Genomic DNA, 250,000 nt, shown 5'->3' on the forward strand with positions numbered 1-250,000 from the left:
GATGGCAGCATCTTCCAGTTCTGCAGTAAACAAACTGGATTTTAGGGTCATTTTGACCTGAAACAAGAACCGCACATAAAACGCGAAGTTATTATCTCCAGCTATTGCTTCAATTAATTGTTACTCAAATGAATATTACTGACTGGACTCAAGTATTAGTGCACCTCTTTTTATTGTATCTATTAACATTTTATTGTTATGATTTTAATTCATAAAAAAAACATAATATTATAACTAGGTGATTTAAAAAAATAATCCAATAAAGTTTTTGGTTGATTAGACTTCAGTGTGTCTGGTGTTCAGCAATTATAAGAATGTAATTATAAGTTTCCAGCAGCAAGGTAAAAGAAACTGTAGAATGTGACTAAAAACACTTGCTGTTCAAAAGGGAACGTTTTCTGTTTTTAGTCTAACTGGTCAGACAGCAGAAAAATGCCCAGAACTTTCCAGAACTTGTGCAACATAAGAATCTGTACCTTTCCAAGTGGCATCATCACTACATATTTTTTTTCATTTTCCAAATTATTTTTGGAAAAATTTATTTTTCATTCAACTCAGTGGTTGAAGCAGCGTTGGAAGGTTTTCAAGCATAAATGCAGACGTTGATGTTAGAAATGTCCCCTCAAAAGCTGTGGTGGTTTTAATATTTCCAGGATCTGAGTTTAATTAGAAGCAGCCCAAACCTGCTCTGATAAATAAATAGAAGGACAGTAGTTCTGCACACTGTGAACCATGTTAGTAATTACAGTTTTTTGCCAGCATAATTGCAGAGCTCTAATCTAAATAGGCTTACAGAGCTACGGTCTAATTTAGCAGTCTTATAATTACTGCTGAACTGCATGTGTATCACTTCAGCCCCCACTTAATTACTAACAATTTGCCACTGGAAAATCTATTGTTGAGTTGCAGTAAAGCAGGAGTGAATTAGAACAATAGACTTGGTTTTTCATTCATTGCTGTTGGAATGTGCAGCCGAACAGCAGCAGCTGAAAGCAGCATGAGGCAGACAGAAGTTATACAGCCCCTCCACAGTTACTGGCATCCAGACCTGTGCCTTCAGATAAATTTATCTTTTATTGCATTATTTCACACCCTTCCTCTCTAGATGGTTCAGAGTCCTGTATCTTCTCTGATGCTCTCCTCTCTTCAGCTCAACACCTCAGTGTGTTTTAACAGGATTTAGGCCGAGTGAAGGCCATGGTTGATTTGGTGTCTGATTAACCATTCTTATGCTCATTTGGCCAAATGTTCTGGATCATTAAACTAGTGAAAGACCCAATGATGAACCATCTTTTGTTTTGTTGAGATCCTGGCTCTGTCTTAGTCTCATCTGAGTTAAGCATGTGGTTCCAGGTAAAATCCCAGTGGAGTTGAGCTTATTCACTGTGTATGTTTGTGATGGTAGGACAGAAAAGGCTATTTTCTGGCATTTGCTGCTGTTGAGACTTGATGACTCCAAAATGCCGCCTTTGGCTGAATGTTTCTCTCTTTTCTTTAGATGTTTTTGCCTACTTCAGTATCCTTGTAGCCAGTGGCTAAGTGAGGTGTCTGTTTCATTTTATATATTTCCCAGGGAAACAAGAAGTCTTGGATTACAAATCAAAAGTTCCTACAATTTCTGATCACCTTAGAAAAGTTAAGTGTAAATAATACAAATGTTTGCCTCTGGTGATTTTGGCAAATATTTTTGCTAAAGTGGATTTTTTCCGCCACTGAGTGAACTATTCTCAACTTAAAGGTTGGATTTGTCTGGTTGAAGGAATTATGATGAGGCTTTCAGTCAATTCAATTCAATTCAGTTTATTTATAGAGCGCCAATTCACAACACACGTCGTCTCAAGGTTCTTCACAACAGTCAGGTTCATACATTCCAATTAATCGTAACCACTGAACAGTTCAGTCAGATTCAGTTATTTATTCAAATTGGATAAAAAGTTTTTCTATCTAAGGAAACCCAGCAGATTGCATCCAGTCAGTGACTTGCAGCATTCCCTCCTCCTGGATGAGCATGTAGAGACAGTGGACAGTCACTGGTGTTGACTTTGCAGCAATCCCTCATACTGAGCATGCATGTAGCGACAGTGGAGAGGAAAAACTCCCTTTTAACAGGAAGAAACCTCCAGCAGAACCAGAACCAGGCTCAGTGTGAGCGGCCATCTGCCACGACCGACTGGGGGTTTGAGAGAACAGAGCAGAGACACAAAAAGAACAAAGAAGCACTGATCCAGGAGTACTTTCTATGGGAAGGAAAAGTAAATGTTAATGGATGTAGCTCCTTTAGTCGTTTCACCTAGAAAGAAAGAACAGACAAACTCTGAGCCAGTTTTCAAGGTTAGAGACTGAAAGAGAGAACATAGAGTTAGTCACAGTAGAAGCTCAGTCAGTAGCCATGTCTAGGAGAGAGAAAGGGTTAAACACTGAAAGACAGGGCTATGTGGATCATCTGTAGAAGGTGAGCATTAAGTTGTTGCCAGCAGAAGCTTGGACGATGCCCCCCTCCAGAAAGGTGTCACAGGTAGATACAGAGCCAGGCCAGGTGTAGCTTCTAGGAAGAGAAAAGAGAGAGAACATAATGTTAAAAGCTGACATAACAGCAAATAATGCAAAATTGGAGAGTAGTATGAGAATCTAGCGAAGACGGTGAAAGTGGTCATTATGTCCTCCAGCAGCCTAAGCCTATAGCAGCATAACTACAGAGATAGCTCAGGATAACCTAAGCCACTCTAACTATAAGCTTTATCAAAAAGGAAAGTTTTAAGCCTAGCCTTAAAAGTAGACAGGGTGTCTGCCTCACGGACTAAAACTGGGAGCTGGTTCCACAGGAGAGGAGCCTGATAACTAAAGGATCTGCCTCCCATTCTACTTCTAGAGACTTTAGGAACCACCAGTAAACCTGCAGTCTGAGAATGAAGTGCTCTTTTAGGAACATATGGACCAATCAGATCTCTGATGTATGATGGAGCTAGATCATTAAGGGCTTTATATGTGAGGAGGAGAATTTTAAATTCTATTCTGGATTTAACAGGGAGCCAATGAAGGGAAGCTAAAATAGGAGAAATATGATCTCTCTTTTTAATTTTCATCAGAACTCTTGCTGCAGCATTTTGAATCAGCTGAAGGCTTTTAACTGCATTTTGTGGACATCCTGATAGTAAAGAATTACAATAGTCCAGCCTTGAAGTAACAAATGCATGGACTAGTTTTTCAGCGTCACTCCTGGACAGGATATTTCTAATTTTGGCAATGTTCCGGAGATGAAAGAAGGAAATCCTAGAAACCTGTTTAATATGGGATTTAAATGACATGTCCTAGTCAAAGTTAACACCAAGGTTTTTTACTTTATTATCAGAGGTCAATTTAATGCCATCCAGGTTAAGTGATTGACTAAGCAGTTTATTTTTTAAAGACTCCGGTCCAAAGACGACAACATCTGTCTTGTCTGAATTTAGAAGCAGAAAATTTAAAGTCATCCAAGTTTTTATATCTTCAAGACATGCTTGTAGTCTATCTAACTGGTTGGGTTCATCAGGATTCATGGATAAATAAAGCTGAGTATCATCAGCGTAACAGTGAACATTTATCCTATGCTGCCTGATAATTTGACCTATTGGAAGCATATATATAGTAAAGAGAATTGGCCCAAGTACTGAACCCTGTGGTACTCCACAATTAACCCTGGAGTTTAAAGATGATTTATCATTTACATGAACAAACTGGAATCTGTCAGACAGATAAGATTTAAACCAGCCTAGCGCTGTTCCCCTGATCCCTACAACATATTCCAGCCTTTTTAAGAGAATATTATGGTCGACTGGATCAAATGCAGCACTGAGATCTAACAGAACCAGAACAGACACAAGTCCATTATCTGAGGCCATAAGAATATCATTAGTGACTTTCAGCAGAGCTGTTTCAGTGCTATGATGAGCTCTGAAACCTGACTGAAACTCTTCAAACAGGTCATTGCTGTATAAATGTTCACACATTTGATTAGCAACTATTTTCTCAAGAATTTTAGATAAGAATGGAAGATTGGATATAGGTCTGTAATTTATTAAATCATCTCGATCAAGCGAAGGTTTCTTAAGTAAAGGTTTAATTACAGCTAACTTTAAAGCCTATGGTTCTGATCCATTTACTAAAGATAGATTAATCATACCTAAAATGGGGCTGGTAATCAGAGGGAACACTTCCTTAAATAATTTGGTTGGGATTGGGTCTAACATACAAGTTGAAGGTTTAGATGAAGCTAATATTTCTGATAACTCAGGAAGCTCCACAGGATCAGAACAGTCCAAACACAAATCAGGTTCTACAGTTATTTCCAATGTTGTCTCACTTGCTGAGGATGAAGTAATCATCTTCAGGAGTATGTCAAAGATTTTATTTTTAATAGAATCAATTTTATTTAAGAAGAATCCCATAAAGTCATGACTGCTAAGAGCTAAGGGAATGGATGGCTCAACAGAGCTATGACTCTGTGTACGTTTAGCAACTGTACTAAAGAGAAACCTAGGATTATTCTTGTTCTCTTCTATTAATGATGAGAAATAAGCTGTTCTGGCTTGGCGAAATGTCTTTTTATACAACAATAGGCTATTTTTCCAGATTAAGTAGGAATCCTCTAGATGTGTAGAGCGCCATTTTCTCTCCAATTTTCTAACATCGTGCTTTAAAGTATGTAGATCTAAATTAAACCAAGGAGCTAGCCTCCTATGAATGATTACCTTCTTTTTCAAGGGGGCTGCATTGTCTAATGCATCACGCAATGATGAAATACTATGAACAAGAGAATCAATTTGTGAAGGGTCAGAAACAGAATTATTGCCCTCCATTGTGTTTTTCAGTGATAAATTTAAAGTGGAACAGATTCTTTAAAAATTGTTACAGCATTGTCCTAAGAACACTTTACACACTGTGAAGCATGGTGGCGGTTGCATCATAATGAGGGTTCATTTCAGTGCCATTATTACTGTTGCATTGCACAAAGTGGATATAATAAAGTTGATGGAGGAGTACCTCCAAATTCAATTCAGATCAGCAGTAAGATGGTTGAAACTTGTTGAATTGTGTGTGTATGTACACAAAATCTCACATAAGTGAGTACACCCCTCACATTTTTGTAAATATTTTATTATATCTTTCTATGGAGAGTAGAACACTGAAGACATAAAACTAAGTAGTTAGTGTACAGCTTGTGTAACAGAATAAATTTGCTGTCCCCTCAACATACCTCAACACACAGCCATTAATGTCTAAACCCCTGGCAACAAAAGTGAGTACACCTCTGAGTGAAGATGTCCAACTTGTGCCCAAAGTGTCATTATTTTGTGTGGCCACCATTATTTTCCAGCACCACCTTAACTTTGAGACATTTAGTTGACTGGAGCTTCACTGGTTGCCCTGGAATCCGTGTCCACTCCTCCATCAGGACCATCATAGAGCTGGTGGATGTTACAGACCTTGAGCTCTTCCACCCTCCATTTCAGGATGCCCCACAGATGCTCAATAAGGTTTAGGTCTGGAGACATGCTTGGCCGCGGAGCACCTTCACCCTCAGTGTCTTGAGTAAGGCGGTGGTCGTCTTGTCCGGGCTGGAAAATAATATTTAAATATTGAATATGAGCCTAAAAAAGTATAAATTAGAGAAAATCCACAAAAAAAGAAAAACATATATTGTTTTGTATAATTTTTCTACCCTGAAAAATCATCATGCCGATGATGAGTAGATGTAAAATTTTATTTCAAACTTTAGGTAAAAAAAATGTAGAAATGATTTATGTTCTGTTTATTTAGGAGCCTTGACACTTTAAAGAATGGTTGGTTGACTCCAAATTTTAAATTAAAACAAAGCAAATGGTCAAAGTGGAATGTTTTAGCAAGGCTGTTTAAACAAAAATGAGCTGATTTGCATTAAAAAGAACAAATAATCTGTCAAAACTGTATGTAACAACCTTGACAGAGCTGGCACCTGAATTTAAAGTTTTATCCTTTAAACTAAATCTGTTGTTCACCTAAAATAATGAAAAATCTAATTTAGACAAAGAAGAATAGCCAATAAGGTTTAAATTAATTAAAACAAGCCTGCTTGTGAAAACAAATGAGTTGGACTCCATTTTCTCGCTGAGTTTCAGCTAATATAGTGAGCCTCATCATTTTTCTGCTGATGGAAAAAATATTCAAATCGACCAAGGAGCCTGCATACATGCCTGATTAATGTGTGGAGGGTAGACAGTATGAGCAGCACTGATGTTTCTGGCTAAAATGACATTTCTCTAAAATGAGCGCAGTTTCCTCATAAAGTCAGAGACGAATCCTCGGTCCTCGTCTCCGCTCAGTGATTCACTGTTTATCGGTCGGCTGTCAGAGGAAATGTTCTCCTGTTTGGCCTCCTTCACTCGAACTCTGTGACTGAACTGTTTGTGTGCACAAGAGAAAAAATGTGTGTCCGCATTATCCTGCCTTGTTGGCAGAGGCAGTCACTGTAGAGCTGACTAATGCAGAAATAGACTGCAGGCTAAGCTTCTTTTTCTTGATATGTTTTAAAAAAGTGAAAGCTGCATTCTGTGGCCCTTTTCCTACAATATTTATATTGCTCATGTCATCTGGCGGTGGAGAAATGTGCGTCATCAGTGAGAAGCTCACACAAACACTCACCCACTCACAGAAAATGTTTCAGTGGCACTGCGAGGTCTGATGAAAAGCTCATTACAAAAACATTTCATGTGATGATTTAATGTTCACACGTATGCATGTTGTTTTAGAGACGCTCTATTAGTTCTGGTACTAATGGCTCCTTTAGATACATCTCATTACACTGAAGAGGTGAAAGAAAACGGGAAGACTGCATCCGACCTGCATTCAGTACGACTCATAGCCCTGATTATGATTATGCAGATATGAAGGCAGATAAATTTGTTGCTACCCTTCCACAACAAACAGCCTAAAAACACTGGGCTGAACGTATAAAAACAGACAAATGCTAAAGTGGTTTAATTGTTTTGGTACTTGTTGAAATGAAGCTACATTAAATCATGTTGATGTTCATAAACCAATCATTCTCATAATCTGTCTGAAGGATTGCATGTTGAATTAAGAATCAGGAGATTTATATATTTTTCTCATGATTAGAGTTTCTTTTAGAAATCAGTCAACACTAAAATTAACAAATACATCACCTAAAGATTAGAAGAGAATCAAACTTACTGGACTTGCAGCACATGTCGAAGTGGAATAGTCACACAATATCAGTGTGTGCAGTATTAAAATCACAAAGGACTGCTTGGATGCAATATTTGATAGAATATTTTAAGTGTTATGCATTCATGCTCTGCAGATCTACAACATATTTGGCCAGTACGAATGTCTCTAAGGTTCCTTAATGCCCAGATCAGGTGTCCATAGTGGCTGAGGTGTTAAAGCTCATGGAGAGTGGACCATTTTAGGCCATTATGTACAGCTAAGAACAGAAAGGTTTCTGGGAAATCAGGTTTAATATGAATAAATATCCATTCATTCATTTGCTATACTGCTTATCCAAAGTGGGTCACGGGGAAGCTGGTGCCTCCAGCTGTCTACAGGTGAGAGGCGGGGTCCACCCTGGACAGGTCACCAGTCCATCATAGGGCAACACAGATACAGACAGGACAAACAACCATGCACACACTCATTCACACCTTAGGGCAATTTAGAGAGACTAATTAACCTGACATTCATGTTTTTGGACTGTGGGAGGAAGCTGGAGTACCCGGTGAGAACCCATGCATGCATGGAGAGAACATGCAAACTCCATGCAGAAAGACCCTCAGCCGGGAGTCGAACCGTGCAGCCCTGTACTTATATCAATATATATCTGTATCACAATTTACAGCAACAGGAATGCAATTGAATACGTTTCCCAAATCATGCATCTGAGTATTAGTTACTTAATATCAAGTCTTTCATGATTAGACGCACATAATAAGTATAATGATTAGCGAACATGAACATGGCTAATTACTAAACACTAATTGTACAGGCTTCACTATACCAGGAAAAAAGCTTATTTAAAGGCAAAATTACTGAGGAAGTTTTATCTTATCTTCTAAAAAAATCATCCTGTTTTCTCCTCCGGGGCCTGGCTGATCATAGCAGATTATTTCACATTGAGGTGGTTAGGATGGTGAGCTCTCTGCAGCTGTCTGACAGTGATACAGCCACCAGGAGATCAGATGGTGCAGATCCGAGCACGCAGAGCAGCACAAGTCAACGAGAAGATGCATGATTGATCTGTGGACGGAGGCCTGAGCTTCCTCCGCTGTTGTTGATGGAGGAAAGGGTTGGGGGTGGTTCTTCCATTATTTAACACCAAGTAAACTGAGGGAAAGCTGTCCCTTGGTGACTCCCTCCTCCCTTTGTTAGAGACATGGGTTTGTTGGTTGGTGTGCTGGGGGAGGTAAGAGGGAGGTGGGGGGAGGATGAGGGGAGGCCATCTGCTGCTGAGCATGCTGGGTCAGGAAGCTTTTGTTGTGAAGGAGTGATGAGGCTGATAGATGGTGTTTGTCACCTACTGCTGGTTTAATCAACTGAAAGTATCCCAGCGTGTGACATGTTTGATTCTCCCACTGCAACACACACACACACACACACACACACACACACACACACCTCCCACGGTGACCAAAAATGATTCCCCACATTTACTGAGTAATTAAAAGTTTGGATGAATAGCTAACAGCAGAAATTTGAAATCAATGTAGGGAAATCATCAGAAGAAATGTTCTGAAAAGCTGGAGGTGAAGAAGAGCAAAGAAACTTTTTTCCTGAATTTTGGATCTCTTCAGCCTTCGGAACCTTGTAGTTTCCACCATATTTGGATTATTTATAGACTTCCGAAGCCTTTCATCTCCCGCTGCCATCCCGACCTGAATTCAATCAGAAATAATACAAAAAAAAAAAAAAAATGCCACAAACTGCGCATGCGTGTTAGCTAATTAAAACTGCTGCGTCAAGCTGCACTGAGGCGGAAATCAATATACTTGAATTTCACAATAAGACCCAACTTATTAAGCTGTCTTTAAAAACAAAACAGTTTGAGGTACAAGACAAAGAGTCCGCAGACTTTTTCCTCAACGCCTTTTTCCCTGAAATGAACAGAATTAGAACATGACCTGCAAAGTTTGTATGGAAAACTCTAGAGATAATAAATAAGACTATTTCCATTTAGGTTGCTAACTCTGAGTTACGTTTTGTCGTGGCAATGTTCTACATTGCAATTAAATAATACATAACAATTTTTCTGTCATTTTCAGTTATTTTTTTCTTAAAGAAAATTTAATTGCGTTTGGCTCCAAACAAGGTAGTGATTTTTTTTAAGTTTCTTGCAACAGCAGTTTGATGGATCATTATTTTTATTATGCAGGTAGATAATATTTGTTGTTTTTTGTAAACTGCCTTGAGTGTTGTTGTTCAAATAATAAACTAGATATTGGATAGTTTGTTTAGATATTGTTTTAGCTCTTACATGTTCTAATCACCTGAATACTGAGGTTGGCTCCGAGGTAAAACAACAATTAGAATATCACCATGAGCTCTAGTAATAAAAAAATGGTAGTAACATAACTGTCATCATTATTATTGCTAAATATTGATAAACATTGGGGCTGCACGGTGGCGCTGTTGGTTGCACTGTTGCCTTGCAGCAAGATGTTCGACTCCCGGCCTGTGACCTTTCTGCATCGAGTCGTGTGGGTACTCTCCGGGTACTCCTGCTTCCTCCAACAGTTCAAAAACGTGAGCTTTAGGTTAATTGTTCTCTCTAAATTGTCCTTAGGTGTGAATGGGTGTGTGCATGGTTGTTCGTCCTGTGTGTTGCCCTGCGATGGACTGGCGACCTGTCCAGGGTGGACCCCCGTAGACCGCTGGAGATAAGTACCAGCTCCCCCGCCAAGCTGTACAGAAGAAGATGGATGGATGATCTTATATAAAAATAATTTATTATTTCCTAGATATGTGCAAATTGAGAATAGATCAATTTGTAATAGAAAGTTCTTCCTCGTTCAAGAAAAAAAATTGAAATATTATCAGCATTATGCAGCTTTCACAAGTGGATTTTATCACCATTAAAAAAACAGGAGCTGTTCGAGGTGGTTTTATTTTGAAAAGATTCCCGGAAGTGCCTGTAATTAGTGAGTTGGAGCTGTTGGAGGGAGCTGGACCGGCGGCAGCAGTAGATGCTGTCCCATCATCAGATCACACCCAACGGAGCTGCAGCGCACCGCTCCTCCGGCCGAACACCATGACACCCGGATTCAGGAACGCAGCCTGAGCCGCACTGAGGACCAAACCCCCGGAGGACCGCGAGCACACGCACACGGTCACGTCTACACGCACGCGGGCACGCTCACGCGCGGGTCAGCGACGCCGAAGATCGCAGCGACCCACCGGCAGATACCCGCACGAACAGGGAGGCGAACTCCAGCCGCGCCGCGGAGCTGTCGCTGCAGAGACGCGTCCCGCGAGAGAATCGAGTCCGTGAAAGTCATTTCACGCCCACGCAGATTTTAAAACATGTCATCTTCGGGCAAGGACGCCAACAGCGGGCATTACGCCAACTATGTGGGACCCTACCGGCTGGAGAAGACGCTGGGAAAAGGACAGACAGGTTAGTGAAAACCGCCCCATCACCGCACCTGCTCCGCTGACATCACGTTTTCTTCTAATTGGACACAGTTTGATGCTGCGTGTCCTGGATGGGCTGATGGATGCGGGAGATGGGAGGTGGACAAATGCTTCCTAAATGCGGATGCAGACTGCAGAGAGACAGGAGTTGTTCTCATCATAATGCTACTGATGGTGGTGATGATGGTGGTGATGATGGTGGTGATGATGGTGGTGTTGGTGTGCCTTTAATCCTTGTTGTCAGGCAGACAGAGCTGGGTGATAATGGGTCCTTGTGAGGTTTGCCTGTCTTTTAATTTCATCTCTCTCTCACTTGGGGCCTCTGCAGAAGAGGCAGAGCAGTGCTGCACCGTCCAGAACTGCAGCTTAGAGTAATGCTGCAGTTCTGGCTCCAATGCAGCACAGTTGAGCTTTAGACCTGTGCTTGGTGGCGTTGACTTTAAGAGCAAGTTACATGTTCAGATTCTCATTCAGGCCCATTCTGTGTATGGGGGAAAGTCTGGGACTGCTAACAAAACTCAAAGTGTCCTTTTTGCTCCAGATTTAGTGCACCAGCTTAGACGTCCTTTTTGCAGTGGTTCAAATGGTTTAATCTGGATTCTCTACATATCTTTTAGTGAAAGATGGTTAAATCCGGTCCTGCAAAGCAGAAAGACATTAACTTTAGAAGATGCTGAGAAGAGCCGGAACGTGATACTAACTTTTCAGAGTTGTAGAATATTATGACTCATCAATTAGTTAAAATTAAGGACAAACTGACTCGGTGACACAGAAATATAAATCACATCTATGGTAGGAGATGTTGTAATAGGCGATGTAGACATTGAATAAAAGTGGCCCAAGAATGGAGCCTTGAGGAACCCCACGTGATCTTTGTTTGGTGACATCTTTAAATGCTAAATGACACAAAGTAGACCTAGTCTGAATCAGTCCAACACCGTCCCCCTATCCAGTCTGCCAGTCAGTATGTTATAATCAACTGTGTTAAACACATCACTCAGGTCCATTAATACCAGCATAGAAGTTTCAGATGCATCAGTGTTGAGACAAATCTCCCCTGAAGTCTTTATCAGTGCAGTCTCAGTAGGCCTACAAACCATGCCTACTCCATGCACCGATCTCCTCACGCGTACCCAGAACTGCAAACCTGATGCAGGCTGGTCATCGTTACATTCTTTAATGCTGTTTACTTTATACAGACGATGTTAGAACGTTAGTCCAGGTTCAATTGACACTGTAAAACCTGAAAACTGATCAGTAAGCTCCAGCTCCCTTCTATATCGTCTATGTTTGTGGTGCTCATCACTTAGAGATACCATCCAGTGGTGTTTTTGTTGAACCTCTAACAGATTTAAACTGACTGTAAAACCACAGCTGGGGAATACACTATAGATTTCTACTGCAGGACTTCACAAGGTACCTCTTTGTTTTTAAAAGTTCACCGAAGAAAAACAGAGCAAGAGAGAACCTCGTATTCTCTGGAGGTAAAATATCAGCTCAGCCGTTCTGTCTACGGCTCGGTAGGTTCAGTCCAGGTTTCCTGTTTAGGATGCTCCACCATCTGTGATCGCACACGGCCAAGAATAATCAGGTCCAGCAGGTAAGAGTGATTCGCAGCTCTCCTCCTCTGTAGGGTGAATAATTCATAGCCAGCCAATTAGCTCATCTGTAGACTCAGAGTTGGGTTTTTGCAGACTGTGTTGCCGCCAAATTAATCGCACTGTTGTTCTCTTATTTCTTTGTTCTTCAGCAGAGAGACTGAACGCGACTAAAGGTTCATTTCATTTTAAACCAGCTCTGTGTAGACTGACTAAGGTTTCTGATCTGTTCCTTTCAAACACGGATCCAGTTGGAGCTGTTTGGGCCTGTAGTCATCCACGTGCGCTGGGTGCAGTTGCGGGAGGGATGCGCTTGTTTCATTTTAGAAAAATAGAATATCTTTGCAAGAATGCAGAACATCTGGACTTTACTGGAGTTATGTTACAGATGTTCCTCACCGGTGTTGGTTGTTGCAGCTTACAACATACATCCAGAACCTGTTCTTGTTCACCAAAAATGGATTTTATTCATCTCTGGAGTTGGTTGTTCTAAGATCAAAGAAATGCAGAAGTGCAGATGAGAAAATGTACATTTCTGTTCCTCAAACCTTAAAGTTAAAAGATGAACTGTTGTCTGAATATTGCCATCTTAAAGTGAAACTTTTCTTCTAAGAAGATTATTTGTGTCTGTTTAGGTTGTTGTGAATTAATTCACATAATTAAAAACTCTTTGATCCACTCACGTCTTCAAATGACTCTACCGACTGCTTCTAGAAGCTCATGTCTCAGCAGAAAGTGACGTCCGCTGATTGTTGCATCAGTTCGATGTTGGAGGGAATAATGAAGAGAAAACAATTTTCCTGCAGCTGTAGCTCTGTTCTTCACAACTAAATTAATCTCACAGTTTGTTTGCCTTTGTGTTTTCTGCTCTGAATGAGATGCAGCACCACTGTAGAATAAATGTCGCTCAGCATCTTGTTCTCTCACTTTAATGCTGTAGTTTTCCTCTTCATGCTGGATGATGGTGTGATTATGGATCTATAAAGTGCACTGATGCAGAAGGAGCTTAGAAAGGATGCAGAAATGTGAGTTTGTGTTGGTGATGATGCTGCAGACCGAAGGGTGCTGAGCTTCTGATTGTTTTCGTGTGAAGCTGAAGCTCTGGTGCTGAGCTGTCAGACTGGGAACTCCGGATATCATTAAACCTCCTACATGAGTGCAGGCCGAGCTCACGCTGGCTCTTACTGTGTGTTACTGTTTGTGGGAAACACTGGTCGTGTCTGATAGCTGGCTTCTTCATTCAGATGTTTGACATTCTCTGCATTTTTGGCATATGGGAGGAAAGAAATGTTGCAAACGAACAAATCCTTACCACTGATATAAGCTTCCATTTTTTTATACTCCGGGGGTCTTGCAGATGCAAATCTTTAAAGAAATGCATGATTTCTTTAAAAATGGCTTTTGTTTAAAGTCCTTAAAATGAATGACACTGCTTTTACAATAGATCATGAAATGATTTGATTGGGGCCTTGTTGGAGTTGAAAAATGTTTCCTTTAATAAATAATTTTTAGCTCTAACAAGAAAAAAGACGATTGAATCAAGTCATAAGGACAGATTTAAAGTCAATTACATGCATTTCAATTTGATCCTAGTTATGACTGTGATTTAATGTGTTTATGAAATAAATACATTTTTAGTATATTTGTGCAGGAAAAGATTAAAAGTTGCTTTGACCACGCTTGAAAAGTACTTAGATTTGATTTTAGGACAGTTATCGGATATTTTCTTACAGTTTGAATCAGAGATGCACCGGGCATCATGCTTTCATGTTTAATATTGTGTCATAATTTATCTGTTTCTTATTTATTGATTAGTTGTTTTAACTTTTATTAAACACATTGTGAGCTGAGGCACATTTTAATTTTATTGTTCAGGCTTGTGCAATGACAAACAAATTATTCTATTCTATTTTCCTGCCCAGTGCCGATTAAAAGATGTCTCTATTTATGCTGTAATGTATATGTTCCTAAGAAGTGAATCAAAGTAGGGCACCTGCATTTGATGCCTTCAGGGTGGTTTAAGCTGCACAACTGGCGTTGTAATTAAAGCTTATAATTTACTATTCGGCTGAAATGAGCTTCCTCTGTAGGGTGGCCGGCCACTCCCTTAGAGATAGGGTGAGGAGCTCGGCCATCCAGGAGGGGCTCGGAGTAGAGCCGCTGCTCCTCCACATCGAGAGGAGCCAGTTGAGGTGGCTCGGGCATCTATACCGGATGCCTCCTGGACGCCATCCTCGGGAGGTGTTCCAGGCACGTCCCACCGGGAGGAGGCCCAGGGGACGGCCCAGGACACGCTGGAGGGACTATGTCTCTCGGCTGGCCTGGGAACGCCTTGGGCTCCCCCTGGAGGAGCTGGAGGAGGTGTCTGGAGAGAGGGACGTCTGGGCGTCTCCGCTGAGCCTGCTGCCCCCGCGACCCGGTGCCGGATAAGCGGAAGACGACGACGAGAATTTACTATTTGGACAAAATAAAGATGGTAAATTTTGTGTTTGTACTCAATATCTTTAGAAATAGTCTGCCTCAGACATTCAGACATGTGTGCTACCTAAAGAGGAAATATTTGTCAGTAAGGATTTGTAATAAGCCTGAAAAATCACGATAATTAGCTGTGGATGTTAACATTAACATGTCTGGGTATCTCAGGCCCATCTGATTTAGTGTGCAGCCTCTATTCGTTACTGTTGCTAAATCACAATTTTCTTGTGAATTTCCATCATATGGGGGATAAAAAATTACAACAATGCATCTTCAATAAGTCTAAATCATTGTAATTATCTGCGGACACTACCATTAGCATGCTTGGTTAGCTCAGGCTAGTATATACTTTATACTGATTCACTATGCAACCTCTGCACGCTAGTATTTTAATATTAGTTTAGCGTACAACCTCTGTAAACTTAGTTCACATGTTTCTTGTGAAGGTCATATGCACTGTAGGAGATAGAATAAGCGTGCTAACAGTAGCGTTAGCTTGCCTAATCAGTTTAGCACACAATAGCTGCGTTTCCATTACAAATGTGCAGAAAACTGTGTCGATATTCTGCCAGTATAGAAAAAACAAATTTTTGCAATTGCGGTGTTTCCATTAAATAAGAAATTCAATTAAAATCACACGTGAATAAGTTGGTTCACGCGATAACTCATTAAAAAACATGGCGCCGACGGATGAACGCTCCAAGATCTTGGTAAATGCTCTCATTTCTTTGCTTTTTGGAATCAAAAATGCTGGTAATGGCCCTGTAGCAAACCAAATAAAAAAATACTCCATCTCACGGTGAAGCCGAACATGCCGCGCAATCATCCTACTACTACTTCCTGTCGTCTTCTTCTTCGTCTTTTTCGCCAGTAGTACCGTCCGATTGTTGATCACGTGACTCGTGTGACGCAAACAAAGTTGCGGTTTTGCAAAATACACCAATTTCGATACGGCCAGAAAACCACCTCATCCTATCGCAAAAACATTTTTTTGAAAAACTGGAGTTTTTTTGAAATTGCCATTTTTTCATTAAGTAATTTTTTTTTTTCGGAATTACAATTTGCGCAATTTGATGGTCAATGGAAACACAGCTAGTGTCTTATGCCCTGATTTATTGGACAAACTCGCTGAACTTCTTCTGCACTGCAGTGGGGGTTCTTAGTTCTGATGAATTTAATGAAAGAGGAAAAAAGGTGATTTAAAAATGAATAATTTCCTTTTTTGTCATATCTGGCATCCTGGTTTCAGATGCTGTATAACTTTTTTACGATTCATTCTTTGTGTTAATATTTTGTCAAAGACTCCCACTCTGTAGTTTGGCTGCACAGAGAGTTGTCTGTTGGTCTCACTATGAATTTTATGCTTTTTTACTGTGCAGGAAAAACTGCTTTGTCTCTTATTTTTGTAATCTATCTACCAAAGGAGGCTAAAATGATGCAGTAAAGTAATTTCAGCTGTAAATTGCTCAGCTCAGTTGAATCTTATTTAACCGGCACAGTTTTTTAAAATTCCCACTCTGATGATTCTGTTTCCATCCCAGAGCGATAAGCCTGGAACAATAGCTTCATGGTGTTTGTCCTGCTGAGTGTGCGAGGCTGTGCTGACTCTAAACAATTAGTTTGTGTTCATGTTCGTGTCTGTAGAGAGGAGCGGGGCCTGGGGGGTTATGGTAAAGAAGTCCTTTTTAAAAACGGGGTATTCCAGACGTCACGCAGCATTCATGCTCTAAATGTTGGCTAACATTTTTGATGGTTGTCATGGTTTCAGCTCTCCTCCAATGAGAGCCTTTGTTCTTTCTTTGGTCTTTGGTGTAAGACTGCAGACTGCCAATATTTTCCTCTTTTTGTTGTCACTTCCCGGCCTCCATGGTCTGCTTTTTAAACCGTCTCTGAACTGCTCGTTGAGATATCTTTAACTTTTGTTTTCCTGTGTTGCGGCTGAACAATACAAGCAGCACATGCATATGGAAATATAACTGTAGTATGTATCTGCTTCACCCTTTGGCCTAAACATAACGAGCACCAAGGTGGGTCGCTTCCGCTTCACCCAGAGGATTGTTACTTTCTGGTTACTGACATCTGCTAAATAAATATTTCAGGATAGCTTTTTGGGAATTTCCCATAGATGCAGATTTGGTTTTATAGACTCAGTGCTGGTTCATCCAATCAGTTTAGGAGCTTCTTTTATTTTATAGGTCAGAGTTTGTGTCTTCACTAAGACAAATATGAACAGGGATTTTTTTAAAACATACATCCTAACATACATGCAGATCAACAAAAGAATGACCTCACCAGAAAAAAATGAAGCAGAGTCCAGAAGTAAATCTGACAGACATTCAGAGAGCCTGGAGAACTATTGATAGACACCACTTTAAAAGATCACAAGAAGAGCTGGATGAGGACAATATTTATCAGGTTGCTCTCTGAAGAAAAAAGAAATATTACATCTACACCAACCCTGTTCTCAGATCACCAGAATGTGCTCATTTAGCCGTAAACATCTGGATCACTCTGCATCCAGACAGTTCCAGAGCCTGCTGCCACTCAGAGGATAACAACACCAGAGAGAGGAGAGCGTTTAGTTTTATTTGTGAGGAACTGTCGTCAGAAGACGTCTGTGTGTCCCAGAGTGCGTTCTAATGAAAGTGTCATGTTATTGACGGGACCGTCCTAAAGACTGCGGTCCCCTGGTCCTTGTAGCAGGAGCGAAGGAGTGTGTGTGACAATGGAGGAGGGTGCAGGCTGCAGGGAGGGCCCCAGCACAGATGGCTGCCTGCCTGCCTGCCTGCCTTCAGGTGGCTGAAATACAGCTTCATTATCAGCAGGTTGCAGGTTGAGAGGCTCCCACCAGGCTCCCTGCTGATGTATTCGTGTGTGTGTGTGTGTGTGTGTAAGAGAGAGAGAGATGCTGAAGTGTTTTCTTCTGGGTCATCACCGTGTTTTATTAGATTTACAGGCTTTGCTTCATTATGCTGCATTAAATGTAAAACAGCTCACATTAAAATTACGCAGCTTCTTTGGCATTCGGATGACGATAAAACCAAGCAAACACATTAGCAGTGTGGTTCAGTCCACCTTAAATGCCTCTTTAAATGACAAAGAACCCGAATAATTGTTTCATATGTTTATAGTAAGAATCGAAAGCAGTTCTGTTCTATATTGCTTTTGCTATCACAGTTTAATATGAGGCTAAAATAATTAGATTGAAACCTTTCATTTAGGCTGCTCTGATTTGATATTTTAAGTTTTACATCTTATTACAAAGCTCATTTATTTCTACACGTAAGATTAACAGAGAAGTTTGGAAATTATTTAATATTTCTGGAAAACATAATTAGAACATCTCAGTTACACTAATTAAATATAAGAGTATATAAAGTCCAAAAGCTGCGTAGAATCCTTCACACATGGATTTTAGCTGAAGGCCTTCATTGCAGTTTTATAACTAATGAAAACCCAAAGCTTAGTCAAAGACTGACAAAACCAAAAGAACATGATCTGTACAGTGGTTGGGGCTCCTTTTGCTGAAATTACTGCATCAGCGTGTCGTGGCATGGAGGAGATCAGTCTGTGGTTCTGCTGAGATGATCAGAAGGCCCAGGTTGCTTTCATACCGTTCTTCAGCTAGCCGGCATTGTTAGTTCTGGTGTGTCTCATCATCTTTATTCTGTTTGTGGTTTAGGTCAGATCAGTTTGCTGGACTTTATCCCCAAAACCCCTTCCAGTGGCTTTCTCTCATGCTGTGGTTTTTCCAGTTGCTTGTGCACCTTTTTCTTCCACTCAACTTTTCATTAATATGCCTGGGTACAATATGTTGTGAACAGCCAGCTTCTTTTAGCAGGGGTGTTTTTTGGCTTAACCTAAGGCCATATCAGAACATTTCTGTACTAAACATCCTGTTTCTGTTGGACTTACATAATATTAACATTATATGAGAAACTGAAGTTTGGGTTTCTGTTCCTGGCCAGAGTCATTACATTAAATATATTTGATCTATACAGAAATATATCACTCTGTGTTTAATCAATCAATATCAGTTTCACTGTTTGAATTGAAATACTAAAATAAAGGAACTTTTGCCTGAGACATTAATCTGAGATTAATCTGAGCATGGAAGAGGAGGAAGGGAAGTTACTGCAAGTGGAAGAGTTTAAGAACTTGAGGTCCGGTTATCTAAAGCAACGGGCAGAGCACATGAGAGACGAAGAACAGAGAGTCTGCAGGGATCTATGGTGTAAATTTAGAGATGGTGACTTTAATGCAGACGGTGGAAGACCTGAAGATGTTTGAATTTTCATTGAGGAGGATCACAAGGAAGAGGGTTAGAAATGAGAACGTTGGAGGAACAGCTCATGTTTGGTGGATGTAGTGAATAAGGAAGTGTGGAAGATTAGCGTCACGGATTACGGAAGGATGTTGGGATTTTAGGGATAAGTTGAGCTAAAGGATTAACTTTGGTGCTTTTGCTGCCCTTGGTGCCAACAGTTTATGGAACTAGTCGTTTCATCTTGATGATGGAGCAGAAAGCGAAGAGTCAGGAAAAGCAGGTGAATAGTAAACCACAATATTCATAATTAATATCACAATTTTGTGTTTTCCTGCCTGTGATGGATTGGCGACCTGTCCTGGGTGGACCCCGCCTCTCGCCCGTAGACTGCTGGAGATAGGCACCAGCTTCCCCACGACCCACTATGGAATAAGTGTTCTAGAAGATGAATGCATGAATGAATATGTTTTCCTAACGATGTGCAGTCTAATTGAGTGTTGTTTTGGACTGTTAAAAATATTGTTTTATGTTTCAGACTGAAGGTCATTTTAGATTTTCAAGCTTTTATTGTGAAACTGCAGCAATTCCCACATGTGGGACCATAGGCACCTGATTATTTGAAAAATTAGGAAAATAATTTTTTTAACAGTATTTAAAAACATTATCTGATGTATTTGTGCACCTTCTATACAGGTCCTTCTCAAACAATTAGCATATTGTGATAAAGTTAATTATTTTCCATAATGTAATGATGAAAATTTAACATTCATATATTTTAGATTCATGGCACACTAACTGAAATATTTCAGGTCTTTTATTGTCTTAATACGGATGATTTTGGTATATAGCTCATGAAAACCCCAAATTCCTATCTCACAAAATTAGCATATCATTAAAAGGGTCTCTAAACGAGCTATGAACCTAATCATCTGAATCAACGAGTTAACTCTAAACACCTGCAAAAGATTCCTGAGGCCTTTAAAACTCCCAGCCTGGTTCATCACTCAAAACCCCAATCATGGGTAAGACTGCCGACCTGACTGCTGTCCAGAAGGCCACTATTGACACCCTCAAGCAAGAGGGTAAGACACAGAAAGAAATTTCTGAACAAATAGGCTGTTCCCAGAGTGCTGTATCAAGGCACCTCAGTGGGAAGTCTGTGGGAAGGAAAAAGTGTGGCAGAAAATGCTGCACAACGAGAAGAGGTGACCGGACCCTGAGAAAGATTGTGGAGAAGGGCCGATTCCAGACCTTGGGGGACCTGCGGAAGCAGTGGACTGAGTCTGGAGTAGAAACATCCAGAGCCACCGTGCACAGGCATGTGCAGGAAATGGGCTACAGGTGCCGCATTCCCCAGGTCAAGCCACTTTTGAACCAGAAACAGCGGCAGAAGCGCCTGACCTGGGCTACAGAGAAGCAGCACTGGACTGTTGCTCAGTGGTCCAAACTACTTTTTTTGGATGAAAGCAAATTCTGCATGTCATTTGGAAATCAAGGTGCCAGAGTCTGGAGGAAGACTGGGGAGAAGGAAATGCCAAAATGCCAGAAGTCCAGTGTCAAGTACCCACAGTCAGTGATGGTCTGGGGTGCCGTGTCAGCTGCTGGTGTTGGTCCACTGTGTTTTATCAAGGGCAGGGTCAATGCAGCTAGCTATCAGGAGATTTTGGAGCACTTCATGCTTCCATCTGCTGAAAAGCTTTATGGAGATGAAGATTTCATTTTTCAGCACAACCTGGCACCTGCTCACAGTGCCAAAACCACTGGTAAATGGTTTACTGACCATGGTATCACTGTGCTCAATTGGCCTGCCAACTCTCCTGACCTGAACCCCATAGAGAATCTGTGGGATATTGTGAAGAGAACGTTGAGAGACTCAAGACCCAACACTCTGGATGAGCTAAAGGCCGCTATCGAAGCATCCTGGGCCTCCATAAGACCTCAGCAGTGCCACAGGCTGATTGCCTCCATGCCACGCCGCATTGAAGCAGTCATTTCTGCAAAAGGATTCCCGACCAAGTATTGAGTGCATAACTGTACATGATTATTTGAAGGTTGACGTTTTTTGTATTAAAAACACTTTTCTTTTATTGGTCTGATGAAATATGCTAATTTTGTGAGATATGAATTTTGGGTTTTCATGAGCTGTATGCCAAAATCATCCGTATTAAGACAATAAAAGACCTGAAATATTTCAGTTAGTGTGCAATGAATCTAAAATATATGAATGTTAAATTTTCATCATGACATTATGGAAAATAATGAACTTTATCACAATATGCTAATATTTTGAGAAGGACCTGTATAAACCACTCATCTTACAGCTTAGGAAATCCAATAAATATGTTGATTTCTCAGACTTCCTCCTTTTGTGGATTGATGGATAGATAATCTATTTTCCCGTTGGGCAATTTTGTCGTGGACTACATGTGCTTAAATAAAAACTGCCACCCTAATTTAAAAATACAATAAATACACATTAAATACACAAATTGCACATTTTCACCACAGTGAATGCAGAAAATACATGCATTTCACAGTTGCTCATAAACCACATATTGCACACATTGCAAACAGCAAGAAACCAACAAATCAGACCCGAGCATAACATGGCAGTCATGCATCCTCCTACTATATGCCTACCTTATTTACTAATCTGATGGAGGTAGGGACAAATGAATATTTGAATCTATTAGGTTTGCAAGTGGGGTCTTGTTTGCCAGATGGTAGCAATTCATATAGAGATTTAAGGATGTGAGCGGGATCAGAACGTACTTTCTGAGCAATCTGAGGACAGACTCCTCATAACTAGACTGCAGGGATGAGTTATCAGTCCTCCCTGTGACCCTCACTGCCTAATCGTCTGGACCAGACTATTAGGTTTAGATTTTAGTTGCACAGAGAGAGATTACCATACCACACTGTCATCCCATACCTGAGAAAACTTTCCAGTACATCCTCTGTTGGTTATCTGCTGATCTATAAGCCAGTTTGAACAGTCGCTGGGATTCTGGTTCTATAAGGTTTGTATATTTCTCAGACCGCAGGGAGGGATCAGGTTTGTTTGTGTCAAAAACTGGATGAGAAGAAATACATGTTTGCTCCTCCACCTTGTAGAAATGTAGCTGCAACCGCTCCGCTTGCTGTATCGTTTCTGGCGCCCGTGTTGAGTGATGATAGATGCTTTAAAACAGACTTCTGTTAAACATTCATATTGTGAGACATCTAAAATCAAACAAGTGGCTGATTTTAGGGAATATTGTGGGACATTTTTCTCCACTTCCTGTCCCATCTCCTGCAGATGAGAAGATTGATGTATTCATGAAGGGTTCCTTCAGTTACTCTGAAGGGATCCTTCAGTGTTGAGCTCAGCAGACTCAGAGAAAACCACAGCTTCACTTAGATTTGATCTCTCAGCTAATATAACCAGACATGGTTGGTAATGAAGCCGGTCCAGGTTAGAACAACACCAGAGTTCATACAGCAGTTCACCGAGGTTCTATTCCTCTAAATGTTCTCCACCTGTTTGGAGGTTCTGTTTGAACCTTTGCTTACATGGGTTCATTTTAAATGACCTGAGGTAAGCCATCAGGTTAGTTACCGAAATTTAACATTTAAAAGGTAGTTTCAAAGCCGCTAACATTTTAATCATATTGTTGCTGTGGCTGAAAATCTTTATGAAATGATGTATTTTTATTCTGTTCCATCATTCCACATAACACCACATGCTTACATGCAATTATAGGATAATATTCCAATTATGGTGCATTTAGTGACGGTCAGAAAATTGGAAGTTTTCCTCCTGTAGCTAAGAACAGAAGTTTGATTATTTTAGCTTGGATATGAAACGCTCATCTAAGTTGTGGTGGAGTGTTTATTCCTTCTGTAAAGTTCTATTGAGTCTCTGTGAGCTCTTCTTTAGCATGTTGGACACTATAATCTGTTTCAGGTGTAGACATCTGCTCCAATGAGACAACCAACACATATCGCATCCCAAACTGTCCTTTGCGTTATTAATAACGTTTACACTGATATTGCAGTGATGATACGTCTAATATATTCTGCAGCCCTGCCTGTAACCAACCACAGTTTTTTAGATGTATGAAGCGTTTTGTTGGAGAAGTTTCTTAGTTTTGTGGGTAAAGTTTTCCAAGTATGAGCTTTCTCTGTATGGGGCTTTAGTCTCCTGTGGTTAGAGCTGCCATTGACAAGTTTTAATTTTCTTAGTGAAATAAATCAGTGTAGGAGGGGCCAAAACATCAGAATATTTAAACATAATTTCAGGGTAAATCATTTTCAGTTTAAACCTTTCAGTTATAGTAAGAGTTTTGTACAGTATTTCCAAAATTTGATTGTAGTAGTCTTTCCTGCTGGGATATAAACAGGCAGGACTGTCTGCAAAGCCTCAGTAGTTAAATTGTTCCCTATTTGTCTATAATTAATCAATTTCTATTTAATCTTATTATAAATTGTGTTTTAAAAGTATTTTTTGAATCTGTTATAAAATTCTGAAATACTTAAAATCCTGCATTACTGATAGAACTTTTGGATCTTAACCACTACAGCTGACGGTACTTCTGCAGGCTGTTGTTTGTCGTTTGCATGTATGTGTACAGCTGCATCATCTGCATACATTAGTATACATCTATTTTTTTGAACGACTCCTATCAGTTGTTTAAATGTTCTTGATGTGCAGCAACTTGTTTGTTCTAAAGTGCAACATAAATAAAGTTGACATTGAAAACTAAAAAGCAGAAGACCAAATGTATAACCCTGAGGTACACCAACGTTAAGATCAGCCATTTCAGAAAATGTATTTAATCTATATGAACACATTGGTTTCTGTCACTTTGATATAATTTCATCCAAATAAAATTTTTATTATTCCGCAGTAAGAACCTCCTGTTTAACAATATGAAAGGTTTTCTTCAAGTCAGTAAAGATGAGAAAAGATTAGACCTGTTCTTACTAGTGTTATAATCCATCTGTTAATGTGTTGTTCCAGAACCGACATCCCCCTGTTGGTGTGTCGGGCTCTTTGTTTGCTTTCCTATCCTCATCTCTGTAGCTTTGCCTCTCATCTTCATCTTTTTGGGCACAATAATAAAACAAAGCAGAGTTCGTAATGAGGGCAGGATGCTCCTGCTGGTCGACAGAAAGCCAGTTGGGGAAGCATCACTCTGGGGGGTTCTGGTGTCAAACGGCCACATTCTCCTCCTCTGCTGTCTCTTTCCTGTCTTTCTTTATCCATTTCATCCCTTTAGTTTGTCTCCCGTTCCCCTCCTGCATGCCGAGGGTCTCGGTTACCACAGTAACCGGCTGGTTGGAGGTATCCTCGCTCTTCATCATCCACCAGTCCCAGAAGGGGGGAGGTGGGTCTTTTGCTCGAGCCATTAAACATCAACTGAGAAATACTCCCCCATCGCTCCCATCCCGTCTCTCTGCTGCTTCTTCTCCACATCGCTCACGTACTCCAGCCTGCCCTTCCCTATCATCCTCATCTTCCTCGTGATCTTCCTCGGTTTCTAGCTGAGGCTGAGGCTCGGCTCAGTCTCTGAATGCCTGCCGCTTCAGTGGGAGGCAGTGCGATTCTCAGGTTGCAATGCTGCTCCATCCACCACATTATCCACAGCTTCATCTCACCAGACACATGCAGCAACCTCATAACCCCCGAACCACATGAGAATAACTGATATTGAGAAGGAGAAGCAGAAACAAAGTCGTGGCTGGAGTGGGAAGTTGTTAAAGTTTGTGAAAGGACTCATGCAGTGAATCAGGCAAACGTCTGGCTCTACTCTGCTTCTGTCTCTGCTGGAAGTTAATGTTTGTTTTCACATCTCTTTTCAGGGAGATAGGAGGATAAAAATCACGGATCGTTGCTTTCAGAAGTTCTCACTAAGTTAATGATGCAAGTAAAGAAAAAGTGAGAAGCAGCTTTCAGATCAGATGAAACGGAAACTTTGATAGGGTGGGAAACGGGAGGAACAAACGCTGTTTATGCTGTCCGTGTGATTCGATTAGCTGGAGTCATGCTTGTCTGTGGCTCTCAGACTAACACACATCAGGACGCCGTCCTCATTTGTTCCTGAGCATGCAGACACCTTGTGTCAAACTAGTTTAGCTGGTTGTCATCCTGCTGTTGGCTGCTGGTCTGGATCGGCTCTCTGCTGAGGTAGTGCTCAGGCTGAAGCTGAGTTTGTATGGGGGGGGGGGGTTAATTAAATTCTGTTTCATGCAAATGTTGCCACATTTATTGCCGGCACCGTGAATTTATCTTTTACTGCAGCAACATAATGTCACTCTGAAAATGTTCAGTGTGGAAAATAAATATCTATGCTAATATAAAATAAATGAACTGAAGCAGTTATAATTTATGCTTTTAAAGTCGATCCGAGCTTCCAGGAACTTCTCCTCTTCTTCTTTGTAGTGTGCTCCAGCTGGTCACCTAAAACAATATGAAGCTGAATGTAAACATCACTGGTTCTGGAGAAGAATCAGCTTGTTTTTATTCAGCTGATAGCATACAGTAGATCTGGATTTTTACTGATCTGCAACAGCAGTGGGGTCTATGGAAAGCTAAAAGGGTCATAATTGTTGCCTTTTGTTGGAGATCAATAAGAGCTGTTAAAATCCAGGTGCTTGTTAAGCAAATATTGTCATGCAGGTGAGTCTCCAGGTTATTGACCTTTTAAAATTTTAAAATTAAAACAGTCACTCCCTGTCAGCAGAAATCTGCTTATGTTTTTGCTTTATTTTCCGCCTGTACTATTGATCATTATTGAAAATAATGATGTGGGCTTTAATATCTGCATTTTAACAAATGTTTCCTTTGGATGTTCAGATTGTGTTGTGTATGAATGATGCTGTATAAATAAACCTGCCTGGCTCATTGGTTCCTGTGGGTTGGAAGACCTTTTAATGTGATGCTAGGAGTGAGTGCAGCTTAGAGAAGCACAGTGTTTGTGTGAGGTTTATTTTTTGCTTTAAATAAGGGAAAGGAGTCCTGAACTTGGCATTAATTGCTTTTCCTGCTGATATATATGGAGACTGTTAGAGCTCAGGGAATGCCTCAGGATCCCCAGGAACAAGCTGGGAAGTGTCACCGGAGAGAGGAATGTCTGGATTCCTGTTACCTCCGTGACCCGATTTGGATTAGGAGTGATTGATGGAACGAACGACAGAACATGCAGCAGTGTTTGTGTTGGACCTTCCTTTCCAGGCTTGTTTAGATGTATTAGCTGAGCCAGTTTAGACCTCAATCTCTCCACAGTTCCCATCAGTCCTCCTGTCCTCTTGTCTGCAGGGAGGTTCTCCCTCTTTACAGTCTGAGGAGTGATTGCTCCTGTCCCGTGGGACTCCTCTAAGTCTCTCTCAAGGCTCCATTACCTCTGCTGTATGTACCGACTCGTGTCCTGAATTTGTCCCAAGTCAATTATGTTTATAAGTGGAGTTTTAATGAACCCCATCCGCCTGTGTGCAGCTTCGCAATATTAGCTGCAGCTGATTGTTGTAATGTTGGCTGCAAATCTTCTGTATGCTAGAGAAGGGGTGTGTGTGTGTGGGTGTGTGTGTGTCCACGTTAGACCATGTTGCCTCCTGCTGGGACTTCTCTGCTGCAGAGGGTGGTTTACGCAGTGTTGATGCGTCTGTTTGGATCAGCTGGAGGGAAATGGGGTTTGAAGGTCCTGCTGGGCAGCAGTTCAGCCACAAAGCTCCATCAGTCCAAATCATAAACACCTCATGATGATTGCAACACCTGGAAAGGCTGTGCAGAAAGGGAAGTGGAGCAGCAGTGGTGCCGTAAGACATCCACAGACATCGTCAGGGAAAGGTGCACTTAAGATAAAATCTGTATTTAACCCAACAGCTTTGGAAGCACTCACCAGAGCTGTGTAAAATCTGGAGCATCATTATCATTTCTTCTAACCTTCCTAATTGGTATAAATGAGTTTGTCTTTGGACTCTTTCAGCTTTTCTACTCAGTTATTTTCAATCCTTGTCTTTCTGTTAACTTTTCAATCTGATACAACGACATTCCAAATAAAACATCTTTGGAGAGAATTTCAAAGATAATAAAGACTTGTAATAAACATATCGCATATTTTCCTCATTTTTCTGTTTACCTTCAGGGATCAAAATATTCAAGACACTGAATGGGATTTAGGATCAGTTAAATCATCTAAAGAACACAAAAAATATCAAATCAGGAAGTATCACGAAAGGTAAAATAATGTAAAAACCAGATGGAGCCTAATTTGATGCAATAAAAGGACTTTAATCTGCCAAATACAGACGACGAGAACAACCAAGGGGTTCTCCTGGAGAGACTGAGTTTCAGACATCTTTTATCTGCTAAACATCATTTCTGTGTTGTATCAGGACCAAGCAGAGATGTTCCCAACACGTGCAGATCTAATGTCTGCAGTTTTTACTAAGGTAACTCTGCTTTCTGCTTCCAACTGCCAGCAGTTCACTGACAGTTTAAACCTGCTGACTGTGTTCTCCCAACCGTTATCAAGTGACGTGGTGGTGCCTAGCTATGATGCGTTCACTGATGGGGAAAAAAAATTATTTTTGTTTTGTGTTCAGTCAGGATCAAGTTTAAAATTCGTTTCTTTTTTTTTTTTGTGCATCGCAGTCTGTAGATTCTGGTCAGGTGATTCAAACTCATTTATCTCTGACTATAAGATGTTCTGGGTGTGTTTTCCATGGACTTATAGCTGAGTTATCTTAACCACTTTTCAGATCCTTGAGAATTAATTTCAGGCAGTTGTCGATTTGACTGATCAGCACCTTAAAATCTATCTAAGCTCCACAGACATTTCTGCTCTGCTGGAGTCAGCCCCACCCTTTTATTGTCATCTTTAATTGCTGGACTTCACATTCTGCTGTCTTCATCAGGCGCCAGTCTGAAGGCTCAATCGGTAGCTGGTAATAAGACAGGGACGGGTTGTGGTGCCAGATAAGCCCCTCATGAACTTGCAGGCTTCTCTCTGCAGCCAAAAACTTAATGAAATTGAGCATAAACCCGCCTCCCTTCACTCTCTCTAAGTCACTTTTATCCTTTTCCAAAAGCAATCAGGACTTTTCCCCTGAGTCAGCACTCGAAGTGTCCAGGAGTGAAGCCGGGGGAAATTATCCATTCAAGAACTGCTTCACTTCCCACTTTCTGATCCGGCCTCCTGCCCACACTCCAGCCTCGGTTCTTTTCGGACCAAAATGAAGCTTAGAATAGTTTATGTTGGATTTTCTCCTTCCTTTGCCCCCTAAAACCCCTGACTGCTGCATGTTGGGAGTGTTCACGGAGAACTGGAAACGGACACGGATGGGAAGTCCAGTCAGGGCCAGTAACCCTGAATGAAGTAAACTTGTTCCTGCTCATTAGCACATGGAGAGTTTACTGTGTATGGACCAAAAGATGCAGGCAAGAAGCTGCGTGGCTGTAGCAACAACATCACCTCATCTTAAAACATAGAGGAAAACTAAATGAGCAGCAGCTGAAACACATGGGTCAGAAATTGTAGAGTCTTGACCTTCTAACAGCACCAACGTTCTGTCCACCTTTGATCCAGCTGCTCCAGCCTCTGGATGATCTCCATCTGGCCTCAGAAGAATCCTCCCAGATATCCCATCAGCACCGGCTTATGCAGATAAAGTGTGGTGCCTCGGGCTGCAGCTGCAGTGAAACGTCCAATCATGTGGTATAATCAGATTAAGGGGCGAGGGAGTCAGTGGGGGGGGGGGCGTGAGAAACACCATTAAACTCATTTTACTGGTATCACTGGCAGGTATCTGTGCTCCCAGGCCTGTGAATGTGTCAGGCTTATAAATGACCCGAGACATCGTGAGAGCGGCCGTTCCTGAATGCATGAGTGGAACAAACCCGTTTCACTACAGGATGCAGAGGGAGGTGTGTGTCGTTCTGCAGACTATCCAAGGTGTGCTCACGCTGTGTTACATTTAGTAAGGCTATAGTGCTGCAATACAGCAAAAACTGGCTGCAGCCTCACTGCAGTAAACACACACACACACACACACACACACAGATGTGTAGTTACAGGTAGATGAAGGACATTTTATCTGAAGCTCCTTCTGCATTTAGGCTGCCGAACTCTGGATCTCCATGCAAAGCGTGGGAAGACATTTTTACACTTGTTGATTTTTTTATTTTTCTATAAGCTGAATATTAGTTATACCTGGAAAAAATAAGGAATGAACAACTAAAGGTAAGGATCCATCCCATCTTTAGAAAGAACCAGGAGAGTTTCTGGGCCAGACAAAAACAAGTATGCCCAAATTCAAATACACACCCAATTTTCCCACTAACCAAGATTTGAACACATTCAACTGTAGGAGCAACTGTGGAGAAGAGGTGTCTTCCATAATGTGGGACCCGCCACAGAAAAACAGGCTTTTTTTCCCAAGAGCTGGTTGGAAGAGAGAATCGGCTGCTCAGCTGACTTCAGGGCTCTTGGTGGACTGTAAGGCTAAATAAGGTCAGTGATATGCTGGTCTTAGAGACAATAAAATCTTCAGTTTGACTTGTATAACATTGGTAAAACTGGACAAATGTGAGAGGACTGAACAGGCTGCAGAGGAGGCTCACCCCAAAATAAAGTGTGCTGCAGCTGACAACGTGTCAGGATATGAAGGCATGAATTAAAGTCTCTTAAATAAAATATACATTTGACCGTACTTAGGATTCTGTTTTAAAATCTGGTTCAAATAAAAAGCCAACATGGGTTAGTCTGTGATTTGCAGTTTGCCAGGGGCCCAAAACTGTCAGCTACTTGAAGTGCAGCATCAGTGGATCCAAATATTAATATTTCTGTTTTGTTCGCCTTTGAATTCAAAAAGTTTGTTGTCATAAACTTTCACTCATACATACAAGGGAGCTCTTCAGTGGACCTGGAATGCCGGATATTAACAGGAGGTAGAGCTGTGTGTCATCTGCATAGCAGTGGTAGGTGACCATGTGAGCTGTGATCCAGTTTGTTCCCATAATATACCTTTCTGAGGTCTGGACAAACACACGTCAGACTTGTCTTAACTGTTGGATACCAGCGGTTCATCCAAAGTGCCTCAGAGCTACTTTCCAGCTCAGTTATTCCCCATGTGATCCTGTTTCATTAAAGGGCAGTTTTAAGAATCAGCAAAGTCCAGGAAAATCTGACTAAATCAGTTTGCAACTCTGCCTGAAAGTTTGCAATCATTAAATCCGACATGACTTGAAAACTTCAAGCGAGAAATTCTGAAATTTGTCCAAATATGTTTGACACAACATGACATCAGTGGAGGTTGTAGACCAAATTTAAAAGTGGGCCAGGGTGGGACCAGTGTTTTTTTTCATGGGGGCACAGAACAAAAGAATGAAACTATTGTTTAATATATTCAGTGAGCCACAGAGACACTTTCAGCTCTGGAGCTGCAGGTCGCAGACCCCTGATCCAGCAGATGAAAACTGTAATCCTATCTCAATATGGCTGAAGCTAAAAGTGCAACACATTAATTTTTAATTCATTGTTAATGTAAAACTGTAAAGGTAAAAAATTAATCGGTCCCAGGGACCAATCAGTTAATGTTTCTCTGACCGAACATATAATCATAAGAAATTGATTTAGTATTATGTCTTCAGTACAGGGGCCATAACAGGAGGCCAGGACCAGTTCTACAGGGGCACTGGCACCTGTTGGCCCCTGTCTAGAACCACGCATGCGTGACATGAATAATATAGACACACATTTACAAGCACTGGCTGATTTTTAGTGCTGTCTTTTAGTTTTATGCTTCTAAAAGGGTTAGGGTTACATCATGGGTTGTTTCCCATGATCTACAGGCCTGTAGTCTGGTCCAGTTTGGTGTACCCCAGGGATACGTCCTGGGGCCACTGCTGTTTTTTATATATTTGCTACATCCTATTTCCTGTCGCTAGTATGCCAATCACATTCAATTTTACTTTTATCCCAAAGCGCTAAGACTCAGTCAAAAGTTGGATGGCCGACAGTTGTCTTCAATTAAATGGAGAAAACCTGAAATAGTTATTTTGTCAACAGGAAGAAACATTTTCTTGATTAAGAAGATCCTTGGGCCTCTTGTGCTTTAGCAGACAGCTCTGTTAGAAACCAAGTGATAACCTTTGACTCAGGTTTTACTTTGGATAATCAAGTCATGGTTTGATCTGGTTTGAGCCTAATTTGATCAAACATTGACAAACTTGGCTCCATTGTCTCTCATCTGGAACTATTCAATTCAATTCAGTTTATTTATATAGCACATGTCACACACATGTCACACAAGGCACTTCACAAAAGTCAGGTTCATACATTCCAATTTATCCTAACCATTGAACAGTGCAGTCAGATTAATTTATTCAAATTGGATAAAAAGTTTGTCTGTCTAAGGAAACCCAGCAGATTGCATCCAGTCAGTGACTTGCAACTATAACTCAAGCTTTTGGTTCATCATATCTGGGTTATTCAGAATCAGCTTTATTGCCAAGTTCGTACATACAAACAAGGAATTTGACTCCGGTACACTTTGTTCTTGGTTTTGTTTTTGTATTACAGAATATACATATTTACAACATACACATTTATAATAAAAAGGTGCATTTGCAACATCTGTATGCTGTAGTTTTGTACTCTATTAAATGTTCATCAGAGAAACATCCTGGGGGAAGAAACTGTCTCTGTGGCGGCTGGTTTTAGTGAACAGTGCTCTGTAGCACCACCTGAAGGTAAAGCTCTGAACAGTTTATGTGCAGGGTGTGTGGGGTCTGCAGAGATTTTAGCAGCTCTGTTCCTGACCCTAGACCTGTATAAGTCCTGGATGGAGGGAAGGTCAGCCCTGATTATTCTCTCTGCATTCCTGATTATTCGTTGCAGTCTGGACCTGTCCTGTTTTGTGGATGATCCAAACCACACTGAGATGGATGAAGACAGGACAGACTGATTGATGGCAGTGTAGAAGATGACCAACAGCTCCTGTGGAAGGTTGAACTTCTTGAGTTGCCTCAGGAAGTACAGTCTCTGCTGGACCTTCTTTCGAACAGTGTCTATGTGTGAAGACCATCTCAGGTCCTCAGAGATGGTGGTTCCTAAGAACCTGAAGTGGTCCACGGCTGCTACGGTGTTGTTGAGGATGGTGAAGGGGTGTATGGGGGTGGTGTTCTACAAAAGTCCACCACCATCTCCACAATCTTGAGTGGGTTGAGTTCAAGGTAGTTCTGACCGCACCAGTGTACCAGCTGATCCACCTGCTGTCTGTATGCACTCATCACCGTCCTGGATCAGTCCAATGACAGTGGTGTCATCTGCAAACCTGCATTATTGTAATGTATTGTTCACCTGTCCAACCACAAGCTACCCGGCTAGTTGCAGGTTGTTTAAAATGCTGTTACCAGGCTGCGGACAAAATCATCCAAATTCTTACATGTGCCTCTGCTGCGAATGTACTTCAATTAGCTCAAGGTGTGTTTTAGAGTGCATTTGAAGAATCTTGTTCTGACTTGGAGAGCTCTTCATGAACACCGAGTTGCATCTGAGGACTATTGCATCCATGTGTCCAGAGCAGGTCCCTGAGGTCCTGTGTTCAGATAGAGGTTTTCTTCAGTGCCTCTATGTCTGGAACCCTCTTCCTTGGGGAATGAGATCAGCAGCTCTGTGGCTTCTTTTAGAAGTTGAAAACCTTTCTTTTAACATCTGCGGTTGTTGAACCCATCTGGTTTAATATTGATTGTGAAGCTACTATAGAAATAACACCTAAATGATCTAAACACGTTACTTTAGGTTCTTTTTTTAAAAACTATCAGGTCCAAGTTTTTGGCAATAAGACATGAAGAAATAAGAGCAAGTGGTAGCAAATGTACTCGTACTCATCGTCTTCCGCTTTATCTGGGAGCCCAAGGCGTTCCCAGGCCAGCCGAGAGACATAGTCCCTCCAGCGTGTCCTGGGCCTCCTCCCAGTGGGACGTGCCTGGAACACCTCCCAAGGAAGGCGTCCAGGAGGCATCCGGTATAGATGTCCGAGCCACCTCAACTGGCTCCTCTCGATGTGTAGGAGTAGCGGCTCTACTCCGAGCCCCTCCCGGTTGGCCGAGCTCCTCACCCTATCTCTAAGGAAGTGCCACCCTATGGAGGAAGCTCATTTCAGCCGCTTGTATCCGGGATCTCGTTCTTTCGGTCATGACCCAAAGTTCATGGCCATAGGTGAGGGTAGGAACGTAGACTGACCGGTAAATCGTGAGCTTCGCTTTTCGGCTCAGCTCTCTCTTCACCACAACGGACCGGCACAGCGCCCCCATTACTGTGGCAGCCGCATCGATCCGTCTGTCGATCTCCCGCTCCATTCTTCCCTCACTCGTAAACAAGACCCCGAGATACTTAAACTCCTCCCCTTGAGGCAGGAACTCCCCTCCAACCTGAAGAGGACAAGCCACCCTTTTCCTGGCGAGAACCATGTCCTCGGACTTGGAAGAGCTGATTTTCATCCCAGCCGCTTCACACTCGGCTGCGAACCGCCCCAGTGCGTGTTGTAGGTCTTGGCTAGACGGGACCAGCAAGAACACGTCATCTGCAAAAAGAAGAGACAAAATCCTCTGGTCCCAAACCAGACCCCCTCTGGCCCTTGGCTGCACCTAGAAATCCTGTCCATAAAATTTATGAACAGGACTGGTGACAAAGGGCAGCCCTGCCGGAGTCCAACATGCACCGGGAACAGGTCCGACTTAGTGCCGGCAATGCGAACCAAACTCCTGCTCCGCTCATACAGAGACCAGATGGCCCCTAGTAAAGGGCCCCCGATTCCATACTCCTGGAGCACCCCCCACAGGTCCACAAAACACATGTGGACCGGTTGGGCAAACTCCCACGAACCCTCGAGTACCCTGTAGAGGTACTCTACAGAGCTGGCTCTATAGAGCTGGTCCAGTGTTCCTCGGCCAGGATGAAAACCACACTGCTCCTCCTGAAGCCGGGGTTCAACTATCGGCCAGAGTCTCCTCTCCAATACCCTGGCGTAGGCCTTACCAGGGTGGCTGAGGAGTGTGATCCCCCTGTAGTTGGAACACACCCTCCGGTCACCCTTCTTATCGCCCCAGTCTGCCAATCCAGAGGCACTGTCCCCGTCCGCCACGCAATGTTGAAGAGGCGTGTCAACCATGACAGCCCCACAACATCCAAAGACTTGAGGTACTCAGGGCGGATCTCATCCAACCCCGAAGCCTTGCCACCTCGCAGCTTTTTAACCACCTCGGTGACTTCAGCCTGGGTGATGAAAGAGTCCAACCCCGAGTCCCCAGCCTCTGTTTCCACCAGGGAATGTGTGATGGCAGGATTGAGGAGATCCTCGAAGTACTCCTTCCACCGCCCAATAATGTCCCCAGTTGAGGTCAGCAGCTCCCCACCCCCAACGTAAACAGTGTTGGTGAAGCACTGCTTCCCCCTCCTGAGGCGCCGGACGGTTTGCCAGAATCGCTTCGGGGCCAACCGGTAGTCCTTCTCCATGGCCTCACCGAACTCCTCCCAGGTCTGAGTTTTTGCCTCTGCCACCGCCTGGGCCGCGGCACGCTTGGCCTCACGGTACCCGTCAGCCGCCTCAGGAGTCCCACAAGCCAACCACAGCCGATAGGACTCCTTCAGTCCCTTACTGCCGGTGTCCACCACCGGGTTCAGGGATTGCCGCCGCGACAGGCACCGCAGACCTTACGGCCGCAGCTACGGGCGGCAGCATCGACAATAGATGCGGAGAACATGGTCCTCTCGGACACTATGTCTCCAACATCCCTCGGAATCTGGTCAAAGCTCTCGCAGAGGTGAGAGTTGAATACATCCCTGGCCAAGGGGTCCGCCAGATGTTCCCAGCAGACCCTCACTATGCGCTTGGGCCTGCCAAGTCCGTCCGGCTTTCTCCTCCCCCAGTGGATCCAACTCACCACCAGGTGGTGATCAGTAGACAGCTCAGCCCCTCTCTTCACCCGAGTGTCCAAAACATGCGGCCGAAGGTCTGATGATGCGACAACAAAGTCGATCATCGACCTCCTGCCTAGGGTGTCCTGGTGCCAAGTGCACTGATGGACACCGTTCTGTTTAAACATGGCGTTCATTATGGACAATCCGTGACTAGCACAGAAGTCCAATAACAAAACACCGCTCGGATTCAGATCACGCCTCTCCAGGTGTCACTGTCGTTTCCTACGTGGGCGTTGAAGTCCCCCAGCAGAATAATGGAGTCCCCGGGAGGGGCACTATCCAGCACCCCCGACAGGGACGCCAAGAAGGCTGGGTACTCCGCACTACCGCTAGGTCCGTAGGCCAAAACGACAGTCAGAGACCTATCTCCAACCCGAAGGCGCAGGGATACGACCCTCTCATCCACTGGGGTAAACCCCAACACCAGACGGCTGAGCTCCAGATCTGGCTCCAGTGTGGGACCCCGGCTTCGCTGTACCGGGCGACGTCATGTGCCTCGATATTTTAATCCTCATGAAGGATTCTTCAACCGCTCTTTGTCTGACCCGTCACCTAGAGCCTGTTTGCCATGGGAGACCCTACCAGGGGCATTTAAGCCCTAGACAACATAGCCTCTGGGATCATTCGAGCACTCAAACCCCTCCACCACGTTAAGGTGGCAGTTCAAGGAGGGGTGGTAGCAAGTGGTTGCAAATGTATTCTTTAAATTCCAGATTTTCAGTGCTGGTTGTGCAAGGTTAAACTGTCGTAGTTTTTAATTGGAAATGAAAGACTGCAGTCCTTGTCTGTGTTGAAGACGAGTTCTCCTGGTTGGTTGCTGGTTGAGCCCCTTCAGCAACATCTCTGTGGGATTCGCCTTAAATGTGCCATTAATCTGACCGTCCGGATCTGTATGAAGATCTGGCTGTTAATGAGGTTTAATTGTAAAAAGGAAAGACTTGAAAATTGATAATTTTAAATGATGCTGATAAAACCTGTATATAATAAAACGTTCAGTTATCTTCACCATCTTGTTTCTTGACCAAATCCTGTTGATACGTTCACACAGAGATCCTCTTGTTTTTGTTCTCTGACAGAAAAAAGCTCCAATCGCTGCACTTGTTAAAATGTCAGCGTCATAATGAGAAGGAGGGGGGTGACAGGAGGTCATGACCCTCATTATACCCCCTGACAGATGGCGTAACACCATGCTGAGTGTGTGTGTGTTTGTTAGCATGGATGAGCTCTCACATAAACACAGGCAAGGTGATACCACAGTAGAGAGGAAAAGCACACAAAGACTTTATCTTCAGCACCAGTTAGTGACTGGTTTTACTGGTTTGACTTGATGACATTAAAGAATCTTGGGGGGCGAAAGTTTCATATTTTACTACACCAAAATTCAGTTTTACTGGATTTAGTGTATTTGGTGATGAAAGAAAACAAAACGTGTCAGAATGTTTAAGCTTCAGGAGCCATTTATTGGGTTTCTATGCCAACTGTTTGATTTAAAATTAAAATTAATCTGTTAATCAACCAATCTCAGCTTGCAGTTTTATACTTATTAAATAAAACAGAAACTCTTCGTTGTCTTTCCGCTGCCCAGCCCACTCCCTGTCCTCTGGTCCTTAGGGACTGAAACATGAGCATTGGGGCGGGTAATGGGGGTGGGACAGAGGTGGACACATGAAACCCAGTCAAGTTGCCACAATGGACCCTGATCACAGGGGTTTAGAACATAAGTTTTGGGCTACATCATGAAAGGAAAGATGTCTGACCACGCTGATGTCCTCTTATGACTTGCAGTGAATATCTGTTTAGTCCTGCTGCACAAAGCAAAAAGCAGTTGCAGTTAACATGGATGTTTGTTCATTTCTCTGGTTTTTATCAGTCCAGCAGCAGGAGAGGTGAAGCAAACCTGCAGCAGCTGTTTCTACGTTTACTGTTTCCACATGAAACTGGGAGAGCAGGAGAGTTTCATAACTAAACACAAAACCTCTTCAGAAAACATCATGCTTGTTAGTGACAACTTGGTGCATTACTGCCACCCTGTGGTGGTCTTGTTTATAGAAGTTCCAGGAAAAAAAACGGCAATCTTTAAATCTAATTTTTAAATTCTTCAAGAATCAACACCCTTCCCAACAGCTACACCTAAAATTATTCATACAGGTGACAGATCCAGGCTTATAATTATTTTCTTTCTGATAGGAAATGAGACAGCTATTTCTCAAATAATCTGAATAATCAATGGAAAAAATCTTTATTACCATTACCGCCTTCTTAAAACTCCTGACCAGCCTTTTGAATGTTTGCTCTGGTATTTTGATTATTTATATTTGGGGATGAGCTCCAGGTCTTTGAAGTTGGAAGGCCTCAATACCATCACCCTCATTTTTAGCTCTCTCTTTACAATCTGTTTTATCAGGTGAGTCAGGTCTTTGGCTAAACTGCTTTAGAATGTTAATATTACTTCCAGAGCAAATAAACATGTTGGTATAATTAATCACTTCAAACCTAGATCTGCCAAGGGTATGTATAATTTCAGGCTTAACCCTGATTGTAAGCTGATGCCTTGTAGCATAGCTTGGTGTAGCATAGCATGATGTAGCATAGCGTGATGTAGCATAGCGTGATGTAGCATAGCACAGTGTAGCATAGCACGGTGTAGCATAGTGCGGTGTAGCATAGCGTGATGTAGCATAGTTTACCACAGATTTTTGGGACAACTCATAAAACCCTGCACAATAGTGACACCAGTGACACCATATACGCTGAAAGTATTAACTGCTAAGCACTGCAGCAATGACCTGATGATGCTCTCAGGTCACTGCTGTATCTCATTATAAGATCTGTAAACCCTCCATCTGTACTGAAGATTTACTCACCTCTGCATGCCGAATGCTTGGAGTGGCGCACATGATGGAGCAGTTGGCCTCATTTTCTGATTCAGTCAGTTCAAAATGATTTGATTCCTTGGGGAACTCAAGCAGCACAGAGCATTGAACTTTCAGCCCAAGATGGTCGGATGATGATAAATTATGGAACAAAAAAACAAAACTAAATTTGACAATACAGAGCAGCATAACTTAGGTATATACACAGCAGCACACTGTACAGTTTACATCTTTCAACCCAATAAACCTGCAATATAGCTGAATATCCTAGAATTACACTGACCTCATATACATGACAAAACCTGCCCCGTTTTCTTGCTTTATGATAGACGCTGGAGATGGCCTTCTGTTCTACCTTCTAGAAGGTTACTGCATCCTCCGAACCCATTGCAGATGGTGGCATCAGATCTGAACAAACTCAGGCTCTGAACCTTCACACCTTCAGATGTAAATTGTCAAACAACCACGGCTTCTAGTTTTCACGTATGAAGTCAGCCAAAGGCTCTTAATGTAAAAACTTAGAACTTGTGGAGGAATTTAGAGAACAAGCTGCAATAAGAGACTGTTCCTTGTAAGGAAAAATGGATGGAGTAATAAGTCTATCAGGGGTCTTTTTTTTTTTATTTGTAGAACAATTAGTTTTAAAACATCATGGAGACCAAAACCTAATTGAAATTTTTAACAAGGACAGTTTTCCTTTCGGTTTGGATCAGTGTGATTGAATCATTATATCTGCACAGCAGCTGAGCTCATTGATTCCCAGGTACTGAACCCGTGTCTGTGGATAAATTGGACAGTATGAACATTTCCCAGAGCTGCTTGTTTTCTCACCAGTGGCTGTGCTGGTAGTGTTGGGGATGAGGGCTGTGCTGTGGGGGAGGTTTGCAGTTCTGTCAGGTCCTCTGGAACCTCTGAGGAGGAAGCAGAGAGCCTGGCTAAAAATACGAGGCAGACGTGAAGGTTTCTTCAGCTCTGGCCTCCTGCCAGCCGAGCTCATCACACACAACCACAGCCACACGGGACGCAGACAAAGACAGCGCTGCGAGCGAATCTGGAAGTAGGGAGGCAGGTGGGCGGAGCACAGAAGTGGATGGAGTGAAAGAGAGCGAGAGGGGGAGAAGCAAATGGGGCGAACGATGGATAAAAGCCTGCAGGGGGAGGGGATGAGAGGAAATAAGGGATGGAGGAGGGGGATAAAACACAGAGCTTTCAGAGAAAAATAAAGAGAACAAGTAGGAGCAAATCTGAGAAGGTCGATGTTTAAATAAAGAGATGGATGAATGGAAGAGGAGAAGGAGGAAAACCACATTTAGGATGAGATGTGTGAATCCTGGCTCTGATCCAACTCTCAAACATCACCCAGCCAATGATGTCATCATTTCTAATTGGGCACAATTGCTCATTACAGCTTGACTGGCGCTGTGGAACAGCCAATTAGACAGCCGGATGTGACAAAGGCGGCAAGATGCTCGTCGTACATGTCCTGTCAGGGACTGCTGGAGAAACCTGCTGGAAAGGCTCCACAGCTGGAGCTACGAGTGGGGAAAAAACACCAGCATACATGAGTTATACAGCATCTTCACAAATACAGCATTACTGCAAAGGTCACTGCATGCAACGAGGAGAGTTATTTTTCCCTCAAGGTACACCAGTGTCCACAAGTAAAATCTATATTTTCTGAATCAGAATTAAAGTGTTCACACTGTTTAAAAATCAAACATTAGGACTTATATCTACATTTCTGTAGGTTTGTGCTTGCAATTTAGTTTGAGAATTAAACAGATAAACAATAAAAGCAAAGAGGCAGAAAATATGTAGATTACATAAAACTGCTGAGGCCGACAGAAGCTCTTCGGTGACCCAAATTCACATTCAGCACACTGAGCCACTTTTGACTCTGCTGAACATTTATCTCTGCCCTCTCTGTCTTCGTCTTGTTTTGTCTCTAATGAAATGTCTGATTGGCTGATAAATCTGTCACCTTGTGTTTCTCATGTAAGATGACAAATATCTACATCAGAGGAAGGGTACCAGAGGAGTTACAGCCTGGGTTTTAATGTAGAAACTGGTTTTGACTTGAAACACGTTTCAACAAAAATACAGTTTGACTGTTTCTAATCTAAAAAGAAGCTAAGTGGAGTCTTGTTGACTTGTTCCTGCTTCTGCTGTTATTTTAATACTTATAAGTTTGAATTTAAGGTCTGAATATGTTATTGTAACATCCAGAGTTACTTCCAGGGAAATAACTAATATTATTGTGCTAATTTTAGATATTTTCCACCTTTTTCATCCCTTCACCTCTGCTTCTATTTGCAGATTATTTGGGTTGTTGTTATTTTTAGGGCATTTTCACTTCTGTAGTTTCTCTACTTTGGTCCGAATCAGTTCCTGAGATTTTATAACTTTTTTTTTGGTGGATCAGTTTCAGTGAACCAGAACCTGTCATTACAAACCAGGCAAGAACGTTCAGTCTGTTTATGGTCCGATGTGTCCGGGCCAGGAGAACCAGATGTAAATACAGGAAGTAGATGCTGTGTTCTGAGCTGGTACATGGAGAATTTAATCGCACCATTTGAGTGTGTCTCAGTACCATGTCAGGCAGAATTATCTGAGGAGTTTATCAAATGGTTTTGAGAAGATGTCTTGAAGGTAACATGGGGCTTTATCCTATAAGAAACAGACGTCCAGCCTTTGTTTATTACTTTGTCTGCTCCACCGCATCCCACAATGCAACTCAATCCTGGCTATGGTAAGTTTGCAGCGTGCACCTGTCGGGCCCATGTCGGATCTTGTTCGCACCACAAAGGAACCGCTCTGGAGACCAGCTCCGTACTGAGACCACCTCCTCCAAACGGTCTTGGTTGTTTGGTCCACGCCCAACACAAACCGGACCAAGGGAGGGAAACCAACCAGAGTTTGTATTAAGTGGACTAAACTCCTCCGGTGTGAAAACAGCCCTGGACACTTGGACCACTTCTAGCTTCAGGCATAAAAAGGTTTGGTTGGGAAAAATTTACCTCCGAACTAGAAATTGGGAATCTTAAAAGTTGGTTTGATTCCATAAATTCTTCACTGTTTTTTCCAGATAAATAGACTGATGATGAATTCTTCACTCGATTAGTACTTTCGTTATTTCATTTTGATACACAACATTGCTACATATATTAAATACATTGTTAATATATAGTTTTTTTTCTAGACACAATTAGTTGAGGAGACCAGACTTGAATCATAGAAATGCAGCTGGGGCCGCTGGTCTCCTGGCAGATGAAGTTTTTTCCCTGAACTGAACTTCCTGCTCTGTGATGAAGGGCACATAAATGTGCTGACTAATGGTTGTTTTGTTAACTGTAATTGAGTAAAAGTAATGGTGCCTGATGACCGGATGGCAGCGATTACTTAAGGAGAACCATGAATGTTCAGTGGTGTGTTTGTTGCCCATCTGTCATCAGCCTCTGAGTCTCTTTGCAGCTGCTGCATACAGATACTCTGAGCCTGAAGGTCATTGTTGCTCCTCAATACCAGGCCTGAATTCTTCCATCCAACAGAAAAACGTGTAGAACATAAAGTTTTTACAGGTACATCTTCTCTGTAGCTTTAATTAGGACTCTCTCTGTGTAAACCGATGCTTTCTCCTGCCTGAACAGGCAGTGGCTACCAGATATGTTTCAGGTCTTATTGGTCAGTCTCTGCAGCAGCTGTTTCTTGTTTGTATGGTGCAGGTGGAAGGTGGTTGTATAAAACAGTTTTATTTAAATGTTATCTGTTCTGCATGTTGGGTCACACCTATAAGAAGTCACACATCTACAGACAACAATAGGTGGTGTGAAACAAGTCAAACAGAAATGTCTCACAAGGTGTCCAAAACCATTAACAATAAGGTAAGGAAGGGGCAAAATGGAGGTCAGTCAATGGTGACAAAACAAGAACAAAGTTCCCGACTTTTTATTCCTTGAAATCAATAAATATGAATACATTTTTGGAGAAAAGCTCCAGAAGGTTAAACACAGCTGAACTTTAGGGTTCCTGTAGGGTTTTGAAAAATCTGGATTTGGATTTCATAATTATCTGTCCGAGAAATTCTGGAGAAATCTAAATCGAGCATAGAAACAAAATGATCAGACTTGGTTCTCTAACAGCAGCATCTAAAACTCAGGAGTCAGACTGCCTCCAGGGATGGTGCCCTGCAGCTTTTGGATGTCTTCATGCCTCATGACATCTGAGTTGAATAATCTGATCATTATCAGGACGCTCTGGAGCTCGACTACATGCTGAGGAGGTGATTCAGCCGTGTTGGACCAAGGACACATCTAGCTGTTGCAGGATGCCGGCCCTCGAAGACCGCAGTTTGACACCCCTGATATAAAAGATAAAAATCTGAATTTCTAAAAAAAATAATACAATTAAAGGCTTTCTACACTAATTTATCTGTAGGTACAGTAGCAACATTTATCTTTGATTTGCCACATTACAACTTCAGTTTTAGTCAAACTTATTGATTTTGGCTCATTTTGGCTTTTGAGTAAAGAAAGAATCAAAAACAGGCCCTTTTACTGTCATTTATGGCCCCTGGAGCCTCGCAGATCAGGGTTTGAACCGGACCTGTTGTTCTTAGACTGGGTCGGATTTAAATGTAAAATTTCTGGATTATTTTAAAAATCAATTAAGTTGTCAATGATCCCAGGTGCTTTAAATAATATGTCTTTAGTTTTAGGGTTTACCTGTCCGGATATAGCACGTCTGCTATAATAGTGAATAATAGTGAAATGATGTTAGGAAAACTATTGGAGATTTGAGTCTGGAAAGATTTGGAATTTTGAAACGGGAAACTTGGACTTCCCAGAAGGTTTTATCTGAGATACAGACGTATGAGGTTGTAAAAGTAAAAATTCGAGTCTCCTAACTGGTGCGCGACTTCTTCCAGTCTGAGCTGATTTTTACTCACTGCTTCTGAGACTCGTATGAAGGACCGGGCCGGCCGAACAAAGCAGAACCATTTATATTTCTGGTGGCGGTCATGCTGCAACCCCTGCGCTCATATTTTGTCACCAACACTTTGTGCTGAGCAAAGATGTTAGATGAGAGAGCGACCTGACTGAGAGGAGTGTAGATTAATAAAGAGGGACAGCGAGTTAAAAATGGAGGAATTTTCTCGGGACTCATGGATTTGTCAGAGTGGGACCGGGACAAGAGGGCGATAGATGGGACGGAACGGCGGCGGCGGGATCTGAGGGATGAAAGCTGCCCGCCTCGTCGGGGTGCCTCCATCGTTTCTGTCAGGCTGATGAAGGACTCCTTGCAGGAGACTGAAGAGGACCACTTCAGAGACATGCCACAGATTTGTTACCAAACTACAAATATGAAACAGAACCATTCAGGAAGAACCTGACCTGCAGTTGGACTGTGAGTGGCTGCAGACAAACCAGAATTAGATCAGGATGGCTGCTTGTCTGTGTTGTTTTTGTCTGTTTTATGATTTGAAGCAGCCTGTTCTTCTGATATTTTGAGAACATTTGTGGTTTTTGGGCATCATACCAACAAATATTTGCATCAGGAGTTTACAGTTTTCTGCATTTTCAGTCTCACAGCCTGAAGACAAACCGTGGTTTCTGAGGACCAACGGTTGTATTTTAATTAAATTAGGACACGCCCACATTTTTTCCTACTTAAAGATGATTAACGTGAAGTAAACATGTCAGCATTTAGCAGCAGGTTTTCCCTGTTTACGCATCGGATTGTAGTTGGGTGCTCCTGACGGTTGAAATGAGAAAAAGATCTTTAAAGAATCTGAAATCAGCTGTTTTATGTACGGAGAAGAGTCTACAAGCGGAGAACATTAAAAACATCTGCCAACATGCCAAGGTCTGGCTGTCCAAGCAAATTCAGGCTGAAAGCAGACCGCAAGATGCTAAAAGAAGTCTCCAAAACACCTAATATATCATCATGGGGTTCCTACTACTGCTGATGTGAAAGTTCGTGTCTGGTCAGAGAGAAGACCAGAACTCCTGGAATAATGTTTTTTTGCATTCATAACTCTAAAACTGAATTGTTTGGATGCCACTGTGTATCACAGGGTGTTCGAGGAAAATGAGAGACCTTTTGGGGAAAAAAAACCAAGCTGAACTTGAATTAGACCCTGCAACACGACAATGACCCAAACCATACCAGTAAATCCACTAAGGACAGGCTGAGAATTACAAGTTGGATAGTACTTGGCCTAGTCAAAGCCTAAATGTTGATTGAAATGTTGTGAGCCACTTGAAACATGCTGAACATGCAAGAAACATCTCACAGATGAAGGTGAATAGTTGAAAAAACCTTCCTGAGGCTGATGTCTCCGTCTGGTAGATGGTAACTCTAGCAGGTAGGGGGGTAGGGTGTCTTAACTTTTTCCTTTGCTAGGAAACACATTTTTGTTGCTATCTTTGGTTTATTTAAAGCAGGACTAATTTTCAGTGTTTAAGTGCAGTTAAATCTTCTTCACATACATCGATGTGGAATTAATGAATAAAAAACAGATTATTTAAGGGGTTGTCCTAATTTTTTCACGACTGTGCATTAATGTTTGTGATAAATTGTCCCAGTAGAGACTAAAAAGTCTGTTTGGTCCGATCAGATGGAGGAGGTGTTGGTAGACTGAAATCTTCCTCCTGGAACAGAGAGGAAGAGTCGTGTTTTCCTTGGACATCAGTCCGCAGTCACAATGTTGGGGAGGTTTTTCCCCTACATGGATACGTGTGTGTGTACCAACAGAAAGCAGCTGTAGAGCGTCAGCAGACAGCAGCTCTCTCTCTCTCTCTCTCACACACACACACTAATAGGATTTCTCCGTCTCATTCAGGCTTACCCCAGTCTGCCACTCACTCTCTGTCCCAGTAAGAGGATATGGATTTGGCTGTGGCGCTGCAGACGGACCAGGCTGAGACAGAAATATGTGTCGTTGTTTACAGTTGCAGATTCATAATCACGCTGTCGGTACGGAGCGGTCTGCAGCTGTCTCGTCAGGCAGAGAGATTTATGGGGCTCCAGCTGCTGTAAGCTGTGTTTACCCTCAATCACTGACAGGAAGGCCTTTTATTTTACATGAAGCATCGACTTTTTGCTTGCTAATTCATGGCTTTTTTCCATAAAATCTGTTCTATGTATCAGTTGCATGTGGGAAAACTAAGTACACCCTTGTTGTTTCCATGTGATTTAAAAGGGAACGTAGCTGAGACACAAAAAGACACTGATCCAGGAGTACTTTCTATGTTAAAGAAAAGTAAAAAGTTGGAGGTAGTAGAAGCTCCTTTAGTGGCGTTGTCTAGGAGAGAAACAGCTAGTCAAAGTACAAGCTCAGCCAGTAACTACGTCTAGGAGAGAGACGGGGCACATCAGCACAAACTCCTCATAACAACCGTCCAGCACGGTGGTGATGACCTGGGCTTTGTTTTTAAACTTAAATCTTCATGAATCACAAGATTACTTCTACAACGGTGGACTTCTACCTGAGTGAGGAGGTGGGAATACTTCACCAGGTTAGGACTCGTAGGTCTCCGTTAACACTCGGGTCTGACTAGTTTAACTGCACATCCAGCCGCAGACACACTGTCGTGTGTTTGAGACCATGTTGTTGTGTGAAGGACCCAGATTGTCCCCTGTGGTTCAGTTGTGTCTGATGGCAGTGATGTAGGAGCAGTCATTAGGGGCAAAGTGGTGGTAATCCTCCACCAGAGCAGATTGGTAGCAGTCTCATTAAACCATCGATCAGTCGCTTCAGTCCTGGATGAAGGGGATGATGTTGGGTGACGAAGGAAGTCCGGCGTGGAATTACTGCCATGTTTAACTTCAGGACCATCTTTACACTCGTCGTTTTATCTGAAACATTTTTTAGTCAAGCTGATTGATTTGGAAATTTCTCGGGTCTTTTCAGCATTTTAGGTTGTACATTTTTGTCCTGGTGGCTGAACTTAAAAATGTATGGGAACCAAAAGGTGCAACAGTTGATTTATCATCAGTTAATGGATGTTGTATGATCTGTGAGATAAAAATGCTAAATGGGAGGACTGGATCAATGTGAGACGTCACAGAAAACATTCTTTATTTTCAGCTGTTGGTCAAAGTGTGAAAAGTTATGCCTTTTGATCATTTTTCCACAGCAGTTATTCAAGAAAATAAGCTGTAAATTATTTAATAATGAGGAATAATCATTTTTTGCCCTCAAGCACCAATAAATAATTTGGTTTATTTATTCTTTTTCCACATTTTTACGTTTTTTAAGTCCTCGTCCATGTTCCTATTGTCACAAACAACTGATGGTTGCTGGATCTTTGGTCTGCTGTAGCAGGTTACTGAGCCGTTTGGTGGATTTACAGCCGTTGCTGTTCGTCTCTGAAGGTCAGCCGTGCTGTTACAGCCGACAGGAAAGTGCTGACGGAGCGCGACCATGTTGGAACAACCTAATAGGCGTTTATCCGCCCGCAGGCTGCCGCTTAGATGAGTCTGCCTCCCCATCGAGTTTCTTCAGTTCCTCACAGCTGGATGCTCTCGAAGCAAATATCTTAGCACCTCGTGGAAGCCCTGGTGCTGGTTCTGAAAGCACTTCATCAGCTGTTGTTGGTCACAGGAATAGAGATCCATAACAGATGCTTTTCCAGACAATCGGAGGAGAAGAAGAGTCGAGTTTAGTTAATTTAAGCAAAAATAATTAACGCTGTTTATAAGTTTGATATAAATTAGTGGATTTATTTATGTTTTTGGATCTTTCTTTCTCTGAAAATCAGTTTGCATTAAAGGAGAAATAAAAATTTTCCTGAAGTTTGATTCTAATGAGATGATGTGAGTAAGAAATATCTTACCTGCAGTAGGTTTCAGGTTCCCGCAGCAAAAACTGCTGGTAAAACAGAATAAGAATGTCTTCATCATTGCAGTAAAATCTAGAGATGTTAAACATTATTAAAAACCTAAAGGAAATATCCTCAGAACAACCAATGAACTAAGACCGGACAGCAAACATTTCAAACTGTAGAAAGACGCAATAAGAAAGTAAAATAAGTAATTCTTTAAGTTAAAATTCCACTTAAAAAACTACAATAATAGACTTTAAAAAACCATGGCTAAAATCAAGAGTACATTGGAAGAATATCATCGTTTTTGGCCGTTTTCCGCTCTGCTGATATTAGCTGGTTAATTAGGCTGTCTTCATGAGCAGAGCCTGCAGTTGGCTGCTGGACAGATATTCTGCTCGCAGTTTCCTGACTGTAGTTTCCAACAGGTGAGTTTTCATTCTCTGACTGGTCCGTGTTTTTCTGGACCAAATTCAGGCAGCAGTACACAGCAACGGGTGAGGGAGGGTCTGTTCTGTTCTACTTTGTTTCCAGTGTCTTTCTGCTTTGGGTTCATTGGAAACACTAACTTCAGACTCTGAGTTGAATCCATATTCTGGAAATAAATGAAATTCATTGTTTTCATTCCAACATGTTTTCATTTAAAAACCAGAATCTGACTGCAGCTGCTGTCTGGGCAGGAAAACGACCTGACGTCGCTCTGTTTATTACTGGCATATGGAGCATGAATGCATAGCAGTAATAACAGGAGCTAATATTTAGTCCAGTCCAGACAGGTCTTTGGAATATAGACATTGGATACAATGATACGTTTTCATTGTATCTTGCAGCTGCAGTGTACCTTGATACCAGTAACCAGCCCATTCCCTCTCCAGATTGACTATGACGCTGTCCCTGGCTGGTTCTGAGATCCTGGTTCTTTGCATTAATGCAGGACGTGAACCTCCGAGGCAGCTTAAAGGTCGGCTTGTTTTTCTGCCTGATATCTGGTTGCCGGTCTGTATTCAATTCAATTCAGTTTATTTATATAGCGCCAATTCACAACACACGTTATCTCGAGGTTCTTCACAAAGTCAGGTTCATACATTCCAATTAATCGTAACCATTGAACAGTTCAGTCAGATTCAGTTATTTATTCAAATTGGATAAAAAGTTTTTCTATCTAAGGAAACCCAGCAGATTGCATCCAGTCAGAGACTTGCAGCATTCACTCCTCCTGGATGAGCATGTAGAGACAGTGGACAGTCACTGACGTTGACTTTGCAGCAATCCCTCATACTGAGCATGCATGTAGCGACAGTGGAGAGGAAAAACTCCCTTTTAACAGGAAGAAACCTCCAGCAGAACCAGAACCAGGCTCAGTGTGAGCAGCCATCTGCCACGACCGACTGGAGGTTTGAGAGAACAGAGCAGAGACACAAAGAGAACAAAGAAGCACTGATCCAGGAGTACTTTCTATGGGAAGGAAAAGTAAATGTTAATGGATGTAGCTCCTGTAGTCGTTTCATCTAGAAAGAAAGAACAGATCAACTCTGAGCCAGTTTTCAAGGTTAGAGTCTGAAAGAGAGAACATAGAGTTAGTTACAGTAGAAGCTCAGTCAGTAGCTATGTCTAGGAGAGAGAAAGGGTTAAACACTAAAAGACAGGGCTATGTGGATCATCTGTAGAGGGTGAGCATTAAGTTGTTGCCAGCAGAAGCTTGGACGATGCCCCTCTCCAGAAAGGTGTCACAGGTAGACACAGAGTCAGGCCAGGTGTAGCTTCTAGGAAGAGAAAAGAGAGAGAACATAAAGTTAAAAGATGAAATAACAGCAAATAATGCAAAACTGGAGAGTAGTGTGAGGATGTAGCAAAGACGGTGAAAGTGGTCATTATGTCCTCCAACAGCCTAAACCTATAGCATCATAACTACAGAGATAGCTTCAGTTCAGATTATTTAGTTAAACGGCGCTTATTTACAACAATGTCGTCTGAAGGAACCTCACAAAGGGTCCCACTGATGGTCATTGTTATACTAAAAACCACAAGGATTGGGATACCTCTCTCTGTCAGACTGATTATTCAGGATACAGTTAATCAAAGGTTTAAGGTCAGATTCTGGGCACTAATTAAAGTAAAACTGTTCAGTTTGAATTTTTGCCTCAAGGCGGTTGGTGGAGCTGACTGGTGTTATTGCTCTTATGGCTGACTGGATCCAAGCTGGCGCTGCATCATTGGAGGTGTGAAGGTTTTGTCTTAACTGTGAGCATGAACTGCATTCTGCTCATGATCCGAACTCAACTGCACTGAGATTGAGTTGTATGTCCTTTTATCTGATCTAAATTATGTTCCGATTAAACGATGTGGCTTCATGAAGTTTCAGTTCTTCTTTGTCTTGTATCAGATCACATCCCAGTGTTATTAAGATCCTCCAGCCCTCATTATCATAGACGCCCCGTGGGCCCAGCAGCCATCCTGCAGTCACACATCTCTGATGAATAAATAATATCTTGTTCTCAGTTGGAGTGTGTCCCCTGGAGCTGCTGCTGCTGATGCATCCTGCATGTGCTCCACATCCAGATTTCCAGCTGCTGATGTACGTAAAGCCAGTTTATATCACTGTCCTGTTTACTGATGGTTTAATCCTTAATCTCCTCACAACAAGGATCAAACATAGCAACTGGACCAAATCTGGGCTGATTCTCATCTCACCAGCGAGACCCGAGTGCCTCAGGCAGCAATAAAGACAATATCCACCTGAGATGTTGAATGAAATGAGATTACGGCTCGGTTTAAAATGAAAGCAATAAACGACCCTTTCATTATAATGCTGGGCTACTTGTGTGTTAACTGGTCTGGGATTTGAAAGTCATTTGAATGATTATGAAATAAACGGATTACTGAATCTTCTTTTCATCCAGAGATCCATTTCCAGCTGAGTCTTCTTCACAAAAATCTTCGGATACAAAAAAAGGTTAATTTATTATAATAGAAACATGTGTTTGACTCATTAATGACATTTTAAATAAACAGTGTTTTAACAGGTCCTTTTGAACTACTGATCCTCTGCTTCATAAAAAAAGATTCAGGGTTAGGAGTGAAGCACAAGACTTCTGGAGCACGGTGGTGGCGGGCTGATGGTTTGGGCATGCTGAGCTCCTTGCAGTTAGTGAGTGGACAATAAACTGTTGAGTCATCGACAGGACGATGATCCCAAACACAGCAGCAGCAGTGAACTGAAGCTGTGTTGGAAAGGAAAGTCTATTTATAACACATATTCTCAGTTCTCATCAATTGCTCCTGTTTGGACGTCTTGAGGAAGACAGAAATCTTCATGTTCTAGTCCAAACCTATTTTACTTATCTGTCCATTTCCTACAGCTGATCCACCTCACTCCCAAGTTTCTTAATGAGCATGTCTTTATGCCACCCAGCATGATGCAAACTGGAAACTAGGAGCTGGAGCTGGAAGGAGGTGGTTTGACTTGTGTAACAGCAGCTGTGTTTTTAGCTGGCGGTGCGTGTCATCATGAAGCGTGGCTGCAGGCTGTTGGCTCTCGCAGCAGGAGGGGGACTGCAGCAGTCTGCAGCTGGGTGTGCGGAGGAGGCCGTGTAGCCCCCAGCCTGCGCTCACCTCCTTATCTCCCCCCCCGGAGAGTTGCATCGGCTGCTTAAGAAGAACACTGAATCACATTCAGTCTTGTTTTTTAGTTAATGTTTTTTTTTAAGCTGTTGCTGTTCCACTTTGGGATTTTGTTTTGACGTCAGCTTTGCGTCTTCTGCAGTCTGAGATGCAGTAAGATGAGTTAGAAGAAGTTCAGGATCTCTCACTTCATGTCAGCTGAATAAACTGTGTGGAGACTCATTAATATTCGTCTGGCTCGTATGACTGGCACTGCAGTCATCAGACAAACCGCAGAGGAGAACAAATTCAGCATGATCTTTGCACGTTTGACCACAGCTTCAGTCACACAAACGTAAAAACATCTGAAATAAACCAGAAGGTTCAGCTCATTAAGATCTTTGTATTACAGACACAGTGTAACAATAATTCCTCTGAGAACTCAAGTTTTAACTGAGTTTTTAATGTTTAAAGTCGAACTAAGGCATTGCGTCTCTCGTTCGGGCTTGGCCCGAACGAGAGACGCGAGGCCATCCCCCAGTGGGCCCACCACCTGCAGGGGGAACCGTGAGGGACCGGTGCAAAGAGGATTGGGTGGCAGACGAAGGTGGAGACCTCGGCGGCCCTCGGATGCTTAGGCTGGCTCTAGGGACGTGGAATGTCACCTCGCTTGGGGGGAAGTAGCCTGAGCTTGTGCGGGAGGTCGAGAGATATCGACTAGAAATAGTCGGGCTCGCCCCCACGCACAGCGTGGGCTCTGGAACCCATCTCCTTGAGAGGGGTTGGACTCTCTTCTACTCTGGAGTGGCCCACGGGGAGAGGCGGCGGGCTGGTGTGGGTTTGCTTGTTGCCGTCTCGTGTTGGGGTTTACCCCAGTGGATGAGAGGGTCGTATCCCTGCGCCTTCGGTTTGGGGAGAGGTCTCTGACTATCATTTCAGCCTACGGGCCGAGTGGTAGTGCAGAGTACCTGGCCTTCTTGGCGTCCCTGTTGGGGGTGCTGGATAGTGCCCCTCCCGGGGACTCCATTATTCTGCTGGGGGACTTCAACGCCCACGTGGGGAACGACAGTGACACCTGGAGAGGCGTGATCGGGAGGAATGGCCTCCCCGATCTGAATCCGAGTGGTGTTTTGTTATTGGACTTCTGTGCTAGTCATGGATTGTCCATAACGAACACCATGTTCAAACATAAGGGTGTCCATCAGTGCACTTGGCACCAGGACACCCTAGGCAGGAGGTCGATGATCGACTTTGTTGTCGTATCATCAGACCTTCGGCCGCATGTTTTGGACACTCGGGTGAAGAGAGGGGCTGAGCTGTCCACTGATCATCACCTGGTGGTGAGTTGGATCCGCTGGAGGAGGAGAAAGCCAGACAGACTTGGCAGGCCCAAGCGCATAGTGAGGGTCTGCTGGGAACGCCTGGCGGAGCCCTCGGCCAGGGATGTATTCAACTCCCACCTCTGGGAGAGCTTCGACCAGATCCCGGGGGATGTTGGAGATATAGAGTCCGAGTGGACCATGTTCTCCGCATCTATTGTCGATGCTGCTGCCCATAGCTGCGGCCGTAAGGTCTGCGGTGCCTGTCGTGGCGGCAATCCCAGAACCCGGTGGTGGACACCGGCAGTAAGGGATGCTGTTAAGCTGAAGAAGGAGTCCTATCGGCTGTGGTTGGCTTGTGGGACTCCTGAGGCGGCTGACGGGTACCGTGAGGCCAAGCGTGCTGCGGCCCGGGCTGTGGCAGAGGCAAAAACTCGGGCCTGGGAAGAGTTCGGTGAGGCCATGGAGAAGGACTACCGGTTGGCCTCGAAGCGATTCTGGCAAACCGTCCGGCGCCTCAGGAGGGGGAAGCAGTGCTTCACCAACACTGTTTATAGTGGGGGTAGGGGACTGCTGACCTCGACTGAGGACATTATCGGGCGGTGGAAGGAGTACTTCGAGGATCTCCTCAATCCTGCCATCACGCATTCCGTGGTGGAAACAGAGGCTGGGGACTCGGGGTTGGACTCTTTCATCATCCAGGCTGAAGTCACCGAGGTGGTTAAAAAGCTCCGCGGTCGCAAGGTTTCGGGGGTGGATGAGATCCGCCATGAGTACCTCAAGTCTCTGGATGTTGTAGGGCTGTCATGGTTGACAAACTCTTCAACATTGCGTGGCGGTCGGGGACAGTGCCTCTGGACTGGCAGACTGGGGTGGTGGTCCCCCTTTATAAGAAGGGGGGCCGGAGGGTGTGTTCCAACTACAGGGGGATCACACTCCTCAGCCTCCCTGGTAAGGCCTACGCCAGGGTATTGGAGAGGAGAGTCCGACCGATAGTCGAACCTCGGCTTCAGGAGGAACAGTGTGGTTTTCGTCCCAGCCGTGGAACACTGGACCAGCTCTATACCCTCTACAGGGTGCTCGAGGGTTAATGGGAGTTTGCCCAACCGGTTCACATGTGTTTTGTGGACATGGAGAAGGCATTCGACTGTGTCCCTCGTGATGCCCTGTGGGGGGTGCTCCAGGAGTATGGAATCGGGGGCCCTTTATTAGGGGCCATCCGGTCCCTGTACGAGCGGAGCAGGAGTTTGGTCCACATTGCCGGCACTAAGTCGGACCTGTTCCCAGTGCATGTTGGACTCCGGCAGGGCTGCCCTTTGTCACCGGTCCTGTTCATAACTTTTATGGACAGGATTTCTAGACGCAGCCAAGGGCCGGAGGGGGTCTGGTTTGGGGACCAGTGGATTTCGTCTCTTCTTTTTGCGGATGACGTGGTCCTGCTGGCCCCCTCTAGCCAAGACCTACAGCATGCGCTGTGGCGGTTCGCAGCCGAGTGTGAAGCGGCTGGGATGAAGATCAGCTCCTCCAAGTCCGAGGCCATGGTACTCGACCGGAAAAGGGTGGCTTGTCCTCTTCAGGTTGGAGGGGAGTTCCTACCTCAAGTGGAGGAGTTTAAGTATCTTGGGGTCTTGTTCACGAGTGAGGGATGAATGGAGCGGGAGATCGACAGACGGATCGGTGCGGCTGCCACAGCAATGGGGGCGCTGTGCTGGTCCATTGTGGTGAAGAGAGAGCTGAGCCGAAAAGCAAAGCTCTCAATTTACTGGTCGGTCTACGTTCCTACCCTCACCTATGGCCATGAACTTTGGGTCATGACCGAAAGAACGAGATCCCGGATACAAGCGGCTGAAATGAGCTTCCTCCGTAGGGTGGCCGGGCACTCCCTTAGAGATAGGGTGAGGAGCTCGGCCATCCGGGAGGGGCTCGGAGTAGAACCACTGCTCCTCCACATCGAGAGGAGCCAGTTGAGGTGGCTCGGGCATCTATACCGGATGCCTCCTGGACGCCTTCCTCGGGAGGTGTTCCAGGCACGTCCCACCGGGAGGAGGCCCAGTGGACGGCCCAGGACACGCTGGAGGGACTATGTCTCTCGGCTGGCCTGGGAACGCCTTGGGCTCCCCCTGGAGGAACTGGAGGAGGTGTCTGGAGAGAGGGACGTCTGGGCGTCTCTGCTGAGTCTGCTGCCCCCGCGACCCGGTCCTGGATAAGCGGAAGACGACGAACGAACGAACGAAGTCAAACTCCATTTAATTTGGCAATTTCCTCAAGTTGAATTAAACCTGTATGAATTCATCTAATTATCAAAGGTATAAATCACATCCAATCATCCATCATCATCTATACCTGCTTATCCTCACAGGGTTGCGCGGCGGAGCTTATCTCTATCGTTCATTGGGCATGAGGGGGGGTCAACCCTGGACGGGTCGCCGGTCGGTTAGAGACACACAGGTCAGACAACCACTCACACCTAAGGGCAATTTAGAGATGACCAATTAACACAACAGCCATGTTTATGGGTTGTTGGAGGAAGCTGGAGTACCCAGGGGGAAACATGGAAACTCCATGCAGAAAGACCCCAGGCCGGGATTCGAACCCAGGACCTTCTTGCTGCAAAGCAACACTGCTACCAACTGAGCCACCATGCATAAATCACATTTATTTATTTTGAGTTTTAGTTGTTGCATCAACAAGGAACCACAAGTCTGAATTCATTCTGGATTTTCTTTAAGGGTAAACATAGATACAGACTCAGATACACATGCTTGCACCAACATCTTTTAGTGCTGCTGAAGGTTCTGGAAACCTGATGAATATAAAGCCTGTGATTCCCGTCCCGCAGACACCTCTGGACACCGCTGGTTAGAGATCAGGATGGAGTGTGCCTGGTTGTTCTTCTTTGCCAGCAATAAAAATAACCAGACTTAGAAAAACGTGTGTCTTCGACTTTGGTTTGGTGAGGAATATTGTCGATTCTCTGAGCAAAACGAAAGTTATTGAAAAGAAGTTGTTTTTTTAAATGCACACTACAACAACACGCATCAACACGGCTCCGGTTGGCGGGCTCGTTTGGGCCATGTGGGCCCCTCTTTTGTACAAAGCCCCATCTCCAGAGGTGGATGGGTGTTGTTGGGGACTGGGTTCAGGGCGGTGGTTGGAGTCTCTGCCTGCTGGTGTACTTGTGGTTCTCGGTGTCCGGGGCCGGGTGCTTTGGTGTGTGCTGGCTCACTTCCGGTGGCTGCTTTCCGGGGCCTGGCCCCCTGGGCTGTGTCTGGCCTCTGCTTGGGGGATGGTGTGTCACGGGGTCTTGGGCCTCTGGGTCCATGGCTGGATCTGCTCGGGCATGGACGCCTGCCGGCGGGGCCTGTGGGCTCGTCCCTGGGGCCTCTGCACTGTCGCTGCTGGGTGGTTCCCCTGGGACTCTCCACTGCTCTTCTCTGGGGGGGTTGCGGTAGTCCCGGCGGTGGTTCTCCTGGGGTTCCTGTGCTTTGGGGGGCCTTCGGATGTCTGTGATTCAGATCTCCTCAGTGTCCGCCCGGGGACCACGGGGCAGGTCTGTGGGTCCTCAAACTCCCTATTGCATATTTTTGTGGAGAAACCTTGTATACAAAAGCGCGTCCACACCCATACTCACAGGTGTTAAGCTTCAGGTATTGACAGATACACAGATGTTCTATATTGGGCTGCACCTCTCACTAAGTACATTTTACATTCATAAATACGGTGTACTATTTTGTTAAAAAAAATAAATAAATCAGCCGCAGGTGTATAAGCAAGCAGGGTGTAATCTTTAATTCTCTTCATCCTTCTTTCTCTCCTCCACTCTTTCCTCCTTTTCTCCCCTTTTTCCCCCGTCTCTCTCTTTTTCAAGCTTCTGTTTTCCTTTTCATTTCAGTCTCTGTGTCCGTAACAATTGAAATATTCCCAAAGAAGTTTATAATAAAGTTTCTTTTATAAATATCAAGCAGAGCTTTAAAGCATTAGCTGTGATGCTCTGCTTGTGAAAGTAAATCTGTTGGGCTTCTTCTTGGCACTCAGACAACAATTCTGAGCGATACTCTGCTGCACAGGACACGGTTAAAAAAAAGCATCCATGTTGGGCCCTGAGGAACCCAACATGGATGCTAGATCCTCTTATCTAGCTGGCTTCAAATGAGCAAACTAGGTGATTGCAGCATTTTATTCTTGTTTTTCTCTAATAAATGTTGTTTTTCTCTCCAACTCTACAGGATATTTTACAGTGTAAATATCATGATTGTGTGTCCGATTTTTAGAGACACTGTTACTGTGTTTATCTCACTAATAATTAATAATTATTTGGCTTTTGCCCCCCTGCAAAATGTTGGAGTTCTTATTAGCGTTTTCCTTCTTGCAATTCAAAGCAACAGCCTTGAGCTCATTTTTAGCTTTATTTTTAAGGTGTTAATCCATATTTTACAGTCATTCCTCCCTCATTGAAAATAAATAGTCAACTCTAAAGGGAATGAAATTCAAAGTAAGACACGGTTAGACATCAATAACCCTGATTTGATCCAAGTAGAGCTAAGTTTAACATCTTCTATATTTTCATTTGGTTCGGTTTTTGTTGTAGAAGGTGGAGAAATGAACAGTGACGCCTTGCTGTCCCCTGACAGGGTGAGAGGGATCATTATCTTACATCCAGGTTGCAGAAAAGGAAATTTCCTTGCTGTGATATTGGAATATTCCCAGCAGACATCTCAGATGGATCAATCCCAGAATCATCTTCCCCGCCGTTCTGCTCGGCTTTTCAGGGATTACCCAGAACGGGATCCCGCTTCGAGGAAGGGGGGAGGTTCGTTTGTGGAAAACTGCAGCCGTGTACGGTTTGAGGAGGGGGATAAATAAAGAGACCAGTTTGGAGGACCTTTGTTGTTTTTTTGAGGATTTGCTTTTGTCTCGACCTTTACACAAAGAGAGATTGGATTGGGATCAAGTCCCCTCTAACCTTATTCCCGCTTCCCTTTTCCATCTACTCGTTTGTTCCAGGACTGTTGGGATGTGGAGCAATGAGAGCTTAACCCCCATCCCCCGCCACAGATTCAGCGACCACCCCGTGCACAGATGCATCTGCAGTATTTGCAGCAGCTTTGAAAACTCCCTAAACCCCTTTTCTCATAAACCCCCTCATCATGCTGGGAATGTTCTCCTGCTCCACTTTTCCATCACTTCCTGCTCAGGCTTTAGGGAATCTCTTTGTTTCCTCTGGAAGTGGATTTTATGGAATCATGGAGAAACAAGATGAGACATCTGCATCTTCTCAAACATAAAATAAAATGAACTTCTGCATGCTTGCAGGGAAAAAAATATTGTGTGCTTTTTATGTATTAAATTGATGATGATGAAGGGTTATAGAACATTAACATAATACAGATTAGCAGCAGTGGGTGTCCCAGTTTGTTTCCAGCTGAATATCACGCTCGTCAGTAGAAACCCAGTTATGTCGGCAGGAGAACTGATGATCGGTGTGACTGGCTGCTGAAATTCCTTCAGTGCTGCCCAACCTGCATTCTTGGATCCTCGCTGCAGGCTTCCGACAGGTTTGCAGCGGTGCGTTTTTTGGAGAGCTTCTGTCATGGAGCTCCTCAGCGTCAGTCAGCCGTGGCGTGCCGAGTCCTTTGATTGCAACTTGGAACCGTGCGGCAGTCCGATGTCTTTCCACAGAGAAGCACAGTTCGGCTCTTCTGCTCAGATATTCACTCACACAGAGAAGCGTTTGGTAGAAAAAAAACCTTCTTTGTGTTGCTTTTAAATACCAATAAAGGTGCAGATAGCAGCATGAGATTAAGGTTTATAGGTTCTTCTATGTTGTGGCAGAATATTTTAAGCGTCTTGACTTGAATGTAAGAATAGGGGTAGAACTGGGGAGGAAGATCCACCCAGATTTGTCTGGATAATTAAACTTGGCAGAAAATAGTGTGAATAATATGAGTTCTCGTCTGTAAAATCTTATTTTGGAATAATCAGCTCTGAGACTACAATAAAAAAAACAGTGATCAATCTAAAACTTCTGCCTTGTATTTATAACATACTGATTGTTGGTCTGCAAAAGTAAGTGGGATTGCTTGGAACTGAGCTAGACTGGGTCTGATCTTAATTGGTAGACTGGGACTGCTTTATTTTAGGAATTATGAATTTAACCCCACAAAAATGAAATTTTGGGATTCCTGAAGGTTTCATTCTCGGCTTACTTTTATTCAATATCTACCCTCTTCCCCAGCTCAGTAATATTTGGGTATTACAGTATGCTAATGACACACCACCTTTATATTTCTGTGTAACCACATGACCACAGTCTGTTATAGTCACTGGGTGGGTGTGGACATAAAATCAAGGTGTGGATGGACCAAGGTTTCCTCCAGGTAAAACAGAAGTAGTTGTTTTTGGTCCCCAAAAAGGCAAAATTAGAGCTTCACACTCAGCTACATGTAATAAGACTATGATCCACAGAGAATGCAAGAACATCCCATGAGGAGCAAGGGTTATTTAAAGTCAACGCTGTTTTGTTTTTAAATGTGCTTATTATTGTTTCTTCTTATGTGATGCTACAGATTTTCTATTAATTTAATTCTTGTTTTAAATACATTTGTTTTACCCTCATTTATGTATTTGCTCTGTGCATGAATGGTACTATACAAAGAAAGTGAAATTTATTGAGAAAAATGTATGAAAATAGGCTGAAGTAGTGTCTCAGCCTCATGAGTTGAATCGGAAGAGTTTTTTGGGTCAAACGGTTCAGGTTCAACACCTCATGTCTTCTTGTGGGATAAGTAGCAGGTGTAGTTGGGGTTGCTAGCAGTTACTATAAACTATCATTAGAAGCATTAAACTGATACAGATTGTAGCCGTGGAGTCGGAGCTGTCCATGGTGCTGCAAGAGTCTGCATTGGCCCATATTCCCGCTGTTGTCAGAAAGATAACAGCCCCCACGGGAACAATGACTCCGAAAATAAATGGCTGGATGAATTTGTGTCGAAATAACGACAACCTGGAGAACCATCTGCATCATTCCCAGCCCCAACAGCAGGATTTCTTTGATCTGGTGCAAATCACAGGAGGCCAGAACTCCGAATGGTCCCGTCTAGAAACATCATACAGACATGCACATGGTCCGCTTCAGCCTTGGGAATGCAATTTGTCTTCTGCCGATCGTGTCCTCGGAGATTGTGGAGTATTTATGTAGATTATTGCTGTAAAGTAGGTTAAGATGAATGTTGAGCAGCACTTTGAAAACCAATCAGTGCAGGGAGGCTGGATACAAACAGGACCCTGCAGTGTGTGTGTGTGTGTGTGTGTGTGTGTGTGTGTGTGGTGTGTGTGGTTTAACTGGTATTTATTTGGGGGGATGGGGTGTTTTCCATCTGTCCTTCATTCACTGCTCTGCCTCCTATTCCGGATGAACTTTTGTTTTTCCTTTCTAATGTGAGAAAAAAGAAACAAAAACTTCATCTCCCAGAATCCCTTTGCTCTCCCATCCTTTGTTTTTTGAGCCAATATTTGCACTCATCAGTGGCTTTCCTCGGGTTCGTTTTGTATGTTTGTTGATTTATTTCCTCAGTGTCCAATAAAGCTCCTCTAAACACAACAAGCTGGGCTTCAAATGTCAGCGTCTGGAGATTCAATTTGATTGAGACATTTAGGAGAAAAGAGGAATAGCTCAGTGACCTTTGGATAACTTCCCTCCCAGATGAATTGAAGTGTTACAACAGGACAGACCAATATGTGGTCTTTTACTTCTCGAAATGTTTTGTGGCTAAACTCAAACTGCAGTTCCTTTCTAGGCTTAAAGTATTTTACTCTTTGACATGTGATCAGTGTTAGACGGTTAAATAGCTTCACAAGAGGATCCTTCCGAGCATTTGACTTGCGTCTGCATCCATCCCTAACTTTTCTCTGATATTCACCAAACCAAACCAAGAGCATCAAAGTACATGATGTTGGTTGGTTCTTTTACAGACTGAAAGAAGTTGAAGTTTTTTAGTTTTGATGCAAGATAATCTGTCCACACCTTAAAGAGGACCAACAGTTTTTGGTCTTTAATTGATTATGGTAAATATTTTGGGTCATCCTGTTTGGACAGATTTTACCAGCTGTTTGTGTTCTGCTTTATTGAAACACGAAGTTCATGTTTTTACAAATGATGCTGCCGAAGATGTGTCTCCTCTGAATTTTCCATGACAAACAGCCTCTGGAAGAGGATAGTACATCCAGCAGCCGGACCACAATGTGATCATTTGTTCCTGTTGAAAGCTGCGAGCCTCCTGCCGGGCTGAATGGCAGCGCACCGTGTCCTGAACGCTGTTAATGGCTGTATTTGTTGGTTAGAGAAGGTGGGGGTTTCTTTTTTTAGGCCTGGATAATAAAGGTGGAAGCAACAGGAGGAGGAGGAGGGATGAACTCATCACTGCTGAAGTCGTCAGGCTTTGTTTCTCAGCTGGAGGCAGAGTTGACACTTTAAAGAAAACCACTGCAGTCACATTGCTTCTGTCTGCTGGAGGTTTCTGTTCCAGGTTTTGACATTTTGTTTAATCAAAAGTCTCTGATGTCAAAGCTTTGACATTATCTGTTGTTTTGACTGAAAAGAGACAACAGACCTCTGGCTATGCTAATGTCCCTCAAAGACAAGATCCCAGCACTGAGGACAGATGAAGACAGGAATCTGCTGCTGCAGATGTGAGCAAGCTTTCATGTCTGGCCTTAGATTCGACATTTCAGCACGGCTGAACCAGAGAGCAGCCTGATCATATTCCATGTTTGCTGTCGACAGCAAATGATGAAAATTTTTCTTCATCTTCAGGTTCTTTTGGTTCTTGTTGAAAAGCAAAGCTGTTGAAAACCTTTTTATTCTAAAATGTTTCTTTAGTTGTGAATAAATCCATATTAAGGTCTCATGTGATGTCTTCAAATGAGTCCATGTGGCCTTGATTCAGTTACTTGCTGATAAAAATGCACATATTGAATTTAATCTGTCGCCATGAATAAAATATATTTCTACCAGGCTTATGGTCATTATGTCGGAATTTGTCTTTGAAGAAGGAGCAGTTATTCTCTGTGCAGCAATTTGATCAATAAAATTAGTTATTTTCTTATTTGAACAAACTAACTGAATCAATTTAGCACTGAGAAGAATCAGAGCAAATGAACAAGAAGAACAAAGACTGTGCAACAAGTTCACAAACTGCAGACCGTCACAAATTCCAATCAATGATTTTTGCAGGCAGATGGTCTTTTAGAGCTGCACCATTTAAACCCACTCATGTTGCATGATTGTCATTAATTTTGGGCTTTTACTGATTCATTCAACAGTTCCAAGTTAAGTGTCTATTTGTATGTTTGCATCTCAGCCGCATGCTTTGGTACCTGGCTGGATATTTGACCACTCTTCATGGCAGAATCTGTAAAGTTCATTTTCGTATGTTGCGTTGCTAGAACACACCTGGTTTGTGAGTTTAACACTGAGGTCGGAGCGATGGTCCATCCCAGAAGCTTGAGGTTGCGCCGCTTTACCCAGGTGTGGACTTGTGTTTGTGATCAGTTGCATCCTAGTTTTAACTATCTGGCTGTTGGGTGAGCTGAAGCTAAAGCATCTGGAGGTAGTGGTCCTTTGTGCAGTACAGTTGGGGACAGCCCCACAGCATGATGCTGCCACCACCCTCTTGATCTAGGGTGATGTTAAATTGGTTTCACTGTGGACGGTGGAACTGGTTTTCATTTTTGCTTCTGACTGGTTTGCAGCTTTTTAGAAATGGCTCCTAGAAACTTGACTAAGTTGTTTAAATTTGCAGTCCTCGTTAGGTCTTCTCTGGGTTCCTTAGACGTTCCCATTGTTCTCCATTTGTTCTTTGCACACTTCTTCTTCATCTTCTTGTTCTCCATCCTATGTTTCAGTATCAGCTCCACTGAGATGGGATGATCCATGAGGCTCATCAGGTTTTATTTCCATTCACACTAGAATGAGATTAAATAAAATAAAAAAGATGTTCCTTTACCCTCTTTTCTTTCTTTTGATTACTTTAATCTTCCTCTCAGATAGTAACTTGGGGATGGGGTAATTAATTTGCATTCAGCGGTCAGGGAGTGAGTACGTAGGAGGTAGATGATGGCAGGAGAGCTCCTTTTCCTTCATGTCTCCCTGTGTGTTCTGTTGTTTCTTTCGGAGATGCTGTCAAATTCCTGCTGGTTCTTGGTTTCCATCAGCAGACTGGATTCTCTTCTTCTCAGTCGTGAATGTCGGAGCAGAAAAGATTTAGTTTTTAGATAAAAACAAATCATTTTTAAGAAGAAATAAAATCTGAGACACAAACAAAAACAGTTTGCAGAAAAAGCACCACTATAGGACAGATGTTTTGATGAATTTGTTGCTTAACTTTTTTTGCTGTTATTTTCTACATAATTCTAGTCGGTTTAGCATTAAATAAATGAAAATGTTCTGCAGAGTGTTTAGTAATATAGACTCCTTCCAGACCATCTGACGCACCTTTAAAAAAGACTTTTCTCTGTGATTTTATTCTTTTATGACTTTGAGATTCTTAAAATGTAAAGCGAACTAAAAATTCATCATTTTTTATTATTATTACCAGCGATAGAAACAGGAGTAATGAAAATGTAATCTGCTACATTTCTGGGGTTAATTTCAAAATTTACACCCAGGCGTAGTTGCTGCCTTACCTGTAGAACCAAACCCAACAGAACCTGTCTCACAGCATGAAGTAACACATCATGCCTGTAACTATAGAAATTCATGGACAGCTGAGAAACAAAGTCTCTGACAGCCAACAGTCTGGACAAAGTTACAAAGCCCTCCCTAAGGCTTTGGGACTTCAGGGAACCACAGCGAGAACCATCATCCACACATGAAGAGAACATAGAACAGTGGAGAACCTTCCCAGGAGTGGCTGAGCTACCAAAATAACTCCAAGAGAGCATTAACAACTCCTCCAGGAGGTCACAGAAGAACCCAGAACAACATTTAAAGCTCTGCAGGCCTCATGGCCTCAGTTAAGGTCACAGGTTGTGATTCAACAATAAGATGGGAGAGTTTTTTTGGAAGGTGTAGGTTTAACTATAGGTGGTGTACAACTTTCAGAAAGAACATTAAAGCTACATTGAAACATGGTGGTGGTAGAGTGATGATCTGGGGCTGCTTTAGGACCTGGATGATTTGGCAGACTGAAACCATGAATTCTGCTTCCTGGCTTAACATCCTGAAGGAGAACGTCTGAGCATCAGGTCACCTTCTACTGAAGCACACCTGGGTTCTGCTGCAGGGTAGTTACTCTTCACACAGGGTCAGGTTGGTTTGGAGCGTTTTAGCCTTTACAAAGAAAACCATCTTTTGAACACTGCATTTTATATCCACTCAGGTTCTCTTTTTTCAAGATCTGGAAATGTTAATATGACAAAAATGGAAACATTTTTACAGGAATTTTCATTTGCCTCTCACTTTCCATTGTTGCTCAACCTCATCAACAGTGCTGAAGGTTTTTCACCCTGTTATTGAGAACCTTCTGGCTGCAGGATCAGATTTAGAAACGCTACTGTTGGAGCTTTTCCAAGTCATGCATTACTACATTCTTGCATTGCTATGGTGTGGAGAGCATTAGATAAGAATATTAATCTACTGATTTTCTCAGTAGATGAGAAAAGAGGCTCTGAACTTTTTTATAAACTGTTCCAAACCACAAATATTATCTTCTATCAATGGAGAGTTGAAGTGAAGGTGCCGGGTCCAATGAGCTCACAGGGCTCGAACAGCTTTACTGTCTGGCAACTTTGAGCAATGATGTTTCTTCTTGAGGCTTGAGGAGAACATGAACTGGACTCCTAGAGGCCTCCAGGGGTTAGAGATGCTCAGAGAAAGCCAGTCATCACCGATTAAACATTTTCCCCTGGATCAGTGTTTTTCATGTCTCCATGTTGTTGATGTTTATCTGCTTCAGAACATCTGATTTAAAGGGACTTAGGATGCTGCCGAACGAGATGTTGAAGAAATGTTCTGCTTAGCATCAGGTCTGGTGGAGGAAGGAACATCTGAAAACTGCAGGACCTTGTTGGTAAACACAGCTTGTATGAAAGTAAAAATAACAAGTTGCTTCTCACTGCTTCCAGATCAAATTTAATAAGAATGGAGACCAGGAGGCTCATGAGATGATGTTTACTGGTTCATAATAGCCAATATTTTGGAAAGTCTCTGATATGGATCATTATTTCTCTGCTTTGGGACAGGATTTCTAGCACTCTCTCATTCCCTTCTCTTTTCTCCTATTTCTAACGCCAACTTGAGTCTTCTCTGTTTTATTGTCTTTCTTTCAGTTTTTCTCTTCCTTTCTCTAATTTCTTCTGATTCTCTTTATTTCTTAGCCTCTGCTTTTATTCTCAATCCTTCTCCTCTCCTCGGTTATTTGGACTCATTTTTTCGGGTCTTGCAGATGAAGGACTCGACCCAGTGTGAGTCATAGGTCTGTAGATCCGCCCTCTCAGGAACCTCCCGTCCTCCAATCAGGCGCTGAAACAAACTCGATCACATGTTCCAGAAGCGCTGCTTCCCGTTTAAACCGAGGTGGATGTGAGACATCATCAACATCATTACTTCTCTGCCGCCTCCCTGCTCCATCAGTCTCTGTTATGTGGGCTTATTGAGTTAAAGTGACAGTCCCTCGCTCCTTTCCTCATTCACTGCTGCGGGAAAGGCTCCACCAATCAGATTACCATCGATCGGACATTCCCAGAGATGAAGAAGTGAGAAAAGGTCTTCATCTGGACTGTCCCCTCTCTCTGCTCTGAGCATTTGTCTCTCTTCTCCACCTCCTCCTCTTGCCCCTCGGATGCTTCCTGAGTGGAAGTAAAATCAAACCAGTAAATGTTTTAGCCTGAATTGTCTCGCTGAGCTGAGCTGAGCAGTTAAAGATGAATGCTTGCTGTATTCTGGTCATGGACCATTCAAGAAGCTTAAATAGCAGATCAAACATCTGGTGGACTCTGAGTTGAGGTCTAAATGACGTCACACTGGAGTAGGCAGATTCTCGTCAACTATCATCTTCCTATGATGAAGCTGTTTTTAGTTGCATAATAAAACAAATCTTGCATTTGAATATTTCTTGTATAAATGAATTTATACTAAATATTAAAATATTCATGATTTTTATTATTTCATTTTATATTTAATATATTATATAATATTTGTATTAGCTTCATTTTGAATAATTATTTGAAAGTTTTCTCAATCGCAGAAAGGATGATTTTTTTACAGCATTATTTTAACTCGAACCTGTTGAGGTTCTCCTGCAGACTCGATGTGAGCTGCGGTGTCGCAGAGACCAACAACATATTCCTCGCAGAAATCATGGAGACCAACAGCTCTCATGTCTCCTCCTCTTCCTCACACGCTCTCAGTTTTACTCAGCTCACAATCTGCTGACCTTGGCAGCAGCTCACCGCCCTCCGCTGAGCGTCTGTCGCTGGTGACTCCTCTGTGAGTTCGGACACCAAACGCAGTCCCTGCCTGCGGGCGTTTGAGCCTGTAGTGAATAGTTTCCAATCTGATACTGAAAATGTGTTTTTGATCAAGTATTATGAGCAAGGCAACTTGTTTGAATGGTGCTTTATCATTTATGTTGCTGTATTTTTACACTTCAATGACAGTTTACCCATTTCTGCTGACTCTGAAGAAGATGAGCAACCAATAAACAATGCTACATTTGTTATAGTCCCTTTGACAGTAGCTCACACCCCTCACATATTTCATTATATCTTTTCATGGTAATACACAGAAGATTCAACACTTTCATACAGCATAAAGTAGTCTGTGTCCAGCTTGTTTAACAGTATAAATTTGCTGTCCCCTCAACATAACTCAATACACAGCCATTAATGTCTAAACGATTGCAGCAGAAGTGAGTACACCCCTAAGTGAAAATGTCCGAATTGTGCCCATTTTCCCTTCCCGGGGTTATGTGACTCGTTAGTGATCCAAGGTGTCAGGTGTGAATGGGAAGCAGGTGTGTTCAATTTGGTGTCTCAAACTCTCTGATCCTGGCCATTGGAAGTTCAACAAAGAGCTCTCTGAGGATCTGAAGAAATGATGACCTCGGCTATTAGAAGATCACCAACACCCTGAAACTGAGCTGCAGCACGGTGGCCAAGACCATGCAGCAGTTTAACAGGACCGGTTCCACTCAGAACAGGCCTCTCCATGGTCGACCAGAAAGGTTGAGTTCATGTGCTCAGCGTCATATCCAGAAGTTATCCTTTAAACACAGACGTATGAGTGCTGCCAGCCTTGCTGCAGAGGTTGAAGGGGTGAGGGATCAGACCTTATGCTGCACACTGTATCAAACTGGTCTGCATGTCGTCCTAGAAGGGACAATGGCCATGCACAAAAAAGACAACAAAGCCATATTTGATTCCGATGGGGTCCAGTGTGTGTGTCTTGCTTACAGTCAGGCATGGTGGTGGGAGTGTCATGGTTTAGGGCTGCATGGGTGCTGCCAGCTGTGTGGAGCTACAGTTCATTAAGGGAACCATGAATGCCAACATGTACCATGGCATACTGAGGCAGAACATGATCCCCTCCCTGTGGAAACTGGGCTGCAGGGCAGCATTCCAACATGAGAACGATCCCAAACACACCTCCAAAGTGACTGGCCAAGCATGTCTCCAGGTCTTCAACATGTCCGTGATGTGATGGAGGAGTGGAAGAGGATTCCAGTGACAACCTTTGAAGCTCCAATGAACTCCATGCCAAAGTCAGTTAAGGCAGTGCTGGAAAGTAATGGTGACCACACCAAACATTGACTCTTTGGGCACAATTTAAACATTTTTACTTAAGGCTGTACTTATGTTTGTGAGATACTGTAAATAAATCGATGACTTGATAAACACAAACATACATTCAACGGCAGAAAGGATAAAAATACTTTATTCCTCAATAAGACAGACAATAATGGGAGGAAGTGTATTTTTCTGCAGATTGACCTCAATCATGTGGGTTTTGTTGAGTTTTTTAGCCAATCCAGCAGGACTTACCATTTTCTGAATTTACTTTGCAAACATATTTCCTGCCTGAGCAATGGCAGTTTAGACACACAGGTTAGCCTTCAGTTTCTGTTCCATAATCTCTTTAGATACTCATTCCTGGAGGCTTTGATGCCAACCATCCTGTCTGTTTTCCATGAAATTGCAAAATCATACTGCAGTCCCACACTGTTGCTTTCCTGTCCTGGGCACGGTACCTTTGTCTAGTACCTGCACAGAACCAACCCAAAATAGTTTTGTTGCTCTAATCCTTATCATCACTGCAAACCAATATCATTTAGTTAGATTTTGGAGCAGCATTAATCCGAGAGCTCAGCATGTTATTTGTTCTGTACTTTTTGTGCAGATTATGTCTTTCATGGTCTCCTGCCCTCTGTAAGGTAAAATGCTGATGAACCTGATTGGAGGTTGATGTCAGATGACCTTTCTGTCACAACGAAGGGTGGGGCTCTTGAGCAGCATTCCTGCTTCTCATTGTCTAAAGTGAAATCCTGCAGATTGTAAGTCTTCAGTCACATTTTGCAGTTTAGTTTCATTTTGCAGCCATTTTCAGAGCAAAGAGTGCAGAATATTTGCAATAATCACAGGATATCTTCATAATTCTGAATTGAATGGGCTGTTTGTTCAGAATATAGTCTATTTGAGACGTGAAACAGGCCCAAGCCCAGCACCCTGATGGATCCCACAAACCTGGAGTCAGAAGCTCAGGGCATCATCATTTTAGGGTTTCTGTGAGAAATGCTTGTTGATCAGCTGCCGTTCTTTCTCAGAATCAGCTTTATTGCCAACGTTGTGCACACTAACAAGAAATTTGACTGCGGTAGATATTACTCTCAGTAAAGATTTTTTTATAATAATAATTAAAAGTGAAATAAAGAATATCTTTATTTAAATGTACATTTATACACAATGAAATTTACAGTAGAATATAATGTGGGACCAGTCCAAGTCTGCATGGTGTTGTTCTGGATCTCTGACTGTCAAGAGTTCAACAGAGAAACAGCCTGGAGGAAGAAACTGTCTCTGTGGTGGCTGGTTTTAGCAGACAGTGCTCTGTAGCGCCACCTGAAGGTCAAAGTCTAAACAGTTTTTGTGCAGGGTGTGTGGGGTCTGCAGAGATGTTAGCTGACCTTCTCCTGACCCTTGACCTGTATAAGTCCTGGATAGAGGGAAGGTCAGCCCTGATTATTCGTTGCAGTCTGGACCTGTCCTGTTTGGTGGATGATCCAAACCACACTGAGATGGATGAAGACAGGACAGATTGAATGATGGCAGTGGAGAAGATGACCAGCAGGTCCTGTGGAAGGTTGAACTTCTTGAGTTGCTGCAGGAAGTTCAGTCTCTGCTGGATCTTCTTCTGAACAGTGTCTATGTGTGAGGACCATCTCAGGTCCATAGAGAGGTTGGTTCCTAGGAACCAGAAGTGGTCCACAGCAGATACAGTGTTGGATTGAGGATGGTGAGGGGGGTATGTGGGGTTGGTGTTCTCCGAATGTCCACCATCATCTCCACATTTCTTGAGTGGGTTAAGTTCCAGGTGGTTCTGACTGCACCAGTGTACCAGCCGATCCACCTCCTGTCTGTATGCAGACTCATCACCGTCCTGGATCAGTCCAATAACAGTGGTGTCATCTGCAAACTTCAGGAGTTTCACAGACTGGTCCACTGAAGTCCAATCATTAGTGTAGAAGGAGAAGAGGAGTGGGGAGAGAACACACCTCTGGTGGGCGCTGGTGCTGATGGTTCTTGTGTGGGAGAAGATGCTCCCCAGCCTCACCTGCTGCTGCCGGTCCTTCAGGAAGCTGGTGATCTCCTGACAGATGGAGACCGGGACTTTGAGCAGGAAGAGCTTCTGGTTGAGGATGTCTGGGTTGATATGTTAGGTACTGGGATGATGGTGGAGCGTTTGAAGCAGGAGGGAACCTCACACAGCTCCAGTGACTTCTTCAAGATCTCAGTGAAGATGGGTGCCAGAGATTCTGAGGCCTTCCTTGTCTCCAGGCGCTGAAAGGGCCTATTTACATCCTCCTCTAAGATCCTTAGTGCAGGCAGGGGGTCTGAAGGTAGGGTGGCGGTTGGTGTATGGCAAGAATTTGTATGTAAATGGGATGTTGACCTTCATAATTCTTATAAATTTTTATCTGGAATATTTGCAAAAACACCCCATATTTCATTCTTGGTGACATGGACGGCTGTCTTCAGAAAATGCATTCACTCAGAGAAGCGAAGCATAACTAAAAATGAGGCTTCTTACTAAAAATGTAGGAAATGTTTGTCTCCCAGAAAAAGAAAAGCGGAGGAAAGAAGTGTAAAGGAATGTGACGCTGTAAAAATCTCCAGCTGAGCTTTGGGCAGGCATCTGAAAGGGAGATTCGTCAAGAGGGCGGCGAGTGTGTATGAAAGAGGGAGCTAAAAATAGTCCAGGGTCTCTGAAGATGTGATGGAGGGAGTAGAGGAATCACCTCTGCAGCCTACGGCAGAGAGACTAATGGAGGAACAGGAAGTCACCGAGCACATGTGTTTGCTGCTTACATGCAGTGTGTGTATGTGTGTGAATGCTGCCTTTTCATTCCTCTGATGATCCATTAATGCACTCGACATTTTATGTCAGAAAAAGCAAAGAAGTCTTTAGTTATAGAGGGAAATGTGGGAACATTGCTGCATTTGTTGCATTTGTGTCTAATCCAAAACAAAAAAGCATATTTTAAATGAAGAGAATTGTTGACATAACATCTAGCTGTAAGTGTGTCTTATTGGAGTTTTATCTGGGCCTGTGTGCATGAGTGCCATCAGTGAGGACATTGATATAAAGAAGAAAGCTTTGAGTTAGGTTATATAAACTGCTGTGACTGCTGTCTCGCTGCCCCTGCTCTCTAAAAGGTCAGAGCTGTCTGCTCAGTTTCCTAAAGATAAATGGCATCTATTCAGAATTTACACAACATATGCCTGATCCACTCAGAACCGATGAATCCACAACATTATTACAAGTGTGGGAAAATGTCTGTTGTCTTTGTTGCTCCTCTTACATCTAAGTATCCATGTGATGACTGAAGGATGTTCAGAAATATTGACCCTAGTGGTGGGGTAGGAGACACATTCTCCCCATCAGTTGATGAAGAAGTATGAAATATAAGTTTCTATTAACAATGGGAACAACACAGAGCATCATTCTGCTAGACGCAGACGTCTGGTAGACGTCCGATCTTAACATTACGGCAAAATATTTTTATTTCCAAAATTTTTTCCCACCCCAATATCTGCCTGTTAAATATCCATACTAATAAAAATAAGTAATTCTATCCCACTGATGTCTGTGAATTAACCAACCATGCATTTCAGATCAATTGACCATCCATCCATCCATCCGGTGGTTCATCAGGTGGAGCCCTGGCTCCGCCTCCTCCTGGTGCAGCTGAATATTAACTGAGTTGCATATTGATTGAGCTGTGTTTGCTGCTTGTTCGGGTTTCGACCCAACATGCTCTCAGACTGTTATTTAAAGAGCTGCGCTGGTGTCAACTATCACCTCACTGTTGAGTGTAGAGAAGTGCACACAAACCGGATCACGCTGGCTGGCTGGTGTGAGCGCCGGACTCTAAACAGATGTTGGACTCAGCAGGTCCGTGGCCTTCGGGAGCAGCTGAGTGTCAACACAAACTCCACGCCTTTAATGGGCCTCTGAGGTGTGTGTTTGTGTTTCCGTGCTGAGCAGCCAGCCTGCTGAAAGCTCCACTGTGGTGATGTGGGCTGAGCCGGCCGGCTAAACATCACAGAGGTGGACGTTCACTGGTGAACATGCACAGAATAAAATGAAACCAGTAAACCCAAACATGGTGATATTTAGGGCGTTTTCAATCCTGCAGTTCTTTTTCTTCGGTCTGAATCAGTTGATGAATTTGTTAACTTGTAACTGTTTTTTGGAGGTTCGGATTCTTTTCACACAGAAAAGTCCAAAAGAACCAGAACATACCACTGCAAACCAGACAAGAACCTTCCGTCTGTTTATTGGTCAGATGTGTCCGGGTCAGGAGAACCACCTGTAATACAGGAAACTGTGTTCTGAGCTGGTAGAAAACATTTATCCATATCATTAGTTTGGTTCTGGGTTTTATTTCAGATAAAATCATCTAAGAAATGAAATGAATGATTTTAAGGAGACGTCTGTAACATTGCACACGACCTTATGTTGTAAGTCAAAAAGATGTGCGTCTTTTATTAGTTTGTTTACTCTGCTGCATCCCACAATGCAATGCAAACCTGGTCTCGGTACGTTTGTTTTGGTTCTGACCCCAGTTGGATCACTGTGAAGACAGTGATCCAACCGAACCGCACTAAGGGTTGGAACAACTCTTCTCTTGCCTTCACGCATTATAAAAGTAATTATGTAAAATATTCATGACAGGAAAGGTTGAAAGAATATTTCACTGTTTTATCTACTTATATTTTTATTTCTTGGAGATAAATCAGCATCAGCAGCTCAAAAAAACTGGAGATCAGAGATTAGTCACTAAATTCTGATCGGTGCATCTCCAGGTTTAGATTCTGTTGGTTTATTAATTTCAAGCATGTATTGTTGGCACAGCACTGTTTGGAAAGAGTCTGTTGCTATCAGAAGATTAAGTTTATCCAACGGTGCAACTTTACCTCTGCAGGAAAAGCAGCAGCTACTCCCTCTGGTGGACTCTGGAAACAAGCATTTCATATCACAACTTCAAACAAATAAGCAAGCAGACTTCATCTTTAAGTCCTCTGAAACACTTTGCTGAATACGTTGGCACACATTGTGAAGATCCTTTTTCCTCAGGATGAAAGTTGAGCCGTTGCCTCCTTCTCTTTCATGTCCTCCTCCAGCCAATCAGAGAAGCAGGAGGTTTGTATTTGGGTCACAAGTGCAGGATGCATGGTGAGCTCAGTGAAGCTGCCGAGATGAACTGCAAACTGAGAGGAATCTGCAAACATCTCTTTCATTTAGGAGAATCTGCAAGACCTGAAACACCTTTTCCATCTATATATAGTTCAGCATTAATGCAGTGACCTGTACATTCACTGTACAGGTCACCAATTTTTAGCAACTTTCTTTGGAACTAATGTTTGCTTCAGCCGCAATCAGAATATCTGTTATTAAAAAACGTCCAGTTTTTCCAGGTGTTCAGCAGGTTGAGCAAACCTACTTTTAAGCAGCTTGCTCAGTGCAGAAGGTTTTCAAGAGGACTTTGTGGATTCCTGCACACTTGTAGCTGTTGTGGTGAGCTGTTGGAGCTTAGAGCTGATTTCTCTTTGTTCCTCTGAAGCTGATTCAGACCCGGATCTAGTTAGGATGGCACGATATCAGGAAAATAACACTGTTGCTGAATGTTGCGATGATTTCCCTCATTTGAGAAGGGGTTGTGCCAACTAGAAAAGCTCTCAATTTTAATGGTTCGACTAATTCCAGCCTCCACCTTTGGTCATGATGAATGGATCGTGACCAAAACAACAAGATCCTGGATCCAGTGAGGGCAAATGAGCTTTCAGCAGTATCTGAAAAGAGCCCTAAGTAGAGCTTTGGCTCCTGAGCATTGGAAGGAGTCAGTGGAGGTTGTTCAACCATATAATCAGGATTTTTCCAGGGCCCCATCCCTTTGGAGGTTTTTCTGGGTTTTCCCACTGGAACGAGACTGTGGACCCAAAACTGTCTGTAATGACTGTTCCTTCTGGTGAGGGAATGCACATCCTCCAGAAGGAGCTGGAGGGTGTTGCTCAGGAAAGGGACACCTGGATTTCCCTCCTTAACCTGTTACCCCCAGCCCTGATACGCAGATGGATGGATGGATGCATGGGTTGATGGATGGATGGATGGATTGTACTAGATGCTTTTTTCATTCAAAGGTTGAAAGATAGAGATAGAAACATTGTGATGGCAGAAAAAAAAATAAACTGAGAAAAAAGTATGTTAAATTAAATGATATTGCCGTGGCAACAATTGGCAGTAATACAGTACTGGTTCAAACTAAACAGATGAAATGTATTTTTGGCAAAGCATGAATGACAACATAAATGATGCCAAGCTGAAAAAAAATTGTACGTGTTTGATATCAAAACCCCCTGGTGGAGACCAGTAGGTGTTGCAGCACGGTCGACCTACAAATCTTGCATGTTGATTTTTCTCAAGATGTGTTAAATAAATTTTGCTGACTGCAGAAACAAGTAGCCCTGTTTGCTTATTTCTGCTGGAAATATGCAATTATGGAAGCATTTTCTGCAGACTCCACGTCGTGTGGAGCACTTGGCGGGATGTATCCCGACTGAAGCAGAGCTCCTGTTAACCCTGGATCCACAGCTTATTACGTCATTGTTCATGTGTTCTTCTGCCTTACTTTTCCCTGAGCTTTCTGTTTTTAGAGAACAACTTCAAGGCTCATTAACAGCCGGCGTCCGACAGGCGGGGTGAGTCAGGTTGGAGCATTGTTGGAAATTAATTTGCTCTGGAAATGTTGGGGTATCTTGGAGGGATTCAAGAAATGAGACATGGAGCTGAGGAGGGAGAAGGGCTTATTGCAGAGGGTGCCAGTGCATTCAGGGACTAATTAGGAAGCTCTGATTGAAACTATTTGCTGGCCAAAGGGAACGGATTATATTTAAGTGCAGATGATCAAACTTACTGTTAGCATTCCCCTATATTCATCTTTCCACACTCATGAGTTATTTATAGGAGCTTTCTGTGCAGTTTCTCCATGGATTTCCACCTGAATTTAAAACCTGAAGTCTGACGCAGATATAGACTTTTCACAAACGTTTTCAATGTCAAGAAGTCAGTTTAAATGAAAACTAACATAGCAGTTTCTCTGTGTTTGTGGGTAACAGTGTGTTGGAGGGTTTAGCTCTGTTATCAATATTTGATACCAAAGTTTGTGTCGCCTGGCAGTAGCTGCTGTCTCAGAGCTCCAGAAGTGGCCCGAACTTTCAGGTATCGGTGGGAATTTCTGTTCAGACAGCAGGAGAAATATGTGGAAAAGTACACATTACTTTTATTTGACCAGTAAGAGTGTGCCCACAAATATACAAAATACATTAACACTCCTGATCGAGATCCCAAGACCAGTTAAAAAATTGCATTTTTCACTGTTGGATCTAAAGAAAGTTCTAAGTTCAGCTTCACGACGCTAAAAGTAGAAATGGAAACAAGAGACAAACATTTCAAAGAGACAATTTACTGACAGCTGCATTTAAACTAAAACATGCTTTGTCAGCTGATCAAAAGTTTTATACCACAGACTTTAAAAGCTAAAATCAGGACCTCCTGATGGTGAAGGCAACAAAGCTCCCTGTGTTTGAAGGTGGTAGGACTGTTGAGCTGCAGAAGCATGACCTCTCACATCGTGCCGTAGCCACTGAGGTTGGACGCAGTAAGACAGTCATTGTGAATTTCTTAGAAGATCCAGAGGGTCATGTAACAAAAGAGTCTAGTGATAGACCCAAAATATTTCACTTGGTGCTGAGCTGCTGGTTCATGATTTGGGGCACATTTTCCTTCAGTGGAACAATGGAGCTTGAGGTTGTGCAGGACGTCAAAAATCAGCTCCCCATGTGGCATCCCTCATGAGGTGCCCGTTGTAAAGCCATCTGCAACACTTGGAGCAACGTTCCCACTGGCCTCCTGGAATCATTTGCATCAAGCATTACTGAACAATATTTGATTCCTGTTTTTTGGGAGTTTTCAGGTTTTTCAGGTTGGAAGCACATCTAAAGGCAGCAATTTAGATGTTGTGAATGAGTGTCGGTGAGGGAGCTTTAGGTAAATGAGAAAACAGAAACTCATTAGTCTGGTTGAGTTCAAAGTGGCTTCATGCTGAGCACCAAAATTAGTTATTATTATTTTTTTTTAGGTTTTAAACATGCAGGCGAAGCCAGTTCCTCAGGTTTTAGCAGCAGGGTGAACCTGAACACGTTGCCCCGCCGGGGCCCCCTGCAGGAAGCTGGAAGATGTGGATCAGGCAGCCAGGAGACCACACAGGAGCTCCTGTTATAGAGGCTGGGTAAGATTTCTCGGTTTAACTGCCGTGAGTCTGAAATGAGGAGGTTTGGTGTTCCAGCAGCTCCAGCAGAGAGCAGGATCAGATGGTTCAGATTACTAAACAACTAAAACAAGTTTTAAGCTGTAACTTTGATGTGACCAGATATCAGCCTTAAATAAAACCACCAGATTCTTCAGATGGCTCCACAGACCGCTGTGAATTTACCTAAACCCTGAACCCAACCGGCCAAACAGTAGAAGATGCTCATGCCCATCATGGGAAAGTCACTATATAGTAATCTTTGTAGAGGCTGAACCAGCAGTGAGGTGCTCAGCTCACTTTACTCTGGTTTTTCATTTGTTTTAACATCCAGGAGATGAAAGAGTTTCAGATTTACATTTTTACAGCCCAACTCTTCTTTTTGTCTGTAAGATGTGAGTAGACTAGAGTAAAAGCACAAAAGACAAGCAGATTTGACTCTAATCAGTTCAGAGGCTGTTGCATCATGGGGCTGGGAGTTTGGTTGGACCTTTTGGCATCAGAACATCTCAGTATTACCAAAAGTGTCTGTCTTCTTCTCTGCTTTCCTCCCCTTTCATCATGTGGCGGAATGAGGACGTTTCTTCTCATCCCACTCAGATTTGGATTTGTCCCACATTCGTTGGTTGGTTGGTTCTCTCCAGCGGGTTAATTACTGTATGCCGCTGCTTCCCCCTCACTGCTGCATGTTAAGTAAAGCAGAACTCATTAAAGTGCAGAGTAGGAACTTTTGTCTGTCTTGTTTCGACCGTGTTAAAACTGGAAACGTCCTCTGCTGAAGATGGGGAAACCGGTATGCACTGGAGTAATGATGCTCTTTACACGCCACTGATGCAAGTCTCCTGTTCTGTTCTCCATCACTAATCGGGTTTCTAAGATGGGCCACTAACCAGTTTGGATGCATCTTTTTGTTTTATAGAGAAAAATGAACAGATTATGAGAAAGAGGGAAAGAAAAAATGAAACGACAGGTATTATAAAGGAAGATATTTGGCCATTGTCTTCGTAGTATCGCTGTAAACAATCTGCATATGGAAAAGAACTGCCTGGACCACAATAAATGTTAGTTATTAAAGTAAAATGCAGTCAGGCCCTCTGCCTGGAATATACCAGGTGACACTTGAGGATGTATAACCAGATGTATATTGTCAGTGGTAACTTTTAGCAGAATGACTGTATGATGGGTTGCATCAGTTCAGTCTCCATCAGGTGAGTTCATGCTTACTGTGTGTGGACTAAGTGATGGCGGGTTTACCTTCCAACATCTTACTGTTTTTTAGCTTCTAAATGCCTTAATATGTATGAAGACATTAAAGTTAGCATTTTACTATGTTTTTATGACTCATTATTGATTAAATCCATACCTTTCACCTTGCTGTAGGTTAAACTGTAAATGAAAAGTTCAATAAAAAAGACAATAAGCCTGAAAGGGCATGGTATTTTATTTATTAATTATTACTTTATTTAACCATGAAAACCCACTGAGATTTAAAATCTCATTTGCAAGAATCTGGGCAAAAACTGCACTAAATTACAACACATGCAAAAGTTTATCAATCATGAAACATCATTGATCATGAAACATGAATAAGAAGAACGAAGTCCATTTACATGTTCATCTGTGAAGTCAGAACTCACTCAGATCTTTTGCTGTTCAGCATTTGTTTAAACTCCCTCAGAGGACCAGGTTCCTTCAGATGAAGCTCATTCTGGAGCAGAGTTTATGGATAAGGGGTGAAGTAGCTTTGTCCCGCAGCTCAGAGCGAGTTCTTGGCATCAGTTTATTTATATAGCGCCAATTCACAACACATGTCGTCTCGAGGCTCTCCACAACAGTCAGGTTCATACATTCCAATTAATCCTAACTATCAAACAGTTCAGTCAGATTCAGTTATTTATTCAAATTGGATAAAAAGTTTTTCTATCTAAGGAAACCCAGCAGATTGCATCCAGTCAGTGACTTGCTCATCCTCCTGGATGAGCATGTAGAGACAGTGGACAGTCACTGGTGTTGACTTTGCAGCAATCCCTCATACTGAGCATGCATGTAGCGACAGTGGAGAGGAAAAACTCCCTTTTAACAGGAAGAAACCTCCAGCAGATCCAGAACCAGGCTCAGTGTGAGCGGCCGTCTGCCACGACCGACTGGGGGTTTGAGAGAACAGAGCAGAGACACAAAAAGAACAAAGAAGCACTGATCCAGGAGTACTTTCTATGGGAAGGAAAAGTAAATGTTAATGGATGTAGCTCCTTTAGTCGTTTCATCTAGAAAGAAAGAACAGATAAACTCTGACCCAGTTTTCAAGGTTAGAGTCTGAAAGAGAGAACATAGAGTTAGTTACAGTAGAAGCTCAGTCAGTAGCCATGTCTAGGAGAGAGAAAGGGTTAAACAGTAAAAGATAGGGCTATGTGGATCATCTGTAGAAGGTGAGCATTAAGTTGTTACCAGCAGAAGCTTGGACAATGCCTCCCTCCAGAAAGGTGTCACAGGTAGACACAGAGTCAGGCCATGTGTAGCTTCTAGGAAGAGAAAAGAGAGAACAAAGTTAAAAGTTGAAATAACACCAAATAATGCAGAATTAGAGAGTAGTATGAGAATGTAGCGAAGAGGGTGAAAGTGTTCATTATGTCCTCCAGCAGCCTAAGTCTATAGCAGCATAACTACAGAGATAGTTCAGGATAAACTAAGTCACTCTAACTATAAGCTTTATCAAAAAGGAAAGTTTTAAGCCTAGCCTTAAAAGTAGACAGGGTGTCTGCCTCACGGACTAAAACTGGGAGCTGGTTCCACAGGAGAGGAGCCTGATAACTAAAGGATCTGCCTCCCATTCTACTTCTAGAGACTCTAGGAACCACCAGTAAACCTGCAGTCTGAGAACAAAGTGCTCTGTTAGGAACATATGGACCAATCAGATCTCTGATGTATGATGGAGCTAGATCATTAAGGGCTTTATATGTGAGGAGGAGAATTTTAAATTCTATTCTGGATTTAACAGGGAGCCAATGAAGGGAAGCTAAAATAGGAGAAATATGATCTCTCTTTTTAATTTTCATCAGAACTCTTGCTGCAGCATTTTGAATCAGCTGAAGGCTTTTAACTGCATTTTGTAGACATCCTGATAGTAAAGAATTACAATAGTCCAGCCTTGAAGTAACAAATGCATGGACTAGTTTTTCAGCATCACTCCTGGACAGGATATTTCTAATTTTGGCAATGTTCTGGAGGTGAAAGAAGGAAATCCTAGAAACCTGTTTAAAATGGGATTTAAATGACATGTCCTAGTCAAAGTTAACACCAAGGTTTTTTACTTTATTATCAGAGGTCAATTTAATGCCATCCAGGTTAAGTGATTGACTAAGCAGTTTCTTTTTTAAAGACTCTGGTCCAAAGACGACAACTTCTGTCTTGTCTGAATTTAGAAGCAGAAAATGTTAAGTCATCCAAGTTTTTATATCTTCAAGACATGCTTGTAGTCTATCTAACTGGTTGGGTTCATCAGGATTCATGGATAAATAAAGCTGAGTATCATCAGCGTAACAGTGAACATTTATCCTATGCTGCCTGATAATTTGACCTATTGGAAGCATATATATAGTAAAGAGAATTGGCCCAAGTACTGAACCCTGTGGTACTCCACAATTAACCCTGGAGTTTAAAGATGATTTATCATTTACATGAACAAACTGGAATCTGTCAGACAAATAAGATTTAAACCAGCCTAGCGCTGTTCCCCTGATCCCTACAGCATATTCCAGCCTTTTTAAGAGAATATTATGATCGACTGGATCAAATGCAGCACTGAGATCTAACAGAACCAGAACAGACACAAGTCCATTATCTGAGGCCATAAGAATATCATTAGTGACTTTCAGCAGAGCTGTTTCAGTGCTATGATGAGCTCTGAAACCTGACTGAAACTCTTCAAACAGGTCATTGCTGTATAAATGTTCACACATTTGATTAGCAACTATTTTCTCAAGAATTTTAGATAAGAATGGAAGATTGGATATAGGTCTGTAATTTATTAAATCATCTCGATCAAGCGAAGGTTTCTGAAGTAAAGGTTTGATTACAGCTAACTTTAAAGCCTGTGGTTCTGATCCATTTACTAAAGATAGATTAATCATACCTAAAATGGGGCTGGTAATCAGAGGGAACACTTCCTTAAATAATTTGGTTGGGATTGGGTCTAACGTACAAGTTGAAGGTTTAGATGAAGCTAATATTTCTGATAACTCAGGAAGCTTCACAGGATCAGAACAGTCCAAACTCAAATCAGGTTCTACAGTTATTTCCAATGTTGTCTCACTTGCTGAGGATGAAATAATCATCTTCAGGTGTATGTCAAAGATTTTATTTTTAATAGAATAAATTTTATTTAAGAAGAATCCCATAAAGTCATGACTGCTAAGAGTTAAGGGAATGGATGGCTCAACAGAGCTATGACTCTGTGTAAGTTTAGCAACTGTACTAAAGAGAAACCTAGGATTATTCTTGTTCTCTTCTATTAATGATGAGAAATAAGCTGTTCTAGCTTGGTGAAGTGTCTTTTTATACAACAGTAGGCTATTTTTCCAGATTAAGTAGGAATCCTCTAGGTGTGTAGAGCGCCATTTTCTCTCCAATTTTCTAACATTGTGCTTTTAAAGTACGCAGCTCTGAATTCAACCAAGGAGCTAGCCTCCAATGAATAATTACCTTCTTTTTCAAGGGGGCTGCATTGTCTAATGCATCACGCAATGATGAAGAAACACTATGAACAAGAGAATCAATTTGTGAAGGGGTAGAAACATAATTATTGCCCTCCACTGTGCTTTTCAGTGATAATCTTTCTGTGATAATGAGGAAATCAAAAGTGGAACAGATTCTTTAAAGGTTGTTACAGCATCGTCTGATAATAATCTACTGATCTACTATGAATGAATGTAAGATCCAACACTTTTCTGGATGATGTCAGATACGAGGGGAGAAGGCTTTATAAATGGTTCAAATATTAAAGCATTCATGTTCATTTCGCCCTGCAGGCTCAGTTCTGCATGCACCATGTGAGAACACACTCCCTTTAACTACTTTCCTTTTTTCAGCAATTGTTTCTGGTCAGAAAACTGGCACTAGTTTACCTTTCCATCCCACACATGACATCCAGTAAAGCATTATTTGACTCTTCCTTAGTGTTTAAAGTCTGGACAGGATGTTCTCCTTAAATTACAGTTGCAGCCCTATAGTGGTGTAGAGGCGAGGTCGGTGTGTTCAGCTTGACCTTGACCTGTTAATAGTTTTCTCAGCAGGGAAGCGGATCATCCACAGCAGGCTGTTAAAGCCTCACACCCGGCTGCCCCTCTGCAGCACAGATGAACGGCACCAGAGTTGGACGGCGAGAAGGTCTGATTTGGATTTAATTTGGTCAAGATGCAGATGGATGGGTTTACAGATGTCACAGTGGCCTGGTGATGGAGTCAGTGAGGGTAGCCCTACATGCCATGTCATCTTACATTATGTTTTACATCTATTATGCTCCATCGGTGTTTCTCAGGCCACCAGCTGTGTCTGCTAATCTCCATCTTACAGTTTGGACCGTTGCTGGCTCCAGTAACTCCCTGAAACTCCTTTTCCATCTGGTGGCCGTTCAGGACATGCATACCTGTTCTTGTCTGTGAATGTCCATGAAGGTAGATGTAAAGCTTGGTTTTTTTGACGGTTTCACAAACCGAGGTACATTTTACCTTCTGAGGTGAAGAAAGGATTAAATATGAGCAAGATGGAGCCCCTGTAACACTAAACCCTCCATTATTCAGACTGAATGTAATCTTCTGTCATCTGCTTAGCATGCAGAGCTCTGCTAAACCGTTTCACATTTTGTTCTGCTGCAACAAATACTTTGATGCGTTTTTCTGGGATTTTATGTGACAGACCAACACAAAGTGGTGAAGAATTATAGGTGGAAGGAAGATTATATGTGATATTTAACGTTTTTCATTAAAAACTCTGAAAAGTGTGGCATACATTCAGGTCCACTGAGTCAACACTTTGTAGAAGCACCTTTTATTGTAACTCCAGCTGCAGGTCTTTTGGGGCTCGTCTCTTCTGGCTTTTTACATCTACCCACTGATATCAAAAGAGCTCAAGCTTAGTCAGATTGGATAGAGAACATCTGAGACCATCAGTTTTTAAGTTTTGCCTCAGATTCTCAGACAGATTTAGGTTTCGACTTTCACTAGGCCATTCATTCAAATGCATGAATCTGCTTTAATCTAAACCATTTCTGCTGTATGTTCAGGGTGGTTGTCCTGCTGGAAGGTGAACCTCCAGCCCAGTCTCTGGTCTGCAGCCTCTAACAGGGTTTCTTCCAGGATTTTATCTGAATTTAGCTCCATCGATAAACTCTTATCAGCATCCCCACAGCATGGTGCTGCCACCGCCATGTTTCATGACGGGGGTGGTGTGTTCAGTCATGTGCTGTAGTATTTTTACCTTTGCTCGAATCTGAAATTATAAGGATCATTTTCTCCTGAGTAGATTTCTTTATTTACTTTAAGATTTTTGGTTGAATAAAACAAGAAAACGGTGAACCACATCAGGAAACAATAGTGACTGAATGCAGTTGTTTAGCATTTAAACCAGTTATTTCAAGCCTCCACATTGAGTTCTGCATGTTGTTTTCATCATGCATGTCTTCCTTCATCAGAACCCAAACGTTGCACAAAACCTTTAATTCTGTGCTTCTTCATCCCCCCTCCTGAGGCCTGACCTGTTTTCTTGGCCTTCCTCGTCTTCCTCTCCTCACCCTCCGTCTTTCAAGAGAAAACAGACAGAAAACCATTCAGCTGCTTTATTAATAACCTCATTAATGGAGGATGGAGAGTCGGTTTTGTCAGAATCTGGAGGAAGAGGGATGAAGGGAAAGATCACAATCAATAAATTCAATGGGAGTCCTCTGGTTGGGGGGGGGATGGAGGAGGAGGAGGCTAACCTTGACACAGATATGCTCAGAAGAACTGGAACATGTGTGTGTTTATATGTGGGTCAGGACCAGATTGATTCAGATGTAAAAATAGGCAGAATTAATCATAATTAAAGCACAAACAACCTTCAGCCAATTGGATGCTGCAGCTCAGTGTCAGTCATCTGTTACCAGGTAGATTTCTGAATAACAAACTAACCGTTGCTTTCTTACTGTTTGCTCGCTCCTCATGCTCTCTGCTGATTGGACGGCTGCTTTCTGCTCACAAAATTCTGATTTGACAACAGGTAAGTTCATCTAATGTCAGTGTTTTAAATTAAGAACCATAGCAACAAAAATTGGCTGAATTCCTCCGTTTATTACCTTTTAGATACAATTTCAGTTGGAAACTCTTATGTCATTAAGTTCTCCTTTCGCTATGTTTGGACCAGAGGCCGGATTATCTCTGACTGAGCAGGGCAGGGTTCTGTGGATGGGTTGCATGTCAGTGATGTGTGTGGAAAGACCTCCACAGGATGTGGAAACCATGTGTTGCTCATTAAAACGCTGAAACACTGAAGGTGCTGCAGTTCTTTAAGTCAGGGTAAATTTCTGTTTGTTGCTTTAGTTATCAGGTAAGACTCTTTTGGCTGTGATAACCAAAATGATCTAATGACCTTTAGTAAAATACCACAGGTTGACATCAATAAGATGATAAATGGAAACAGCAACAATTGTTCCTTACAGTTGGAATCTTTATCTAAAATATTTATTTATTGCTATTTTGACACATAAAGGTAACAAAAATATAAAATAAACAATACGTCCTAGAAGAAATAATTTTATATAACATGTCCAAAGACATGCCTGTTAGGTTAATTGGTCTCTCTAAATTGCCCTTAGGTGTGTGTGGTTGTTTATGTGTTGCCCTGCGATGGACTGGCGACCTGTCCAGGGTGTACCCCGCCTCTTGCCCATAGACTGCTGGAGATAGGCACCAGCTTCCCTGCAACCCATTATGGAATAAGCGGTAGAAAATGACTGACTGACTGACTGATAAATAATATAATAAATATACAGGTACATCTTATAAAATTTTAATATCATGATAAAGTTAAATATTTTTTTACCCTTATTTCAGAAAAATGAAACCGATATATGGATTCATCACACATAGTGTGAAATATTTCAAGCCTTTATTTTGTGTAATTTTGCTGATTCTGGCTTACAGAAAATGCAAAAATCCGAAAATCAGATTCTGGGAAAATTACAATACTTAATCAGATCAATAAAAGAGTTTTATTTTTTATTTCTCTGCTTTCAGTACTGGGTCGGGGCTCCTTTTTCATGAGTAACTGCACCAATACGGTGTGGCATGGAGGTGATCAGCCTGTGGTTCTGCTGAGGTGTTCAGTAAGTCCAGGTTGCTTTGATAGCAGCCTTCAGGTCATCTACATTGTTAGTTCTGGTGGATCTCATCTTACTCTTGACAGAACTCCATAGATTCTCTACAGGGTTCTGGCCAGTCCACTTTGTTGGCCAATTAAGCACAGCAACACCAAGGTCACTAAACCAGCTTTTGGTACCTTTCACAGTATGGGCTGGTACCAAGTCCTGCTAGAAAATAAAGTCAGTATCTCCATAAAGCTGGTCAGCAGAAGGAAGCGTTTGTCTGGTTTTTGGTGGCGAACCAGCAGAAGCTGGGGTCCTGGCTAGAGTATACAAGAGCAGCGGTCCAGTGAGATTTTCAGGTGACTGTCTGTTAAAAGATTTAATAAAAAGCATCATTTTAAAATTAAATGGAAGCCATTAGAGCGAGGCCAGTGTAGGAGATATGTGGTTAGTGATGAGTAGACACACTGCTGATTTCTACATAAAATGCAGTTGATGTGAATCAGTGAAAAACCATGTTAGGTTTTTCTCTTAAATCAACCCCAGTGGGTAAAGAATTGATAAAAAGGGCATTGTGCCTAAGGTGGAACCTTGGGGGACACCAAATGTGATGGAACAAATCACCTACCTGGTCTGTAGAGCTCCTACAGGTTCGGTATGACCCAAATGATTTGTATACAAAGCTGTAAGGGAGAAAGCCGAATCCTATGATCCACAGTGTTGAGGGCAGCTTTCAGTCCAGGAATCGCAGAACTCCCAGATTCAGTTGTCAGTAAGAGTTCTCTGCCAGAGACTCACCTCCGACCTGGAGGGAGGTTTCCACCTTTTTCCTGTTGGGGCACATTGCCGCGCACTCGGAGGGACTGACTCTCATCCCTGTTTTAGATTTTTCTGGTCAGGGCTCTGCAGAGGGGCGCCACACCATCATCCCACCTAGGCACCAAAATGTTCCAGAGCCGGACCTGATTTTGGTGCATGGTGAAGTTCAAACCTGGAAGATGCCAACAGAACCGCATCTGCAGAAAGCAAAGATAAAATCCTGACGTTCCCTAACCAGATGTATTCCTTTCCATGAGAAATGTTTAGATCCTGTCCCTGAGCACCACAAATGGGAGCAGTGGCAATGGGCTGCGGGAGAAATAGGGTCAACTTTGTGCTCAGATAGCGAACACAACCCTTGGTTTGGTGATGCAGAGGCCAGACAGCCTGGAGAGTTTTACGTCCAAACATTAAGTAAAAGGCGTTAAAGTCAATCAGATGCTACGGTAGGAAATGCTTCAGGAACCTGCATGTAACTGATGGGGCCTCGGAGGTTGCGTTAACTTTAATGTTCTGGTTCTTCATTTGCATCCTAGGGGAAAGACCTTGCTGACAAAAAGTCTGGTTCGCATCCTCACGCACAGGGGCGTTTTTATGGTCTCAAAACATTGGGCTTTAGCCCAAATCCAAAATATTAACATTTCAATAAGACAATTTATAGGTAATTTAAAGTTAAAATAATATAGGACATATTGTACCAGTTCTCTGTCTCGGCTGGTTTTAGACTGAATGTAAATTATTGTGAATCAAGCAAATACGTTTTGCAATAATTTAACTTTTAATTTTTGTTAGAACTGAATGGCTGGACAAGGAGAAACAGAGTTTAGGAATGATGAAAAACCATTTTGCTGAAGCAAATAATGACACATTTTGAGTTATTTAGAAAAGAACTTAATCTGAATTTTTGTTGACAGTTTTTCTTAAACTCAGGTGTTTACTTTGGGCCAGATAAATGTGCTTCTTTTGTCATCTACATAAATGACCTTTTTTAAACGTTACATTTTCATCAAAGTGTTTCACTCCTGCGGCTCCATTGTCTTTATTCTTATATTTCAAAATGGAAACTGGTATAAAGTAGATTTTCCTAAATCTTAGTCAAATGGTAAAATCCTAAAACACATTTATTTTATTATGCCAAGAGCTTTCGAAACATTTTATTAAAATTGTTCCTTCTTTTATGAACCTGGTCTCTTTTATCACCATCTTTTCAGCCCTTCATTCCACTTCTGAAGAAATTTGGCTGCCAAAATTAATAAATGAAACATTTTTCAACACAGTCTTTTGTTCTGAACATGTGAGACATTGGTGCAGTTCTTAATATTAAACACTTTGAGAGGAAAGGGTGTTAATTTGTGGTGTTTAAAATATAGCATAGAGCCTCATCCTGGACCTTATCAGTACTAATATAACAGTTATTAATAACTGTATACATATGGTATGTATGTCTCATCTTCAGTAAAGCTGTATCCTTGTTTAATTACTTTAGTTTATATAATATTTCATGTGTAATTCAGAAAAATACAATAGTTAATTAATGGTCCACCTGTGGTAAATTGCATTGATTTATTTCTTAATTATACTGCATCTTTGAATGTTTAGAATCAGCACAGAAGATATGAAAGAGAAGAAGGAGGCTTACTTTCTAACTTTCTACTACGTCTTACTGGAACCAGGAGATATTTTCCTGGTTTACTGAGCAACGCTTTTCTTGTGTAAATGTATTATAGACTATAAGTCTGGCTGCAGTAATGAGATCAATGTGTTGATCTGAAGGACCTTTTAATGTGTTCAGCTACGTTAGGATTAAATGCTTTTATTTTGACTGAAGTAAAGGACCAGATATTTTCACATTATGATGCAGATCCCGCTAGAAGCTCACAGAGAATGTTGCTGCTGTTCTCTATCATAGATCATTTAACTTCACCTGTAGCTCGGGTGAAAGTCCCTCATCATGACCCTGATGATGCTCATTAGAGTGAACTTCCACCTCATGTCTTGCTGGGTGAATCAGTGATTAGCTGTAACTTACAATCAGCCCATTCCGAGTCAGCATTCAGGTTTTACCGCTATCTTCAGCCTGGGTTATACTGCTCTGCTTCCACCTGTTCCTGAACACACACACCCACCAGGCTCCCACTCTCCAGCTGGCTCCACGGTTGCTCTGAAATGATCCTTGTTAAGGCGCTCGGTGTAACTTTTCAGGTAATGAGGGAGGCAGGTCGACCTGGAGTAAACTGCTGTTCTGGACTTCTCCATAACGGAGTCTGTCTCTGGCTGTGCGCGTAGTTGCGCATTTGTGGTGCTGCGATTGCGCAAAAAGCTATTTTTTGTCTTCTCCTTTAAACTCATTGTCAGGTTAGGTGGAGCGGGACGTCATTATATGGAACAATTGAATTGAAAACATTTGATAGTTTTTAAATAAAAATGTGAAGTCCAATACCATTTTGTGGCTGCATCTTTTTAATACTTCTGAATTTCTTCTATCAAGACGTCCGGGCTCTTCAGAAAACATCCAAGGCTTCTGCCCCGGAACATCAGCCTGGCCTCCTGAACTGTGTTCAATGCTTGATTCTTGGTATAAAATAAATTTTTCAGGCTTGATTCTCTATGATCTCATTAACTTCGCTCGGCGGCGGCGGACAGCCACCTTTTAGCCTCGGCTGCAAACCTGGAGCAGCAGTTAATCAATGTTCCAGAACATCAGGGACCCTGATTCAGGTTTTTAGTATCAAATGACTGACAGCGAGGTGGTGAATTACAGCAGCGATATGAGGAAGGGAATCAATGTTTCTGGTTGATATGAAGGCAGGAGAATGAATAAGTATTGATTTGTCGGTTTACTTTCCTGTACGGTGTGTAGACAAAGATGTAATAAGATGTAAATAGGACAGAGCTCAGTTCTGGTGGCGTGCTGGTCCAATTCATCAGTCTCCTTGGACAGATACAGATGGTTCCTTGACAGCTCCATCAAAGCCTTGCTGAGCTCCACCTGTGCATGTCTGCTGCTGGATGAAAGCTTGTAATGATCCGCTTCCTGCTGAAACACAGAACCTTTGAGAAAATCAGGTTTCCTCATGGACGTGAGAGGTGGAGAACATATAAACAGGTCCATCATAATCTATATATACAAGTCAGTGTTATATTTCACCGACTTACTCTGTTTCACATTTAAAACGGTTCTCTGGCCACTTGTGTCCTGAATACAAACAGAACAGGAGGTGCTGTAATAAACACCTGTTTTTAGTTTAAATCCCACTTGTGTTTTTAAAAAATGTCATTTCCTAAAATGAAGAAAAATACAACACAGTTAGATTTTTTGGATAAATATAGGTCCAGGTATGGTTCTGCTCAGACATTTACTCATCATGGCCATGAATATCTTCAAGTTTTGGCTTTTTCTCATTTATTTGTACTACATCCTACATCTGCAATGGCTTTAAAAGCAAAGACTGGAATCACAGGGGTAAATATGTTCTAGGTATTCTAGTCGGAGCTTTGTGAAGGCCGTTCCAGAAGCTCAAGGTTGATCCATCTCACAACCAGCTGGGATCATAGGTCCTGTTGGACCACCCAACTAGGTTCCAAATTTTAACCATCTGACTGTTGCGAAATTGAAGAATTTGGAGGTAGTCCTCCGCCATTATTATTTCACCTACTTTGTGCAATGCAGCCCCACAGCATGATGCTGCCACCACTATGTTTGATAGTTGGTAAAGCATTTTTAATCTGAAAGCCTCACTTTGACTCCACCATCAAGCTTTTCTCCAAACCAGAAGCTTGAAGGTGTCAGTTGTGGATCAATAGCTTCTTCCCTGGTCAGTACTCTGTTAGTCCATGGTGATGTAAAACTGGCTTCACTGATGACGGTGACACTGGTGAACCAGGCAATTTCTAGCTCATGGTTTCTAGTTCATTAATTATAGAGGTAAACAGGAGAAGAAGAAAGAAAAAGAGCTGGGAGTCATGCAGCCGGGATATTTTTGTCCAACACGTCGGTTCTGACAGCTGACACATTCATCACGTCTGTGTTGAGCTAACAGCGACCGACATGCGATGAGCCGTCTCACACACCTGAGGCAAACATTGTGACACATCACGCTGCGGTTCTCACCTCTGCATGATGTATGCATGGATCTGTGGGTGAATGTGTGTTGCTGCTGAAGGTCAGCAAACAAACTGCTAACGCTGATCTCAGGAGACTGGAAGTGTTGGAATATTTATACTTCTGACATTATAGGTGGAGGGTGGCGCCTCCTTCTGGTAGTCCGGAGCTTGTTGTTAAAGTGTGATCATGTTTTCCTCTGAGATTCAATCATTTTTAGTCGAGGAGAAAACAGTCAACGTTACAAGTTTATGCTTTCCTTCAACCACTGAGCTTCCGTCTGCCGGCTGGTTTGGTTCAGCCTTTCTACTCAGAAGAAAGAAAGATCAAGTAAACTTCTAAGATATTATTTTTTAAAGACTTTACATCTAAAATAAGCAAAAAAGGTAAAAACAAAAACAAAAAAACTAATGAATCTATGGCACTCATTCACAGGAAAAGTCAATAATTACAAATACAATAAATTATATACATTCCTGTTCAGCATTAGTTATAAAACAATGCAGACAGTTCCAGGTTATTATTGTATTTGGTAAAAATATTGGTATTTATTAAGGAAAGATAGAAAAGTACGAGTGGTTTATTTTAAAGAAATTCATTAGGAGGACATCTGAGTTCAGACATCTGATGGAGGATTCTGTGTAAAAGACTCTTCTGCTTGTTTAGGTCCTATTGTAGCAACATTTCCACCATTTATTTCACTTAAATAAAGAGTTATTGCTCTAATTTACAGGCCATCTTTTCGCACTAATGCAGCCTCATTTGTTCCTTCCAGCAGGATGGATAAATCCATTCAATCAGCTCAGGGAACCGGCCCATAAATTCAGTCCTTCAACATATTTACTCTATCGCATTATACATCAATGTATCTAAAGGTTAAAAGAAATAAATTAAAGACATGAAAATAATTCTAGATAACACAAGTTTTAAACAATTAAAGAGTAAAGAAATGGTCAAATGTATCAGATGGCTCAAACCTGACAAGTTATGTAGGGACCAGTCTGTGCTTTAATGACCAATATCAGCAGATTAAAATCTCTTCTTTCCCAAACAGGAAACCAGTGCAGGGATTTAAACTCTGTTCTGTTAATGATCCATTTTGCTGGTGTTGTTCAGGACTCTGACAGCACCATTTTTGTTGAATTTGTCACAGATTTATTTGGTGACTCCTTCAAAGGCTTCCTTATAATAACCGAACCTGATAGGAATGATGGCTTTCCCCAGATTTTCTTGATAAATTCTAACATAGTTTTTAAGATGTCTCAGTTAGTATTTACACCTTAGTTTATAGCGTGCTCTGCAGTGTTTAGCCCCTCGAGTCTCATTGATTGCTGAACTGTACGGGGAACCAGAATGGCCAAAATTAAGAATGAATTGAGAAATATTGAAATAGTTAAATAACTGCAATCTCCCTGATTGTTTTTACCCCTTAATCTTACACAACCTTTCTACAATTTACTGAACCATTTCTATAAACCATGTAATCTAACTATGAAATGTAACAGAATGTGTAAATATTAAAGGGAAATCAAAGCTTTTAGAAAAATAAACAATGGTTGTTTCTACAATTTATTCTAAAGAATGTTTTTGTGTTGTCATATAGTTCATTTATTCATCTTGTTTATGTTTACTTTTATACCTTTTTTATTTATGCATTTTTATGTTTTCCCAAATATAAAGAAAATCTATATAAATATAATTAGGAGTAGATGTGATTGTCTTTCATTTCTATTTATCTTTTTCCACACCCTGAATTATTTTCCCATTTGCTTTCCTCATCATTTTACTTTTACATCCCTTCTGTTCTCTAACCTTGTTAACATTTTACTGTCTCTTCCGCAATAACTGGAGGAAGTTCTGATCCATCCACTCACTGATATGATACGGATTCATCGGTTATTGTTGGGGACTGATGTCATGTAGCAACTCAGAGCTGTAATGTTGTGCATCATCAGCATAGGCACCGTGAGAGTTATCATAATACTTTATAATATCAGCCAGTCGGAGCACGTAGATATAGACTGAAAAAAGTGGACCGAAAACACAGCCTTGGTGAACCCCATATCTGATCTTTGTCAGATTTTTAAAGCCCAAATTATCACAGTTTTTTATCAAAATGTGTCATTTTGTTTGTAAACTACATTAAAAATAAAAGCATCATATGATTTAAAGGACATTTTGTTCTACATGCTGTGTGAATTACTGACAAAGCAATAATATCTTATATATATGAACCCTGCTAAAGATTTTGTTTGTATTTTTTCCAGAATTTGCTGGCACATATTGTACCAACCATGGCTGTAATGAGGATGAGTCCATCCACGGGCATTCAATTAGAGTTCTTAACTTGGCTTCAGAGGGTTTTAATTGATTTAACATTAATTTAAATAATTTTTGAATCATCATACAGGCCTCTCAAAGCTTTGCTCTCAGAAGCAGAATGCTGTGGGATGTGGGGTACAATATGCTGTATTATGTCCACAGTGGATCTGGCCAACTTTTAATCAAGTCTATTCATTAAAGGTGATAAATGGACACTTTAAAAGTATTTTATTTTATCTTTGGGCTCAGAGCAGCACCTGGGAATTGATGAGAAACGAGTTCAGTCGGCAGAGTTCAAAGGTCGAAGAGGTATTGATCTGATTAGTGGTTTGATCTGATTTAAGGGAGAAAAAATCAATGGAAACCCAGTGTAACAGCTGCAGTCATGCATTAATTTTATTTGCCTGTATTAAACTCCACAGAGGCTCTGATATTTAATATTGAGCTGTGAATGCCTCTGAATCAATTTATGCTTCTAATCTTATTAGTTTTCCTAATCATACTTATTTACTCATCTAATATTATTGCTGTTTTCCTAAAATGTGACATTATGAGCCAGTGAGTCACTATTCAAATCAACTGAAACAAAACTTTGGTTCGAAGTATTTAAATATCGTTAAACATGTTTCTGTTGGTCTTTAAAATGGATGACGTGCATCATATTTGACGCTACGCTGGTATATTGATGAGTTCAAGGTTGACAAAATGACTATAAAGGAAGGGATTTCTGTGGCTGCATAGCAAGCCCAAATCACCAGCCCTCCACCACTGTGCTCTGTAGTTGGTATGAGGTGCTGAACTGCTGTTTTTTTTCTGAAAACATGGTTCTGTGCATCACGGTAAAACATCTTTAGGTTCATCATCTTGGGTTGTTTGTTGTTTATTTACAAATTATGCATTGCTTATATTATACTGTTGCTTAATTGACATTTTGACTCCACATCTGCAACTGCCAGCTGTTTTTCCAGGCACTTTTCATCCTTTAAATCCTTTGTTCTTCGTCTGTCAGGTGCATTAATCACCAAACAAGACCTGACAACTAAAAAGTTGTTCCCAACAGTAAATGTCAGAGCTGAATAACAAGGCATGGAGAAGCTAAGTAGATGTTTCATGATGTGAAAATGTCAGGGATTATTACTATGGGGCCCGGTTTGGAGCTGTGTGTTTGCAATAACTGGAAGGTACAATGAAAAATGTCAAATCCAAACTGATTTTTATGGTTCTAATTCTGCATGAGATCAAAGCTGTATTGCTTGTCTTCTGAGACAAAACCACACATTAACGTGTCAGGGGATTAATCATGGGAGAAGGAAGAACTCTGCAGATAAGCATGAGATCGTAAATGTGTTATTAGTGGAGATAAGTCATGCAAACAGCTCTCTGTGGGCCTATGTTGCAGCAACTCCTTCAACCTAAATGCCTTCCTTTGTCTCTCTGTGTGGAAACATTTCCACACTAAATCCTGTGTGTATAAATGTCTCTTAAAGCATGAATTAAATTACCGTTCAGTTAAGCAAATTTTTCTTTCTGTTTTAGTTTGGGCTCTAATTGATCGGAAAACAATGTGATTGACCAGAAACACGGAACAGGTGCTAGAAGGTGGCATTAAAAGGGACAGAGCTTGTGATTGTCTGCTGTTTGATTGGATAATCTATATGATCCCTGTTCTCATTTCCCTTTGTATGAATGGGTCTTAATGAAGAAAATATTATACTTGCATAGTCTTTCCAAACTTTGATAGTGATCATGTTAAATAATCAAAATAGTTCTGATAATGATTTTCCACAATCAAGCAGATCTATAGATCGTGGATTCATCTACATGGGAGATTCTATGCATTGCAGTTCAATTCAGTTCAGTTTATTTATATAGCGCCACTTCATAACACATGTCGTCTCAAGGTTCTTCACAACAGTCAGGTTCATACATTCCAATTAATCCTAACAATTGAACAGTTCAGTCAGATTCAGTTATTTATTCAAATTGGATAAAAAGTTTTTCTATCTAAGGAAACCCAGCAGATTGCATCCAGTCAGTGACTTGCAGCATTCACTCCTCCTGGATGAGCATGTAGAGACAGTGGACAGTCACTGGCGTTAACTTTGCAGCAATCCCTCATACTGAGCATGCATGTAGCGACAGTGGAGAGGAAAAACTCCCTTTTAACAGGAAGAAACCTCCAGCAGAACCAGAACCAGGCTCAGTGTGAGCGGCCATCTGCCACGTCCGACTGGGGGTTTGAGAGAACAGAGCAGAGACACAAAGAGAACAAAGAAGCACTGATCCAGGAGTACTTTCTATGGGAAGGAAAAGTAAATGTTAATGGATGTAGCTCCTTTAGTCGTTTCACCTAGAAAGAAAGAACAGATTTTCAAGGTTAGAGTCTGAAAGAGAGCACATAGAGTTAGTTACAGTAAAAGCTCAGTGAATCGCCATGTCTAGGAGAGAGAAAGGGTTAAACACTAAAACACAGGGCTATGTGGATCATCGGTAGAAGGTGAGCATTAAGTTGTTGCCAGCAGAAGCTTGGACGATGCCTCCCTCCAGAAAGGTGTCACAGGTAGACACAGAGTCAGGCCATGTGTAGCTTCTAGGAAGAGAAAAGAGAGAACATAAAGTTAAAAGTTGAAATAACAGCAAATAATGCAGAATTAGTGAGTAGTATGAGAATGTAGCGAATAGGGTGAAAGTGGTTGTTATGTCCACCAGCAGCCTAAGCCTATAGCAGCATAACTACAGAGATAGCTCAGGATAAACTAAGCCACTCTAACTATAAGCTTTATCAAAAAGGAAAGTTTTAAGCCTAGCCTTAAAAGTAGACAGGGTGTCTGCCTCACGGACTAAAACTGGGAGCTGGTTCCACAGGAGAGGAGCCTGATAACTAAAGGATCTGCCTCCCATTCTACTTCTAGAGACTCTAAGAACCACCAGTAAACCTGCAGTCTGAGAATGAAGTGCTCTGTTAAGAACATATGGAACAATCAGATCTCTGATGTATGATGGAGCTAGATCATTAAGGGCTTTATATGTGAGGAGGAGAATTTTAAATTCTATTCTGGATTTAACAGGGAACCAATGAAGGGAAGCTAAAATTGGAGAAATATGATCTATCTTTTTAATTTTCATCAGAACTCTTGCTGCAGCATTTTGAATCAGCTGAAGGCTTTTAACTGCATTTTGTGGACATCCTGATAGTAAAGAATTACAATAGTCCAGCCTTGAAGTAACAAATGCATGGACTAGTTTTTCAGCGTCACTCCTGGACAGGATATTTCTAATTTTGGCAATGTTCTGGAGGTGAAAGAAGGAAATCCTAGAAACCTGTTTAATATGGGATTTAAATGACACGTCCTAGTCAAAGTTAACACCAAGGTTTTTTACTTTATTATCAGAGGTCAATTTAATGCCATCCAGGTTAAGTGATTGACTAAGCAGTTTCTTTTTTAAAGACTCCGGTCCAAAGACGACAACTTCTATCTTGTCTGAATCTAGAAGCAAAACATTTAAAGTCATCCAAGTTTTTATATCTTCAAGACATGCTTGTAGTCTATCTAACTGGTTGGGTTCATCAGGATTTATGGATAAGTAAAGCTGAGTATCATCAGCGTAACAGTGAACATTTATCCTATGCTGCCTGATAATTTGACCTATTGGAAGCATATATATAGAGTAAAGAGAATTGGCCCAAGTACTGAACCCTGTGGTACTCCACAATTAACCCTGGAGTTTAAAGATGATTTATCATTTACATGAACAAACTGGAATCTGTCAGACAGATAAGATTTAAATCAGCCTAGCGCTGTTCCCCTGATCCCTACAGCATATTCCAGCCTTTTTAAGAGAATATTATGGTCGACTGGATCAAATGCAGCACTGAGATCTAACAGAACCAGAACAGACACAAGTCCATTATCTGAGGCCGTAAGAATATCATTAGTGACTTTCAGCAGAGCTGTTTCAGTGCTATGATGAGCTCTGAAACCTGACTGAAACTCTTCAAACAGGTCATTGCTGTATAAATGTTCACACATTTGATTAGCAACTATTTTCTCAAGAATTTTAGATAAGAATGGAAGATTGGATATAGGTCTGTAATTTATTAAATCATCTCGATCAAGCGAAAGTTTCTTAAGTAAAGGTTTAATTACAGCTAACTTAAAAGCCTGTGGTTCTGATCCATTTACTAAAGATAGATTAATCATATCTAAAATGGGGCTGGTAATCAGAGGGAACACTTCCTTAAATAATTTGGTTGGGATTGGGTCTAACATACAAGTTGAAGGTTTAGATGAAGCTAATATTTCTGATAACTCAGGAAGCTCCACTGGATCAGAACAGTCCAAACACGGATCAGGTTCTACAGTTATTTCCAATGTTGTCTCACTTGCTGAGGATGAAGTAATCATCTTCAGGAGTATGTCAAAGATTTTATTTTTAATAGAATCAATTTTATTTAAGAAGAATCCCATAAAGTCATGACTGCTAAGAGCTAAGGGAATGGATGGCTCAACAGAGCTATGACTCTGTGTAAGTTTAGCAACTGTACTAAAGAGAAACCTAGGATTAGTTCTATGCTGTTGCTCGGACACGAGTTTCATTTTTACTTTCAGCTTAAAGGATTGACTTATGTTGCAGTGCTAAAATGGTTACAGATCTTAATGATTAGCCGGGTAAAATTTAGTATTAATGTTTACTTATTATTAAAATTTGTAAATGAAGTTAGAATTAAAACTATATTCAATTACAGCAGTATTGAAAACTTTGAGTCACAGATGCGCCGCCTCAGACTGGAGCAGAAGACAGTGAAGGTACAGCGTAGAAATTTCAACAATAAACAGGGATGAACAATTAAATGTAACTGGACGTTGGACTTTTTAACTGGTCAGTGAAGGCTTTATGAAGTTTGCTTTTATGCTTACTGCATGCAGAAGGTAACCACTGGAAATATCCTCTTCTTCAACAGTGGTTAGCTGCTGATTCTAGGTAATTAAACATTTATCTGGATGTATGGGACTTCAGAATGGCCTGATTGATCTGTATAACTTGTTACCAGCCTATTTTACCTCCACTGGATCTGAGAGTCTGTTTATAACTGGCATACCTGTGTTTGTTGTGTATTAAGATAGAAACACTATAATTTATCCCTGACAGTTGTAATGCAATACAGGAGACATTCTGAACTACTACTTCTATAAAATAATAATCATAATAATGATAAAGCATGTTGGGGTCATCCATTTTGGTCTGATAGACCAACTAGGCTGCACAGTTCGACAGTCGCAGCTCTGACGTCACCAGAGTTATAAAACCTGCGTAAAACCAAACTTTTGTTGGCATTTCCAGCGTGTCTCACGGGACGACGCAACAGAGGCGCATATCTGGAGCGACAGAAACTCACAGGCAAGTTTAACTTTTCCTCCACACAGCCGTTCCCGAAAGAGCGTGAAAGCTGGAATTCTATCTGATACAAGGTCAGAAGATTCATAACCGATCGAAGACCATGCCGGCGCAGGTGGAAACCCACAGAGGTTTGTTGCCTAGGAGATACGTTTTCCTCCTTGTTGATTCAGTCGACTGCAACAGTTCCTCATATTTTCCCTGTTTTGGGCAGATGAGAAGTTTACCGTTTTGGAGTTGATCCCCCCCGGTTTTTCTTCAGGACTGACCCATCCTCAAACCAGTGAAGAAGCAGCTGTGGTCTGGGCCTCATGGCCTGACTACTCCTTTGTCCCAGTTTTATTGCTGGAGTTTTATTACTGAGTTTCCGCCTCAGAGTTTTATGACTTTTGTCCGAGATTTGAGGCAATCAGCTGTTAGTGGCTAAGTGGCGCGGTCCCGCCGTTCTACCAGCTGATAGGCGCCATCAAGACGCATCAGTGCACCAAAAAGACTGCCTGAAAGTGGTTCTGCTTCTCTTTCCATTTAACACAAATTCCACGTTTTGTCCATAAAACTGCTGGTTTGATCTTCATAGACACTCAATGCACATATATTTTTTATTATAATTTTTAGATAGTGATTTTACTCCCTTTTGTAGAATGATGCATATTTAGTCAGGTTAAGATTTTTGGACCACAGAAATAATTATATCAGGGCTATATGGTTTCAATAAATGTTCACATATATAAAAAGAAGCATTTGTGTTTATTTTGTGCAAGAGTGATCTATGTCAAAATAAGGTCAAAGTTCCCCCACTGTTCAGTGAAGCAGCTGATTAAACAGTGACATTTAGCGTGGTTTTGGTTAATAATTATCAATTATTAATTAGAATTAACTAATTGTAATTATTAAGTGCTTCTGAGCCCATAATCACAACACCAGTGGATATCTCTGATTTTTATTTGTGAGCAATGATTTTTGGTTAAGAAATAATTTTTCTGAATTATGATTTTTAATGATAATTAAAAAAATAAAATGATGTATTAATAATCAGAATCCTGACAAGCGTATGTGTAGAAATAAATGTGTTTGTGTTGAGTTGGTGTATGTGAGGTGTACCTGAAGGTGTACAGTTGTTAGTGGTGAGAAGAGTAAAAGGCCTCCAACACTCAGCACCAATAGGTGGACCCGGCTTCAGTCCGCAGCAGCCATAGGCCCCCCACAGAGGTAGGTCATCAGTGAAGCACAGGAGCAGTAGCAGGAAAATCTGTTTGTGTGTCTGCTCTCGCCTCCGTTACGTTTTTTCTTGAAGAAATTTAATGTTGACAAATCATGATAAAATCATACTTTTTCTGTGAAAATATCGTGACATAAAATCTTTGCTATTTGGGCCATTGCTGTAACTCAATCATGTGTAAGCTTGTTAATTACTTTTTATCAATGGAAGTACTTTTTTTAATTAACCGTCCATCTCATCATGCTCCTAAATATTTTAACAGCGAGTTTACAGTCCCAAACCTCAGATGTTCGACCCTGAATGGAACATATTGATCTTTACCAAATTATTCAGAAAACAAGACCAATGACCTTAGAAACTGTGGAATTCAAAGAACAGTATAATTCTGGAGGCGAACCTTTGACTCGCCTGGCTTCCTGGTGTCTGGCTCTATGCTCCTGCACTTCTCCTTAAATACTCCTCCATGTTGTCTGGGAGGAATGAGTCCATATAGGCAACCTTTAGAGCGCTCTTTGTCATGACTGATGGTACGCAGATGAACCGCTGCTCAGTCTTCTGACCTGGACCTGACCAACATCATTCTAGATGCCATTTCAGATCTAACTGGCGACATAAAAGAGCCCCCAGGCTGTCGTACTGGTCATGGCGCCCCCATTGTTTTCAGCTTTGCTCATTTCCCAGCGAAGCGCCTGCAGGGAACGCACCTTTCAAACTGATCTCCTGTGAAATATACATGCGGTGTGAGGTAATGAAGGGGTGCATATGCGCAGTGGCATTTCCTCTGCCACCTGCAGACCTTCAGTACAAAGTGAGAGACAGTCCCTGGTGTCAGAGCTTTGATAGAGATGGATGAAGCCATTGTGGCTGCGTTAAGATAAAGATATTGCTTGTTGACATTTGTGTTGCGCTACAACAGTTATGTCAGGTGAGCTCTCAGAGGTGCGCAACAAAAAGGAGATCTGGGAGTTAGAGGACGCAGATCCATTACATTGTTATCTGCCTGGTGCAGCTCATATTTTCTGATCATAAATAGTAACATCCAAGCGTTTTCATGTACGCACTTGTCTTATATTTGTGTTGTATGGTTCTGTTTAAAAGACGATCCACTCTGTGTCTTTACGTTTTGTTTTCAGGTATGCAGACTTTATTTTAATCATTAGGCTGAAGATCTACAGCCATAGCCAGAGGTGTTGATGTGTTATGCGAAGTTTGCAGCTTTTGATTTTTTGTGGTGACAGAGAAGGATCATTAGGTGTCGGTGAAGATAGCCTCCTTCTAAATGCAACTCCACAAAATTGTGTTGCTACCAGAGCAGTGCAACATCAGCAGCAGGCAGGTATAAAAAAATGTTTGAACAGTAGGAAACCTTCAAGAAAACCATCGAGGCCTGAATAAAGGTCTGCTTGAAGCATCTGGACTGGTGCAAACTGGTCTTCTCGGATAAATCCTTTTGATTGTTCCAGACAGAAAAAAAGTGTTTGGTTGGATGGTGGGTTCATGGTTGGTTAGATGGTTTGTTGGTCGGCTGGCTGTACACCTGCTTGTTGGTTTTTTACTGCTATTCCACTCTCATATTTCAGGTCCAGAGTACATCTTGATTCTACCATCCAATCATAGCCTCTGACTGGAAGTTTACCTGTTTTTTTACCAATTCTGTGAATTTTGGGAGTGTAGTCTGATTGAATCAGGTTCATTGTAAAATGTTGTTTTATGTATTTGTTTCAGGTCTTGTGAAGCTGGGCGTCCAATGTGTCACAGGTCAGAAGGTCGCCATAAAGATCGTCAACAGAGAAAAGCTCAGCGAGTCTGTTCTTATGAAGGTAAGACTTTTTACATCTAAGCTTTGAGGAAAATGATTTTCAGACTGATGTTGATCTCTGTTTTGTTGATGACCTCTGATGCTTTATGCTGTTCATATTTTAAGGATTAACTAAAAAACTTCTGAATTTCTCTGAAGATCTTTCTGAGCAATATATTTTGACTTCTGGAAGAGTTGTTAGATAAAATCATGCAGTAGCTGTTTTTTTTTTTAGCAGGAATTGTTTCTGAGAGTTTCCGAGCTTCAGGTTTACTTTATGTTGAACGTCCAGTTATTCCCACAGTAGCCAGAAATAGAGCAGAAAGTGATGCAGGTGCACTTTAAAGCTGTCACCGTGTCACCCACAGGTATTGAACGGGCTACAGTCTCATTCAGAGCAGGTGTTTGGGCTCACAAAGTGGACAGACGCCTGCTCTTTATCGCTCCTGTTATTATTGTCATCCCTCCTACACCCTGAACAAACAGGTGGATGCAGCTAAATCGAAGGCCAAGTGAGTCACGTGTACCATGTGGCTCACTGACTCACGTTTGCTGGACACCTCTTCATTTCCTGCTGTCTGCGACTGGGGTTGAACACTTTCTTCTTTTTCCTTGTTTGCTCATTTCTCAGAGAAACGTTGCATCTATGATCCAAACTGGAGATGCATTGGACCGGCGATTACTGGTTTTTCTTAAAGACCAACCTGTCTGTGTGATTCTGATTTCCTGCTATCACACATAAATAAATGTTACTTTTCTTTATTCTATTAAAAAATGACCAACATTTAGCAGGTTTCTGAGTTGAGGTAGTACACATTTGCTGACCTTTATCAGATTTTTACTGAACTCAGAAGAAAGTGCTAAAACAAGATGCTACAACCACAAAGTTTAATGTATTTTATGGGGGTTTCATGTAACGAGTCGTACCAAATTGTAACCTGGAGAAAAAATGCAAGGTTTAAAATTTGTTACTGCTAAAAATCTGAACAAATATTTTCTTGAAGTTTTGTTCAGCCTCTTGAGCCAACACTTTGTAGAGGCAGCTTTTACTGTGCTTACAGCTGCTGGGTTTTAACTGAGGCTTAATTACAAGGTGACCTCTGAAGCTAAGTGGTCGCACGGGATTTTATTTGGGGGTATCAGAGTAAATAGAAATGACCACCACAGTTTTAGATTTTTATTTCTTAAAAATGTTGCCTTGTCGTTTTTTGTGTTGGTCCCCTTCTCAAATCCCAACAAAATACAATGAAGTTTGTGCTTTTAATGTGAAAAACAGTGGAAAATATGAAGAGGAGTGACAATGTTGTACCAAAACAGCACAAAATATTAAAAGCAAGACAAAATATGTACCTGAAAGTGGATAACTCAACACCAACAAAAATCTTTTCTGCAAATTTTAGCTTTGCTGCAAAGTAATGCTAAACGCAACACGTTTCTCCATCAGAACATTAGAAAGGAGTTCTGTGTGCTGATTTGACAGCTTTTATTACAGATGTCTGCCTTTTTACATTCTGTCTCACTCATTCTCAGATGTCAGTTTCTGTCAGCCTTTACAGTGTTTTATTCTGCATTACTGTCATATAAAGACGGGCCCGTTCAGATGAAAATGACACGCGTACACAGCAGATAACCTGAGTGAGTCATTGTGAGAGTTAAAGAGAGACTGGATGGTCTGTTAATCATCAGCAGAGGCCAATTTTCTTCTAAAAAACACCTTTTCACCTCTTTCATTCCATCCGTTCCAACATGAAGTGCATCGTTATGAAACTGTGTTTGAGTGGAGATGATGGAGGTCATGTGACCTTGCCACTTTTATCTTAATGGGCAGCGTGAGGAGCTCTGCCTTGCTCTTCAGTTAATTGGCCATTAACACTGATGCTTCTGCAAAGTCTGTCGTTGAGTGAAGGAACATTTAATAATCATTGCCAAGATAACTTTAACAGTGAGTTTAAAGTGAAATGTATCAGTGGTATGTGGAGGCCAGTGTGGGGATCTCGCTGCTGATTGGTTCCTAGCGGCAGGAATTGGATTTGGAAGTGCTGACTTAGTGGTGTTAATCACAGTTAAAGGAGGGTCATATTTTCTGGGAACTGAATGGGACTCACACACTAAACGGTATCATTTAAAGAAATTAAAGAAATGATTTTTCAATTCAGTTTTATTTAAATAGCGCAAATTCACAACATATGTTGTTTCATAGCACTTTACAAAGTCAGTTCAATCGAATCATACAGATTTGAAATACATCTATTCCAATTAATCCTAAATATCAAACAGTTAAAAAGTTTTTCCATCTAAGGAAACCTCAACAGGTTGCATCGAGTCAGGGACTTGCAGCATTCACTCCTCCTGGATGAGCATGTAGAGACAAAGGAGAGGAAAACTTCCCTTTTAACAGGAAGAAACCTCCAGCAGAACCAGAACCAGGTTCAATGTGAGTGGCCATCTGCCACGACTGACTGGGGGCTCTGAGGAGAACTTTCTATGGGAAAGAAAAGTAAAACATTAATGGACGTAGCTCCTTTAGTGGCTTCATCTAGGAGAGAAAGACAGCTAAGCAGATGAACTCTGATCCAGTTTTCAAGGCTAGAGGATGAAAGAGAGAACATAGTTAGTCACAGTAGAAGCTCAGTCAGTAGCCATGGGAGAGACAGGGTTAAACACTGAAAGACAGGGCCAGTTGTTGGCAGCAGCAGCTCAGCTGATGTGCCTCTCCAGGAAGGTGTCACAGGTAGACACAGAGTCAGGCCAGGTGTAGCTTCTAGGAAGAGAAAAGAAAGAACATAAAGTTAAAAGCTGAAATAACAGCAAATAATGAAAAATTGGAGAGTAGTATGAGAATGTAGCGAAGAGGGTGAAAGTGGTCATTATGTCCTCCAGCAGCCTAAGCCTATAGCAGCATAACTACAGAAATAGCTCAGGATAAACTAAGCCACTCTAACTATAAGCTTTATCAAAAAGGAAAGTTTTAAGCCTAGCCTTAAAAGTAGACAGGGTGTCTGCCTCACTGACTAAAACTGGGAGCTGGTTCCACAAGAGAGGAGCCTGATAACTAAAGGATCTGCCTCCCATTCTACTTCTAGAGACTCTAGGAACCACCAGTAAATCTGCAGTCTGAGAACGAAGTTATCTGTTAGGAACATATGGAACAATCTCTGATGTATGATGGAGCTAGATCATCGTACTCGTCGTCTTCCGCTTATCCGGGACCGGGTCGCGGGGGCAGCAGACACAGCAGAGACCCCCAGACGTCCCTCTCCCCAGACACCTCCTCCAGCTCCTCCGGGGGGAGCCCAAGGTGTTCCCAGGCCAGCCGAGAGACATAGTCCCTCCAGCGTGTCCTGGGTCATCTCCTGGGCCTCCTCCCGATGGGACGTGCCTGATACACCTCCCGAGGAAGGCGTCCAGGAGGCATCCGGTATAGATGCCCGAGCCCCTACGGAGGAAGCTCATTTCAACCGCTTGTATCCAGGATCTCGTTTTTTCGGTCATGACCCAAAGTTCATGTCCATAGGTGAGGGTAGGAACGTAGACCGACCAGTAAATCGAGAGCTTCACTTTTTGGCTCAGCTCTCTCTTCACCACAACGGTGGTGAAGAGAGCACAGTGCCCCCATTACTGTGCAGTAATGGGGGCACAGTGCCCCCATTACTGCGGTAGCCGCACCGATCCATCTGTCGTTCTACTGCTCCATTCTTCCCTCACTTGTGAACAAGACCCCCGAGATACTTGAACTCTTCCACTTGAGGCATGAACTCCCCTCCAACCTGAAGAGGACAAGCCACCCTTTTCCGGTTGAGTACCATTTCCTCGCACTTGGAGGAGTTGATCCTCATCCCAGCCGCTTCACACTCGGCTGCGAATCGCCCCAGCGCATGCTGTAGGTCTTGGCTAGAGGGGGCATCCCAGGGGCAATCCCAGAACCTCACTATGCGCTTGGGCCTGCCAAGTCTGTCCGGCTTTCTCCTCCTCCAGCGGATCCAACTCACCACCAGGTGGTGATCAGTGGACAGCTCAGCCCCTCTCTTCACCCGAGTGTCCAAAACATGCGGCCGGAGGTCTGATGATACAATAACAATGTCGTTCATTGACCTGCCTAGGGTGTCCTGGTGCCAAGTGCACTCATGGACATCCGTATGTTTGAACATGGTGTTCATTATGGACAATCCGTGACTAGCACAGAAGTCCAATAACAAAACACCACACGGATTCAGATCGGGGAGGCCATTTCTCCCGATCAAGCCTCTCCAGGAGTCACTGTCGTTTCCCACGTGGGCGTTGAAGTCCCCCAGCAGAATAATGGAGTCCCCGGGAGGGGCACTATCCAGCACCCCCAACTGGGACGCCAAGAAGGCCGGGTACTCCGGACTACCGCTCGGCCCATAGGCCGAAGCGACAGTCAGAGACCTGTCCCCAACCCAAAGGCCCAGGGATGCGACCCTCTCATCCACTGGGGTAAACCCCAACACGAGATGGCTGACCTGGGGGGCAACAAGCAAACCCACCCCAGCCTACTGCCTCTCTCCGTGGGCCACTCCAGAGTAGAACAGAGTCCAGCCCCTGTCGAGGAGATGGGTTTCAGAGCCCACACTGTGCGTGGAGGTGAGCCCGACTATTTCTAGTCGATATCTCTCAACCTTCCGCACAAGCTCGGGCTCCTTCCCCCCCCAGCGAGGTGACATTCCACGTCCGTAGAGCCAGCCTAAGCATCCGGGGATCGGTCTGCTGAGGTCTCCACCTTCGTCCGCCACTCAATCCTCTTTGCACCAGTCCCTCAACTGAAGGCTTTGCTTTTAACTGCATTTTGTGGACATCCTGATAGTAAAGAATTACAATAGACCAACCTTGAAGGAACAAATGCATGGACTAGTTTTTGCAATGTTCCGGAAGTGGAAGAAGGAAACCCTAGAAACCTGTTTAATATGGGATTTAAATGACATGTCCTAGTCAAAGTTAACACCAAGGTTTTTTACTTTATTACCAGAGGTCAATTTAATGCCATCCACAAAAATATCAAGCAGACCTTAGTGGAAAAAAAGCATAAATTTGACCTTCTCTGGCACACCTGACAGTTTCTTTACAGAAATGACCACCAGCTTTCAGTAGATGGTATTTTTGGCATTCTGCACAACACAAACTTAAGCAATGCCAAGCAGTTTTCTCTGGTTGTTTTATGTAAATTAACATGGGCAGGCTTTTCCTTTAGTGCATCTATATTACTTCACTCAAACTTTGTCAGCGCACAGAGATGGGCTCTACTCTGCAGAGCTGTTCTAGGAGCATAACTGCACTTGCATCTGGTTTCAGAGTTAGAAGCACAAGCAAACTCAGGTTTGATTTTGTTTCCTTCTCAGAAATGTGATGATGTTCCAGATGTTTCTTTAGTCTGAAGCATAGAGTGGAGCTATGCATGTTTCACCTTTTGTAGCAAGCTGTCAGTCAGTTGTTTATCATTGTCCAAAAAGGGGTATCAAACATTTCATTTCGTCACAGTCCAAATTACTTTCTGGTTCACATGTATTCAAGGGAAAAACAGTTTGTAATTCAAGGTCTTCTGAAGGTTAGGGTTAGCGGTTATGATGTGGCAAGAAATGTTTCGGTGCATGTATGTACTGCAACAGGCGTAGAATAACATTACTTCATCCCATAAAACGATGAAGATGATATTCATGCTGAAGTTTAACGTTTAGGTTAGTCTAATTACATGTAATGCCAAAGTGTAATTTCAGTTTGTTGATTTTTTTAAATTTCATGTCTCATAAGATGAAAGAGTTAATTATTCATCCTGAAAGTGAAATGATGAACAGAGAGACATTTCCTTTATGTTTCCTTTAAAAATGCAAGCAAGGAAGCAGTTTGATGGTTTGTTGTTCTGTAACAACCCGACACACCTGTGCATTGTTAGCTTTGCACCTTTGTTTTTGTCAGATAATCATCCAGCAGCTCGTATTGGTTGTACTTAGAGGTGCAGAACTCAGAGCTCTGTTCATGTGTTTCTGTCGATACCAACCGGTGCTTGTCTGTCTCAAAGATGTTGTTATGGCAACAGACACCGTTTTTTTTGCCCTCGAGTCACGGCCCTGGTGAGCTCACACAGTGAAGTCCATCCAGCCGGCCAAGAATGTGAGTCCATGTTTAAAACATCGGCCTGTGTCGGCTGGTATTTCCAGCAGAGCCCACTTCGTTCCATCATGTTTGACATTTAAAGATGTTGCTGCAGCTTCGTTGTTCCTCTGCTGCTTTCATGATGAACTTTGTGCTGTTGGGAAACGTTCTGAGGGGTTTTGCATATGAATGTCTCTTTTCTTCATACCACAACACAAATTTACATTCCCCAACAGAATCTCACACCAGAGGAACTGAAACTGTCGCTCAGTGAAGATAGATTGTTGTCTTCTGTCTGTGTACTGATGTGCTTTTCATCAAATCATTTTAACTGCCTTTAAAAGAGAAGAAACATGTTTGTCACATTTATTTTCTTAAAGATGAAATACTGGTGGAGGGCTGCACAGTGACACATTTGGTAGCACTGTTGCTCCAGAAGGTCCTGGGTTCGACTCGGGGGTCTTTCTGCATGGAGTTTGTATGTTCTCCCCGTGCATGCGTGGGTTCGCTCTGGGTACTCCGGCTTTGCACACACTTCCAAAAACATGATTGTTAGGTTAGTTGGTCTCTCTACATTGCCCTTAGGTGTGAATGAATGTGTGCATGGTTGTTTTTCCTGATTGTGTCTATGTTGCCCTGCGATGGACTGGTGATCTGTCCAGGGTTTACCCCGCCTCTCGGCCGTAGACTGCTGGAGATGGGCACCAGCTCCATCATGACCCACTGTGGAATAAGCAGTAGAAAATGACTGATTGACTGACTGGCTGAAATACTGGCTGTTCTTACAGATATTTAAAATATGTTCCCATGATTGTTTAAATAAATCTAATGTTCAAGGGATTTACTGGTCACACAACAAAAACGAGAGCAATTTTCTTTTGATCTTAAATAAATGAATGCTAATAAGTGGCATAAAAGCACAGCATAGATACAAATCTAAAATCAAATAGCATAAAGTGCATCATGTTAACAGAAGTGCACCACTTATCAGCTTGAGGTGGACAGCTGGTTCTGCTGTAGATGTTGGTGCCGTGCCAGCCTGATGGCAGCCTGTTCAGAGCCCAGTTCCAGCTGCTGTTCCTAGGTGAGAAGGTAGGGACAATCCAGGGATGTTTTCTGCTCCTCTCGCTGTCCTCTGTCCTGTGTGTGTCTACGTTGCCCTGCGATGGACTGGCGAAGCTGTCCAGGGTGATACGTGATTCTGTATTTTTTATAAAAAATAAGTGCCAATAATTGAAACAATTTCATAGTTTTTTCATAATTTTTTGTATGATGCACAAAGCCGGGAGGTTAAGCTTTTAAGTGTATGTTTTTGGTGTAGAATAAAGCAACTAATTGAACATCTTCAGATAGTGATTCCGTGTTGTTTTCCGGTGGTTTGTAGGTCCAATATTTGTGTTCTGTACTCATTCTCTCAACATATTTCCAAATTTTTTTTTAGGTCATCTCCTTACCATCCTTACTTCCCATTTCTTTCCTTTTTTCCTTTCTTTACTCTTCTCCTGTTTTATTAGCATGTCACAGAGCAGACCTGCTCCTCCTGTCGTCTCTCTGAATGGATTTGTGTTGCTCCATAAAGTGCCCAAATGCTCCATGTCGTCTGTTGTCACGGTGTTGACAGTTGCTGTTTGATTGCGATTGGACTGCAGAGTGAGCCGTGCTCTCCTCACTTCCCAGAACGTCTGGACGTCATAGCAACAGATGGCGGTTTGATTGCCGAGCGGATGTTCCAATTTATGGCCCCTGGTGCCCCTCGGCCCGATATCGTGTTTCAGTTAAAGAGAGATTTGGAAGCAGGGCGCCGTAACCAGAGTCAATCCTCATAATTCATTAAGAGGAGCTCTGACGCGAGGAGGCGTTGATCTGAGGAGTTTATTGGCATTAGACGTGACTCGGAGCCTCTCTGAGGAAAGGAGGAAAATGTGTGTTGGCAGGATTTGAACATGAAACCAGCCGAGGGACAGAAGATGATCAAATTTGGTTTTTAAGTTAAAATTCTAGATTGTTGAAGTTTTTAAATGTTCTAAATATGCATTCAGGTTTCAAAACACAGCTGACTGACATCTCCCAGGTTACATTAGTTCTTGTGCTCTGACAGTGATTCCTGTTGGTTGTGATTGCAGAGTTGATCCTCACATAAAGTTTCCTGCTGCTGTTTGTAACTTTTTGTTTGCAGAGAGTCTGTTTGGTTCAGTTACAGCAATCAAAGCTTTTTTATTATTATCTCCTGATGCATATGGTGTATTTTCTCTGGATATTTCTTTATTTCTGTAGAATCTTGTACAGGAATGAGTAGAGATAGAAAATATGTGAAAGAAATAAATAGAAGTTTAACACTTTGCCTTAGAAATGAAGGATTTTCAAGCTCTTTTATTGGAGGACGTGAGGATGTTTCTTTTTTTATTCAAATGTTAAACTTGGACTAACTGAACTAGTTTCTGGAGGTAAATCAAACTATATGTAACAAATTATTGTAATTGTAGCTTTTGCTGAAAATAAAAAAAGTAGGATTCTTTTTATAATCTTTTCTTGTCTTAAAACGTTCACCACAGAGATAATCGTATTTTTTCTACCCAGGTTCAAAAGCATCACACTTAGATATAAAAGGTGTTACATTTAGACAGTTTCAGTCATGCTTTAACATTTTGTATTTTATTATTGTTTTCCATTTTTAATTAAAAAGAGCAAAATTACGCTTTATCTAATTCTTCTGTTTCCGTCACAAAAACCTGATAGTAAAAAAGAAAAACTCCTGTTTTATTTCACATTATCGAGTTTAGATGTAATTCAGTGTTTTTTTTCCCCAAAATTACAGAACAGTAAAATGATCCCCAGAAATAAATGCAGTTTTGGTGAAAGGAGCAGAAAAAACTGTTTCAGAGCTCCGTTGTGATTTACAATCATTTAAAGTCTAAACAGCTCACAGAAAGTTGGACCTTATCTGACTCAATTAGGGTTTTAAAACCTTTTTATTGTTTGTTACAAATTTCTCAGATTAGATTTAGATGATTTTAACCCTATAAAATATTTAGAAACTTTTGACTTAAACTCCTTTGACATTAGAGAATTAGAGGAGTGTGTCTAAACTTTTCAAATGTTGCCTCATGTGTTGCTCAGCAGCAGTAAAGGTGACAGAGTTACGACTCAGTAAAACCTGACCCACTTTAAGAGCCTGAAAACCTGGAGTTGAACCTGAAGATGCCTCACTAAGTCTCTGATCCTGCCTCGTAGCGCAGCGGCAGGATAATCGCTCTATGTTTGAATTCCCAGTGTTGGATCTTTGGCAGGTTTGTGATAAGATCTTGGATCTTGTGCTTGGAGGTGAATGTTGAAACAACCTGTATTTATTCCACCACAGTTTCCAGAGCAGATAGCCTTCGGCTGATGAAACCAATAAAGTCGGAGGCGGTGGAGTTCTAATGCACAATGTGAAACTAGTTTGAGGTCATTTGAGGAGTTTGTGACTGTTCGTGTCATCTCAATGCCTTTCAGAGCTGAGAAGAATCATTTCCCAGAGGGTTTCTTCACTTCTGGAGATATAGTGCACAGAACCCTTTCATAATCAGTGAGGTACTGAAGAACCTAAATGTCCCGTTCTGCATGGAGTGAGGACAAATGCATCTTGAGAAATTTGTTCTTTGCACATGTAACAGTTGTGAAAAGGATCAATAACGTCACACTGGAACCAGGATCTGCGTCAGTTTATTCCTATAAAACACAGAGTAGGACACACTCAACCGCTGGGTATGGTTACAGTCAACATCAAATCCCTGCAGCCCAACAAGCACATTTTAGAGGGAAAAACTTCAGACAACTTTATAAGCGTGACGGTTTAATCTTAACCAAACCCAAAGCTTTTGGGTTTGACACTTAGACAGTTAACATTATACTTTTATGCAACACAAAACTGTGAGAACTATTTTTAACAATATAAACATTATTAAGAGTGAGAGGTAGCATTAGCACACATCTTACCAGCAGCTCAGTTAGGCAGCTTCTGCCTGGCTGCTGCAGCTACGTCACAAAGCCTTGCTTTGTGTAACACTAATAACCGTCCTCCTAGAACAATATTTACGGTAAGAACCAAAAATAAAAGCAGTATAAAACAGAAATAGCCTGCCGCAGTGCAAAAGCGATAACAAAATGTCAATTCAACAAAAAGGTGTTTTGAGAAGGTTCATAAGAAAAAGAGAAATACATAAATAAATAAATTTAACTCACACACAGTTAGAAAGTCCAAAATTCTGCTTAAAACTTGGTGCTCTTTGTTGGTTCAAATATCTGCTTTACTTTCACTGCGTCTACGTGTGTTGCATCATTTAATTGATGCTTAACAGCATTGATTAATAGGTTTCAGAAATAAAATTGAAATATTCTTTATTGTCCCTTGGTGGGGCTGCATGTTCTTCCTGTGCATGCATGGGTTCTCTCCTGGTACTCCACCTCCCTCCCACAGTCCAAAAAGCATGACAGTTAGGTTAACTGGTCTATGTAAATTACCCTTAGAGTGTGTGTGTGGGTGGTTGTTTTTTCCTGTGTGTCTCAGTTGTTGTCCTGTGAAAGGGCGTCCTCCGCCTCTTGCCCAATGAATGCTGGAGATGGACACCAGACCCCTGCCATCCTGCAAGGATAAATGGCTAAAGACAATGGAATGATGCCCCTCAGTGGCAAAATTCAGATGTACCACCATCAAAGTGACATAAAGATACTAACAAAAAAATAATAATTACACATTAAGGTCAAAAATGCAACATAAGAAAAAAACTGCCTTTGTTAAAAATAGCATACTCAGGTTCTAAACCATCTGCAACTGAGTTAGATAATTTAAAAATGTACAACTGTGCTGTATATCAGTGCAAAAATAACAGATTATCAACAAAAAAATGGAAAAAACTGTTTGGGTTTGCAGGGAGCAGTGATGGTTATAGAGTCTAGCAGCTGCTGAGAGGAAGGAGCTGTGATAAAGCTGTTTTGTGCTCCTAAGATGCAGCTGTCGTTTCATTTTAAAACACTAATAATAAACATTATCAGTAAAATTTACCATGGTAATGATTAAAACCAGTAAAGGTTTCAGAGCTGCAGCATAAAATTTTGATTGAAAAGGAGAAAACTGGGCAACATTTTAGGGCTAAAGCGCATAGAATGTGTCTTATAAAGAACCCTGCAATTCCTCTGCAATTCCTCGGGTTTCCCAACAGACACTCAGTAAGTCTTTCACACTTTAACATGGCTGTATCACACACCTCGAATTAGCCTTAAGATCCAATTTAACTAGGTTTTCTGGGACATTTAGAAACTCTTTAATGAAGTTAAGCTTTTATACGAACTAGATCTAAGTTCAGCTAAGCTCATCAAAACTGAATGAATTCATCCATCAATTATTAATAAGATACTATTTATAAAAAAATAAAACTTATATATTTGTCAAGAAGTTGTGCGTCAGGCAGCAGATAACTGAGATAAACTTGTTCCGGTACAGTATAAAGTATTGGACAAATTAATATTTCTACAATCTTCTACAGAAATTAGTTAAATTTTGAGATGAAAATGCCCCTTTTAGATGAAGCTTTAATAAAGGTCACTAAGAGGACAATGTTTTTCTGTAATTGAATTCTGAGTCTGTTCGTTAACATTGGCTGACAAATTAAAGACAACCGAAAACATCTGTTCTGTTATTTTGGCTGTTCTTACCTCTGCCATGGTCAGAGAGAACAGCTCCAAGTGACAGGATGCTCTGCTGTCCCTGCAAAGCCACAGCTGGAATTACGCCCTGCTAGAAGCAGGCTCCTGTGGGGTACCAGCAGACAGAATACAGCATTGTGTTTAAGTTTGGACGGTTGGGGTGTGAGCCTTCACTTCTGGTGGTTAGATCTAAAGCGAGGGTCAAGGTATATACTGTATAATAAAAACAGAGAATTTGAATAAACAGACTGATTTACTCACAGACTGGCTACCTTTAACTTGTCTGGATTAGGTCAGGGTGTCATGACTAATATTCAACCCAGACACCAGGCAGGAGCGCTGCTTCTTCTCCAGTTGCATCGTAGAAGCTGTGACTTGGTTAAAGATGGTAAAAGTTTGATCTTATGCTGAATAAACCATCCTGAGATGCAGAGAAGGTGCTTTAACACTCAGCTGAGGGGAAGAAATAAATTTAAAGAAGCAGCAGAGGTTGAACTCTGGATGACCATGATGTCCTCCTGCTGACTTTTCATCTCACTTTTCACACTTTAATGAGGTTTCTCAGTGTGGAGATACTGAGGTGTGAAATGTCACACATATATTTCCATTTCTCCCACAACACATGAATAGAGCCAGCGCTAATTGCTTTGTATTAATACCTCAGACATCCAGGAGGTAATTCAATTTAAAGTGGCTCCTCTTTGTCTGCATCCTGCGCAACTTGACCTATTAGAGGCTTAAATATTATCACCTTTTTATTGACTTGAATCACAGTAGGAAACACTTCTGCTGTCTTTGCTCAACGGGGGGCGATGAGTAACCCAGCGTTTCACCTGCAACCTTCTACCAGCCATCGCAGCACACAAGCACACTTTATTACTACACGTTAAAAAAGCATATGGGACATAATGGAGTCTAATAAGCATCAGTGTCACAGCGTAATCAGGTGGGCGCCGGGTTCAGAGCCTGCTTACCTGGTACATGTCTTTAATTAGCCTCTGCCATGCTACATTGTTTGAGCCCGGCAGGGAAGTGATTAAAACAGAGGTAATTATATCTGATGGCAGCACGGGCTGATGTGCCAATTTGGACACCGGGGACATGTACGGACCTTGGAGCAGAACACACAGAATGATCACTTCCTGAAGTATAGCTAGAATGTCTCAAAGTATGGGCTGGTGATGCCTGATTGTGACCGTAAAAATCTGAGCTCCTGGGCAGGAGGAAAAGAGGAAGACTCCAGAGAAGATTTATGGACATAGTGGAGGAGGACATGGAAGTTGGTTCAACAGTTAAAGAGGAGAAGGAAAGGCTGAGGGGGGCAGGTGATCAGCTGTGGCAACCCATGAGGGGTCTTAGGCAGAAATGTACTTCCTTTTTAGACTCTTCTTCTGCTACTTGTTGTTGAATACAGGCAGATTTTATCTTCAGCGCTGTCTACTGTTGGTACTAGAACTACATCGCTTCAGCTGCATCCCAAACAAAGGTTTAAATGTCAAGAGGACTATCAGTGCGGTCGACTTCTCTAGTGTCATAAATGAGACTTATGACTTTGGTACTCCAGAGAACCTCCAGTGGACCTTCCCAGGAGTGGCTGACCTACCAAAACTACTCCAAGAACACATCAACAACTCATCCAGGAGGTCACACAGGAACCCAGAACAACATATAAAGCTCTGCAGGCCTCACCTGCCTCAGTTAAGGTCAGAGTTCATGATTCAACAAAGAGAGACTGGGCTAAAATGGCCTCCATGGTAGAGTTCCAAGGCCGAACCACAGAACAAAAAGGCTTGTCTCACATTTACCAAACATCTTGATGATCCCCAAGACTTCTGTGAAAATAATCTGTGAACTGAGTAAAACAGAATTTCAGGAAACAAATATGCCTGTATTCAGGTCAAACAAGGTGGCGGTTGTGTGATGGTCTGGGGTTGCTCCTTCTGTAATTAATATAACCATGAGCTCTCTCTAGGAGAAAATCCTGGAGGAGAAAGTCCATCAGTTTCTGACATTAAGCTCAAGAACATTCGGGTACAGGACAGTGATCCCAAGGAAAACAGCAAGTCCACATCTGAAGGGCTGAAACACTTGATGGCAACTGTTACTGCCAAGTGTGGAACAAGCAAAGCAGATATCTGGTTTAGAAGGGAATCCCTTTCTCACATGGGGCCAGGTTGGTTTGGTTTCCTGAAGTGATCTCGCGTCTGTGTGGTTCTGTCAGCTGCCGAGGAATGGTTGTTCTTGATGCAGTACCACCTGAGGGATTGGAGACCACAGCTGTCCAGCTTAGGCTTTCTTCCTGGATGATTGTTCCCTCTAAATGTCTTTTTTAATCAAAAACTCATCCTTCAACAGCTATGACAACTTTAACTGAACAGCACATTATTGCATCGGCCAGACAGATGGGTGGCATCTAACTCGAACAAAGCAAAAACATTACCACTGATTTTATACCACAACAATATTCATACATTAGTCCCTCTGTGTTGCTTCTCTGAAACTGTTTTCATTTGATTTTTACCTGAATCCAACGAGGCTTGGGGAATCATTGGGTGTTTCTAGAGTTTGGTTCTCCTCAGCTGCTGTGACGGTCGGGTCTGGAGGACGGCGGGTCCGAAGATTAAAGGGGATTTCTTTTTTTATTTATTTGCTGCCAGCCTCCAGCTCCTCTCACTGTGACAGGGCTTTGAAGAGCAGAGGCTTTGATGGAAGGGAAATATAATTTCCAGGGGGTCTTGTGTTGCGAGTCTGTCCGTCCTCTCGAATCTGTCACATCAACCCGAGCAGAGTCCAAACTGAGAGGGCGACTCACATTTGTTTTTGCTGCTTTGCTGATAAAGAGGCAGAAAAAAGGACCATTAACACATGCTGATGTGTTTAAATCTGAGTAAGGATGAAGATCTTTAGGACATGTCAGTGGGATAGATTTATTATATTAGATGATTTATCTCCAAACACCACTGATAGCTTTCTCATCGAGAATGTTTAGCCTACTGAGATTAATAATACAATATTTAGTAATAATTTAAAGTTTGTGTTTGTAAATTATTGCTTTAAACTGATTCCACCCCCCAGTGAAATGATCTGTCTGAAACCTGTCAGGTTACTGGGTGAGGAGAAAATATTTGGATTTGCAGGAATCCGAAGTGAAGATCCACCACAAGATGGACATCTGTGGAGATCTGTTAATAGAAACAAAGCTGAAGGGCTCAGAGTTTCCACATTGTCGGCGATGCTGAAGTTCTGGGTGTGAGTTTGGAGACTAGTTGGATTTTAACACCTCAGTCACAACTCTGCGCAGGAGGTGGAGCGGGTTCAAAGACTGAAAATTAAACCAGATCATAAACCGACCCATTTATTATCGGGTGTAAACCAGTCAACAGTTTTTATTTTTTCTCTACCCTGTCCACCTGAAAACACTAACTTTATTCCTTCCTTCTGTTGATGGAACACCTGTACCTTGCAAACTGAATTTTGTGTCCTTCTGCTTGACTTCAGTGCATGTGGTTCTGCCCACCTGCTCAGGAAACCTGGGAGTATTCCTGGACACAGGTCTACACTTTTCAAAACACTTTAGTAATATCATAAAAACAACTATTTTCCAAATTGGGAAAATTGCCATGAAGGTCTCGACCATGTATCTTCTGAGCTCCAACCAACTGTAGCTTTCTCTTCCTGGAGCAAGGCTTGCAGCAGAAGGTTACAGGGGTTCTGGCTGTAGTTCCAGAATGTTTTCAGTCCCAATCTGTCCTAATCTGAGCTCAACATTAACCTGCATGTTTATTGTGACTGCTTATGTCTGCATGTTTTTCTCTGCAGGTTGAGCGGGAGATTGCCATTCTGAAACTCATCGAGCATCCCCACGTTCTGAAGCTCCACGATGTCTACGAAAACAAGAAATACCTGTAAGTTTAATTCCAATGGTTTATTTTACTGCTTATATCTAATTTTCTTTTACTGTGAAGTCTGAGATTTGTTTTCAGGCTGGAAAAAATAGATACAGAAGGCCAGAAACTGTAAATAAACTGTAAATCAAGTACTGATAAATCATTATGACCTGATTCCATCCCTCTGGTGTCTAGACCCACTAGTCCTTGCAGGGTTGCTGGGCAGGCTGGTGCCTATCTCAAGCGGTCATTGAGCGAGAGGGGGGGTCCACCCTGGACAGGTCACCAGTCCATCACAGGACAAACAACCTTAGACCTCAGTGGCATTTTACAGTATTCAGTTAACCTCACAGTCATATTTTTGGACTAAGGGAGGAAGCCGGAGTACCCGGAGAGAACCACACATGCACATGGAGAACATGCAAACTCCATGCAGAAAGACTCCATGCCGGGATTCAAACCACAGACCTTCTTGCTTATTACATGATTACTTTCTGAATTGAAGGTTGCTGTAAAAATCAAAGTGAAAAGAAAAAGCGAACATAGTTTTAGCTTGCAGCATGATGACAATAAAAAGGTAAACCTCAGTGTTTTACAGTTAAATAACATGTGGATTTAAAGTAGAGATGCACATTATATCGGCAATAACATCGGTAACGGTTCCATCAGTTAAACTGGGTCGAAATAAACCACCGATGTTTATTTCCATTTGTAACAGTTTGTGTTTCAGGAGGATTCAATTCAATTCAGTTTATTTATATAGCGCCAATTCACAACACATGTCGTCTCAGGGCGCCTCACGAAAGTCAGGGTTAGATCAGTTGTATTTCCCACAGGTTTATTAAAACCAATCTGAATTCTGAGAGGGAGACGTCACACTTAGACTGCTATACCTTGGAAACCCGTGTGTGTTGTCTCACTGGGGGCTGCATTACATTACATTTTATACCCCATGCTGCCATGCGGTACACATACACAATCATTCTGTCTCCCCAGCAACAGCATAAAAAACAGAGATATACGTCATTATTTAATTAAGAATTGTTTCCTACATGTGGATACAGACAGAAAAGACATGCAAGTCTTAACCTGGACTAATAAACACTCATTGTGTTATAATAATACAGGCTAGTCCCCAATAAATCTTAGTTTTAACTACTAATAATAAGGCCTTTATATTTCCACAGTAGTAAGGTGTTTTAAGATTTGAAAGCCTCACCTTAACTCCTCCAAATGCTATTTCTCTTTGGGGTCTTTGTCTGATTGCCCCTTTAGTTCCCCTACTTTGGGAACCAATGAGCAAAAGGTTTTAAAGGGTCATGTAGCTTTTACACCTCTAGACAAATGATTTTAAGTAGAATCAAGTGAAAAATGCATGAGTTGTAAAGGTCGCTGACCCCTGGGCTAGAAGAATGTTTGGAGGAGTCAAGGTGAGGCTTTCAAACCTAAGAACACTGTACATGCTTTCAGTCATGGCGGTGGTAGCATCATGGGTTGAGTCTTTTTCATTCTAGTGGTACCAGTGAAAAACAATACATCCAAACTCCTTGTTTCAGAATCATTGCGCTTGTGTGGCGTAAAAACTTTCTACCTTGGGAAAAAAAAAATGGTTCAGGAGAATCACTTTCATCCCTCTAAGTGATAAAAGAGTCTGAAACCTAAAGTTCAAAGGTCAACTATCAGTTAAACATTAACTAGCAAAGTAATTGAGCGGATAAAATATAATTTCTGTGTGGAGCGTTTAATAAAGACCAACCTGAGGAGTTTAACTGCGACATGAGGAGCAGTTTGTTCTCTTGTATTCTCATTAAAGCATGAATTGTTGCTCGTGTCTCCATCACTTCAACCTGTCGCCTGCAACAGCAGCTTTCCTGCATGTCCTTCTTTTATTGAGCACATTAATCTCATGCATGTTGCAGCTGCGCTCCAGCGGCAACGCTTGATGCGCTGCTCAATAATTGATAAAGCCGCCGCCGTCGAATGGAGCTGGAATTTGTTTTCTTAATGTTGCGAGGACAGCGACGGATGGTCATCATGGATGCAAACAGAAACTCTCGCTCACAAATCACAGTTGGCCCGGTTTCTAATTTAAATGGCTCTGACAGGTAAATGCTTGAGCGGGTTCTCTTAATCTGGTAATAAATCATGCGCAGGGATGTTGAGGCCGCAGGACAAACTGCTGGAGGCACGAGGAGGGATCAGAGATGTTCTTCAGATAAATCAGCGCAGGAGATAAAACATTTTAAACCACAAACACGCAAAGCTGCCAGAGTTGAGGATTTTCTCAGAGATTTACCTTCTACATCAATGTATGTTAGAGCCAACTACTCAAACATATGTTTTTGTTTGAAGGTTTTTCTGTCTCCAACAAGTTTATTAATATTGTTTTTATCAAACAAAAGTTGAATATACAAATAAACCAGCTACTTCGTTTAAAGTGCATATAGTTGTCTCATAGTGTTGAACAATAAAAGCCTAACAGCAACCATATCAAAGTAAAACAACTGAAAGCCAGGATAAGAGAAGCTCATTCAAATAAATAATAATGCAGAGTGAATAAAATCATGTTTCTTGTCCTGGATTTTTAAAAGCATCTTGGAAGTCTTCCTGTTGCTATTTCTGTAAAAATTGTAACAATTCTGTTATTTAGGAGCAATAACAAGCAAAGAGTGTCTCTCTCCATCAGTGTTTGGAAGTTCGACAGAAAATACAGGTGTGGGTTAACACAATGTCAAGGTGGAAAGACATTTGCCTAGGATGGTAGTACCTGCAGCATCTGTGATTCTTTACATTAGAAAGGACCTGAAAAGGTTTCATGTCTCTGACCTCCTTTTTTGCAGGTACCTGGTGCTAGAACACGTGTCCGGAGGTGAGCTTTTTGACTACTTGGTGAAGAAAGGCCGACTGACCCCCAAAGAGGCCAGAAAGTTCTTCAGACAGATCATCTCAGCGCTGGACTTCTGCCACAGCCACTCCATATGGTTTGTAGTCACAGACTCTGAAGTTTTAATCCTGTTTTTATCATGTTTTATTTTATCTGGTGAATTTTGCACCATCATCTGATAGAAAACACGATGTTGAGAGTCAGAAACAAGCCCGCTGATTCTGATGAGCTCTAAAGGCTCGTACAGTTCTTCTTTAGGTTCCTGGAGGCGTCTGATATATCTGTGCTGACTGACCACTGCAGCACCGAGTTTCTGTATGCAGACCATCTGCTTAATCAGACTCCAGGGAGAATCTACAGCCGGGTCCAAACATTGTGATTTTATAGACCCAACTGTGGTGCTTCTTCCAAGTGCCAAAGCTTTTCTCTTCCCACCATTGTCTTCGTGCACCTACAGCCCAGTCTGGGTTTAGTGTGTTGTGCATTCATTAGGGGGGAGAAGCAGATAAAAGTGCACAAACGGAGCATATTCTAAGAATATTCATATGCTGAGATGATTCCTGAAAACGTTGAAGTGTTTTCTCCATTTTGCTGGTTTCCTCTTCTCATCAGCTGATGCCAGGGGCAACTTTAGAGGTAGCTTCCCCTCTTGATCTCCTCTCAACTGGCTGACACCTTTAGTTCCTCCACTCCTGGCTGCAGCGCTCTGTATCTAAGTGCAATTGCACATCAAAGATGCATTGCACCAACTCTCGGCATTAGACGTCAAGTGTTTGGCTTTGAAGGACCCGATTTATTCCACACTGTTTTTTTTTTTTTTGGATGAACCACACAGAAAGAGTGAAGCTCCTCAACTGCAGGTTTTAATGCCCACACTGTTTTTGAATAAACTGGAAGTTTATTGTAAATGTTTGCAAAGAAACAGTTGCATTTAAAAAACCAGACCCTTTGGGTCACATTAGTACAAGCACAGACTGATTTCCTGCAGCTGTCAAAGTTTAATATTCACTTTATGTGAAGCTGTAAGAACATAGAAGAACAGAGATGACATGTTTGCAGTAAACACAGAATTGTAGAGCTTCTTCAGATTGGATGAAGAACCTGCTACAATCTCAGAATGTCCCTTTATTAACGAGAGATTTCTGCACCTCAATCATCAGTTTCAGCCTTGCTTTGGAGGAGGAACCATAAAAACCTACCAGCTGAATAATAACTGGGTGCATAAAAAGATGCAGGTGAAGCTTTTCTTTGCAGAATCTCAGTCCTGCAGCATTTGCCACAATGCTGCTTGCTTTGCATCCAGCAGATGAAGGAAAAACATGGGTGGGGGTGGGTTTATTGGTGCTTAGAGAGCAGGGATTGTTTTTTGTGACCCCATAGCACAGTCCTATTGTTTATAGCTAGTGCAGCAGTAGGACAGCTTGTCCAGTGTGGGCATGATAGAGTCGCAGCCTGTTATTAAGGCCATCCTAACAATAACCCAGCTCTGCTTTCATTTCACCAAGCCATGCCTGTGTACGTGGGGCCCACATCATAAATATGTTGTTGTCATCCCCAACCTGGACCAGCCAGGAACCGGATACACTGCCACCACTTTAATACACCAGCACCACCTAGCCATAGAGTTTTGGGCATGAATGAAACCCACCCTGTCTCTTCTCCCTGTCGTCCTGCAGCCACAGAGATCTGAAGCCCGAGAACTTGTTGTTAGATGAGAAGAACAACATCAGAATAGCGGATTTCGGCATGGCGTCTCTGCAGGTCGGGGACAGTCTGCTGGAGACCAGCTGTGGGTGAGTACTGTCCTGGCACCTCATTTTTACTGAGACGTTTTTTCCTTTAGTCTTTTCCTTAAAAATGTTTTTGTCCGTTGAGGTTTTTCTCAGTTTAAATGAGCTAAAGACTTTTTTCTAGTTAACAGCTGGCTCAGTGGTCACTGGGTCAGATGGTTGAAACTTGGACACAGTTGGGCGTTCCAGCAAGAAAATCACGCTAATCACACATCCACATCAGTGTAGGATAAAGCAGGCAAACATTAGATCTTTCCAGAACCCGTGATTTCATTTTGGACCCGGGATGAACCGACCAATTTAAATAAACTCCACCAATTCTGTCACTATTAGTGGACAAATATCAGCCAGAATTTGACCAAATATTATTGGAGGTGTATGTATATATTTGAGCCTGTAAGTATAATTTTGTGGATAAGAGAAAACTTCCATTAAATCCAATAATCTGGCCTGCATGCTTATTTGTTAGTGGGGGTTCTAAAAGCCCTGCAGGATGGGTAGCAGGTCCAACCAGTTAAGCTGTGCAGAGGTAACCGCAGGCACGTGGAACATGGAACAGCTAAAGCCCCGGTCCTCAGAAACGCCTCACAGAGCACGGGGGATCACAGCGTGGAGGCGTCAAACCAAAACCCTCATTATCATTTAAACAACAGCGCTGGACATGCAGCTGGAAACAAAGCAATTCCTTCTATTATCACGTGTTCACATCTTCTAATGCATGTTTCTTCTGTAATGCGTGTGTTTCTGAGACCTCGTTACAACTTGCAAGATCAGCTTTTAACTGAAGGACAGGCAGGGACACTTGAAGGGGCTTCTAAAGGCTCGTCACCGAGGCGCAGAATGTAACAAGCAACACTTTCCTTATCAGATTTCTGTAATTTGTCTGCGAAAACTGAACGGTATTACGGTTTTGTTGATCCCCAGAGGAACATAATCTCTCGTCTGAGTTTAGCCACTAGAGGTTCTCAGTGAGTCAAAAAGGTCACTTAACCTGCTTTAAAAAAAAGTGTGTTGGGATTTATTTATTTTAATTTTGTTAGGATTTCTAGTTACCTGCTGCTAAGAAGGATGATATCTAGTCTGTGAAGTGAAGTTGTGGATCAGCAGCAGGCAGGTTTGGTTTTTTTCCTGCAGGAACCAGAACTTTATCCCCATCAGACTGTCAGATGTCTTGTCCAGGACGCTCTGACAAGTTTTAGTCGTGTGATCTTCTTCTTCTTGTGACGTTAATGAAATTTCCCTAAACAAACAAGTGGAGTAGACTCCGGCAGGAAAGAGGAAAATTTGCTCGGCTGTAATTAGATTGTAGTTGGTGTGTTGTGAAGTGTCTGTGTTTGAGCGCTTCCAGCCGACCTGCTTCAACATCCATTTGCATAATTAGGAATGTCATAAGCAAAGATGAAGTGTCTGTGTTTACTCTGAGAGTTTCGACGCCACGCTGTTAGAGGAATCGTGCTCTTCGCTTCATTCGTTCTGATGAGGACCAGACTGAGGTTCTCTGCTGCGTTTTCATCATCTTGCAGACAGTCGCTGGAATAAGGGTCAGGAAAACTCTTCCTAATGCCTGCAGAACTCAGCTCCTGTTTTCTTCATTTTTTCTAAAAAATACAGCAACATATTAATGCAGTTTGTCAACGTTCTTCTGGAATGTCACAATAAAATATTGCTGTTAGCAAATAAATAGTTCTTGTAACTGTTTTCCAAATGCAGGCTGCAGGATGTTTGTTTCTTGTCCACTTTACCTTCACCTGAAAGCAGTTCAGATCAACAGCAACAACTCCAGACGTCAGCTCGCAGAGGATGGACATGAACTCTGTGCCCTTGTGTTGAAAAATAAACATAAAAAGATAACATTTACTCTGTAAAATGGGAAACAGTGAGGCTGTATGGAGAGCAGAGAGAAGGACATAAATAAAAGCATTTTAATGCACTGTAACATTTTAGAGCACATCTTCATAAGGCTTAAACATAGGTTTGTCCAAGTATATCCATGAACCAATCAGTAAAAACTGTTTCCAGGCTGGATTTCTTTAACAAATACATCTAGCTTTGGATTTTTATTGATTTATAAGCTTTTCAAGCAAAATACTCTGTCTTGATTGGCTGATGTCTGCAGTGGGCAACCAGTAGGAACAGCTGAATTTTCTGCGCCGCATCAGAAATCATTTTGTGTTTTAACCAAAAACAAATGTAACAATGCAGCAACTGTTTCATCTAGATCTGTAATCAGTTTATTTGTAAACCAGGGATGTACATCCCATAATCCTGCACTGCATCACTGTCGGACACCACATGGCCATACCCCCCTAGCAGCACAAACTGCAACAAGATGGAATTAATCATCGGTTGTTGAATATCCAGTTTTATCTATCGGACCAATATCGATGCTAATGCAGATAAATTGTGCACCCTGTTGGAAACCTGTGTTGTAGGAGATGAACTCCTCATCCTGCCTGTTCGTCACATTATTCCCATTTTCTCGTCTCCAGCTTTCTTTTTAAGCTGAGTCGGTGCCACTGTTGGATGGAGCTGATTTGTGTTCAGACCTTCTGACTACGAAACAATCCAAGATCCACCAGGCCATAACAAGTTTTACTTCTGTGTTCAGAGCTTCAGCTGCTCAACTCTTTCCTCCACTTGTTTTTGTGTAAACATGTTTCGTGCAGAGAATCCAGACTAACCTCCAGTTTGCCTCTGCTTTCAGATCTCCTCACTACGCCTGCCCGGAGGTGATCAGGGTGAGTGCTTTCTCTCCATTCCTGTCTTTTTATTCAGTAAGAGCTGCTCTTACATCACAGCTCTCTGCATTCACTGCGCTCTCCTTCTCCTCCTCTTCTTCATGTCGCCTCCAAACTGAAAAGCACTTTGTTTGGTTTTAACCAATATTTCTCCTTATGGATCTGAACAAACGTTCATAACTTCTGCAGAACTTTGGGTCTGATTGAACTTTATATTAGTTGGACATCAGTTTTCCATTTTTTAACTGCAAAATAATGTTAATCTCTCAAATTGTAAGTGACTTATTTCTATCCATGTCTGAGTTCTGTTCAGACCATTCCAGAATTTTTTATTTTTGATGGCTAAACAGAAGAATCAGACTCTGATCATTGTGTCTTATCCTCGCTTGCTTCATTCAGGGAGAGAAGTATGACGGGAGGAAAGCAGACGCGTGGAGCTGCGGGGTCATCCTGTTTGCACTTTTAGTAGTGAGTAACTCTGCAGCTGCTGCATGATCCGTCATCCAGACCGCCAGCAAACACACCAGATTACTGGAGTGGAAAACAGAATTTAAAAAGCTACTTTAATGAGCGACTAATGAGCTACTTCCTCTTGGTCACAGAGATGCATGTTAAAAAAAAAAAAGGCCTTAAACTATAAACCTAAAGTAGGAAATAATGGTTGGATTACATGTCAAAGAAATAAACCTATAATAATACAATTAAGAATATATATATTTATTTATTATTAATACAGTACATTTCCTTTCCGTAATACAATAATTTCATCTTGGATTCATCTACAGCACACTGATAGTTTGAATTGGTTTTCAGATCATTTATATATAATATAATATATATAGGGTGCACACGAAATACTAATTCGTTCCTACAAAATACTAATTCCTTCCCATTAAATATTAATTTGTGCACACAAAAAATGTATTTGTGCCCACAAAATATATATATGTCTACAAAATACTAATTCGTCCATATAAATTACGGTAAAACCAGACAAACGGCTTCCAAATAGCTTTTTTCTTCAGCCATACAGGAACCAGTGAGGCCCAGAGCTTAAAGGGCTGTGCCTATGCTCCTAGAATCTGGGTTTACAGTACAGAACCAACGTTCTATTTCGTATAGGCTTCGCCCTTTAAGGCTGTCGCTAGTGGGTTAAAGGCAAAGCAGGATGTAGTCTATGCCTCACTGGGTCCATCCAGACCACAACCTGAAGCATCTGCTCGCATGAGTGAAAAGAAAATCAGCCTTCTGAATGCGTAATTACACACTCCAAGCGTCCTGCGCATCACAATGAACAGAGAAGAATATCTCTGGTCAGGGAGAGGCTGAGATAACAGACCTGCTGCTGTAAATAGGAAAACGAAGGTTACGAACTGTAACAGTGTAACGATGAGCAGAGCAGGTCAAAAATCTCCAGGAGGAACGTGGAGACAGATCAGCAGCTGGATCATGCGTAATGATGCAGCAGAACAACCTTGTGTGCCACAGACAACACAGCAGAGGAGAATAACCTCTGTTCACATGGAGGCTTAATAAAATACAGCCACAGTGACAATAACATAATAAGTCACGAACCGTGGCTGATAATAAATATTATGGCACCTTGCGTCTGCCTGCAGGAAGGGTAACTCAATAACGAAATAACCTAAGAGTTCCCCCGGAACCACAGGAAGAGCCCTCAGCGTTCTCCTGCAAGGCTCGGTCAGGGGCGATTGCGCCAGCCACACCTGGCGCCGAACATGGACCAATGTAGAGAGCGTGCGTCCAAGCCCTGAGTCGACTGGTCCAAGGGAACCGACTCCAACGAAGAGGAGAGGCCCGACATCAGATGGGAGAGTGAGTTCCCTATACGGCCCATCCGGGCACCTGAGTTGTAGGCCCTACACAGCAAATCGTCCATGACACGGCATTGCGGTCGTGGACAACGGGCATTAGTCCTCAACGCCTCATCGGGAGGAACGATGAGGGAGGCAATGGCAGACTCTACAGGGGGGATGCAGCCCAACCCGAACTTGGGCGCCTCGTGCATGGCAGCCAGGGCCCTGCCATCCGCTGTCGGGCTGGAAAAGGCCCTTGTGTCCGTCCAGCAAGCATGCAGCTCCTGGACGTACTCTGCTGAGGGAGAAACAACAAAGGCGGCTTCGGCATCACGGCGCCTAAAGAAGGCGGTAGATGGAGCAGGCTGGGCCAGGGGAACGTCCAGCTGCAAACGGCCCAGAGCTGTTTTAATAGCTGCAGACACCGGTTCCCCTGCACCTCCCAGGGAGGCACCGGAACCCAAACCTGAGGTCCGGGAGCCCAATTCCGGAAAGGCCTCTCGAAAGAGGGTGCCCGAGGCCGCAACTGAAATAACATCATCCTCGCAATGCGAGGACCCGGCCTGATCAGGAGGGGAAGACTCACTGCGGCCACCATCCCCCCGGAGAGATTGAAGGAGGGCCTTCATCTGGGCCAGCTCCGTAGAAAGCTGGTCCACTCTAGAGGACAGTCCCGTGGGCCCTCGCCGCTTGGCTCTCCTCCCAGACGCCAAGGACACATCCTCAGCAGAGCGTCTCGTGGAGGCCGCACCCTGTCCAGGCGACTGAGGACAGCCGGGCCAACCGCACCACTTGGGACAGAACGCTGCAATTAGAGCAGGCATGATCTGAAAGCGCCTCCCTGAGATGGTCAACACCAAGGCAGGGAGGGCACATGTCATGACCGTCCTCCGGCTGTAGGGGAGCCAAACAGGACGCACAACAAAGATTGTCCATGACCCAGTGGACAGATGGGGTCGAGCGGGCAGAAAAAAGGCCGTCAAGACCCTGTTACAGCAACAAGCCGTAGAACTCAGCACGAGCAGAAACGCCACCGGCTGGTCGGACAAACAGGAATAAACAAAAGCGAGCAGTAAACTACTGCCGAAACTAAACGGACTCAGCACGAGCAGAAAACGCCACTGGCGAGCCAAATCAAAGTGAGCAGCAAACCACTGCCGAAGAAAGTGAATAGACTCAGCACGAGCAGAAAACGCTACCAACAAGTCAGACAATCAGGAATAGCAATGTATAAAGGAATGAACGGACTCGGCACGAGCAGAAAACGCTACCAACAAGTCAGACAATCAGGAATAGCAATGTATAAAGGAATGAACGGACTCGGCACGAGCAGAAAACGCTACCGGTGAGCCGAACAAACTTACCAGAAACCCTGGAAGAAAAGGCAGCTTGCGCAGCCTCTGGAGGGCATTCATCAACCTGCGTGTGAGAAGAAGGAAGGACTGGGTTCCCGGTGTCATGTGACTATATAGACTCACGTGAGCCACCGGTAGGTCACATGTGACCATGTTGTTATTAATTTCAGAAATTTCAGTGGAGCCTGATCTAAGGGCTCAAATGGGGCTTTAACCAGTGCGCGCAGGACGAGCGCTAAATCCCACTGAGGGACTAGAGGACGTGACACAGGTCTGTGTCTACGTACACCCCGCAGAAAACGCTTCATCAGCGGGTGGTTAAAAACCGTTCTGTCACCAAAACCCTCCTGACTGGAGGAAATAACTGCAGCATAAGTTTTAATGGTGCTGAAAGCTAAATTTCTGTTCATCAGCTGCTGGAGGAATGACAGCACGTGGCCTAATGGACATGAAAAAGGCTCCACGCCTTTCTCTGCACACCAGCGCTGAAAAGCTGTCCACTTTGTTGCGTATGACGCTTTGGTAGAGGCGCCCTGAATCGGGCGCACCACATCGTACGGGAGACCCAGCCTCTCTAAGCGCTCCCGTTCAGCGGCCAGACCCAGAGACGTTGACCTAACTCTGGGACGCTCCTGATCGCCCCTCCCGCCTGGAGGAGTGCATCCTCTCTCCACAGCAGTTGCCACCGGCGACTTGACACCAGCTGCCGCAGGCTCGGAAACCATGGCGCTCTTATGCGCTCGGGGGCTACGAGAATCACTGAGAGCTGTTCCTCTTGGACGTGGTCCAGGAGCCACGGGATCAACGGAACTGGAGGAAAAGTGTAAAGGAGCGTTTTCGGCCACGGGCTGTAAGCAAAGGCGTCCACTCCTAACGGTGGATCCTCCCGTGGGCAACTGGCATTGTGCGTTCTCCCGTGTGGCGAAAAGATCCACTGCTACTTTCCCAAATCTGCTCCAGATCTGAACAATCAGCTCAGGATGGAGACTCCAGTCCCCGGGACGAGGACCACCCCCCAACATGATGTCCACTCCTCTGTTCAAGACGCCGAGGATGTACACTGCTCTGATGGAGAGCAGGTTCATGCGCGCCCAGCACAGCAGCCGTCTGGAAATGTTTAGCAGCTGAGCCCAGCGCACACCTCCCTGGCGATTTAGGTAGGCTGCTGCCACTCTGTTGTCTGTGTGGATCAGAACATGCTGATCCCACAGCAGAGGAGCAAAATGCTGTGTCACCTTCCACACTGTGAGAAGCTCCAGCACGTTAATGTGGAGAGACATGTGGTCTGGCCACTGTGCTCCCACCGCCCGAGACTGACACGTTCCTCCTGACAGGGATGGTCTGTGAACACTGAGACGTGTGACGCAGGTCTGCTGAGGGGAACTCCTCTGACAGGATGCGGGGTTTTCCCCAGTGGGCCAGGTCGGGTCCCACTGAAGGAGGGACTGAGATCATCCGCCTCTTCTGACGCACAGGATCTATGTCACTACACTGTGAGGTTTGACATGGCGGAGAAGCGCTGACAGCGCGTCTGCTCTCGGCTGTGAGATCCGGGCTCTCATTGTGGCTGAGTTTAACTCTACCCCCAGATAAACGATCATCCGGGATGGGAAAACAGAACTTTTTTGCCAGTTTATGGAAGACCCCAGGACTGTCAGATGTGCGGCCAGCGCCTTTGTCTGTACCGCCGCTTCCTCTCTGGACCGAGCCAGCAAAAGCAGGTCGTCCAGATAAAAGAGGATCCTCATCCATGCCGAGCACAACGGCTGCAACGCCGTCTCCACCCATCTGGAGAACGTGCGTGGGGCGAGAGAGTAACCGAACGGCAGGCGGTTGTATTGATATGAGATCCCCTGATAAGCGAAACGCAGATATTTGCGGTGTTTCGGGATGATGGGGATGTGAAAATAAGCATCCTTCAGATCTATGGGGGTGAACCAGTCGTTCTGGCGAACGTTTTCCATCACCTGTCTGACCTGTCAGCATGTGGAAATGTCTCTCCATGATCGCTTTGTTGAACATGGGACAGATCGAGAATCGGTCTCATTCCTCCTGTTTTCTTGGGAACCAGAAAATATCGAGAATAAAACCCCGTGTTTTCCTCCCCGTGAGGAACCCTGGAAATGACGTTTTTTATCAGGAGTTCCTGCAGTTCTGACATGAGAACGGAGCTCTGCTCCGGGGAGGACAGGACTGTCTCCAAAATCCCTCTGAACGGTGGGGGGTATGACAGGAACTACAGCGTGTAACCTCTGTCTGTCCATCCACCTGTACAGGGAACATACGCGCCGCCACTCTGAGTGATGCTCTGAGAGCGGGCGCGCATTTATCTGTGGTGCCATGGTGCTCATGGATACAAGCCAGGCTAGAGCCCCTACCGCCGTTACCCGATTTGAATTCTGATCGGAGGTAACCCATGGGGGGCTCTGATTGGAAGGGCTGTAACCAATCTCACCAGGGGAATCTTCACCCAAGCTCGCAGCTTGGTGTTGAGCTGGGGCATCACTGGTGCGCCGCTTCGTAGGGAGCTGCTGTTGCCCATCCTCTGTGATCTCACCCACTGACAGCTGGGGAGGACAGGAGGGAGAAAGCAGCGAGCACGGCTCTACCGGAGCAGCATAGGATTCTCTCGTGGAGTCATGCCTGAAAACTGTGAGATTGTGGGGCCTCTTAAACGGCTGTTTAAAAGGGTCCGTCTCATTTGGAGTGGAGGATGTGTGTGAGGAAAGCACAGCGAGATCGTACGAGCCGGAATAAACCAGAAACTTGCTCTTAGAGAAAATTCCGTATTTAATCATCAGTTTTACACACTCCAGTAACTCCCTCTTAAAATCCTCGGGAAAGGAGGAGGAGAGCCGAAGCCACATCTGTCGCTGTAGCAGCGTCTGCCAGGCAGCGATGCGGGAGGAGCACATAGCCGATGCCGCACAGAGGTTAAGGAAGGTTTCCGCAAAATTGCAGAATTCCTCCACATCTTCCGGTGGCAGCTCCATCTCCCGAGCCTTCTTGGAGATGGAGTAGGCTAAGAAGGTGTTGTTCGTCGCCGCAGCGACCTGAGCGGCACACTGGTGAGAGCGATCTGTCAGCCTGGCCGTGATTTGATCGCTGGGGGAGGGGGGCACAGGCCGCCGCCCGACGCGCCGGGCCCACCTAACCCCAAAAACTCCCGACAGACTGGGCTCCAATGCAGGAACTGGGGGAAACCCCTGATCCATCAGGGACTCCACCCTCATGATGGGTGTGAAGGTGGAGAACGGTGCCTTCAACTGAAGCGGCTCGCCCGCCGCTCCCGATAGGTAAGCGGTAACCGCAGGGAAACGGGGCCCAACCAGATCTCGGCGAGTTGGATGAGCTGGGGCGAATTTTCCCGCCAGGTTATCAGTTGGATGCTTGGCTGAAGGCGCGGGAACAGGGACACCTTTAGCATTAGCTAATTTAGCGATGATATCCGGCAGCACGCTAACAAGTGCGCCCATCGCCGGAAAAGGGGTGGTCGCCGACATTGGGAGGCCCTATAAGTGCTACTATGCTGTCGCTGAAGAAAAAATGGGAACCGTTTGTCCAGTCTCACCGTAATTTATACGGACCGGGGTGGTGCCCACACAGCAAGTGGGCGTGGACTAAAGTTTTCAGTGCTCCGCGCGAAGGGATAAACCCACTAGCGATAGCCTTAAAGGGCGAAGCCTATACGAAACCAAACCGCACGCACACTCTTCATCTCTCTCTGCACTGTTCTTCAACATCCTTCAGCATGACCGGTTTGGCAGTGGGTCAGTAATGGTGTGGGGTGGCATTTCTTTGGAGGGCCACACGGTCCTCCATGTGCTCATCAGAGGTAGCCTGACTGCCATTAGGTACCGAGATGAGATCCTCAGACCCCTTGTGAGACCATATGCTGGTGTAGTTGGCCCTGGGTTCCTCCTAATGCAGGACAATGCTAGACCTCATGTGGCTGGAGTGTGTCAGCGGTTCCTGCAAGATGAAGACATTGAAGCTATGGACTGGCCCGCCCGTTCCCCAGACCTGAATCTGATTGAGAACATCTGGGACATCATGTCTCGCTCCATCCACCAACGTCAGGATGTGACAGTCGTCATCCTGCTGTGTTTTAGACCTTTTAGAATCTTTCTCAGACTACGCTTCTTTTAGAAAACACAGATTCCCCCTGAACTGCTTTTAGTCCTTCAGCTCAAGGTGAAAACCTATGAAAACAGGAAGATTTAAGCCGTCAAACAAAGTTTTCTTCTAACATCTGTGGCTGCTGTGGATTTAGTTTAATTGAATCAGGATGAACCTGCTGTGGCTGCAGGTTTGCTGCAGTCATTAAACAAGCAGGAGGAGGATTTGATTCAGTTTGTGCAGCAGGACGTCTTATCTGCGAGCTTCACAAATTAATCTGGAAAGCAGTGCAGAGTTTACTGTGGTGAGGCTGAGGAAGGAGAGCTGCACTGGGAAGTTCCCAAACATCTACGGCTTTGAGATCTACTCTGAAGTTTTAGTCACATGTGCAGCTCCGTAATGTGGCAGTGATAAGTGAGTTGTGGAGGCAGCGCGTTAATTACTGTTTGTTTGTGTCGTGTGAAGGCATGCGTGCCCTCGTCTTGTTTTAAGACGGAGGAGGAAGCGGTCACCACACGAAGATAAATGTCCCAGCTTGCGTTGTTGTAATAACATGTTGCCGTGTCGACGGCCATCTGGCACTGTCCCTCTCGTTTTCTGATGAAGCGGAGACGCCATCAGTCATCACGTCACTGAGCCCTTTATGTTTGGAGAGAATTATAACCAGGAGGAGTTGGAAATCTGCATGTTAATATTATAAAACTCTCTGGTGATGAGAAAATCCATATATAGAGACATAATATGTTTGGTTTGTTTCAAAGTGACATTGTTTAATGAGAGTTCTTCAAAACTCCCAAAATATAAAAATGGTTTAGTTCAGCAACAAATTCCTAAGCTCTGAACATCTCCCAGAGCTCTGTTCAATCCATCATCTGAACATAGAGAGAAGATGGACCGACTGCAGACCTACCAAGACACGGAGGTCCATCTAAACTGACAGGATGGGCAAGGAGAACATTAATCAAAGAAGCAGCCAAGAGGACTATGGTAGCTCTGGAGGAGGTGCAAATATCGACAGGACAACTATTGCTCATGCACAAAGGTTCTAGCCTTCATGCAAAACGTTGTGTGGAGAAAAACTGAAAAGTCGCATCACCCTGAATACTCCATCCCCACAATGAAACATAGTGGTGGCAGCATCATGCTGAGGGGATGCTTTTCCTCAGCAGTAACAGGGTAGCTGGTCAGAGTTGATGGGAGGATGGATGCAGCTAAATCCAGGACATGTGTTAGAATGGCCTAGTCAAAGTTCAGACCTAAGTATTAGGGAAATGTGTGGCAAGATTAACTCTGAGTTTTGTTCTAGTAAAGAACAATGGGCAAAAATGTCCATGTGTAGATGTTCAAAGCTCAGAGAGTTACTGCAGAGAAAAGTCCTATTTACTTAGAGGCTGAATACAAAATCACCCCGCACTTTTCAGATTTTAATTTGTTAAAAATTTTCAAAACATGTATGGTTTTCCTTCTACTCCACAATTATGAACTAGCTAGCATTGAAGTTTGTGTCTGCCTTGTGACTGCATGCAGAGAAGTTCAAGTTTGGTGAATGCTGTTGCAGGATGTTGTGTTGAATTGTGTTAATACGGAGTTAAAATTGTAAAGCCATCTTTCCATTTATTAGCAGATAGTTGTTCCAAACTCTGATAAAATGAATGGTTCAGTTTTATCAGAAAATTTATGGGAGGAAAATGTCTCCACAATAAATCAAAGGGGTTAGTTAGTGGTTAATAGTCAGATCTTTCAGCAGGTTACTCTGCGGTTTCAGGGGTAAATATGAGCTGTTTATTCCTGGAGACAGGGGGCGCTCACTGCATAGCTCTGATCCAGGTTTTAATCCTAATCATTTTAGATGCAGAAAAATATGCCTTTTGTCTGTTATCATGGTGATTAAAATATGCAGATATTTGATTCTGTGTCTGACATCTTCTGTCTAAGTTATCATCATATTTAAACTCAGAAGCAGAACGTTTAATATGACCAGCAGAGAAGGTTCAGAAACCAACAAAACCCTGTGTTGAAAATATTATACTTATCAATAATAGTCCAAAAACATCCCTCAGACTCCAGCTCAAAGTCATGATGTGTCTGTTCTTCTCAGGGCGCGCTGCCGTTTGACGACGACAACCTGAGGAACCTTCTGGAGAAGGTGAAGCTGGGAGTTTTCCACATGCCTCACTTCATTCCTCCAGACTGTCAGAACCTTCTGCGAGGAATGATTGAGGTGGATGCCACCAAACGGCTGACGGTAAGCTGCAGTGGGTCCAGAGAGCTGAAGATCTTTTACCAGAGCCAAACCTTCAGAGCCTGCAGATGGTCTCTTTTATCTCGGTCCAAAGGTTTATCTCTGTTTAAAATGGAAACTTAAAATGTCCAAATGTTGTGACATCATTGAAGCATCCAGGTTCTGTATATTTGGTTCTCATTAATATTTCTTTTCCTGTGATTTTTCCTGCAGTTAGAGCAGATCCAGAAGCACACGTGGTATCTGTAAGTACAAACCTCCTCATTTTATTTCTGTGTGAAGTGTCTGTCTCCATGTTCTCATAATGAGAGCTGATGAAAGGGAAAAACGTTGCAGCAGCTGAGGCTGAATGATGATACTCCTATCAAAGGTAGTTTTTTTTTCCTTTAGAAGAAGCTTGTCCATTAGTCAGCAAAGCAATCTACTCCTAACACTCCTCTCATCTCTAATGGATTCACTATTTTTGGATCTCAAAAAGCAGAATAATGTTGCTGATCAGAGGAAAACATCATGTTCAGTGTTCCTGCCGCTGTATGATTCATGGTTTTGGGCTACTTTTATTAAAATAACCTGATTTCAAAATGATAGCCACCAAACCTCTACTGGTCTACCAGTGTATGCAACCTATAAAAGCAAACTACACATAAAACAATTGCGAACAAATCAAGATCCAAACTTATCTTGATAAAATCCTTTTCACTGGTTTAATTAATATGTATTTTAAAGATTTCAGGAGAGAAAAAAGCATGAAAAACAAAAAGTAAATCTGTTTTACTTTTATTCATGAATAATATGTTTCTAGTGCTTTGAAGACTGTTGAAAAGTAAATATTGGCTCTGATTAACTTGAGGTTTGTTCAGTGCTTGTTTCTGAATGTTTTATATAAATGACATGTAACATATCAAAGAAAAATATCACTCTATGCTGATGACACTTTATTCTATTAGTTTGTTATTTCTCTGGTAAAAAATCAGATTTACAGTAGAAGTGGAATCAATAAATCAATATTATACTGCAGCAAAAAAGAATAATTATCATTAGGTACATAAGCATTAACACCAGTCTATAGAGGCGTGACTTCAAAATTTAAGGTGTGTGAGAAACCAGATTTTTGGGAGTGATAATTGACTATAAATTGTGTTTGAAGCCTAATAGAAACTGTGTAAAAGCCATATTAATGTTATTTAAAATCAAAGATATGTATCAAACTGAACACCAGTTCCATCTGAAGAAAAGTAACCCCAGGTCACGATGCTGCCACCACTGTGCTTTACTGTGGTGTTTGTAATAGTGAACCAAGAGTTCCTGTTTGGTCCTCCATATGGTTTTGCCTGGTTTTAGTCTGGATGTTTTCTCTGGAAGAAACGGTTTCTGTCTTGTATGCCTACTCTTAAATTCAGATATATGGAAAATACAGTAGTTTGCTATCACGTGTAGAACATAACCAGTGTTTCTTTTTAACTCCTGCAACTTGCTGTCGGCCTTTTTTTCAGCCTCCCTGACCAGTTTATACTTGGTCTTTTCATCAGTTTTGGAAAGACATGTTTTTATAATGTCCCTGCTGTCCCATATTTGTTGGTAAAATACATAAATAGCACTGTGGGATTATGTTTGCCTTTGTCCTGGTAGATGCCCTGAAACAGTGATCCTTTGTAACCCTTCTGAAAACTCCGGCTTTAGCTAAAAGATTAAGCAAAAATTAAAATAAAAGGTACTTCAACAAAGTAAAGCTTTACCTGGAAGTTGCAGTTCACACAAACTGTTCAGCTAGTCTGTGGAAAAGGCAGAGGAATCTTCTATCTCCTGACTCTTTATAAAACATCCAATTTCAGGTGTCCCCTTGAAGAACCGTGAAGTCCTTTTAGAGCACCTTGGTTTGCTTCTTTGTGTTGCAGAGCTGGAAAAAACGAGCCTGAGCCAGAGCAGCCAGTTCCGAGGAAGGTGGCCATCAGGATGCTGGGTTCGCCCGAGGAGATTGACCCAGATGCCCTGGAGAGCATGCACTCCCTGGGCTGCTTCAGAGACAAGGAAAAACTGACCAAAGACCTGCTGTCTGAGGAGTGAGTGACGAGGAGGACGGGTGGAGGGAGGGGGTGAAAGGCATTAAAACTGCACCGCCAGCAGGGTGAAGGCGGAGGGATGAGGGAGATGTATGAAACGTTCTAACAAACTGTCAGTTTGATGAATTCTTCTGTTTAATTTGCCCGGCCATGATGGAGTGTCTTCTGCTCCGACTCTGAACCACGAGACGCTCAGCTCTGTCTGCTCGTCTTCTCTTCTCAGTGACAACCAGGAGAAGATGATCTACTTCCTGCTGCTGGACCGGAAGGAGAGATACCCGAGCCACGAGGACCAGAACCTGCCACCCCGTAATGAGATCGGTACGTCACTCCTGTTCCACCCAGCTGTCTGATACCCATTGCTCTGGTTCCTAATGAGGTTCTTTGGTTAAATGTGGGGATTATTAACATCTTGTTGTAACAAGTCTAATTTAGAGCATCTGAAGCAGCAGCACAAACAGGAAACAAATAAAAGCCCTTAGAAAAAGCACTTTTCCACCATAATTTGCCTCAAACATTAATTTAAAGCAAAAACACTGCAACACACATTTAACTTCATCAGAACTGAGCTTGTTGCAGGAGCATTGCAGATTCACCTAATACTGAGAAAACAACTCGATGGAACCTTACTCTATTCTTAGCTCCTACAGTCATAATAAAAAATTAAGTACACCCCCTTTAAATACTTTGGTTTTTGGACATACCCAAAATAACCTGGTCAGTGAATCTAATCTGAACTGATTTCTTACTGCCATTATTTATTACACAAGGGTTAAGTTAAAATTTAAAAGCTGTGTTTGGAAAAAAGTAAATACACCCTTTCTGCTTTAAAGGTCAGTCAGTGTCAACGCCTCTATTAATGCAGGAGTTTCAGGATTTTTTAGGTGTGTGTGTGTGTGTGTTAACACAATGCCAAGTTGGAAAGATATCAGCAATCACCTTATAATAAATCTAGGTGGGTTATAAGGGCTATTTCCAAACTATCTGAAGTCCATCATTGTACAGAGAGACAGATTGTGGAAAACATTTGGGACAGCTGTCAATCTTCCCAGGAGTGGACGTCCCAACAGTGTCAGAGTGTGAAGCTCAGAAGAACCACACAGAAGACAATAACTTCATCTGAGATTCTTCAGGACTCAGTTAGCAGGTTGTTCTGCAATTAGAATGCTTAAATGTTTTCATATTTAATGAAATAATTTTCAGTAAATGGCCTGCATTGTATAGTGCAAGTCCGTGGAGCCTAAAGCGCTTTACATTACACTCAATCATCCTAACATTCACGTACTGACAGTGGTAGACTAGATTGTAGCCACTGGGGCAGACTGACTGAAGTGAGGCTGCCATACAATCAGAACCACCGAGCCCTCTGACCCCAAGAAGAATTAGTTCATTTTGCCAGCAAGACGGACATCCATGCGCGCCTTCCCCTGTCTGCATCTCTGGGAGAGTTGCGCAGGTAGAGAGCGACGTGGAGATGGTAGAGTTTTCTGTGTCTCCATGACATCATGAGGATTCCAGCTGTGACTCCTCCTCCCCGTGCTGGGCTAGAAGTAGGTTATTATTTTGAAGATGCAGAGTTTTTCCCCAGTCTTTGTGTATGCTTCTGTCCATGTTTGTTGGCTTGGGCCCAACAAGGTTAAATTAAAACTGAAAGAAAAAGTCCTTCTCTTTAAAAAGAATAGAGCAGCACAACTTGCAAAGCTGCACCTGAATGAAGCACAAACCTGTCCTTTGGACAGATGAGACCGAAGTCAGACCATAATGCACTGGTCCATGTTTAGAGACAACCAAACACCTCATACTAACTGCCCAGCACGGTGGTGGTGGGGTGATGATTTGGGCGGTCAGAAAACTATTCCTGAGCTACCTCTGCTTAAGGTGGTTCTACAAGCTGCTGGATCAGAGGGTGTACTTAGCTTTTTACACAGGTTTTATATTTTGACTTGTTTGTTTAATTTATTACTGTTTTTAGGAAACTTAAAGAAATAACATGTGTTTTAGATGTCAAAGATTTATCTTGAAATATTAATGAACTAAAAAATCTACAAATAAAAATATTACATTATGCAATAACATTTATACAGGAAACTTTTCTGTTCCCTTGAGGTTAAATATCAGGCTTCAATGTTTGTGATTCTTCTAAGTTTCTCCCGTCTCTTCCTGTTTTCCATGACCCGTCCTGGCGGGCTTAGCAGATCCTCCTAGGAAGCGCGTGGACTCGCCCATGCTAAGTCGCCACGGCAAGCGGAGACCCGAGAGGAAATCCATGGAGGTGCTGACCGTCACAGAGGGGGGATCCCCTGTCCCGGTGCGACGAGCCATCGACATGGCGACCCACGGTCAGAGGTAAGCAGCGGGCGGCTGCATGAGGGTTTGTGTGCATGGTTGGACGCGTGTCTCTGGGTCAGATAAGATGATTCGCCGTAGTTTAAAGGATAATTAAGGATTATCAGAAATGTATTTACTCACATAAGAAACAGGGAAGCAACTCAACACGTTTTCATGATGTTCCTCTGCTGCAATTCTTTCCCTGCTTCACTGAACTGCAGTTTAATACACGACCTGCTCCGTCGCTTGTGTTCATCGCGCATCACTTGAGGCCTGGCACAAACTCCTGTTTCAGAGTGGGATTTGAGTTCTGGTCAAACATCTCTGCAGCCATGAACGTGCATGAACAGACCCGTCAGGTCTGTGCATGGGGCGTGCTGTCCAAGAGGACAGGTAGCATCTTGCTCCGAAAATCTGTAACTCTGACACACATCTGGTGTGTTTCTGTGCAGATAAAATCTCATCGATACGATGAATCAATAGAAATCGAGAGGATTTGGCGTTTCCTTTATTTTGTAGTGATCTAATAAGATGGTGCAGGTTGTTTATCTCTGAGCTGAAGGATGTCCAATGATGTCCAAAAATAATAAGCGGCACTTCAGCCACAGTCCTAATCTCCAAAAATATAAAATGCTAAATTAAAATATAAATCACTCTAATATCAACGTTGAATATAAAACATGTTGGTGCTTCTCATAATTTGTTAGGTTTCACTGAATTCTGCCAATTTCTCACTACTGTCAGCATTCCCTCATTTCTATGTTCATCGTTTCAACAAGGAGCCATGAAGTAATTACACATCATGTACTTTAAATGGCCTGTTTTTAATGGTTTATACCAGCTGTCAAACACGGTGGCGGGGGGTTCATGATATGGGTTTGTTTTGCAGCCTCAGGACCTGGGCACTTTTCCGTCATTGAGACAACTACTACAGTCTGTATTCAACGTTCATATAGTCACCGTCTTTATGCTGCCATCATCTTACAGTGAATCTTCATTCACATGTCCAGCGCCCCCACCAGGAGAAATGGAGTAATGACACCAGTAACAAGGAAATCACTTTTAGAGCTCTGTATGTATTGATTAAAATGTCAACATTTGGTGGTTCCACATTTATCACTGAATAGCAACCCCCCCCCAGTCATAATCGTCATTTATTGCTTCAGACTGACTTTTTCCACAAGCCTCTTGAGTTTTGAGCACATGGAGTGAACCCATTTTAGTCAACATTCAACTGAGGAGTGATCAGGTCCTACAAAGAGAGATTTTCAGAAGAACACTTGAAATGTTTTGAGTTTTATGCTAGCTAGGAAACTCGCAAATGTTCCTCTACGATCAGGCCACGGTTGATTCTTGCATGAACCTGAGTCAGAGCTGGGCAGCGTTCAGAGAAACCAAACGGTGTTTGCATTTTGGGTTGTTTTTTTTCAGTAAATATATGCATGTCTGTTTTGAGAATGAGAATCTGCCTCAGTGAAACTGCCTGGATGAATAGTTATAATAATAAGAAATAATTATAAAAGAGTGGAACATGTTATGGTTTTTATTCTCAGCTGTTTGCATGTTTTGCAGCTCTGAGGTTGTCCACATACAGCGGTTCTAGATGAAATAAACAAAAAAGCAACATTTTAACAGGTGAAGCATCCAGGTCCGGTCAGGAGTTTCCATCCACTCATCCTGGGAAAGAATACCATTTATCTCGGTGCCTCTTTGATTTAGTGGAACCTTTCATTTTCAGGATGGGCTGATTATGCAACAACTAAATGAACGTCTCGTTACTTGACAAGGCCATGGGTTGTTGACCTCTGGTAGGTGATGATGATCGAACACAGCTGCTAGGTTCTGTGTGGCAGCATTCATTGGACTGACCAATACTCAGAACTCCTGGAAAGTCCAAGATGGGAAATAATAGATTTCCAAAACATAGGAAACTCTTTTGGAACCATTTCTAAACTTCTGACTCATTTATGACAGCAACACATTGGTGAGGCTTTCACACCTGAGATCACTGAACCAACTATCAAGCACGATGCAGGCAGCATCATGCTGTGGGGCTGTTGGCACTAATTTAATAAAATAATGATAAAGGACTACCTTCAAATTCTTCACCTCCGATCAACAGCTAGATGTATGAAACTTGGACCCAGTCGATGTTCCACCAGAACAGTGCTCTCAAACATCCAAACTGGTTGTAAAAGGATAAGGTGGGCTAGCATCAAGATTCTGGAATGGCCTCATCGGGTCAGACTGGACCTCTAACCTGTTGGAAACGAATGCACTGTGCTTAAAAGCTGAACCAGTGGCAGGAAACTACCCAGTTTAAATGAACTCGACCGGTTCTGCCAAGAGGAGTGGCCAAATATGGGTCCAGAACCTTTCTGATGGCTGCAGAAGGTGTGTGGTTTAGGTGCAACTTGCTACAACACCTTTGACCAAGTATGACTGTAGGTGTATGTATAAATTTGAGCCTGTCTGTATAATTTTTAAAACCAGCCTAGGTCACTGGTTCCTGTTTGGAAAGATCTTTGCTGTTAGTTTGATAATCACTCAGATTTATGCCATTCGGGCCCAGAATGAGTGGATGGAAACCAGCTAGTGGAGCTCACTGGACTTTTCAACAGTTTTTCAGTTTGTTGAACGTTCCTCTGAATCAAGCCTGAGTCCTCGGTCTGATTTTTCAACCTTTTCATGCATGTTTTCTTTAACTGTTCCTCTTTTACTTTAATGTTGATTTATGTTTCAGGTTTCTCTGCAGAGTTTGTTCTTGATTTTTTTGATACTGCATGCTACACTTTATCATTCCCTTTATGTGACCATCTTTTCTGTCTCTTCATTTTCTTTCTGCCTCTTTTTTTGTTTTTAGCAAATCGGTTTTCAGTAAAAGCTTGGATATCACAAACGCTAACTGCAGCAAGGAGGAAAGGTACTGCTCTGTTCCTTTTCCTATCTGTTCTGTTCATTTAGCTTTTCTCTCTGCAGCAGCTCATTTTTTATCCCAACGTTCCTGACAAACTCTGGCCTTTTAGCTTGTTGCATGCAGCTGCATTAGAAGCTGTATAGTTTTTATTAGTATTATGAGAAGTGACCTGTTGTTTTGTGTCTTTCTGTAGGAAGAATTGTTAAAATCTGAAGACAGCTTTTCTAAACCAAACAAAACGTCAATGAAGGAAAATAAAACCAAACTCCAAAAGTTTAATGAGCTGTTAACAAAAATTATTCAGTATTATAAAATGTAGAGATATGAATCCTAAATATGAAATCTTTTGACGGTTACTATGTCAGAGTCACAGCTTCTCTGAAGTTTCTTCTGTTTGGCTTTTTGCTGCATTTGCCATTTTTCTCCTGTTACTAAATAATAAGATATGAAACTTCTGTAAATAAAAAATATTTAAATTTTTTCAAATCCATCATCCACTGAGAGATGAGTCCTGTGCAAACATGGGCTGGAGGGCCACTCGGTAAGGAAGAAGCCAGTTTTTAAAAGCCAGATAACAGTTTGCCATCGCACTCAGTGACGTTTGGAGACGTCCGGTGGTCTGATCTTCGGCCATGGGCAGATCCCGATAATTAGTTCCTGACTGGTTGAGGACATGAATCTGTCCCATGCTGCTTCAGATGTGAGACTGGATCCAAACATCTTTAGATCCACGCAGTGTTCAAACTCCCCCTCCAATCAGGCCCAGCCTGGAGATTTTACTGCTTTATTTCTCCTTTTGGACCAGTCCTTCAGCTTAGTTTTGAATAGGAGCACTCTGATCCAAACTGTGTTGCACTGAGGATAATTAAATTAAATAAATTAGTGACTTGTTTGTGTTTCCTGTGAGAGGAGGAGCAGAAACTTTAGGTCTGCTTCCTTCCTCATTATCATGTGCGGAGCAAATAATAATGTTTGCGTTTGGCCCGTCTGTTTCCTCAACCAAACGCTACGAGTCGCCAGACGTCATGTTTGATGCAGCCTCGCTCTGTGGCCGACCTTGCGGCAGGAAAAACTCTGTTAGTGAGTTGATTTCAGGCCTGGATGCAGATTAGCATAAATTAATTGGCAGGAATACAGATGGAGCACAAACAGGAGAATGGAAATGAGGCGCTCAGTAGCCCTTTATCTCACTCATCATCTAATTGGTGAGATGCGTAAAAATGAAGCTTGTTGCACCAGCAGCAATTAATTTAGCGGTCTTCGAGAGCTGCCGGCTGCAGCGTCCTGATGTTTGGACTGGATGGGTGTCAGCAGTAATGAGTTTTATGTTAATAGGAGCTCCTCGTGTGGAGTGGCTGTCAGTGTGGACATCGTCCTCCTGCTGTTAGTGGAGCTCCAGTGATGATCAGCTCAGCAGATCTCTGATCAGAAGCAGCAGCAGGTCAGGTGTTGGAAGTGAAGAAGGGTTTCATTTTCCTTTTTAAAGCAAGCAGACTCTGTTTTAACGTGATCTTTTTCAACATTTCTCCAGACTTTAAGGGCATTTTGTTGCTTTTTCACTTCAAATGATAACATGGAGCGTGGATTTGACTAACAACTCTGATGGGAAAGTTTTAATGTATACATTTTACCTGTTGCCATAAAACCAACTGTAAAATGAGTTTTAACCCAAAAGTTTTTAAATACTTTACACTTTAAGCTGAAGATTTTCTGGTAAAGCTCAAATAAATGATGAATCTTCAATTTAAATTGTGTAAAAACCATAAAAAGCCTTCAAATGTGAGTTCAGTCAGATAAAGTCCAACTTTCTGTGGTAAAATATGGCTGAGCTGTGAAACATAGCCTGGGGTTTCTCTCTGCATCCCTTTGGTTTCTATGGAGACCCTCATCACTGTGAAGCTCCATCCCAGAAATCCTCCAAACATCAGGAGCTCTACATGTTTTCACTAAGTTTGTCTGTCACGACAATAGAGGGGAGAAAGGAGAAGAAGGGAAATATGAAATGTTAATGAGAAGCAAATAAAAAATGGAAAAGCTCATGAGGAGAGGAAAGAAGCACTGATGAATAAAGCATTTGATGCGTGTTGGTGTGTGTGTTTAAAATGCTGACATGTCAGAAGTTTTTATTGGCTTACATTTTAGATGGTGTTCATATCTGAGTGTTGAGGACGAACATTAATGCTTCTGCTGCCAACAGTTGCTCCTCAGGCTTCCTGAATCTGAATTTACATCAATTACTTAATATAAATGAATAAAACGGACCTAATCACCATGATGTCACTTTTTGGTTCATCAACCATCAGTATCTTGGATTTTTATTGAGTTACTGTCTGAGAACCTGGGAGTTTTCCACCTGATTGGTTCCAATGATGAGCTGGTTTTAGTGCCTCCTTAGCTCAGGTTCTGAAGCACAGATTGTGGGACCAAAATCTGTTTCTGCCCCAGGATCAGTACTAGAAGATAAAACCGCGGCATGTAGACCAACAAGAAACTGAAATGTTGTCAGCAACACATTTAAACTCCAGATTTTATTTTCTAACCCCAGTTTTAAAAACCAATAGAAACAGTAAGAATATAGTCTCATATGTTCTCCCCAAGAACAGAGAAATTAGTTTTTATTGGAGGTTCCTACTGATCAGAACATTTCATACTGAAGAGCAGAACTCACAGGAAGTCTTCATAGGTTCCTCCCATATTCATATTTCTCAAGACACCACAGAAGGACAAAGTTCTGCCCAGAATATACATCCAGAACAAGTTGCAAGTTCTTGCAGCTCTGGTAGAGAGAAGATATTTCTCTGTTCTTCTGGAGTATCTAATAAATAGTTGCTCTTTGTTTAAATGCCAAAGGTCGTGTAGTGAATGTACATCCATGATGCCGTGTTTTCAGCTACACGTCTGTGTGGCTGTTTAAAAACAGTCGTTTTTATTCTGATCTGCTGTAATTGCTGCTTAAAACTGTATCGTCCGTTTCTGATTACTGTTAATGTCATGAACGCCACCTGCTGTGTGAAACGGCAGCTTTTTGCAGGGAAAACAACACTAATAATGTTTTATGTGGTTAAATTGTCCCCCTGTTCCCTGATCCTCTGCAGAACCTACAATAGAGGAAGGCGTTAAAATGACCTCACTATACATCTGGCTGTAGAAAACCAAACCGGGTCTTTTGTGAGGTGTTAGAACCCAGAGTTCTGGTGCCAGAACCAGTCCTCAGGAAGGGAACTGTCATACGCTTTTCATACATGTTTACAGTTGACATAATTGGCTACCCTGCTGGGTTGTTATTGGATACTACTGAGAGCTCAAAGTTCCAACCACGACAGCCTCTACAACCTCTGGCAAAAACATGGATTCACAACTCAGTTTGACTGAATGCAAGGATGGATGAAGTCACAGAATCATCATCACATAAAATCCATAAAATAAAACAAGATTTATGTCTGGTTTAAAAATGAGATGAAAGATGGTTTTTTGATTCATTCAGATCTCAAAGAATTTAAGCTGTCAGGTTCTTGGTTCTGTTTAGTTCTACCCAGCACAGAAATGAACTTTTCTGTATTTTTACCTACTTGAGCTTAGAAAAGAAGTCAGTATATCATCCAGGATGAATTTGTTTTATTACTGACTGAACACTCCCTGAAAGTTACAAATACAAAATAAAAGAAATCAACCAACAAATAGCCATTTAGAAGTTAGTGCCTTTTCCTTTAAAGTGTGCATCTTTTCACTTTTTTCTGTTCAGGCTCTAGTTTTCTCGTGTTTTGATTAAAGTGTAACATTTCCTGTTGCTGTTTCCACGTCTAAACTGGCCCCAAAATGGAGTTAAAAACCTGATTCTGTCATTTAGGAATGAAAAATGTGCAGTTAGCCCAGGTATTCTTTATTTCTTGATTAGTAACTTTTAATGCAATCAGTTTTCTACATAAGTAATTAAAAGCTTAAATAAAAGCCCATGAAGGAGGTTTTATCTCCTCTTGTAGTTGCAGTGTTCAGCCTTCTGGTTGTGCTGAATATTAACCTAACTTTGTTGCTTTAGGTCGCGGTCGATCAGCGGAGCGTCCTCTGGTCTGTCCACCAGCCCCCTCAGCAGTCCCAGGGTAAGTGTTCGTCCCTCCATCCCTCCTGGCTGGCTGGTTCTGCTGCAACACACCCACACATACATGTTCATCCACTTCAGACTTCATCCAAGACTGTTGGACGTAGAGCATTTTCTTAATGTTGGAACTTCTAAAGACGTTTCATGTCAGAGTTAAAGTCCTTCAGCTCTGATAGGAGATGATGACGTTGCACCAGCTCCTTCTCAGCTTCTCATCAGAATGCACTGACGTCACACAGCTTTAGATGAAGTGGTGCTGGATCCATCAGAATGTGAACTCCAGATGAGATCCGGTGATGTATTTTCAGACGTAGCATTGCACTGTATGCAGCAGCACAGAACAAGAACTGCAGAAGAGAAGGAGAAGTCGTAGTCAGTTTGTTTCGTCTCTGGACCAAAACCCCCAACAATGCTGCAGATCTTCATACGACAAGTCTCACAGTTTTACTCAGTGATGCATTTTCTGCACATTAAATTGCAAACTTTTAATTGGGAAGAGCCTAGTCTTAACAAGGAGTTGGATTAAAAAAAATGCAATAACTTTACTTTTTAATGTACTTTTTCAATTCAGACATGAAATGCTGTGAATGCCCCAAAGCAAAAAACAAGGTTGAAAAAATATCAAAAGAAAATTAAAAACTAAGACTTCAATTATTATGCTTTTATTCATACTTATTGTACTTTTAAAAAATGTTTTGCTCATGATTTTTATTTTGTTGTTGCCATTTTTAATTCTATAAATATGTCCCATAAATTATTACATTTATGGAAAGTTATGTAAAATTATTACATTACTTTGTGACTGTCTGAATCACAAAGTTAGCTTGACTACACTACCCTGTACTTAGTTAGCACAATTAATGGAGTAATTGACTTTAATCACAATAGCAGCATAACTAATTTAATACCTACCTTTAGTTAACTTATTAATTATGTTATTATTGTGATTAAGGCAGTTGATATGCTAGCTGACCTATAGTCAGTTGGGGTAATTAATAAGCTACTTTACTTGTTGACTGATTGTCAGTATTAAAGTAGTGCTAACTGACCCAGATAATGCATAATCTATATGAACAAATTTAGCATAATTTAGCTCATGCGAAATATAAACCCATACTAAGAATAATTAATATGCTAACCCACCTCAATGATATATCAGCATAAATAACAGCATGAAGGTAATATACTAACTTACCCACAGTTGGTATAATTATTATGCTAAATGACATTAGCATAAGTAATATCCTAACTTTAGCATATTAACATACTTAATATGCATAAACACCCATAATCTGGATTAATTAGCACGCTAACTGACATAATCACAATATTAGAATACAAAATACATTGAATAACCAACCTGTGACAGCCCGTCGAGGTCCAAAGGCCTCTGTACACGGGTCTTAACTTAATTCCTGCGCCAACATATTGGCATAATTAAACTGCTAATTGATCCGTTTTCATTTAGCCTAATCAATGCTGGGTAAAAAAACAAAGAATCAATCATAAGAAAATCCTCTCAAACTTGAGTGGTTCTTGCATGAGTCCTGTAAGGAACATCTTTTCGTTTGAACTCGTCATTAGAGCATCAACTTATAGAAATCAGTCTCCACACATGCTTTTAAACTCTAAGAACAGCTTGGTCTTGTGTTTCTGATTCACTGAGGTCTGTTTGGCAGTGGGTTCTTGCTGCTCCGACCCCCTCAGTCATCCCACAGCTGTCTGTCAGCACTGAGCATACTCTTAGCTGGTGAAGCTAAATCTGTTAGCTTTCAGGCTTGGTCAAAAAGCTGCTGGCGTCTGGGGATGCACCGACATATCAACAGCTGACATAAAGGCTGCTTTGAAAACTTGAAATTGGAGGATAAAATTAAGCTCATTTGAAGAAAACACACTAAAGTCGACTAAAGTCTGCAGGTTATGATTGTAAAATCTGAACAGTTTACATTAAATCCAGAATAATGAGTTTAAAGGTTGGGAGGTTACATGTTTTATTAAACTGGGACCACCTGATAAAGTCCAACTCAACCTGAGATCAGAATCCATGTGCCTCAGTTAGATCAGTTTAAACTCGGTGCATCCCTTCATGAATGCTTCACTGCTGCCTCCTGATTGGCTAATCACTCTGCTAATCGCATGTTTTTCTTTCTTTCTTTCTTGCACTTTCACCACCTCCTGCCTGCTCCACTTCTCCTGCCATTTTTTTTCATTTCCGGCTGTGTTTTGATCTTTTTTCCTTATTTTTACCGAATGAACCTTTTTTTGGGCTGTGGTGTTCTTCTGGCTTTCTCATTGGCTGATCCTGCCATCATGTGTCACGGTGCATGGTTGCAGCCCCACCGGCGGTTTTTCGTCCCGCCCCAGTCCCCCGATCTGTGTCAGTCCCCTAACTGCAGCCCCACACACTCCCCTGAAGTCCGCCTTAATGGGGTGGGTTCACGCGCGCCCAACTCCTACCAGCCAAAGATGGGGTCCCCCCTCATGCATCCACGCACGCAGACCCTCCCTGCCAAGCCCAAAGTGTCAGAGAAGCCCCTGCAGACCACCAGGTCCAACCCACTCCCCCACACGGCTCAGACCCCCAGCACCCCTAAATCTGAGTCGTCCACAGCGAGCCAGTCCCTCGCTCCCTGCGTCCCCAATAGCCCCCGGACCAGGCGACACCCTCCCCTCACAGTCCCTCCCAAGTTGTCCATCCCCCTTTCCCCAGTGCCCCCCATGTCTCCCCTCCGTCGCCACCACTTCCACCCTGACCACAATGGAAAATCTGTCCCCATCACGCAGGTAACCCCTCACCCTTCCCCTAGAGGAAGTCCTCTCCCTACCCCAAAAGGCACACCTGTGCACACACCCAAGGACAGCCCGACTGGGACGCCGAGCCCCACGCCACCACCGAGCCCCTCCATCGGCGGGATGCCGTGGAGGACGCGCCTCAACTCCATCAAGAACAGCTTCCTGGGCTCGCCGCGCTTCCACCGCCGGAAAATGCAAGGTAGGAGGGGAAGGCAGCGGAAAAGTAGTTATATTCAACGATCTGATTTATTTTGATTGCAGCTCATTTTTATCTACCTAACTCAAAGTGGCTATTCATCATAGTGCAGTCAGCGCCACCTGCAGCCGACTTGTCAGTCCTTTGCAACAGTATTCAAATACCGAAAAAGTGAAGTGGAAGAAAAATTATACATTATTTTTATTATTTTAACAAATAACTATCTGAAAAATTAAAAAAGTTATGATTCACCTAAATAAAAGCAGTGCAACAGCCTCCAGATGTCAGCTAATTAGCAAACAGAGTCCTTCTGTGTCTAATTGATTCTACGTATAACTGCAGATGTTCTGTTTCTGGCCTCAGAGGTTCTTTAGAGAACATTAGAGAACAAACAGCATCATGAAGACCGAGGAACCCAGCAGACAGGTCAGGGAGAAAGGTCTGGTTCAGTTTAAAGTAGGGTTAGGTTCTACAACACCCAAGCTTTGAACATCTCCCAGAGCTCTGTTCCATCCATCATCAACCACGCCTCCTCACTAAGATAGGAGTTTCTGTCGTCTCCTCCTCAGAGTCGCTCTCAGCAGCGAACTGAATCACTCTGAAGCTACCAGTCCTTGGCAGGACATTTTAGGCTAAGATAGAACCTCTCTGAGAGAATCTTTGTGAATACGGGCCCTGATGTTTGTGGAAGAGATGCTAGATTTCTAAAATAAAGCCATAAGAAGTCACGTCTGCAGGAGACCAGGTATTATTTTCCTTCCTCTTCACAATGATGCACTACTGTGGACTATCACATAAAATCCCAGTTAAATAAATTACAATTTCTTGCATGACAAAATGTGAAACCTTCAAGGTGCATAAATACTTTTGCCATGCTCTGCAATAACATCTGCTGTGTCAGAAAAGAACAACCATTTCATTGCAGAGTGGATTCCATTTGTTTCCATGCTTTGGTTTTTGGCACTTTTCCTAAAATAGTTTCATAATGCAGGAAAGCTGAATCTGACTGATCATTTATCATTAAATCTGAAACCTTTGTTTGTATCTCCAGTTCCCACCCAGGAGGACATGTCCAGCCTCACCCCAGACTCATCTCCAGAGTGAGTATGCCTGTTCCCTCCGTTTGTCGTCTTTTAAATATAAGAACCTCAGGTAGAAAATCAGTATTTTCTGCCAAGTTTCCACAGCAACTGAAACTCCAGGATGGTGGAAGTGCGACAGCGGAAAGCAGCTGGAGCCACATCAGACGGCTGATGATGAGTCAGCTGATGCACCTCGTCATGTTGCTGTTCAGGAGTCACGCTGTTATAAATAACTTTTACAGAAATAGAAGGAAGCAGTAATACAGAAGATACAGGCTGACTTCCGCCTGCAAGGGGAATAAATCAGCTTCAATCTGCGAAGAGTTTTAAATAAAGACGTTTCTGGTTTCTCGTAAACGGGTCACAGAGCGATCAGCTGCCAGTCACTCACATGGCCATTACTTGCAGAACAATAAGCAGATACTGAGATGGTCTTCAGGTTTCTAATACGCCTCCCCAAGTCAAATTCAAGCACTTTCAAGGGTGATAATTTTTTAATTATCTATTATAAAACAGGTTCTCGGCATAAAACCTTAAAAACATGATTTTCATTATTGGAAAGAACACAGTAAAACCCGTGAGTTCTGATTGGTTCTGTTTGTCCTAACCTCTCTGCAGGCTGGCTAAGAAGTCGTGGTTTGGGAACTTCATCAACCTGGAGAAAGAGGAGCAGATCTTCATAGTGATCCGAGACAAACCTCTGAGCTCCATAAAGGCCGACATCGTTCACGCCTTCCTCTCTGTAAGTGGAAGACCTCAAAACCCAAACAGCTAGAAAACGACTTATTAGAGAAGAAACCGGAATAAATAAAAAGTTATCTGGTTAAAAAGGGCTGCAGGAACCTCAGGAACACCGCCAGTTAATCACTTCCTCTGCAGGTACTGGAACTGTATCCCATCAGCTGGTTCCGTCTTTGGAATTTGATTTTTTTTCATAAAATATTTTAATTAAAGAATGAAATATATATACAAACTAGTCACAGCACAGTTTTTCAAAGCCAGATTCTGCATTCAACTGTTTAAAGGCCCACTGTGTAAAATGTATAGACACCTAGTGGCAAAATTGCAAACTGCAAGGAATATTTAATGAGCCTATCTCAGCTGGAGCATCTGGTACATTGATGTAATTCAACTTATAAAGCAGCCATTTTATTGCAAGAGTTATAATAAAAGAAGAAGGTCTCTGGGACACATTGATATGAGGAATATAATTTAGCCAGAGTTGTCAGGTTCCTCTCTGAGGGAAATTTTGTCAGATGGGAAAAAATGATTGAATAAAGTGATCTCCCTCCTCTGTGGACTCATGGTGGATTCAACCCGAACATCTTGGACCCACACATCTACTCAGCCTTTCTGGAAAGATGTAGCTGCTAATCACTCATTAAATCTGGGTTTCTCTCCATTCCTGTTCTTCAGGTTCATTCCCAGGTTAAAACCCAGCCACCCTGTATGTGCAGTGGTGTGAAAAAGTATTTACCCCTTTTACACGTTTCTTCTGTTTTTGCTTCTGTCTCGTTGAAATGCTTCAGGTCATGAAGAAAGTTTCAACATCAGAGATATCCTGAGTAAATAAAATGGTTTCATTTATTAAGTGACAAGAGGTATCCAAAGCAACCTGGCCCCCACTTTTACTCACCGCCCCCAGGCCTGAGTACTATTTTTAGAATGACAGCATGAAGTAGGCTCTCAGGAAGCAACACATCAGAACTTTCCTGTAAAAGAGATAGTTTATCTGAGTAGAATTAATCAGGTTAAATAAAGGCTAAATAAAAAATAAAATCATGCCCTGATCTGAAGAAATTCAAGAACGGACGAGAAACAAAGTCCCTGACCTCCATCAGCCTGGAAATGGTTCCAGAAGCTTTGTTTTTATTTATTTTGTGGCGCAGTATATTTCACAGTATAGAGACAGTAAATGGGCAGAGAGAAAACGGGGGAAGACATGCAGCCAAGGTCACAGGGTCGGGACTTAAACCCTGGACAGCTGTGAGTCCCGTTATATCTGGTGTAAAACTAACATCATTCAGAAACAGGTCATCATACCTGCAGTTATAGATGGTGGTGGTAGTGTGATGGTTTGGACCTCCTTTGCCGCTTCAGGACCTGGATGACTTGCTGTCATTGATGAAACCATGAATTATGTTCACTAGCAGAAATTCTTGAAGGAGAAATGGCAAAGACTGGACTTAAATTTGATGGAGGGGCTCCTAGATGACCCTAAGCAGGCCGTTCATGCTGGAAAACTTCCGCGGTGCTGGAAAGCAGAAATGGTCAACTTGGTTTAGGAGATGATTATTTTTCCCAGGGGGCCAGGTAGGTGTAGATAGACATTTTCCCCTTAATAAATGAAAACAGTCATTTAAAAACTGCTTTTAAAATGTATTCTGGTTTTGTTTGTCTGATATTAAAATGAGTTTCAAGTGAAACAATTAATTTTGTCAAGAACAAAACAATATTTCTGTTGATTGCTCCTCTTGAAGTTGGAAGCAAATGTTTCAGTCAGCAGGAGCAGGAGTTGAACCTAATGTGATGTTCAGACTGAGCCCGTTAGAGGAGCACACTGTAGTCTGTCCATGTCAGACGCCGATGCTGCGTAACGTCACATCCGCCTGCTTCTGCTCCAGTCTCCTCGCTGCCGTTGTAACCGATGCTGAGATTCTGTGTACCCCCGTCTGTCCAGATTCCCAGCCTGAGCCACAGCGTCATCTCTCAGACCAGTTTCCGAGCAGAGTACAAGTCCACGGCCGGCCCGACGGTTTTCCAGAAGCCAGTGAAGTTCCAGGTGGACATCACGTACACGGAGAGCACCGGCGCCACCAAAGAGAACGGCATCTACTCGGTCACCTTCACCCTTCTCTCAGGTGAACACAAAACACACTGCCTGTTCATCAGACATCAGAGGATGTTGGTAAAATTACAGGTCTGTAAAATATTCTCTATTTCCTCTGAGGTTTTATATAATTTTACATTGAGAAGATACAGAAAGAAGGTTGAGTCTCTGTCTGCTGGATCATTTCTGTGTTGATTTGGCCAAATGTTCTGGATCAGTTCTTTGAACCCTCCTTGAACCGCCACCTTAACGTGGTGGAGGGGTTTGAGTGCTCGAATGATCCTAGAGGCTATGTTGTCTGGGGCTTAAATGACCCTGGTAGGGTCTCCCATGGCAAACAGGCTCTAGGTGACGGGTCAGACAAAGAGCGGTTCACGATGCCTTCATGAGGACTGCTCAATCAAGGCACGTGACGTCGCCCTGTACAGCGGTGACGGGGTCCCACCCTGGAGCCAGGTCTGGGGTCGGGAGAGAGCCTTGTGGCCAAGTTGCTCCTCGCGGGACCCGGCCAGGCAAAGCTGCAAGGAGAGATGCGAGGCCATCCCCCAGTGGGCCCACCACTTGCAGGGGGAAAGAGGATTGGGCGGCCCAATCCCCGGATGCTTAGGCTGGCTCTAGGGTTGTGGAATGTCACCTCGCTGGGGGGGAAGGAGCCTGAGCTTGTGCGGGAGGTCGAGAGATATCGACTAGAAATAGTCGGGCTCGCCTCCACGCACAGAAGGGGCTATGGAACCCATCTCCTTGAGAGGGGCTGGACTCTCTTCTACTCTGTACTGGCCCACGGGGAGAGGCAGCAGGCTGGGGTGGGTTTGCTTGTCGCCCCCCAGCTCAGCCGTCTCGTGTTGGGGTTTACCCCAGTGGATGAGAGGGTCGCATCCCTGCGCCTTCAGGTTAGGGATAGGTCTCCGACTGTCATTTCGGCCTATGGGCCGAGTGGTAGTGCGAAGTACCCGGCCTTCTTGGCGTCCCTGTCGGGGGTGCTGGATGGTGCCCCTCCCGGGGACTCCATTATTCTGCTGGGGGACTTCAACGCCCACATGGGAAATGACAGTAACACCTGGAGAGGCGTGATTAGGAGGAATGGCCTCTCTGATCTGAATCCAAGCGGTGTTTTGTTATTGGACTTCTGTGCTAGTCATGGATTGTCCATAATGAACACCATCTTCAAACATAAGGGTGTCCATCAGTGCACTTGGCACCAGGACACCCTAGGCAGGACGTCAATGATCAACTTTGTTGTCGTATCATCAGACCTTTGGCTGCATGTTATGGACACTCGGGTGAAGAGAGGGGCTGAGCTGTCCCCAGATCACCACCTGATGGTAAGTTGGATCTGCTGGAGGAGGAGAAAGCCGGACAGACTTGGCAGGCCCAAGCACATAGTGAGGGTCTGCTGGGAACGTCTGACAGAGCCCTCGGCCAGGGATGTATTCAACTTGACCAGATCCCTGGGGGATGTTGGAGACGGAGTCCGAATGGACCATGTTCGCCGCATCTATTGTCGATGCTGCTGCCCGTAGCTGCGGCCGTCAGGTCTGCAGTGCCTGTAGTGGCGGCAATCGCCGAACCCGGTGGTGGACACCGGCAGTAAGGGACGCTGTCAAGCTGAAGAAGGAGTCCTATCGGCTGTGGTTGGCTTGTGGGACTCCTGAGGCGGCTGATGGGTACTGTGGGGCCAAGCGTGCCGCAGGCTGAGCTGTAGCAGAGGCAAAAACTCAGGCCTGAGAGGAGTTTGCTGAGGCCATGGAGAAGGACTACCGGTTGGCCTCGAAGTGATTCTGGCAAACCGTCCGGCGCCTCAGGCGGGGGAAGCAGTGCTTTGCCAACACTGTTTACCGTGGGGGTGGGAGGCTGCTGACCTCGACTGAGGTCATTATCGGGCGGTGGAAGGAATACTTCGAGGATCTCCTCAATCCTGCCATCACGCATTTCCTGATGGAAACAGAGGCTGGGGACTCGGGCTTAGACTCTTTCATCACCCAGGCTGAAGTCACCAAGGTGGTTAAAAAGCATAGTGGCAGGGCTTCGGGGGTAGATGAGATCTGCCCTGAGTACCTCAGGTTTTTGGATGTTGTGGGACAGTGCCTCTGGACTGGCAGACTGGGGTGGTGGTCCCCCTTCATAAGAAGGGTGACCGAAGGTTGTGTTCCAACTACAGGGGATCACACTCCTCAGCCTCCCTGGTAAGGCCTACGCCAGGGTATTGGAGAGGAGAGTCCGGCCGATAGTCGAACCTCGGCTTCAGGAGGAGCAGTGTGGTTTTTGTCCCGGCCGTGGAACACTGGACCAGCTCTATACCCTCTACAGGGTACTTGAGGGTTCATGGGAGTTTGCCCAACTGGTCTACATGTGTTTTGTGGACCTGGAGAAAGTGTTCGACTGTGTCCCTCGTGATGCCCTGTGGGGGCTGCTCCAGGAGTATGGAATCGGGGGCCCTTTATTAGGGGCCATCTGGTCTCTGTACAAGCGGAGCAGGAGTTTGGTCCGCATTGCCGGCACTAAGTCGGACCTGTTCCTGGTGCATGTTGGACTCCGGCAGGGCTGCCCTTTGTCGCCGGTCCTGTTCATAACTTTTATGGACAGGATTTCTAGATGCAGCCAAGGGCCGGAGGGGGTCTGGTTTGGGGACCAGTGGATTTTGTCTCTTCTTTTTGGAGATGACGTGGTCCTGCTGGCCCCCTCTAGCCAAGACCTACAGCATGCGCTGTGGCGGTTCGCAGTCGAGTGTGAAGCAGCTGGGATGAAGATCAGCTCCTCCAAGTCAGAGGTCATGGTTCTTGACCAGAAAAGGGTGGCTTGTCCTCTTCAGGTTGGAGGGGAGTTCCTGCCTTAAGTGGAGGAGTTTAAGTATCTCGGGGTCTTGTTCACGAGATCGACAGACGGATTGGTGCGGCTGCTGCAGTAATGGGGGCACTGTGCCGGTCCGTTGTGGTGAAGAGAGAGCTGAGCCGAAAAGCGAAGCTCTCGATTTACCGGTCGGTCTACATTCCCACCCTCACCTATGGACATGAACTTTGGGTCATGACCGAAAGAACGAGATCCCGGATACAAGCGGCTGAAATGAGCTTCCTCCGTAGGGTGGCCGGACACTCCCTTAGAGATAGGGTGAGGAGCTCAGCCATCCGGGAGGGGCTCGGAGTAAAGCCGCTGCTCCTCCACATCGAGAGGAGCCAGTTGAGGTGGCTCGGGCATCTATACTGGATGCCTCCTGGACGCCTTCCTCGGGAGGTGTTCCAGGCACGTCCCACCGGGAGGTGGCCCAGGGGACGGCCCAGGACACGCTGGCCTGGGAATGCCTTAGGTTCCCCCCGGAGGAGCTGGAGGAGGTGTCTGGGGAGAGGGACGTCTGGGCGTCTCCGCTGCTGCTGCTGCGACCCGGTCCCGGATAAAGTGGAAGACGATGAGTACGAAGATACAGGAAGAAGGTTGAGTCTCTGTCTGCTGGATCATTTCTGTGTCGATTTGGTCAAATGTTCTGGATCAGTATCTTGTAGAAAGAACTCAGTTACTGACCCATTCTTAGTTTTCTGGAAGAAACCCTTAGAGTTTTATGTAAAGTATTCAACAGAGGACAATTCACTCAAACAAGGTTCTCCAGGTCTTCGGAAGAGATACAGGCCCTTAGCATCATCTCGTACTTAATAGCGAAGTGCTTCTCTACATATAGAACCACCTTTTGCTGCAGTTACAGACGCAAGTCTGTTTGGGTCTGTCTCCATCTGCTTCACACATCTAAGAACCACATTTTAGCCACTTCCTGTGTGTAATACAGCTCAGGTTTAACCAGAGTGGATGGAAAACATCTCTGAACATCAATTTTCAAGTCTTGCAACAGATTCTCAGTTGGATTTAGGTTTAGACTTTGACCAGGCCGATCCATGGTATCTCTGGCTGTATGTTTAGGGTGGTCTTCCTGCTGGAAGGTGAACCTCCACCCCAGCCTCAAGTCTTCTGAAGCCTCTAACAGGTTTTCTTCCAGGACTGTTGTGGATTTAGCTCCATTCATCTCCCCATCAACTCTGACCAGCTTCACTGTTTTTGCTAGGGGAAAAGTATCTCCACAGCATGATGCCACCACCACCATGCTTGGTAATTTTATGTTTGGGGTGACAGTTTTCCTCCACACTTAGCAGTTTTCATCTGATCAGAGCACCTTTGCTGACAAACTGCGATCCCTCTCTTCTATGAGGTCAGATTTGTAGATTGGACAACTGATAGTTCTCGTCTGGACAGATTCTTCCACCCAAGTTGTGGATCTTTGCAGCTACTCCAGAGTTACCATGGACCTCCTGGTTGTTTTCCTGATTAATTCTCTCCTTATCAGTTTCAGTGGACGTCCATGTCTTGGTCGGTCTGCAGGTGATCCATCCTTTCTCCATGTCCAGATGAGGCCACAAACAGAACAACTGAGTTTACACTATAAGTTGTTACACAGTGGTGGTATCTATTGACCAATAGGATGACTTGTGAAGGCATCTGGTTGAACTGGGATTTATTTAGGAACAGTGGAGTATGATTGCTGAAAACATCACATTTTTCAGATTTCTGTCTGTAGAAAAGATTATGAAACCCACGTATCATTTCTTCTAGTTAAATGTTTGTGTTATAAGAAGATTTATACTTTGGTTTGTAATGAGGGTGTTTTTTTCTCAGGTCCAAGTCGGCGTTTCAAGCGTGTGGTGGAGACCATCCAGGACCAGCTTCTCAGTTCCAACGACCAGCCAGGCATCCAGCCACAGATATCCGGTAAGTCCCACTTCCTCCTAACCCCCCGGACCCCTCCTCGACATCCCAGTGCAGCCACAAGCACAGCACACCTCGGCTCGGATCAGCTCGGCACACAGCTTTTAGCACACAGCATCTCCACGTGCATGCCCCCCGCCACATGCCACGGCGTGCACGCCAACATGTACAGCACAGCAGTGTTAGCGAGCATCCGTGGAGATGTTTATGGGCACTCAGCAGCTGTAATTCACCCTCCACAGACAGCCCAGGTCTCACTCAGCGCTGGGCTCAGCAGAAATCTTTACGCTGGCGGTCAGGCTAATGGATGTCTGCAGACCTAGACATGTGTAGATGAGTGGTTTATCTGTGCATTCAGCTTCTCTGGCAAACAGAGGGAGGTGTAAGAAAGCTTTCTGGATTTTAGAGCAGACACACCAGAATATTCTCTCAATTCAGGTTCTGCTTAGAAAGACGGATTGAAGGAAAGAAAGAGTAACTGTGTTCTCAAGGTGTCTTCCTGTAATTTTCTGAATGTCCTCACTGTGGTTATTTACTTGATAACAGTCCCCTCTTGTGGTAAAGGACAGTAACTACAAGCTTACTGCACACAAGTGTCACCATCACCGCCACAGATGGGAACTATTATCAGGACTGTTTGCACATCCTTCCTCCACTGTGTAGATGTGTTAATAACCCACATCGCCGTCTCATCCTCTGGCTTGCCTTTCCATACCATCCTGCTTCCCATCATCCTTCACTCTACAGCCTCTTGGATGGACTGAATCACCAGCATGCCGAATGAAAAGTCAAAGCCACACACGCAGCTGGCCGACCTGGCCTCTGTGCTGGCTTTAACCCAGTCTGTGCTTCCGTTTTGTCAGATCTGTGTGTGTTTCCGGTTTTGGATGAGCTGCCATCTCGATACATTAAGTCTCAATAACAAAGAAGCTGCATGTCCAGAAAGTGGCTAATGCATAAGAACTCTGTCAACATGTGACCCTGATGACCTTCTCTCTGTCTGTCTGTCAGGTTTAATAGTTAAAAATCAGCAGAGATTCCTTACTCTGAATGTTCGGCTTATTGCTCAGAATCTCCTCCTAAAGTTCTCGCCAACTCTATGTTTGCACGTTCATTTCTAAACTTCTGTTTTAAAGTCACTTCAAGATTCAAGAGGTTTGGAGCAACCATCTTCATGTGCTGAGATCAAAACATTCAGAAGTACAGAGAATCCCAGAAGTTCTTACACCCTGTTAAAAAAATGAAACCATGCTAAAAATCACTTCAGAACTTTTTCCACCTTCAATGTGACATTTATCCTGTTTGGATTTAGCAGAACAACAAACCTGAAACCTCCTGATTTAAGTTCAGGATTCAGGGTCCCATGTCTGGACGTTGTTAAACGTGGTTAAAGTTCTTCAGATCTGTCAGACTGTGAGAACATCTATTATTCACAACCCAGATTTTCTGTCAGATTTAGTTCTGGACTCTGGCTCGGTTCCTCTGATTTCTTGTGTACAAGTAATGCAATCCATGGTGTGAAAACTATAGACGAGCCACCAGATATTGTTATTAAGGTTAGGCTTGTTTCAAAGTACAGTTGGCAAGGTAGGCGACTAAAGCAATATGTCTGTAAAGCATCAGACTGCAGGCTAGCGAACCGGGCTAATAGCCAGTCTAATTAAAATGCTGCATTAAGGAGCTGAACAACCAGAAGCGATGATCGTCTGCTCAATAAGCTTGTTTCCAATCGTCCCTTAATTCAGCGAGTTTTTCATTTGCTTTAGTCTTCCATCATTGTGTTCATCTGTTATAAAATATAAAAACTCTCTTGCAGAGACCTAGCTGACACCAACTTCAAGTTTCTCTCACTGCTTGTGACTGAAGTAGGATTTCATTCTAAACATCTTTAGCTGAAGAACCTGATGAATAAATCATTGCCATGAGTTTATAAAACAGCTTAATGTCCTGCTTTACAAAGCCAAAATAACAATTATAACCATAATATGATTTTAACTGAAGCTTTAGATGTTTTAAATAAAATCAATTAGATCATGATATACAGTTTTGTAGCCTCTCTGCAAACAGATGAATAGAAATGAGTAAATGTCCAGAAAGTCCTACCAGTACAGGTGCATTTTATTTAAGGTTAAATCAGATGAACTGCAGCTGATGGTAGGGGCGAACTCAGAAACACTGAAGATGGGGGGAAGAAATGTGAAATTATGTATTATGGTTCAATTTTTAAACGTCTTTAGACATTTCTAGATGAACTGTACCAACATCTTGAGCAGAAAAAATTATTCAGTAGAAAATCCCCTCAGCTGAACGTTACAGATCAGCCTGTAAAACTGTTAAAGGGCCTAAATTAGAGATGGGTCATTGTCAGACTGTTCACTTTTACTGTTGGTCCCAATAGAGAATTAATAAACATGAAATTATTGGAAAATATGGTTAAATGCAACCAGCGAGACAAGCTTGTGTTCACCTGATAATCTGAGTCACTAACTTCAGCTCACATTTGAAAGGTGAAACAAAGTCATCACAAAGTGAAACGGATGTGGGAAAGCTTACTAAAACGTTCCAGTGGTTGTTGTGGATGCAGGGTTGTAGAATGAGATGGTATGCCAGCACGAAGTAGGCGGGTACATCATTGGACAATAGCCACAAACTCAGCAGAAAACGTCAGTTTTGTAGCTGATAAACTGCTGCAGGGGTAGCCGAAATCAGCATCAAAGCCCCCAAACGCCCAAGAAGCTAGAACTGACCATTTTTAATAATACAGTTCCACCCAGACTTTACCGTCCTCCACTGCAGCTTTGCTTCAGATCTCCAGTTAAAGTCTGGTAGAGAACAGAAGACAGAACAAAACTAAACAGTTTTACTTCTAAACCAGAGAAACCCTGGTCCAGTGGACATTTTCACAGGGTGGAGTTCTTGTTTGGTCTGAAAACACATGTAGATTTTCCTCAACAGGCCTTAAATTTGAAGGTTCTCCTATTATTTTTTTATTTTTGGCCTTGATTTGTTGTAATTCAGTATAAAGAATCTGGGGTTAAAACTACAGAACCTCAGAATCATTAAACAAATTCTGCCCCTGAAACGTTTTGTAGTTTGTTTAGGGAATTAAAATGTTCTTGTGAAGTTTTCTAATGTTATTTATTACTAATTGATTATGTTAACTGGCACAAGTTAGTTTTTGTAAGCAGATCTTTAAGAATTTGAACTCACTGAAACGTGAACCCCGGACTTGGGCTCGTCAGTGACCTTTTTATGATGATATCCATATTCTCTACATCCGGTGAAGCTTTATTCTGACTCTGTTGTCATTAAACCTTTATCATTTACTACTGGCCTATAATTAGCATCTGTGGTGTGGCTGTAAAGATATCGGCCAATCAAGGAAATGAGCCAAACATTCCCGTCTCTGGAGGGGTGTGTGGTGCTGACCCGGGTGTTTCTGACACTGTCCTCTGCTCTCAGATGGCTCGCAGCGCTCAGCGCTTTGCCCAGTAAATCCTGCAAACATGGTAAGACCCAAACTGTCTGGGAGGTCCAGTAAAACTGGACAACTCACAGCAAACGTTCTGGAGGCTTGTTACCAACACCGCTAGTCTGAACTAACACGTGTGTTTGAGAGCGTGACAAAGATTAATCTTAACAGGTCATTTTAATCAATTATGTTTTTACTCCAGAGACCGTTTCAGAGCAAGCTTTGCTGTATTAGTGAGGCAAGAAAAAGTTTTAAACTATATCTTAAATAAAAATTTCTTGAAACAAATTGAACTAAAAATAAATATGAACTAAAGTTTTTTAATCAACTTCTTAAAAAAAAATGCCTCAATAGTTTTTATTTAATTTCAAAAACTGTTGCTGCAAACAGAAAATAGTTTAAATAAAAGAAACAAATTTGGCTTTTATTCACGTATTTATCTATCAGACAGTTTAAGTTATTTTCAAACTAAATCTGACAGCAAATAATTTAGTTAAAGCAGTAAAAAGCTAAAAGAATAATTAAAATGAGCTTTTATTTATTCTGAACACACAATTTCACCCAATGACACTTAAAATCTCAGATATGGAGGGGGGTCCCGTCCATTCGCTTCCCATCTAAAAAGTCCCCGCCTGGATTTAACAGCGAAGAGCCTCTATTGGACAATCACTGCAGGATGATCCTGTTTCAGCAGGTAACACGTTATTTAACCCAAACCGATTTCTCATTTCTTAAACAACCATGGTGGAAGAGAGATGTTCATCCGTTCCAGCCGTGGGCATCAAGCAAACATCTGAGATCCCTGAAGCTCTAAAACTGAGTGAGGAGCTGTCCAACATGTCATTAAAAGCTGGAAGGATGGAGGGGAGCCGTCGTTGGCGATCACTTTAACGTTTGGTGAAATCACGCCGTGGAAGAACTCGCTGAACTCTGTTCAGTAGTCATAGTCCCTGTCCCAATACCCTTCCACCCTTGTGTCCCTGAATTGCGCATTCCCGTTGATGGGTTCGAGTCCGTAGTGTGACCCAGTTCTCCAGAGTGGTCCTTAGCCCCACCCTCTTTGTGCCCCACATCCGCCCTTCGGCGAAGCCCGCATCGATGCGGGCTTCGCCGAAGTATATTACCCACAATTCACTGCTGCAGATGACGTTCTGAGCAAAAACCAATCACAACCGTCAACGTAACCAGCCATCAAATCAGAATAATAAGAACTACGTTAACTTTAGACAGCAAGCCGACAAATATGTTTTTTCTACTGGTTTTCCAGACTCAACATTGTAAGAAACCAGTGGGTTCAGAGTGAGTCTGGGCAGTCAGTAGATCATAACACTGAAGTTACCTTTCAAACAAACACTGACGCGGTGAGAGTCTGGTGTATAAACCTCCGTCGCTTCCTGCACTTTCTTCTCCTCAAAACAATTACTTGTTGCAGTTTTAAATAGTTTTTTAGCAGCAAGACTGAAAACAGCGCTGGTTCCCGCCCTTTTTGATGTTGCAGTTACGGTGAAGAGGTGCAAGTCGATGACGTAACCTCTACTGTCCCAATTCTCCAATTTTACACGCTTGTAACCTGCGCACTTCAACCCCTACATGCACTTGTACAAAGTAAACACTTCATAGAGGGGCGTAGGGTGTATTGTGGGTATTGGGACAGGGCCATAGTCACCATCCAAAGGGAACTATTGGGACTAAAGAGCTGAGTAGCCTCGAGAAAACCATTGATCAGTGATCCTAATCAGAAAAAAAGGCTTTGGTTTGTTTGGGGCTAGAAAGGTTGGACTCTGGAAGAAGATTCTGACAGGTCCAGACTGATCTTTTTCCAGAGATGGAGGCCTCGGGGTATGAAGCGAGGAGCATGAAGTGATGGACCCATAATGCCTAGTGCCTACAGAACTATCCAGGTTGCTGCAGCAACATTATGGGTCCAAAGAATAAGATCAGCTGAAGATCCTGACTGACCAGGTTAGTCCATCAGTGACCTTCTTCTCAGATGGCACAGCCAGGATTCATCGGGCTCAGATTGTGACAGAGAGGTTCAAGGAGCACAAGACCTCATCTTCACACATGGATCAGACCAGACCTTAATCCAGCTGAGAAGCTTTAGGATGTGCTGGAGAAGAGAATTTGCTCAATGGTCCAACCCTCCCATCGTCAGGGAAGAATTAATGCAAATCTGGACGACAATAAATGTTGAAACATTTCAGGATTTTATCCAAATTATCCCACAGCAAATGCGTGTGGAAATCAAAGCTAAAGCCATTCCGACGAAAATATTAGGGACTTATTTATTTTCAAACGTTGACATTATAAAGGTAGAGACGTTATGTTAAATAAAATCTGAATGAGCTGCCATTCATTAATGTTTACACTCCATTTTAGTTTAAAAGATTAAAAAGAAGAGTTTTAGTTACCGCCGCTCACTAATCCATAAAAAAACTGAATCTCACAAATGGACAGAACTGAGTTTCTATGCAAGTTTATTTGAAATGTCTCGACTAATTTCTCCCAGGTTAATGAATTATGCTTTAAGTGGATATTTGATCTCCCTATGTTTTTTTTTTTCTGTAGAAGCACAGTAGAAATGATTTGATAAGATGAATGTGGTTCCCTGTGTGTGGCTCCCAACTAAACCCATGGCGTTACTGTGGGTTGATCACACTCAACAAAACATATAATTTAAGAAAGACATTAAATACCGAGCACTAATGTAAAAATGTTTGTTGGGGAGGAATAATGGTAAGTTACCACGGCGACAGCACATTAATCCTAACCAAACAGCATCAGATCTCACTAAAGTGTTTTAATGTTTGTTGTGTTTCTTGTTGCATGTTTTATTGACAGTTAAAAAACAATATTTTTTCGTGAGTTCTGTGATGGATGTTGACGATGATGTTGGGTACAAACGAGCTTTGGAAGACGCTGGTAAGAACAGTCATGTCAGGGATGCACCCATAGGAAAATGTGGGCCGATATCAATATCCGATATTGCTGTCCTAGACGATATTTATCAATATTATATATGTTTGCCTGCCCTTCCCACACAGTGAAAAACGACTACACAGCTGACATTGCTTCTCTACTTCAGTTAAACACCCACCATCCTGTGCTGCATCACTGTCACATATATCGGCACAAACATCGACCAGTACCGATGTTTGTGCCGATGCAGTGTGCATCCTGGGTCATGATTATAAGAAAGTACATCGGTTTATGTATCTGAACAAAAAAAAATGTCTGGTCTTTACCAGATGGTGAAATGATCACTCAAATATTAAAATACTCAGATTCCTGCCAATATTTCCTAAAGAATGATGAAACCATAACTGAAAAGCCAGTTCCACCCCATCATGGGGACCTCGAGGACTGGAGTTTGACGCCTGTGACGCAGAACCACCTTCATCAGCAATAACTCATTTGTTTCTGCAAAGCTCTCTTAAGGTCCCACCACACAGCATTTTAAACTTATTGAGGTTAGGGCTTTGACTGGGCCATTGCAACACCTTAACTAATCTTTCTTAGCTATTCTAATGAATATTAGCGGCGGTCTTTGGGATCATGATTCTGCTGATGACCCAGTTTGGACCAAACGTCAGCTGTCAAGACAGATGGACTCACATCCTAAGGCTGCAAAACAAGCCCAGACCATCACCCCTGCACTACCATGCTTGGCAGTTAGTATAAGGTGCTAAAATACTGGATTGAGTTTCTTTAGATTTTGGACAGATGGGACCAGAGGTGACTTTGTTGGATGATAGATCGAAATCGTTTGGAAATGGCCTTAAAGCCTTTCTCAGGATGATGGGCATCAACCATTGCTGCTCTAGGGTCATTGCTGATGTCTAGCTTGACATTGTGTGGACATAGACCTGTATGTTCCAGAGCAGCAAACGATCAAAACTTCAGCTTTTAAAAGAGGTGGAAACATTGCTGATGATCCGTTCATTAAATGCATTTATTTAGCAGCTTTTTCGTTTTGGCTTCATCTTTATGCAGTAAAAATATTGAATCATTTCTGTTTTTCTAAGAGAAGAAGGTCCGTTATTAGAAGCACAGACTAATTTAGCCTTTTGATTAAAATGTAATTCATTTTAGTCACATTTGTAGACATTTCAGTCATAGTGAAAATCTTAACTACATTTTCTGTAAACTTAGTTGACATAAAATATAATTTATACATAGTGGAAATATTTATCCCAGAATTAAACAATAAATAACTAGTCCTGCTTTTTCACACATCTAAACTTCATCTCCTAGTTTTTACTTGCCGAAAATCTCAGTCATTTTCATTGTAGTTATTGTGACTAACTGGTGTATTGGAGAAGGGGTGCATCCAGAAACTTCAGGATCTCCAGGACTGGAGTTTGACCCCCCCGCTGTAGGATTACTTTCATCTATTTTAGTCAAAATTAAAACATGAATAATCACAGCCCCTGGCAGAATTTCTGGTTCTGATTCATATTTGAGATGTCTTCCAATGCTTCTTTTGGGCCCTTCATCACGCAGGAGAAACTGAGACCGAAGCCAAGCCCAACTACATCTTGCCTAAAACTGAAGATCTCCTAATTAAGATTCATCAATAAAGATCTCAAATAATATCCTCAGACAGAAACAGGTACGAGCCCAGAAGAAAAAGTTCAATATGGACATCATTTTGTCCACATGCAAATCAGTGATGATGGTGTAAGGGATCCGATTTTACCACAGGTCAGTAATGGCCTCACAGGTGTTAACAGGCAGTTACCGAAGCCTCCAACAGTCAGAACAGTGAGTGAGGTCATCAGACACAGTTAGCAGCTCGAGGTTTCTGGTAAATATTTAATCAGCCAATAACGATCTAAAATTAGCAGCATTCAAACAGAAAAAAAAAAGATTTAAATGAGAAGAACGTTCGTGTTCTACGTTCAACTGTCCTGTTGTCTCCTGAAACGCAGCAGAACGACGGAGCCCCGCCAGAGTCTGGGTCCTTGGTGCAGCAGCCTGAACGAACAGTTTCCTTTAACACCGTTTCTAGCATCGCTGTGCTTCCTCTGACTTCAACTCGCTGAGGCAGTAACAACTTCCACACTGAATAATGTTGCAGTTGGCACAGCCTGGTCACACCAAGGTATGGTGCATCAAGTGACTAGAAAAAGATCAGAACTTTGCGTTTCTGGCTGGTAAACCTGAAGCTTGGACAAGTCCGGTTGCATGAGACCTGTTTTATGCTATGAGTTGTGTAAATGTCTGGTTCCTGCATCAGGCCACTGAAAGGTGGATACAACACATGCCAGGCCGTTGCACAATATGACCACCTGGTCCTCATGAAAACCATAAAGTGCTCGTAATGCTACCTGATTAGTGTCTGGTGACCTTCACTCCCTGTTTGAATAGGCTGTAGGATGCTTCAGCAACCGCCTGATGTACCACGGCACCAGTTACGCCCTCTGGTATCTGTTCTTCCTGACCAGCTCATTAATCAGATTATTTCCATATATAACAGGTCAGATTAGAGCGTTCCTTCTGGGTGTTTCACTCTTTGCTCAACCTAGACAACCCTGATGAAAACTGAACTGTTTTCGGGACCTTTTCTGGCTGAGTCTCCTTTTCTCCTGCTCCACTCCTCATCGCATCACCTCCTCTTCTTCTCCTCATGTTGACCCCATTGCTCATCTGTTGTTTGTTCTCTCTCTCTGTTTGTTTTTTTCTTTTCTTTCCGTCTGTGTAGGCAGCCCGTTGAGTAACTTCTTTGACGTAATTAAACAGCTTTTTTCAGACGAGAAGAACATCCAAACGTCGCACTCCCCAGGCGCCCCTACCTCGACTAGCTCCCCCACCAAGCATGCCCCTGGCAGCAGGCCCACCCTGGCCCCACCCAATGACTCTAAATGCCCCCCAGGCAAAGACAAAACAAAGATGGCCGCCAGCAACAGGACACAGGAACACCCTTAAGGAGCCGTAGCTGTGCATGACTAGATGAAAAGCAGTAATCAGGTCATTAAGAAGCAGAGAGCGGCTAACTTTACCCTTTAGCTCTGAGTGAAAGTTAAAATCTACTTTTTGCCTATAAATTTTGTACTGTATAATGGGAATGGCTCCGTTTAAAAGTCGATCAGTATTTTAAAAGCTAGTAGCAAATGTAGCTTTGCTGTCCCTCCCTCCTTGTGTCCCTCTCTGTGTCCTCCTCACATGTGTGATGGCTTGACTTGTCTCTGCCACCAGGGATCATCCATAATAGCTATTAACCTCGACGGCTCCTCAGCTGCAGCTCACGGCCCGCCACCACCAAACCGAGCCCAACGCTGAGGAAAAGGCGGAGGACGCCTGTTTGAGTTCACTTCGCCCCACATTACCAAACAGAAACCATCTCAGAAAAGTTGAAAAAAGGAAGAAGAAAAAAAAAAGGCCTTAAGACAGTGATGTTTGTCATACCCCCCATCAGTTTTCCCACATGTACATAAAAAATTACAAAACGGACGTCTTTATGGGATAATCTGACTTGATTCGGTGGAGTCGGGCGGAGGCAGACTGAGGGACGAACACGGGCTGGATGGTAGTTCTTTTAATCGTTGAGTTTCTTTGTGAAAGACTAAACTTCTGAGGACTTTCAGGAAACCCATTCTGGCAATTCGACGGCATCCCCGGAAGTAAAACGTGGGGCAGTTTGGTGGCGAAATAAAAATGAATGATCTCTTCTGTTGTACAGACCAGTTAGTGATCTGTGTTTTCATTACGTTTTAAGTCGATCTGTATTTATGTTCAGTCGTGGTCACACCAGAAGGGAAATCAAAGTTTTCTGTGAAATTAGTGCAAAGCTGCAATTTTTAAAACAAAGACAGGAGGAAGTGATTGTGGTTCTTTAGCTGAACGATTAACTGTCTGATGAAATGCTCTCACTGTGTGTTGGCGCTAACGTAGCTGTTGGTACTGTTAGCGTAGCTGACGTCGCTCCATCACCTGCTGAGAAGGAGAACTAAATAAGATTTACGACTGATGGTACCTTCATGAACTCGGCCTGAAATGCATCGTTTTGCAAAATCTTTCTTCTGTGGCAATAACACACAAGGATTTTGCCGATTCTAAAAGAGGAATTTAAGCAAAATCAGATATAGACTTTGTTAACCTGCAGTCTAGAATTCAATGGTTAATTTCAGAGAAACATTAACTGTAATAAAAAGCTTTGATGAATGCATTCTTGGATTTTGACCATCGTCTGGTCTAACATCGTTAAAGGTAGAATACCCGGCGTTCTGATTCGACAGATTATTTTTCCCAGCGTAGTGCTGAATGCTAGACTATTATTGGCTATTAAGATACACATGATGCAACAAAGCATGAATTAAATGTCCTTTTATGCAGCTACAGCTGGTGCCCTCTGCTGATGGTTTAGTAGAATGCAACTCTAAGACAAACTTTATACCATTTTATTCTTATTAGTAGCATTTAATTAATTTTGGTGTTTCAGAGCAGACTGGTGTGACCACACTGTTAGTAAAATGTTCTTGTTATGTTATTTTGCACTTTTGACAGCACTTCAGTTACATTTAGTTATTTAGGTTTTTTTGTATTATCTGCAGGTTTCAGACAATACTGAACTGCTGCAAATATTTTTCTAATTGATTACATTTTTCATGCGCTATTTATCAGTTATTTATATCAAAGATGTAGAGAATGTTCCTGAAATCAATTATTTAAAGATATTTTTGTTATTTTTAATTTATTTTTTTTTGGCCAATATTTTTCCCTGTTTTTTTTTTTTTTTTTTTTGAAGAGAGAAACTTTGTAATATATGTTTGAAACTGATTTGTTGTAATTTAAGAATGTAGTCTTAGCCTCTTTGGGAGGACCACGTCACCTCCTCCTTCCTCCCTTTCTGTGCGTATGAAGACTCAGAGCTCACCAAACAAGTTTCCTGACGAGCTTATTTAAAGACATTTAAAGAGATTTCTGTTCTTAGCTTTGACCTTGTACGGTTGTTTGCATGTTCAGCATTCGTCTTTTCTTTGCATGTCGCTGTTGAAATGTTCACCTGTTCCCCTTTTCTGTCTGGGCTTTTATGCATTTTTTATTGGAGTTTTGCATTAATTTTCCCTTCAGATTTTGTATTTTTTATATTATTTACTTTGCCAGTCTCTTCTTTCCCTTTATATTTGATTACTGTGCACACAGTACATTTGCAAAGCATCCTCTTCATTCATCCTTCTCGGAGAAGGACCTCGCCAGCGTTGGAGGCGCTCACTCGGGCCAGCTGGGTGGGTCATCAGAGAAAACTTAAAGCAATACCTTCCATCGTTCGCTTTTTCTACTGTGGGAATCCAGAGCACACTGAACGGACTCGGAGCGGTACCACTGAGCAGGATAACCACTGGCAATGTATTCCCTTGTGATGTTACTGTGAACAAATTCAGTGCTAAAGGAATAAATCTGTTGACTTTCACAGGTTTGATACTTCATGTTATTACAGTACTTTATTCCTGACCATTTAGAAACATTACGATTTAAATATTAAGGATTTTTCTTCTGGTAAATATATTCAACCATTTATGCCAGTTTAATTAACATATATTTAGTTAATGAAGATTGCTCAAGAACTCTGTGTTGATCACTTTTACTGCATAATTTATAATATGGGAAAGTTATAAAAAAGTGCAAACAAACACCCATCCACTTGTCATGGGCTGTAATGTCATTAAATTATTTAAAGGTCAGAATTAAAGTTTATGATCATTTTAGTGCTGTGAAAAACTGCCTAATTTCAGGTTTTCCTGTTTTGGGTTTTTATTTCAAACTGTTTCAGATAAAATACATTATAACAATATTGGGTAAAAAATAACCTGAATACATACAAAAAACATGGTTTTCAACATAGGATTTCAATTATTAATGAAAAAAATCCAAACTAACCTGAATCTACTTGGAGAGGTAATTATCCCCTAAACCCAATAACTAGTTGGACGAGATCCTGGTCGGTTTGGAACTTTTTTCCCTTAATGAAATAATTAATAAATGCTGTTTGCATTTACTCGGATTATTTTTATCCAACATTAAAATGAGTTTGATCTAAAATATTTAAAAGGGCTCTAAAATCTGCAGCTGTCCACATGGACCGAGAGGGAGAAAGCAGACGAAGACTGTGCTGTTTGGCCACAATAACTAGTCAAGGTGAGGGTTGCAAACATAAGAACTCTGCCACAACTATCAAGCATGGTGGTGGCAGCATTATGCATTGCACACAGTTCTATAATTAAGGAGGAGTACCTCCAAATTCTTCCAGCAAATCAACAGGCAGACGGTAGAAAGTTGGACAGAGCTAGATAATGTTTCCAATCAATCACCTTAACAGGTTTTGAACTGGGTGAGATCAAACTTCTCAACCTCTCAGCAGGAAACCAACAAACTTGAAAAAAAAAAAAACTAATTCTGCCAAGAAGAGCCGAGGAGAACAAAACCAGAAGTTTGTCGACAAAAGCATGTGTTTGAGCTGCAGCTTGTTAAAGGGCGGTGTATGTATATATTTGACCCTGAGTGAAATAAAATGAATTCAAACTTGTGCACCCAGTCTCATGAAATCATTGCAGCTGCATGTTTTATAGTCATTAACCTCGGGAAAAGGACTAGCTTGAGTGAAAAAGACCAAATTTCAGGAGTTTGAGGTTCTTCTCGGTTCTTCTTTGAAGACTAGAAGCTACTTCAGCCTGGAGGCCAGAGGCGCATGTGAGATGTATGAAATCAGGTGTTTGTGCAGAAGGTACCAACCAGCAGAGATGAATTTCTATCCTCGACACACAGCGTGGAGGTTGTGAAGTCTGTGGATCAGCATCGATTCCAGGTTATTAAGAACTGGCAGGCTGTAGTCCGGGTCCTGTTCCGACCCAGATGTTTTCGCCAGATCAGGCGAGAACAATCCCGTACTGATGCTGCCTAGCAGTAGGCGATGGAAGTCCTCTCTGTCCAGGAGCTGGTCCATATTTTGCAGGAAAAATCCTTCACAGAACCTGCAGAGCTCAGCGGCTCCATGATGCTGCAGAGAACAGAAACAGACGGGACAACTTGAGCTGCATTCGGTGGGACGGTTCAGATCCACAACATTTACACACCAGAGAATGAATTACACACATTTCACTCACAGGTGCAAAAAGAAAACGGGCCCATTTGGTTGGTTTGTTTGGAAATCTGATGAAGCTCCGCATCTCTGAGGCTGGAGTATGTGAACAGAAGACCAAAGCTTCATCCAGATTTCATCCTGCACAAACTCTTCATACCTTGGCGGTCTGGTAGATGCTCACGGCGTTCTCTGGAGTCAGACTCTGTGACAGCATCATCTCACAGCATCTCTGCAGACCACAGAGGTGGAAGAAAAAGGCCACCGGCAGCAGCTACAAACCAAAACACAAAACATTTGAAATTAGTCATTAAATTCTTCAGCTATAAAAGATGTTTCAGCTCTTATTGATGTTAGTTTCTATGTAACATTTGTTATTTCTGCTTTAGGTTTCAGGTTAACTCAGTGACTCCGAATAAAGATGACATGACATGACATAGAGTCCCATTTCTGCTCTTCAAAATGGGAAAGACCGGAGAGAATGTCATTCACGTAAGGCAGGTGTGTGGTGATCTTCAGAAATCAGGAAAGACCTACAAGAAAACAGCTTCTGGACTAAACTTGTCCATATCTGAGGTCTGGAACTGTGACAAGCAAAAATGGATGAAGACCCAAGTTCATTTTAACCGCACACAGTGAGGAGGATGGTAGGGAAGGTCAAAACATCTCCAAAGGTCACTGTTAAGGAGCTGCAGAAAGGAGTGGCATCTCGGGGTCACCAAGTCTCCGTCTACATGCCAGGACGAGACATTTCTGCCCACTATTACAAACATAAATAAATAAAATTAACGTATATGAATATATAGTCTTCTGCTATCCAACACTGGCTGCTCATCCTTTGACCCCCAGAGTTAGGCACCAGCCAACCCTGTAAGGACAAGTGGTTGTGGATGATGGAGGGATGAATGCTATCCATCAAAAGAACACATATCTAAAGAAGGACAGTTGGCTGCTTATGGCATGTTGGAGTCACAGCTCTGGGGTGACTGAGGTTATCCAGGACCACTCTGAGGTGGGACATGGTCTTTTTTTCTTCCTACTCCTACCCTGAGTCCAGGCTCAGTCTTACCATAGAACCAGTTCTCCAGGTAAGCCTCAGTGTTTCTTCCTGGAACTAAAATGTGGATTTGATCAACCTGACCTTTGCTCAGATTTGACTAAGGGTTAGCTTTTTCAGGAAACAACAGTCCAGGCGGGTCTCCTGTGAAACAATGAATATTTATTTATTCTAGAATTGCGACACTCAAGGTGGCAGCAGGTTGGAGTGGCTCTGTTACTTTTTATTCTGATTATTTCTTTTTAACATCACAAATTCCTCTTGCAGTGGATGAAATTGATATTTTTTGATGATTGTCCTCTCTGATGTCGGATGCTGTGCAGCTGGAAGGATTTTTGCTTTTTTTTACTTTTGGACATTTGTTAAGTTGCGTCACCATGGCAACGTTTGTGTTATTTTATTTCGTTTTTTGCAGCCGGGAACAGCTGATTAATTTCTCAAATAATATGTTAACTACAACTCCAAATCCCTGGTGAGTTAAAAAGGAGGCGGTACTTGTGAACAACAGATGCTGTCATCCAGGACATGTTACTGTGAAGTGTTGTCTCTGCAGTCCAGATATTGAACTGTTAGCAGTAATTTTTCATCCATATTATTTAGGCAACGGTTTACGTTCCACCTTCCGCTGTTGCCGACACTCTGTGTGATGCCATCAGCTCAGTTGTTGCTAAGCTTACAGACCCAACACTGAGGAGTATACAGGTGCAACTTAAGAAGCTGAGTACAGGAAGGTGGTGGACCACTTTGTGTCATGGTGTGGAAACAATCATCTCATTTTGAATGTGACTAAAACAAAGGAGATGATTGTAGATTTTAAGAGAAACAGGAATAAGTCAAAAACTATTTCTATCATGGTAGAAGAAGTGGAGGTGGTGGAGGAGTATAAATACCTCGGTGTTCACCTGGACAACAAACTAGAGTGGAGATGCAACTGTGAAGCATCTACAAGAAGGGACAGAGCAGACTGTACTTCTTGAGGAAGCTTAGGTCCTTTGGTGTTTGCAGCAAGATGCTGCTATCTTCTATAAGTCTGTTGTGGAGAGTGATCTTCTCCATCATCTGCTGGGGAAGCAGCATCACAGCCAGAGACTTAAAAAAGCTCAACAAGCTGATAAAAAAGGCTGGTTCTGTTCTGGAGACTCCTCTGGAACCTCTGGAGATCATTGTGGAAAGAAGGATTCTTCATAAAATGAAGAACATTATGGAGAACCCTGATCATCCTCTTCATGAGACTGTCCTACAACAACAGAGTGTCTTCAGTCAGAGGCTTCTTCAGATCTGCTGTAAGACGGAGCGCTACAGGAGACCCTTCCTGCCCACAGCCATCAGCATCTACAACGGCTCTTTGAAGAAACCTTCATAATATGAGCTACAACATTTAATTTCCCTTTGGGATTAATAAAGTATTTTTGAATTGAATTGGGAAAATCACCTCATGCCCTTTGCTTAGTACGGTAGTGTATCTGTGATGCTGTGGGCCTGTTTCTATTCCAACAGCCCTGAGAAGCTTGTTTAAGTTAATTTAAAATCAGAACAACTATTAGGTTAATTGGTCTCTAAATTGCCCTTAGGTGTATGAATGAGTGTGTGCGTGGTTGTTTGTGTGTTGCCCGGCGATGGACTGGTGACCTGTCCAGGGTGTACCTCGCCTCTCGCCCGTAGGCTGCTGGAGACAGGCAGCAGCTTCCCCGTGACCCACTATGGAATAAGCGGTAGAAAATGACTGACTGACTGACAACTGAAAGAAAACCTAAAATGGGTATTTCAGCAGGATAATGATCCAAAACATTTGGCCACATCAACACAGAAATGGATCTGAAGACACAAAATAAACCTGCCTCCATAATCATCCTGGAGAAAACCTGTCAGATGTGGGCAACCTGTACCTTCATGGCTTCAGACGCCGAGATCTTCAGCCCTTCAGTTCCTCCACAGTACAAAGACCTCATCATCATCTAGATGAACACAGAAACAAACCCAGTTTATCACCATCAAACAAATCTGATCAGAAGACAGGAGTCTGTTTGCCACCTGGAAGGTGCTGTAGGTCATGTGACTGATGTGTATGAAGTTGTCTGGAGAATCAGCGAGCATCTGCCGAAACCTGACGGGACCAAACACAAATCAGCGAGGTCGTTTTTAGCCTGAGAAATGATCCCATATGGTAGAAATCATTCTCTAGACTGGGCAGAGTATATCCATCATCCGCTCTAAGGAATGTAAAGGAACCTTTCAGAAGCAGACATCAGCAGCACTCGATGGGCGAAAAACGGACGTCCCTCCACCATGAACGTCACATCAGACATCTCCTCGTTGTTCAGGAACCGGATATCTGATAGCAGAGACATGGAGCATGTAGATATTCACGTGTTGGTTTGTTTCAGGAGATAAAGGTCTAGCAGCAGTGAGGGGAATACCCAGCTGTGTGGACAGAGCGACATCCATCGCTGGAATGTCAGGAACAGGGGAGCAGCCGTAGCAGTGAGAAACCACCGAGGCCAGACGCTTCGTCAGCATGTAGTCCTGCAGAGGAACAAGCACCAGTAGAAGACTGTTTACTGTCCAAAACAAACATCACTCAGCAGTTAAACGTTTTCTGTCACATTTCATTCCTTAAAGTTACACAAGCATTCATTTTCATTTCTGTCAATGCCCCTTTTAGCACACATGTTCCTGATTGTCCTCTTTATACACTCCAAAGTTATAAAAAACACAATCTAAAAAACTTAAATGTATTAGGAAAAATTAGGTTACTTAATTTAACTGAAAAGGAATCCAAAGCAATGAGAGATCCAATAACAAAAAGGGAAACTGATGATACTATGAAAAATTTAAAGAACAACAAAGTGCCAGGAGTAGATGGATACCCCAGCAAATTTTATAAGTACTTTAAAGATGAGGTTTCACCCCTGTTGCAAAGACTACAGGTCCTTCTCAAAATATTAGCATATCGTGATAAAGTTCATTATTTTCCATAATGTCATGATGAAAATTTAACATTCATATATTTTAGATTCATTGCACACTAACTGAAATATTTCAGGTCTTTTATTGTCTTAATACGGATGATTTTGGCATACAGCTCATGAAAACCCAACATTCCTATCTCACAAAATTAGCATATTTCATCCGACCAATAAAAGAAAAGTGTTTTTAATACAAAAAACGTCAACCTTCAAATAATCATGTACAGTTATGCACTCAATACTTGGTCGGGAATCCTTTGGCAGAAATGACTGCTTCAATGCGGCGTGGCATGGAGGCAATCAGCCTGTGGCACTGCTGAGGTCTTATGGAGGCCCAGGATGCTTCGATAGCGGCCTTTAGCTCATCCAGAGTGTTGGGTCTTGAGTCTCTCAACGTTCTCTTCACAATATCCCACAGATTCTCTATGGGGTTCAGGTCAGGAGAGTTGGCAGGCCAATTGAGCACAGTGATACCATGGTCAGTAAACCATTTACCAGTGGTTTTGGCACTGTGAGCAGGTGCCAGGTCGTGCTGAAAAATGAAATCTTCATCTCCATAAAGCTTTTCAGCAGATGGAAGCATGAAGTGCTCCAAAATCTCCTGATAGCTAGCTGCATTGACCCTGCCCTTGATAAAACACAGTGGACCAACACCAGCAGCTTACACGGCACCCCAGACCATCACTGACTGTGGGTACTTGACACTGGACTTCTGGCATTTTGGCATTTCCTTCTCCCCAGTCTTCCTCCAGACTCTGGCACCTTGATTTCAGAATGACATGCAGAATTTGCTTTCATCCGAAAAAAGTACTTTGGACCACTGAGCAACAGTCCAGTGCTGCTTCTCTGTAGCCCAGGTCAGGCACTTCTGCCGCTGTTTCTGGTTCAAAAGTGGCTTGACCTGGGGAATGCGGCACCTGTAGCCCATTTCCTGCACACGCCTGTGCACGGTGGCTCTGGATGTTTCTACTCCAGACTCAGTCCACTGCTTCTGCAGGTCCCCCAAGGTCTGGAATCGGCCCTTCTCCACAATCTTCCTCAGGGTCCGGTCACCTCTTCTCGTTGTGCAGCGTTTTCTGCCACACTTTTTCCTTCCCACAGACTTCCCACTGAGGTGCCTTGATACAGCACTCTGGGAACAGCCTATTCGTTCAGAAATGTCTTTCTGTGTCTTACCTTCTTGCTTGAGGGTGTCAATAGTGGCCTTCTGGACAGCAGTCAGGTCGGCAGTCTTACCCATGATTGGGGTTTTGAGTGATGAACCAGGCTGGGAGTTTTAAAGGCCTCAGGAATCTTTTGCAGGTGTTTAGAGTTAACTCGTTGATTCAGATGATTAGGTTCATAGCTCGTTTAGAGACCCTTTTAATGATATGCTAATTTTGTGAGATAGGAATTTTGGGTTTTCATGAGCTGTATGCCAAAATCATCCGTATTAAGACAATAAAAGACCTGAAATATTTCAGTTAGTGTGCAATGAATCTAAAATATATGAATGTTAAATTTTCATCATGACATTATAGAAAATAATTAACTTTATCACAATATGCTAATATTTTGAGAAGGACAAGTACTTCGAGCACACACTGAAAAGAATGGGCTTTCCTACAGAAGCAGATTCCTATAGAATCCAGATTCTATTAACTGGATTGCTGTACTATATTCTGGACCCACATCCAAAGTACAGGTAAATGGATACACCGCCAAGAACTTTAGTTTGAAAAGAGGAACTAGACAGGGATTTCTCCTTTTGCCCATTATTTGCCATTAGTATTGAGCCCCTGGCAGAAAGCATATGGCAGACCCTAGAATTCATGGAGTAACAGCAGGAGGAGTAACCTATTAAATCTCACTATATGCTGATGGTATTTTGTATATTTCTGACCCTCTGAGTTCAATCCCTATGCTTTCTACCAGTGTAAGATAATTTGGTGAAATATCAGGCAACAAAGTTAATGAAACAAAGTCAGAGGCTATGATGTTGGTAGGCAAATAGCCAACAGAGCTTGATAAAGAGGTTACTTTCAACTGGTGTTTAGGTGTGATGATTTCATCCCAAATATCACAACTGTTTAACAGATTTGTTTATTTGGCAAAAGAGGGAACCCTGAATGAGACAGAAATTGTTAAGTCCGAAAGATAAAGGTGGTCTTAGTTTGCCGAGTGTGAAATTGTACTACAGAGCAGCACAACTCCAAGGTGTGGTCGAATGGGTTGTTCAGGGTGAGGAGACAAACAAATAACCAGCTATTTAACTCTTAAGTCATTTATGCAGTTAGAAGAAAAATATGGACTGTGTTCCAAGGACTTCTACCAGGACGTGCAATTAAGGGATTACCTTCTGTCACACAAGCAATGGCTTACCGTATTTTCCGCACTATAAGGCGCACTTAAAAACCTTTAATTTTCTCAAAAAATGACAGTGCGCCTTGTAATCCGGAGCGCCTTATATATGGATCAATTGGTTAATTGGTTGATCCATACTGGTTGTACACGGCGCTCTGTCAAAATGTTTCAGTACGACTGGTAAACTACAAAGCCGCACCGCTTGCAGCATTACGGCTACCGTAGTCAGGGGCGTCGCCGAAGTAATAGCGGTAAACTCCTAGTCCAACACCACTTGTGTGTGTATAACGACCCCAAAATGGCACCTTTCAAGAGACACGCTTACAATGCTGAGTTCAAACTCAAGGCTGTCAGCTACGCAGTCGAACATGGGAATAGAGCAGCAGCGAGAGAATTCAACATTAATGAATCAATGGTACGGAAGTAGAGGAAGCAAGAAGATGACCTGTGCCAAGTAAAGAAGACTAAAAAGAGTTTCCGAGGATATAAAGCGAGATGGCCACAGTTAGAAGACAAACTCGAACAGTGGGTTGTTGAACAGAGAGCAGCAAGTAGAAGCGTCTCTACAGTCACTGTTCATATGAAGGCAACAGCGCTGGCACAGGACATGAACATTAATGAATTTCAAGGCGGTCCTTCTTGGTGTTTTCGTTTTATGAAAAGACGTAATCTCTCCATCCGCACACAAACTACCGTCTCGCAGCAACTGCCAAAATATTACAAAGAAAAGCTGGCCACGTTCCGCACATACTGCAAAAACAAGATCACTGAAAAGAAGATCCGGCCAGAGCACATCACCAACATGGACGAGGTTCCACTCACCTTTGATATTCCCGTGAACCGCACTGTGGAGAAAACGGGGACCAGTACGGTGTCTATACGCACCACAGGGAATGAGAAGTCATCCTTCACTGTAGTTCTCGCCTGCCAGGCTAATGGCCAGAAACTTCCACCCATGGTTATTTTTAAGAGGAAGACCTTGCCAAAACAAAACTTTCCAGCCGGCGTCGTCATCAAAGCTAACTCAAAGGGATGGATGGATGAGAACATGATGAGTGAATGGCTGAGAGAAATTTACGTCAAGAGACCGGGTGGCTTTTTTCACACAGCTCCGTCCCTATTGACGACTCCATGCGCGCCCATATCACCGATGGTGTCAAAAAACAAGTGAAGAAAACTAATTCGGAGCTTGCAGTCATTCCGGGTGGATTAACTAAAGAACTCCAGCCGCTAGATATTGGTGTCAACAGGCCGTTCAAAGCTAGACTGCGAGCTGCGTGGGAGCAGTGGATGACAGAAGGCGAACACACATTCACCAAGACAGGGAGACAGCGCCGGGCGACTTACGCCACTATCTGCCAGTGGATCGTGGATGACTGGGCTGATATATCAGTCTCAACTGTGGTCCGAGCTTTCAAGAAGGCAGGAATAATCACTGAACCGCCAGGCAACAGCAGCGACACTGACTCTGATAATGTTGGATGCCACAATCGCCCAACTGTTCAATTCGGACACTGAAGAAGAAGAATTCGAGGGATTCGTGGACGAGGAATAAACTGAAAAAGTGAGCTTTACGTATTTTATATATACCGTAACTGATCAATGTTGAGTTATGCACTAACGTTTGATTTAGCTGTGTTTCTTTTACGTGTTTACAAATGAACAAGGCTGGGAGATATTGTGAATATGCACATTAACGTTTGAACAACGTTGAGTTATTGTGAATGCACTAACTACGTTTTATACGTATGCTGGTTTGTAGTGTATTAATAAAGTTTGACTGACTTATCTGACTGTTTTGTTGACATTCTCTTTAGCACAGCTCCATCTAGTGGATGCAAACGTTTGACTGCAGTAGCTTCTATTCTATGCGCCTTATAATCCGGTGCGCCCTATATATGAAAAAAGTTCTAAAATAGGCCATTCATTGAAGGTGCGCCTTATAATCCGGTGCGCCTTATAGTGCGGAAAATACGGTACTTTGAAACAACACCCATTACCTTTCGAAAAATATTATAAAATCTGTGGAGGAAAATACCAAAAGGAAGAGATCTAATATATACAAGCGTTTCCAAATATTTCTCTGACAATGCTAGATACACAGTAAAGCAAAAGTAGGAACTAGAAATGAATGTTGTCATTGAAGATGGGGAATGGGAAGAGGTTTGGGAAAAGGGTTATGAGACCACCCATAGTCCAGGGTGGAAACAATTTTATTGGAAATTAAGAATGAGATTCTTCAAAATACCCTCCAGCACATCAAAATATGACACCCTCACCTTTTTTGGGATTGCCCGATATTGATCTCATCCTGGCAGGGAATAAAACCATAAATCCCAAAGATCTTAAAAATTACCGCTAAACCCACTGTGTTATACATTGGGTTTGGATCTAGGAGGAAATACTTAGAAATGGAAAATGGTAAATCTGTCCTGGCTTAAGCCCCCCCTCCCCCCCCCTTCAACAGTGGCCAGAGAGACTTAAAGATGTGTATATAATGGAAAAGATAACAGAAAACGTGACAGATAGCCAGGGTCCATACACAGAGAGTATGTATGCAGATGAGCAGGTACCAGCGGGTCATAAGGAGCAGTGCTGGCCCTTTGTTATTTTTGCTTGGGTTTTTGTTTTTGCAGGACAGCTTCATCCATCCTTTGAGCCTATGAAGACCTTCTGGTGAATTAGATCTTAAATGTTTGTTGAGACACTATTTCTTTAATAAAATGTTTACTCATCTAATCTGCAGGAACAATCTTTCATCCTCAGCTCCAGCTGGAGACAGACTAAGCCCAGATGAATCAGTTCTTCCCTCCCAGCCACTAGAGCAGCCATACCCCACCGGTCTCCAACATCCGGAACATGAACGGGACCCCTGCAGAGAGCAGCTCCGGGCTGTAGTCCTCCATCCTGATGGAGGGGAAGTCGCTGAGGAGGCAGAGGGTGACTTCATACCTGCCGAGCTCCTGGGCCCTGCGGAGCGACTCGAGCCAGGTGTGCAGCTTCCAGCAGACACCTGGAAGCAAACATGTTCTTCACTGTTAGAGATCATTCTGCAGAAATATGATCACAGATCTTTACTGCATGCAGAAATATGATTTATAAGCAAATCAACTCCATAAAGGAGATAGGTCAGCTGTTTTTTATACTGATGAGCTCTAGCCTGGATGACTTGCACGTCAGCTGCTGACGGTCAGGAACCATGTGGGACGTCCTAGTTGTTGCACCATCGTCTGGCAATGAAGAAGAATCCTTTAAAAATTTTTGGATCCAGATGCTACTTCACATCACCACAAAAACCTAATCATCAGTTCCTTGTCCTCATATGCAAAAGTGGAAAGTATGAAACGTATGAATAAAGTAATATAAGCAGGCAGAGCCGCTGCCTGGATGAATAAATTGTACAACAACACTTTGATGTTTAGAGATTTTTTTAATCAGACTGTCTCCATATTTAAGAATCAGTCATGTTTAAATCATGTTTAAATATTCAGACAGCCTAATGTCCCAGCTGTACCTGAATGCAGCATGAGCAGGTTTCAACAACAGGATTCGTCCCATTCATCCCTTTTATGGGACGTATGGATTTAGGGCTGATTGGATGCTGCAGGTAGCTATTTGGACCTCAGCTGATATTTCTCCAGAACCAGTGATGTTTATATTCTGCTTGATGTTGCTTCAGGTGAGTCATTCAGTTCAGAGGAACTATGTACCTTACTGCTGTTGAAAGATTTGTACGTTCATGAAGTTCTGGTTCGGTTCATCTTTCTTTCTCCACTGTAGCTGCATGAGGAACCTTAAAGTTCTACTATAGAGTTTAGTGATAGCTGGGAGTCTTCTCCGTTTTGTTCTGGTGTCACTTTTTAAAGTCCCCTACAGAACGTGGCATTGCGCTTATAGTTCCACACAAACATTCTGCAAAACATCTCTAGTCGTTTGGTACCAGCGGACAGGTCTGTATCAGATACATGTACCGTTAAACCTGTAGTGGATGTCCATAAAAACAAGACAGTTTTCCAGCTGGTGCCAAAGACTGGATCTGGATGCTGCGCTGTGACCCGCAGAGTTGACAGATGGGTCGCCGCCGATGTAATGGATCAAGATTTTAAGCAGTCGGCGGGTCAGTAAAACACCCCAGACCGGGACTATAATGCTGTTTTTTTCATTTCAATGATTCTTAATGTTTGATTCTATTATGTTAAATCTCTGCTGTTGTGCTTTATTTTTATTTGCATTGTTGTAACTGCTGAGTTAGCAGAGCAGATCCAGAAATAAGGAAATTGTGGAGATTCATTATAAATGTCTTGCTCACCCATCTCTCTGAGCTCCATGGTAACATCCAGGAATCCGTGCTCTGCGCTGTAATACGACGCCTGCTGCAGAGCTTTCATTGTGGCTTTGGACAGAGAGGGGACGACGTTTAGGGAGTCCGCTGCTGGAGGATCATTGGACCCCTCCACTCCTTCAGCCAGGATCTCCTCCAGAGACAAGATGTCCTCCTTCCTGAATGGTGGCCGAAGCAGCAGCCTCCTCACGATGTTCCTGAACAGGGAAATCTGTCACACAGTTATTCAGCAAACTGAAAAGTGAAGAGTATCCACTTAGAGGCGAGTGGCACCTGTGTCCATGAGCTGCAGCGTAACTGAAGCAGTTCATGTCCTCGAACAGAGGGGGGGTCAGAGAGGTCCCCTGGTGGGGTTTTAGCAGAGGGTCCGCTCCATGGGTAAGCAGCAAACTGACCATCTCATAGTTACCTGAGAGGAGGAGACACTTCAACACCTGGACCAGCTTCTGCAAACAGCAATATGTCAACATGAACAGTGGAGGTTTCTCATTTTCTGCTTCACCACATCTGTGAGAAGATTACTGCACCTCTGCCTTCAGCCTGAACAAACTCTGCATCTACATGTTTTTTGCGGCACTAGCGGACTTCATTTTTCACATTTTTTTGAGGGTAATCTGACAGGAAAGGGGTGGAGAGGAGGAAGACATGCAGCAAAGGTCGCCTGGGCCAGGAGTCAAACCAGCAACAGCTACATCGCGAACGAAAGCCTCAGAATATGCGCCATGGGTTTTACCCCTGCGCCACCGCTACGCCTGGAACTATGCATTTTCAGCAGAGAAGAAAAATTATCAAATGATGAGAAGCAGGTAGAAACAGATTGGATTTTCAGTTTGAGGAGACCTGCAGCAGCAGCAAGCTGCAGCGGCGTTTCAGCTGAGCTCTCCTGTCCATCCAGCAGGACTCCACCTTCAACATCTGCACCAGCCTCCAGCAGCAACTGCCAGACAGAAGAAACAGAGTTTAACAAACAACTGCTTAATTCTGGCTCCAGCTCCAAATGAACAGGATTAACTCACAGCAATCAATACAATTAAGCTTTTACACAAAATACCAACTAGTACTTTAAATGTATAGAAATGAATCCTGTAAATGTACAGCAACCCAAATCAGACATTTTCCTCTTTTAAAATTGCAAACATGCATCCTGCATCACAACCAGGTGGACCCTACCTTTACCCTTCCTACAGTTTCTTATTTTTGTGTCTAAAAGAGCACACCTGTGCAACACAGAAGTGACTGTGCAGCACAGCAAACGTCAGCGCCACCCAGTGTCGACTGCTGGGATGAACAGACGGGTGTCTGGCAGAGCAGCCAGGGATCTGAACATAAAGTAAAAACATTTTAGAGATGCAGAAACAGTCCAGTTAAACCTAGAACCAGGCCAGTGAGCCGTTACCTGCAGGTTCAGGTGAGCTCCAGCCTCAATGAGCATCTGCACCATCGCTTCATCTCCTGCTGCAGAGGCGTACATCAGCGGCGTCATTCCCTACAACCATGCAAATACTTAATTTATGCAACAGTAGGTGAGATCATCATAATCTGCATCAGGTAATAATAAAAAGGAAACTAGGAAAACAAAACTGGACTCCCACCATGATTTGACCCCTGCTGGCTGATTAAACTAATAGCATCTCTGAACTCTGTCTAGAACCACATCATGGTTTCTTGCTAAAGATCAGGAATCTCCAAGAATAACATTTCAATTAATGTCGCCATAAATAGAACCATAAAATAAAATATTAAAACTGTTTTAAAAGACATTTAGGGGTGTAAAGCGAGGGCCCATCCTTGACTGGAATACCTTTTATGTGAACACCGCTGAGACCCTCACCTGCCACTGATCAATGGATGGTAACTCCTCTGAAAATCTTTTCCAAACTTGATCAAATTCTACGTTTATTTAAATAACCTTTTTAATTTACAGAAAACAAAGTGAACTTGCTCAGCTAAATTAATGTTCATATAAATGAAAATCAAAACTTTTCTGGGATTAAAACCCAAACCTGGTCATCCATTGTGTTGATACCGTCAGCTCCCAGAAGCTGCGCAGCTTGTTGGACAAGGTCGGCTCGGCCACACGAGAGCATCCTGAAACCCAAATCCAGCCGGAACTTCCCTGAAGCAGCTGCAGCATCCAGACATTTGAAAGACTGCAAACAGCACTCAGGTCTGAAGAAAGGACAACAAACGTCAGGAATATTTGCATGCTTTCAAGGCAGTTAATGATTCCAGAAGACTGCAGGTTGCTGGTTTTAAGAGGATGTGTACAGCTGAAGCCTTTCCTTGTTTACTTAGCAGGACCAATCCTGTCATAATTGAGAATAAATACAGAAATAAATAAATGACTAAACTTTGGAAATGTATGTATACCTCGCCATATCTATAATTCTTTTAATATAAATCTGTCTGATGTCCCAGGCTGATTCCTCTCACTATTAACATTAAAAAATGTTATCCACATCTAATGTGGGAATTAAAGCTATACTAATATAGCAGTAATCTGTATAAAATAATAAAAAGAACATGTATAAAATAAAAAGAAAAAGTTATCTTTGTACAATGAAGCTACATCATCTCTAGATTTCACTTCATATCTGATGTGGAAATTTAAAATTACACTGCTGGAATATTCTAATATAACTTATATTTTCTCTGTAATCATCAGCTTAAAAAGAAAAATGTCTGCCAGAGACTGACTCGTGTTAAGGTTAGGAGTTGACCATCTATGTCACTAAAAGTACACATATCTGCTGTTAAAATCTGAAGCCATGTTTCTCAGTGTTGGAATTAGGATTATTGATTAATTAAACCTTATCAATAATTATAATTAAAAATCATAATTTGACCAAATTAATTTCTTAACCAAAATCCTCATTTATGAATCAAGACCAGAGATGTTTCTGGTGTTGTAATTGTGGCTCAACGCCTTTGATAACTACAACCGTTAAATACTCCGTAATAATTAATAACTATTACTAGATGTCACTGTTTAATCGACTGTTTCTGCTGAAACGTGGGGAACTTTAACCTTATCTTGACTGAAGAATCACTCTTACACAAAATAACCCAGAAACGCCTTCTCTTTATCTATGTGAATATTTATTAAATCACAGCCTGATACAATCCGTTCTTCTGATTTAATAATCTTCACCTACTCAAACATGCAAAGTTCTACAAAAAGGGTAAAATATCTAACTGAACAAAATAAAGCAAAACAGCAGTGGGATCAAACCAGCAGTTATGGCAAAAATGATAATATGACGAAAGGGGTGTGGGGGTGAGTGGAGGTTGGGGGCACAGCTCCAACTGTAACTCAGTTATACTCAGTCATAAAACTTCCTCCAACTCTGCGAGGCGAGCAGACAAAAAGTTATAAAACTTTTGATGGCGAGCTAGCAAGCAGTAAGGTTGAAGACAAAGAAAATGGGAAATTTCACCATGAGGTTATTTTAACAGTCCAGTCTCACAGCGCACCTGCGCTGACTCTCAGGTGTTCAATAACACCGCAAAACACACAGAGCTGGGAGCTCAGCTGCTTCCAGACGTCAAACACGGCACATGAAAGTTTCAATATAAAGGTTACATGCAGATATCATTCAGAACACATTAGATTCTAACTAGCAAATCTCATCGCACTAAAACCTCCTACCCTGCCCAGGCTTTCTAAGAAAGAAATAAAAGATGGGTTTTACTTGTTGAAACCTTCTTTCTCAGCGGAGTTGAGAGCGAATGGAGGGGGAAGTTGGAAGTTACTGTGCGTCCACAGTTAACTTCAGGAAAAGCGGTCAATCTTCGTCCTCTGGCCTCCTTGGCGAAAGGGAAACTATGATCTGACCATCAAAGTTGACTAGGACAAAACAAGGTGGCGATTCGTCTCCTTGAAACTCCGTAGTTTTTTTAGTTACGTGTTAAACTCACGTCTTCGATCGGCAAAGTGAAATTTCTGGCCTTCTTATTCCAAAAACCTCTTTTATGAATACTTCGTTGGCCAACGAGAGAGAATAAATGAGATCCACTCGGGACTCTTCTCCTGGTGATGCTTCAGATGTTGGTAACCGGACACGGTCTCCAGCTGAAGGTGAGTGTTCAAAATGGGCGCCTTCATATATAGCGTCTTGTGACGTCAGACTTGGGACGCCCCGTCATATCAGTCACAATGTCCGACGGATATGTAGGAGCGGACTGTCCTGGATACAAAATGGCCGATGTCGTTGGAAAGGCATAGTGACGTCCAACAACGTGCAGATGGTCCAATATTCAGCAAACAAGTGGTCCAACATCAGCATACATACAATATTTTGTCCAGAGGTGTAACATCTGTAGGGTACTCAGATTTGCAAACGTGAGTTCCAGCTGTACTTTGAAATCAGTGGCGGATGCTGGTCTTTCAAGGAGGGGAAGCTCAAATTCAAGATCGCTGATTCGCTCATTTCGCTGTCAATCAAAAAGGGATTCAGCCTCAGACAGATCATCCAATCATCATGCAGAAGCTGAGCGTCCGGGCCAGCCGAGGCCAGCCCACTGCCCCATAGACCCCCAGAGACGCTGAGCGTCCGATGGGCGAGACGAAGACCAGCATTTCTGCTTCGCTATTGAACTCAGTGTTTAAAGTACTGTGAAGCTGCAGGAATGAGTGAGAGGAAAGCTTCGTCGTTACCAGAGATAAGAAGCTGATTCTGAACAAAAGTTAAGCGCGTTGTAGCACATATTTAGTCAATGACATGAACACACAACAGTTTATATTTGATCACTTATTTTTTGACATTTTAGGGGAAGCTGAGCTTCCCTTGCAGTCTTAGAGCAATCGCCACTGTTTGAAATATAGTTTTTAGATTTTTAGACTCTTTCTACAAGCCCTATTTTGGCCTTTACCATCCCCCTGGGGGCCAGGGCAGTAGTCTTTGAATAACCTTATAAATAAACATCCTTAAGAGGCTTTAATTTAGGAATTCCACATGAAATATAAATAGAATATAGTGATATTTATATAAACTGAACTCTTAAATCAGGACAGAAATCACCCTTGAACAACAGTTTACTTTAAAAATGGTTAATATATTGAATAATATGTGCCAGGCTTTATTTTTGAAAAATATATATCCAAATATTATTCAGAAAGTATCGTTGTAAATGTTTGAAGATGCTAATTTAACGTTTAAGTTCTTGTAGTATGTTTTCTCTGGTTAGATTGTGAAAACAATGCATCATTGAGACATGCTTTTATTTTGAAAGCGGGTCTGTAAAATTGACTTCCTCTTACTACTTCGGCAGAAGTATTCTGGCCCTGTCCCAATACCCACACTACACCCTACGCCCCTCTATGAAGTGTGTACTTTGTACAAGTGCATGTAGGGGTTGAAGTGCGCAGGTTACAAGCGTGTAAAATTGGAGAATTGGGACAGTAGGGATTACGTCATCGACTTGCACCTCTTCACCGTAACTGCAACATCAAAAAGGGCGGGAACCAGCGCTGTTTTCAGTCTTGTTGCTAAAAAAACTATTTTAAAACTGCAACAAGCAATTGTTTTGAGGAGAAGAAAGTGCAGGAAGTGACGGAGGTTTATACACCAGACTCTCGCCGCGTCAGTGTTTGTTTGAAAGGTAACTTCAGTGTTATGATCTACTGACTGCCCAGACTCACTCTGAACCCACTGGTATCTTATAATGTTGAGGCTGGAAAACCAGTAAAAAATATATATTTGTCGGCTTGCTGTCTAAAGTTTACGCAGTTCTTATTATTCTGATTTGATGGCTGGTTACGTTGACGGTTGTGATTGGTTTTTGCTCAGAACGTCATCTGCAGCAGTGAATTGTGGGTAATATACTTCGGCGAAGTCCGCTTCGATGCGGGCTTCGCCGAAGCGCGGATGTGGGGCACAAATGGGGCGGGGCTAAGGACCACTCTGGAGAATTGGGACACACTACGGACTCGAACCCATCAACAGGAACGCGCAATTTAGGGACACAAGGGTGGAAGTGCGAGTATTGGGACAGGGCTCTCTCAGGAGACTCAGGAGCTACTTCCTAGAGGCTGGACCTCAGCCAATAGGAGAGAAGTTAAGGCAGTGACACTGGTCCAAAGACCGCCCCCTCTGTCTCAGTCCCGCCCCATTCATATTTACATTTCCAGCTGCATGTTGAGGAGGAAAAGATGATACAGAAACACAGTAATGTAAAAAAGGGCATATTAAAAGGAGAAAATATATTGGTGTTTAAGAAATAAAAGGACAGTAAAATAAATTGAAAATATATTTTTGAGGAAAAAAACCATGTTTGATTAATTGATCAATTATTGAATAAATCTCTTCTTTTTATTATTTTGTTGCATTTAATTGCACTTAGAGATTAGATATGAAAGCTTTCAGCGACTGTGCCGTTACCTCAGTTGTCTGGACTCACAGTCAAGTCCTGGGAGAAGCAAACGGGCCGTCTGTCTGACATCATCACTGTCCACCAATAAGCTGTGACGATGTTCGGCATGCACCACAGCAACTCTGATCCACTCCATGAGAGGAGGGAGGAGCAGGAACGGCCTGAACGAAGACAAATCATAAAGAAAGGAGGTAAAATAAAACATTCAGACCTCAGATCAGTGCAGGGCAACACCGGCGCACCTTTCTCTGCTCAGCATCACACCTGGAGTCTCCAGGTTGGGATTCTCCAGGGATTCCATCTGTGGGTTGGACAGGAAGTAGTAAAGAGAGCGCAGGGCGGCAGGGGCCCACGAGGCTGACGGCTGATGGGCCGAGCGAGCGCTGCCGAAGGAGGGCCTGGAGCTTCGCAGGCGCTGCATGTGGTGCATCGCTCGAGAAACAAGATCACCTGCAGGAGGACAGAAACAAGGATTATCGTTATATTCTGCAGGTTCTTCCTACTGGTCAGAATCACCCAGCTAAGAAATCTGAAATTACAGTTTGGGGAATATAAAAAGCGACAGTACCAATGGCGATAAAGTACCCCTGCCAGAGGACAGAGGAAAAACACCTCTGTTCTGCATATTACCACCAAAGATATGGCAAACCAACACCAATGGTGGGACTGTGTAGACAGTAAATGAATATCATCTCAAATTAAGACATACTGGTCTAAATAGGGATACATTTACATTTGATGTACAAAGAAAGTACACTTTAAACTCTTTATGCATCTGGACAAAATAAAAATAATTTTAATCTACCTATAGCGCAGAAAAACAATGATTTCCACATTGTAACTATTTATTACACAAACATGAAGATAAAATGAAGAACTTTGAGAGCTTCCAGATTAAAAGTAGAAGCCAGGTGGTGCCGATTAAATGGATTAAATAACTGATTATCATCATTGAAACCATCTCATCAAAAGGAGTTTTGGCAGTTTGCTCCTCTGGAGTTTACAAGGCAGAAACATCACCAGTGATTTTAGAGAAGAATCTGTAGCTGTCCATCAGTCTGGGAAACAAGATTGTAAATGACTTGCCAAGAGCAGGTCTTACAGAGAAGCTGTATGCATTCCTAACATTTGCATGAAACAAATCAAACATTTTATTCACTCTGTTCTACAGGGTGGGCCATTTATATGGATACACCTTAATAAAATGGGAATGGTTGGTCATATTAACTTCCTGTTTGTGGCACATTAGTATATGTGAGGGGGGAAACTTTTCAAGATGGGTGGTGGCCATGGCGGCCATTTTGAGTCCAACTTTTGTTTCTCCAATAGGAAGAGGGTCATGTGACACATCAAACGTATTGGGAATTTCACAAGAAAAACAATGGTGTGCTTGGTTTTAACATAACTTTATTCTTTCATGAGTTATTTACAAGTTTCTCTTTGTTTACGTCCATTGACATGTTGCCGAGGTTAACACGTGCGGAGAGGATAGAAATTGTGTTGATGTCTGGTGAACGCCGTAACTGGGTCATTGCAGCAGATTTCAATGCAAGACAGCCTATGAGACCACCCATCTCAGTTAGCAAACTGCTTGCTAAGTTTTGTGAAACTGGTTCAGTGTTGGATTTGCCAAAATGTGGACGCATGAAATCTGTCACTAATGAAGAAACATCAGTGGCTGTCCTAGCTTCATTCAGCAAGAGCCCACGGCGTAGCACTCTCCGCATGTCACTGGAGAGTGGCATTAGTCGAACATCCCTTCGGCGGATATTAGCTACTCACAAATGGCACCCTTACAAACTCCAGCTACTGCACCATCTCAATGAGGATGACCCAGATCGGTGCACTGAATTTGCAGAATGGGCAAAACAAAAGTTGGAACAGGACCCTCAGTTTATGCAGAAGATTTTGTTCAATGATGAGGCAAACTTTTATGTGAATGGTGAAGTTAACAAACAAAACCACCGCTATTGGTCTGACACTAACCCACATTAGATAGATCCCTCCAAGACTGTTGGAACCAAACAATTGATGGTATGGTGTGGTATATGGGGTACAAAGATAGTGGGGCCATTCTTCATCAATGGAAACCTCAAGGCCACTGGATATGCAAAATTGCTACATGATGTGTTTCCCTCTTTATGCACTGAAGCTGGCACATTCCCTGAGTTTTTCCAGCAAGATGGTGCACCACCACATTATGGGTGTCAGGTCCGAGCATTCCTAGATGAACAGTTTCCTGGAACGTGGATTGGTCGTCGTGGGCAAGTTGAATGGCCCCCAAGGTCTCCTGATCTGACTCCCTTAGACTTTTATCTTTGGTGTCATCTGAAGGCAATTGTCTATGCTGTGAAGATACGAGATGTGCAGCACCTGAGACGACGGATACTGGAAGCATGTGCTAGCATTTCTCCTGCGGTGTTGCTATCAGTGTGTGAAGAGTGGGAGAAGAGGGTTGCATTGACAATCCAACACAATGGGCAGCACATTGAACGCATTTTATAAGTGGTCAGAAACTTGTAAATAACTCACAAAAGAATAAAGTTATGTTAAAACAAGGCACACCATTGTTTTTCTTGTGAAATTCCCAATAAGTCTGATGTGTCACATAACCCTCTTCCTATTGGAAAAACAAAAGTTGGATTCAAAATGGCCGACTTCAAAATGGCTGCCATGGCCACCACCCATCTTGAAAAGTTTCCCCCCTCACATATACTAATGTGCCACAAACAGGAAGTCAATATGACCAACCATTCCCATTGTATTAAGGTGTATCCATATAAATGGCCCACCCTGTATAAGTTCAAAGTTGAGAAAAAAATTTGGAAAACACTGAACAACTCTGGCTGGAGGGGTTGAAGGAAAATGCCTTTTCTCTCAAAAAAAAGAACCTTGCAAAGTTGTATCTTGTAAAATGAAGAAAACCCAACAGCACGTGCACCTCAAACCAACTATGAGGTATGGTGGTTTAGGGGTGATGATTTGGGCTCATTCTGAAGCTTGGCCTTGCAGACACAAAGTCTGTTCTGCACACCAAAGTATTCTAGAGCCAAATGTGAGGCCATCGGATCGACTGCCAAAGCTTGGCCCAAACCGTCTAGATGATCCCAAACACAGCTGCAAATCAACAACAGGAAGGCTGAATAAAGACAATAATCAAGGTGTTCAATGGCCTACTCAAAGTCCAAATCTCAACCAGACTCAAATGCTGTAGTGGGCTGAGGTTAATCTGAGAAATTTCTGTAGGTATTCTGCTACAGGTCTCAGCTGTTGGAGGACCACCTTTCCTCACTCTACAGCGGACAGGTCTACTTTCTCCTACTACTCTACAATTAAGCATAACCTGCAGTTATTAATGCCACTAAGGTTATAGTCCCCCTCATTCTTTTCTCTTCATGCAAGCTACATCTGGCAAAGAGTTTGCTGTGATACCATCCTGGAAAAGACCATCAGATAACCTGCTGCTGCCAGAAACTTGATGTTCTCCCTCTACAGACAATACATTTGACCCTGTGTTTATGTATTGACCCCTATCTCGCTCCTAGATCCAGCAACTCAACGAGCTACTGCTGTCATTACCTTTTCACACTAACATAGAAAGTACTCCTGGACCAACGCTTCTGCGTTTTATATGTCTTCTCGAAGCCCCGGTCGGTGGCAGCAGGTTGCCACTGACATGAAGTCCTGTTCTGCTTAAGTTTTCCTTTCCACTGTTGGAACATGACTATAGATAGGAGATGTTAAAAAGGTTTCCTACTATTAGTTTGGTAAAATATAATCAAAATACAATAATTATTTTCAAAACAACATTTGAAATTAAATTATATTGTTTTAAATATGCAGCTCACTCCATTCTGGAGTTGGTTTTAATGAATGGCAGCACTTATATTCTATGAGCAGGTGTTAATGAAGTATGGACACCTGCAGGGCATAAAGGTGCCTCTGTTTTCTGGACACAAGCCACACATTATTCAACACAGGTTGTGAGGGATGCGGGCAACAAATAACGAGGTGTCCCAGGAGGCCGACAGAGATTAAACACCCAGACTTACTGAGTTCTGTGATGCTGCCCGCACAGGTGGCGAGCAGCGACTGTTCCAGGGTCCTCAGCTCCAGCTGGATGTAAGCGTCCTCCCTGCTCTCCATTGGTTCCTCAGGAACCTTTGTGTATGGGCTGACGTGGGCCGGCGGAGTCAGCTCACCTAAACACAAACATACACCAGTTAATACCCGTCTTTGCAGAAAAACATCAGGCCAATAATCAATGTGCAAAAGTCTTGATTGGCTGGAAGGCATGGTAAGGTGTATTCGTCACTTCCTGTTCTCACTGTTGCACTCGGTGAATTGTTTGGTGTGTGAAGCTCTCTCGTTTGATCTGATTTCTCTCTACTGTGATATCTCTTACTTGTTCTAATACATAAGCACATTAAAACACTTACTTTCTGTTGCTACATTTAACGTTTGGGGACTCTCCGTGTTTACACGGTTTTTCTAGTAGTGGTAAGGGGTCGCTAGCTTAGCGTTAGCTCCACCATGGCTACCCGTTCTACTGTTTCTCTCTCTGAGTCTCCTCCTCTCTCCTGCTCTCTGTGTCAGATGTTCAGTTACTCCTCTGCCTCCTTTAGTGATAATGGTACGTGTAATAAATGTAGCATTTTTGTAGCTTTGGAGGCGAGGGTGTCGGAATTGGAGGCCCGGCTCCGCGCTGTTGAAAAACCAGCAGATAGCCGAGGCCCCTTAGCCAGCGCGGAGCCACCGAGGGTAGCTCCCCGTAGCAGTCCTCCAGCAGAGCCCGCGCAGCCGGGACCTCAGGCCGGCTGGGTGACGGTACGTAGAAAGCATAGTCCTAGATCCCAGCCCACAGGTCACCACCAACCCGTCTGCGTTTCTAACAGATTTTCCCCGCTCAGCGACACACCCGCTGAGAAGCCAACTCTGGCAGTTGGCAGCTCCATAGTCAGAAACGTGGAACTAGAGACACCAGCGACCATAGTCAAATGTCTGCCAGGGGCCAGAACGGGCGACATCAAATCATACCTGAAACTGCTGGCTAAGGATCAGCGTAAATACAGTAAGATTGTTATTCACGCTGGTGGTAATGACACCTGGTTACGTCAATCGGAGGTCACCAAAGTTAGTGTTGCTTCGGTGTGTAAGTTTGCCAAAACAATGTCGGACTCCGTCATTTTCTCTGGTCCGCTCCCTGATCTGACCAGTGACGACATGTTTAGCCGCATGCTGTCATTCAACCGCTGACTGTCTAGGTGGTGTCCAGAAAACGATGTGGGTTACATTGATAATTGGCGAACATTTTGGGGAAAACCTGGTCTGATCCGGAGAGACGGCATCCATCCCACTTTGGATGGAGCAGCTCTTCTTTCTAGGAATCTGGCCAAATTTATTAGTTCTCCAAACCTCTGACAACCCAGGGTTCAGACCAGGAAGCAGGGTCGTAGTTTAATACTCCTCTCTGCAGCTTCTGTACTGCTACCCAACCATTACCCTATTAAGACAGTGTCTCGCCCCCACGGCCAAAATTGAATAGATTAAAAAATAATCTAAAAGGAGGAAATCAGGAAAATCTCATAAACATAAACACAACTCAGACTGAAAAGAAAAATAAAACAATTAAATGTGGCTTACTGAACATAAGATCTCTCTCTTCAAAGACATTGCTAGTTAGTGACCTGATTTGTGAAAATCAGATTGATTTATTTTGCCTCACAGAAACCTGGCTGCAGCAAGAGGATTATGTTACTATAAATGAGTCAACTCCTACTAATTATTTAAATTTTCACATTCCTCGAAATACCGGGCGAGGAGGAGGAGTAGCAACCATCTTTCAGTCAGGTTTCAGAGCTCATTATAGCACTGAAACAGCTCTGCTGAAAGTCACTAATGATATTCTTATGGCCTCAGATAATGGACTTGTGTCTGTTCTGGTTCTGTTAGATCTCAGTGCTGCATTTGATACAGTCGACCATAATATTCTCTTAAAAAGGCTGGAATATGCTGTAGGGATCAGGGGAACAGCGCTAGGCTGGTTTAAATCTTATTTGTCTGACAGATTCCAGTTTGTTCATGTAAATGATAAATAATCTTTAAACTTCAGGGTTAATTGTGGAGTACCACAGGGTTCAGTACTTGGGCCAATTCTCTTTACTATATACAGGTCCTTCTCAAAAAATTAGCATATTGTGATAAAGTTCATTATTTTCCATAATGTCATGATGAAAATTTAACATTCATATATTTTAGATTCATTGCACACTAACTGAAATATTTCAGGTCTTTTATTGTCTTAATACGGATGATTTTGGCATACAGCTCATGAAAACCCAAAATTCCTATCTCACAAAATTAGCATATTTCATCCGACCAATAAAAGAAAAGTGTTTTTAATACAAAAAACGTCAACCTTCAAATAATCATGTACAGTTATGCACTCAATACTTGGTCGGGAATCCTTTTGCAGAAATGACTGCTTCAATGCGGCGTGGCATGGAGGCAATCAGCCTGTGGCACTGCTGAGGTCTTATGGAGGCCCAGGATGCTTCGATAGCGGCCTTTAGCTCATCCAGAGTGTTGGGTCTTGAGTCTCTCAACGTTCTCTTCACAATATCCCACAGATTCTCTATGGGGTTCAGGTCAGGAGAGTTGGCAGGCCAATTGAGCACAGTGATACCATGGTCAGTAAACCATTTACCAGTGGTTTTGGCACTGTGAGCAGGTGCCAGGTCGTGCTGAAAAATGAAATCTTCATCTCCATAAAGCTTTTCAGCAGATGGAAGCATGAAGTGCTCCAAAATCTCCTGATAGCTAGCTGCATTGACCCTGCCCTTGATAAAACACAGTGGACCAACACCAGCAGCTGACACGGCACCCCAGACCATCACTGACTGTGGGTACTTGACACTGGACTTCTGGCATTTTGGCATTTCCTTCTCCCCAGTCTTCCTCCAGACTCTGGCACCTTGATTTCCGAATGACATGCAGAATTTGCTTTCATCTGAAAAAAGTACTTTGGACCACTGAGCAACAGTCCAGTGCTGCTTCTCTGTAGCCCAGGTCAGGCGCTTCTGCCGCTGTTTCTGGTTCAAAAGTGGCTTGACCTGGGGAATGCGGCACCTGTAGCCCATTTCCTGCACACGCCTGTGCACGGTGGCTCAGAATGTTTCTACTCCAGACTCAGTCCACTGCTTCCGCAGGTCCCCCAAGGTCTGGAATCGGCCCTTCTCCACAATCTTCCTCAGGGTCCGGTCACCTCTTCTCGTTGTGCAGCGTTTTCTGCCACACTTTTTCCTTCCCACAGACTTCCCACTGAGGTGCCTTGATACAGCACTCTAGGAACAGCCTATTCGTTCAGAAATGTCTTTCTGTGTCTTACCCTCTTGCTTGAGGGTGTCAATAGTGGCCTTCTGGACAGCAGTCAGGTCGGCAGTCTTACCCATGATTGGGGTTTTGAGTGATGAACCAGGCTGGGAGTTTTAAAGGCCTCAGGAATCTTTTGCAGGTGTTTAGAGTTAACTCGTTGATTCAGATGATTAGGTTCATAGCTCGTTTAGAGACCCTTTTAATGATATGCTAATTTTGTGAGATAGGAATTTTGGGTTTTCATGAGCTGTATGCCAAAATCATCCGTATTAAAACAATAAAAGACCTGAAATATTTCAGTTAGTGTGCAATGAATCTAAAATATATGAATGTTAAATTTTCATCATGACATTATGGAAAATAATGAACTTTATCACAATATGCTAATATTTTGAGAAGGACCTGTATATGCTTCCAATAGGTCAAATTATCAGGCAGCATAGGATACATTTTCAGTGTTACGCTGATGATACTCAGCTTTACTTATCCATACTTATGATAATAAAGTAAAAAACCTTGGTGTTAACTTTGACTAGGACATGTCATTTAAATCCCATATTAAACAGGTTTCTAGGGTTTCCTTCTTTCATCTCCGGAACATTGCCAAAATTAGAAATATCCTGTCCAGGAGTGACGCTGAAAAACTAGTCCATGCATTTGTTACGTCAAGGCTGGACTATTGTAATTCTTTACTATCAGGATGTCCACAAAATGCAGTTAAAAGCCTTCAGCTGGTTTAAAATGCTGCAGCAAGAGTTCTGATGAAAATTACAAAGAGAGATCATATTTCTCCTATTTTAGCTTCCCTTCATTGGCTCCCTGTTAAATCCAGAATAGAATTTAAAATTCTCCTCCTCACATATAAAGCCCTTAATGATCTAGCTCCATCATACATCAGAGATCTGATTGGTCCATATGTTCCTAACAGAGCACTTTGTTCTCAGACTGCAGGTTTACTGGTGGTTCCTAGAGTCTCTAGAAGTAGAATGGGAGGCAGATCCTTTAGTTATCAGGCTCCTCTCCTGTGGAACCAGCTCCCAGTTTTAGTCCGTGAGGCAGACACCCTGTCTACTTTTAAGGCTAGGCTTAAAACTTTCCTTTTTGATAAAGCTTATAGTTAGAGTGGCTTAGGTTATCCTGAACTATCTCTGTAGTTATGCTGCTATAGGCTTAGGCTGCTGGAGGACATAATGACCACTTTCACCCTCTTCGCTACATTCTCACACTACTCTCCAATTTTGCATTATTTGCTGTTATTTCAGCTTTTAACCTTGTTCTCTCTTTTCTCTTCCTAGAAGCTACACCTGGCCTGACTCTGTGTCTACCTGTGACACCTTTCTGGAGAGGGGAATCGTCCAAGCTTCTACTGGCAACAACTTAATGCTCACCTTCTACAGATGATCCACATAGCCCTGTCTTTCAGTATTTAACCCTTTCTCTCTCCTAGACATGGCTACTGACTGAGCTTTTACTGTAACTAACTCTATGTGCTCTCTTTCAGACTCTAACCTTGAAAACTGGCTCAGAGTTTATCTGTTCTTTCTTTCTAGGTGAAACGACTAAAGGAGCTACATCCATTAACATTTACTTTTCCTTCCCATAGAAAGTACTCCTGGATCAGTGCTTCTTTGTTCTCTTTGTGTCTCTGCTCTGTTCTCTCAAACCTCCAGTCGGTCGTGGCAGATGGCCGCTCACACTGAGCCTGGTTCTGCTAGAGGTTTCTTCCTGTTAAAAGGGAGTTTTTCCTCTCCACTGTCGCTACATGCATGCTCAGTATGAGGGATTGCTGCAAAGTCAACGCCAGTGACTGTCCACTGTCTCTACATGCTCATCCAGGAGAAGTGAATGCTGCAAGTCACTGATTGGATGCAATCTGCTGGGTTTCCTTAGATAGAAAAACTTTTTATCCAATTTGAATAACTGAATCTGACTGCACTGTTCAATGATTAGGATTCATTGGAATGTATGAACCTGACTGTTGTGAAGAGCCTTGAGACGACATGTGTTGTGAATTGGCGCTATATAAATAAAACTGAATTGAACTGAAACTGAATTCCTTAATGTTTTTTCCAAGCAGCCAGTTTTTGTTGGATTACTTTAAAGTGTTCTTAATCAGTAGATCTCAATTCAATTCAGTTTTATTTATATAGCACCAATTTCCAACACAGGTCATCTCACAACATCTCACAGGTGACTGTGGCTCAGTAGGAAGAGTAGTCGTCTTGCAATCAGAAGGTTGCGGGTTCGATTCCAGCTTCCTCCTGCCATATGCCGATGTGCCCCTGGGCAAGGCACTTAACCTCAAGTTGCCTACCGATCTGCGTATTGGTGTATGAATGTGTGAGCGTTAGTGAGTGCAATTGGGTGAATGTGGCGCTAGTGTAAAGCGCTTTGAGCGGTCTGTATGACTGGAAAAGTGCTATATAAGTTCAGTCCATTTAATGAAGGTCTTTAGAAGCTTTTCTTTGGACTTTGCCCACGTTTATTTTAGAATTCAATCTTGTTCACACCTCAAATAAAGTTTTTATAACGTTCTCTTGACATTTGCATCATTTAAATCAATATTTTTAGACAAGTCACAAAGAATCAAAGAGGCTCTCACTGTACAAATGTACCAGTCAGGATAAGAGAAAAAAAAAAATACAGTTTTAAATTGGTCATATGCTACATGAGACAACAACTTCCTTTTCTTCATCCAAACATCCAAGCCTGGCTGTAGCCTCATGACACCAAACTAGGACCAACTAAAGAATGACGCCACCAGAACAACAATAGAGTTCTGGGATGGCCGAACCATAGTCTAGTACAGATAGAAAATCAGCTGGTTCACCTGCTGAGTGCTGTGGACTGGAGATGTCCTTACAACCCGAGAGATTTTAAGAAACCTTTGGTAAAATACGGAAGACTGAATGCCAGACCTGAAACAATAGGAGCTTCAGCATTGTATTAAATTAATGTCGAGTAGACTTGTTGGACCCATTGTACCTGAATATATCCATCACCCTGAACACAGTGAGCCAGTTCACCCAAACACCCTGAACCTCCAGCATGAACTCTCAGAAAACCCCATGAGCTCAATGTTCTTTGTTGCCTCATTGACTTGAGGATTTGCTGACTCCCAATGCTCCACACAATGGAAACTGTGTCAGTGACGAGGATATGTACATCTAACATCTGACCCCACAGCTCATCTGTCCTGAAGGCAACAAAAAACCCAATATCAAAAGTTAGGTGGCTAATAAACTCATCTTTAATAAGACTCGATGGACACATAAAAACAGAACTGAATGTTTGACTGTTTCTTTGCATAAAACTGGGTTTCTTAGTGAGTGAGGGTAATGCCATTTGTTTGAAATCTCCACATCACCGGTGGACATGTTCTGACCTGTCCCAGCTGTCAGAGGGTAAACAACCCCCCTGGCTCTACAAGACTGATCTTGGTAAGTATGTAAATACATGTATAACTGATAAAGATAGAGAGATGAAGAGTCTCAAATCACAAGTCCAAGTCAAGTCTTTAGGGCATAAGTCAGAATTCTGACACTCGAGTCAACGTCCAATCTAAAATAAATTAAAAACATTTCAGTGTCAGTTATTTTATAGAAATGGTTAGTTGTGCCAATATGTGTGATACCTGATCAATGCAGACCTCAGACCTTAAATCAGCAGTTCTAACACAGATGAAGCTAAACTGTTTCACTGGAAGAAGCTGATAATCACCATGAACTAATCCATCGCTCTGACCTGGACTCGCTGCTCTAAAAACCACATCTTGTGTTAAGTAAAAAACATACTTAACAAGACTTCAGTGTGTTGGGTAGTTAGAGCATATTACCCTGCTGTGTTTACAGACACAAGCTGAACAAGAAGCTATTCATGGGTGGACTACAGGAGAGCCGTCTGTACAGGACAAAGCACAAATCTGCGTTTTCTGATCCATACCTGTGTTGTAAAAACCCTGAACACACATCCACACCTCAGTTCCTGTGTTCAACACTGAGCTCCTTATGCACAGAGCTACAAGTGATTAGGTCATTCCCTTCAACCCGTGTCCTGGTGCGAAGCTGCTGAACAGCCCCAGAGTCTGGACCTGCATCCTCAGACACACAGAGGGGTGGGGGAGGGACCCTGAATGGAGACAGAGGCTCAGTCACCGAGTCTGGAAACAACTGATCTTTTCTGCTGTATGGCATAAAGCTGTGAGTGTTTGGCTGCAACAACAGAACCAAACAGAGCTGAGGATGTGGGTCATGGCGGTCAGAATCACCTCAGAGTCCCAGCTGAGTCCAAGAAGGACCGAACCAAGGCCCGGTTCAAGTGGCAGCAAATCAAAATAATGTTTTATCTCATCTTCTGATTTAGTTCTGTGGTCCAACAATCAGAACTGCATTTTATATGATTTGACCAAAGCCTAAGAAACTGCAGTTTTTATGAAGAAAACTAGCTTGGTGGTTGAAAAAGACAAAGCTAAAATCTGCCCAGAAACATCTGAGGTGATCGCATCCTGCTGTTAGTGGAGCAACTCTACTAATCACATGAAGCATGCAGGTAGAGCAGCACCTGGTTTTAATGGGATTGTGAGGACACTTGGTTCAGGTCTTCAGGGCTGAGAATAAGGGTTTGGAGGAGGGTTGATTCATCCTGAGTAAAGGCCTGTAAAGTCATCAACAGGTGGTTAATCAAATAATACATCAGTTGGCCCTCCTAATTACTCTGTGATGATATCTGTAACTCAATTGTATTTACAGGAACCAGTGTAGAGGAGCTGAGAAAGGCCACCGTTTTCATTTGTTTCAAAGCTCCATATTAGGTGCAACCTGATATATTTACCATCGCCACATTAAAGGTTGCTTGGTAGCAAAGAGAATATTGGATCTGTGATCTGACTCGACATCAAACTCAGTTGTTTTGTCCACTTCCTTTAATGCAAAGATCGGCACAAAGCTTAAAGTTGCAAAACCCCAAATAAGTTCCTTTTGACGTTCGTTTTAGCATCGTTTGCTAAAGCAATGGTTTGCAGATAGGTAAAAAGGGATCAAAGTGATCCTACTGTACAAAAGATATCAGTCAGGAGAAGAAATAATCCCCAACATGACAGGGAAAAACTGGATGTTTCTCACAAATTAATGAAAAGGGCAGAAACTGGAAGGCTTTCAAGAGGCTAACAGCAACGCTGAAGGACCTGCAGGAATTTCCAACAAGTAACGGTGGTTCTACATGTAACAACCAAAAATCCCCTGTAATCCTCATATGTTCAGACTCAGGAGTAGCACGGTGAGCCATTTCATGCAGGAAACACGGTGGTGGCAGCGGCATGATCTGTTTTTTAATTTTTTTTATTTTGATGGAATTGGGTTTTTGTCAAACAGGATGAAATTACAACAAAGTTTCAAATGAATTTTAGTTTTGACCAAAAACTTTGAGGTGCTAAAAACCTGAAGAACCTTTTGGCATCAGAACAAAAGAACAGCTTCATCAGAAGCAAGTCAAAGGTTTGGAAAGGCCTAGCCAAAGTACAGACCCAAATCCCACAGAATATCTATGGGGTCACCAGAAGAGGGCTTTGGACAAGATAGGGCTTAATACCCTGAGAAGGTCAAGATGTTGCTTCTAATACACTCCTACCAGAGACGACTGAATGCTGATATTAAATTAAATGTTTCTTCGATAAAGTGTTCATCAGAGGGTGTGCAAATGTTCTACGTTTTATCAGATTTATTTTCAGTTGAACTGTGCAGGATATTACGGGTGAAAAAGGTTCAGAGTTGATTTTGTTACAGATTCTTGTCTTTACATAATAAATACCCTCAATTTATTATGAACTGGACGCTTTTTAGCCTCACTGTCAGTAACCACTTCTATCTACAAGCTGGAGCTCCTGGATGTATCTGAAACATCGTCGCAATATCAATATGTGCACAATCGCAAAATATACATATATGAAGGGCTGGAGAACATCTGAAGGGCCAGCCATTCTTGCTCTGCATCCCAATAATACATTAAAGAGGTTTGATGGACCTTTCCTGCTCTTCAGCATTTGAATAACTAATAACTGCATGGCGTAGTGGAGTGGAGCACGCGACCCACATACAGAGGTTTCAGTCTTTAACAAAGCTGTCCCGGGTTTGAGTCCCGACCCGGAGACCTGTGCTTTGGTGCTAGCACAGCAAAACAAAAATAACATTTAAAAAAGAAATTAACATATCCTCAGTGCCACCAGTGTCAGTGTGAGTTTTATTACTTCCATTCATCTCCAAACATATTTGGATAGAGAAATTTATTTTATAAGATGCCACCAACTTAAACCCTGAAGCTTCCCTGCAGGCGTCTAGTGGAGCTCTCAAAGAGACAGAGTGTTTCTGTGCTTCCTGTCTGCTGCAAGATCCGAGTCAGGCTTCAGCCCACCAACCTCCCACAGGACTGAACAGGAAGACATATTAGCCTCCGACCCTCACAGACGACACAAGGGAGCTCTGTATGGGTCACAGGAGGCTGGGCTGGAGGTTCAACGTCCAGACTGAGCAAACAACCCGTCCAGACAGGAGAGGCAGCGTGTCCGATTTTACAGCCACAACATGCATCATGTGTCCTATTAATTCAATTCAATTCAGTTTTATTTATATAGCGCCAATTCACAACACATGTCGTCTCAAGGTTCTTCACAACAGTCAGGTTCATACATTCCTATTAATCGTAACCATTGAACAGTTCAGTCAGATTCAGTTATTTATTCAAATTGGATAAAAAGTTTTTCTATCTAAGGAAACCCAGCAGATTGCATCCAGTCAGTGACTTGCAGCATTCACTCCTCCTGGATGAGCATGTAGAGACAGTGGACAGTCACTGGTGTTGACTTTGCAGCAATCCCTCATACTGAGCATGCATGTAGCGACAGTGGAGAGGAAAAACTCCCTTTTAACAGGAAGAAACCTCCAGCAGAACCAGAACCAGGCTCAGTGTGAGCGGCCATCTGCCACGACCGACTGGGGGTTTGAGAGAACAGAGCAGAGACACAAAGAGAACAAAGAAGCACTGATCCAGGAGTACTTTCTATGGGAAGGAAAAGTAAATGTTAATGGATGTAGCTCCTTTAGTCGTTTCATCTAGAAAGAAAGAACAGATAAACTCTGAGCCAGTTTTCAAGGTTAGAGTCTGAAAGAGAGAACATAGAGTTAGTTACAGTAGAAGCTCAGTCAGTAGCCATGTCTAGGAGAGAGAAAGGGTTAAACACTGAAAGACAGGGCTATGTGGATCATCTGTAGAGGGTGAGCATTAAGTTGTTGCCAGCAGAAGCTTGGACGATTCCCCAGAAAGGTGTCACAGGCAGACAATAGGGGGCTATTAGGGGGCTAATAACACCATTCATGCAGCGAACAGTAAAATTACTCCAACTAACCTGTTGCTATAAAACAACCCTAGAATGTAAACACTATGTTAACATTTATTGAGTCATAATCTTCTGCTCATCCTGCAGAACTCAGAAACAGAATGCTGATGTTCTGATGTCTTCAGATAAAACTGGGTTTTATGTCAACATTCAGCGCCTCTGCCTCATTCTGAAGAGACTGGTCTCACAGCAAACTTTAAAGCAGCCATGAAACATATCTGATGAACACTAAGGTTCAGTCCAATCCAAGGTGAGCCTGTTCTGCTCCACCTGAGTCCATCAGTCACTCAGAGGAGACACATGTGGTGAAAGCAAAGGCACCGAAACATTTATCTGTTTCACATCAACCCAACATGCATCATTAAAAGAGAGATGGAGTAAGAAGAACTGGGGTTAACAGTACGAAAAAATTAGAATATCATGAAAAGAATTTGTTGTCACTCATTTCAGAAAGTGAAACACAAATGATATATCCGTCACACATGAAGCAAAATATTTCAAGCCTAAATTTCCTGTAATTTTGATGATTAAAGACTTGCAGATAATGAAAACCAAACACCTGCAAAGGTTCCTGAGTCTCTAAATGGTCTCTCAGTCTGGCTCAGTGGCAGACAGTCATGCTGACTGGACAGATCTCCAGAAGACAGTCACAGACACCCTCCACAAAGAGGGGAAGCCACAAAAGGTCATTGCTGAAGAAGCTGCTTGTTCAGAGTTCTGTATTCAAGCGTATTGATACGAAGTCGTGGAAGTGGCAGGAAAAAGTGCACCAGCAACCGGAATAACTGCAGCCTTGAGAGGACCATCAAGCATTGGGAAGCTTCACAGGGAGCGAACTGAGGCTGGAGTCGGCACATCAAGGTCCGCTACGCACAGAAGAATCCTACACTGTGACATCATCACCAGGCAGGTCCAGCTCATTGGCCTGATTTCAGAAACTCCATCATCTACATCATGTCCGCAGAAGCATCTAGTGGCTCAGAAAAGCAGAAGATATTTCACTACCTTCACGGCCCCTGGTAGGAGGACCAGGTAGGTCAACACTGCTGGGCTTCCACGGGTTCACTTTCAAATCCAGCTTCTAAACAATGTTTTATTTCTGGATACAAACCTGGAGATAATGATGCTGTCAGAAATAATATCAAACCTCAGTATGAATGACAGTAAGTTCTTAAATATGGTCTTCCAAATAAAACGCTGAGGAAGCCATTTATTACACAGAGATAAACTGAAGTCTACTTCCTGAACAGAAACAGATCTGAAATCAGACTTTTATAAAGACGTGGCTGAGATACAACAGGGGGGTAAAAGGAGACCTTTAAAATCTCTCATTCTCCACAATGACCTGAGATGTCAGAAATACCAAAACTATTTATCCTGATCTTGTTGCTACTTTAATCTGACAAAAGGAAAAACACGTTTATAACACAGCACCAGTGCAGATATATGGCTGATTATTAAAAGGGAGAAAAACTAATATGTGGCACTTTTATCAAGATTTTTATGTTAAGAAGCAGCTTAAATACATCAGTGTCTTAAATGGGAACAAAGCAAAAAAAAAAAACGTTTTTTATTGAAAACTAAAGAAAACCTCAAAGACTTACTGGTGATTTTTGTCACAAAAATAGAGCATTTATTTGGATGAGAATCCTATATTAAATAAAGAAAGTCTTTTAAATGCCAACAGTATAATTATCCCACAATAACTGGGCCATTAAAGACAGGAAATGTCTTTATATTTCGACACTGAAACCAGTCAAAACACCCAAAATGCATCAACTTAAGAGTCCGACTCCACCAGTTGTCAGCGAGGTCCTAGTTATTTCCTGGTTATTAACCAAATGACCAGTTTCCTGTCTGAAGTGGGTTTTCCCAATCGTCCTCTCAGTGTTGCTAGATCCCCTAAACCTCTGGTACTTTGGGGTGATTGTTCATCAATGAGACTCCGGGATAGCAGTGGAGTCAGAAGGAAACATGGTTTATGTTCCTGTGTCTCCCTCTGAATATCAGCACATGTAGAAGAACATTTCAACTAACCAGGTTTTATTTGAAAGGGCAGCTCTGAGATGTTTGTCTCTCAGTTCTGTTGCATACAGAAAAAAGTTAATGTTTTTTTTTATTTACCCACAGTGGCTTAAAGAAATATTCATACTCCTGGAACGTATTCGCTTTTGTTATGTTACAACCTGGAGTTTTAATCTCTTATTGAGATTATATGTGATCGACTAACACAAAGTCAATCCTTGTCCTGTCATCAGCTTGTCTCATCTGAGCTGTGGATCTCTGCAGCTCCTCCAGCGTTACTATAGGCCTCACGGCTGCTTCTCTGATTAATGCTCTCCTTGCCGAGCCGGTCAGTTGAGGACGTCCATGTCTTGGTAGGTCTGTAGTTGGTCCGTCCTCTCTCCATGGTCAGATGATGGATTGAACAGAGCCCTGGGAGATGTTCAGAGCCTGGAATGTTGTTTCAGAACCTAACCCTGCTGTAAACTTCTCCAGAACTTCCACCCTGACCTGTCTGCTCTGTTCCTTGGTCTCCATGATGCCGTTTGTTCACTAATACTCATTTGAGGCTTTCACAGAACATCTGGATCTCTACTGAGATTAAATTACACACATCTGGACTAAGGGTTATTGTTTATGGGTATCGAAGTATCAGGGCTTAATACATTAAACACAACAGTTTTTAGATTTTTGTTTGAAAAATGAAATGCCTTCGTTTATGAAGGGTCAATGTCACAAAAAATAACTTAATTATAACTAAATACCGAACATGGTAAAATTGAGTCCTGTAAAAACCAGCATGTGATTAATTTCGCCTCTGTGAAAATATGAATCGGTGAAGGTAATTAAAATGGTAACATGGTAAATATTAATGCTATAAATATTAAGGTTATCAAATTTAACGTTGCCTGTTTTCATTCACTGGCTTGATTTTAGCGCCTCCATTTTTACGACTTCAGTTTTATCATTTATCACGTTCACAGTGTAATTTTGTTTCTTCCGTACGATCGGAATACGGCAGCAGCCGACGCCGGAGTTTTAGTCCGTGTCCCGCAATTTCCCATAACTCATTACGAGTCGAATCGGATTGGTTGAGCTCGGGCAGCAATGACGAACGACGGTGGCAAATATTGTGAATAAAATTATAAATAGTATGCCTTCTGTGGCACAAAATAAACTTTTCAGGTGTTTTTAGGCGATAATATAGGTTTGTTAAACTCAAATATCTACTCGGTTTATTAAGATTCCACTTAATTAAAAAAAAAAAAAAAAAGGCGCCAGCTCCGGACCGAGCAGTGTTCCCTCCCTCTTCCGGAGAAGGCGCCTGATTCCCGGTCATCGGGTTACGGAGAGACTGAGGTGGAGAGTCTGGAGACTCAACATTGGAGCTCTTTGCTTGTGACTCCCTGCAGCTCCACCCAGACTATTGAAAATGGCGAAAGACTACTTGCACCGGGGCTGCTGCCGTATTCCGATCTACCGGAAGTAACACAAAAACTCTCTACCGAGCTCTGCACAAAAAGCTCTTAAAAAGCGGCAGGGCATGACTATTTGAATAATATCACTAATAATTCCTTAAAAGATGCCGAACCAGAAGGGAGCAAAAAGAGGACTAAAATCGTCCAAGTCCAGGCTTACATCGGAGACTGCTAACGAGGCTAATGCTACAACCGGCAACGTGTTATTCGATAACACGCCACAAATACGCTGCTAATCCTTTAACTCTAGCAGTGAATGAAGAGGAAATTTACGACTTTCCTACCCTTCCTGTTACACCTCTAAAATCGCCAGTTCCAAAGAAGGTGATGTATGAATGTAGCAACTCTGACCCATCTGCTACAAATGAGATAATATTCAGTCTGTCTGCGCTAATAAACAGCCGATCTGATAACCTCGAGATCATGGTGAAAGAAAATACGCTAAAGTTTGAGGGTCTCAAAAAGACTATTGACTTTATATGTGCTGAAATGAAGGATGTGAAGGGGAAAGTGAGTGACCTGGAAAAAGAAGTTGCAAGAGAGGAAGGTCGGGTGGATAACTGCCAGCAGAGGTTAGCTGAGTTGGAAAGATACTCGAGGAGGTGGAATCTTAGACTGTAAGGAGCTGAGGAGACAGAGAAAGAAGACATACGAAGAAAAGTGATAGAAATGTGTCAGTCAGTTCTGCCAGAACATAAACACAAACTGCCTGATGCCATCAATGTCGTGCACCGACTTGGAGCCAAACAACCAGGAAGCACCAAACCCAGAGGGATCATCATTCAGTTCACCTGCAGAGTCCTTAGAGATGCTACATGGAAAGCAGCCAAGACATCATCCTACCTGAGGGACAACCGACTGACATTCAGTGAGGACCTGTCCAAGGAGGACAGAGAACGACGCAATAAACGGTGGCCCATGATAGACAAAGCCTGCAAGGAGGGTAAACCAGCTTACTTCGTTGGAGGCCGTGGATTTATTAGCAGAGTGGAAGTCTTCCCTCCCTCATAAACATTCACCTAATCTTTAAAAATGATCATTTTGTGAATTCATTCTCATGATGAACCTGGTCTATACTTGACTACGCTTTTAGTTTCCTTTTAACAATTTATATTCACCCTTAGTTAATATATTATCCAGTTATGAAAACTTACCTTGTTCTTTTTTTTTTACGATAAAAATACTATCAATAAACCAAAACAGATAGCTAAGTGCTATTTATATATTTAGTCAGGTAGTAGAGCAGGTTACTGCTCTACTACTCAAAGTGTGCAGCACTCGGTCCCCTTCCTTGGTGTACACACCCTTAGCTTTAAAGGTTTATAACTTGTTCTCTTTGTTACTCTTTTCCAGTAACTTTCTCTCTTTCATTAGTTTCTCTTAACTCCAGGGGTTTAAGACAAGCATTTAAACGCAAAGCATTAATTTTATTTGCCAAAAACTTAAAACTGATTTTTATTTCTTTCAAGAGAGTCATTCCACATCCACTGACACTAATTTCTGGAAATCGTAATGGGGAAATGAAATCTGATTATCTCACGGATCTGAGCGCTCCACTGGTGTCGCCACACTTAAAAATAACTCCTCTGGAACTATATTACACTTAGACTGTGACACCCTAGGACACTACATCTGCTCAGTAACTGGATGCCATAACAATTCCTTTATTGTAGTTAATATATACGGCTACAATAGTAAAACTGAAAATGACAAACTATTTGAGTCTTTAGAAGAAAGAATTTCTTTATGGATTTCTAATTACCCAGACTCAATCCTTTTAATTGGCGGGGACTTTAACATTGCCTTAGATAATATGATCGATAGGTGGCCTCCAGGGCGGCAGACCTCATACAGTGCCAACTTAAAATATTTAATGAAGAAATTTAATGTTATGGATATTTGGAGAGAAAAATTTCCAGGTGAAAAATTATTTACATGGAGCAATAAAACAGAATCCAGGCAATCCCATATAGACTCCTGGCTTATTTCTGATTCTATTAATAAAGACAACATTGCTGTTAACATACTTGCCACCCCTCTTACATATGGAATCAAATCGTTACCATATTTCAAATGAAAAAGCATTTTCAGAAATGCTTTTTCATTTAAGAATGTGGCTGCATTGTTTGACTCATAAATAAAATTAGTAATCAATCATCCTATTTGCATTTGCATTTTCTTCTTCATGACTGCACATTTTATGCCATAATCAAAAAGAAAACAAAGCAGACATTGCTTTTTCGTTTTCGTGGTCTGCCCGCAAAGTTCTGCCCAGAACTTGAAAACGAAAAAGCATTCCGAGCTGCGGGCGCAGAAGAGTGACATCAGCAGCCGCTCTTCCTCAGCTTCCTGCTGACCGAGCTACCCATCTTGTTTGGTAGGGGGCGCTGTGCACGTCTGCATTGCATTACATTGCAAACGTGCCAAGAAATGTATTGAATTGCAGCGGGGTCGAGCTCAATTTGTGGCAGTGGCAGGAAGAACTGGTAGTTCCAGTGGCAGCCTTATGGCCTGAGACATCCAGCGTGTTTTTAAGCATTTATTTATATTTTTCTGTCAGTGACGATTCAGAATAGCCGCTCATGCTCTATAATAAACCGGCTGTTTGTGCAATAAATCGTCATCCTTTCAACACTTCATACATACACATAGTGCTATTTATTTTCCATGTCAAGTAAATACAATCACCTTATGTTATGGGTCTAAGGCTGTTTATTAAATAATAATCAATAATGACATCATTATTTAAAGGTAACAGGCTACAACAATAATCCCATTTGCCGATAATCAGCATCAGCTTCCACAAAAACAGCGGCAACCGCATTGGCAAACGTTTACGGCCGGTCTGGCACCTTCTGGCATCCTCGCGGAATCCCGTGCCACCCTGCGGCACTGTGGCAGCGCCGGTGGCAGCTCCGGTGGCAGGCTGTGGCAGTTCCGCCACAGCCTGCCACCAGAACTACCAGTTCTTCCTGCCACTGCCAGAAATTGAGCTCGGTCCTGCTGCAATTCAATCAATTTCTCGGCACGTTTGCAATGTAATGCAATGCAGACGTGCACAGCGCCCCCTACCGAACAAGATGGGTAGTTCGGTCAGCAGGGAGCTGAGGAAGAGTGGCTGCTGACGTCACTCTTCTGCGCCCGCAGCTCGGAATCCTTTTTCGTTTTCGAGTTCTGGGCAGTACTCTGCGGACAGACCACGAAAACGAAAAAGCAATGTCTGCTTTGTTTTCTTTTTGATTATGGCATAAAATGTGCAGTCATGAAGAAGAAAATGCAAATAGGATGATTGATCACTAATTTTATTTATGGGTCAAATAATGCAGCCACATTCTTAAAATGAAAAAGCATTTCTGAAAATGCTTTTTCATTTGAAATATGGTAACGATTTGCTTCCATACTTACAGATCATAGAGCTATTCACATTAGCATCCAAATTTATGCTCCTGATAATCCGCCTAACAAATGTTCTTACTGGAAACTAAATAACTCCTTGCTAAAGCACAAAATGGTTAAAGAATAAGGCTAACAAGGAGAGGTCCTTCTGCAGCAATTGGGAACTTTTCAAGTCACATTTCTAAACTGAGGAAAGCTGAAGAGGAAGCAAACTTCTGCTTACAAACTCTATTTATCAGCTAAACATCAATGACTCCATCTCCAACAATCGTAGACAAATTGCAACATTTTGTGCTAAATTTTACTCTAACTTATACAGCTCAAAATATAACAAAGAGATTTCAACATAATTTCTTAACAATGTTCAAAATTGAAAAACTATTGACGTAGAAGATAAAAACTAATCCATTTACAGTGGAGGAAAACTCTAAATGCATTAATGCACTGAAGGCCAATAAATCTCCCAGCACAGATGGTTGCTGAGTTTTATCAATCATTCTCTAATCTTATAGCTCCATCTTTCTTACAGGTATTTCTAGAAAATATCGAGAATAACATTCTCCCTCCTACTTTGACTCAAGGTCTAATAACACTCATTCCGAAACCAAACAAAGACCCATTTTTATTGATAATTGGAGACCTATATGTTTACTCAATAATGATTATTAAGGTTATGGTTATAATACTTGCTAACAGAATTAAAGAGGTCTTGGACACAGTTATTGATGAGACACAGTCAGGCTTTATGAGAAACTGACACATCTCTAACATCATCAGACTAGTTCTAGACCTACTTGATTACTCTATTTGGTGCCTGATGATAGTTTTATTCTTTTCCTGGATTTTTATAAGGCCTTTGACACAATCAAACATCAATTCCTTTTTCAATCTTTGAAAAGATTTGGTTTTGGTCCTTTCTTTTGTAACGCTGTCAAAACATTTTACTCCAATAGCAATAGTTCTATTAAAATGCCAAACGGCTCCACTCTTAGATTTGACCTAAAACGTGGTATTAACCAAGGATATCCCATCTCTCCGTATTTATTCTTACTTTGTTCACAAATTCCTGCAACTCATGTCTCCAATACTGCTGTACAAGGAATCTGCTTAGCTAATAAAGAACTTACAATCAGCCAGTTAGCTGATGACACCACAATTTTTCTAAGGAATGAAAACCAGATCCCTCTTGCCTTGGATGTGATTAGTGTCTTTTCCAAGGCCTCTGGTTTATGTTTAAATTTAAAAAATGTGAATTGCTAGCAATTAAAGATTGTCCAGCAAATGTCATTTGCAATATCCCTGTTAGACAAGAAATCACTTATTTAGGACTTTTAATCTCTAAAGACCAGAAGTTAAGATGCTTCTCTAATTTTACACCAATTATACAGAAAACCTAAAATAAACTAGTGTCATCTCAAATTCTCCATAAAATTTACCCTGCTAAGCACTATATGCTAAAATTTAAAATAGACATAAATACTAATTGCAGTTTCTGTGATGGCCTTCCAGAAACTGTGACACATCTCTTTTAGCTCTGCCCTTCCACACAAAGGTTTTGGATGGAATTTAGCAGGTTCATTAATAATCATATTTTTAGAAATGCTGGGAAAATGTATTATTTTGTTTCTATAGATTCCCCAGAAAGGATGCTAAATGTTTTTTTATGATAAATTTGCTTATTCTTTTTGCTAAATTTTATATTCATAAATGGAAATTTGCCAATAAAACGCCATAATGCCAAGATGTACATATAGAAATTGTCCTTCGAGCCTTTTCATTAGTAGAGTCTGTAATTGATTTAATGTGGAGTTCCATGTCTTTAATAAATTGAGAATGGTTGTTTGTTTAAATTACTGTCATGTGATATTGTTTACTCCATTTGCTTGTTTGTTGTACACTAATATTTGTTTGAAATAAAGGTTAAAAATAAATAAATAAAATTGAAGTGGTAAACATGGAGGCATTAAATCAAGACAGTGAATGAAAACAAGCAACGTTAAATGTTATAACCTTAATATTTATAACATTAATATTTACCATTTTATCATTTGAATGGCCTACAAATTCACGGATTCAAATTTTCACAGAGGCGACACTCAATTTTACCATGTTGAATATTTCACACCTTCAATTCATTTTTGTTACTTTGACCCTTTATACTAGTTTGCATTGATTGGTCACATAAAATCCATTCATTGAAGTCTGTGATTATGTTATAAAATATTTAGGAGTATGACTACTTAGTATTAATACTTCTAAATAATATAGGCTACTCCAAATACTATTCATACTCTCTTGTTTGAGACTGAAATAAACATTAACAGCTCACTCTATCAATACCTGCATGTACAATGCAGGAAATCTTAATGACGTGGGTGTCCTGAACTCACCGCTGCCATTTTTCCCACAGATGAGATGCTCATAGGGCTGCAGCAGTCCCCACAGCTCCGAGTCGCTGCTCACGGTTCCCTCCAGCAGCTCCACGGTCACCGGGCAGCAGCTGACCCCGTCGGACCGTCCCCGCACCTCTTCAGCGGTCAACATGGCCACGTGCAGCGCCCGTCTCGCCACTTCTTCCGCCAAACTTTCCACGAAGGTCGCGAGGTAGATTGCGGCGTACTCGTGCACGCGCACAGACACGCGTGTTTCCACCATCCACCTGAAGAAGTGGCCCACGGAGAGCAAGAGCCCGCAGCGTGCGGACTTGCCCCGCGGGCGAGCGGTATCCCCGGAGTTCATGCAGTGCAGAGACACAGCTCTGACGGCGGAGGAGACGCACCTCTCGGCCAAGCCCCAGCTGAGCACCAGCCGCACGGCGCTTTGCACCTCCAGACGTGTGCACCGCCTGTGAAGCTCACTCAGCCGCTGCGCTTCCCGGGACACCCTCACCAGAGCTCTCCGGAGCAGGACGGACAGTCTGTGGACAGCCTCCGGGGTGAAACAGTCAGATCTGGACACTTTATGCACCACGTCCTGCAGCTCCCACTCCGTCCAGGGATACTCTTCCAGCTCGGGCAGGCAGGGACACCTGGCCAGGGTGTCCGCCGCGTCCTCCGGCAGCGTGCTCACCGTGTCCCAGCTGCCGTTGCTACGATACAGAGAGCCGGCGTGCTGCCACCATGAACCCCGGCGAGGGGCGCCGACGTGCGGCTGGGACTGTCTCGACCTGCTGGAGGTGGACAGGCTGGCTTCCCCAGCTACACAACCCGAATCCAAGCTCAGGTCCTCCAGCGTTTTCACCAGCACAGAGTGGGGCATGTTGTCATGAGATTCAGGGGTCTTCTACTAACGTTACACCCAGAAAAGAAGGTTAAAATCCGACAGAACCAAACTAACCCCACTTCTGCAGGCAAACAACCTTTTTAGACACGACTGACCAATCACATCCAGGTTCTAACATCACACCTGAGATCAGTGCTGCTCTACCACGCCCCCGTGTGGCAGCGTTGAAGCATTTTATCTGCTTCAGATCATGTAATTTCAACATTTAAAAACTAAAACACGAACTAATATAAGATATTATAAAGTCAATAGCCACAAAACATAACTTTTTATTAGAACCGTTTATTCTAGGGCACGACCTCTTCAGAGGTTTCAGTCAACAGACGTGACCTGGTTCGAGTCCTGGTCCAGGCTCATTTGCTGCATGTCTTCCCCCTCTCTGCACCCCTTTCCTGTCAAACCTACTGAGAAGTAAAGGCCACTGGTGCCGAGAAATTAACAGAATTGTTTATTCTTAAGCTAATAGGAGATAGTTGTAAAATCTCTGTGCTTATACGTGACAGAAAGACCAAAGCTAAAAGGATAAGAGACAGTAATAAACAATCAAAAAAAGCCATAAACTGTCAGGTACAACCAGACACAGAGTTAATATCAGCAACTAAGTCATATAAACTGACTTTACTGATCATTAGATCTCTGTCAGGAAAATCATTTTTAATCATTGACTTCATTACTGACCACGATCTTAATGTTCTGTTTTTAACAGAAACATGGTTACATGAATTTAATGAAGCTCCCATTCTGATAGAGGCAACGCCTCCGAACTACAATTTTCTTTGTGAGAGCAGACAGCAAAGAAAAGGTGGAGGGGGGGGGGGGGCACTTTGTTTAAAGATTTATTAGAGTGTAAAAAAGTATTTCTGTACAAATTTGACTCTTTTGAATATTTGGCTCTCCAGGTAAAGAGCCCGGTCTGAACCATGTTCTTGAATATTTCCAGGTCTCCTAAGTCCAAAACAAACTTTATCAGTGATTTTAATGAGCTTTTATCTGTGATATGTGTTGATTATGACTGTTTAATTATTGTGGGAGACTTCAACATTCACATGGACAATCCTGAAGACAGAAGTCCAATAGATCTATGTGACACTCTTAGAAATGTTGGTTTGACTCAACATGTTAAACAGCAAACGCACAAACAGGGACATATTTTGGACTTGATCATCACTAAGGGTCTAAACATTTCCAAGGTGTCTGTAACTGATGTTGCTCTATCTGACCAGTTTTCTGTTATTTTTGAAAGCATCATCTCCAATGACTCAATTTGCCAAAGAGACATGATAAGAAAACGCATCTTTAAGGATGGTGCTGCTGAAACCTTTAACCAGATTTACTCTTCTACCTCCACTTTGCCCTGTAACACTGTAGATGAGCTGGTAGATAACTTTCATTCTAAAATCTCAGACATCATTGATTCAATTGCTCCAATTAAAGTGAAAGTCGTTTCTGGGAAGAAAATGTCTCCATGGAGAAGTGCTCCACCAGTCAGAAGTGAATAAAAGGAGTGTTGAAAAGCTGAACGCAGGTGGAGAAAGACTGGACTCCAGGTTCACTATATTATCTATAAAGAGAGACTATACAGATATAACCTACAACTGAAAAATGCAAGAGAATCTTTCTTTTCTGAGATCATCAACAAAAACATTAACAATGCTGGTGCATTATTTGCCACGGTTGACAGGTTAACAAACCCTCCTGTAACCGTAGCATCTGAACTCCACTCTACCAGGACCTGCAATGAATTTGTTAACTTCTTTACTGAAAAACCCAAAAGATCAGAGAGGCAGTCAGCACATCCACATCAACTCCAGGACCAATGTTGTCTCCAACTAGAACTGATTTTGACAAAATTTACCAATTTCACCAAATAAACTACAAAATCTTAGAAGAAATCGTACAGCAACTAAGTTCTTCTTCCTGCTGTCTCGATGTTTTACCCACAGCTTTCCTTCAGAAAGCTTCGCCTGTAATAACATCTGATTTAACTCAAATAATAAACACGTCCCTTTTGTCAGGTGTTTTCCTCCAGGCCCTGAAAAAAGCGTTTATCAAACCTCTATTGAAAAAGAACAACTTGGACAAGCTGCTACTACAGAACTACAGGCCTATATCAAACCTCCTCTTCATCAGTAAGATTATTGAAAAAGCTGTGTTTCAGCAGTTAAACAACTTCCTAACAACGACCAACCGCTTCGGTGTCTTCCAGTCAGGCTTCCTGTTCACCACAGTACAGAGACTGCTCTTGTCAAGGTGTTCAATGACATCCGTATAAATGCAGACTGTGGAAGAACCACGGTGCTGGTATTATTGGACCTTAGTGCAGCATTCTGTTGATCACTCCATTTTATTAGAGCGCCTGGAAAACTGGGTCGGCCTTTCTGGTACAGCACTCAACTGGTTTAAATCCTACTTGAAGGACAGGGACTTTTTTGTGTCAGTAGGTAACTTTACATCAGAGACCACAAAAATCACATGTGGCGTTCCCCAAGGGTCCATCGTAGGGCCCCTCCTATTCAATATCTACATGCTCCCCCTAACTCAGATTATAATAAACAACAACGTAAGTTATCATAACTATGCAGACGACACACAGCTATAGGTTACGATGTCACCAGGTGACTATTAACCCATTCAAGCGCTGGGTAAATGCTTAGAAGAAATCAATGCATGGATGGGCCAAAATCTTCTTCAGCTGAATCAAAACAAAACTGAAGTAATAATCTTTGGACCAAAGGAAGAGCGTTTAAAAGTTAGCACACGGCTTCAGTTAATACAGCTAGAAACCACCAGTCAGGCTGGAAACCTGGGTGTAGTGATGGACTCAGACCTGAACCTTCAGAGGAACATAAAGACAGTAACAAGGTCGGCCTTCTATCACCTAAAGAACATCTCCAGGATTAAAGGACTAATGTCTCAGCAGGACCTTGAAAAACTAATTCATGCGTTCATCTTTAGTAGAATTGATTACTGCAACGGTGTCTTCACAGGTCTGCCTAAAAAGTGGATCAGACAGCTGCAGTTGATTCAGAACGCTGCTGCCAGCGTCCTCACTAGAACTAAGAAAGAGGAGCACATCGGCCCGGTTCTAAAGTCTCTACACTGGCTCCCTGTAGCTCAGAGAATAGATTTTAAAATACTTCTGTTAGTCTATTAATCACTGAATGGCTTAGCACCAAAATACATTACAGACTTGTTGTCAGTGGATCAGCCACCCAGACCTCTCAGGTCTTCTGGCTCAAATCTACTCTGCAGAACCAGAACCAGAACCAAACATGGAGAAGCAGCTTTTAGTTCTTATGCTCCACTAATCTGGAATAAACTCCCAGAAAACTGTAAAAGCGCCGAAACCCTAAGTTGCTTTAAATCAAGATTAAAAATGTATTTGTTTAGAGTGGCCTTTGACTGGGCCATTTAGGCATGATTGGTTTTCAGTCCAATTTTCCTTTCCTTTCATTTTCTTATTCATCATTCTATTCTTTTTATTTTTTTATTACCTCTGTTGTTTGATTTTCTGTATCAGTGTAATGTTTTTTCTTGTGTGCAGCGCCTTGATGCCTTGTTGCTGAAAAGCGCTAAATAAATAAACTTGACTTGTTGAGGTTTATGCATTCTAATAAAAAATCTTTTAGAAAAGAATGTATATTGTACTCTCTTTGCCAGTCTTGGAAACAATTTTTAGAACTTGTCGTCTTAGAATCTGAGTCACCTAATTTGGGCTTCTAGTACTAACATAAATAATCTTTGTGTTTGCTTTGACTAGGACATGTGCTTTATATCCTATATTAAACCTACAACGCCCTTGTGTTCAATCTTGCCAAAATTAGAAATATCCTGTTCCAGAGTGACACTGAAAAAATAGCCCATGCATTTGTTACTTCAAGAAGACCATCAAAATGCTGCGGTGAGTTCTGGTGAGAATTAAAAGGAGAGATCTAGACCCTTCATAAAAAAAGCTGTCATAAAATAAAGATGTAAATGTTCTGTTTGTTTTCAACAGAGCCCATCGCTTTCAGACCCCAGGTTTGCTGGTGGTTGTAAAAGTAGAAAGGCAGTTCTTCTAGTTATCAGGCTCCTCTCCTGTGGAACCAGCTCCCAGTTTTCTTTGAGGCAGACACGTCTATGTTTAAAACTAGGCTTAAAACCTTCTTTTTTGATAAACTAATAGTTTGAGTGGGTCAACCTACGCTATCTGTATACGTATGATGCTCTATACAGATCAACGCTTAAACTGAGCCTGGTATTGTTATTGGATGTAAATGACTTGTGTGTAATTAGACTGTGCTGAAAAGAATTTGAATTTACTGGACTGACAATAGCTACATTTTATTTTGAATTGATGTATTTTTAGTTGCATTAATTACTTGGATTGGTAATTTGTTTCATATAAATACACAGGATTTAATTAATGACATTGATTTAGACTATTTTCCATCAATAAAAACCTGCTCCTCATTTTTAGATTTTTTTGCTAAAGAACTTTCCAAATGAGTGTCTGCACATTATGCTCTACATTATGCTATATGACAGAAATTAATTTGTATAGCATTTAACTCTTGTGTTTTTAAGGTCTAACCTCTACCCTGACAGATGTGTTCATTATAAACATATATTAGCTCAAGCTTAATATGTTTGTTAAATTCGGATGTAAGAACAGGCTCCATAACCTTAAAAAAGATGTATAAACCCAGTTGGAAGTGAAGATATTTTGGAACATGATAAATATATCAAACTAAAATCTTTATTATCATTTCCACCATTATCGATTTTTCTGTTTTATTCTTGCTGATTTGTAAATACAGATGTAAAAAAATGTAGAAATGTAACCACAGACAAATAGACACTTGTTGGATTGCTTCTTGCTTTGTTGATTAAGCCACTTTATTCTGATCCTTAATCTGTTCTGGTATGAAAAAGCTTCTAAGCTGAAGAATGAGGAGGAAAGTTTCAAGAAAGCAGGTGCAGAGCTTAAAAGTATCTGATATCCTTAAGGAGTTTCTTAACAAGAAAAAAAGATCCTTCAGAGAGGGAGAAGCAACTTAAAGTCAAGATAAGAGACAGCAAGGAGGTGTACAAGAAGAAGCTGGAGAGCAAGCTCCAGCAAAACAATATCAGAGATGTGTGGTCAGGGATGAAGAAGATCACAGTCTTCAAGCAGAAGGATGATCAGACCTATGAAGGTCTGGACAGAACCAATGAACTGAACACATTCTTCAATAGGTTCAGTTCAGAAACAAGCTCAGCATCCTCCTCTCCTGCTCACAGCCAAACAGACATTCCATCTTCCTTTGACCCACAGGACCCACAGCTGTCCAGTAACACCTCACATTTTTTATCTTCCACCTCAGCCCTAGACCCTTCTGCTTCTACATGTTTGCCTTCAACCATATCAGAAGATGCTGATGCTTCCTTTGCCTCCACCTTCCACCTGTGTGTCTCAAGAGGTCAGGTGAAGAGAGAACTGGAGACACTGAATAGGAATAAGGCTGCAGGTCCAGATCATGTCAGCCCTAGAGTCCTGAAGGCCTGTGCAGAGCAGTTCTGTGGGATTCTGCAGCACCTCTTCAACCTTAGCCTGGCCCAGAAGAAGGTTCCAGTGTTGTGGAAGACCTCCTGTCTTGTTCCGGTACCAAAGAAAACTCACCCATCAGTCCTCAATGACTATAGACCTGTTGCCCTGACATCTCACATCATGAAGGTCCTAGAGAGACTCCTGTTGGCCCACCTGAGTAAGCAAACAATGAACAGGGACAGAAGAAGGGACAGAGCAGACTGTACTTCTTGAGGAAGCTTAGGACCTTCAGTGTTTGCAGCAAGATGCTGCAGATATTCTAAGTCTGTTGTGGAGAATGTGATCTCTCCTGCCATCATCTGCTGGGGTAGCAGCATCAGAGCCAGGGAGAACCCTGAGCATCCTCTTCATGAGACTGTCCTACAACAACAGAGTGTCTTCAGTCAGAGGCTTCTTCAAATCTGCTGTAAGACGGAGCGCTACAGGAGATCCTTCCTGCCCACAACCATCAGCATCTACAACGACTCTTTGAAGAAACCTTCATAATATGAGCTACAACAACATTTAATTTCCCTTTGGGATTAATAATGTATGTATGAATTGAATTTGAATATATTTTGAATAGTCTTCATGTGTCTTAGGAAACATTTAAAGCTCCCAGATTTCTGGTGGATTTTATCCCACACTGGATATTTGCCGTACAAGAAGGCTTAGAGTCTGGATGCTATTCATAAAGTGTCCAAACAACATTTAATCAACAGTTTTCACCCCATAAATATACTATTGGAACTACTGTGAGGTTATTATTTCAAAAGAATATATATAGAGGCGTGGCATGAGAAGGGATAAAGGCATACTCATACTCGTCATCTTCCACTTTATCCGAGACCGGGTCGCAGCAGCAGCAGACTCACTAGAGACACCCAGACCTCCCTCTCTCCAGACACCTCCTCCAGCTCCTCCAGGGGGAGCCCAAGGCGTTCCCAGGCCAGCCGAGAGACATTGTCCCTCCAGTGTGTCCTGGGCCGTCCCCTGGGCCTCCTCCCGGTGGGACGTGCCTGGAACACCTCCCGAGGAAGGCGTCCAGGAGGCATCCGGTATAGATGCCCGAGCCACTCTCCTGCTCCATTCTTCCCTCACTCGTGAACAAGACCCCGAGATACTCGAGCTGCTCCACTTGAGGTAGGAACTCCCCTCCAACCTGAAGAGGACAAGCCACCCTTTTCCCGTCGAGAACCATGGCCACGGACTTGGGAGGAGCTGATCTTCATCCCAGCCGCTTCACACTCGGCTGCGAACCGCCACAGCGCATGCTGTAGGTCTTGGCATCATCTGCAAAAAGGAGACACGAAATCCTCTGGTCCCCAATCCTGACCCCCTCCGGCCCTTGGCTGCGTCTAGAAATCCTGTCCATAAAAGTTATGAACAGGACCGGTGACAAAGGGCAGCCCTGTCGGAGTCCAACATGCACCGGGAACAGGTCCAACCTAGTGCCGGCAATGCGGACCAAACTCCTGCTCCGCTCGTACAGGGACCGGATGGCCCCTAGTAAAGGGCCCCCGATTCCATACTCCTGGAGCACCCCCCACAGGGCATCATGAGGGACACAGTCGAACGCTTTCTCCAGGACCACAAAACATATGTGAACCGGTTGGGCAAACTCCCATGAACCCTCGAGTACCCTGTAGAGGGTATAGAGCTGGTCCAGTGTTCCACGGCCGGGACGAAAACCACACTGCTCCTCCTGAAGCCGAGGTTCGACTATCGGCCGGACTCTCCTCTCCAATACCCTGGCGTAGGCCTTACCAGGGAGGCTGAGGAGTGTGATCCCCTGTAGTTGGAACACAACCTCCTGTCACCCTTCTTATGAAAGGGGGACCACCACCCAGTCTGCCAATCCAGAGGCACTGTCGCCGACCGCCACACAATGTTAAAGAGGCGTGTCAACCATGACAGCCCTACAACATCCAGAGACTTGAGGTACTCAGGGCAGATCTCATCTACCCCCGAAGCCTTGCCACCACGGAGCTTTTTAACCACCTTGGTGACTTCAGCCTGGGTGATGAAAGAGTCCAACCCCGAGTCCCTGGCCTCTGTTTCCACCAGGGAATGCGTGATGGCAGGATTGAGGAGATCCTCGAAGTACTCCTTCCACCGGCCGATAATGTCCCCAGTCGAGGTCAGCAGCCTCCCAACCCCACCATAAATAGTGTTGGCGAAGCACTGCTTCCCCCTCCTGAGGCGCCGGACGGTTTGCCAGAATCTCTTCGAGGTCAACCGGTAGTACTTCTCCATAGCCTCACCGAACTCCTCCCAAGCCCGGGTTTTTGCCTCTGCCACAGCCCGGGCTGCGGCACGCTTGGCCTCACGGTACCCGTCAGCCGCCTCAGGAGTCCCACAAGCCAACCACAGCCGATAGGACTCCTTCTTCAGTTTGACAGCGTCCCTTACTGCCGGTGTCCACCACCGGGTTCGGGGATTGCCGCCGCGACAAGCACCGCAGCATCGACAATAGATGTGGAGAACATGGTCCACTTGGACTCTATGTCTCCAACATCCCCCAGAATCTGGTCAAAGCTCTCCCAGAGGTGGGAGTTGAATACATCCCTGGATGAGGGCTCTGCTAGACGTTTCCAGCAGACCCTCACTATGCACTTGGGCCTGCCAAATCTGTCCGGCTTTCTCCTCTTCCAGCTGATCCAACTCACCACCAGGTGGTGATCAGTGGACAGCTTGGCCCCTCTCTTCACCTGAGTGTCCAAAACATGCGGCTGAAGGTCTGACGATACGACAACAAAGTAGATCAAAGTAGATCCTGCCAGGGTGTCCTGGTGCCAAATGCACTGATGGACACCCTTATGTTTGAACATGGTGTTCATTATGGACAATCCGTGACTAGCACGGAAGTCCAATAACAAAACACTGCTTGGATTCAGATCAGGGAGGCCATTCCTCCCAATCACGCCTCTCCAGGTGTCACTGTCGTTTCCCACATGGGCGTTGAAGTCCCCCAGCAGGATAATGGAGTCCCCGGGAGGGGCACTATCCAGCAACCCCGACAGGGATGCCAAGAAGGCCGGGTACTCCGGACCTGTAGGCCGAAACGACAGTCAGAGACCTGTCCCCAACCCGAAGGCCCAGGGATGCGACCCTCTCATCCACTGGGGAAAACCCAACATAAAATGGCTGAGCTGGGGGGCAACAAGCAAACCCACACCAGCCCGCCACCTCTCCCCGTGGGTCACTCGAGAGTAGAAGAGAGTCCAGCCCCTCTCGAGGAGATGGGTTCCAGAGCCCACGCTGTGCGTGGAGGTGAGCTCGACTATTTCTAGTCGATATCTCTCGACCTCCCACACAAGCTCAGGCTCCTTCCCCCCCAGTGAGGTGACATTCCACATCCCTAGAGCCAGCCTAAGCATCCGGGGATTGGGCGGCCGAGGTCTCCACCTTCGTCTGCCACCCAATCCTCTTTGCACCGGTCCCTCACGGTTCCCCCTGCAGGTGGTGGGCCCATTGGGGGATGGCCTCGCGTCTCTCCTTGGGGCTTTGCCCGGCCACCCGGCGCTCTCCAACAAATCCCGACCCCAGGCCTGGCTCCAGGGTGGGACCCCGGCTCCGCCGTACCGGGCGACGTCACATGCCTCATTTGTGTAGTCCTCATGAGTGTGTCTTGAACTGCTCTTTGTTTGACCCGTCTCCTAGAGCCTGTTTGCCATGGGAGACCCTACCAGGGTCATTTAAGCACCAGACAACATAGCCTCTAGGATCACTGAAACCCCTCCTCCACCTTAAGGGTGCGGTTCAGGGAGGGAGGGATAAAGGCATCAGTTAAATTTAAAGACCGTCTTTGTGATAGCAGAAATCTATACAGCAGGGATGTCCAAAGTCAGTCCAAGGCCCAGTGTCCTGCATGTTTTAGATGTTTCTGCTCCAAAACACTTGATTCAAATGTCTTAATTAGCTCCTCAGGGTATCATCAGGTTCTCCAGAAACATGCCAACAACCCATTCATTTGATTCAGGTGTGCTGAAATGGAGACATTTAAAACATGTAGAATACCAGCCCTTGGGGACTGACTTTGGACGCCATTGTTGTACAGGTTTAGCTGTATTGAAGGAGATTGAAATTCCAATCTCCTAGGCTGATATCTTGCAACCTTTGGATGTGTCCCTGGTCCAACACCTCCTCCATTCATGTGAACCCAGGACATACTCAGAACTCACTGTAGGCCCTACAGTGAATGGACTATGTATCCTCAGAATCAAATGACTTGTAACCAGACTTCTCCAGAACTAAATGAATGAATGCTACCTGTATGACCCCTTCTCTTTTCCAATGGTTATAATCAGTCTGACAAAGAGAAGTACCCCCAATCCTTGTGGTTTTCAGTATAACAATGGCCACCAGTGGGCTCTACATGGACAGACTTAATCCCTGTATTATTTTACTTAGTACCCCTACACATAGCCCATTCTAATATGTCCAAACTCTAACACTCAGTAGTTCACTCTAACCTCCCCAACAACTCTACACCATTCCAAACCCTTCACGAAGAGCCTTGAGACGACATGTGTTTTGAATTGGCGCTATATAAATAAATAAAACTGAATTGAACTGAATTGATGAGGGAACATTTGATCAGGTGTGTTTGAGCAGGGACACAAATAAACGTTGCAGGATAGTAGCTCTCGAGGACTTACTTGGGCACCCAAAAACCTACGACCAAGGAACACCAGAATAAGCTGGACAGTGTTTGATGTTTGGGTTTATCTTCTGGTCCTGTTACCTCATTGACCGACCAAACCAGGCAGCTTCTCTTACCTGTGCCAAGGTCCAGAGTTGGACCATCATGATTGGAAGTGACAATCTGGTTTCCCTGTGACGTTGACACACTTTAACCATTAAAAGACACGACACACACTCAGAAAATAAAAGCAGATACAAGTTATATTGTTGCAAAATCAGATTTTTCAACTGTTCCCATTTAAGTTCTACCACCGGATCTTTTTTAAAGACAATAAAGACCAAGAACATGTTCTACTGAAGCAACTTGGACTGACAATTTGACATTTTAGCACTTAAATAGTCAAATTTCATAAACATATTCATATCATAGAAATTAATGAAAATTTGTGGCCTGAATTTAAGCTTAAAGCTAAAAACGCTTCTAGAATATTTCTACTTGTTTTAGCTCTACAACTGGAGACGCGCTTAACCTAAAGCAACCACTAGATGTCAGTGTTTCCTTGTTTCTAATCACAGTTCTGTCAGATTCTAACACAAAATAATTTATCATCTCAAAACCAAATATTTTTTCACTAGGCAACAAATAAAACTGAATTTAATAGGAGGAAATAAAGAGCAGAAGAGATGTTGTTCGAACCATAAATAACTGAGCTACAAAAACACGTCCTTATAGTTAGCTCCATGTGTACAATCAGAAGAGTGAGCCAGCTCACTGTGACAGAGGTTCTGAGTTCAGTCCAATACCTGAAAGTCGCCGCCAACGTCCACAGAAGAACTGAAGCCAATCCAAATAAGGCATCCATACGTTACTATACACAAAAAATAAAAATCTAACTGTAACTGAGCTAGTAAACAGTTTACAAAGGCAGACTGAGCAGGAGGTCTGCTTCACCAAGCAACATTACAAATCTGGAAAAGTGGAATTAAGTGTTGTAAAGGGTGAGGTCTCAGGTCCATATTCATCGAGTGTCTCTCAGCTCAGCCATTCATTAGGTCTTAAAAGGGGTTACATGTGGAAACACACTCGTTTACTAAAAGATAGATTTTCCTTCTCCAGAGTGGACTGGTTGTACAACATCAATCATTTTAAAAAGCAGGGGCTCATTTCTTGGTCAGCACCCTCTCAGTCCATGTGATGTGAAACTGGATTCGGTGTTGAGAGAAACTCTGGTGCTCCAGCAGTTCAGTTTCTGGTAGGTTTCCGGTTCACGGTTCCTTGGTGCTTCTCAACATCCTAACAATTTTCTTTTATCAGAGGGGGACAATTTGGGTCAGATGACTGTCTCTACATGCTCATCCAGGAGGAGTGAATGCTGCAAGTCACTGACTGGATGCAATCTGCTGGGTTTCCTTAGATAGAAAAACTTTTAATCCAATTTGAATAAATAACTGAATCTGACTGAACTGTTCAATGGTTAGGATTAAATGGAATCTATGAACCTGACTGTTGTGAAGAACCTTGAGACAACATGTGTTGTGAATTGGAGCTATATAAATAAAACTGAATTGAATTGACTCTGCTAATTCGGCCAAGCAGAGCGGTCAAATTTCAGCCAGAATGATGCCAGAAGCTCGTTGATGTTACAGAAAGCATGTGGTCAACGTGCAACTTGTTGAAAGAGATTCAAACAATTATTACTGGGGGTGTATGTATATATTTGAGCTTGTACGTATATTTTTGTCAGGAAAAAATCCAGATTATTATTTTTAAGAATCATTATTTTGTTTGTTGTACAAACCCTCTACCCTGGAAAAAGAAAAGTTTAGGTAGATGACATTCATGCACATGATGTGTGGAAGCAGTCCAACATCCTGCACAGAATCCAGAAGTGTAAAACACACCCAATAAAAATCTATGTATGGGCTGCACAGTGGAACAGCTGGTAGCAACGTTGCCTTGCAGCAAGAAGGTCCTGTCTCTTCTCCTGCTGCACATAGATTGCATGTTCTCACTGTGCCTGCGTGGGTTCTCTCCAGGTACTCCTACTTTGACTGTTGGTTAACTCTTCTTTCTAGATGGCCCTTAGGAGAGTCTGGGTGCATGGTTGTCTGTCCTGTGATGGCCTGGTGACCTGTCCAGGGTCTAGATCGCCTCTCGCCCAATGAGCACTGGAGATAGGAACCAGCTGCGCCCCGTGACTCTGCAAGGATAAGCAGGGGTAGACGATGGATGAGTTCTTTGTAATGTAGGTCTTTAGAGCCTTGTGCTGCAAGGATTTTCATTCACCTGCTTTTACAACAAGCTCTCTGAAGTCTTTTTGAAGTCTTCTTCTGGTTTGACTTCAGACCTTCCGATACTGTTATTTATCACCTGTCTGAAGGATTAGTCCCACCTGCTGTTTGACAGGTTTTATCAACATATTTGTTTGAGGAGAATTATGCAAATGATTATTTAAAGTAGGAAAACTCCATGAAACATTTTGAAGACCATAAAAAAAAAAAATCAAGAAATTAAAGCTGGATAAGGACCCAAAGAACTGTTTCTCTAAAATAGACACATGATTCTGCTACTTTAGCTAAAACCACTCAGGAAGCTGAAACACTTGATAAATATGGATCCTGCTGTTAAGGTCAATGTTTAGGGACCAAACCCAGACACAGACCTGGACATAAAGACATGTAACAACCGGAGGAGTGGGAGTCTTCATGAACATCTGAACCGTTACCTGCTGCAGAAGCCCAAAGAGTTCCATTAAAACCTGCTTCAGTCTAGAAACAGAAACTTCTGAGAGCTGAAGCTCTTATTGCTGAACCCTGAAACTGTGACTCAAACAATACAGATTAAAACATTCAACCCAAACTTGACCTTTGACCAGGAATCTAATGTTCATGATCCGTTTGGATCTTCTCCACCTCTTCCCCACCCTGGTCCTGGTTGGTGCTCCTGGTGGAGGACAGAGTCAAGTCCTGTTCCAGCAGCTTGGACAGGTCTCGGTCCTCAGTACTTTCTGATGCAGATAGGCACTCAGAATGAGCCAAACCCAAAGCCAGAGATGCTGCCAGGGTCACAGGAGCCGGTAGGGTCTGAGGGACTCTGCAGGAGGACTGAGCTGAGAGGTCAGCAGCTGTATCTATCGCCTGGTCTTCTGGCAGTAATGGATGAGCTGGGCTCCCTGGTGGCTGGTAAGGTGGTGGCCCCATCAGTGGAGAGCCCTCAGGTGTGAGAGGCACCTGGCTGTGGATGATGACAGGATCTGGAGAGGGCAGCTGGGCCTCCTGCTCCTCCACAGCCTCCAGATCCCTGGGGTCCTTGGAGGGGCTCTGATCTGGGAATATGGAGTCCAGCTGATGGGAGATTATGTGGAGACTAAGGCCAGCTCTGGGGAACACAGTGGCTGAGGAGGACCTCCCCTGAGAGGGCTGGACTGGCCTGAGAAGGACCGGCAGCTCCTGGCCAAGTGGTTTCCGAGGCAGCTCCTCAGGCTTGCCTGAAAACAGATCAAACAGAAAGCTGACAGAGAAACTCATGTGGAGGTAAAGAACCTACACCGTTCAGTCTTTAGGTGCAACATTGTACCTGGAGGAGGAAGGTCCAGCTTCATCTTCCTTAGCTCCATCATGGAGACTTGCAGCTGCTCGATGATCAGGTCGTCATTGTGTAGGAAAGTCTGAGCGATTCGTTCCTGCAGAAACTCTCGCAGCTCCTCCAGAGACATTTTTAACAGACTCTCTGCACAGGAACAGAGAAAAAGACACGTAAAGGCCACAAAAACCCCTCAGCTGACAGACAGGTGGGATCAGGACTAAACCTCACAACTTCACCACTGCCAACTGGGAAAGTTTTGTGTTCAGAGATTAAAAGCAATAAAATCTTCACACAATATTCCATCTGCTACACCTGATTTCAAATGTGAAACTAAATTGGATTAACTAACTTTTGATGTCTATATATTCTCTCCAAAGTTCTTTAAACTGAACTCTGCTTAAGATTTTCTCATTAATTCATAATAAACTTTAGTTTTTTACTTTAAAAACTGGCTCAAATGGACCGAGAACTTTGGAAATTTAAGGATGGAAGAAGAGACATGATGCAGAGTGTCAGTTGTGTAAAGCAATCATTGTGAGTGGAAAATGATTGATGGTTTACTCTTGTGTATCTTCAGGATGGTGTAGGACATGGCGGTGAGGAGCCGCTCTCCCTCCAGAATGAAAATGTCCCACAGCCGAAGGGTCATGGTGAACGGCGTCTGCAGGGTCACAAACACAAGAGGTCACCGCATCGCTGCGAGGTGTCCCGTTTCATCCAAAGGTCTGCGTTACTACTGCTGCTCCGAATCAGGACGTTTATCTGGCTCCTTCCCACACCTCAGAGGGTTCTCTGAGCGACTCAGCAGGATGGAGAAGTGCTGACAGAGGATGAAACCTGCCAGATCACAGCCACAGGATCGTGGACACACACTAATAACAGTGTAGCCTGACAGCTCCTAATACTCTCATCTACTGCAGAGCCACAGGGTTCAGATTGCACCAGGATTTCTTCTGCTTAAATCATCTGAATTCATGAGCAGGAACCCATTCTGGTTGCGTTCTTTCTGGGACTGAGATATAGGTGGCGCTCTTGTCTTCCTGATTATTTACACTGAAACTAATAATATCACTCTGTTAATACCCGAGTTTTAATGTCGAAATGATATCAACAGAATAAGCATAAGGTGAAGCCAAAGTGGAGAAAGAATGTGAAAAACTAAGTACACCCCTTGATCCAGCCGTGGGGGAAATAAGTATTTGATCCCCTGCTGAGGTTTGCTCACTTCCAAGGAAAAGCACAGCCTCTAATGTTGGCTGTAGTTTTAGTTTAATGCAAGAAGAAGAATATGATCAAATTTCAGAACAGAAACGCTTTATATACAAGTTCAAAAAATGTTTTTATTAAAATAAGTATTTAATCCACTCCAACAGAACCAGAATTCAGGCTCCCACAGATTAGTTCATAAACCCAAAATTCAACCAATTAATCATTTATAGATTCTCCTGATCTTAACTTGTTATAAAGCTAATTATTGTATAACCACTCCAGTCCAGAGAATCAGTTTCTTTAATTTTGCTTTAAACTAGAGATGCATCGATATCAGTAATGTTGCTGTTATGGCCGATTACCGATATTGTATATAGTTCCCTAGTCTTTTGAGACCCTGAAAATCGACCACATCACTGACATTGCTTCACGGCCTTAGGTAGACATCCCACAATCCTCCGCTGCATCACCATCACTGTCACATGACCAACCAGATGCCAGATGACCCCTCCTCTCCTGAACACAAACAGCAACATGATGGACATAAACATCGGTTAATATCGGCCTAATTTTAATTATGGTACCGATTTGTTAAAAAATGACTAACATCGGCCGATACCGATGATAATGCCGATATATCCTGCATCCCTGATTCTTACCCCTCCAACACCATGAACATAAAGATATGTCAGAGGCCTCCAGGTCAAGATGACGGATCTCCACAAGGCTGCAACAAGTTTCAGGACCATCAGCTGGAAGCTTGGGGAGAAGGTGACAGCTGCTGGAGCGATTTTTGGGAAAGGACCATCAGTCACCCTCGGTCTGGAGCTTCAACCAAGGTCTTGGCTCACAAGGTGAGGGTGATCATGAGAAAGCTGAGGGGTCACAACTACACAGCAGGAGGCAGTTGGACCACAGTTACCACCACTGGTGTACTGCATCCTCTGCAGAAGGAACATATACAGGCCTGCCTTAGGTTCCACAGTGAGCACCAAAATGATCCAGAGAAGGTTTAGAAGAAAGTCCTATGGTCACATGAGACCAACATCAAGTCATCAACCTGCCGTGTATGGACTGGAAGAACATCGCCTCCACTGTCAAGCACGGAGGTGGACACATTATGGTTTGGTGTTTGTTTATACTGCAGCTGCATGGTGAGCTCACAGCATGACTGGCCAATGAACAGGGTCATTTACTGTAATCTAGGATGAGAAACTGAAGATGGGTCAGTCTCCAGACCTCAGTCCCACATGCCAGGCAGCAGCCCAGAAACCTAAAAGGTTTAGAGAGTTTCTGTAGAGAAGAAAGGGTTCAAATCTCATGTGAGATGTTTGAAAACCTGGTGAGCAGCTAGAAAACGTCTTAGTGTTGGGCTTGATTATAAAGGTTTCTCCATCAAGTTCTGAGCCATGTTTAATGGGGAACAAATACTTATTTCCCTCACATGAAAACCACGTTTTTAATGTAATTTAACAAATGTTGCATTCAAAGTTAAAAGAGCAACGGAAGTCGTTCAAACTTCATCTAATTAAGATCCAAGTCTGTTGAAGAAAGAGCTCTTTGTGATGCAAGTTGGCTAAACATGGTGATTTCAAGATAAGCTTGCTTGTCTAAACATCATGAAGTAAGACTGGTCCTAACAGGCTGTCTCTGAAACATTCCCTCACCCTGTCAATGAAACATTGCATGAACCACTTGGTGCTGTAGATCCCTGCAGACATCTGCTCCTTGTCCTGCAGAGGGAGAAACATGAGCAGAAGGCAGATGAAACATCGTCACATTCAGCATCATGGTGCCGTGTTGTCTCTAACACAACACACTGATCTCACCATGTGTTTCTTCAGCTTGGGGAGAAGTTTGGAAAGGATCTGATCATGATGGGCCTGGAATCTGTGAAGTTTGGGGAACCCAGGAACAAAAACGCCTGAAAAAAAGGACAATAGAGAGCGAAGAATTATTTTTTCTTCATTTACAGCATTTTAAAAGCAGACCACATAAAAAGAACAGAAATGATTAACAAATGGCTTTTTCACTGTTTTTAAAGTTGAATAATAATTTAAAAAAACTTTTCTCAAACACTGAGCCTTCTGAGGTAGCTCGTTATAAAATGGGATATGCATGACCATATAAGGAGTGATGATGCATTCAATTGTTTTAAACAGAGAGCCAAAACATGAAGCTTTCTAGGTGAGAAAATGTGCCGTTTTACTGCAGATTTTAACTTTTATGTCTTCCTCCAGTACAAACATCTGCTGAGCTCTATGGATCACCTTCATTAAACCACAACAGGCTCCTCCATACAAGAGATTCTCAAACTCCAGGTCTCAAGGTCGAAATCTGATTCCCAGAGATGGTCAAAGGTCCAGAACGACTAGTAACTAACAAATCGGTTTCATTAAATTAGCCTCTGTTGGACCACTTGTTGCTGAATATTGGACTACTTGCACAGACACCAGGCCTCCTGATGCTTGCGGCCATTTTGTATCCCGGACGGTGCGCGCCTCCATGTCCCATTGGGCATTGCGACTGTTATGACGGGGCGTCTCAAGTCTGACGTCACAAAACGCTATATAGGAAGGCGGGCATTTTAAAACTTGCTTTCCAGCTGGCAATCTTGACAGGGTCGCCACGCAACTGGAGCGTCCTTGGAAGTAACAAACTTCCCACGTGGAGTTTCCAGTTATTTCTCTCCCTCGTTGGCCAACGAACAATTCATAACTGAGGTTTCTGGACTAGGAAGGCCAGAAATTTCACTTTGCCGATAGAAGACGTGAGTTTAACACGTAACTAAAAACACGGAGTTCGAGGAAACGAACCACCATCGTGTTTCATCCCTAGTCGACTGCTGATGGTCAGATCCTATTTTTTCCTTTTCGTCAAGAAGGCCAAAGGACAGGAGTGACCGCAGTGTAACTGCGGACGCGCAGCGACGCTCAACCCCCCTTTTCCCTCTCACTCGCTGACCCTGAAGGAAGCTTCACCAAGTAAAACCCATCTTTTATTTAATCTTTTATTTCTTTATTAGAAGGCCTGGGCAGGGTCAGAGGTTGTAGAAGCGATCAGAATCGCTGGTTAAGATCTCATGTGTTCTGAATAATATGTGCATGTAACCTTGCTTGTTGAAACTTTGATGTGTTATGTTGATATCGGGATCCGCCGCGGTCCGAGAGCTGCTTGTGTTTCTACTATCTGAGAGTCAACGCGGGCGCGTTGTAAGACTGGACTGTTAAAACGACCTCATGGTAAAATTCTCCATTTCCCCTTGTCTTCAACCTCACTGTGCTAGCTTGCTGCCAAAAGTTAGAATCCTTTGTGCTCAGGAGTTGGGGGGAAGTTTTATGATCAGAAGACCATAAAGGACAATCGAAGCTGCGCTCCAACCCCCCACCACTCATATTCTCATTCCTTCTTCTGTTTTTGCCATAAACTGCTGGTTGATTCAATACTTACCCACTGCCGTTTGTTGAATTTTGTTTAGTTAGATGTGTTACCCCTGTGTTTGTAGAACTTTGCATGTTGAGTAGGTGAAAATTAATAAATATTCAGATAGATAAAAAGAGAGCGTTTTGTGTTCATTGTGTGCGAAAGTGATTCGTCAGTCAAAATAAGGTTAAAGTTCCACACGTTTCGACAGAAACGGTTGATTAAACAGTGATATCTCTGGTAATAGTTATTAATTATTACGGAGTATTTCACGGTTGTAATTGTCAGAGGCGTTGAGCCACAATTACAACACCAGAAACATCTCTGGTCTCGATTCATAAATAAGGACTTTGGTTAGGAAGTTGATTTTGTCAGGTTATGATTTGTAATTATAATTATTGATCAAGATTAATCAATCAATAATCATAAACCCAACACCTCTAACTTACAAGCAACAGAAACACCACTTTATGACACTTTTAACATGAATGTTATTAACTTAATTACAGTTCATCCCTTGACAAATAAAGTCGGTCGGTTAATGCATAAAATTCCAACAGTTTTTGTAAAGCTCTTAAAGGTCAGTTATCCATGAGCATTTCTGGGTTTCATATGAGGGAAACTCTTCAGATAAGTGTCTCCGGTTTGCAATAGTCTTGTTTTTGTGTTTGGACTCTTTCACCAACAATCATGTTAAATGGACTGAACTTATCTAGCGCTTTTCCAGTCACACCAACCACTCAAAGTGCTTTACACTAGAGCCACATTCACCCAATCACACTCTCTGACGCTCACACATTCATACAGCGATATGCAGATCGATAGGCAACTTGAGGTTAAGTGCCTTGCCCAGGGGCACATTGACATATAGCAGGAGGAAGCTGGAATCAAACCCACAACCTTCTGATTGCAGGACGACTACTCTTCCTACTGAGCCACATATTCTGGATATTTTGTCCTGTTTGCCAGCAGCTGGTATTTAGTCCCCTGGTGCTTCTGCACAGTTTTCTCTGTCCTACCATGGGGTTGTCTTGGTCTCATTAAGCTGCTTTAATGTTCTAACAATGTTTCACACAAAAAGCTTTATTATTTATTTCTGAAGGTCTGTCTGACTGCCCATACAGATACAAAAAGACTTTAGTAACCATGCATCTCACTCTGCTGAGGATCTTTGCACACAAATGTTAGCTGATGTGCTAGGCTAATGTTAGCTTGCTTCCTCAATGTTTTAATGTGTCTTGTTGATAATTATGTTGATAATAATCATAACTTTGCTCCACATGACATGGCTGAGCCTCAGCTCAAGGTGCCGTAAAAATAAGGCCAGGACCGGCTCCAGATTGGTCCAGATCTGGATTACAGTCCAGCCCCTAAGGTTCCGCCTGCATGTTTATCTATAATTAATTAGCTGCAGCGGCAACATGGTTTTTTTCACTGTGTCTGAGCCGAATGAATGAATGTGTTGCTTGAAGTACGTTTTTAGAGCCGAACATGTTGAGAGAAAAGGATCTACAGATGGACATATAGCGTGGTCTGACAGACGGTGTCTTTGGAAAAACATTTTTCACCTTTATCACTAGCACAGATAAACCCTCATGATTAAAGCAGCGAATGACCATGTGGAGAAAAGTAAGACTTTTAGCTTCTTCCATTCACTCCAGCCATATTTTAAACAACCACTGAACGGTTCTCCATTAAAAAGCATTCGGCCTCCACAGTTAAATGGAGAACTCACACCTGTGCACATCAGTAACAATACTGGTCAGAACAGGAGCACAAGTCCCATCTAACTCAACACATCAACGCCAAGGTTTGGTGCCTCAAACCTAATGCCACCATTCTTCAGCAGGTTTTGGCAACATGCTCAACTACGCTCTTTGTTTATTTATCTTTTACTTTTCTGCACATCTCTTGACTTCTTACAAGGAGATGTTTATAACGACTACGAGCTACAAGCCTGAACACAATTGCAAATATGTGAAAATCATTATATGTGACCTTTAACACAAACTGAAATCGTGTCTGACAAGCAGAGCAGAATGAAGAATCCGCTGGAGACGGATGTCTTATTGTAAGAACACGCAGAGCGATTTGCCCTATTGGGGTCCTCATCTCACCATGCATGGCGTGCTTTTCATTGGTCAGCAGTTGAGACAGGGCCCAGAAGGCATCTTCCTCGTTCATGTACATCAGCAGCAAGGCAGCGATCTGACTCATGCCCTGGCAGTAGCTCACCTCCTGCAGGCAACAGAAAACACAGAGAGACCAAAAAAACCTTGACATGATGACTTTTCCACGCCTGCAGGGTGGTAACTGTTGTTGGGCCTGGTTCTGGATCAACTTCGGGTTATCTAGCAGAAATAGAATCCATAGTAGGATTGCACTGTAGAATATGGAGACATTGTCTCTGTTTTCTGGTCTTCTAGTCACAGAGTGAAGCACTGAGACATGCATTGCAGAAACATACACTATTAGTGATCAGCCTGCCTGCAGCTGCTAATTAACAGAGCTAAACATGAGATGTTTGCTGCAGAAAATACATTTATTTATCAGAGATGCAGAGTTTCATTTTCAGCCGGCTGTTACTGTTTAACAGGGGAAGGCTGCAAACATTTCAGAATCAACTGAGTAAAACTGAAGCGAAAGCAGCAACTTACAGTGTTGTAAACTGAATATGCAGAGAGGACATGGAAGAGAGACTGCTGCCTGAGGAGGAGAGACCAGAGGGAAACATCAGAGATCTTGAAGTAATTAATACATTTCAGATCCAAGCAGATATTCTGTACAGAAAAACAGGATATTTTCCTCCCCTGCAGAAATGTCAGCACTCTACAGCCTTTAGTGGATGAGAAGCTGCAGCAGCACAAATAGGTTTCAATTTTTAAAGATTTCAAACATTAAAATGTCACATTGTTGGGAAATGATGCAGGGTCTGAAAATGATTTGCGAAAGTTGGACAAATGCTTCAGTTTTAGTTTCATCAAACCAGAGGTGGAAAGAAACTAGTTGCATTTACTTGAGTTTTTTTTATGTATCTCTAGGAGTAGTTGTACTACATCATACTTTTACTTTTATTTGAGGTATATTATTTTGAAGTATTGCTACTCTTAACTGAGTGAAGTTTCTGGCTTCTCTTCTAGTCTCAACCTCTTAACTGAATGAAGAACATGTTTCAACCAAAAAAAAGGAAGGAAAATTGCAGTTTGTGTTAAAGTGAGACTTCTTGTTTGTACACAAGCTTCAATGTTCTAATGTCCATCTGCTGGGCCTGCTGAGAAGGTCAGGTCAACCATCATCTAAACCCGCTTATTCTGGCGGGGCAGCAGGGGAAGTGGTGCCCATCTCCAGCGAGGGGACGCCCGGGACGGGTCACCAGTCCATCAAAGGCCAAACAACCAAACACACACACACACACACACACTTTCTGAGTGGCCTTTCAAATCCATGATGGCAGAACCGTTTCTTGCTATATAGCGTTCAGCTTCTAGGCCCTGCCAACCGCAAGGGGGCCCTGAAACTGAATGTTCAGCCTCATCAGAGGATAATTATATGTTTTTTGCCATTATGTACCTAAAATGAATGTGGGATATAAAAAATAAGCTGCAATGATAAGTTGTGGCCAACGTTTATTGTGACTCCACAGTGACGTCTGCCAACGAGGACGATGGGGATGATTGACAGGTCCCCCCTATTCCCATAACCATAAGTAGGACAAACGTCTTTCTTGTACCCTGCCATGGGCCCAACTGAGCCCCGTGAAACCTACTTGACCCCGAACCGGTCCATGAACATGATGTGGTTTCGAAAGGTTCTGTTAATGTCCAGGTCGATCTGTTTGATCTCTGAGGAACACAGTTGGGCCTGCTCCTTCATTTTCTAAAAGACACAACAGTAAAACAAACTCAGTCGCATGTGTGTTGCTATATGGAGAAATATAAAAAACATAAATAAAAATGTATAATTCATGCCTCGTATTTGCCTTCATTTTCCCTCTTGATCCGCTCCACGTCCAGCATCAGCGTCCAGGCCGGGCCTCTGAGCTGCAGGGGGATGCCTTTGTAGATCCGTTTAACCATCTGACAGCAGAGAGCAGGAGGGGGTGAACGCAGGGCGAATGAAGGCTCACAGAGCCGACGCTGTAAAGTGTGAGTCACCACCAGGCGCTCGACTTTCACAGGAACAAAGCTGAAGTTGTCACATCAGAAGCATATTCAGAGAGCGCTCGCTGTTGGTGTCTCACACGGATCAGTTGATTGACACAATGTAGAGTGAAATTATAACTATGCTTTTAAGAACTTTCTAAAACATTTGGGAATATTTTTACCCCTCAGGAACCAGTGTGTGTGTGTTATAGATCATTTAGAGGTCTGTTCCTCTCTTCAAAGCGTTTCTGATAGCAGGGTGATCATAACACTTCATGCATCTCTCAATTCCTTTCAGGGAAACCTTAGAAAGTGTGGGCATGTAAAACAAACCTGCCTACAGAATGACTGTTTGTGGAGGATTTTTTAAATGTACAAATCCTCCACATTAAGGTCTTAGTGTCTCGTTGACGTGGTGGCAGCCGATCAATGGCAATCCATGAAGTCCACCCAAGGTTGGGGGGAACCATTGTAGCTGGGTCACCTGGTATTTAAAATAGGACTCATGTTGCTGATGTTCTGTCAAAGCCGAAACTAATCATGGTCACAGACTGGCCAGGTAAGTTGTAACACTTGGTGACACAGCATCTACTGCAGGACATCTTGCTACTGATTTAGCTACAACTGAAAGAAATCAGAAACCAAAATATGGTCTACACATCAGTAAATATTGGGCACCCAGACCCGTCCCTTTGCACATCGGTATGTACTACACTCGCTGTTGGAGTGGGGCTTCGAGTTTAGGAAAATGTGCAAACATCTCCAAACTGTGCCCATACTCAACTGTACAGGTTGATGAGAGACCTAAGGAGTTTTTCAGGCTGCAAAACAAAGTTAAATTAATTCTGGGTGGCATTAAATTGACCTCCGATAATAAAGTAAAAAACCTTGGTGTTAACTTTGACTAGGACATGTCATTTAAATCCCATATTAAACAGGTTTCTAGGATTTCCTTCTTTCATCTCCGGAACATTGCCAAAATTAGAAATATCCTGTCCAGGAGTGACGCTGAAAAACTAGTCCATCCATTTGTTACTTCAAGGCTGGACTATTGTAATTCTTTACTATCAGGATGTCCACAAAATGCAGTTAAAAACCTTCAGCTGATTCAAAATGCTGCAGCAAGAGTTCTGATGAAAATTAAAAAGAGAGATCATATTTCTCCTATTTTAGCTTCCCTTCATTGGCTCCCTGTTAAATCCAGAATAGAATTTAAAATTCTCCTCCTCACATATAAAGCCCTTAATGATCTAGCTCCATCATACATCAGAGATCTGATTGGTCCATATGTTCCTAACAGAGCACTTTGTTCTCAGACTGCAGGTTTACTGGTGGTTCCTAGAGTCTCTAGAAGTAGAATGGGAGGCAGATCCTTTAGTTATCAGGCTCCTCTCCTGTGGAACCAGCTCCCAGTTTTAGTCCGTGAGGCAGACACCCTGTCTACTTTTAAGGCTAGGCTTAAAACTTTCCTTTTTGATAAAGCTTATAGTTAGAGTGGCTTAGTTTATCCTGAGCTATCTTCCTTATTTTTACCTCTGTCTTCCTCCCTCCCTGTTGGTTGGAGTAAGGGGGAGTCAGGTTTAGCCTAAACCGGCTCAGTTATGGTTGAGGTGCAAACACACCCTCCATTTCTGCTACCTGTATGACCCCCTCTCTTTTCCAATGGTTATAATCAGAGAGAGGTATCCCAATCCTTGTGGTTTTTAGTAGAACAATGACCATCAGTGGGACCCTTTATGAGGTTCCTTGAGACGACATTGTTCTAAATAAGCTCCGTTTAACTAAATAATCTGAACTGAAACTATCTCTGTAGTTATGCTGCTATAGGCTTAGGCTGCTGGAGGACATAATGACCACTTTCACCCTCTTCGCTACATTCTCATACTACTCTCCAATTTTTCATTATTTGCTGTTATTTCAGCTTTTAACTTTGTTCTTTCTTTTCTCTTCCTAGAAGCTACACCTGGCCTGACTCTGTGTCTACCTGTGACACCTTTCTGGAGAGGGGAATCGTCCAAGCTTCTGCTGGCAACAACTTAATGCTCACCCTCTACCGATGATCCACATGACCCTGTCTTTCAGTGTTTAACCCTTTCTCTCTCCTAGACATGGCTACTGACTGAGCTTCTACTGTAACTAACTCTATGTTCTCTCTTTCAGACTCTAACCTTGAAAACTGGCTCAGAGTTTATCTGTTCTTTCTTTCTAGGTGAAACGACTAAAGGAGCTACATCCATCAACATTTACTTTTCCTTCACATAGAAAGGACTCCTGAATCAGTGCTTCTTTGTTCTCTTTGTGTCTCTGCTCTGTTCTCTCAAACCTCCAGTCGGTCGTGGCAGATGGCCGCTCACACTGAGCCTGGTTCTGGTTCTGCTGGAGGTTTCTTCCAGTTAAAAGGGAGTTTTTCCTCTCCACTGTCGCTACATGCATGCTCAGTATGAGGGATTGCTGCAAAGTCAACACCAGTGACTGTCCACTGTCTCTACATGCTCATCCAGGAGGAGTGAATGCTGCAAGTCACTGACTGGATGCAATCTGCTGGGTTTCCTTAGATAGAAAAACTTTTTATCCAATTTGAATAAAAAGCTAACTCTGACTGCACTGTTCAATTGTTAGGATTAATTGGAATGTATGAACCTGACTGTTGTGAAGAACCTTGAGACGACGTGTTGTGAATTGGCGCTATATAAATAAACTGAATTGAATTGAAATTGAATTAAAACAGCTTTAAGTTTCAGACCCTGATCTGAGCACAAAAACAAAGGGATATTGATTTGTTTGTGCAGGACTCCCACTGATTATATGCACCATCCTACCAAAGTGCAGTGTGGATGGTAAAACTATCTGACTGGGGACCAGGAGGGCATGTTTGGCGCTGCCCAACATTCTGCACAGAAAAAACCTTTCACCCAAAAACTCACATTCTGGTAAAACGCTTGTTAAGACACTCATGGTGTCCTCTCCTACACAGTCAGGTTGACACTGATGTGGAGGCGCAGAAACCTCCAACTAAATTTAATGGATTAAGTCAAGGAGCGACTACGTGCAGATGTGATACTGGTTTTATGATGCCGTGATAGTGTGCTGTAATATGCCAGGGGGAAGCTACACCCTGACAGGAACTGAAAGAGCCTTCCAAGGCAGGGCCATGGTGAGCTTAGGTGGATGGGGTAGGACCCTTGTAGACAAGAGCTGATGAAATAGTCTACAGTCTCTGGTCAAGGAATCTTGGGGTGGGGGTTAAATGTGACACAATCCAGCCACGTTCTAAGAGGCGATGAAGTGCTGAGAGCTCTGTTAAACCGATCCGAAAAAGTCCTTAGTTGTCTCTTTCTTTTACGTATTTAAAAGAAATAAAACAATACGACTGGCAGGTTGGTTTTCTTCCAATTTGACCCCTGCTTTGATCTGGAGCATTTCAGATCTGAGTCTCATTGTTTTATCTCATTTTGTTTTCATGACACTGAACATATTTTCAGACTCTGTGGTACCCAAGCAGTGCCTTACCTTGTCGCTGTTCTTGTATTTGTTCCATTTATTAACCATCTTCAACCATTTCTCTGCTCTCTCGATCTCCAGTTGCTTCCGCTGTGAAGGCAAAATTAGAAAGGTGACCAAAAATACAAATAATGTTGGATTCCTGAGCTTTCAGATGTTTTCTGTCTTTACCTTCTCCTCTTGAACTGTTGGGGCCGGCAACTCATTCTCACTGGAGAGCAAAGACAAAATATCAGTCAAAAATCAACAGAGACTTTTTGACAGCGCCACCAAGGGGCTGTATGACTTACTGCATGAAGCCAAAGCGGTCGATGGCTTTATAGATGCTGTAATCAGCATCTTCCCAGGGATCGATCTCCACACCGCCCTGCCTGCCCTGGAAACACAGAAACACTCAGATTTGCTGACATGAAGAGGAAACAAACGGCGGACATGTTGCATCTTTCTGCAGCCAACAGAAACCAACAGAGAAAGCCAAGAGTTGTCAAACTGTCTAAGATTTTATATCAAGACTAGGATATTAATTTCAAACAACTCTGATCTGATAAAAGAAATAAGGTCAAAAATTATTATTTTTGGGTAATATAAGCTAACTATAGCAAGATCTCTGAAAGGCACCAGACAGGTCAACATTAGCATGAGTTTTTAAACATATTTAAGAGATGATTAAATGAAATCTCAGATTCAGTGTGTAAAATTATGTAATTAGGACCTTTTAGGCCTAAGATTTAGTTGATTAAATGTAAGAAGATCCTGCTGAGACCCTGAACAATCATCTGTGGATGTTAGCACTAGCATGCTAAAGCTAACAAAAAGCATCACCTAGCCACCTAATTAGCATGCTCCATTAGCGTAGACTTTTTATTCGCTGTATAAAAAGACACGTAATCACAGACTGACATAAAATCAGAGTAAACGTTTCCTGTTTCGGACCAGTTAGGATCACCTAAATTATTTCTATTTGCTAATTTTCAGAGTAATGAGACTGATAATGTTTAATTGTTTTCTTTCTTTCAAATTCAAAGGTTTACACACATTTCCTCAGTATTTTAAACTCAGTGATGGGTCAAATGTTTTGGGTTTCCTTCCACAAAAAAATGCTGATGATTTTGGATATCTTTGTTTTGAATGAAGCTCAATTGTTACTCAAGAGCAGGAAGAAAAAGGGAAAGAAGAAAAGCCTTTTTAAAATAAAACAGGAATCAGTCAGAAAATCCAAGTGATGCTGGAGAAAAGGACAGTAAAACTAAAGACGAAAGATATAAAAAGTTTGATGTTACAAACTAAACTGACATCAGAAAAGCCTTTCTGGTTCAAGTGTTGACATAACAGGGAGAGAACCGATCCCCGTGCAGCCTGTAGGAGAGGTTTTAACTGCTCTTCATTACAACACTGCCGCGAGGTTGGACAGCAGCCAATCACACTCCTGCTCTCACAGATGAAGATGAGGAGGAGGTTGGCTTAAGCTGAGACTCTGAACCCCAGAGGCCTCAGGAGTGATGTCAGCATCAAGAAAGTGAGAGAACTAAAAGTATTCCAACTCTGAGGGTATCTGGAGCAGCAGAGACACAGACAGGCTGAGCAGACACTGATTTCTATCTGCTGAACCCGGTTCAGAATCCAATGAAACAATCAGACTTTCAACAGAACTCGGATGTTTCTAAGTAGACTGAATTTGATTTAAAGTGGGGTTGGTCTGGGTAGTCCTGAACTGTCGGTTTTTAGCCTGCTTTGGACAGCAGTCGGTGAAAATCTGATGCTCATAACTGGACTGGGACTACAGGAAACCTTCAAACGTGTCACACCACTCTGGTCTCATTTTTAAGGTAGAATGCCACCAAGACCCAAATACATTTACTAACGGGAAGCTAGTGATGGAGTTTCATAATTTGCATCAACCAACAGAGGTTTAGCCGCTTCCTCTGCAGAGAGCTGCCTATAATCCTGGTTTATGTGAGAATGATGACTGTGTGCAGAAATAGTGGTGAACTAAGACCCACGAACACGAACATGAGTCAAACCACCAACAGGAGAGTAGGCAGCAAGAAACTGACTGGATGGACAGATAGGTGTATGGATGGAAATATCTCCATACTTTTTACCAACTGGAAAAGAATAAAATTCCAGACTTTTCAAGGAACCCTGGGTTGTGTTAGAGGATGTGGGGTCTGGGCTGCAGGTCAGTTAAATCAGAGAAAACTGGGAGATGAATGTTTACGAGACATCAGCAAACTAACAATGTATTCAGAGGAAGAAGGCAGTGAACTGGAGAATGGTTTAAACTTCCTAAACTGATGACATGTTTTCTTCAACATACTGAAAAACTCAGATCTGATCAAGGCTGGTCCTTCTAAACATGCATTCAGGCACAGAAGGTCATCTCTGTAGAGAAATGTAAGGATATCTGCAACCAATAGGAGACATGTAAGAGTTTAACCAGTTTCAACCACTCAAAGATCATTCTAAATGATTTGCTGTTATTCTCTGATAATAATAATCTAGATCAGAAACAAACGCTCTGTTTCATAATAAAAGCACTTTAGCAGCCAAACAGGCATCTTCCCACACGTTCATTGTCCTCCACAAACCACAGCTCACAAACACACATTTTAAATTGTCCTTCCAGTGTTTCCACCGGCTTCTACACAACAACATCTCTCTGAGGTGCAGCAGGAGAAGATTTAAGATGAAGGTCTGCAGAAAGCTCATTCTGGCTCAAACGACGGAGACTTGCAGGCAGAAACTTACCGTAGCATATTTTAAGATGATGTCAGCACGTTCCTCTGCTATTAGAGTCTCAATGTCTTTCTTCATGTCAATATCTGCAGAGGGAGGAGAGTAGAGTGTGTTTGAGAACAACAACTGAGGATGAGTCAGAATAAAAAGTGGGCGACTGTTGGCGTCCAAGCCAACGAGATGAGCTGGAAACACTTAAGCATGCTTTGTTTGTAATGACTTCACAGAAGATCAGCACAGTAATGTAAATTCATACTAGCATAGTAATATCATACAGTCATAGTGAAAAGAAAGAGCATCGGGCTGAAGAAAGAATGCCTCTTCTCTGCATCTGAATGAAGCACAAGACTTCTGGCACGATGTCCTCTGGACAGATGAGACCACAGTAGAGATGTTTGGTCATAATGGACAGAACCAATGTTTGGAGCCTCATACCAACTGCTGCATGGTGGAGTAAGGGTGATGATTTGGGACTTGAGCACCTTAAAAGGTTAGACATGTTCACACCAAGGGGTGAAGGTTCTTTCCTGTATGGATAACAGCTAGTTACACAGTATGTTGGGACGCCAGGTAACCAGTTTGCATCTATTTATGTAAAAGAAACCAGCAAGTGATTATTTCATGATGGCTTCCTGAGAAGGTGTCCTAACTTTAGCAGAATATTAAAATTTCTACCCACTGTGTAAAGTTATCACTTGGAAACAGGTTTCAGCCTGAGGCGACCAAGATATCCTCTGTATTCCAAATGATTCCAGAGTCCACCTGAATATGAGTCCACCTGTCCAACAGCTGGAGCTCGGTCCGAACGGGGTCATTAACAGGACAGTGATCCTGAACACAGCAACTAGTCTACAACAGAATGGCTGAAAAAGAAAAGAATTCGGCTGCTGCAATGTTCTAGTCAAAGTCCAGACCTCAACCTGACTGAAATGCTCTGATAGGTCTGTCAGAGAGCTGTGCAGAAAAACAAATGTCTGTAAACCTCTGCAGCAAAGTTGGAAAGAAAAATAGACCAAAATTCCTCCATGAAGATGTGAGAGACTGAAGTCAGACAGAAAACAACCAGAATATCTGCTCACGGTGTTTGGAGGAGTCAAAGTGAGGCGTTCCAACCTGAGAACACTTTACCATCTCTGCCAACTGGACCCTGTGTGTTCCAGCAGGACAATGATCCAAACAAAAGCTTATCCTCAAGTCCTGACTGATGACTGCCTTAAATATCCAGGGAGAACTAAGTCAGCGGCCTGTTGATGAAGAGTGATTGCTGCTAAACGTGGTTCTACAAGCCTTTTTCTATTCCTAAAAAAAGGTTGGGGTTGGTTCCCAGTTAGGAAGACTCTCCGAGTTGTGTCAGAAGAATACATTTTGGATTTCTCATCATTCATCAGGCCAACATCAAAAGCTGCATGATCAACAACAGGCTTTGGCATCATATAAACTGGTGCGTATAATTCCATAACTTCTTCTTTAAAATCCATAAAAACAAAACAGAGCGGAGCTGAAGCACCGCTGCCATATCATCCCCAAACAAAGCAGCAAGATTAGTAATCCTGTATAATCCACATCCGCAGTACGGACCCACACAAAGGCAGGATATGCTTGTGTAATCTGGACTTTCTGCAGAATACAAAGCATCTGGATCAGGAATATCTCCAAAGATGAATTATGAAGCAAAGGGCTGGATTTCCCACAGCAGGAGCAAAAACAAAGAGCTGTGACCATCAGCAGCCAGGGTGGCAGACGCTGATCCCTTCATCAACATAGATGGTTCCTTTAGCATGTTAATGCTTTGTAGAAATGTGACATTATGATTTTTGGCTCTCAGCCTCTGATGATAAAAGGATATTTAATAAGTAGGAGTTTGTGTTTTATGATGCTTTATTGTATTCCTTGTTTCATCAATATATATGGAGGAAAAGGTCAAAAACATGTAAAAGTAAAGAGAACTCGGTGAAGATCAGACCGGGTCAAACAACTGGAAGTCAGACCCAAACCGTCTCCCTTAGAGCAAAGAAAACAGGTCAATTTGTTTAGGAACAACCCAAGAACCACCCTGCTTAAACATCTACATCTTCAAGCTGGACTAGAATCTGCCGCTATCCACATGGACAAGACAACTGTCCTCTGGAGAAAGGTTTGACGGTCCAATAGGACCAAGATTGAGCCGTTTAGCCAAATTGACAATAAAATTTAAGGTGAGGCATTCAAACCCAAGAACACTGCGTCAGCTATCAAGCATGGTGGTGGCAGTATCATGCTTTGGTGCTGTTTGCACTAAGTGGATGGAGCAAAGAAGGATGACGACCCCCTAATTTCTCCACCTTCACCTCAGCTCACTAGCTAGATGGTTGAGACTTGGAACCAGTTGGGCATTCCAGCAGGACAATGATCCAAAACACGGATCCAAACTGGTTTTGGACTGGATTAAACAGGCTAACAATAAGCTTCTGGAATGGTCCCAGATCTTAGCCCCGTTGAAAACATATGTGCTTAAAATCTGGATCTGAATCAACAAACCGGTTTAAATGAAGCCTAACAAGCAGAGTGGTCCGATATGCAGCCAGAATGAGGCCAGAAGCTTGTTGATAGATCCATAAAGTTTGCTAAGAGACATTTACCCAAATGTTATTGGAGGCGTATGTAAATATTTCAGCCTGTATGTTTCATTTTAACACTGTAAATCAACAACAAATTCAACCTTTGGCACCCAGATCCTGTTTTTAGGAACCATGGAAGTTGTTGTTTAATCATTTCACTGCAGAAAAAGACCGGTCCAAATAAAGCATTATCAACATGACATGAACAGCCATAATGAGTGGGAATAATCATCTGACTGCTGGGCCAGAGTTTAGCCATTTTCAGTCAGTTATTCTAAGAAACGTTCAGTCAAACGTTTGAATCTCGGAAACACATACTTGAAGCTCCAGTGAATAAAGACACAAACAGAAACTTCCCTAACAGGTCATTATTCTCTCTTTTCTTGGAGCCCCCAGATCTTTTAGCAGGCCATGTTGGTCACATGATGTTCTTTTCCAAGATGATGGTGTTCAAAAAGACCTCTCAGCACCAGATGACCTCAAGCATGAGCTCAGACACACATACTTCAAATAATTAGGCTATAAGTTTTCTAAACAGGCCAGAAAAAGCACTTTTCCTTTCGTTGGCTCAGATTTCAGACGTTATAAATCTACTGAGGAGTTTTCAACAGTGCAGGAAGGATAGCTTACAGAAGCTTTAAACATGAGCTGTCATCTGAAGCAGCTGCTTGTGGTTGGAGTAAATCACACACAAGCTCTAGCAGCAGTCCCAGTCTGAAGGGTGGAGGCCCAAACTGGGAGAGAGTGGACGGCAGTCCTTTACCTGGCTGACCGTCAGAGTTTAATCCACAAACCAAACCGGGCCTGGAGCTCCTTACAGAAACTACATGGTGACAGGAGATCTTTTAGGGTTAGGATTAGATGTCGGGTTGTTAAAGCAGAAAAAGTGCTTTCTTTTATAGCCCACGTCTGTAGTTATTAAAACGTTTCTTTGATAAACTCGTAAGACCCCTAAAGTTTCTGATACCGACCCAGTGGAAGGCTGTGGCTCCTTTGGACTCGGCCTTCCCTGATGACAAACCGACTGTCTTGGTTGACGGATTTGCCAAATTAAAAGCAAATAAAATCAGTACATCCAGTCGTACTGAAAGCACTAAAACAAAGGTATGAGAGACCTGCTGAGATAAATGTTCTCCTTGGGCTCCTCACAACGGTACTTTCCTCTCGTTGACCAGGACCCTTTCTGAGCTTAGGTCAGAGGCACGGTGACGACCTCTGGATTTATTTAGACTTCATTTAAAATCAATCACAGAAAATAGAAATCAGAGCAACTCTTCCTGTTAACAGGAAGATCTTCTCTCTGCAGACCCCTGTTGCTCCTCACAGCATTGAAGCAAAGCTAGCTTCCACACTGAGATGGACCGGGTTTTTAGAATTAGGACCAAACTGTCCTTCACTGGAACAAAACTGCTTAAACTGGACTGTAAAACAACTCATTATTTTATTAAACCAGGTTGATTTGGATGGAAATATATGAAATTTGATTTTTTATTGTCTTCGACTAAACTGGACCTTATTTATTTACATGGAACTGGACTGAGCTGGACTGGATTTATTTAAATCATACTGGAGGAACCTGGATTTTAACTGGCGTGGACTAAACTCTACTTATACTGAAATAATTGGACTTTCAACCTGGAATAAACTGGACTGTTTTCATTTACAATGAATTTAGAGTTGTACTAAACTGGGCTGAACTGTACTGATTAGAACAAACAGGACCAAGTTATTTAATTAGCTTGAACCGAACGTTGCTTAACTACACTCACTGACAAACCTGTTTTTATTATTTTGACTGGATCTAACTAAACTGTGCTTAAAATAAAGGTTTGGTCGGATTTATTTTTAACTTGGATTGTTTTGGGCATTTTTCCTTCTGAACCAACGGTTAGAACTACTGGATTTAGTCCATATTGTCCGACATTAAATCAGACCAAATTTTTTGTTCAGTTAGGATCAACTTAATTACTTTTATTATCAATACTAAAATAAGAGAGAATGCTTTATTCCTTTTTTTATTTAGAAGTTTTTATTGAGTTCCTCAGTATTCAGTAGAATTATCTTTAAACTGTCTGATTTGGGTCAGATGTTTTGGGTTTCCCTCCCGAAGAATTATGGCCCATTCCTCCTAACAGAACCAGTGGAACTGGGCCAGGTTTGTAAGCCTCCTTGCTCACACACACCTTCTCAGCTCTGTCCTTAAGCCACTTTTTAACCAGGCCGGTGGTATTCTGAAGGACATTTTCCATTTAGAAGATCCGATTGTGTCCAAGCTGTAACTTCCTGGCTGATGTTTTGAGATGTTCCTTCAATATCTCCACATAATGTTCTTTCCTCATGATGCCATCTATTAATGGGAAATGTCCCTGTCCTTCCTGCATTAAACCAACTTCCTCAACATGATGCTGCCACCACCATACTTCACATTTGGAATGGTGTTCTCTAGCTTGCAAGCTTCTCCCTTTTTTCCCATATGTAACGAAGGATATTATCTCCAAACGCTTTGTTTTCTCAGACCACAGGACATATCTCCAATAATTAAGGCCTTGTCTCTGAGTGCATTTGCAAACTATAATCTGGCTTTTTATGTTGGAGTAATGGCTTCTTCTTCATGGACTGAGACTTGTTTCTTACCAAGCCATGACATCCTCATCAGGTAACCTTTTGATTTATAGTCGTCTTAGTGTATGCAAGCATCTGACTCTCAAGAAAGTAAATAATTATTCGGGCTTGTAGCAAACAGAACTAATTTTGGTTATTCTAACTGACCTAAAAGAGGAAAAGTTTAGTCTGATTTAATGTCAGACAGTGAAAAAGAAAATGTTTGTCTTTTTATAGCAGAATATGTGGTTTCAACTGGACCTGCTGCTGTCAAATGCTGTTTTTGAAGGTGAAATGATGCTTAAAATCCATAATACCTCCTCAGAATGAGGTAGTATTGCGATTTTACTATAATAATTTTTATTATCATCACTGTTATCAATATTGTTATTATAAATTAATTCTGGATCCGTTTTGGCCTCAGACAGTTCTGATGATCTCAGGCCTGAGATCTGCTGCCTTCACTGCCTCCATCTGCAAACCTGAACCAGGCGGTGATGGCAGAACACCGTCCCGACCGGTTTCCCAGAGATCTGGACCTTCAGAACCGGGACACCGTGTTATTCTCTGAAGGTAAACAAACGCGCAGCCTCAGTTGGGATGAAAGCTGAACATCACCTTATGGGAGACGGTGTACGATTATTAATGTGTACGACTGCGTGATTATTATAATAAAAGGATTAATAGCACAAACACGGGGGAATGAAGCCACTCACCGTGTTTCTGCCGTGTTTTTCTGCGCTATCCGTGCAGGAGCACAGCAGCAGCTCGTCTTGGCATCCTCCGGTGAAGTGAAGCCTGCAGAGGCGCTGAAAACAAAAGCCTCCCCCACATAAGTCCCCGTGACGAGGCTCAACCGCACAAAGAGAGCGGGGCTCCGGGACCGGGTTCCGAGGACTGAGCAGGCGCCGCGGCGTGGCAACCGGCAGCCGAAAATATCCGGGCCTTAAAAAAACAGAACCTGGAAGAGTTCCGAGTCAAACAAACAGCCTGACGGGGAGTCGGGACCGGTGCTCTGCTGACATCTGCTGGACAGATGCTGAAGTGCAGGGGAAGGACAGATGAGGTTGTTTCTGATAGATGTCAGCCATTAAAATCAGTGGAACATTTTGGAATAAAACTCTACATAAAAGCAATAAAATAGCTGTTATAGTAATAAATCCTCCGTAGGGTGGCCGGGCACTCCCTTAGAGATAGGGTGAGGAGCTCGGAGTAGAGCTGCTGCTCCTCCACATCGAGAGGAGCCAGTTGAGGTGGCTCGGGCATCTATACCGGATGCCTCCTGGACGCCTTTCTCAGGAGGTGTTTCAGGCACGTCCCACCGGGAGGAGGCCCAGGGGACGGCCCAGGACACGCTGGAGGAACTATGTCTCTCGGCTGGCCTGGGAACTTCTTGGGCTCCCCCTGGAGGAGCTGGAGGAGGTGTCTGGAGAGAGGGACGTCTGGGCGTCTCTGCTGAGTCTGCTGCTCCTGAGACCCGGTCCCGGATAAATCGGAAGACGACCAGTACGAGTAATAAATCCAGAGCAAGGACACATAGAAAAGACAAAATTTCTCCTGTCAACTTGATCCAACAATTAAAATGAAATACTGCCACCTAATTACAATTAATTAGACAGTATTCTTTGTAATAAATCAGGAGGAGCCACATGGCATGTCAATAAATCTGATTCGATATAGACTGAACTGCATGTACAAAAATCTGGATCATATTGAATTTAACAATATTGTTAGAAGAACAAAATGAATGCAGCTGGAACATCCTTAGTAACATTTGGTCGGAACTTGAGTGGACCAAACTGGGACAAAAAAGGCTCACCAGAATATAACTACACCGGTTTGAATGAATTGTGCTGTATTTGTGAAGAATGAAAAGAATAAATATGATGCAGCTGACATGAACTGGACTGTATTTATTTGTAAAGAATCAGATAAAATCAGGCAATAATTGGCTTGAAAGTAAAGTGACTTTGATGAATCAGCAATTTCCATTAGTTTGAACTACTATGTATTAAAACCACGATAAATAAGACTGGATTGGATTATGATTGGACTGATCTGCATGTAAAACCATGGAATTGGATCTCAGCAACATTCCCTTTAGTCAAATAAAAATCACTTTTCAGTGCATCCCCCCTTAAAGAAACAGATATGAAAGTAATATACTGAGATATCTTCAGATTTTACTTTAGAGGTGAATTTACATGAAACGTGTGATTATAGTAGATAATCTCCTCTAGACCTGGGACCAGAGCTGGCTCAAGGCGTACTAGAGTGCTGCTTAGGGCCCCCAAACTATCAGGGGCCTCCCATAAATGCTTGAATTTTAGACCATAGATCTAAAATCATTATATTTGTCCATGAAGAATGAGAATACTATTGAATTTGATTTGACATCTTCAGCGTACATAAATCAAAATACTTTAAAAAGTTTAAAATTTAAATATAAGAGTTAAAAGAATTGGTGAGTTTACTCTGTAAAACTGCAAAGAATAACCTTCATAGTTTAATACAGTTAGAATCTGATACAAGGTTAAACTTTTCTCTGTGTTTGAGCTGGGTTTGTTAAATACATCTCAGTAAATAATAGCTAATTATCTGTAATTGAGTTAAAGCTCAGCCAATTAAACGTGAACCCCACTCCCAGATTCCATCACGTCTGTCTTGAAACGCCGTTAGTGATGATGTTCTTAACAGAAAGAGGGGCCCCCCAATCTTTTACGTTCTTCAGTCCTCCTTGAGGAGTTCCTCAGGGATATATTCTGGGACCAGTTTTACTTTCCAATTATATGTTTATACCTTTAGGTTAAATTTTCTGGAAAAAGTTTTTCACTCATAGGCAGATGAAACTCAGATCTACTTTTCAGCTTGTTCTGCTTCGTTAAAACCATTGTTTCAGTGTCTCTCTGAGGTCAAAGCCTGGATGACGTCAATGTTTTTAATTTTAATGAGAAGACTGAAGCAATCAAATGATAATCACATTTGTCAAATTGCTCTGTAAACATTTGGAGTTATTTCTGACTCAAATGTTAACTTTGGCAAACAGATTAGTTCAGTTATGCAGCAATCCTTTTTTAAACTAAGGCTTTTATATAAAGTGAAATGATTTTTATCTCTTAAAGACTGAGTGGCTGCTCCATGCTGGTATTACATCAAAACTGGATTGTTGTAACTCTTTATATGATGGTGTTAGTCAGGTCGGCCACTGAAGGACTGCAGCTGGTGGAGAACGCTACAGCAGGTCTTCTGACCCAAACTAAATAGCGTGACGTATTTCCCTGGTGCTTTTTTTCTTCACTGGATCCCTGTTCATATTAGAGATGATTTTTAATTAGACATAAAAGGCACTGAATGGACAGGCTCCTGGGTATCCGTCTGACCTCCTGCAGCCATATGCCTCCTCCAGATCTCTTAGCTCTAATGAGCTCTTGCTTTTAGCTATACCAAGGTCCAGGCTGGAAATGGTGGAGCATGGCTGTAGCCCCTAAACTGGGGAAAAAACTGTCGCTACACATCAGACAGACTCCAACTGTCCATGTGTTTAAATCTAATTTTAAAAACACACTGGCTTTAATACAGCATGAGAGATATGAAGGGGTGATACTTTGGTATACAGGGGTGTTCGTGGCAAACTTAACCTGCAAGGACCTGTGGCTTCAAAGCGGGCCCAGATCATCATCCCTCCACCCACCGTGCTTGACATAGAGCAGGTGAATTATGGCCAAATATCAGGTGCAAAAGTGTAAAAAAGCATTATTTACATCCATCATTTCAGCTCTCCGGCACAGCAAACCGACTCAACAGTAACATTTATCCACAGAAGTAGAGATTTTCACATCATGTCCATTTATTGATCACAGAAAACATGAAACTCCCATCAACACACAATAAGACGTGATCGCAAACTGTTAAAAGTGGTTAAAAAAGCAAACTTCACCAGAAACGAGGTTAGACTCGAACAGGAAATGAGTCACGACTAAACGAGTCATAAACAAGTAAACTTAATCTAACAAACATTATAAACGTGTTCTCTGGAAACCGCTAACACGTGTAGTGGTCGAGCATCGAGTTTATAAATCTGTGCAAAAAGCAGAATTAAAAAAATAAAGCCAATAAACCTGAACAGAGATCAGGAACATATCCATCACTTTTCCCTGTTTCCATGATTTAAAGAATCCACTGCAGACAGATTCACTGAAAGTTTCCTAAAGAACATAAAAAAAAGCTTAAATGTTTTGATACTGCATAAAAATATTACTTATTAGTAAATTTAAATGTTCCCCTTATTTTTATGTCCGTAGTCAAACGGAAATTTGCCTTCAGATACAAAAAAATCTCCTGAAAACCAAAACACACAAATAATCCATCCCATAATAGATGAAGCACATATTTAAGCAGTGTTCACTTCCTCTGAGCAGTTCCTGTTACATTGCATTACATTACAACCTTTAATCTGGCTTTTATAATCATTAAATAGAAAGAATTTTTTTTTTATTGAAATACAAACAATTTCACACACAGAGGATCTGAACAAGCTGTCCAAATGGGTCAGGGACAAAGTTCTGCTGAGGTGCCGAATAGAGTTTGGTTATAAATCAGTACCCGCACCTCTAAATGTCCCTTAGAGCTCTAATAAAACCATTTTTAGAAAAAAAGACAACACAACACAGCAAAAAGCCCAAGAAATTCCTGGACCAGGCAGGGAGGGCATTAATCTGAGAGGGGACAGAAAGAGGCTGAAGGTCACCCTGAAGGAACTGCAGAGATTAAAGAGTCCGTCCATGAGGCCTCTACAGGCGGCACAGGACATAAAACAAGATTTTAAACGAAGGACAGACAATAAACTCCGTGTTTAAAGAAAATATAAAGCTTTTGAACCCGTTACAATGGTCCAAACGTAACACTACAGCAACACAACCCTCACAGTGAAGCACGGTAGCGGCAGCATCATCCTTTTGGGATTTTCTTTTTATTATAGTTCTGAAACCTTAACGGTTATCCACAGAATCGAGGAGATTAGAGGATAACATCTCAACATGTTTAGTTTAAAGCAGAACCTTCCTGGTTTGAAGAAACTGGGAGCAGTTTCTAAAAATGGGCCAAATCTAAAAAACTAAATGGGAAAAAAATGTTATGTTGTGTCTGTACTGGTCATTAGGATGCACACAAAGATATTTACAAAGAGAAGATGTACAACTCTGAGGAAAAAATGTCACTAAATATTCAGTTTCTCAGATTTTATTACTTATTACAAAAAAAAAAAAAAATCTGCATTGTTTTATATGTTTGGGAACTATGAAATCGGGTCTGAATTTATAGCTGGTGGTCCAAAATTATTCAACTCATGCCAAATGTCTGCAGCTGCAGTGAAGATTAGAAAGAAATCATAAAGAGCATTTAATTTCAGTGCAGAAATCTCTGAAGCGGCTCTCTGCACATTTCAAAATCTCTTCTTCACACCGACGAAGCTCCAAGGAAACAGAACCTATCATATGTTTCAGATGTTCTGAAGCTGTCATCCATTATCCGAATGCAGGAGTGGCTTCCCAGAGCTTCAGGGTCTGAATGTAATGAGAGGGTGCTCAGGCTCCTCTACCTGGACACTTTCTGTCTCTAAAGTCTGATTTAAAATCTGTCTTTTTAATAAAACTTCTGGGTGAGATTGGCTCAGATTAACCTAAACCTGCATTTGGCTGAAAGAATCATAAATGACCGCATATTTCTATCATCTCTGTGTTCTGTTTATAGACAGTATATAGCCTATAACCTACATTTGGATTTTACATTTACATCTTATTTTGACCCGTTTTCATTCTTGTTTGAATGACTTATTTTATTTGTAGATAAGACTCCACAGCTTTGCCTGTGATCTGACATGGGAGGAAGGACTGAGATGGAGAGCAGGTGTGAAGTGTAAAACGTTTGTAAAAAAGCTTCTTCACAGTGTTCTCTCTGCTTGAGTGGTTAAATTATCTGCAGTTTTAGGAGATAATTAGTGCAGTGTGGTCAAATTCGTCCATATTTACTCCAGCACAAATTCCTTTCCTCGTCTTCTGTTAGAGTTTTGCACATTTAAATCATGTTGCTTATGTCCAGCTCCAGTGTGTCACACCAACTGGAACACCTTCTTTAAAACCTTCAAAA

General features: G+C 42.6%; 4 protein-coding genes across 10 annotated transcripts in view; 1 reads left to right on the top strand and 3 right to left on the bottom strand.

Annotated features, from left to right (window-relative positions):
* The first annotated feature begins 10,165 nt into the window (after positions 1-10,165).
* Positions 10,166-166,200, top strand: LOC124866497 (serine/threonine-protein kinase BRSK2-like). Of its 5 annotated transcripts, none has more exons than XM_047362295.1 (20): positions 10,166-10,642; positions 98,579-98,673; positions 114,258-114,343; positions 117,166-117,306; positions 118,886-119,002; positions 121,704-121,737; positions 122,137-122,205; positions 131,127-131,273; positions 131,484-131,515; positions 133,166-133,330; positions 133,554-133,651; positions 135,526-135,676; positions 138,522-138,581; positions 142,612-142,672; positions 145,006-145,663; positions 146,712-146,760; positions 147,361-147,484; positions 149,423-149,603; positions 154,226-154,318; positions 163,492-166,200. In XM_047362295.1, exons 1-20 carry the CDS (start codon positions 10,549-10,551, stop codon positions 163,713-163,715), a joined length of 2,679 nt encoding a protein of 892 aa, XP_047218251.1. In that variant the 5' UTR covers positions 10,166-10,548; the 3' UTR covers positions 163,716-166,200. The 5 variants fall into 5 exon arrangements, with proteins under 5 accessions (XP_047218251.1, XP_047218252.1, XP_047218253.1 ...); XM_047362297.1 differs by having other exon boundaries at positions 10,167-10,642; positions 163,986-166,200; XM_047362298.1 differs by having other exon boundaries at positions 10,167-10,642; positions 145,456-145,663.
* Positions 142,830-210,410, bottom strand: LOC124866496 (ankyrin repeat and BTB/POZ domain-containing protein 2-like). Of its 2 annotated transcripts, XM_047362293.1 has the most exons (18): positions 208,975-210,407; positions 188,998-189,147; positions 185,188-185,395; positions 184,954-185,106; positions 180,577-180,742; positions 179,970-180,059; positions 179,791-179,892; positions 179,414-179,510; positions 178,847-178,982; positions 178,541-178,770; positions 177,066-177,244; positions 171,340-171,445; positions 171,152-171,254; positions 170,954-171,026; positions 170,809-170,877; positions 168,026-168,139; positions 167,520-167,784; positions 142,830-143,018 (listed from the first exon to the last, which is right to left on the bottom strand). In XM_047362293.1, the coding sequence occupies exons 1-17, from the start codon at positions 209,840-209,842 to the stop codon at positions 167,536-167,538; spliced, it is 3,093 nt and encodes a 1,030-aa protein (XP_047218249.1). In that variant the 5' UTR covers positions 209,843-210,407; the 3' UTR covers positions 142,830-143,018; positions 167,520-167,535. The 2 variants fall into 2 exon arrangements, with proteins under 2 accessions (XP_047218249.1, XP_047218250.1); XM_047362294.1 differs by lacking the exons at positions 142,830-143,018; positions 167,520-167,784 and having other exon boundaries at positions 170,761-170,877; positions 208,975-210,410.
* A 9,894-nt stretch (positions 210,411-220,304) lies between these two features.
* The window catches only part of LOC124866640 (USP6 N-terminal-like protein), a 30,522-nt gene continuing 826 nt past the window's right edge, over positions 220,305-250,000 (bottom strand). The window contains exons 2-16 of the mRNA XM_047362517.1: positions 244,573-244,821; positions 244,339-244,423; positions 238,671-238,744; positions 236,213-236,298; positions 236,094-236,133; positions 235,932-236,012; positions 232,248-232,355; positions 232,046-232,155; positions 230,937-230,985; positions 230,397-230,517; positions 226,686-226,780; positions 226,524-226,589; positions 224,209-224,308; positions 223,639-223,791; positions 220,305-223,549 (exon numbers count right to left, since the gene is read on the bottom strand). Coding sequence (XP_047218473.1) covers positions 222,942-223,549; positions 223,639-223,791; positions 224,209-224,308; positions 226,524-226,589; positions 226,686-226,780; positions 230,397-230,517; positions 230,937-230,985; positions 232,046-232,155; positions 232,248-232,355; positions 235,932-236,012; positions 236,094-236,133; positions 236,213-236,298; positions 238,671-238,744; positions 244,339-244,423; positions 244,573-244,821 — 2,025 coding nt within the window. The 3' untranslated portion in view covers positions 220,305-222,941. The remainder of the gene's footprint in view (positions 223,550-223,638; positions 223,792-224,208; positions 224,309-226,523; positions 226,590-226,685; positions 226,781-230,396; positions 230,518-230,936; positions 230,986-232,045; positions 232,156-232,247; positions 232,356-235,931; positions 236,013-236,093; positions 236,134-236,212; positions 236,299-238,670; positions 238,745-244,338; positions 244,424-244,572; positions 244,822-250,000) is intronic.
* si:ch211-71n6.4 (para-nitrobenzyl esterase) overlaps positions 247,680-250,000 on the bottom strand; it is a 26,528-nt gene continuing 24,207 nt past the window's right edge. For both annotated transcript variants that reach the window (XM_047363525.1, XM_047363524.1), the window contains one exon: positions 247,680-250,000. This exon is cut by the window's right edge and continues 1,310 nt beyond it. The gene's annotated coding sequence lies outside the window, so the exon portion shown is untranslated.

Source organism: Girardinichthys multiradiatus, chromosome 4 (genome assembly GCF_021462225.1).
Source record: "Girardinichthys multiradiatus isolate DD_20200921_A chromosome 4, DD_fGirMul_XY1, whole genome shotgun sequence".
Lineage (NCBI taxonomy): Eukaryota > Metazoa > Chordata > Actinopteri > Cyprinodontiformes > Goodeidae > Girardinichthys > Girardinichthys multiradiatus.

What these genes read in the sequence shown, in the direction of transcription:
- LOC124866497 (XM_047362295.1), top strand. Translation starts at nt 10,549, where the DNA reads ATGTCATCTTCGGGCAAGGACGCCAACAGCGGGCATTACGCCAACTAT. An exon ending in GCCCCCTCAGCAGTCCCAGG is followed by an intron (nt 142,673 to 145,005) that starts GTAAGTGTTCGT and finishes GCATGGTTGCAG; the next exon opens with CCCCACCGGCGGTTTTTCGT. An exon ending in ACCCCAGACTCATCTCCAGA is followed by an intron (nt 146,761 to 147,360) that starts GTGAGTATGCCT and finishes ACCTCTCTGCAG; the next exon opens with GCTGGCTAAGAAGTCGTGGT.
- LOC124866496 (XM_047362293.1), bottom strand. Translation starts at nt 209,842, where the DNA reads ATGCCCCACTCTGTGCTGGTGAAAACGCTGGAGGACCTGAGCTTGGAT. An exon ending in TCAACACAATGGATGACCAG is followed by an intron (nt 180,060 to 180,576) that starts GTTTGGGTTTTA and finishes GCATGGTTGTAG; the next exon opens with GGAATGACGCCGCTGATGTA. An exon ending in GCATCTACCAGACCGCCAAG is followed by an intron (nt 167,785 to 168,025) that starts GTATGAAGAGTT and finishes TGTTCTCTGCAG; the next exon opens with CATCATGGAGCCGCTGAGCT.